Here is a 243,793-nt window from a genome sequence, read left to right as displayed (position 1 = left end):
AATACAACATCTTAAGTGTTTTCAATTGAAAGACAAGTGTTGTTTGTTTATATTATTAGTATAATTTCCATTGCTATGCAGATAACACCCAATTTACCTGTGACATAAAGACGACAAATTAAACTAAAGCCACTTCTTAAAGACCTTCATGCAGTGGTGCCACCAAAGGGGGCTCCGGCCACCCCAAAAAATTTGCTGCCCCCTCCCCCACCGCTGAGAATCATTAAAGCGATGGTTGGGATTTCCATGGATTTCAAAACCTTATTTGGTTAAACAGATACTCTCGATGGCATTTATGTCATTTTACACCAGGATATGTCCGTCACATCAAACAACGTATCACTGTTTTATCACAATATCGCCAAAATTGGAAACATCCTCCTTTCAGAGTAACGCTTGAGAACGACTCTGTGCCTTTCACACTTCTTTGCTACTGCGAATTATTACGATCAGGCTTTTCTAAAAGTTCTCCCAAAAGCCAAAACTCGGCAGCGACAAAGAGATATTTTCTTTCTATCCTGGATTGCATTGTTCAAACAGCTGATTCTGAGTGATGCATATTGATGCTTATAACAATATAACAGTGCCACTTTGAACTTTACATCCTGAAGGCAATCAGATTTTTTTTGCAAGGTATTGCTTAAAAAAGGTTTTTCACTTCCCCCCCCCCCGCTCATGGGGAAGAACTTGGTGTAATTTTTCTCTATGTTGACTGTAGTTCCTGTAATTATGGAACAACTAACAAGAAAGGTTTGAAAAGACCTTTTGGAAAGAAAGAAAGAAAAAAAATCACACGGCAGCTCCTCAACAGTGCCTAAATCTTTATTTTTCAGTAAGCTACATTTTTTTCTCCAAATTAGACAGTTTACATCATGACACAAGAGTAACTTAAATTATCTATAGCTGACATGTACGCTTGATTCCAGTCTCGATGGAAGAAAAGACCCAAACAAAAAAAATTAACAAAAACAAACAAAAAAACAAAACAAAAAAAATAGAGAGAAGCCCTCTTGATCGCAAACCTCCATTCCACGTCTGTTAAAGGTGTCGTTAGGCAAAATTATCTGTCCAAACCCCAACACGGTGGAGTCGTCGATTGTCCACAGCTGTTAGCGTAGCATGGTAAGAGTGTTAATGAGTTAAACCACAGTGAGTTCATAGTCCTTTTCCAGTCAGATGTGCATTCATTGTTATACATCTTTGAAAAACAAAATGAAAACACAAAAACACAAGGGGGTCTTTTTTTTTTTTTAAATGACAAGATGCAACCCTCGTGGAGGAAAAAACAAAAAAAAACAAACCAAAAAAGAAAAAGAAAAAAATGGCACTGTCAAAATGGACGAACAGGAAGGAGGTCTGAGGCGACCAACAGGCTGATATGAAGTGTGACGCTCCATGCAGAAGTCCACGAGGAAAAGGGAGCTCCTTCAAAAATGCCACCGCTGAGCATCTGGATGAACGCCGGCAAGACTGAAGAGGCGCGGAGCTCGCGGTGTCTTTCCCGCCAGAATAAGAGATCCCTTTGAAAGCGGTACCATCCAGTCTGAGGTACCGCGCTTGTGGAAAGAGTCACTTTTGCATCGGCCTGGATTAGCTGGGTGGTACATTTTTTTTTTTTCTCCACACATGCACACATTCACAGTTCAGAGATGCCCAGTTTGTATTCTCAAAGTTCGAGGCCACCAGAGGCAGAAGACGCCTCGACCTCAGGCGAGGGATCCACCGCAAGTTACACCGCGTGAAAAACGCTCCTGCAGTCACTGGTGTCAAACTGAAGGTGTCTCCAGGCTTCCAGTAACAGGAAAATCACATCTTAAAGTAAAAAACAAAAATAAAAGCCCGAGACGGTAAGCGCTCAGCTATGTATGTACAGGTTAAACGACTGTTGTATAATGGCACGGTTATTGGTTTTCTTTGCCACATCGAACTGCAGTCCACATGTGATCAAATGGTTTTAACAGACATCTCAAACTGCGTGTTAAATGTACTGTACGTGAGAAACATCGCTCTGAACAAGGTAAACTACTCTCATTCCAGTTGAGCCTTTAACCCCCCCCAACAAACAAAAAAGCACATAGGAAAAAAACAAAACATTTGTACATTTATTTCTCAGTAGAGGAAATCTTGGAGCTGATGAACATGAACAAGAAATCACAAACATTAATCTGAAGAGAAAAAAACAAAACTGCACAGAGCAGGTCGAATGGTTTTGGGCTCCTTGGATGTCTCGCGCTCACATCGACACCTGGGCAGGAAACTTTTATCTCAAACAGCCGCAATGACGACTCCAAACAGTCGCCTTGTTTTTTAAACGAAATGCACAATCCGAGGGCCCGAGACTCGTCGTCACCTGGCGGCAGGCTGCAATAATCCCCCACCTCAAGTGCCGAGTGTTCAAGATGTGCCTCACTGGGAAGCTTCTGATGGGCGTCACACATCACATCGCCTCGACTAAACCAAGAAGTGTCCACCAACAATCCCTCTTTTCAGCAAACCAGCATCCGCCCGATGGTACGTCAAAGTCGGTTTAGCTGCTGATTGGCCAGCTTCGATGGTTCAGGCTTTCTTTTTATTGATTTCTGTCTGAAAAGCTCTGGTTTTCTGTCCAGCATCTGAAAGGCTTACCAAATGAAATCAGACCAAAGGGATTACTGGACCCCGACCCAAACGCACAGAGAAATGGATAAACTGAGAATTCAACATTTGCAGAAGTTGGTCAGATTGGACTTAAACAACTCTTCCCACTCTCTGAACTTCCAGTAAACATTTCCCCTCACCATGTTTCTGACAGAAGTGGTTGAAATGATTAATAAAAGCTAAATTTTTAGATTTTTACAGGTTTCCGACTGTAGAAAAATGCGTTTCTGCCAGAGACATCAGTGGAGCATGAACCACCTCCATGGTATCCTGATGGCATCACCACGACCAGCTGCTTATTATAGGCACACTGAAGTTTCCACTGTGGCTTATCTACACTTCTAACATCTCATTATTGTGTGAAAACCAAAACCATCAAAAGAGTGTTTCCTGTCGTAAATCCAGTCAATCTGAAAGGATTCGAACGCCGGAATTTTATGGGCAAGGTCTAAAAGCCCACCAACTGTTTTATTTCTAATCTGACAATTTATCAATGATTGTGAAAACTACAAAACCTGCTTGATTCACTCTGGTTCACTCAGGGTGCCCCCTGTTGGTCTGCAGCAAAATTTGTTCAGTTTCAGGTGAAGAGGAAGTTGAATAGCTTTTCAAGATCATCTCTGGCTCTAACTGTGCAGGTTGGTACAATCTGAACGCTGCGATTTATCACAGATAAATCCAAAAATCAGTAACAAAGCTCTAAGAAACCCATTAAATAAACAGGTGTATGACAGGGCCGAGCACAAGAACCAGTGAAACAAACTAAATCTGAGAAACGACATCTAGCAAAACTATTCCTGTTTTAAAACTGAAGCTTAGTCCTTTGCAGGAAAGCTTTTAGCTGTTCTATGAATACAAAACTTAATTTTTAAAAAAAATTTATTTTGAGTATTTGCCTGTCCTTTATAATAAAGCACGTGGCTCTGTTTGTGAAAAACAAACCAAAAAATGGCTTATCTAACAAAACACGTAAGAACCAATAATCGGTCTGCCACACAAAAAGATTTGTGAGGTTTAGTTGCCTTTTTTTGTGCTGTTCACTGACTAACAACAGAAATGTGCAATTTATTTGGTTTCTATTTATTTTTCCACACATTTAAACTGGTGTATGTGCAAAAATCAAATGTGTTGACAAGTGAAATTTAAAACAGATTTAAAACATGACAGAGCCAGGCGTCCAGTGTTTTTCTGCTAACCTAGCTTCATCGCTTCCTGGTCTCAGACTTTTCATTTCCTGAAATCTGATTCCCCCAAAACTGTGATACTCACTCATCCTAAAATATGGACAGAAAGCAGAAAATAGAGTTTGAGCTCATCAGACAAAAACCAATAAGCCCTCAGATGGTCATCGTTAAGCAGAGTTGGTGGATATTTGGAGCCAGAACGAGGATATCTAATATTCTCAAATAAAAGCTGCAGTCTAGTCATGCTGCCCGACCAATGTGGACACAGTGCAGTTTGATTATAGCCTACTGAGCTGCATATGCATGAACATCTCATCTTAAGTATTAGTGTTACCTAAAGTTTTGCATTAATGCCTTTAGCTGCAGCTTTCATGTCACGTCTCATCTTTTGGCACTGTTAGCAGAGTACTCAACAATGGCAAAAACAGAGTAAATATCCAACATGTAGTGCTTTGTTTTTGTTTGTTTTTGTTTTGCTAAAAACCTTCATTCAGACTGTCCAAAAAGCAAACACACTGTGAGGAAAATTCCCCCAAAATCAACTGTAATCAGTGAAAGAAAAAGAAGCCAGAGCTTCGAAGAGGATGCCGGTGGACACTCGGCTTTGTCGGAACCACAGACTGTGAACGCTGAGGAGAGGGAGGGCGGGGTTACTGTCGCACCTGAGCATCCAGGTGCGACCGAACCCACAGCGAAAGTTTAAAAAGGAATGAAAGAACGAAAACAAAAAAAATACAATAAATGATCTGCTCACACTGCAGAGCGGAGCAGGAATCAAACTCAGCACACCCAAACTGAAAAACAATAGTAGTTAAAGAAAAAATATCTCCGAACGCACGACATCACGTCTTTTTTTTTTTTCTTTTATATTCTACATCCAGCTCGATAGCGACATTATAGTTAACAAGGATCAATATATTTTTATAATCATTTTAAGGTACCTCTTATATTTTTCTGAGTATTTACATCTGTACAAGCAAAGCACACACTTCAAAGTGCACATATTTAATACAGTATTGACTAGATTTGCAATTACAAGGTTTTTATCCCCCCCCACCCCCCTGCACAAAAAAACCAAAAAACCTGAAACTATTGAACAAGAAACCAAAAGAACGACCCAAGATTTTTCGTACATTTTACACAAAACAAAAAGTAGGAAAAGAAAGGAAACGCTGCTAGATTTGTACTCTCTCTCTCGCAGTAAGACTTGTGACGTCTGGTGTGACTAAATATTTCCACATCTCACGCTTCGTTAACATTTTGGGGATCTTTTCTGAAAAGAAATAAAACTCTATGCTTGTCTTGTAGAAAAGTTAAGGCAAAGTCATTTTTCAAGTTTAAATAAAATTCAAGTTTCTCAAACACTGGATGGATTTTTTTTTTTAACACACACACTTATATATGTGTGTGTGTGTGTGTGTGTGTGTGTGTGTGTGTGTGTGTGTATATATATTGAGAGCTCAATACATCATTTTTTCCTTCTCCCAAAAAGAAAACTTAATGATATTTCTTGTGGAATAAACAGCACTGCTTTATAAATAAGTGGATATGGTGCATTTACATTTGTTTTACCATTTCCACCAATGAGGAAAACAAAAAAGAGAAAATAATAGACCCATCCAAGTGCATCTCAGTCCTTCAAAATAATAAAAAAATATTTTCTTTTTTCACTAAACTCAAGCTGTAGCATCCAAATCAAAAGTAGCTCTGACCAGGAGTACAGGCTCTTTAAATGAAGCTTTCCCTTCTCCAGGCTCCTGTTTTCTCTTAGTGGGATTACCCAGAATGCTTTTTGTTGCAGGAAGACTTCAGCGAGACATGCGAGGTCCCACCTAAACAGATATTGTGTATAGTACAGTGGTTTTTATTTATTTTTTTCAGGGTGTTTTTGCATCTTAGGTGACGACTTCAAAAGATGAACCCGAGCACATGACCGAGGAGCAGGGAGGGAAGTCTTTTAAGTCATTTTTCAGACAGTTACATTCAAATTAAAAAACACACTCGGTTGGTTATCTGCCAAAGTGGTTGCTACAGTAGGCAGACCTTCCAACCAAAGCTGGAGCTGCCCTCCCTGAACGTGCGAGCTTGCTACTTCACTCTGGTGCAGGATGCAAAATTTTCCACCAGCTCTGGTATAAAATCGCTGCTTCGATTATGTCCCATGAAAGCTCTGACCAACTGGGTGCCGGCGCTTCAAACGAGCCAGGCTCGAGGTGAGTAAAGGATGTTTCCTCTTACTCTGTGCTTTAAATCGTCCTCCTGTCTGCTGCCATTTATCAAAGGTAACCAGAGTGAAGCGGCAACAGAGGAAGTCCCGTGTGCTCCGGTTGATCTTTTCCAATTTTTTCAGAGAAATCAAAGAGTGCAAACAAACTAGAAGAAAACAACAAAGCACGCCGACAGAGAGGAGGAAAGAAAAAAAAAAAAAAACACCCCCAAACAACAATAATAAACAATCCTAGTGGTATAGACTTGAGGAAAACAGCGGAACATTTTCACCCCAAGGATGGATTTTACACACCTTCCTGCTCCAAACCTTCCAGCACTTAAATGTTTGGTTTAAGGCTGTTCACGAGTCCCGATGGGACCCCCAAAGCCAAATTATCGCTCTCTCACTTCAACATTGCAAACCACGTTCCAGAAAAAAAAAAAAAAAAATCCACTCGTTATTTACCTTCATAAAAATATACTTGTCTATTCAACCATCCCACTTCCCCATTTTCACCACTTTCCAACAAAATCCTCACTGACCCAAAACCCAAAGTTAAAAATCCAAACCACTGCATGTCTATTCAAGCAGCACCGAACAAAAACAAACAAACGAACAAAAAACGTTAAGCATCAGTCTTCAAAAATTTAATGCTGCACAGATGCTTCAACATGACCGACAAGACAAAAAAGCTTCAGTGATTGTGTCAATGGAGATGATGCAGCAGGGTGTTCGTCAACTTCCCTCCTGGAAAACTGAACTGTGTGTGTCATTCCCCAACTTCCTCCCCAAAAAACAAAACAAAGTTAGTCCCTTTTTTCACTTTAGGTAGGATTAATCACATGAATTTGCTTGCGAGAGTCTGAGAAAACAACAACAGTGCAATTAAACGTCTGCAGATGTAAATCAAGTATTTCTACTTACAGTATCAGAGGAGTTGTAATAACAGATTCCAGGTTTTGCTATCTAGCACCATAAGTAGGAGAAAGAACTACAAACATGCCACCGTTTGAAAGGAGGTTTGAACAGTTTGAACAGGAAACTTCCCACTGGATCAAATCGCCACACTGAACTCTGGACTTGTCCCATTTTATGGCAGGAAACTCACACACATCTCAGCCTCCTGATGAGTCACTGTGTCTCAGCAGATTTCCAGAAAATTAAACAAAAACCAAAAAACCCTCCGTTCGGCGCCTGTAAACAGACGTGTTTACTGAGCTGATAGCTGGTAGCTAGTGTTAATTTCCTCCTTCCTGCTTGCCAGCGTTCCCTCGCCTCCAGAATAAACAAAACCCTTTCAGATGGGAAGAAGCGGCTTCCTCGTCACCGCTCGATTTTTAAGTTTGTCAGCCTAAAACCTGCCCTGCATCTTCCTTCCTTCCACAATAATGATCAACAGTTTGACAGGAAATGAAAAGCGGGGAGAGAATTTAGCTTCCTGACTAGTTAAATGTCTGCAGACTCATATGCAGTGTGAGCAACACCTCACCTACTTTCACTGTTACAACAAGATGCCTCATTTTAGAGAAAAGTCATGTGCCCTTCCTGTGTGATACTAAAAAAAACAAAAAACAAAACAGCACTGACCCCACGTTAAGCCACAGACGCACACTATGGTGAGTTAGCATGTTAGCAAAACAGAGAGGGAATAACAGCAGGAGGGGTGATCCTTTAAGAACAGGATCAGAGGGAGAAGACGCCGAGGGGAGGATGACCAATTACTGTACCAACAGCCAACTACGGTTTGCAAAAAACCCCAAAAAGACATAAAGCCACCTAGTGTAAACAAACCTGCAAAAAATTCTATGTAAACCAAAGGATCCAAGTCTTCTTGTGATGTTGAGTTGCATATGGATGTGAATATGTATTTAAAAACAAAAGGACTAATAATGACCCATAATTAAGCCACTTAAAGTTGCACAATGCTGCCACTCAACATGCAAACAAACCCCTCATTATGACAGCCAAACAAGATGGAGTCTGTTTTATGCACCCTTTCCCATCATCCTTTGGGGTGGCTTCCAACAATGCCCTGCTGCTTCCCACACATGCGCGCGCACACACACACACACACACACACACGCAGACACACACGCGCGCGCAGACACACACACACGCGCGCAGACACACACACACGCGCAGACACACACACGCGCAGCTAATTTAATCCCACAAGGCCGTTTGGACAGAATGAACAAATTTCAGTGTTGTCTGTGCCACCTGACAGGCTGACACCACTACGTAATGCAAAAAGAGAAAAGGAGAAATAAAAGTGAAAAACCAAAAACAATAAATAGAATATAAAGAAAAAGAAACGGTGCTCTACATGCACAGTAAAGTGCTTTTTGTCTGCAAGCCCTGATCCAGAAAAGAAGGCGTCCTCTATGCTTGTTTGTGACGGGTGATTCTGGGATATAAGTATCGAGTAGCCCTGACTTGTATTTCCTTTATTTTTTTAAACGCATCTGTGGAGCATAGTAGTGGGGTTGGAGGACTTGGGGAGGGAAAGGAGGTCACCCTACTGCGGGGATTTGGGTGGGGTGTGGTGGGAATCTTTGTTGGGGGTTTTCCCTGGGTGTGGGGGCGGAGAGGCCCACCGCCCACCCGGCCTTCGGACCTCCTTCGGGGGTCTGCCTGTGGTGGCACCCGTTGAACTGGGTTTGGAGGAGGGGTGGTAAGTCTCTCTGGCCTTGGCCTCCCCTGAAGGCGTGGAGGCGTCGGGGCACTTCCTCTCCTCGCCTGCTGTGGCGGCGCAGGCTGGCTTAGCTTCCTTAGGGGTGGTTGGTTGCTGTAACGTCGGGGTATCCTTCACCCGCTGGCAGATCTCGGCGTAGGAGGGCTTCCTCTGCTCCTAGCAGGAAAACACAAGACAGTTGTAAAACATTCTGCACACATCCTTACAAAGCTCGTCTGCGGGCAGTTTGTGAACGAGTGGTTTTCATTTCCACCTTGAACAGGACAGAATCAGAGTTAGATCCCCGTATGGGTCCGTTAGCGTCAGTAACGAACTTCCTCACATGCATCTCACATACAATGCCTGGAAAGGTTCAGGCCTGTAGCACACGTGTCTCCAGAAGGAGAGCCCCAACAACAAATTGGTCCAAGCATCACACAAATAGAAAGGTAAGCTGAATTAAGTGACAGAATCTTCAGGTCTTTGCTTATATTTGTGCCATTTAGTCCAATGTTGTTGAAAAGGATGACCTTTAAGTCATAGAAAGAAAGTCAGTCTGTCCATCAGATGCATGTCCTCTATAATCTCTAGCACTTGCTCTACTTGGAGAGGATCCTTCTTAAGCCAATTCCTTGTTATGGCCTTTTTAGATGATGAAGATCCTGGGGTCCTTAGGGATGGCATAGGACATGATGTCATCTGTTAACTTGGATATACTGCCCCAAAATGAAGTCAATTGTGTACACGTCCAAAAGATATGAGAGTGATTGGCGTTCGGGTGACCACACTGTCTCCAACATTTTTGCTGGTGCGCTTGAAATTTGTTAGTAATATGTGGAGTAATGAAGAATCTAAATAGTAGGGGTGCAACGATATTCGTATCGATATTGAACCGTTCGATACAGTGCTTTCGGTTCGGTACGCATATGTATCGAACAATACAACATTTGTAATTTATTTTATCAACTTTCCTTCTGACGATGCTGTCTGTGTTGAGCGCTCAGTGAATCTGCGTTCGACTACTCCGCCTAGGCTGCACTGTCGAGCGCAGATCCACTGAGCGCTCAACACAGACAGCATAGTCAGGAGGAAGAGCGCAGGGCAAGCTAGCGAGACAGAAGATAAGCTCTCCTTGCAAGATGGACCTCCCCCACCCTCATTCAGATCTGGCGTTTGGAATTATTTTGGTTTTCATGTGACGTATGACCCTGAAGGTAAGCGAGTCATGGACTAAAGTAAAACAGTATGTTGGATGTGCCATGCAATGCTTAATTACATGGGTGTGAACTAATGTGTTAGCGCAGTTAGCTCGTTAACGTGTTGGCCGTCTAGCCCCATGCACGGGGCGATCGGCGGTAGCTCGTTAACGGAGATTTGCCGTGTTGTGGCGTTAAGGTCATTTCAACGAGATTAACCTGAAAGCACTAGTGGGAACACAACGAATATGACTGCACATTTACGCCGACATCATCCTAGTGCAAAGACAAAAACAACAAGCATGCTACTAACTTTAGCAGAGTCATTTAGACAGCTGTTAGCACATGATTCTCCTTATGCTGCTGAGAATATAGCCCAGAAGAAGCGGATAGTATAGCTTTTATTTTGGAAAGAGACATTTCTCTGTAATAAACTCTCTTTTCCAAAGATGAGTGATTCCTCAATCAGATACAGGGCTTGCAAAATCGCTAGCCTGACGTCCCGGAGCTAGCGATTTTTTCAGTCGGGCTACCAAAATCTACCTCTGCCCTGCCCGTCGGGCTATTGTAGGAAAAATATATGTCAATGCTTTTGCATTCTTTCAGAAATGTAGCTGGGTAATTATGTCATTGGCATCGGTGAGCCACTGTCAATATGTGACATATTGAAATCGCGTTTGAATTTGCGCTTGTTTTTTTGCTTTCACTTTGCAATGACAGCACTGATCTGTGAGTGATGATAATTTGTGCACCAATTCCTCTGACATCGTCTTATTAATCGTTAGCTTACTACGCAAACATGACAAGTGAAATCTCCCGCAGCTTAAACATGTGAGAGGTTGATCGCGCAGAGAATCGCTGAGCTTATGTGAGTCCGTGTGTAAAAGTAGCAGGATATATATTTTAGTTCTGCTGAGCCAAATAAGACAGGTCGGGGTGAAGAAGTGACAGCCAAAGAAAAGCTTACCGCAAAACGGAGAAGTTATGACAAATGAGACTATAAGGCAAAAAGAAAGTGCAGCTTTATGGTTTCATGGACAAAAGAATTTCTGTGGCTGCAATATGACGAGCTAAATAACCAGGGCTGCACATAAGTGGTCCGCAGGTGCGCATTCGCTGGTTAGGGTTAAATTTAAAAACTGTACTTTTGAGTTAAAATATATATTTATAATTTTAATAAATGACAAATTAAAAAGGCATGAACATTTTTTTGTATCGAAAAAATATCGAACCGTGACACCAAAGTATCGAACCGAACCGAACCGTGAATTTTGTGTATCGTTGCACCCCTACTAAATAGAGTTTTCCGCACAAATTCCCTCCACCTTTTGGAACAAGTCGATGTTTGTTGTGTGGTGCACATATAGTGTGTTGTTACCATTTTGTTTTTCTAGCCCTTTTGTAGAGTTTAGACACAGTTTTGGTGGGCAGACATTTGTAAAGGAGGAAGAACTCCCTTTTAACAGGAAGACATCTCCAGGGACAGGCTCAGAGAGAGAGCCATTAGCCACAAAGTGACAGAGAGAGCCGAAAGAGAGGACCCCAAACAGAAGGACAGACTGAAGTGAAGCATCAGGGATAGACTTTGTTCCCAATAACAGTTACAATTTGCCCACATTACAACAGCTCGAAGTCAGTAAAACTGTAAAGAAGCTTCTAAAAATACAACAGAACCAGGCAAACTGTGGGATTTAAGTTTCTGTACCTGCTCAGCTGATCTCTGTTTACTTACATTCATCAGCTGTGTTGGGATTTTATTTTTTTGCACAGATTCTGCCTCAATCTGCTCACAGCAGCTCACTGTTTGGTTTACACCAGCGTGACCATGAGTCCTTTGGTAGCGGGCAGCGAGAGTTGAAGCTCGGGTGTGAAATTCACGGTTTTCAGGGTTTTTAGCGTTATTTTTTTAATCTTTTTTATCGTTAACTCTGTTTGCCTGGGTCTTTTCCCGTGTGTTATGTATAAATCTTATTTTTTTTGGTACCGGTACTGGTTTTATCTTGTTGTATTTATCCACGACAAGGCCGGTCCATGAAAATATTGTCGGACATTAAACCGGTCCGTGGCGCAAAAAAGGTTGGGGGCCGCTGGTTTACACTACACAGCAGTCTCCTAAACGTGTGCAGAAACTTTAATGTCAGGACTGAAAAATTAAAATTGAAAATATTGAAAATCAAAGAATTTGGCTGATAATTCAATCCAAAGGCAAATTTTTATTAAGTGTATATAATTTATTAATAAACAACAAACATGAAAACAAGGAGATGAGAAAAAATGTATTTCACGCCGATGCAGGCACATGTCAATCAAACTTTTCCATGTATGAATATAACGCTGGGGACAGCCTGTAACTACAAACGTTCCCTTTTATACAGTTTGGGAAAACGCTGTAATAAACACGGCAACTGAGCTAAAAACATTCAGAATTTTGGCTCCTGAACATTTCAGAGATTAAGAGGTTCAACATGACAGCAGTGATATGATTGTTGAACCCACATTTGGCATGTTGATTGTATTTAATTTGCCAGATCCGTTTCTGTTCACTCCTACGCGCGCGTGTGTGTGTGTGTGTGTGTGTGTGTGTGTGGTCGTTGTTTTAGCAGCAGTACGTTTCAGACCTTGGCTCGTGTTTTATTGCTATTTAAAAAAAGACCAAAGCTGAGAGGAAAGCAGGGGTTGTTTTTTTCGCCCCTCCATCAAAACAGATTTTCTTCTTCAAAATGCACCGTTTCCTTCTGACACCTCACACAGACCTAAATTAAAGCTGTAAGAGGAAATTTGCCTTTGGCTTGTTACAAGTAAAGCTTTTTTGGCTGCTACATGTGTCCATTTTAAAAATGCACAGTTTTTTCCTCTAGAAATCGAGTTGTCTGCAATCAAAATCAGTACGAGACTGCGCAGAATTAAGGTGCAATTAATTTGCCTTCTTTTCTTCAGGATGAGATTTATTTAATGGTGACTGAGGTGTCTGAGAGGCAGCAAATATTAAAAAGCGCCGGTGAGCAGAAAAAACAAAACAAAAAGGAGGAATCAATACTGACTGTGGCAGCACCGTTGACTTGCACCGATTTGCTTGCAGTGGACAGAGTCCCAGGAACTCGCTCCACAGACAGCTGCACCTCCTTCGGCTTCACCTCTGTCACCTTCACCTCCCTGGAATAAAGAAACATGAGCCAACAGCATTAGGGTGGAATAATGAATTTAACATCATTTAGGAGGTCTGCAGTCCTCGAAACGCACATAATGGCTAAAGAAGTGATCAGTGCAACATGAAGAGGCAAACTGATGACTGTAATAAGACGAGATCTAATCAGAAAGCTCCTCCTCACCTTAATGTGGCCAACCTAATATTCAACATTATCTTCTTGTGCAGCTCAGGACTGTTTTCTCACAGACCTAAGTTTAAAGAAACAAAGCCTCGGTAATATCTTAGGAGGACTCATTTTAAACCACTAGGAGTTTGGAAGACGTGCGTGTGTTGTGGTTTACACATTTGCTTAAGAAGCAAGCGTTTGCTCCCAGGAGCAGACATGAAAAGTATTCACTATAAAAATTCTGCCTTATAAAACATCCGGAGCTTCCCGCTGTGGCAACCCTCACCCATTTCAGGGTGAGAGAATGAAGCCTAATGGTGCCACATGACTAAAATGTCCAAAATGACACATTTCATAGCTGTGAGAAACTGTCACAGTGCCATTGCAGGTATGGTGTGTGGCTGCCTTTCCAGTTCTGTAGTTAATACTCCTAATTTCCATTTTCTGTCACGTTTACTTCCTATAATGATCTGAAATAGGCTCACAAGCTTCCTGGAAAACGCTGCGTCTTTACCTGCAATGTCAGGCTGTTCTCGTGGGTGGATGGCACCTTTCCTGTCACATCCTCTCTCTCTCTCTAAATCGTAGGCTATTATGTTACACGCTTTTCTTAACAGATACTAGAACCATTATGATAATTAATGACAGCATTTCAGCGAATGCTGTGTATGTTCGCAGCCTTATCTTCTACCCTACGGCTGTCAGTAAATGGCTTTTTACAGACTCTGCTCTACGTGCTGCAGTCAACAACATCTGAGTGCTTCTTACGTTACTGGGAGGGAGGGAGCGGGACTGTGCGGCGTGCCAGGGGAAGGGGGCAGCGTCGAGGCGGGGGTCGTGGTCGGGGTGGTCGGCGAGGGCTGGAAGGTTGTGGCCATCGGGGACGTTGAGGACCGGAGAGGCTCTTTGGGACCCGCTGGAGAGAGAGTGCCTCCACTACTGGATTCAGCACTTACATTCTGCAGCGACATCAAGCAAACAGCAAGCAGCAGAAATGACGTATTACAGCAAGTTCTTTTTATTAGCAGAAGGAGAAGTTCTTTACAGGTGAGCGTATATCAGTGTACAATGAAAAAGCAGGACCAGTAGCTAAAATTGCAGTGTTGGTGGTGCCTTCCTAAAGCCTTCTTTATACTTGTGCTGTTTTTCCATATCATAAAGAAATGCTAGATTAATGCTCCATATCGTGAGCCAACACACTCGAGAATCAGATTATTACTCTCAAGAGTCTCACCTTTATTTTGAGGAAGATTAAAAAAATAATAAAGAGTTTTCCAACATATTTCAAGGTACGTCTGTGAAGGTTCTCAGTCATCCAGGTCATCGTAGTCTAAGGAGCTTGGAAAGAAAAATTGTCTGGACTTCTTTAAGTTGTTTGAAGGCGTTTCACCTCTCATCTGAGAGGCTTCTTCAGTTCTAGGGTCAAAGAGGCGGTGGTTTACGACAACCAACCGTCTGCCATCTATAATCCAGTTTTGAGATCCCTTCCCAGACGCCTTAACGCCCACTCACATCCTGGGCCTTCTGACCTCAGGAAATCACAAGATGGGGTGGGGCTAGGTTTCACAATGAGTTCACCCGAAACCCTGGCTGATTGTGACCCACACCTGTTTTCACACCTTGGCTCATGTGATTGGGTAGAGGGGGAACCACCACAGGGATTAAATCTGAGAATCTCCACCATTTGACCTTAGAACTGAAGAAGCTTCTCGGATGAGAGATGGAACGTCTTCAAGCAACTTAGAAGTCCAGACGCTTTTCTTTCCAAGCTCCTTAGACTATTTAAAGGTATTGTTGCAGTTTGAACAGCCCGTTTTGTTTTTAGGAAGTGCCTGAGTCGAGTCACCATGAAATATCTGTGTGGCAGCCACAATAAGAGCTGGATGAATTCTCTATTCTTTCTAACACTGGGGCACCTTTTATGAAACAATTCAAAATCATGCACCAAAACCATGCTGACCCTTCACAAAAACAAATCACCAACATGGCTGATGTGTGTTGTGTGTGGATTATTGTCATACTTTCATGCTGTGTGCTGAGTGGCAGCTTGTCATGGTCACTCCCGATTGTTTTTTCTTTAAGAAAATCGTATTTTTCTTTTGCACGCTCACTGCTCTCCTCACAAAAGTAAAACCGGCAAAATGGCGCTTCCTGGAGCAGGCGCTGTGATTGTACCCATCTTTACCACAAAACCTGCGTCTATTATCATCTTTGCTAACCAAGCACTTTACTGTATTATATTTTGTTTATACTAGAAGATTTAATTTAATATAACAATAAACCTCCAGGGCTTATTGGAGTTTACATTGATTCATACATAATTTAACACACCACTGACAAACCTATAGCTCAGTTTGAGTTTAGCATCAGTTCCTACCCGTTCCTTGGAGTTTCCGACGACTACGCTGCTGGCTAGTCGGTTGTCAAAGACGTCGTCAGTTTTGAGCTGGCCGGCTGCTCCGGGCAGAGGAGGGAAGCTGGAGAGACCGAGCTCGAAGCTTGGAGATGGAGGTTTTGGGGGCGGAGGCGGCGACTGAGGCGTCACTCTCTACACAGAGGCAACAAAGAGTCAGGAAACAAAACAGTCTTCGATTCACTTTCAAGATGTAAGGAATACATAAGTACTAATCTTGGTTTGCTTCCTTTAAACTGAGCATAAACTCACAGAAAAACTGTGGAATTTAAAGTTTGAAAAGAATCAGAATGACGAGGATAAAAATCAGTACTTACTGTAAACTTTTCGTCCCTCTTTTTCCTAGAAGCAGAAACATTTTTCCTTTAAGAAAAAGAACATCTCAATTTACAAACATCCGTTCTATCTAAAAACACCGACTTCACCTTACACAACGTCACCTAGAATTAATTAGTTGAGACTGAAAGATTTTAATAGGTTGGAACCAAAGACTAGTTTCAGTAATTATGCATCTGACAGAACGTGAAACATAGCCACAATCTCCCCTTCTGTTCCTCAGTTGGTGCACAGAATCGTGATGGCACAAGGAGGTTGGCCTCCTGGATATGAAATGTCACCACTTCATCATTTTATCCAGATACATGCAAAACTTTTAGTAGCCGATTAATTTTTGAGGAACAGCCGAAACAGGGCAAAAAATATATAATTCCAGATCCCATTAAACACAGAGACAAGTAAACGTAAAGCTTAAGATGTTGGGCCACCAGATCAGCTTCAAGTCCTCTAAAAGAAACTCGCTCATCTGCTGTTTTAATGGTGAGTCATTCTGGAAGTGATCGCTGGCAGCACGACATAAATGTTTCATCAGAGGATAAAGGTGATCACTCAGAACAGCTTTGGATAAGGTGTGGCCAAAAAGCTCCAAAACATTACCTCACTCAAATTTGGCTGATGCCCTGTTCAGTGTCATCATCTCTTAGTTTGTCCAGACAGCTTCCAATGCGGCTGCTATTCTTAGAAGTCCTGTTGTGCCCACTTACACTCTTTGCTCTGCAATTTAGCCAGACGGCAAATCTTGTCTTTCGTTTTAAAGTGACGCAAAATCTGGATGGAGGTCGATCACTGGTGATGGGAGCTGGGTCTCAGTTTAAAGTTAGTTTGTAAGACTGAACAGAGTGAGTCATGCGAGGAGTGACAGCAGGAGCACGATTCGCCTCGCTTTTAGTTTTTCCACTTTCACAAAAATTGAATCCAGTTGAAGAATCGAGGCTGGCGATTGGTCCGACAGGGCCTCCGCCTGGGCTGCTGCCCAACACAAAGTGCTGCGGACGCTGTACCACAACGAGCCGGTTGAGGTGTATGCGAAGATGATTCTGAATGGGAGGTTGGCCAAATTTAAATCAGGTAAGGTTTTTCATTTTTAGAGCTCAATTTCCAAACATTTTGACCACACTTTGTACTGACTGTTTCCCCTAAGAGGACCAAAACTTCAGGAAATGTGTGGCATCCCATTTCCATAGACATTGTGTCCAAGAACAAAAGAGAATCACCTGAGCCTGTTAGTTTACTCATGTTTTCACTTTAGGACAACCACATTCAAAGTGTCAGCGTGAACTGTTGAATTCCTCTCATAACACTTTGGAAACCTGCACTATCAGAGGGGAGTGGCAGAGTTATTGCTCTACACAAGTAAATGATCAGTGCCTGACCTTCCTCGGCCGATCCCCAGCGAGTAGTCTGTGGTTGCGGGCTCCGTTACTCGCCCCGTGCCCACAGTGTCCCTACGAGGGAAGGCTGCAGTGGAGGGTAACCTGGTTCTGGGTTGGCTGGTGGGGAGTCGCGTTGGCGGGCTGCTGCGAGCCCCATTGAGCCTCTCGCTGGGAAAGCCGGCAAAGAGGCTCGGGCTGTCCAGTAGCCCAGTGCTGCGATCCGCTGTGGGGATGGTCGGCCTCAGGTGAGGTTTGCTGTGATTCCTGCAGAAAAGGAAAACCTTGTGAGTCCATGTGAGCATTAAAACTTGGGTTTAAAGTGAATAATCGAACCCTGGGCCTACAATAAACTCATTCTGTGAAGGACCCCGCAAGTGACAGGTAAAACCAGATGGTGAGATTTCATTTTTGCGTTTGTCTTGCGTCTTCAGCCTTTGGAGGAGTAAAAAATCTACAAACTCAGTGAAACTGGAAGTGGATAAATTATTTAGATACAATCATTTCCCATATGCTGATGGTTTATTTACGAAATACAAAAGGAACTGATTTTCTGAGATTTTAGCTGCACAACCATCTCTGGGGTTTACAGAGAATGAAAAACAGCACACATCCAGTGAGCAGCAGCTCTATGATCGAAAATGCCTCGTTGATGTCAGAGCAGAGGGGCCAGACTGCTTCAAGCTAACAGGAAGACGACCTGAACTCAAAAAGCCACTCATTACAGCTAAAGTACGCAGAAGAGCATCTCTGATCTCCTCAAGCCTCGAAACAGAAGAGCTAAAGCAGCAGAAGACGACACCTGGTGCCACTCCTGTCAGCTAAAAACAGAAAACTCACGTGGGCTCACCAAAACTGGACAACAGAAAACAACTTCACAGACTTTTACCCCATTAAATTCATATTGTAACAAATCCTTAATTTAAAAAAACCCAAAAAAAACCAACCTCAAAACTTTGATAAGCAGGTAAATAATCATCATATGGTTAATCTGTCAATCACCCCTGGGATTACAAATAAGTAAAAACAAATGTTTTATGTTCTATGTTCGGTTTGTTTAAACACACAGCTGTGTGTCATACACACAACATTAGTGGGTGAACAGCTGATCACACCCTGTGTGAGGGTGATGGAGATGTGCTGGGACGACTGACGAACTTCCAGTGTGTTTACAAGTGGAGAAAGGTGAGATGCTGCCAGTTTACCTGGATTTATTATTCCAACAGCACGTACATTAACTACATTGTTCCACTGAACTATAACAAACCTGTTCCTGGGCGAGTAGTGTCTGACAGTGAGGGGCGACGTCGCTGGTTTGAAACTGTGAGATGTAAATCCGTTGATGAACTGGTTGTTGTGAAATGGAGTAACCTGGAGACAGAAAAACAGTTAAATAAGATGCATTTAAGTAACAAATTATTAAGCTAGTTGTGTGACTTTTGAACTTAATGTTTTCTAATGTAGTTGTTGATATTGTATGTTTATAAAAAGTGTCTTAAAAATGTGAAAGTGGCTCTAAACCTATTAATGCTTCATAGCACCAATTTAAACAGTTTATATTTAATAAAGCAGCCACTACAGAAAGCACAGTGTATTATTCAGACCGAAAAAGTCAATATTAAACACAAGTAACTAAATTTAATCCTGGTGCTGATCTGCTGGTCCTGATTTAATCTTAAATCCAAAAACAATTGTGAATTTACCGTTTTTGATACACAACTGAGCACCTGTTTGACTTCTTCTTTCCCAAATCCAATAAACACACAGTAACTCATTCTTACCAGCGCGGGGTCGATGAAGCTGTGTGTGGCCGACCAGGCCTGCGGCGTGATGAGGCTGTATAACGGGAATTGCTGCTGGGGGCTGTAAACCGGCGGGATGTAGTAGGATGTGTAGCGCTGCTGAGCGTACGGGTTCACCTCCACCGGCCGGTAACCGTTCTTTGGTATGAAAGTGTTGATAGCGATTGCCTTCGCCTTTATCCTCGCCTGGTAGAAAGAGCCCGAACAGAGAGAGAAATTAGCACCAGCGCCCAAAAGAGAGATCGATATTATAACTAACTGCTAATACAGTTGAGGAAAAAATACAAATAAAAAAATACATTTCTCAACCATCTTCACAAAATTTGTTTGTTTCATCGGTTGTTAATAAATATTCATGTGTACCATGGGCTTAGAGGTATTGATCAACGTTTTTCAGCCAAATCTAAAAAATTGTTTTAGTACAGAGGAATGCAATTTACATTTACACGCTTCATGTGGTCCTTAAATAACAAGCAGACCTCTGAATGAACCCCTTAAGCAAAAACCTGTGATTTGTGAGCTGTCTACAAAAAAGTTGGATGTGTGCTTCTCTGCTGATTCATTTTGCATGACAGGGGATAATATTTGACTTTTGAGACCACATTCATGAACAGAAGTGGTTTGAATATAGCTCAAAATGCATAAACTGACAGTGACGAGAGCCTGAAATCACCACCAGCAGGGTGCATCTGATTCTCGAGCATCTTTTGATTTGCAAATTGTTTTCTTTCCAGCTCAGCCTCAAACCAATAAAATGTGAGCCTACCTTTATTGGCTTCCCTTGGAAGGTCTTTACTTCCTCACGGAGATATTGATATGCCTTTAAAACAAAGGAAACGCAGGACAGCATTAGTGACTTAAAACACACAAAGTTCACTGATAACTTTGATGCTTAAACTCAGATTTAAATACTAGTATAAATTACTAATGAAATCAAAACTGAATGAATGCATGAAATTAACTGTCCACATGTACGGATACCTGCTGTGCATCTGCTTCTGATTCAAAAGTGATGAACCAGTTGTCATTGTAGGCAAATTCACAGTTGATAAACTTGGGTAAGTTGTCCCCCTTAAAAAGAGCCTCGACCTCCTGCAAAACAAGAGAAACTCATTTCATTCCACTGTTTCACTACAGATCTGCTACAACCCCGGTGGCCCAGGCTGGGCAGCAAGACTATGAAAAAATAATAATGAAGATCTATTCAGTTATGTTTCCCAATTACAGATTTAAAAGTGGACATAGCCACCATGTTGCCTTACATGTTTATTTTCAATAGAATCTGCAATCAGAACAGCTGCCCCCTGCTGGTCATAAGACGGCACTTTGTATTGACGTCACGCTTCAGACCTGGAAGCTTCCTCCATCTGTCATTATTGTCTAATGGCAGATTAGATCAGTCTTTGCTATATGTGAATGATTTCATAGGTGGCCTCTTGTTGGCACAGCTTGCACCGTGGGAAATAAACTACACAAGTGCTGTATTAGTTTAACCTGAAGCAGCTTCATTCAAAATTACACCTTGAAGCAGAGAATGTGTCCAATATTAAGGCTATTTTCCATTTTCCAACTGGTTCTTCAAGCAGCCAGATTCACCTTCTGGTTTTGTTTTGTCATTATTATTATTATTGAACTCCACAGAGTACTAGTTTACACATTCTCTTAACAAGCAAAACAAAACCCCCCTTTTTTTTTAGCTGCATCATGAAGTGCATCACAGAGAGCTGCACTACTGGGCGACCCCTAGTTGCTTCTAGAGATGCTTATAATTTTTGGCTGTTTGATGAATTTACTTCATATCTGCCGTAAAGACATCAGGAGACACTACAAGCATGTTTTCCAATTTCTTCTCTCTGTGGGTGCAAAAAGCTTTAAAGAAGCCTTCACAAATTCCCGCAGGTTAAACTGGACCAAAGGTACATTATTACATTTAATACTCGTAAGATTTAGACTACAAACAACCCATAATTGAATAAGCTGCAGAAAACCACGTTTCGCTGCTCCTCTCTCTATATTTCACAACTAAATATGATGCTCTGAGCAAAATAACTAGTGTACTTTCCAGTATTAAGGAAATATGGGGAATGATGTGATAGAAAAATATTGTTTATATGAGCAGATCTGTTTGACGTGGACTTTCTGCGGAGCTGAAAATGCACCGCTGTGATAACAGTCATTAGCTCGGAGTCAGCTGAACTGAAAATGTTCTGTCAGGCTGGGGCAGATAAGAGAGTTACTGATATTACACAAGACCTCTGCAAATGTTTTACCGTCACTGCTCGACAGGAAAATGCTTCTCAATAACCTCAAAATGCTCAAAATGTGTGGTTTGTGGTGCTTGCTGGGAAAGGACGGGTCATGACTGGATAAAATCCTGACTTTGCATTTTGGAAAGGTGAGGTGTCTACCTTAAATGTCTACTCTCTGGTAGAGCTGGGCGATATGAGATTTTTTCATATCACGATATGTTTTTTTCATTTCAGGCGATAACGATATCTATCACGATATAAGCCAAATAACTATATTTGTAAGATTTAAATGTGCCGTTGCTCACAAGTAAAATGTGAAATAATCAGCAGCTTCTTTTTAAATATTTATTTCCCATAATAAGTTCAACAGGGTAGATGTACTTAAGGAACATGAGACTTTTTCAGCTAAATAAAGGCAAATATTGCAAACTACACAAAAGGCAGCCGCTAAAGCGTTTAAGTTTCAAAATAGAACAAATGAAACAGACTAAATTGTCAATTCCACTTAGAAACAAAATATTAATTCTAAAAATAAATCTTAGTTTGTTTTACAGAAGAACAGACAAAACTGACTAACTTTTGTCAATATCAAATAAACTGAGAACTAAAAGGAAATTCTCAATCTCTCCTTGTTGTATAGCTGAGCTTTTCAAACAGTTGTAACAGTTACTTTAGTCTGACAAAAGCCGAATGACGAATTAGCGCTTCCAGTCAGAGACTGAGGCTACGTCCACACGTACACGGGTATTTTTGAAAACGGAGATTTTCCGTTTTCGTTTTGAAAAATAATCCCGTCCACACATAAAGGCAGAAATGAAGGAAAACGCTGCTATGAACATGCCAAAGCAGCAGGTGGCGCTAGATTCCTAACCGTGCAGAAATGTTGGCCAATCAGAAGTCTAGAAGCCTCGGTGGGAAAAAGTAAACAAAGCTGCGGCATAGAAGCAGAACCGAGTCGTATGTGTGGACGGACAGTAACTGTGTGTATATGTAAGCATTTAAACACTGCAGAGAGTAGAATTAACAGTAACAGTATTGTAGAAATTCATTTCACCGAAACAATAACGTGGCGCACAGTGTGACGCATGCTCCAGTTTATTGTATTTCCAGACTTGCTTTCGGCACAATTTACAGTGCACGCTACTCTGTTTTTTGTCAGACTTGAAATAGCCGAAATACCTTCACACTACGGAACTTCTATGGCTCTTCCGTTCGACAATCTCTCCGGCATTGGAACCATCATCTGTTTTCTCTTCGGTCACGCTCGGTTGATTTTTCTAGTCGGCACACTCATTTCCTCCATTATGCGCTGGCTCCATTACCCGCTGGCTGCTTCCCAAACAAACACATGTGCGGCTTGGCACTTGTGCTGTACTAACAAGTCACGCGACGTGACGCTGCGGCTGTGATTGGTTCGGCTCTGCGCTACTGAATTTGGATCGGCTGACCTTTTTTTTTTTTTTTTTTTTTTTTAAGAGGACAAGAGCGGCGAGGTCTATCGCGATAGCTTAATTTCTCTATCGAGTAAAAGTTATATCGCGATACATATCGTTATCGTTCTATCGCCCAGCTCTACTCTCTGGTCTCCTTTGGAGTCATACCACCTCGTTATCATGGTTTAATTAGCTTAATGTGTAACAGTGACAGCATTCTGCAGACTCCGCTTTAAGCATAACAAAGATTGATTTAAAAAATATCCAAGAACACGACATAAAACACACCAAATCCTAAATAAATCAAGGATACGTGTAGAGTTACCTGTTCAGGCACATATGATAACTAAAAAACTAATTATGGTGACTGAGGCATAAGAATTCACTATATTAAGTTATGCATCCTAACAGAAACATTAAATAATTCAGAGTCTGTCGACTTCATCCATGTTTGAACTTCATTAGCAGAATATTTCCCCTGAATTCAGAAATGAGTAAAATATTAAAGAAGAACTAAATTTAATTAACTAAAAGCAAACATTTATCTACTTGCATTTCTATTTACAATCCCAGTTTAACTACTGGGACTGTAAATAGAAGACCTTCTAAACAAATGTGAACAGACCATAAAGGCAAACTATCAATCAGACACCCAGACCAGACTGGCGTCTACAGTGTACATAAGCTATGCTTGTGTTCTAGGCGTGAGCCATTTCCATGGAATAATAATGCTTCTAGTGTTTGTTGACTCATGACAGTAGCGTCAAAGGACAGACGTGTAATTGGACATCCTGTTTCGGCACTGACCTCTATGGGCGTGCTCTCTGGAACCTCTCTGAGGATCACGATGCAGCGGTTCTGATTGGGTCGCACCTTTTCCCCCTTCTCATCCACCTGGACCAATGGCAAAGCTGCAGGAAGTCATAAAGAAAAGGTGTTATGGGCCATTTCAGGAAGGATCAATCAGTACATCCCACCTAATAAGCCCTTCATAATCAGCTAGTTTATTACGTACAATAACTTTCACAGATCTAATGAAACCTTGCAAAATGTTCACCTTCAAACTATGAAACGTTTCCTGGTTATGTGTCCTGAAGGAACTCACAGGTGGGCTGAAATTCTGTGTGATCTGTCAATCTGTTTCTGAAGATTTTCTTTTTCTTTTCTGTGAACTTAAAGGCTGATATCACCGTGGCCACTGGTCCAAAACAGTCAGACCACAAATCTACTTTCTGGATGCATTTTGGTGCACGACTCCTCTAACAGACTTCTATTTTAACATGTGCAGATGTGACTAGACTCTGTGTGTAACAGATATTAAAAGTGCTTTTCAGGCTCTGAATTTCATGTGGGTACCTCCTGTATTCACAAAATTACGAGGACTCAAATATGCTGGAAAAAAATAATGCAAATTAAATACTGACTAATCTTGCAGTTTTACTCTTATTTTCTATGACAGACACTCACACACACACCAGAGTGTACAACAGTCTCATATTAAATATGAACAAAGTCTAAAATGATGAGGTCAGAGTATTTAACTCCTATGCGCCCAAAGCTCCAGCTATGATCTCATAGCTGGAGCTTTGGGCACAGCAGCCCCATCCACCTGTTTGTGAGGAGCAGCCAATCAGGAAAAAAGTTGTCTTAAATGCAGGGGAAGGGAGCTAAAAGAGACTGTTTCAGACAGGATGGACGGGGGCTGCACTCAGGCTTTGTATAACATAGATAAATATGTAAAATTTCTAATCATGGATGCAGGACCTGAAACTGGCCAAACGGGTGATCTGTAAATTACAAGCAGTTTCATACTTGAACATCTTCAGAAAAAAATATTAATGCAAAAAGCCTAATCGCAGCGTAATTACATGATGGTTTATTTACAGTAACCTGATTAAATTCAAATATAAAACTCTTGGCAGTGTACAGATCAATGAGCCATTAAATAAAAAGGCCTCCAAGCTAGAAAGGATTAATTTAAGCAGTAAACTAAGTACGAGCACAAATCAAACACAAGTAGGTAAGACTCTGCTGGATGCACTTTAACGACCTCTCCTGGGAAATCAACTCCAACCACATGCTGATAGAAATTCACTCTGATAAGGTTTTCTTGACATGCAGCTCGTTCAGGTAAACAAGCACAATGACGAGTTCTGATTGAACTCCAAGAAAAATAACTGGTGCATAAAACTGTGACTTTGAAAGCATTTCGCTCACATCGTAAGATGTCCACAATCAGCTCCACGTCCGTGCTGAGCTTTTTGATGTGGTCCAGGTTGGCCACCGTCACAATTGGCACATATTGGTCACTGTCCATTTGGGAGATGAGGTACATGTCACTGGCCAGATTCTCCCTGCCAAACGGAGACGCAGACAGGAGAGGTTAGTTAGACTTTCATGGTGTAGGTGGCAAAAGGTGCAGCAGTGAAAACAAACTTCATTTTCTCTGATAAACAATTCTGTGATTAGCACCCACAGCTGCTCTTAAATAAGAGCGACTCTTACACGTGTAATAAACATCAGCTTTGCTGAGGGTGACACTGCATCTGAATCGCTGCTCTTCTGGTAACAAGTGCACCTTTTGAAACTCCTTCAGTTTACAGCTGTTGCACATTTGGCTGCTTTGCTTTTGCAACTGTGAGATTTTTCTCAAAAGAATGCACTGTAGGTGTGTATGGTCCAGTATTTTGTAACCCAGCAGTAGTCTTTTGGTTTCTATAGCTTCTTGTTTTCATATCTGATCAGTTTTGGGTTTTTTTTTTCTTTTAACTTCCACTGTAGTTTTGGAGAAGCTAACAGTATGCTATTGTTGTTGGCTTGTTCCAAGTTCACAGAGAGGAGAAAATGAAATGAATTTTTCAAGGCCTCAGTTCCTTTCAAATCAGCAGCTAAGCCACCACCACCGCAGAGGCATTCAAAAGTATGAAATAAGGCTTTCATTCAGACTACGCCTGACGCCCACACCCAAAGGGAGAGAGAGAGAGAGAAGAGGCCTGATCGGTATCAAAAACAATACATAGTCTTCCAGTACACTAGCTGCACACACACATTTAATTATTGATGGATTTAATAATTCTTTTAGCGCATGAACAATGATGTTGGAACATATATAATTACCATCACACCTCCCAGTACGACCGAAAATATTAATTTACTCTGACAAAGAGAGAGGGGGAATAAAAAAGCAGAATTCCCATGAACCCTGTACGGACGGACGGACGGACGCACACACACACACACACACAGCAGACAGACGGCTGATTCAGTGTACAAATGCTCCACGAAGGCACCCTGAGACACCACTTTTGGATCTTGTCGGCCGTTTGTTTTGTTTTGTTGCGTCATACAATATGACATTCACACCACTGACCATACTGACTTCACCCACCACTGTTTAAGTCTTCTCTTTTATGGTTATTTTACTTTAATAAGCCTTAATTGGAATGAGTGTGTGGCCCAGTTTGTGACAGTCCGAATGAGCAGTGTTACAACATTCAACCCACAGAGCTTAAGTGTCCCTCCAACAAAAAGGTTGAAACACACAAAATCCACACAATTAGGAGGCAGTGCTACGACCCAGTTGGAGTGGGAGAAAATGTTTTCCTAGAATTAACAGCAGCCCTTGTTAACGCCGTCACTGTAAATGTAATCAAAACCTAAAAGTCATGGTCAAAAAGCTTAAACATCATTGGTCACAGGCTTGTTTTAAACAAGGAAGGTAGAAAGAAAAAAGCCCCATCTTGCTTAATTTTCTAAATTAAGAAGATTTCTTGTAAACTTTGCCTCCGGCTGAAAGCAGCCGTCCCCTCTCTTACTAGCAGAGATGTCCGAGTCTACAGAGGAAGGCGGATTCATTTTTAACCTTTAGCTTTCAGATTACTACTACTAATACCACTAATAAAGAGAACTATAATATGAGATGGGTATTTGGTTAAGATTTGCAGCAGTACAATCCCCCCTCCCATGAGCAAGTATAAATGCACACTGCGCCTGTAGCTGGACACTGCACAAGGCTCATTATGGTTTAAAGCCCCATGTTGTACTTTAAAAGCAATCTCATGGGCAGTCACCGTTGTTCGAGACGATCTTAAATTCTCTAGTAGAACAAATACACACAAATGCAAATAAACAAACCACATATTAAAAGTCTGGATTTTGTCTTGATGCCCAAAACAAAATAAAATTTGGGCCCTGGGAGTAAACCAGGAGAAAACTAATAGCATATGAGAGCAAGCATAGAGCAGAAACATTTTTGTTTATGGTACAGTGGGTTTCAGGTCGTGTTCACACGTGCAGCCAGCCAACAGTCATAGTTGGGGAGTGCACAGATGCAGACCCTTGGGGGCACAGGCAGATGACAACATTTACGTCATGAAGGCTACTGTGGACGCCTGAGGTTTCACTGCCACAGAAAGTATTATTTGAGCCTAATGTGCTGATTATACCAATCAGGAACCACAGGATTCAAGGAGGCAGAATAACACATGAGTGGACTGCACACAGTCATCCACAAGTCATTGTGTTAATCACTTTCAAGTAGATGTTTTTCCTTCCAGATCTTAATCTAAGTGCTTTTCTCCATTAGCAAGTATGAAACAGCTGCTGAGCAATGATTGAAGTAGATGGGCTGAGATTTCAGCACAGTACGCCAGTTTCTCATGGATAGTTCGAGGCTTAGTGAAGGAGATGTCCCTACATTCAAAGAAAAGCATAAAATTCTGGGCTGTACTGTGATATGAAGCTACTGGCTCACCGGGAAAGACAGAACTCCAGGGTCTTCTTCAGGTGCTCCCTCAAGCCCTCCTGGGGGTTGTCAGGCTGGGGATCACTGCCTGTTGATAGAGGATAAAGATTTTGGTAAAATAAGGAGCAACTAAGCTTATGTCTAATCCTCTAAACACTATCCAGACAATGAAATGGGATGTGGGTGGAGAGGGTTGTAAAATATGGAGAAGGAAAAAAAGAAAGAAGAAAAGCACCAAAAGTGTCGTATTTACACACAGCAAATACTCATGCAAGCTAATTTAATGTGTTGGAAGCAATGGCACGGGCGCTAAGAAACCTACTCCTACACGGTTGTATAATCACAGTCATCTTAATACCACCCATTCCTCCCTTAGCCTCGTTGTTTTTGTCAACACTTCTTTCAAGCAGAGGGCACTTAAAAAGATAAATGTCTCGTAGCAGATCGTGTCTGGAACAGGTCAATGACATTTTAATGATGCAATAAATAACACATAAAACAAATACCTCTCAAGCGGTCACTGTTCTCCTTCAAAAATAAATCTACTGCCCGAGGACAGACTGTCCCTTAATATTCGACCACATTAGCCGACTGTGTTTGGTTGTAGTTCATTCTAACCTTGAGTTATCCAAGATCAGGTGAAATCAAACTTATTTAGATCCCCGTGTGATTGACGAGGCCAACACACTTAAAATCCTTAAAAGCCTTCTAATAGCCGTGCCTGTGGTATAAATGTGGACATCGTCTCGATTTCAAGTTACTTTGTTTACAAACTTGGGTGTCCACGCCGCCCCATCAAAAATCAGCACAAAAGTATCCATGTGTAGACATGTGGATAAACACCGCTGATACACAACTACTTCAGAGCCTCCTCTGACTAACAACCAATCACTAACCAGCCCACCTGTGTGCCCTGGCTGCCCAGGCTTGGGGTATTCTGTGTAGGCTGACTCGGAGCACTCCAGAGTGACGGCGGCTGGCTCAGCCAGCATTACTGGTACCGGTGGAGGCTCATCTGGGTCGGTTAGAAGGGGCTCCTTGTAAGCCTTGTCTTCACTGGCTTCATAGCCTGTGACAATCAACAATGGGCATTATGATAATGATTAAAGGCATAAGAATATCACCAGATGTTTAAAAGGGGGGCTATGAGCATAATAGTAGTTATTTTTATTTATTTATTTATTTTACATGGTTTGTAGTTCAAATTAGTTTATTGGAATCTTAAACTGGGCCTTGATCCAGCCCCTCAGCTCAACCTCTAAAACCAGCCATTTAAGGACACCCTACCTTTAAACTGTGTTGGTTCTGATTGGCTGCCCCTCCAGCTACAGAAGGTGTGAACAGCAGGTGGGTGGGGGTGATATCATACAGAGTAGATACTCAGTATTTAGATCAGTCTGAGTGTTTGGCTCACACTGTTTACATGACAGATGCTCTCATCATTTGAAATTTTGATTTGATTAATATGAACATATATAGCAGAAGATAAGGAAAAGCAAGAAAACAGCTCCAATGTGAATTGAGAGCAGTGTCCTTTTTAAGTTCTAAGTGCCGAATTTCCAACCTTGTCCCAGTTCAGCAACAATACACCTGTGCAATGACAAATGGACATTATTACCAGAGGCAATCTGAAGCATCTGGCCTGGCACATAAACTCAGCCTTTTCCTGATTAAGATGCAAAGACCATCATTCTGAACGCTCTTTTCCTTTTAGAGCACAACAGATCTTATAGAAATACACAATGATAATGTGAGCAACTTAAATAATGAATAATTATGAATCATTAAAGGCTGGGCAAAAAACTAATGTAATTCCAAAATAAAACCTTTTCTACAGCACTAATTACATCTAAACAAAACAAGTATTGCCTTTAAAACAAATGATCCATCTTAACATAAATGTAAATATTGCACTACTGGTAATATTGTACTAATAACAGTACTAACAAGTGTTTTTTTTGGTCCATTATGCAATGATAAATACATTTACTGGAAATGTTTCTCAAATAAACTGTACCAAGAAAGAAACTGTATATTTTGTGCTACAGACAAACACCATTTCTGGCTGTAGCGTAGCAATAAGCCTAGCAATAAATCCTGAGAATTAGTGCTGTGGATTTCATTTACACTGAATTAAAAACAAAGTGGGTATGAAGGCAATGTCGAGTCAACAGCAAATTAAAATGAAAACAGATCACAAAGGAGAGATGTGCCAGAACAGAATGAAACATGATAATATACTAAAACCAGAGAAAAATTACATTCAGGTAATTAAGCACATAACCTTTTATTAAAACAGTATTGGGACAAATTTTAATACTGGGTTAAACAGTGTGGGACTAGTAATGCCATCGTATTCAAGAGCATTTTCCTCTTAATTTGTGTTTGAGGGTTTTAAGCAACCTCCATCAAATCACAGTGCCGGCAATTTTCCTTAAGGTCTGGCTAAACTCTCTTCAGGGTGCTCTATGGAAATACTCTGCACATGACTGAACGGTACAGTGACTTAAACTGAAAACAGTTCATCTACTCAGAGCCGTGTCCCCCGTGGGAAATGGTTCGTTTTATCTTTTAGATTCATTTCAAACACAAAAGACTTGGCAGGAGCATAACAGCGACCATAACAGCACAGCACAAAGGCCACTTCACAGATAAAAATAAAAAAGTAAATCTTTTAAGAGAGTGAACTCTCTGATTGGAAGTAATCCGTGGGAGGTTCAGTAAACGTTGCATCCTTTGAACTTGGTGGCTGTACTGGTGAGGCACAACTTTTACTTTAAAGGGAAACGTTTCCAATTACTTTCCACTTTTCAAGTTTCAGTAAAGCTTGGTGAGGAAAATCTAAGTATTTCCAGACAAGTTTGTGTTTTCCATGGAAACTACAGGTGATTTCAGCAACCTGCTGGCAACCAAAACAATCACAAGGTGGTTTTGCAACAGCATTTATTACCATTTTTAAATGGTCAATCTCCAGCAACCACTCGCTAACTGGTTGAGGATCACATTCTCTAGTGGCCGGAAGCTGTGATGAGGTCACTAAACAGTCTCTAGGCCTGTGGGACGTCTGTTCAAATCCTCAGACCTGCTTACTCTTTCAAACTTCAGCACAAAGCACACCGCAAAAGTGAAAATAAACACAGATGTGGCTAACTAGAAGCGACAAGTGATCGAGTCCTCCAGACAAGGGTCTTGTGAAGGAGCCTACGAGTCCACATGCCTTTGCTAAATACGTTCACACGCTGCTTCTGTGAGTGTCATCTGTCTTAATTTAGCACATCACTCCCAGCAGTCTCAGAAACCATGCTGTTATTTATTAATAAAATATGAACGATTATAATGGGGAAAGCACCGTTTCATCGTCTAGGCAACGAATGACACCCACCCCAAATTTGAATATTTGAAAATCTTGACCTTTACTTTTGAAGTCACGTCCACATCAGGCAAGTGTGAAACATAATGGTGAATACTCAAACATCAGAAAAACTGCTAACCCATGAGTGTCAAACATTGGGCCTGTGGGACAGAATGGGAACCCCTAACTAAACCATTACTGCTGATACGTAGCACATACGTTTTTAATTTTTAACTACATTTTCATTTTTTCCATTTTACGGCCTTCTAAGTGAGAAAGGCATCGCCTACAGTCTGAAACGCAGCACCAAGGTCAGTAAGTAAAAGATGAACCATTAAATAAAATAAGTTCCTGTTTTTCATCATCTGCCATATAACTTTCAGGTTGTTTTTTGTTTTGTTTAAACAATGGGTCCACAGTAAATGAAGGACCCAAGTTTGAAGTCAATATGAAAGTAAAAGGAAAAACAGGTGACAGGAGGGCTGTTGAATGATAATAAGTGGCTTAAATTCATAACCTTTAATAGTCCGTCTTTGTTTGTCGACAAAGGAATCAGAATAAGCTTCCATGTGCATGTAATGGTTTAGCATACTGACAGTGAATGGGGACATTAGAGGAACCAGCCAGTATCATGACTAAATCACTGTTACCACTGCAGGCGTGGTGTGAATTTTCCGTCACAGACCACTACATGCATGGCCCAACTGCATTAAATCAGCAGTGCTCTGTAATAAATTTTCCATAAATGTTTTTGCGGACGTGGAAGATGAAGTAGGCCAGGACGTCAGTGCGCGTCAAACTGAGACTAATCAATAATTTCTGTTTCACCACCATGTCCTTGTTGCCTCTGTGGCTAAACTTGGCTCAGCACATTGAAGCGAGTGATTACTGTCATTTACAAAGAAAGATGGGTGACTGGAGCTGGAATATTCATAACTCATTCTAGATTGAGTATGAATGATTAAAGGGGTGTCTCCTGTGTGGTGGGAAAAGGGAACCAGAGTGGACAAAGCAGCTTTTTACACCAGACTGTGCCGTTTGTCACTACTCGATTATTACAGACTTAGCAAGCAGACTACATGCCAACATTTCACTTTCTTTTCTACACCTCAGCTTCAGATTAGCTGTATACTATTTTCAGTTTCTCCGCATTACATTAATAAATTAGCTGCTGGCTATGTTCACCTGCTTCACGCTGCCACAACCACCAAAACCTATAATTCTCCACTTTTTCAGGTCCAGTATTTACCTGCAACAATTTAAAGGTGCTTTTTGTAAAGGCCCTCTGAAAATTGAAAACTTTCACCACATGGTGGCAGCGTTTTACCAGAAGGTTTTCATGCAGCTGATCAGCCCAACGTGCATTAAACGGACTACTTCTCATTAATGTAAATTTGTAAAAACTATTAGTTACCCAAGTCAGCACAAGTCAGCAAAATACAACAGTAATATATGAATGCTGAGCGAACACTAGCTTGAATTATGTTGGTGTCATGGTGAACACTACACTTACTCCATGTACCATCTTGTGGTCAACATGGGTGTTATGCAAGACTGCAGTTAACTTATTTGAACTTCAGTTAATATCTTGCAACACAATTTCATCTCTGTTACAGCCCAGAAGAATGGTGCTAGAGGCAGCGCAGAATCATTTTGTATTTAACGGCTACGTTCTCTGGAACAATTTTGTGCACTTTGGTTGTTTTTTTTTTATATTTAAGATTAAGATTTAAGATTCTGGGTGTCAAACATGCAGCCTGCGGTTAATACCTCACCCACCAATGACTGCCTAAGTCTAATCATCCCATTTTTTTTCAATGAAATACTAGCACTATTACTACGTTGTCTATGTCCAATCGTGAGAAATTACAAACCTGCACCTGAACTCCACACTAGCTAAAGAAAATGCTAAAGAAGGGCTCTGCTTGGGCTCAAACCGCCAACTTCTCACTGTGCTGCCACACGTAAATATTTTCACAATGTACTTCTGTCTGTTTAGGGACGTGTTCAACATTATTTTGCAATTATGTTGAACATGCAATAGTTTTACAGGTTAGCCTAGCTTGAAATAACACTGGGTTTGAAAGAGGACCATAATCTATAACAAGTCTGACACCCCCTGTCTTATATGGTGCCTAACATATTAGGAGTTTACCTGCATATAAAAAGGGTTTGGGCCTTCTGCTAAAGGCGTGTTTAAAAAGTGGAGTTAGATTAATTAGATTTTGGTTTATTAAATCACTAGTAATGTCACAAAAATGCACAGACTTCTATTAAGTCAGGTAACACAGTCTCTTTGCCTTAGCCATGCATTTACCAAACATGGTTATATGCACAATAAGCCACAAAGACCATTTATAGGCAGAAAAATTCCTGTTAATGCTGAATAATGATTCAATGCTATACTGATAAACCGTTTTAGAAACAGGAAACGTTTTATGTTCTTATCTATGCTCTGTATTGCGTTATTTCGATATATCTGAAATGGAGAGCAGTTATACTTTGTTTTGCACTATAGTGGCCAAAAGTCAGATTCTAAGTATATAAGAAGCCAGTTTTTGTGCATCAATGACCTTCTGGGCCGGGATCGGCCGAACTATCGCAGCCTTCCTTCCATGGCTGCAGGGCAGCAGTTGTGGTGTCGGCAGTCCCGCTGGGGTCCAGGCTAAACATGTGGTTGGCCCATGCTTTCGCATTGGGGTTGAGGTCCGAAACCTTGGCAGATTCCTGCAAAACAACAGAGCCCGATTAGAGAAATCAACTTCAGCTTATGTATGTCACCACATCAGTATATGTAGTTACTAAAAAAAGATCAGAAATGACATTAACTTCTTGGGCATCAACTTTGACTATAAATCATACGACTGTAATCGATGAATTGTCTTTTACTAGTAAATATACACCTCACAGGTTCTGAAAGTATATTTAAAACCATGCTAACAGACTTATGTGGCCTATGTTTCATCCGTGCAATTTAAAGAACACCAACAAAGCAGTGTTTCCTATACAGATTTTATGTAGTCCAACCAGCCACATATGCTAATGTTTGCCTTGTTCACTCATCTGAATGAAAAACATAAACCACTATCCTCTCACTCTTATTCTTAAAGTTTGGTCTTGCTTTTCCCCACTCTCTGGTTCGCTGGCCACATTCCTGCTGTGGCGGCCTGTGAGACATTTTCTCCGTCTCTCAAACAAACTATTGCGTTGGACTGAAGCTGGCTACGACAGTCCGTAGTCCACTTTGCAGATCCTCTCTGAGCTAGAAGGCCACTCTAATCAGAAGAGCAGCAGGTGGAAAACTGCTTCATGCACCATATTGTTGAGTTCACCGTGTTTGCGCAGCAGAGTTAGAACAACAGCACCAGCAAAGACGAGTGGAAGTGAAGTCCACCCAGGTGATCACAGACTCTGATCTGATTATATTCCTTCAGTATTTGTCACAGAGTAAATTAAATATTTGAAGCAAGCATGGTTGTGCCTGTGTAAGTGCAAATGAGCTAACATCAAAGACCGAATCTGTAGGAAACGCTGCAACTGCTACAAATCAATCACAAGAGCCAAGCTGACATCAACCCACCCAGGTCACAGGGAAGGGAAAAAAAATAAAAAATTTCAACAAGATGGTGTCTAAGGAAATCATCAGGGTTTGCCTTCTACCCAATTAAAATCCATCATGAGTGACCCACATTATGGGGTCTCATTTTGTCAGTGACACGAGCTAATATAACAGTGCTAAAGAGAGAGAAGTGCACAAAGACTGTAGAAGCCGATTTTCCCCACATGTATTGCTTTTTAAGGCAGTTTTAAATAGGTTGCTTATTTATATTCATAAGCACAATGAACTGTACATTTCAAAATATGCCAATAAAACACTGTGGATGTGCCAGACATATTATAGCAAACAGTAATTTGGTTAAAAAAAAAAAAAAGTCTTCACAAAATCTTTCATGTCTCAACTCACATTACAGTTTGTGAGAATACCAATACTGCAAAGCCTTCTACAACAATTTTCCCTTTGCTTACTCTAAAGAAAAATACAGGGAAAGTATAAAATAAGACATTTAAATGACAGATTCACTTGCCCAGAAAAGAAGTTTCTATTTCCGGGATTTCTCCTGGCTCAAAATTGGCCTTTCGGCTGGGTGACTGTGCATGTAAGCACGACTTACTCAAGTCTAAGCATTTTCCTGGTCAAAATGTGCTTTACGATCAACTAATTTAAACCCCGCATTTAAAAAAAAAGAAAAGAACCCCTCGTTTCACTGTAATGTTTCTGTAATGCCTTCTCGACTCTTCGAAATGGTCTACGCTGAGAATCAGAAAGGCGAGCATTCATCAGTCATGTTGTACATAAGTCTCAATCGACAACAAGACTCCTCAAACTAAAAATCGTTTTGACAGGAACCAGGCTAATAAACCCCTGGTGTCTGCTGGAAATACTCACAGGATCAAAGCGGCAGTTCAGCATGCATGTCTCACAGGCTAAGAGGCTATAACCCAGAGCGGTGGTCAGAGTCAGCGTTTCACTCAACTCCTGAGGAACAGCAGGCCAGACGCTGCCTGCCGCTGGTGGTATTAGAGTCCACTGCATCCAATCCATGGCTAATACATAAAGATAAGGTCTAAGTATGTCCACCGGTGGGCAGAGGAAGGAAGTCTTCCGACCGACATTGGCTTGCCTCAGGCTCTAACCTGCGAACGTCTGAGCAAAGCGGCTGCCACCACCCCTCTCCAAGTCATCCTCGTCAAATCACAGCTACCGCCACGCTCTGCCTGCCCTCCTCCGATACAGGCTGCTGGGTTGATTCAACAAATCTGATGACAGCACTGAGGCTCGGCTGCCCCGGTGGGCCAGGGCTGACGTTGCAGAAGCTGACTGGCTGTCTCGCTCCCGTTAAGCACCCGTCTCTGCTTTTGTTTTGTCGCCGTTGCACTGAGTCATTCCCCAGGAAAAAAAAACAAAACGCTGGAGCTGTGCAGGCAGCGTTGAGTCGCACACCTGCGCTCAAATGAAATGCCTGCTCCGGTCTGCCACATGTTAAATCAACCCTGAGGCATCACTCAAATTCAGACCTCCAGAGCCTTGGCTTTAATATATTATTCTGCTAACAAGCTAAGTTGCAAAATAAAGGGCTGGGCAAACTGGTTTCTTTTTGAACATAGTAAAGGGAGGAGGAAGAGAAACAAAAACACAACAAGATTAAGAAGTGAGCAGCAAGAGATGTTGTTCCTCAGTCGTATTTCACAAACATGGCACTACGAGATCATTCACGATGTGCCTGGCCAGACAGAGACAAATCCCCGCCTATGCTAATAATCCATCCTTCCTCCAATGTAAAACTCCCACTCCTGTCCGAGCGGCTGCCATAGAAACTGCTGCTGACATCAATGGACGTGTACGTCCAGGGCATCGCTTGACCTTTCAAAATTTTAAAATGTTCCCCTCTCTCACAGAGGAAGGAAAGGTTAGCAGCCTTTCTGATTGAGGGTGTATTTTTGGAGGAAACAGGAGAATGTGATTCATCACGAACCGTGGACAGAGATGAGTTATAGTCAGTGTCATTGGAGGGCAGCCGACGTAGCACCGGGTTTATTGCTCTCCCTCCTTGATGGAGGTGGGCTCCCAGCAGGCAGGCAGACAGAGAGACAGAGCAGACAAACCAGAGTCCTTAGGGAGGGAAAACAAAAACAGCTGAATTTGGACTAATCTGTCTGTCTGCAGACCGGAGGCTCCTCTTTCCTCTCTGACAGACAGATCTGGGGAGACCAGATGGGCCAGATGAGCACATCACAAATACTACAACATGCATCATCCTTAACAGCATTTTCTACAATATTAGACTAATTTAGCAACTACAGATTAGTTGTTTTCCCCCCAGGTCATTATTTAGACAAATTTGAACAGTTTAACCTTTTTTTATTTTTCTTTGAAACCATCGGTCTGGCAGCAGGACCATTTTACAAGCCTTCTAAACTCCTTTACCACTTGTTCTAAAGGCAAAATGTAAACAGTTTGGGAAAGACGAGAAGATGCCCTTTACAGGGATATTCTGTGTATCATGGTAGCACAAAGCATTCATAAGGTACTGTGTGAACACCAGACGGGGGAACCTAGATTTTACAGTGTGTGCTTTTTATTCAAATGGTTCCAGAAAGATGACTGCAGTCGACCTCCATCTATACGCAGTTCAGTATTCGCAGATTTTTCTGTGGAAAGTAACTCCAAATTATTTGGGGAAAATTCGCCTATTCACAGATTTTTTGATTTGACACGCTATTGGCTGGTGTTTGCAAAGCAGCCAATATAGGAGTGCCATTCATTTTCCTTCATGTTGAACAGAGTACCGCCCAGTACATCAAGGAGGAGGAGGTGAAGATAAGGAAGACTGTGGATGTTAGCTTCTGTGGTAGTGCCAAGAAGTTTTCCACGTCTCAATTATTTGCAGTTCTCAGTTCTTTGCGGGCGGTTGTGGTTCCTAACCCCTGCGAATACCAGGGTCAACTGCATTTTGTAGTTTTACAGTCAAAATTACAAAATAAGTCCACGTGGGCTGCTTGATACTGGCTTAAACTTAACTGATGCTATGTTTATTCTTAGACTAGAGGAGCTTTGTATGATCCCTAACAGTTTATTTGTATCGTCACTACACTTTACTGTAACATCATCTGATATTTGCTGTGCCGTTTTTATAAAGATACCTTATTTTGTTTATTTAGCTTTCTTGATTTTTAGATATTTTACCTTAATTATGCTAATTTTTTTTTTTTAATTTAAATCTATGCTTAATAACTAAACATATATTTTACCTTCTACTGTGCTTGGTTCGAGTGTTGGGGGTTGCTGAGGTAACTTTTAACCAGAAGTCAGCAAACTGTGGCTCAGTTAGAATTAAAACATTTCTTTAGAAGAAATGGCAATTGTGCTTATTACAGCAAGTTTCTGAACTTCTCATCTAATGCAAGCTTATTCTTTGCCTTTAAGTTCTATTTATTCTATTTATTTAAGTTTAAGTTCTCTCAGAAACGAGCCATTTAGCTCTTCTCACTTTAACGCTGCAACCTTCTTCCAGAGGAAAACAAAACTAACAGCATCATATTATTAGTCACATTTGTATAAGAACCGTGGTTCTTTAAGACGATAACTCAAAGGCAAGCCAAGTCGTAAAAGACTGATCTAAGAGATTTGTTGACGAGGCTGGACAGTGGTGAGAAAAGCAGTGGTGTGGTGTCTGTGTATTGGTGGCATTTCCCTGCTTTGGCAACAGATTTAAGAATGAGGATCTGAAATCTTTTGATATGGCTACCCAGTTGCTAAACTACATTTACACTTTTTGAGTACATCCCCTTCGGTTTCCAAAGCTGGACAACTCCTTAAAAACTAGTCTGCATTTCTGTCCCCACAGTTTTGATTACATCTGCATTCATACACAGAGCATTTTCATACCTGCATATGCAGTGAAACTGCAGCTTCTCTCTGCCGTATGACCCACTAAAAAAAATAAAATAAAATAAAAAATTTTTGTGAAGATTCCCGTCAGGCTCACTTTCTTTCCAGCTTGTGTCCATAATTGATTTGATTTAACATGCACAGCTAAAAATGGGTCACGCTCAATTTCTGGTCTGTTTCTGACACATATGTGCAAAGCATATGGTGTATCACTCCGTCTCTGTGTGAACGCATGCGTGTGAATAAGGAACAACACAATTCTGGTAGCACCAAATGGCTTGCACATTATTATCCATAAAACTGAGTGCTATTTTACTACAATTATATTTACAATTTGGTGTTTTACTGTTACAATTTTAAACTTACCGTATGGAGTGATAGGAGTGCCAAAATTAAATAAATACAGAAAATAATGTGTGAATTAAAATGGAAATAAAATTAATACACAATTAAACACATAATTACTTAAAATACCAAATATTCATCCATCCACAGGACCCCAAGATGAGCAGTTTCCCTGCACAGCAAGTTGAGGCTAATGTGGGGCAGCCAGGTATCCCAGAATGAATGTCAAGCACCCTAAAATCTAAGTCCAGTTTTAAAATGGTACCGTTGCCAAAAAGTTCATTTGCAAAAGCACACCAGCATTTGTTGAGATCTCTGACCAAGTTGTGAGCCAAAGCTAACTTCAAACCAAAGCATTTTTTTAGACTACATGGTTCTTAGACCCGTCCCTGAATTTAATGGATTAGATTGACAAGTAAAACAAATTCAAGATGCAATGTAGCACCGCAACCATGAAATAATTAGAGAAACAAGTTTCAAGTAAAATCAATTTATATTTAAATGAATAGACTATGTGCACGTTAGCATATGCTACTTCTGGTGTGGAAACTCCTGTGGGGAGTTTTGTTTCCGGTGTCCTATTAGCGCCTTGTTTACGGTCCAAAACAAGTTAAGCAAATGAATGAATCAAGCGGCGATTTACATTTCTATAGATGTCTTGGGCATTTACCCAATAGATCTGTAAATGATTTTCATCGACTGGTTGATATTTTTTCCCTGCGCCTCAAAGCAAAAGAGAAAAGGGATTCAAATGTTATATTTCTCAGCTGTCCCTCGGGTGTTAGGTTCTAAAAATAACCAGCGATAGGTGAAATCAAGTAGCCGATTTTATTTTTTGACGGTGCAAAACGTTTGGTGGACATCGTGGACATACAGTACTGCACTTCAGAGTCACACTGCTATCGATCGATGCAGCGATTCTGTACTGTACAGGAGAGACGTCACGGAGGAGATCGTCTGCAGCGATCAGGGCACAGGACACAATGTGACGTTTAAAAAAAATAAAATAAAAATAAGCATGCAAACTTGCACTAAAAAAAAATCTGCGAAACAGTGAGGTGAAAGGTGAACCGCATTAGTAGCGAGGGACCGCTGTAATTTTGAAGGTAAGTCACAACATACCCTTCGTAAATACCAATGTATAGAAACCCTTACCAGCAATCATTCATTTTTTGTGTGGCTTTTTTTCTCGGTTTGTTAACATGCTGTGTAGGTGTGTACTTGACTAGCTGATCTCGACATTATGGGGGAAACATCTGGTTTGACTATTGTTCACCTGTAGTTTGAATGCTGAACATTTGCCCGTTTAAATCATAAGACCAGTCACTATACAGAGATGTGCTTCTGAATGTGGATGATGTGTCTTCTGCTGCAGTAATGCAGTTCTGCTTGTGTTGAGTGATGTAAACAACTGATCGATCTAAACTGTTTAAACGTCAAAATTGATCATTAGATTTTTTATGACACAACAGTGGTGAGTGTTCCCACCTTCTGCTCTTTGTAACTTAACGCGATCTTTCCGTTTTCGAGTTTTGGACATGATTTTGGAGTATATCTTCGCAGTAGCGATTGACCGCCAAGTAAAGCTACCGGAAATGTACAACCCTACATCCGGTCTCAAACCAGGAAGTTAGCATTTTCTCGTGCACAGGGTCAATCATTACTGAATTATCAACACGTTTAATTAATTATTTAATCGTATTTACAAAGCATGCCTTAATATAACTGCATAGCCCAGTAGTAAGTGTTTTTTGAGATTACAAAGATACAAACTGCATGATTAATTGTTGCGGAATTTTATTCATATCTGACAGAAATGAGTGTGCAGACTAACCCGCAGTTCAATCTGAATTCTGAGGAAGTAACTGTTAACACTTTTGTTTTTTTATGTTGGTTGACGATCAAGTTTTACTTCCTGTGGGCTCAACAGTTTCACAAGCTTTAGATTCAAACCTTTGTTCAAAACTGAATTAGCTGGTAGCAGCTGGGTCATGTAGAGTCTACGGTCCTTTTAAATGCTCATTATATAAATGTGAAAGTAACCTGGCCTAAACTACAGCTCTTGTGCGTTATATGATGTGGTGCTCTCTCTTTGCTCAGTAACCTTGATATGCTGAACTGTGTGGATTTAACTGAGAGCTGTATTTTTCTTCTCTGACCACTTTTCCCACAACGAATCCCACCTGAGACCTACCCAACCATGAGGATAGTTTGCTCTTTCCTTTTCACTGCCAATCTACTTTCTAATCGTGTGCATCTGTAAATGACAGTGGGGGGGGGGGGGGGGGGGGGGGGGGAAAACACCCAGCAGGCTCTTTCCATTTCCTAATTTTGGAGCACACGGGAAAAATAACTTTTCTTCGCCTCAAGGCCATCCGCTCACTTTCTGCCCATTTCCTCAATTGTGCATTCTTTCCTTTTTGAGGAGGTTGACTGAAGCCCAACCTGAGGAGTCAACCCCTGTGAATGCTTGTTCTCAGGTCAAGTCCCCATATTTCACCTGCACTGTACCAGCAGCAGCTATGCTTCACTGCACTGAGGAAATTCCAGTTTCTGCTACAGTAAGAATTACCATTAAGAAACAGCGAGTGTAAGAATGTGTTTTCCCTTTTAAAAACACAAACGAGCATGAGATACACTCATATCAGGGGAGTGGGTTAAAGCCCAGGAACCAACACTAGAAACACTCAGCTTCAAACCGCAGCGCTTGGATATAATAATAATATTAAAAAAAAAAAAAAAAAAAAAAAAAAAAAAAAAATGCCCTCAAAAAGCACTTTGTGTTTAAGGAAACAGGTGTGACTGATCACAAGACTTTCCAGGTTTTGTTTTCATAATAGTAGGAAGCCAAAATTGTAACTGACAAATCTGGGTGTTAAGTTAGTAGCAAAAATAAAGAGCATGAATAAATGTAGCACAATTAACATTTTTATCATCATTATCCTTTTTTAATAATTGTTGTAGGCCAACATTGATTGAGAACCCAGCTCAAACTGGAGCAGATGGCTGCTCCTCCTGGAGCCTGGTTCTGCAGCAGGTTTCTTTTTGCTAAAAGGGAGCGTTTCCTCCCCAATGTCGCCACGTGCTTGCTCAAAGGGAGTCGCTTGATTGTTCGGGTCTTGGTGTAATTATTGTTGGGTCTTTACCTTATAATACAAAGTGCCCTGAGGTGACTACCATTGTGATTTGGTGCTGTATAAATAGAACTGAACTGAAACTCCATTTGTTATACTAAATGAAAAACGCCTCATCAAAAAGTGCTGCAACATCTCACTTGTTGCTTTCATGATAAATACCAATATACAGTGGGGCAAAAAAGTATTTAGTCAGCCACTGATTGTGCAAGTTCCCCCACTTAAAATGATGACAGAGGTCAGTAATTTGCACCAGAGGTACACTTCAACTGTGAGAGACAGAATGTGAAAAAAAAATCCATGAATCCACATGGTAGGATTTGTAAAGAATTTATTCGTAAATCAGGGTGGAAAATAAGTATTTGGTCAATAACAAAAATACAACTCAATACTTTGTAACATAACCTTTGTTGGCAATAACAGAGGTCAAACGTTTACTATAGGTCTTTACCAGGTTTGCACACACAGTAGCTGGTATTTTGGCCCATTCCTCCATGCAGATCTTCTCGAGAGCAGTGATGTTTTGGGGCTGTCGCCGAGCAACACGGACTTTCAACTCCCGCCACAGATTTTCTATGGGGTTGAGGTCTGGAGACTGGCTAGGCCACTCCAGGACTTTCAAATGCTTCTTACGGAGCCACTCCTTTGTTGCCCGGGCGGTGTGTTTTGGATCATTGTCATGTTGGAAGACCCAGCCTCGTTTCATCTTCAAAGTTCTCACTGATGGAAGGAGGTTTTGGCTCAAAATCTCACGATACATGGCCCTATTCATTCTGTCCTTAACACGGATCAGTCGTCCTGTCCCCTTGGCAGAAAAACAGCCCCATAGCATGATGTTTCCACCCCCATGCTTCACAGTAGGTATGGTGTTCTTGGGATGCAACTCCGTATTCTTCTTCCTCCAAACACGACGAGTTGAGTTTATACCAAAAAGTTCTACTTTGGTTTCATCTGACCACATGACATTCTCCCAATCCTCTGCTGTATCATCCATGTGCTCTCTGGCAAACTTCAGACGGGCCTGGACATGCACTGGCTTCAGCAGCGGAACACGTCTGGCACTGCGGGATTTGATTCCCTGCCGTTGTAGTGTGTTACTGATGGTGACCTTTGTTACTTTGGTCCCAGCTCTCTGCAGGTCATTCACCAGGTCCCCCCCGTGTGGTTCTGGGATCTTTGCTCACCGTTCTCATGATCATTTTGACCCCACGGGATGAGATCTTGCGTGGAGCCCCAGATCGAGGGAGATTATCAGTGGTCTTGTATGTCTTCCATTTTCTGATGATTGCTCCCACAGTTGATTTTTTCACACCAAGCTGCTTGCCTGTTGTAGATTCAGTCTTCCCAGTCTGGTGCAGGTCTACAATACTTTTCCTGGTGTCCTTCGAAAGCTCTTTGGTCTTGGCCATGGCGGAGTTTGGAGTCTGACTGTTTGAGGCTGTGGACAGGTGTCTTTTATACAGATGATGAGTTCAAACAGGTGCCATTCATACAGGTAACGAGTGGGGGACAGAAAAGCTTCTTACAGAAGACGTTACAGGTCTGTGAGAGCCAGAGATTTTCCTTGTTTGAGGTGACCAAATACTTATTTTCCACCCTGATTTACGAATAAATGCTTTACAAATCCTACCATGTGGATTCATGGATTTTTTTTTTTTCACATTCTGTCTCTCACAGTTGAAGTGTACCTCTGGTGCAAATTACTGACCTCTGTCATCATTTTAAGTGGGGGAACTTGCACAATCGGTGGCTGACTAAATACTTTTTTGCCCCACTGTACATCTCTGCCTGCATTGAGGATACAAGCACTAAAATGTTATTTTTGGACCACACTGCCCAACCCTAATACAACCAATAATCGTGTAGCACCACCAGCCAAGAGAGCCAGACACCACACCAGAAAAGTGGCACAAACGCTTCTCAGGAAAACAGTTCGACCCAACCGGGGGAGGAATAGGAAACTTATGTTTTTAAATCTAGCTTTCACAGCTACTACACCTCACCGCCCACCTTCAGTCTAACCAGACACGTCTGGCCTGAGAAAAGCAGCAGCTGGTTAAGTGGACAACAGAGAAGGCGTATTTACTGTCACAGCCAGAATTTACCAGTATTTGGTCAGAGCCTGCTGTAATATCCCACCCCAGTGACCACATTTAGCCCCAACAGGCTCGCATGTGTTGCTGTCAATCAAACCTGCAGAGCTGTGAAGTTCCCTACGAAAGCATAGAGGTCGTGCAGATGAACTGAGGAATCTCTGGGGACAAGATTGAGGGCTAATATGCAGAGTCACCGATAAAAGGAAGACACACAGGAATAACCACTTTAGCTCTGGCAGTATTTCTCCCTTGCAGCAGGCTTTAAATCTGGGATGCTTTCATTCTCACTTCCTGATCCGAAAGGCTTGTGGAACAGTCAATGTTAAGTGATCAGAAATGGAAAAATATTAGGTCCAGTTACATTTTGTGTTTAAATTTGAAATGTATTTTTTGAATGCACGTCCAAAGGTTTTCAATGAAAAATAATTAGCATATAAATAAGGAGCAGAGTGGCAGCATTTCAGGGTGAAAATAACCATGCTGGTGGGCTATTAGTACTGTCAAACATAAGTACTGTTGAAGTATAATGAAAAGAGACGCAGTTTTTCCACAATTCAGTTTACGTACACACCAATATAAAAGTCAATATGGATCCTTATAAGCCTTTTTGGATTTCCGATGTTTATTTACTGTATCAATTTGGTGGTGGTCAAACACGACTTCCACAAACAAACAAAAACAAAAGCTTAACATGGTCTACTGCAAACAAAGATGTCAGCAGTAAGACAAGTGATCTTTAAAAAGCTTTGAAATAAACAGCAAAAGGTGACAGCATGTGTCTTTCTTGCAGCAAAGAAAAACGACTTCAGTTTTAGACCAAATCAAAGTGAAATAAAGTTTGATTAATTATTCTCAGTGAAAACCTACAAATTAAAATAATTACTTTCCAACCTGTGTTGTCGTAGCTGCAGTTCATGAAGTGTTAATACTGGGCAACAGACAAGGACCAAGCATAAAAACATTTACACATTTTCTACATCAACACCTAGCTACATGCAAATTCCAGGGACGATGTGACACATGCAGCTTGCAGTGCTGCAGCTCTAGTGCTGGCCTTCATCTAGAGGTGTTAGTGAGGTCTGGCTCAACAGGTTGCCGAGCTGAGAATCAATATTACACTTTAAGCATAAAGACTTGAGAAGATATGTTGCTGTTAGGCGACTTTAAAAAAAAAAACTCATCGTGACTAGGGATGGGTATTGAAACCCGGTTCTTGTTGAGAACCGGTTCCCACTGTTTCAATTCCTTGGAATTTTTTGCCATTTTTGCAAACGATTCCTTTATCGATTCCAGTCGCCCCGAATGACGTCACCACGTTGCGGAGCGTCATTTACCTGGCAGGAAACACGGTGCCTAAGCTCAAACGCTCAAAAGTTTGGTTATACTTTGCGAGAACGGATGACAACAGGGCAACTTGCAATACTTGCAAAGTAGATGCTTTCTCCCTTAAACGAAACACTACGAATATGCAAAAGCATTTGCTCACAAAACCCGCGATGACCTTAAATGAATGTCGTGTTTTTAGCGCGATCTGCCTCATTACAAAACCATTACTGTGCATTTAGGTGACCATGATGAGAGAGACAGACAGAGTCTGGCTCAGATGCTGGCAGTTCTCACTGCAGTCTACTGGTAGCGTCTCCTTTCAGGCCGGGATAGACGAATGTCACAGAGCAGAGACTAAGTTTGTGGTAAAAGGCTTGCACCCATTTGCCACAGCAGATTCCCCCGATTTTCGGTAAGTGAATGTGTTTAATTGTAGGCAGGGACATTACTGGATATTCTTGTGTAATTGCTACAGAATAATTGATGTTATACTTTGTTATTGCTACAGAAGAATATTCATTTTATTATTTTACATTTACATTTTTTTTTCCTGGGGACCCTGTGACACCCCATTGTAGAGCCGTAGGCTGGATCTTTTAAGATCTCACTGTTGGGTTTGTAAGGCCATGTTACTCCTAAATTTCTCTCTTGTTCAAAGAGCAGATATAAAACAAAGTTCTAAGCTAATCGACCTTAGTGTTCTCCTTTTTTAAAAAGAATCGATAAAGAATCGAATCGTTAAACAGAATCGAAAATGGAATCCGAATCGTGAAAATCTTATCAATACCCATCCCTAATCATGACTTGGTTGTGTTCAGCATTAGCTGCTATAATGATTGAGTGAAGTCCACCTTTAGAGAAGCTCTACATACTTCATGAACCCACTGATCTTGCTTCGTAGCACAACACTCGGGTCCCCAGATGCTCTGCGTGGAGCAACTGCCCTGCCCGGGATTTAAAAAAACAAAAAAACAAAAAAAAAACAAACCTCTTATAGGTTGATTTATAGCAGGAGTGGGGGGGGAGACTCCAGGCCTCAAGGGCCGGTGTTCTGCAGGTTTTAGATGTGTCCTTGATCCGACACAGCTGATTTAAATGACTAAATTACCTCCTCAACATGTCATGAAGTTATCCAGAGGCCTGGTAATGAACTACTCGTTTGATTCAGGCGTGTTAATCCAGGGTGAGATCTAAAACCTGCAGGACACCGGGCATTGAGGCTGATTTAAAGTATCTCTGCTCTCCATATCATTCTACATTGTCACATCTACCTTGTGATGGATGGAGCTTTTCACAGCTGTTAGCACAGACTGTTTAGGCTACCAGGCGAACTAACATTACCCAGCAGGTTGTTCAGCGGTATATTTTATTAACGTGGAGTTATTAGTTCACAAATATTGTGTGCCATAGGGTTGTCCCAATAGACAATATTGTGGGAGATCTGGGGGGGAAAAATTCAAGCAGAGAGCTAATGTGTTATTTTTAAACTGTGTGTTTAATTTACATTTCCTAACCTCGTGTGAAAAGAGCAAAACGACCGATGACTGCAACAAGATGCAACTGTTTATTCTGTATGATGGAAGGCTTTAAGAGGCCACAAATCCTGGTGCCACCTCCCTCGGAAGATTTTCCAAAACAGTACTAATGGGAAGCATAATCTTTGTGAGGCAAACAAAGATTATGCTTGACTTGAACTCGGATAATGGAAATGTCTGCTTGACACCCACGGTGACCTTCTGCAATTTCAGACACACCCAGATGTACGTTAATGACACTTCACACGTTGCACCGGCTCAGTCAGTGCAGACCACAGAACGAAACTGACTGATCGGTGTGATTCATCTTTAATATACAACGTGTAGAGAACTTGAGATATTTCTCTGTGTTTAAAAAGAAGAAACCACATCTGTTTATACTGTGTTATTTTTTAACTTACAAATATTAAGCAGGAAAGCCACTTAAGACTCAATCCCGAGTTTTAAACCGATGAGGACTTTTAAATTAGTTTTCTAACCCTTTTGTGTAAAAATGAAAACCATGATTATTACATTAGAACATTTCAAAGCATCTGTCATAGAAAAACAGTGTAGTCAGACCCACTCAGTCATTTTACTAAAAAAAAAAAATAACATGTTACCTAAAGACAGGACTCAAACTTTGATGTGTCTGGCCTTCACGCTTCAACGAGAAATAAAATGTCACAGCTATGATCAATAGGACTGCTACAGGCCCATGAAAAGTGAGAAACAAAAACAGGTCATGGTTATTTAGTTACAAGAGTTGCCTTTTTCTTTGCCTCCCGATTCTTTATTGAACAGTCATCTATTATATGCAATCAGTGTGGGAAATCAGCTGCAGTGGAAAGCAGGCTGTGGCAGCTATGATGCCATTTTGGCTGGTTTGAGATACACCCCACCCCCCAATGTAGTTTAATGTAGGCAGGCTGTTGCTGAAGAAACTTAAACTTTCTCTGGCTGATTTACTATGAAATACATCCATAGAGATAAATAAATGTGTCAGGTAATCCAAAGTCCAGAAATAAAAACTGAATATTCCAAGATTTAAAATTAAATTACATTTATTTCCATTGTTACATATGAAAAAGAGGTTTTTGTTTTTTAGATTTCGATACTTTGAGAATTTATGTTATGGTACAGCCCCAAAGCCATCCCCACAAAAGATAATTCACTGTGACAACTCATGTGACATTATGAAAATGCGACATGAATACTGACCTTTAGAGTATCTTTACTGCTACGCCCATTATAGAACAACTCTAAAGTAGTGCACGGCAGCACTTTAATATAAAATACAGATTGTATAGTATTTATATTCAGGTAAAATCTATTATGATGTCATTGGTTTCTAAGGGCATAGAAACTATTACAGGCTGTCTGCGGCAATGCAGAGGTTTTTCACTTATTCCAACACAAACTATAAGGATTGTGATCTGGACATCACATATAAAATCCTACAATTAAAAATTATAAACATGGCTTTGTGTACAAAACCATGATATGGGATTACAACATAAATGGCATAAAGATAAATTAGGCTAAAATGCATCCTGTTATAAAGACACTTGGAACATCTTACCAAGAAACAGTTCCCACACTAGTGTCTGTCATCTGACATACATTATAACCTTATATATGAAAAATAAATTCAAACGGGACCTGGATGAAGAAATCCCAGAAGAGATCTGATACCACATCAACAACACAATCACTGAAATTGAGGGAATTTAGTTGGAAGAACCAGATTGTTAACTTTAATGCTCCAAATTACAAGCAAACAGACAAACACTAAACAGCCATGCTGGAAATTATGAAAATGTGGTCATGTGGAACCAAACCACACTCACATTTGGGAAAATAAAACTGGGATTCATTCAGCTCTAGGTAAGCTTGGTGAAAGACTCTGAAATATATGATTCCAAGATCATTTCAGATCCTATACTCGAGTTGTCTTAAGGGACGTATATCCTAAGGACATATCTGACACCAGCAAAGAAAATTATCACCAAACACTGACTAAGGATTGAAACACCAAGCTACAGAATGAGGTGTTTGCTGTTGAGGAGATTCTGTTGATGTGAAAGCTCAGACAGGAAAAAAAAAAAAAAGAATACTTTCTCCAAGACTGGGACAAAGGGTTGTCATACAAAGTAAAGAAAGGACTTAAAATAAAGGATTTTGAATAAATTGCTTAGAGGCAGACTTGCACTGGCCTGGGACTGTTCAAATGTACATGAACTTGATTTTTTGTGTTTGTTTTTGGCTAATTTTTAATTTCAGCATTTGTGTAGGTGCTTTACATGGATAAACAAGGCAAATAAAATAAAAGCTACAAAAAAAGATAAATATGGCCTGAAGAAAAGTGATCTTACATCATCAAAAATAATTTTATTAATTAAATGCTGTCAAAGCTGTAAAGGCTCCATTATTGAATCCAAAACCTCCACACAGAATCAAACTATTGTGATTTCCAGGTCTGAGCCAGTTTGTAGATCAGATGTAAGGGTCCAATCATTAGGCTTGTTCATGCAGTAATTAACTGTTATTTACACATAAAAATCAGCATAAAAGAGTTAATAGAACAAAAAACTTAATAAATAAATTTAAAAAAGTTTTATGACTTATGACACTGTTTAAAGGACAAAATAATTTCTCTCTCCAGCTGGTAAGGCTCTGCTCAAATCTATGTTTACCCCACAATCTATTATTTTCACATTTAAACATCTGTTTTACAAAGACTCACTCAAATACATAATCATACGAAGAATATTCATTTACAGCCCTAATGTATTTGCTTTAGTACTGTGCCCTCGTTAAGACATTTTTGTTGAATATTAATGAAAAGCTGCTGTGTATCCTTAACACAGACATCAAACTTTGTCTGAAAACCAGTGTGAAAATGTCCCTGATGCAACCAAAAACTGTGCGCCATGTTTTCCATCAGTCAAATGGATTATTTTAATGAACTGAAAACAACATAAACCAAACTGTTTCTGTACAGTTCATTCGTGTAACAACTTTATTGACTTAGCAGAACAGGAACACGGGCCAGGTCAGCGTGTTACTGTGTACCCCTCCTTCTCCTCTAAGCACCACCTCAGTTTCTTTCTTGTTTTTAAAAATCTTTCATTGTAGTCACCGTCTACAGCGCTGCTCAAGTTGCTGCCAAGAACTGATCCAAGTTTGCTTACATTTGCATGTAAATTTCTGCGCTCAACAATAGTGACTGCTGAAAGTCAGCAATCACGCCTTTGTAGGGCCAAAGATCCAAAGAAATATGCCTGGCTCTTCAGCTAAAGGGTATCCAGACCAAAAACAGGATCAGTTCCAACCTTTTTTGTTCAGTTTAAGTGCAGCTACAACTCCCTGAATGACTGTGTTTGCATACAAGCTCAACACATGCTGGAACAGTATTGAACTACAACAAACCGAGCAGGTGGCTCCAGTAAAAACAGCACAGTGGTGTAAAGCTCAACTGAAAAACACGAGTGTTTGCGCGTTACACTCACCAAATGAGAGTTCTCTTTTGCCTCTTGTACTTGCTGCACCTGTGGTTCAGCTACAACTTTCGTGTCCTGGTCAGAAGTCATGAGCCGTCTGCTTCTTGGCTCCTCAGGGAGAAGTCTCTGTGTCACCAAGTAAGCTACAGGGGGGCAGAAGGGACAAACAAGTCTGAGTCAACAACGGATGTTTATCAGCATATCATCAGCTGGTACATGTGTAAGACAAAGGAGTCAGGAGGTAGTGTCTGACAGTTGCATTATTAAATCTGATTTTTCACACAAATTGTTTTTAATGCTTGTATATGGACAGAATAACAATCAGTGCATGTGTGGATATTTTCCTCGCACAGACTTAATTTACACTAATTTAAACTACCAACACGTTGCTGTTTCTCTTAAAATTGTAATGGCAAAACTGACAATATGCTGTTGTTCAAACCATTTCAATCTGTGCTTAATGACATGTACGGAGGCCACTATTCTAATTTCAGACACTTCAGACAGTCGTGATGACAAAATGTGAAAAATCAAACGTCAGCTTGTTCTGACACATTGAAAGTATGTCACACCAATGTACAAGAAAAGCTATCAATTAGCAATAATACAAATACAGTAACACAAAAAGCTCTGAAACTCATAACAGAAACAACCGGCGAATTAGACCCATCTACTTTATAGGCCTCGATTACACAACGTGGCTTTGATTCATATTTAGCAGCTGTTTGTTTAGTCGACAGTTTGGCCATGTTTTGGCCATTTTTGCATTAAACGATGCAGGCTTTAATATTTAGCCAGTTATTTAAATAAAATGTGTAATTGTTCTTTTGTGCTGTTGTTTTTATTGAACGGTTGCATTTGTCAAGGTCAAATTTTGTATTTTATATTCCCATTCAATAAAGGATTTTCCATTTCCTGCTGCCTGTGGATACTGACATTTACTGATGACAGTGCTGATGTTTATCTCGTGCTTTTATGGGTTTACCAGCACTCATGCTTGTAGGACTGAATTTTAACATTATGGTTTTTTCTCACTTTAAAAAAAAAAAAAAAAAAAAAAAAAAAAAAAAAATGTACGTGTGTGATGGTGCATCCCAGCATAGAACAATCATGCAGTTATGTTGAAAACAACAGGTGCATCCATAGAAAGTAAACAGTTTTCTATCTTTAACACCTGCTACATTTGCTGCTTGTGGGGCACACAAAAAAAGTGAACTTTTAACCTCTTTTGACAATTTTTATTAGGGGTATTTTTTTTAAAAGATACATAGTAGCATTGCAATATTTTGTTATGGTGGTATTGTATCTATACAGAGACACCAAAAATCTGTATTGTAATGAAACACAATAATCTGGGCCAATCAAATAAAGAAACAAAGAAAGAAAGAAATCATTATATTGAATTTTTTCACATTCTGCAACAGATTAAGACTCGTGGTAACAAAATGTTTGCCCAGAGCTTGATGCTGTTGCACTCTCATGACCACTTATGATGGCAGGGCGATTGCACAGATTTCCAGATAGGAGGCAATCTTAATACCAACAAACTGTCAAAGTTGCAACTTTGACAGACTGCAGTAACTCAGAAAAATTGTTGGAAGCTTTCAAATAATTGCTAATTCATAAATGAGACAGATTGCCAACAAGTTGCCATGAGTCTAAATGAGTCTTTGTCAATGACCAGGATTCAAGGGGACTCAACACAACAGGCTGCCAGCTAGTTGTATTCTGGTTTATATGCCTATAGAACAGCAAGGTTGCAGAGTGGAAATGTATTAATTAAATGTGAATTTCTGTCTATGTAGAGAGCAGCAGATATGTGCTTGTCAATGGTTTATCACAGTTAATTGCCTACTTGACCCCATTCAATAGCAGACAGAGCACACAGACTTTGTCTGGCAGCATTTATGGCAGGTTGTCGTGACAGTCGAATTTTTGCAGCAAAAAAAAAAAAAAAGAAGAAGAAGAAGAAAGAAAAGAAAAGAAAAGAAAACAGCTTAAGTGTGATAACTTTATCTTATAGGATAAAACAGATACTGGCTAAGTTAAACTTTGAGGACATCACTGAAAAAAATTAGTTAAAAGAATGTGATCGGGGGTTTTTTCAAATGTGTTGAAAGAATGCAGCTGACAAAATGTGAAAAAGTAGAGTATGTGTTATTGCAATACTCATCGCAAAATATTTAAAAAATTTAAATTGTCATATCATGAGTGAAGTATTCTGATAAGACTGTATCATAGAAGGTGGCAATGATCATCATATTCCACATATGTGGCTAAAAACTGCAGTCTGTATCAGTTAGCAGCATGTGAGTGATTAAAAATGATTAATGCTAATGTTGTAATCTGCTGTCTCAACAGAAAGGTTGATAATAAACCAACAATAAGACTGACACAGATCATGTGTGTAATTTCTGGTTGATCTTCAGCCTCATTTCTCTGAGGCGGTGAAAGCAGGCGCATTAAAACAAAAATGTTTTTCTTCAGTTAACAGGAGCAGCACTCGTCATTGGTTGGATTATTACCTGCCGTGATTGTGACAGTCTTTTCTGGACCGACTGCTCAACAAACGTGAAGAAAATAATCTTTTCAGCTGCTCTCATCCACTGCTCTCTCGTTTCACACAGCAATAAAGCAAACGCACAAAGATAAGTCAAAATAAAAGCTGTCCGTTTAGTTTGCCGCTATGTTTTTAAAATCTAAATGTGTAAGACAATATTTGTTATTAAAGCTTTAAAATAACTGTAATAGCAGGTAAGTCTGCTAGAGAGATTGGATAGCTTCTATAAACCTGAAGTTTACCAAATTTACAGCTCGCAGCAGACTAAACAAACAGCTTTTCCTTAAAGCCAAAAATGTCACTTTTCTTCAGGCGGTCTAATGAAGGACTCTTATGGGCTTTAACAACTGCCCCTGTCAGTGCTACAACGCTCCATCCTTCTGGCTAAATATTTGAACATACACTCCTAAATACTTTTTATTGTCCTCGTGCATCTATTTTTAGCCACAAATGCGAGCAAAACACTTACATCATCAAGTCCTGCCTCCCTGAATTCTTTTCCACGTAAAAAGGACGCTTAGCTGCACTTTTTGCTTTCTGTTTATACACGAGTCAAACGTCATGAGGTTTTGTAGGTCAAGTTCTCGACATCACTCTGTCATCCCCAAGGCCCGATTGGATGATCACTTCCACAACATTTGACCTCAGTGTAACGGGGGGGACAAAACAAAACACCACTGGAAACACCTTCTTTTCTGTCCTGCTTGTAAAGCGGTGATAATCCGCCCAACAATCGGGCGCCTGTCCCTGACACGGGCCCTCGCTGTGTTCGCATACAAAGCAGAAAAAGAATGGTGTGGCTGTAAAGCCGGTGACCTTTGATCCACATAATGACACAGTGTCACTGCTGCTGTGATGAATGGGGCATAGCACAAGCCTCCATCAACTCACATCAATAATTGAAGCATCTGTTTGCGTGATAAACTTTGCACCTAACATTGTAAAAACGGTTTGACAACTGAAACCTGCACACAACCCGAGTGTGTAACTAGCTGACAAGTCATGCAAAATCTATTATTTTATTATTTTTGGACTAAATAGGAAGCCAGTACCCAACGATTGGGTGTGGGGGTTCTGGGTTTTCATGTCACCTTGTGTGCTTCAGTACCAAATTCTCTGTGATGTATTTTTCTGTTTCTGCTGTCACACATTTAAAGGACTGACATACTGACACAACAAAGTCTTGGCAGCCTTTTTTCCGAACTACTGCTCTTTAATGCTGACGTTCTGATTTGAACTTCTACCTCTGATAAAAATCACCACGCACATAAATAAATAAATAAAAAAACCCTGGTGCTGTGATTAAAGCCAGAAAGTCTCATTCTTGTCTATGTCAGCTGCCCTTCGGTCAACTGCCTGTTCCAATTGAGGCTGAACCACGCTCACCTCAGAGAGCTCTTCCAGAAAGGGTCGTGGTCTGAAACGGTTTCTGCAGATTTAAAACTACAGACACCGTAAGAGCTTATTTGGTAAACAGCTTAAGGAAGGAAAAAAAAAAAAGAAAAGAAAAATGGTGTTAGTCTGTCCCTAAAACACCCTAACAGCCATTTTTGTTGGCAGAGCCCATGTTACATGAATTGCAGGAAGCTTTTGGGGTACAGATGGGGGCGAAGACTGCAACAGGCAACGCTGAACTGATGTTCTGCACTGCACCTACGAGGCAAGCGGCACAGAGCTGAAAGCAGACCATGTGAAAGCCTGTGAGCACTCTGGAGATAAAAGAAGCTGAAGGCAAACACTAATAATCCTTCCACAGGTTCACTTACAGAAACCTCAGTAGTTTTACTTCCTCTAGAGAGATCTTACCGAGCTAAAGCTCTCCTTTAATCATCCTGACTCGAGCTGATCAGGCTTTGCTTTTGTGGAGGACCAAATGCTTCCTGCTGGAGCAAAAATAGTCATCGTTTGATCCGGACTGTGTCGTTTTCATGATTGCTGGCCGCCAAATTTATAAACAAATTTTAAATTCAATACTTTTGTGCAGAAACTTGAAATCATATTATGAGCCTGTTAGATCTACATCTACTTGATATATAAGCTGACCCATAGCACAACAAATGACATAGCTACCAGGCTGTGATATCAGCTAAAATACTCTTCGTTTAGCCCAAAGGTTGGGCAATGCTTGTGTTAGAGTAGTGAGAACAACCTTTTCACTCTGGTCAGAAACTATCGCACACCATGAAGTTGAAAGCATGCAAACTTGGATCACTAGCCACAAATGTAAATATGAATCAACTGAAAGAACCACTCAGAGGAAACGGAGAACTTGTGAAAATGACAGTTGTTGTGACATTAATGTAAACTATTTTAAACTACTTCAGGAACCTCACACTGGTAATACTAATGTTACTGAGGTAAAGCATCAGTCCAATTGATTCAGCTAAAACATTTAACATGTTCTGCCTTGTTTGTGTAAGAGTAAATACACAGAAAGGTTGGACAGCTTTTGTCCTAAAATAGACTGTGTGAACTGTGCTGCTCTCAAAAACAGTAAAGATGACGATTTTGCGTCCTGCGCTGGGAGCTGTTGTTCATCAAATGTCATCTAAATATTAACCAAGTTGAGTTTTTCTTAATTCTGTTTTTGCTATCACGCACAGTAACTCACTAATTGCTCATCAATTTGAATTACTCATTATTTCAAAAGCATATAAATCCCTCCTGTGGCAAGTAGTTAAGAAGAGAACTCACACCTCCCCACACCCACACCATTTTAAAATTAAATTAAATCCAGATAAAAAAAAAAAAAAAATCAGAAGTTTATTTTAAAATATAATTAAAGAAGCTCATTTCTCTCCAATTCAGCAACAATTACATTTTTTAGCTTTAAGCAGCCAGCAGGAATACATCTCATGCCCACAGCGTTGTAATTTTAACCTGAGACAACACCTTCAACCAACACACAAACTGCCTTTTAGAGAAAACACCTGCACTCTGAGAGTGAGCCAAGTGTGATATTTACTTTATGCAGGATAAACTCCAGACCAGAGACGTTTCCCTTTGGTCGCTCTACAGGTCGTCACTGAAATATTATCAGTCTGTCAAAACATTTAACATGGATAATTGTGAGAAGCCAAAACTGTAAGTGAAATGTAATTTTCATTAATCACACAGCAATAAGGCAGCCTAACCTGGTAGTGTGTAGTACTGTGGTTTAAAGTAACAGCTTATAAATATTAAGTCAAATTGAACTTGGATAAACACACAGGCTGGCTCATAACTGCCTGCTCAAAAAGAAACAACTCAAGACAAATTCTTTTCTTGCTTATTTCACCCTCACTGTACCTGAACTTAGAGAGCCCCCCCAGCCAATCCCACTCTAACTCCAACTATACCTGTACTTACAAAAGGCATAACAAAATGCCCAGATCTCTTTATTTTATCTGGCTTAACTACACCAAACATCAACAATTAGGCCAACTGATTACACAAAGGCCAACTTAATCAACTTAATCTAATTAACACTGGCAGCATCTGACCAATCACAATCATAAGTGTGCTGAGAGCAAAATTGACCGACTCAGATAAAATTATAATTTTAGAAAATACGAAGATAATACAGCCTGACCACGTCAAAGCTCTATTATTAAAGATGGAAAGGGGTGGGGTGGGGGGGTTTGATGTGTGCAAAAAAGTTTCAGGTTTTTACTTTTTACTTTCAGATGGAGCCTGAACATTAAACAATAAAATAAAATAAACAGTTTGTGACGAAATAAAGACCAAAAATTAAAAACAGGATTCATATTGGTTAGTGTGTAGGATTTTTGCTGGCATAGAGTGGGCCTTTAATGCGCACCTATGCATAAGCACGACTGGTATGCATATAACTGTAGCGAAAACACATTTATAGCAAATTTCAACTCTTGCTGCCCTCTCAAAGAGCTTTAGACTACAAGGCCACATTTAATCTACCTCACATCCACGGCCAATTTACAATCACCATTTAACATAAGCAGTCCTTGGACTGTGGGAGGAACATGGAGAGGACCCACATACACAGGAATAACAAGCAAACTCCACACAGAAAGGCCAGAGCCACGGTTAGAATTAGGAAATTACTTAATGTGACGCCTCAAAGTGCCAGAATACTCTCAGCATTGGTCACCATAACATCACTTCTATTTATGCTAGCTGCTGTTGTTTCTGTGGATTTCACAAACAAAAAGTTAAGTTTCAGTAAATTAAACCCTACTTAAAAATACTGGTTTACCATCCTTTAAAAAAATAAAATAAAACAGTACTGGTGATGGTGCTTGGTTGGTGGACACATACTTTCAAATTTCCTAACAAAACAAATTGTTTTAAAATAGTTTTAAACAGGAATAAATGTGTTCCTCAAGTCTCTATGAGTGATGCTCATCAAATGAAGAAGAGAACTTTAGAGTATGTCCAGGGTAAGATTAATCAATTCCCATAATTCTAAGACATGATACTGCCACAGAGAGATAAAGCTGTCTAATCGAGCTCAGCCCTGCATCTGCACTGGTGCACAGCCACAGGACAGCGGCAGCACTGCAGAGGTGGACCCACATCCGACCTACACAACACCTTTACAGTCTACAGTGGAACTTGAGTGGAACTCTGGTTTACCTGCTGCAGCAGCTTCTCTTTTCTGCTTTTTCCCCCAAAATTCAGAGGGCGCATTAACTTTTCATTCATATCCATGTTTTGTGTACTTTAAATATTCTTCTTGTGTCTCCCATGGTTAAAGAGGACTAACAGCAGTAGAATAATATTTTTGTTCAGTGCAACTTCTACTATGGTAGAGGTTGCACTGAATGAGCAACTTAATATAAGAATAAGCTCCAAATCTTATATCTATCATAAGAACTGCATGGTTAGAGGTTAGTGGTTCAGCAGTTATCACCTTTAGCCACTAGTTATTTTCATCTTGCTGTTATTATAACTGCAGTGAGGAGACCAGCTATAGTGGTATTTGTAGTAAGTACTTTTAGAGACACAAAAACCTCACCTGTGTGTATTCATTGTGTCACTCTTTCAGAGAATAAATGTGCAGATGTTTAGTCATGTAGAAACAATCCTTCCTGCCCGAGGTCAGAGCAATCACAGCAGCACCACTTTCTAAAGAGCTGACTGATAAATGGATAGTTATTTCGTACCTGTTGAGCATTCTTATTTTGAACTTAAGCTGCTCTGGAGCAAGCGATGTATCGCCTTAACAACAAAAATACCTACATAACCCCAAAGACCCAGAGTTACACCTGAAGTTATCTTGCTCAAGTCCAAATTCTGCTTCCTAGTACAGACCTCAGAGCACACAATACAGACAATGTTAAACAACTTATTTCAAAGTTATTCCAAAGGAAAACGACAATACTGATAATAAACATTTTAATAAGCAATGTTTTTAAAGGGTGGGTTAATTTACTTAACCTTGAGTACATATTTTGTGAACAAATCCACAAAAACACCAGAAAACAAGAGATGTCTGTTAAGTAATTAGATGCAGACCAACCGCTTTTCTCATAACAAAAAATGCCCATTGTGAGTCCAGAAACCCCGCTACCACTACACCTGAGGCTGCCCCCCGAATCCCCACTTTAACCCCTCAATACAACCCTTCAACAAACAGTGATCCTTATCAAACCACATCCCATTTCCTCTACAGATGCAGTGACTCAATCATGAGGTTTAGACAGGGCCTGAACCAAAACAAGCTCTGCTCACTCCTCCCCTGTCGTGTTTCCACCCTGCTCAATCACTTCAGGTGATTTATGACCCCCAGCCGGTGCTCTAAAACAAGGCCGAGGTTCAACTCTACCGGTGAAAAATGCAAGGGTGGTCCACAGGACTGTATTTATAGTCGGTTGCTTACCGCTGGTGGAGGATGGTCGCAAGACATCTTGGATGTCTGTAAACGCTGCTAATCAGCGTGTACCTCCGTCCATCCACACACACTCGAGAAGCATTTGTTTGGATCAACTTGACAAGTCAAAAAACATAACAACTTCCAGTGGAGACGCAATGCAGGCGCGTTTAGCAGCTGACAGCCGGCAGTGACTGCAGCTCACATGCCAGGGGCCAAACTCAGCGACACTCCTTTAATAATTGCGCCGTGATGAGGACGAAGTGCGGCCTGAGCGTGGCTAAAGAAAAAACACAGCTACTGTAGCCACGACGCCTGTGTAGTAAAGTTGAGCCGACTGCAAAGTAGCAGCCATGTCTTGTTAGCTGGTTTTGCAGCAGCATCCAATGAAAGATGGCGACCTCAGGCGTGAATTCGCGGATTCCCCAACCCCCAACCGATTTGAATCAGTTAGTTAGCAAGAGAGCTAACTTGCCCCTGACCGTGTGTTTACCACCCCTCTCCCCTTAATGACAGAGAACAGCTTCTTACTCACCTGTCAACTCTCACTATACGGCTCTGCAAACACTGTGGTAGCTGCTGCTGGAGGTGGTGCTGGACTGAGGCCTCGAACTGGCTTCCAGGCTAAATGCGCAGGGTGTTAGCTAGCGAGCTAGCAAGCTGTATCGAGCACGCTAGCTGCGAACAACCGGCTCAAACTTCACCAGCAAACAGTCTTCAGGTGTCAGGGGACCCACCCACAGCCAGTTACAGCGCAATGACAAAAACACTCCAACACTGACACGGGGAAGGGGGGGAAAAGAAAGGAAAACGAGGTCCCCCTTAACAACACTGCAAGCTAGTTAGCAAGTTAGCTAGGTGGCTAGCTAGCTAGCTTGCCTGCCTATCAAGTTTGTGCAGTCGATGAAAACTGGCGTCTGGAAGCAAAATCCCTCACGGTCAACAGCAGGCTCTGAGGGAGGGAGGCCAGTCCAGAAACAATCAGGGGAAGCCTAAAAAGTGAGAAATAAACGTGACTCGTCTTCCAGCTTCCGATCGATCAAACATTCGCTCCTGCTAAAGATGAGAGAGAGAAGAGGGGGGTTTGGAATGGAGAAGTCGGCGTTTCCTTTCCTTTTCGTGTGCAGCGCAAAGATCGTCTATAGCGCAGATTTACCGGACATCTCAGCGGCTCCGAAAAACTTTTTTTAAGTGTCCACCAAAGACCAGAGCTTCATTATAAATATTTTAATTAATAAAGCCCAATAATATCAGATAGCTTCAAACGTATTCACATATTTAAAAATGGGGCCACTTACATCTTAAACCAGGCTTTTAATCAAACAAGCAACCTATCAGAAATACACACACATACACACAAATAATCATAAGTAAAAATAAATCAGCAAAACATAATCAAGGAATATATATATATATATATATATATATATATATATATATATAAAAGAAACAATTTTGATACTAATCAGGAAGGCATGCAAATGGTTTTTATCTGCTAGATTACCAAACGTGGCTGAGCTCAACAGGCATGGCTGTGCACTGCTATTCTTAATTTCAATATTTGGTAAAAGGACTAGTAAATAAAAACGTGTTCTTGAAATTATCTGTAGCATTTGCTTCCCTAATATTTTAATCTTCCACAGTTTGGGGACTTTAACTGTGAAAGCTGATAGCTCAAAGTTCGATATCTAAGATCTAAGAGGGTGAGTCAGTTTGTGACAGACTTTCGTAAATATAAGAAGGTCCAAGACAAATGAGGATTTTCTATTCGGGTAAGAGTATTTTAAAGGCGGCTTATATTGTTTACCTCATATCAATAGACTAACGCTACATGTTAAATAGGTTTATTGTGTTATGTTTCTGTATAATAGGTAGAAAGACACATCTTATAGTTTGAGGTGGTGCAAAGAATTTTTATATATACACAACAGTGATTACAAATTAAGAAGACAGAACTGAAGCTAAGTTAAAAAATATAAAATTCAGACTCAGATTGTGCGAAAGAGTACTTCAAATGGCATTAATTAATAATATATGCAGTATAAATCAAAGAAGGTATGTGGACTCTGCTGTCATGACAGGTGTGTTCACCTGACACAGAAAAACAGACCCGTTATGCAGTTTAACAGAGAGCAGTAGGAATGATTTCCTGAAGCGTTCTTCATTCAGTGAGGTTGAACACGTCTGAGGAAGAATGTGCTCTGCTGCCTCTGCAGTGTGGAGCGGAGCAGGTGTGATGGGGCATGGTGGAGAGCAGTTTGTTCAGTGACCTCCTGTTTCTCACTGACTCAGACGCCTCCAGATTCTGGCCAGTGATCCTGTGGAGCCTGCTGCCATCTCTGGCACCGATGCTGTCCACCCAGCAGTCAACTGCAAAGTAAACAGTGCCCTTGCCGCACACTGAGCTTCCTCCGAAAGCAGAGTCTGCTCATTCCCTGCTCATATACAGCACCAATGTTGGTCCTCCAGTCCAGTCTGCCATTCAAGTGAACACCTGTAGCTCTCCTCTGGAAGCCAACCAACTCTTTTTTGTCTTGCTGACATTCAGGAGGTTTTTTCCCTGCACTCCAATTCCAGCCAGCCCTTAATACACCCACCCACTGCAGCGTCATCAGAGCACTTCTTTTCCCAACAGTGAAAAGTAAACAGGAATGGAGACAGGACAGTCAGCTGTGGTGCCCCAGTACTGATAAGCACCACATCAGACATGGCTCCCCCGCCATACAAACCAACAGACAGCCACGAGACCGTGGAAGTGACACCCATCCTGAGCAGGTATTAAACTTACTGAAAAACATGACTCTCACAATGCCACCAAGGTATATCCACTCCTGTGTGGGCTACTGGTTATTTTCTAAATATAATCTTTTTGACTTAAAAAGACAAACAAGACAACTTTTTAAAATAACTGCTGACAAATGAATTTGTTACAGCAGGTGAGAATGAAGTAAAACACAACAAATATATAGGAAATAAGTATAACAGCTTATGAGTCAGTAAAATAAGAATATAGCGTGACAAAACTATTATGAAGAGAAGTAAAAAAAATTAATTTGAAATCATAATAAATGCGAGACATGAAAATTTAAAAAACCATAACAAATGAACAAATCTAAATACTAATCTTTAAGTGACAATAAATAGATAGGAATATTTAAATGGTAACAAATAGATAGATAAACAAACAAACAAACAAACAAACAAATAAATAAATAAATAAATAAATGTGCAAAAGTTTCAAGTCACACCTCATTTATTTGTTTTGCTTCAAATGAGACAGATTATTTGTGGGTTTTTTGGGTTTTTATTGCTGACACTGGCTGCTTTTTCACTCATTTTCAGTCCAGTCCTTGTACCTCACCATGTTCACAGGAATGTTTGTTAAGCAGCTTTACACTGACCTATGGATGAAAAAACCACATAACTTACGGGATGAACCTGTGTTGTGTCCACACATAACAGACAACCAAGTGAAGAAATTTTCAGATTCTATCTTCTGGCTCTTTGTTACTAATAGCCTGTCAAAAAAAACACATTTATTCCCACTCCCACAATGGTTTGACAGGAATATACGTTACTTTTTGCAACAACAAGGGGATTCCCAAAGAGCTATTAGCTGACACCATGGCATACCTAAGCATCATGTGCAGTGTGTCCTTAACAAATCGGAGTGACCTGTACAAGTGACAGGCCTAAAAACTGTCATGAAATCCAGCAAAGACCTGACACAGGACCTGAGAGGTGAATCCTGGACCTTCGGATAATTCATCTGCTGTTTACTGAAGCCTCATCAGAAATACTCTCAGCTGAAGGGTGGCTGTCAAGAAGCCATTCTTAAGCAAAGGAAACAGGGAGAAAAGGCTGAGGTGTTCCAGGTTACACAAGAACTGGACTAAAAATCAGTCAGTATCTGTCTATAAAACTGTCTGGAAGCTCTGTCATAGTGTAGTAAGTATTGTTGGGGATCTTATCAATGCTGATGAAATAGTGCCATCAGATTTTGACCCCCTCATGCTACATCATCTTGAAAATATCTGACTGGAAAGGCAGTGATCCCAAATAGACTGCCAGTGCAGTAAAATCATACCTGGATAGAAAACAGTGGAACACCATCAGTCATGGATTGGCCTCCCCAGAGCCTGAATCTTAGTATTACAGAAGCATTGTTGGATCATCCTGACAGAGAACAGAACAAAAGACAGCAAACATCCAAAGAAGAGCTTTGAATGTCCTTCAAGAAACCTGGAGAACTACTTCTGAAGACTAACAGAGTTGAGGCTGTGTTAAATAATAAAAGTGATCGTACCAAATATTGACCTTCAAGCTCTAAAGAATTGTACAAACTCTGTTTTTACCTTATATTCCATATTTCCACGTGAGCTGCCGTGTTTCAGTAAAATGCTGCACCTATTTTGCATTTTTAAGCAAAATATAAAGAAAGACTTTCTCACAAGGCTATATTTCATCATCAGTGCAGGAGGAAAGCTGACACTGAGGGAAAATTCTTTAAAGTGCTAAGGAAAAAATGTTGTCCTGTTTTGACTTTTTCTGTTCTGGTGCTGAGTTAGCGGATACCGAGCTTGCGCTAAAGTCTCAGTTCTCACTGAGGCCGGAGGAGCAGAGCCAGAGGATCGAGGCGGATGTAAACACGAGCCGCTCTCCGTCAGCGGAGTGATACCTCTTCGCGTGTTTTTCTATCTCTGCGCCTAGAGCTGTCACACAGGGCTCCAGCCCCCGCCCCTCCTCCCCCCTCCTTTTACTCTTCCTCGCTCGCGCTCGCAGCAGGTCGTCCTGATTGGTCCACACTGCCCGTGGGTGCACGCGGATCCACTCGTGATCAGGGAGAGTGGGCGGGATCACGGGCTATTCTTGTCCGCTGATTGGCTGCTTGTCGCTCCGCGCGGATCACAACAAGAATGTTTTTCAAACTAGAGTCAATGCTGTCAAAGCAGCAAGCACACACACACACACACACACACACACACACGTACATATATATATGTGAATGATAAATAATTATTATTAATTATTAAATATTGTTTTATTAAAATGTCACCAACTCCAAGTTACAGCGCTATAAAAAGTTTTCTGTTTATTATTAAATAATACAAATAACAAAACCTTAAATTAAAATGAAAATTAGACACTTTCTGGCAACTTGAAGTGTTAATAATAGCCAAATTTTATCCAATTCAACGAATAATTAATAAATAAATCCAAAGAAACAAAGAAGTTGTAATAATAATAAAAATGAAAAAATAAGACAATTAATTAAAGCCTAATTAAATACATAGCAAAAAATATTTTAAAAAGTAGATTGCCATGACAAAACAAATATCTCAGTCAGATAAAAGGTAATCTGAAATAATAAAAATGACAATACAAAGAAAATACTATGAATTCAAATAATAAAAAATACAAATATTTCAGACTAAGCAAAACAAAATAAAACGGAATTTAGTAAAAGAACCCCCCCCCCCCCCCCCCACACACACACACACATATATGTCATTAACTGCATCACTGACATAAAATGTATCAATGCCATAAAAAATTAGATCAGTTGACGTAATGAGCAAACAGCAAACAAACCTAATGAGATTCCCATATTAATACCTACCTACCTAGTCCCAAGGTTACTTTCAGACCTGTTTTTACAGACAGGAAATAAATAAAAACTCAACTCTGCTTCCTTTGTGTAGGACATACGGTGGAATCAGTGGGTGTAAATCAATCTCAATATATGATTTTTTGTTTAATAATAATTTAGAAAATCTGAAAAAAATTCTTTCATTTTTAATATTCTAAAGAAAACCCTGCTTACGTAAACAGCAACACTAAATGAATGAATAAATTTCTTTATTATCACTTTAAAAACTACATTGTGAAGTAATAATATGCATGTAAATAAATACACTCACATATAAATGAATAGTACTTAAATATGCATGTGTACATTTAAGTTGTTTTTATGTATCTCATACTCACACAGATAGATAAGATAAAATGTTATTGAAAAAAGCTGTTAAGCTTTTGTGTCTCTTGAATAAATCTAAATGATTCAATACAACCAGTATTTTTGTTTTTGATGATTTGGATTTCTTGTGGTTGTGTCTATTTTTGTTGTGTCTGTGTCCGGACGCCAGGGGGCGGTGTCCAAAAAACACACACACAAACTGTTTTCTGAGTCTTTTCCGGCTGTAGCGGAACTCCGGGCTTTCTTTCCCTGTGCCGTCAGCGGACTACAACGTGTCCCGACAAAATGGCACTTTATAATTTCAAGAAGATTATGGTGGTTCCCACCGCCAAGGTAAGTTTTACCTTTTGTTAACATCGCGTTTTAAAGCGGCTGAGGTTCGGTGCGGCTCGCTGTGGGAGATGGCAGGAGATAATAGATGGTGGAAAAGAAAACACGTGCCGTACTGGGCTGAAGAGAGACCAGCATGTTTAAGAAAAGCAGACTTCAGGCAGAAAACTGCTACACTGAGTCTGACATGTCGTTATATGTGAATAAACAGCCAGTAAAAGTCTGTGTTAGCCGGTGGTAGCTCTGATTTTCGCTTTCAGAACTGCATTCACAAATCTGGAGGTTTACGTATGTGTTTTCTTACCTCTGTATAAGTTTAAGGCTGTTTGTTTCATAGGTTTCTGTTTCCTGTGAGCAGAGACACTGTTGCTCACTTCGGCAGGTATAAGATACTTTCATCACCTCATGAAAACAGGCCCAATGACTCGTGTGGCTGCGGTGGTGTCAGTCCTTTTAAACACTACGTTGTGGCAGCCTACTATGAGAAGACAGTCATGAAAGACTCTGCCTTCTTTCCTCAAACAGTTTTTTTTAATATAACTTGTATGCCGAACTTTAAAAAACACTATAATTCGTGTTAAGCGTCACATAAAATTGTGTTATAAGCTGCCTGATTTGGCCGGTAGCCGAGTAAACATTAAACTGATTGGTTTCTCAGGGAGGTCTGGCTGGATTCTAGGAAAACCGATTATATGAGGTTTAATGTACTGAATTACAGGGAAATGGAATTTTCTTGTACGTAATGTAACTATTCGTGTATTGATAAACCTCAAATAGCCAAATAATTAAAGACAGAGGCCAAAAATAAAATCACTTTTTCAGATGATGTTATAATGAATTGTTTGTTTGTGGTGATCTATGGCTGACCTTTACCCTGTTTAAATCTGTGCAGGATTTCATCGATGTCACTTTATCCAAAACCCAAAGGAAGACGCCCACGGTGGTACACAAACATTACCAGATTCACCGTATCCGACACTTTTACATGCGAAAGGTGAAGTTCACCCAGCAGAACTACCATGACCGCCTCACGCAGATCCTCGCCGACTTCCCCAAGCTCGACGTAAGAAAAGAAAATTTGAAACAGACTCATTTCATTTAAATATCTGGTCAAACTCGTATGATGCTTAATGTTACGTGATGTTTTCCATCTCCTTAGGACATCCACCCTTTCTATGCTGATCTAATGAACGTCTTGTATGACAAAGATCATTACAAGTTGGCCTTAGGACAGTTAAACATTGCCAAGAATCTGATTGACAAGTAAGTTTATCTAAAATCTAATGCTGGTTATTGTTGTGCTGTGAACACTGCTTTCAGATCTTTGTTCCTCCTGATGTACAAATCTGAATCAAAAGCCTCTCACTCTATTCACTAATGGATTTCACTGATGGATCTAAAGCTTTGACATCTTCTGTGGTGTTTGCATACAGTGCATATTTTGGAACCTTGGAAAAATATTTGTGCAAGGTGATAAGATATCGTTTGTCCATTTTCTTAAAGCCTTTGTTACTCAGTGTATTTATTGATTTCTTACCTTCAGAATGAGAGTCTGGTTTCAGTGCATCTATGTGAGCTTGGTGGGTATGCTGATGCGCTCAATAGGCCTGTTTTTGTAAATGTCTGGGTTTCATTAGACGATTCAGTTTAGCAGCCACTGCATTGTTTTTCTTGGCCTTCATGCATTTATATTACACCTTCAGAAACTTCAAGCTACAGAACAGCTGTGGCTCCTGCAGGAACAGGCACTGATTTATGGAGCGCTTGATTTGCTTTGCGTTCTATTGGCAGTGCTTGCATTTACAGTAGATTAATTGTGCAGCCCTAGTTACATCAGTGTGTTACTGTAATCACATGTAAGCATTGGCAGTTGCCAGTATTTTTCTTCCTGAAATGATGGTGTGGTCTAGAGCTCTGACTTATGACCATTATTTATTTTTTATTGCACAAAGAACAAGAGGATGATGGTAGAGTGCAAACATAAGAAACTGTCTGCCGCTGCTAACAGGATGTCAGGTCCTTGCAAGCATCTGCAAGACAGCATGCAAACACAACGTGAAGAACCTGAAGCTGAGCGTAATCAGACCTGCAGTGTAGCAGCAGGACTTCACGTCTTTGATGCCTCCATTTCCACCTGTACATATTTCTACTGTCGAATGTGTTGATCGCTGTTAAGTGCTTCTGTTTGGGCTGGTTTTCAACTTTGTTGTCAGCTTAGTGTTAAAATTAAAACTGTAAAATGATCACACACGTCTCCTGTGTGTCCTCGGAAGGTTTATATTGTTAAACAAAACTATGTGAGTGTTTCAAAGTAATGCAAAAAGTAGTGTCATGAATCACTTTCTCCAGAGGATAATCAAGTAATTTAATTGATTACCTAAAAAAAGTGACTTGTACTACATTACTTTTCTGAGTAACGACCCCAACGCTCGTCTAGACTTACTCTCCTATAACAAAGTAGTGAAGAGGCATCTTTTGTTCTTTCAGTGTTGCCAAAGACTACGTGCGCCTGATGAAGTATGGAGACTCTCTGTATCGGTGTAAGCAGCTGAAGCGAGCTGCTCTCGGGCGTATGTGCACCATCCTGAAACGGCAGAAATCCAGCCTGGAGTACCTGGAGCAAGGTGAGCAGAGTTTAGGCTGTGATTGAGAAGCTGAGTCCGTCCAAAATCGTACTTTTCCTTTTAGCTGAAAAGTTTGAGTTAGGGCTGCTCAATTAATCGAATTTTAATCACGATTACGATCTGGGCTTTCAACGATCATTAAAAATGACTGAGCCGATTATTAGCCCCTCCCTCGTGCTTTACTCTTGCGCTGCTCCGTGTGGCAAATCGAGCGCACCTCTCTGCATTTCGAACACGTGTCACAACAATTAAGAGCAGCGGTCCCCAACCTTTTTTGCGCCACGGACCGGTTTATGCCCGACAATATTTTCATGGACCGGCCTTTAAGGTGTCGCGGATAAATACAACAAAATAAAACTAGTACCGGTACCGAAAAAAAGAAAATTTATTCATAACACACGTGAAAAGACCCAGGAAAACTGAGTAAACGATAAAAACGATAACAAAATAACGCTGAAAACCGATAAAAATCCTGAAAACTATACATTTCACATCTGAGCCTCAACTCTCGCGGCCCGGTACCAAACGACTCACGGACCGCTACCGGTCCGAGGCCCGGGGGTTGGGGACCGCTGATTAAGAGGACCCGAGGGAAGCTCGGAAAGCTAAGCAGAAGTTATTTGGAGAGGAGAGTGACTGCAGTTGGTTGAAAAGAGAGGTAAAAAAAAACTTCAGTGGTGTGTAAACATTATGGGTTCGCGGAGTCAGACGTGGATCAAGTGGACATAGTGTGTAAACTTTGCTACAGTGTCGTAGCTGCACCACAGAGCAACACTGCAAAGTTCACTAAACATAGATGTTTACATTTTTCATTTATTTTTTATATTGCAAACATTTGCACTGTTATCAGTATTTGCACTATTTTATATTATTTTTTGACAGTCTTTAAAGTCATTATTCAATACATTGTTATTGTTAAATAAATATCGTCAAATAATCGAGATCTCAATTTCAGTGAAAATAATCGTGATTATCATTTTTGCCATAATTGAGCAGCCCTAGTTTGAGTAGTTCAGTCTGTTTCTTCTGTCTCCATACATAACCGTTACTCGTCTTTCAGTGCGTCAGCATCTGTCCCGTTTGCCAAGCATCGACCCAAACACGAGGACCCTGCTTCTGTGCGGTTACCCCAACGTGGGCAAGTCCAGTTTCATCAACAAGGTAAATCCCAGACACATTTATCACGATTATTGATTTCCACTCTGAGCCAACTTTACGAGCAAGATTCTGATTAAACTCTTAAATTATCGCACTTACTGCGCTTGCACTGCTGATTAGACTCAGACTGTATTTCGTTACCCTGTATATTTACATGTGTAATGACAAGTTGAATCCTAATCCTAAATTATTATAATCTAATGTTTCTTTTTCTGTTTGTACTGAACAGAGATTGCAATCACTAACAGTCGCCTCCATCTGCCTGCTTTCAGTGTAGCTAACAGTGTAACTGGTTTCTTCCTTGTCAGGTGACCAGAGCTGATGTTGACGTCCAGCCGTACGCTTTTACCACCAAGTCTCTGTTTGTGGGTCACATGGACTACAGATACCTCCGCTGGCAGGTGAGATGATCCTGCTCGCCTGAGTTTTACTGTGGTTATCATCTCATTGGTAAAAATGAACTCCAGGACAGTGGACGTAAAGCATGTGAAAATGAGGTTTAAAAGGAAAGCTTTGCACTTGTTTCAGTACACATTGTTTTCTTGGACTCACTTTGAATGGCTTTGCATGGTTGAGTTCATCCACTCACTGAAACAAGCCACTTTACCCTGATTTCCCTTCCTTTAAGCCAGCTGTCATCTGATAGGCTGCCCCTCATAAGCAACGCTGGGGCAGAATAGAGCAGCTTTTGTACTGATAGTCTAACTAAACATGGGATTGGTGATCTTAACTCTTTACCTGCAGAGCTGCTGAAATTCTTCCTGTTTGTGTTTAATTTATATGAAAGCTGTTTTTCTTTTATTAGCCTTACGATCATTATTGCTGAGATTTGCCTGTACTAAATGATACTATGTATGTGCTTAAAGTTGGCTGAGAGTCTGGACAACTTCACGAGACCACACAATCCCAGGAAAAATAAACATGGTAGAAATCAGCATTTAGTTTTATCTGTTTTAGGTTATAGTTTTGGAAATCTTGTGAAAATAAATGTGATTCCTGCAGGAAAGACATTCAGGACTTCAGGAGTTTCTTATTTTTTTGCTTGGATTTTGAGGAAAACAAAAATGGCCACAGCGTTTTGTCTCAGGTTTAAAAGCAGTTTCCCTAGCAGAGTTCACTTAAGCTCAAACTAAACATCTTGAAATGCATCCTGATAAATCTAGCATAGGTGCTTTCCCCTCACTCTAAAGGAGGAGTGGGAGCTGTTTTCTCCTACTAAAGGTGGATTGTGAGACAGGCTGACCTAAGACCATTTTAGTAAGCTACCACCTCCTGTTGTTAGTCAGATGCTAACTGTGTGTTTGTGTGTAGGTGGTGGACACCCCCGGGATCCTTGACCACCCTCTGGAGGAGAGGAACACCATCGAGATGCAAGCCATCACGGCTCTGGCTCACCTCAGGGCGGCGGTTCTTTACGTCATGGATGTTTCTGAGCAGTGCGGCCACACCCTGCAGGAGCAGCTGGAGCTCTTCAACAGCATCCGACCCCTGTTCGCCAACAAGGTCAGACGGCAGCATATCATAACTGCTCTGCAGATGAGTCAGTCCCTGAAAATTCACCCACTGGACCCCCTCAAAATCAGCTGATTCGTTATCTACAAGAACTTCAGTCTAAGCAGTCACGCAAAAAATGTCCGTCATGCTATGAATATTTTACGAGTTAGTAAGGAGGGATGGGTCTAATATTTGTGTCTCTTAATTCAGATGATCATTGTTGATGACTTCACAAACACTTTCAGGGCTGAAAAAAAAAAGAGATTTAAGCTGTTTTAAAAACTGCAACCGGTCTCCTGATTGTGTTTAGTGAAGTGTGTAGAAGCCTGTGCCGTCGTATGCCACAAGAAAACTGCCCCAAGTTGTAAAGGGAGTGAAGTGAGACTTTGCTAAGAGACACTTTGGGTGGATTTACAAAAATGTTTGTTGTTTAAACATGTTTTTGAACCTGTACTGATGCTGGAAAAAAATACCACATATTTTAAAAGCGCCAAATTTGACCTACCCTTATTTACTTTGAGGACATCTAGCTCTGAAACATTTCCTAGTATCAAGTTAAAATTTCTCATGGCTCAAATATGCAAAAGTTACTGTAGAAAAAAGAACATCTGATCTTGAGGGGGTCTGGTGGGTTTTCAGGTTTAATTGACTTTTTTTAGCACTCACACTGTTGGTGATTGTTTTTGTACCCCGCAGCCTCTCATCATTGTGGCAAACAAATGTGACGTGAAGAAGATCAGCGAGCTGTCTGAGGAGAACCAGGTGGGTGGTTTACAGGTTGCACATCTCAAAGACAGGAATGTGTAGGATGTGTTTAAGAATTTGCTTAACGCGTTAAATGTCCTCTTTGTTGTCAGAAAATCTTTGCAGACCTGTCTGCAGAGGGAATCCCCGTCATCGAGACCAGCACCCTGACAGAGGAGGGCGTCATGCAGGTTAAAACCGAGGTGAGAAACAGCCGACTCGGGCTCGCTCTGGTCCCGGAGCGTGTCAAGTATTTGATCTCACCGTGGCTGCCATCTTTCTTTCAGGCGTGCGACCAGCTCCTCGCTCATCGCGTCAACACCAAGATGAAGAGCAAGAAGGTCCACGATGTTCTCAACCGGCTGCACCTGGCCATGCCCGCCAAGAGGGATGAGAAGGTCAGTCAATCAGCTCTTGAATGGCACTCTTAAACAGTTTAAAGCTGTTTAACGTGAGACTTTTGCTTTTTTTTTTTCTTACATTTGTTAAAGGTTAAACCTGTTCATGTTTTCAGGAGAGGCCTCCGTTCATCCCAGAGGGAGCCATGATGCGCAGGAAAGCGATGGAGGTGGACGCACCCAAACGCAAACTGGTAGGTGTGGTGGGAACTTCAGGCTTATAGCAAAAGAGACGGCAAGCATTTACTTAAGCTCTTTACTTTAATTTCATTGTATATTTAGCTTATTTTACCGAACCCGGAGACAATAATCTTTCTTTGACTCTAAATAGCAAAAAAATGAGTAATAATGAGTTTTTCTTCCTCTGCTGAGTTTAATTCTCTCTGTGCGGCTGTTTGTAAAATGTTTACTGTTCTTCTTACAGGAGAGAGATCTGGAGTTGGAGCTGGGTGATGACTACATTCTGGACCTTCAGAGTAAGAACTGCTTCCCTTTAATAATGGAGCTGCTGCTGTGACATTTCAGACCATCTATTCACTGCCGTTCTTTTTTTTTTTTTTAGAATACTGGGATCTAATGAACGAGGATGAGAAGCGTGATAAGATTCCTGAAGTGTGGGAGGGCCACAACATCGCAGATTTCATTGATCCCGGCATCATGAAGGTGAGCGTCTGCTTTTGCATGTGCACGAAGGCCTGCAAAGGTTCACATTGCTGAGATTCTGCAGACATCTGTGTGCAAACAAGGACACCAACTGTGAACGCTTCCTCTGAGCAGGCTAGAGCGTCGTATAAAATGAACGGCTGTGGTTACCTGCTGTTTACATCTGTGTTTGTGTTCTTCCACAAAGGAGAAGTTCACATTAAAAATGTAACAGCCTCCAGATTAATCTGGGGAAACCTACTTCCCTTAACTGGTCCTTCCGCCATGCCAAGAAACAAAGGGCACAAACTGTTAAACAATGAAAACCACAAGATCCTTTATGATTAATAGTGACTGGGTTCATTTCTGTGTAGCGAAAGTGCATTTTCCTGTCATCTACTGTTCCTCTGTGCTTTTGTTTTCTGCTACACGAGCAGAGGACACTAATCTCTATAACTAATGCATACCTCTATATTTACTCCTGAGCTATTCGTGCTGTTGTTTACGACCACACTGATATTCCAAAATGTAGAAGATAATGTGAACAACTAAAGAAATATAACCTATTCTGAGCTTTTAATGATAACAACTGAACCACTGAGGCCTTCAGCATGAATGTAATGCATTTATCTCCAGGATGCTCTCAGAAAGGCTTAATGAAGAAAAAGAGGGATAAGGCATTTGTCAAATGTGTTTCTGCCCTTTAAACTCTGTCCTCTAAATGTGTGTTTGTTTTTCTCTCGACCCTCACAGAAACTGGAGGAGCTGGAGAAGGAGGAGGAGCTGAAGGAGCGAGCCGGGGAGTACGATTCTGACGAAGAGAGCGAGGACGAGGAGATGCAAGAGATCCGCATTCTTGCCAAACAGATCCGCGAAAAGAAGCAACTCAAGGTCCTGGAGTCGAAAGAAAAGGATGTGCATGGACCTCGCATGCCCAGGACCGCCACCAAGGTGAGCAGGGCTCAGTTTAAGCTACTCACCGTCACCTTGCTGGAGTTGAGATGTGGGTCAAATTTAAGTACAGCTGCCTTCAAATACTTTATATTGATTGTTCCAAACATAATAAAAATATATGCCGACATAGCAGATTTCCCCCCTATTCTTTAATACCTGTTGGTGTTTAATTTCTTTGATGTCAACAAACATCTGAGAGCTTAAACTGTATCAAGTGCTGACAAATAGGTGAAAGAATTATGAATGCGTTCCTACTCATCACCTCACCTCTGCTGGTCGCTATTCCTGTTTTTCGAACATGGAAAATTTGCTGCACTTCCAGCAGAATAAGAGACTTGACAGCAGGTGAGAATCAGCAGATTAGAATCAAATATAAAGACGTCACATCGTTGGCTGAACATATGTAGGGACAGCGTGCACACAGGTTGAGCTGCTGGGTCCTTATAGCTGGTATGTCTTAAAACGGGCACATATGAAGCATATTCCCTCAGTAATCGACACTGCACTCAAAACATCAGTGGAAAAAAGAATCAGTGGAAAAACGTGGCATTCATGGAAACCAGGTTATGTGCTCATCATCAGTTACCATGGTGATTTAGCCAGGTTTAAGAAAGAAAAAGGAAAATGAACCGCTTTCAGGACAAATTTTGAAGGCTCCACCTAGTGGAGCTTTTTACTCAGAGTTACTCCGTCAAGCTTCAAGCTGGTGACTCCTTTAGTTCTTTGACTGTCTTTTGTCTTTTGAGCCCACGTTTCACACGGATGTCTGAGCTCATGTTTGTGTTTGTTCTGATATGTTCAGGTTGAAAGGAAGCGGCTCGAGAAGGAGATGGGTAACCTCGGTCTGGACATGGACGACAAGGACGATGTAAGTTCTGATTTGAAATCGGCGCCTACAGGATGTATGTAACTGAATTAATGATAATGATATTAAGTTATAATTACAATGGTGCCCACGGTAACAAATAAAAAAGAGGCAACCTTTTACTATGTGGTTTAATAGTAAAAAGTTGTCAAACTGGGGCGTGGAATGAGGCTAGGTTTTTATATTATTTTGTTTATTGCTAATAATAAAGGATAAAATCTTGCTGGGTTTGGTGCGTGGACTGTTGGAGTTTTAATATAAGGGTTTTTGAATAGTTACAGTGAAACGTTTGTTTCAGTATGATCTTCTTTGAACTCATTTTATTTTGGTAAATATGTGTCTTTTTATTTATATTTTCTTTAATTAGTTTGGTTGTTTTGAGATTTATTTGTTTTATTTACATTATTGAAGAGTTTGTAAACTCATTCATGTTTCCATGGTTACGTGTTTCTTCGGTGTTGATGGTGTTGATGTGGTCTCATGTTCTTGTTCTTCATACTGGTTCTTGATGAGTGAATCTTTGGAGATGTTTGTGTCTTAAGTGTTTCCTGTCGTGTACTTTCAGAGTCACTACGCGCAGCAGGCCAGACGCTCCCGCAGCGTCGCTAAGAAGCGTAAGCGTGAAGCTTCGGCCCCTCCGACGTCCCGAACCCGCAGCCAGAGCGCCTCCCGTCCACCCCGAGACCAGTCTGGTTTACGAGATGCAAAGGTACGAGGCTGTGGAATTGCTCAGCTTTTAACTAAAATCTGCTCTGTGATCGACTCGCTTATTAGTCCTTTAGGTTTTATGAAAAGGTGGACACATCAGAGATCTGTAAACATTAGTTGTTTCACACAATTAATCACAAAGTGGCCAATACTGAAATAACTGAAGTCTTTGCCAGCTTACCTTTAATCCAGTTACCTTCTGCAAAGAAAGATTTGATCCTAAATGTTACTCGCTGATGTTTAATCTCAGAGGGTCAGTTTAGGCTGAGCTGACTGCAGCGCTGTCAGTAAACCAGCAGAAACCCTAAATACCTGATTACCTTTGAATTCCTTTTTTTGTCTGACCAACAAGGATTCACTTAAACTGCATACTGTTGTGTGCAGGAATTACTGCATTTATCAGCAGTTTTATACGTTACTAGTAGTTTCAGCTTATTTAAAAGGTTAAAAATACAATTTCATTGTTCTTATTTCTTATTTTTTAGCTCTTAAAAAGCATCAAGTGTGATTTTAATTTTTTTTGAAGGTTTCTTTTTGCTTTCATTAGTGACGGTTGAATCACAGGAAGGAGTGGATTACATGCAGTAACTAGTCTGGGGTTCAAAATGTAATAGATGACATGAAGTGAATCCCTCGTTCTGTAAACTGACCGCTGGCTTTGTCCGTTTGTTCATCAGATGGCGAAGAAGACGAAGAAGATGATGAAGAAATCCCAGAAAGACATGAACCGCCAGGGCAAGAAGGGAGAGGCAGACAGACACGTGTTTGACCTCAAACCCAAACACCTCCTGGCTGGGAAGAGGAAGTCGGGCACCACAGATCGCAGATAAAACTGCTTTTCCTGGACTGTTGACACCTGGACACTCTGCTGGCACCATTGCCGGGGAACCATTTACATGATTAGTGATTATATTAATACCAATTTTCAGCTCAAGCATTTGCTCATGGAAGTGAATCTCAGCTGTAACGAAAACATAACTGTATTGAATGGCAGAGACTTTGTAGTGGTTAATGTCTTACTGTGTTACTGCAGTAGTTCATGTGTGAAGCTGATTTGTATTCAGTATCAGTAAAGTGAAACCTTTTGCCTTACAGCTCGCATGTGGCTCTACTTTGGATAAAGTGATGATGATGCTTCCTTTAGAGTCTCTTCTTGAGAAATATTAACACGGGAGCCAAATAAACACATCGGAACTAAAATATCTCAGGTGTCATATTTTTCTCTATGGAGTGATTTTATCTTAAAGAGACAAGGTGGTGACACAACCTTATTGTGTTTTTATATTCCTGATTTGAAAATACTGGTGATAATTGTCTCAGTTGTGCAACAGTTGTGCCAATTTTGCAGCACCAAACGTGCAGTTTTGTTGCACTGAAACGTCACATCCAAACTTACTTTCACATTTTAATAACACATTTTCTTGCTTGTGTTAACCCTTTTAGTTGAATGTTTCATTTTTTTCATAACAAACATGGACAGTCCTACCAATCATCTTTTTCTTCTTTTTTTTTTAGTTTAATTTCATGGTTAATTTTCAACTCTTTTTGTTGTGATGGTTCACATTTTGGTAGTAACTGTCTCATTTCGGTTGTTTTTCTCTCTTTGATCCTTTTGTATGACCTTTTAGCATCTTTTCCTAAGGTTGTTTTTTGATACTGTTTTGTGTTACATTTTTATTTTTTTTTATTTTACAGTTTTAGCTCATTTTGCATCTCTTTTTACCCCATTCTCTCTCTGGGGTCGTTTTGTGTCTCCTTGTGATAGCTGTTCATGTCTTTGTGCTATGCTGTGATTATTTGTCATCTCTTTTTACCACCATTATGTCTATTTGGGGTCGATTACTGTCACGTTTTTGTTTGTTTGTTTTTTTTGTCATTTTACGGATGTATGTTTTCTGGGATATATTTAAGACCTGGTTTTAGCGCTTGGACCTTTTCCTTGACCCCGTTCATTATGTCCATTATTAGAAAGCATTTACACCAGCATGATTCAAACCGCTTTTAGTGCTTTTATTATATCTCTGAAATGGCTTCATGCCCTAATTTAATTTTCATGAAGCCAAATTTACAAAAACATGTAATTTATTTGTAAAAGCTCCATAAATTTAGACTTAGTTTGTTTTTATGTGGCGACAATCAAGAAAACAAGAAACTAACAAAGTCTGCATAGAGTTTTGCTGTGACCGGCGTAGGCTTTTATTGCGAAAAAACCTCGGACCGGAATTGGCTTCGTTATCTTTTCTCGCGTAACGGTACCCGTCTGCTGTCAACGCGGATTTTGGACAAAACCTGCGCAGCATTCTCAGACCTTGAAGAAAATGTTAGCGACGACATCAGTTCCCATCCACTCCCGAAATAAAAACGAGTATTTGTAGACTTTCTGGTGAGTTGGCCTCCATGTTTGAGCAGGTTATTTTCACCGTTAGCCCGTTAGCATGCCTGGCAGCACCAGCTAATCGGGGAAACGTTAGCTTGGCTAAGCTGGGCATCGCCGCTTTAAATTGTCTAGAACTGCTAATGTTAAGGTCCACTTTTTCCCCCAGGTATTTTCGTTCTTTTTAAAACCTTAAATGCTATTTTTTTTAAATAAAAAACATTTGATCCAAATGTAATGCAAGATAATGTGACCTTAGCGCTGTTTTCTTTGCGCTTACACCAGTGACAGTCAGCAGGAGGAACTAGGCACCAGACAGCTAAACAAGGCTGGTTTTATTCCTCAGAAACGGGCAGTAACGGATAGACGACTCTCTGATGTCTGTGATAGTTTCAGCCTGACTGGTGATTTAAAAACGCATCTTATTTGCATGTTTTAGTATCCAGACACCTTTGTGTCAACTCAAGGACAAATGTAACACACACCAGGCTCAGATGTGTGTGAAGACTGATTTGAACATCCAAAAATTAATCTTCCTTTCGTGTTTCTCTGTGTAGTTGAACCTAAATTACTGTCCTTTCCTGAACCTAATCCAACTGTTTTGTTGGTTAAATATAACTGAGTAGTTTTGGTTCTTAAATCCAACAAAACTTAAAACCGAAAAAAAATAAAATTAAGAGGTCGACGATGACTGTTGGTTGGCACACAGGGGCCAGACCTCTTTTCTCGGTAGAAAGGGTAAAGTCATCCAACGCAACCTGGCGTTCTTATCACCTCAGCCGACTTCTGATAATCTGTTTCTGGCAGTAAGCAGTGAAGTGTAAACATTACTCAAACCTCAGAAATGTTCCTGGAGCAAAACACACACATAGGCTTTTTGTGTAAGTCAGATGGGGTAAGTAACTTGTCATTCGTAATATTTAGATTATTTTAAAATACATACATCTCAAGTGATGGGTCCTGATGAATGTATGATCAGCAGGCTTTCTTTTAACATCTTAGAAATTATTCAGCTGCATAACAAGTAGGAGTGGGCAGGATGTTGATCATCCGCTTCTATCATGGTGTGGGATTTTGTTTTGTAGTTATGATTCATGATAAACAAGTTAAACGCCAACCTGAACACTTCAAAGAGGAAAATATTCTGCTCTCTCTCACTGATTTATGAAATGACAAGAACGAGTCAGTGAGTGCTGCCCACCTGATTTTTTTTCTTCTTCTCTCTCCTGTATCTTTAGAACATTTAATGAAGTCATGAAAAATGTTGCATTCATTTTAGTTACAGCCCTTAAAATGACTGACCTGGCCCACCCTCACAAGGAGACATGAGTGGGTGGATGTCAACTCCATAAAGTTATGTTCCTTGGGTAAAATATGTGTTTTTAAAAAAATGCCCAAGTATAAAATCATCTAAAAACACTGATTTTCTGGCCACTTGTGCCATGATAAACTGGTATTGGCATTAACGGTGATATTAAAAGAAAAATTAATATTGGGTTAAAATTGCTCAAATGACAGGATCATAATTAATCCGGTGTTGGGTTAAGGACTTTGCAGTTCATCAGTGACTCTGTTTTCTTTCGTTAAGTACTTTATTGTAGCCACAGATAATTATGCTTGGAGTAGGTATAAAATTAACTTTACTGAAGTTCTCTTATAATGCAAATTAAAATGTTTGACATTTTGACTCAACTTTATGTACTTCAGAGGTTTGTACCTGAGGCCTGGGCTCACAGATCAACAACTCCTCGTCCTTCTTTTCCTCTTTTGTCCATTCTTCTATTTATTACACTAAATTTGACATGAGACCTTTTCTTTTTCTTTCTTTCTTTTTTTTACTTGCAGATTTCATGTAATTGCATCTCAGAGCCATAAGTAACCCTATTTAAAACATTTAAACTGTTGTCACTCCAGAGAAAACACTTTTGAGTGTTCTGCCGTCTCTGGCGTCCTTCTCTGGTGCTGTTATTTCAGTTTCCTCTGTTGGAAATTCTGATGCTTTTTTAGATTTAATATTGTAGACCTTCTGTTTTCTTTTTTAAAATAAAACTTTAACTGCTTCCTTTCTGGTAAGCTTACAGGTAAACTGGTTTCCTTGGGTAGAGAAAAGTGGGTGTGGCACTATGCAGATTGGTTTGAACAATCCGGGCCAGAGCAGGCCTGCCAAAAGGTCCAATCCAATGTAATTTTCTCTGTATTTTGTCATGAAGATTAATGTTGTAATAAATAACCGAAGGGTTAATGTTACCTGAGACATGATTTTATTACAGTAATATATCTTTGTAATCTGGAAACAATTATTTTGTTTCTCCAAAAACCTCTCTGCCTGTTGCTTCATCCATTTTACAAATGTATTATTTGTTTCCAGAATGAAGTTAAAAAGACTGAATATTTCAGAGGTTTTTTTTTTTTTTTCATATATTGCATGTGCAGCCGTTTCTTGCATAAAGTGAGAACATTTCTATTAGTGAATGTAGCAAATCTACATGTCTAATTATTGAATGAGCTTTTGGCTGTTGTGAAACCATAATCTTTTTTTTTTCTTCCAAATATTGCTCGTCTCTCACTGGAACATTTCAGCTTCTTCTAACAAAATATTGAACACAGACAGTTTTCAGTTTCTGGAGCTGAAAGAAAAGGTTGTGATGTGGTTGTTAGCTTCTCAGTTTCTATCCCAGTGGGATTTATTAAGCGTGCTCGCTGAGCAACACTCTGTTTCACACTCATTCACTTTGTCATTTCACACATTCACACGTGGAAGCTGCCAAATAAAACCACTGCCAAGTGCAGTACTTGGCAGTGGTTAGGATTTCGTCTTGATGCTTTGCAGTGAGTGAAGAAGACTGGATCTGTTCTCTTCGCCCTTTGGTCAGCCTCTCTTTTGTGATTTTATACTTTCAGTCTGTGGTTGCATCAAGTTTGAACGGAGGGATGCCAGTGGAGAGCGGGAGTAGCGCTGCTGCCCGCCAGGCCAAGCAGAAGAGGAAGTCCCACAGCCTGTCCATCCGCAGGACCAACAGCACTGAGCAGGACCGCTCCGGCCTGCAGAGAGACATGCTGGAGGGACAGGTGATGATTCCTTAAATTGTACCCTGAGAACGGATGAAAACTGCCTTGTATTTCCAGCTACTCCTCTGGAAACTGCACTCCTCTGCTGTCTTTCAGTATTAGCCTGCTGCTGTCCTGCTGTTTCTGTGAGCACCCGTAAGCACTTTGGTTGTAAGCCTAAGCCAATTAGCTTTTAATACAACCGTTTAGAGGACACATGATGGTTTATATTGTTGCTGGCTTGCCACAATTACTGGATGAGTGCTGTAAGATTGTTTTCATTTAGTGGATAAACAGATGGATTTAGAACAGGCTGAGCCATTTGAACTTCGCTCGGGTGGATCGTTCAGCTCAGTGGTGTTTGTTCCTGTTTCTCAGGTGTTAAAAACCCTGCTCGCTTTCTCTGTGGCCTGCCAATAAGGAGCTGAAATACTCGTAGGATGCAGGGTAAACACAGCTTACCTGGAGGTAATTATCTGAATCGAGAGTAAATCAAGAAAAAAAGGGAGAGGGAAAGGATTAGGAGCCTCTGAATTAAGACTTGGCTTCAGTTAGAGGTGCACATGTAGAGCAGGGAGAGTTAAAGCCTGTTGAACTGAAACACAGTTCACTGGCTTGTCTCACCTGCCTGGTGTACCTGTAATCTAACCACTTACAAAAATCACTGAAGCACCTTTTTATTGCAGTTTCTTAAAGGATCAGTGCATGTCATTTATTTGCCAGGGGGCATTTTAGCATTTGGCTTTAACATACTGTCCAGCACCTTCAGATAAAAATAAAAATATCAGGATCGTTTGTTCGGATCAAAATCAATGTGCGTTTGTTTCTTGATTTAAGGTAATTTATTGTTTTATTTTTGCGTTTGTATGTTGGTCCTTTTCACATGTCACAGTAGGAAAAGCACAGATGCAGGTCTTTATCACTTTACCACCATTCAGCAGCTCTAGTTTACTGAGACACCTGAGCGTAGCGGTAACATTGATAATGTTGTCAGCAGCATCCGTGCTTTTCCTGCTGCAAGAAAGGTTCATAACCTTAAGAAGAAGAAATTGTGCAAATTTCTTAAATTGCAAATCTAAAACTCCCTGAATGTGGAAGCTGAACTTGTGATCATGCAGTGAAAAGAGGTTTAAATCTGCAACAGATTTAAACCTGCTGAAAGCGCCTGTTTCTAACCAGACGTGGTGTAATCCCTTCCTCATGACTTTTTGTTTTCTCACTCTGGTCCCTTTTGGTCTCAGTCCTCTGATAATCTGGAATCCTTCATGAGAATGGAGGTAAGTTTCAGGTGTTTCGCCCTCTGTGTTTCAGATAATAGTGTAACTTCCCTCATAGTTTGTAGAGCTTTAGCATTAGTTGTATACGTTTGGTGTAGTTTAGGCTTGATTAGTAATAGGTGGAGGTGAGGTGTGGTCGTTGCTGCACTTCTACTCTCCTTAAAAAATGTGACTATTTCTAGATTACAGGATGTTTTCTTTTGTGTTTATTTAAATAATATCTACATTTTGCAGTTACAAATAAATCAGTGTTTGTGACCTGTTTAGTATGTCTTTGAGAGAAGATGGGATGTTTTCAGCTCTGTGAACTTGAGGTGGAAAAGTTGTTCTTATGCAAATCACAATAGTGCTGCTCTATGTAAATAATGATGCACATGAAGGATGTGACTTCAATCTTGCATATGTTTCTACTGATGTGAAGAATCAGCAGGTGTTTGAATCTTACATCACCTTCTTTATATACTAATCCTGAGTCTGTAAGGAAATAGCCTAATGTATCAGTGGATTTTGGTTGTATTCAAAATCTGTATCATGCCTCTTTAGACTCTCCCTGCATTTGTAGGTATCGCTGTCAACTTGCAACAAAGGTTACAGGAAATTCACCAAATGTAAAGCTTTTATTTGAACATCTGTTTACTCATGTGAAAACAGAAAAATAATAGTCATTAGTTATGTTTCATTTCAGTCGGTTCCTGGCTGAACTTGTCTGTTGGAAACATGTCACTCTCCAGCACCTGGCCAGTGTATTTACCCAACATTGGACCCGCTGGTTATGTTGAATCCTGTGGGATCAAGGCTCATATATGTTAACATATTCTGACTTCTCACATGTGCGTAAATTGTTCTCCACACCGGTAATAAGGATTAATATAAAGGAATTTGTCTTTTGAGCATAAGACTAATTAAAAACATAAGATTGTTTTGCATTTTGCCCTCATTTGATTCATTTTAGGCAAAGATTTTCAGTCGTTTTGGACTTTGAGATCTCATACCTCAGTGTGCTCTAGTCTGTAGACTTGTGGCTTCACGCAGCAGTACATGTATCATCATGCAGCATTGTGTCGTAGTCAGCCCTCTTTTTTTTTTCTTCACGTCATTATCTCAAATGTAGCACAAACCCTTTAGCCTTTGAATGCTGACCCACGACCGATTTCTATGTAAGTAGCTGCGAGCACAAAGGCAGTCAAAGAAAGAAGGCATGCTTTGTGCAGAGTACACAACGAAGAGAGCTCCACACACTGACCCGTTTCATCGTGACTGGCCAAAGCTTGGAGATCTCTTCCACTCCGTGCTTGTGTCGAAGCTGCTGACTCAACTACAGACGGAAAGCGACACAAAACTGTTTACTCGCTGTGAAAAAGCCTTCTCAGGTGGATTCAAATCTGACTTATAACACTTGATTTTTAAAGCACTGGACATTTTGTCAGTGCTTTTTATGTTTGTTTGTTTTTTATTATTTTAAAACTTGACATGAATATTTCAAGGAGAAGTAGGTCTAAAAGATTGGCTAATTTAAAGTGGAATAAAATATTAATATATAAATTTTTTATAGCACTTTTTGGGCGTGGTCGATAGTGTGCATTTTATGAAATGCGCTCCTGGAAAAAAAATAAAAGGCGATCGAAATGACTGTTGGTGCCAATCTTTAGTCCATCTAAAGGCCTAATTATAATAACAAACAAATATTACTTCAAATGTTTTTTTTGGAAAATATTTAGTTTTTTTGTTTTTTGGGGCTAAAAAAACAGGGCGCTCATGTAATAAAACTGGGATTTAAAGGGTTAAAACAATGAAAATATAATTAAAACTTGACATGGATATTTTAAGCAGAAGTAGTTTTAAAAGATTGACTAATTTAAACGACTTTTTTAACAGTTGTTTGAGGATGTACCCTCTCCTCTCACATACTCTTCTCTTGTAAAGTGCTCCTACAGACTATGACAAGGTTAATCTTTTTATACATTTTTGTGGTCATCATCTTTGGAGGTGATGACTTTTGCCCTCTCTGTACATGTGCTGGCTGTCGTTAGGGTAGAGTTCATCACCAGTCATGCTACATGTGTCCAACTATGCTGTTTTTGCAGGCATGCTCAGGCGCAGTGTGGAATGCCTGACGTGAGCACACCCTCAGGTGTCATATATTTCATCATAGTTTTTGTCCTTGGGTATTTGTTTTTTACTTATTGTCGAGTTTAGTTTATTAGAGCTTCTAAAGCATGAACAGTTGTCTGCCTCTGTGTTGGTCTTGCTTGGTGACCTGACCTCTGAGCTGGATAAGGGGTGAAGAGGGAGGATGGATTTATTTATTTATTTTTTAATCAGAGGCAGTTACTGTGCAGACTTTCCCATCACATTATGTTGCCTTTGGGAATAACCTCTAAAAAATGTCTGAATTTGTGCACGCTTACCTTTTTTTTTTTCTTTTTTTCTTTTTGTGTCTTTTGGGTTTTTTCTGTTAAATCTTTTGTGCTTTTCATGTAATTTAAAGAAACTTGAAAGCTACAGTTATCAAATGACTCTTAACCTAAACTGCAGTGATTAATGTCCCATTGATGGACATTTTTTAAAATCGTCTAAATATCAGTTTAACCCATGACATTCTTTTAAAAAAAGTCAGATATTGTGTATTTATTTTTATTTGTATATCAGTCCATTACAACACATTATAGATTATTTAAGGAAGTTTAAAGCACATTGTAAAATGGGATAAAGAGAAATTCTGTCTAGAGTTTCCTTTTATAGCAGCAGTAGTCTTGCAGAATGGTATACATTTGTCAAAGCCTGTTTGTTTGCCCTATAAAAACACATTCAGACCTGTAAGGCACCAAGACCTCCCCAGTGCTCTGTAACCATCTCACTGTTTCTTTCACTTTTATGGATGATTTTACTAATTCTTTCCTTCTTTCCTGCCCGAGCCTGAGTTCACGATTATTTCCTTCCTCCAGGTTTATGGTGTGATAAGAGGCTGTTCCTGTGCTTTGTTGCAGTAAATTTGTGCTGTTGGTACCAGATATATAGCCTGCTTGTTCTGCAGGCTTTCTCACTCTGTAATGTTGTTTTCGTGCTCAGAGAATGGATTGAAATCTATGGGAGAACTCTGCAACAGGATGGTAGAAGTTTACCTTCCTAGGGAAAACGTCTTTGTAATGCCTTATTTTTGGGCAGCGCCAGCAAATGTCTGAAGCATTTTTTGTCATGTTTCACAGTCAGTCCTGATGCATGCTCAATGATCCAGGTTAGAAAATGGCACAAAGTCGATTCTATTCAGGGTAATGAAATCTTCCTCCCACTGAAAACATCCAGAGGAAGCAGTTTGTTTGCCCTAGTCAGTGAAATTAAGTTAGATATAATTTAGTTAATCCTTCAAAATAAGTGGGCAGAGGCACGTCAGTAAGGTGGCCAAGTGACCAGAACAGCTTCTTTGGATAATCCCTCATATTTCCACGTTTTTTTTTAATGCTCTCCTTTTTTCCACCCTCTCCAGGACTCCAAGCTGCCTCTGTCTCTGAGGAGCAATCTGCTGGACCTGTTCAGTCAGATCGAGAGGGAGTTTGAAAACCTCTACATAGAAAACCTCGAATGTAAGTTCCCATGAAAGCAGAAGTGATTGCTCTAGCTTTTGTAATAATTCACTGTGCAGCAAGAGACCCAACACAAAAACGAAAGCAGTTTGCATTTCTTAATTTTATTCAATGCATTTAACTTTTTTTTTTTATTGAGATGCATGAAAAAAATGATAAATTCCTACAAAATAAAATGAATTTATCAGTTTCTGTGGCCAAGTAAGCAGAAAGCTGCTACTCAGCAATGGAGAGTAACTTGCTAACCCTGCTGTGGTGAATAAAACGACACATTCAGATGTCTTTTAATGCACGACATGTTTGACTTTCAGTACGCAGAGAGATTGAAACACTGAATGATCGCTTGGCTGCAGAGGGACAAACATTTGAAGGGGCGGATTTAGCAAAAGGAGCACTTAAAACAAAAGGTGAGATTCATGTACAGTTATGTTATAGGTAGCATAGATATATTACTCATCTTTTTTTTGATTGTTTTAATCCTCTGACCTTTGACTTCTCTGACTTCTTTTTGTTTTTGTATGAAATTCACAGCGAGCCACAGCACCAGCCAGCTCTCTCAAAAGCTGAAGACGACCTACAAGGCCTCAACGAGCAAGGTAAATCGAAAATGTTTGTAAATTAAATTGTTTTATGTATCTGATATTATAAGTTAGCAGTTTGTAAGGTTTTGGAAATTTTCTGTAATTATTGCTTATTAAACAGAGTTTCTGTAAATCCTTCCTTCACAAAAGATCTGAAGTTCAGTTTTTGTGAGCCTTTGGGTGCTTTTCATTATACTAACGTGTTTCCTCATTTCCTCCAACTGTGGCTCTTCCTTAAATGAGCTCAAAATAATTGATATAAATGACCCCAGAACTCAGATAAAAGGTAGTTACTTATTAAATACTTGAACTGACAAAAATAGCTGATTATTATTATTAGCAGTAGTAATACTGTTTGTTTTAATCTATATTGAATATTCCTTTTAAACCTTCCAATTTATGTACAAGTGTCTTCTTCTTATGAGTTCTCGGCTGTTTATTTACCTTCATTATTATAACCTGAAGGGTAATAAACGGTGTGGCTGTGTAAGCGTGTCAGTGGTAAAATAAACAACTACTTTGTGTGATGATTCAACATTTTGCCATAAAATTATTTCTTTATTTCAGGTTTATCACACATTATGTGTGATGGCACATTATTCATATCATACATTTACCATGTTCTATTATCTGTTGATTCTTACTCACAGCACAACAAAGGAAGCACAGTGAGAGTAAACTGTGCCGTGTAGAGGTGCAGCTCGTATACGTCACCTCAATTTAAAAAACAAACAAACAAAAAAACAAGACTTCAGTATAGATGCATCATTTCTGAGCCATGGGAGGAGAGACGAAGCTCGTTGGCATCATGAAGAGCACCCTTAGTCTATTTTTAATATTATTTTGTCCATCTCAATTATATAAAGAAAACAACGCAGTAAAAATGTTCAGTGTCACTTGTTTTGCAGTCAGTAAAGACAAAAATTTGAGGAGGTTTATTTAGCGCCTGTTTCCGCTTTGTCCGTGTGAGCTCACATGACTTTTGAATGTTAAAGAAAAGAATTGCTTTGCTTTCTTTTTTCACTTTTTTGCTTGTAGCCGCGTTCAAATTCTTGCCATGCCAGAGTAGGTGGATCCCGCAACTTCAGCGTAACCAGCTGGGAGTTGTGGGGTGGAGACTCATGGGTAACTTGTTGATTTCTTCCCCTTGTGTGCCAATATGCATGAACAGCCCAGCCAGGGGGGCGAACCTCCCTCCCCAAGAGACTTGGTCATCCAAATGTAGGCTTTTGAGCTTTTCTCTCATTACCTGCGTGAGATAAACCAGCTCTTTATCATCTCCCTAACGGGCCTTTTCAGTTGCACCTTTTTATTTCGTTTTATGCCGCTACCGTCGGCATTCACATAATGGTACACTGTGGAGGCATCTTTAACACGGACCAGCTTCAAAATGCTTTTTGAGGAGCATTTCCTGGCTGCTGTAGATCATTGCTGGCAGAGTCACGTGTGTGGCCTGCTCAAAAGTCTTTGCCTATAACAGATTTTGCTTTTTTAAACAAAAACGTTTAGTTTTTACTTGGATTACTTTTTAACTGTCAGTATTAATGGTGACTTTAAATATTTGGGTGACTTAAAATGACAGAAAACCCAAACATATCTTCATATTTGTTTTAAAACTTGGCCGTAGGAATCCCGAGTTACTTGAACTTCCTCAATTAAAGTAACAACCCAGACAGAACGACTCATTTTCCTGGTAAAAACATGAGGTATGATCACAGTTTTTAGGGCATGGGACTCTAAAACTCAAAAGCCTTACCATAGCTGTTTTATTTATTTATTTAATTTAAGATCCCCAAGTGGGAGTAGTCAAAATACTATGTATTAGAAAATACTATTTTCTAATACATAGAAAATGGGGACTCTTCTGTTGAAAACTGCTCAGCTGTAGCTGCATGTCCAGCTCTCATCACTGCTGATGATCCTTCATCAGAAAGTTGATGTTTGCTCTCTTTGTGAGTTTGAGGACTTTGGTGGCCAGAATGATACTTATGCAGAGCAGCCTGAAACCAGCAGCCGAGTGGGGGACCCCGAACAGAAGACCAGCTGTTATTCATACCGTGGAGTGATATATTAAATAAATAATTCACACTTTTAACTGATTATTTTACTAAGAAAAGCAAAATCTCACTGTGGCTGTGGCAGCCTGCACTCTGACACTACAAACTGTAGAGAGTCACTGCTCCATAATTCTTCTGCAGCGCTTCGCATTTCCTTAAACCTCCCCAAACGTCCCTGTTGCTGCTTTTTTAAATGTAACATGGTGCGTTGATGTTACAGGTGCACAAGTTATGGATTAATATCATTCCCAGTGTTATAACAGAAGACATAAGAAATTACTTGCTTCATATTATTTATTTATTTTTGTACACGAGAACGTACTGCTCTGCTTGCTAACAATCACAACCGCTGGTTCACACCTTGTCATCCGTTTGACTATCATTTGTTGTCTTCAATCCTTCAGATTTTGTTTAATGTTTCTCTTGATTCGTGTATCAGATGATTGATTTCTGTCTTGATGTTCTCCTACTTTGTTTCAGTTGGAACTTATTTAGTGGTCTGTGCCCAAAACGAACCAGAAGTCCTGTTTGTATCATCCCCATCTTTAATGTAAACGTCTCAACAAAATCTTGATACAGATGACAAAAACTACTCCTCGGTTTCGTGTCTAACCATAACTTTGGCCGCTTTGTTTTCTTTTTTCCTCCCTCTTTTTTAGTTTTAGTGATCCGCAGTACTGATACCGTATGAATAATGCGAATGCTTTCATCTGGGTTTGTCTGGTAGTTTGTTTTAAAGCTCGTCTGAGTGTGCGATTGCCAGTCTGATACTTCAGGAGCTTTAAAAGAAACAGGAACAAAGATATTTTGGTAAAAGCTCTTGAACCCAGTGAATAACACTGCTGTTCACCAAAGCTAATTAGCACTGGCATACTATAAGGACCCTGCTGAGCAGCTCCTCAGTGATCCTCAGTCCTGCTGACCTGCTTCCTCCCTCCCTCCATCAGACCAGGGTTCCTACACAGCTCGAGAAACTGATGGCTTAACAATAAAATCTGTGATCAAATTGAACTTTAGATTTAGTAACATCTTAAAACCTTTATCCCCTTTAAAGAATAAAAAACAAACAAACCAAAATGCCAAAGAGGGGCCCAGAGAAAGATGACAAGTGTCAGGAGAGACAGTGGGGTCAGGGATTTGGTTTGTAATAACAGAATTATCAGTTATTTATTTAGTTTTTAATTTAGTTTCAGTTAGTTTCCAGAGCGAGTTTACACATTTCAGTTCAGTTGATTGTTTAGTTTTTATTATTTCCATTGTTAGTTTTACATTTGTCTGGGGCCTCACACTGGGTGTGTTGAAAGATTTGACCAATTCGGAAAAGACTTAAAGACATTTCTTACATATTTTTATGTAAGACCCCTCAGTCACCTCTAGTGACATTATGGATCCTGGAATGTTTGGGTTGGGGGGGGGTTTGAGAAGGTGAGGTGTGTAGGAATCCTGTTAGGGACACGTCTGGGATTATCTGGGATTTCCTGGTCAGTGTTAACATTGGCTTGATGTTACCATCAGATTGTGTCCAGTTTCAAAGCGACCACGTCCAGAGCGGTGTGCCAGCTGGTCAAAGAGTATGTGGGTCACAGGGACGGCATCTGGGACCTCAGCGTCACCAGGACCCAACCTGTGGTGCTCGGGACAGCGTCTGCAGGTATTTTCTTTTATGCTCTCGTACTTTATTTACGTCATACAGTCTTATTTTTTCTTCATTTCTGTGGCGGTGGTTTTGTCTCTAGCTTCATCTTCTGTCTTCAAACTCAGAGGTTCATGTGTCTTTATCTTTCCTTCTGTTGTTTACAATGTCAACATATTTAAACATGTTTAAGATCTTTTTTTTTCCTTTCCAAGCTGAGACCTAAACTAAAGCGTGATGGACAATTGTTAATAAATAAAAACTCAGACTGTCCTGTGTGCTTTCCAACAGACCACTCTGCTATGCTGTGGAGCATTGAGACGGGAAAGTGCCTCCTCAAATATATGGGTCATCAAGGATCAGGTAGAGTTAGAAATGTCCAACCCTGGAATTGCTGAACCAGCACGTGATAATCTCTTCTGTTTAAGGAGTAGATCCTGCAGCATTGTGACCTGCTAAAATTGTTATTGCACAGTGATTAAACAGCCATCATAAAACTGGCAGTCAGAAAAACATTACTTGGTATACTATGCCTCAGTGGTGTTTGTCATGTGACAGAGTGCATATCTGTGTCTCCACAGTGAACTCCATCAAGTTCCACCCCACTGAACAGATGGCTCTAACAGGTAACCATCGACAGTATCAACATAACTAAGAGTTAAAGCTGAAGCAGCCAAATCTGTGTTGCGTGTACTTATTGCAGCAGCTGGAAAAATAAAACTGAAGTGAAATATTGTTTCCATACATCTGAGAAACCATAACCTAGACACGAGAAGGCTTCTGCAGAAGGACTGAAAGTGTCAACGAATAAGTGCTGTTGTCTTTTTACTGCTGGTTTTAACCATAAAGTAAAACATGGACACAAATGGAGCATTATTTCTTTTTATTAGTTTTTCCTTGACTCTCAGCAGCTGTTTTACCCCTTTATCTCTGCCTCCTCCACAGCATCTGGAGATCAGACAGCTCACATCTGGAGATACATGGTGCAGCTGCCGACTCCACAGCCTGTTGCTGATATCAGCGTAAGCTTTCCCCCTTAATATTTTAAAACTTGTTAGTGTTCCTGTCGTCAACGCCTCTTCCTCTCCCTCCTACATCAGCAGCAGACACCCTGTGAAGACGACGTGGACTTCTCAGACAAAGATGAGGCCGACGGCGAGGCGGAGGGGCCGAACGACTGCCCTTCCATCCGTGTGGCGACTACAACTCTCCGCAGCCATCAGGGTGTGGTGATCGCTGCTGATTGGCTGGTTGGGGGCAAACAGGTTGTGACGGCTTCCTGGGACCGAGCCGCCAATCTGTACGATGTGGAGACGTCAGAGCTGGTCCACTCACTCACTGGTAGGAAGACGAAAGTATTGAAATATGAAATATTGTGTTTATTATAAAAATGTGGAGCCCACACTGAGAAAAATATGCCTTTCAATCTCTCTGAAGTTGACTTGATGACATTTTATTAGTTGAGTTGAGTTGACCCAACTTCTGTGAAGTGTTTTTGGTTATATTGTCAGATTTGGTTAGTTAGAGCAAAGCTGTGGTTCTCCTTTCTAGTTGAAAATGAACTGTTTAAACATTTCAAATCATCTGTTCTGCACTACAGTTATGAAATTCTGCTTCCTTTTATGGTGCTGATCTTATTTCATTGGCATGTATTTAGTCATCTCCCTAAAGTAGATGTTTATTATCTCAGAGATGTAATTGTGTTGCCCTTAATTCTTTCAGTTTGTATTTAAAACACAGATGACCTGTACAACTTGGAATCTGCCATTTTTGAAAAGCAGGGAATCGTAAATCTTCTCCCAATTACGTCAAAGCAGAAGAGGAATGCAGTGAGAATGTAATCGGTTTAAATCGCCACAGGCCTCCTCTGCTCCTGAGAGGAGGCCTGTGGTGTTTCTAAGGCGTGTAGAAATGTAGTATCAGGCCCCACGTTTGTGTAGTTTCAGACAAGAAAGTATAACATTCAATATTTCCTAACGTTTTTGATTGCCTCTGTGATGGACGTGCTTACACTTGCCTACTGATGTCATGTCAGACAGTGGAGTTTGTATCTGTCTGACTGATGAACAAAAACCAGGAAATTGGGAGGGATTGTGTGTCATTAAAGGTGCTGCAGTCAGTTTTGAACTGGGCGGTGTTCAGCCGAATGAAGGTCTCTCTGTGAAATTGGAATAAATTAAGATATTAAACGGGAGATGGTGCAGTGTAGCTGCACTGGAAAACATTCCTCAGTGTAAGAATGGCAGCTTTTAAAAAGAAAGATAAACATGAAGGGAAAAAAGGAGGTGTGTATGCTCCTCACTGTGTGCTGCTGTCTCTTCAGGGCACGACCAGGAGCTGACCCACTGCTGCACACACCCCACCCAGCGTCTGGTAGTCACCTCGTCCAGGGACACCACCTTCAGGCTGTGGGACTTCAGAGACCCGTCCATCCACTCTGTCAACGTGTTCCAGGGGCACACTGAGTAAGCCGAACACCCATGCATCCATCTCTATCTGTTGCCTTTATGGCAGGTGGTTCATAAAGAGCACTTTAGAGTGCTGTAGTACAATTAACCACAGTGGAGTGGAAGCCCAGTTATTTTGCATTGGTGTATAGATGCATACAGCTATGTCTCAAATAATGTAAACTTTCATACATGTTTCCTAACGTGTGTGTTGTATTAGGAATAGAGAGTTTGGCTATAAAGACAAAAACCTTTTTCAGTACCATTTTTAACGGTCATTTCTGTTGCTGTAAGCCACAGTAAAGATGGATATTTTAATGAGGGACTTTATGGGGACTAATAGTCAGTTCTCATTCCTGAGTGCTGGTGCTGCTTGGTTTCAGCTGCTGGCATATTTGTGCACAAGCTCTTCTTTGCTGGTGACAAACCTGTGAAATGAGCTTTGCACACAGCAAGAGACTAACACTGACATGGTCACCAGAGAGGGTGGAAGAAAATTCAGCGACCTGTTACACGTGACGTTATGCTAATGCAAAGTGGGCGGGGCTGGAATTACTGTTTGCTTCTCAACTTTAAAGCAGCTTATTGGAGCTACTACCAAGGGAGTGAAGGAAAGCACAGATGGATATAAGATTAGGTGGAAGATAGATCTATGTAATCAGAGTTTGTTCTTTACAGTGACCATCTATCAACTTCAGAGTGAAGCACGACTAGTAAATCATTTAATATTTGCACAGGGCTTTATACCACCACTGCCCCTTCACCCACTATCTTTACTGATGATAGATATCTGAAAGAAATCCACTATAAAACATTACGTTTTCAGTTCCTACCTCCTAACTGCAATTAGGAGGTAATGGAAACGGTTACAGCGGCTTTAAAAGGAAACAGAACAAGAAGCTGATGAAATGAAAGTTTTCTGAAGTCTAAACTGGACTTGTTTTCTCGTCCTGTGGCAGCACGGTGACGTCAGCAGTGTTCACAGTGGGAGATAACGTGGTGTCTGGGAGCGACGATCGAACCGTCAAAGTGTGGGACCTGAAGAACATGAGGTCGCCCATAGCAACCATCCGCACAGACTCTGCAGTCAACAGGTGTGTAAACCTGTTTATATTTATGTCATTAAAAAGTAACGATTATAGGAAGGAATACATTAAAATGACTACGCAGGTCTACTAAAAATCTACAAATGTATTTATAAGGGAGCAGAATTGAGCTTAAAAGGCTCAGTTTTAAATGTCACAAACATACACGTCCCTGCTCTTTCAAATATGAATGTGATTTGGCTCTGATTAGACCATATACTGCAGATAAAGCCTGACCCTGTGTTCCCTGTTTACTCCTTTCAGGATCAGCGTGTCGGTGAACCAGAAAATCATCGCTCTTCCTCACGACAATCGGCAGGTCCGGCTGTTTGACATGTCCGGGGTGCGACTGGCTCGACTCCCACGAAGCAACAGACAGGTGAGTGCGAGATTTACCATTTAAACAAAAAACAAAGACTAAACCTCCACTAAGAATTTAAGCCACAGAAATAAAAATGAAAAGTGCAGCCTCTTGAAATTTTCTGTTTACTGCTTAAGAACAAGGATGCTCAGGATCCACGTCAAAGTAAAAATGTCACCCTCACAGCTGCCGCGTCTTCTGTTTTATGATTTAGGGTCACCGGCGCATGGTCTGCTGCTCCGCTTGGTGTGAAGACAACACCACCTGCAACCTGTTCACCTGTGGCTTTGATCGGCAAGCCATCGGCTGGAACATAAACATCCCCGCTCTGCTGCAGGAGAAATGACCTCCTCCTACTGTCACCTTACAGGGAAATGCCACCAAAAGTCTGTTTGGAATATCAAACACTGAAACCTTTGAGTGGGGTTAAAAGGCGGCTGGAGAAAACTTGTCTCGTACCTTTGTGTCGATGAAAAGTTGTCTCATGTTGTAATGTACAGGATGAAATTCCTGTCGTTTCCAGCAGCCGTCTTTTGAGCCCACGGGGGGGTCGGTATTTGTACTCGATGTCCTTTGAGCTCTGTTCTCCTCCTTTGTTTGGGGTAAAGCAGAAAAAGGCCTTGCACTTGCTGTCTACTCCATCTGTCACGCTCACTAAATCACCGCTGCCAAAATATACAAAACACATTTGTGGTCTTTGCGTGGAAGTGATTTAACATCTGGAAAAGAGAAAAAAAAATCCTGTGCATCTCTAATGAAAAAAGCACACGAGCTTCTTCTTTGCCGCGAACAAAAACGCATTCTGTTAATGCTAAATCAGATCTGTGACGTGCTGACGTTTCTGCTTGATGCTGATTTAAAATGCAATACTCTAAATCTAATCTGTGCCACTAACAGCAGATTCATGCTGGACAAAGACAGCGGTCTGCTGCTTTAAAGGATCCACTCATTATATATCATTAGTTTTCCCTGTTTAATACACTGCAAGAGTTACATCAATGAAAACTTATTTGTGAAACTTGTTTACTTTCTGCGTCACGTACATTTCCTAGGTTATGATGCAACGTGGCAGTGGAAGCCCTCACTGCTGGAACGCTTGAGTCTCATGTCCTGCACTGGGATCTAACAAAGCGTTCGTTTTCAGCATTTACTATTATATTTGACTTTTTTTTTTTTTCTTCGTTTTTCTTGGAAACTGAAATAAGTTTCCAAACATTTTGTTTGGCTCCTGGCTCTGTCTGTAACTCGCATAATAAATGAAAACCAATAGTTATGAGAGTGTAACTGAGGACCAGTAAGCTACAATACAGGCTGTAAAATGACTCCTGCGAGTTCTCGATGTGAGCCTGCCGACGTTCATCCAGTGGCCGCTTGTTGGTGAGCTATCATGAAACTTTAGCAAGTAGCTAACAATTTTACAAGAGTAACTGGTACTGCAGCAAAACATTACACTACTCCACATAACCAACTGTCTGTTTGAACTATAGACTGTATATAAAAGATGCATGTAGCCACTGTGATGTCACTCATTGGTTTTAGATGAGTGTATTAGCGACGGTTGCTCGGAGCCACCGTGTTGGTATCCAAAAGGCACCAACATGGTATCGATGTCCATACAGTGACCTGTGTTGCAATACCTGTCAGATAAAGTCGCCACACCTCCAATTTTGAAGCTAACAGTAAGCAAATGGATGGATATAGGAAAAAAAAAAAAACCTGTGTAGAGTTGTTATGGGGGAGGAAACTATCTACTAGGCTATAAGCGTTTTTCGCTATAAACAGGCTCTTTAATGCGGTAAAGTTGGGCATTTTAACACGGCGCTCTTTGTGAATTCACTCACTTCTGGAGCCAGCCTCAAGTGGACAGTAGTGGAACTGCAGTTTTGAGCACATCTTCAGTTTTTAGCTCTAAAAGTTGCTACTTATTGTTTATGGATATTAATGTTAGCTACTTGCTACTAGCTAACGTTGCATGCTAAATAATGTAGACTCTTCAGTTAAACCATGTTGGGTTTATTATTAATCCTCAGTACATAACCCCTGACTGCTCGTTGCTGTCATCTACTGCAAAACCTAGCATTGAGTCTAGCAGTGAGTCATGTGCAGGTGTGTTACCAGACTACGCTGATCTATGACGCAGTAAAGCATCCACTGGCCTTGTTCGTGTTTCAGAGCCACTTTTGATGTGTTGGTCCTATTGATGTTTAGGACATTTGTACTACTGTTGTTTTGTTTGTTTGTTTCACATCACTGTTTGGTTTTTGCCAAGGCTAACATGGGTCAGCATGCAATGACTCTTTGGCATCCTGCATTATTCATCTTTTTTCTCCGTTTCCTTGTTCTCCACCTGGCTTCCAGTAGTTTGCTGGTTCTTCTTCTAGTCTTTTTCATAGTTTAACCCATTCAAGAATTCTCTAAATTTAAGTAGCTGTAGTAGCTGGTATTTGACCCTGAAACAAGTCCCACATTGACAAACTGGCAAACCGTCACCCTAAAACTTCCCGATTGGTCCTGTGGTGGAAAGTTTTTTTTGGTGTGATGATGTCACAGCTATGTCAAAGCAAGCATAAACAAGTGATGCACTTTTTAAAAAAAGTATCTGTTACAGTTTTTCTTTTTGCTGCTGCTGTTGGAAATAAATGTTTTTCTGGTAACTTTTGGCTGTTGGTCAGCTGACATGGTGGCACATAACCTGAAGGACTTTAATGGTCAGGATGGTGGTTTTGAAAAAGGGTAATATCTCGTGCTGGCAGCACAGGGGTTTGTCTCACTCCAGTTTGTGCAGCTCTGTTTGTGCTGCAATGTTCAGGACGAACCTTTCCTCGCTAGAATTTTAATTAGAGACTCACTTTTGTTTGGAGCCAGTCGGTGTTAAACAGCAAAATCAGGATTTGCTCAGATAGAAATGAAGATTTCATGTTTGTTTGTTTTTGTTTTTTTCCCTGTGTGTTTATCCCAGATCCAGGAATCCAACAGGCATGCACTTTTTTTTTTCTGCAGTGCAGACATCTGATAAAGGAAAAAAAACATCCACTTTAAATGAGCATCAAAGAAGTGTCGTCAAACGTAGAGATCGATCTGTTGAAATGTTCCCTTGTCTGCTCAGTCCAGCTGTTGTACCAATGCCTGACATGATTGTAAAACCTTTTTGTAGTTTATCGCAGTGCCCTTTAGTGAATAGTGTTGAAACGATATCGTGGGGATTCTCTTGTGTGTCACATTTTTTTAATGGTACTTCAAAACAAGTGAGCACTGTTGCGACGTGTTTACTGTTACTGGCTTCGCTTTCCCACTGCCACTAAAAGACTCAGCCAAAGCTGCATTTGAGGGAATGGGAGACTCTGTAGTGTGTGTGTGTGTGTGCGTTCCACTCGTGAGTTACAGCAGTGACACAGTAAACAAGCACAATTCATGTAAAACTTATGTTTATAATTGTGGAGCGTTCACTGGTTTGTAGAAAGCACACTGATATGATTAACATTTTATCTCTTCAGTGGGAACAAAATACCTTTTTATTTGTTTGTTTGTGGGTAAACATGGTCGAGCTTTACTGCCGCCTTTTGCAACCCTGAATATTTACTTTCCAGCAGAACTGTTTGATGATAGAAGGTGTGAAAGGATCATTAGTCTGAATAAAGTGAAACAAGCACAGAGGTCTGAACTTCAGTGTTAGTTAAAGTTTAGGGAAGCCTGCCACAGAGGCTGGAACAGTTTTAAATATCAGGCTGCAAACATGTTTGTTTCTGCTTGGTTGGACATCGTGAGACCATTTTTCAATCTTCGTGTGTGTGTGTGTGTGTGTGTGTGTGTGTGTGTGCGCGTGCGCGTGCGTGCAAAATGTTGAACTCCTCTTACTTTAACATTTGTGTCACAGACTGTGATATATTAAGAAAGGTTGGCTGTACGTGGCTGCAACGTGTTTCTTTTTTTATAACATGACACGTTGTTACCACTTGTCTGGTGTAACTCAGTTTTGTTGCTTGATAGTGATTTTTTTCATTCACATTCACAGAATTCATTTTGTCACTTATGCCAGGGAAGACGCAGGCAGAGGTTTTGTTTTGTACATTTTTTTTGTGGTTTCTTTAGAATTGTTTGCACAGACAGGATTTCCTTCCAGTATCAGCATTACTCATATTTATTTTGTATTAAGCTGCATATGTTGTTATTGTCAGAGCTTTTGCTAACTTACGAGAACACAAAGAACTTCAGAGATCAGTGAAATCTAAATAAATGTGCTAGGAGTAGGAGGTTGATAGGAAATCTCAAAATTGTATCAGGAAAAAATGAAAACTGATTCGGAAAATGACGAGCAGCGCTCTCAGGCTGTTGTGCAGGGCTGTGCTCTGATGTTGAAGATAAAGTGACGCCACACAAGAGACTGAAAATGGACTGATTACGTGAAGTAGATGAATAATCTGTAGTAAATACCGACGCGTTGTATTCTTATCTCGCATGTATATGCAGAGGTGGTCATTATCTTTAAAGTTGGGGCTCTAATCTGTTCCTCCGGCCGTCATCCCTGGTTTAATGACAGAACATTTGTTTGTGTGTGTGTGTGTGTGTTTCCTTGTTGACTTTTTCACTGCACTCGACTGCTCTTTCCACCAACACTGAGCCACTTTGTTACCACCTTCACGACTCGCCAGTTTTAACCGAACGTTAAGTTTCATCTTTCACGCCATCAGAAAAACCCGATCACTGAGCATCGCCCGTCATTAAGCTGCCATCCTGAACCCTCGTCAGACTGTGGTCTCCCGGTGTTTAAACTGTGTTTTGTGTGGTCGATGTAAAACAAAAACACAACAGCTCACAGTTCTCCAAAAAAAAAAGAAAAAGGAAAATGTTACTGAGTTTTGTGGATTATAGCTGTGCAACGAGGAACAAGCAGTCGCTTGTGAAACAAAAATAAAACATTTGTGCTGTTTGAACATTTGCTGTCTGATTTGTGTGTGCGTATATTGTGTTAATGTCTTGGGACATTTTTAGGACGGAGGCTTTTATTTTAAATTTGTTGTGCATTTGTAGATAAAAACAACACAAACTAACACAAATAATTTTATTTCCAGTGATAAAAATAGTTGACTAATATAGAAGACAATCTGCATGTCTAATAATGGAAACTTCATAGTATCCAACACCGATGGCTTTCATAAGAAGTTCTCTTTTAGGTCACATTCAACAAAATGTAGTTTTTCCTATAAATTAACATAGAAACACATTAATTACAGATATTCCAGAGACTTATTTTAAAGTAAATTAAAGTTAGATTAAAAGGAGAAAACGGGACTTTCTTGCTCATCAAACCTCGACTCTACAGTTTGTAAAGCACACCACCTACCTCTAGGGGGCAGTGTGCCATCACACTCCTGAGCCTACAGCACTCTCTCCAGCCTACATTAAGATAATAAGACGTCAAACACAACATTTCTAAACAGAATAAACAAGAACACAAAACTTGTGAGGAGGGAAATCTTTCAAACTCAATGTTGGGACTCGCTTCTGATTCACGGCTAAAATTTCAGTGTCGCTGGCTCAGCTGGTTGGTTATGGTTGGGATAAAGTTTGTTACAGTACATTTATTGTTTTAATTTCTCACAAGGACTGACACGAGCTGTAGACCTTTATTAGGACACTTCTGGAAGGTGAGGATATGCTGGCCTATCTTTACTTGTACAAAAGATTTGAGAGGTGCTATTAGTACAATTGCTATTCACATTAGGGACCTCATGAAGCCCTCTTGACCCTCTGCATTAATTATAACGCATCAGGACCAAAACAGGAGGAGATTGTTCATTCAGACTGTTAGTCTGTTATCTAACAGTGTTGTTACGTTGTATTAATCTGCAATTATTTAACTTTGTCTGTCCCAGCTCTGTTCAGGCCACTTTTACTTTTGTAGTTTATTATAAATAAAATAAAACTTCTTCGTGATGCGGTGCCAAAAGGAAAACCTGCAGCCTCCATAATCACCATTTAACGCTCAGTTTTTGACACACTGACAGTGAAGTGACCCAGTTTTGGCGGTTTCCTCAGCCACGTCCCCAGACCACCTCCCTGCAGAGCGCTGCTGAACTGCTGCACCGCCCTCTGGTAGCACTGAGCAGACATCTTGGAAGCACAATACGTCCCTGTTGTGGATTCTGCCCCGATTACAGGGTTGATTAGCTGAGAAAGAAAGGCAAAAATAAACAGTTAATTTATTGCAATATAACTCTCTGGTTTTATTTATTTTTACAGTTTGACAGTCCAGTCAGTGTGCTGCACTTCTTAAATTATATTTTCAGGTAAAAATATTTCTCTGCCTCTTCAAAATGACACCTGTCTAGTGGAAATGGACAGGTGTCACTTTGAGATGACGCAGGAAACTCTAAGGTGGCACTAATGACATTAACGATGGCTCCAGGAGAGGTGGAGATTCAGCAGCTGGGACCTGGGAGTGACATGCCTGGATGGGCATTAATGTTGTTCGTCATACCCAGCAGAGTGTGACAAGTCAGGACGTCAGAAAAGTGTTCAAACTGAAAATGTAAATGAGTAAAAGACGGTTTTCAAATCCGTCTGCTGAAGGAGGAAAGTTCCTACAGTCTGACAGCCAATTATGGTCCAGTGTGAAACTTGGGTCCTGCTCACACCTGGTATAAACGGGTAAGTATGGAGTCTGGAGAGCCATGAAGGGATGTCTCATTCGCGTTTGTTTGCCTGGAGCGCCGAGGAATGGACCCAGTTTGTAACTTCCAGCTTCCATTCTGGAAGTGCACTGCTGCCTCCCACCAGTGAAGATCTACAACCCATCTAGTCTTTGCTAGCAGAACTGATTCCATCTCCAGTCTTCAACTCCTGAAAGCAAACAGACGCTGAGGAGAGTTAAAAACCCTCCACATTCATTCAACACCTTCAACAAGTCTTAGCTCCCTTTAGGGATCACCACAGCAGATCATCTGAGTCTAGCACACACCATCCCTCTGTATGTCCTACATCCATGAAGCTCCTCTCTGGTCTTCCTCCCTTCCTCCTGCCTGGCAGCTCCATCTTTAACATCCTCTGTCAAATATACCCAAATATACCCCATCCTCCTCGGCACTTTGTCTCCACACAGCTTCGCCTGAACTGTACTCTCGATGTACTCGCTCCTGATGCTGTCACTCCCAATGAAAATCTGAGCACCTCCACCTCAGCCCCCTGTCTTTTTGTCAGCGCCACCATCTCCACGTTGTAAACCTTCCCTTCCACTCCTCCTGCTATCTTTCTGTCACAAATCACGCCTGACACTCCACCCCTTAGTGCCAGGGGTAAATGCTTGATCCCAAGTACTAAAGTAGTAAGTAGTTTCTTAAAAACTACATCTTTCCTATGACTTCAGACATAAACGAAGCCAGAAAACTAAATACCAGTGATGCTCGGAGGATTAGTGAAGTTGGGCTGATCTGCTACAAGAGATTTCATTAGGCTTAAATAAGCACATTGTCTGTATTCCTTCAGTGGGACAAATAGCTTCAGAACAGTAAAAGATTTGATATTGTGTGATACCGTCACAGTGCTATGAGCGATCTTTCCTGGTTTTCAACATTGCTGGAGGCTGAAACAACCTCAGCATCTGGCCGTGTGCTTCGGAGCCACCCTGCAGTTTTTGTAAATTGCACTGCAGCCATTTTTGATGCAGGGCGGCGATTGTTGCACTTGGAGACACTTTTAATGTTCTAATACATCTATGAGCTAATTAATTTAGAGCCTTCGCTCGAGATCTGTGTTGATGCAGCTGGAGTGCGAGTGATCGAGTTTCCCTTCAAACCAATGATAATAAAGCATTATAGAGAGTTATGTGTTTGTTTGTTGTCTGGTCTCCCAGCACGTCCACACCATCACACATCCATAACAAACTCTGAGGTTATTTCTCCTCATTTTAATTCTTTAAACTGAGTCGTAAAGTGTGGGTTTTCTCTCTCTTGGGCCGTGGCTTTGTCTTTTCTTGCAGCGATTTCAGACGCTTCTTTAAATAACCACGACTCTGGCTGCCGTCATCAAACTTTAAACTGAAGCCATTTGGTTCAACACAGCGCATTCTGCATACATATTTTAATTTCACAGAGGAAATTAGACCTCTCTTTCAACGACATCATTATAATATAGATGGCTTTGGTCTGAGGCAGAGCTCAGATGATTTCAGCTTAAGAAATTCATGCTTCTGTGACTTGTGCTTTAATTTACCAGCACGCTTTTAGTATTTATAATCATTTCATGTCATGTGATGATGTGAATAAGTCAGTGCTGCTTCAATAATCATTTACAGACAGTTTTTAAAGAAGGGCATCTGCAGCACATTGTAGCTCCCCCTATTTCACTTATATAAAAAAGCATTTTAACCTGCGTTCTTTTGAATGGTCAGCAGGGGGCTGTATAGAAGAAATACCTCAGAGTTTATGGTCCCAGTCTTTAGTTTTAAGTTTAACAGAATAAAACAGCACCCCTAAAGCATACTGAGCTTTATCATCCATCTGAATACTAATAATGAGCACAATTTACAAAATGAGCATCTTATTACATTAAATAAGACCTGGAGCTACCATTTAATACCACGATCCCATCATGAACATGTTTACTGAATACACAAGTCAAGTGTGAAGTGGGTAATTTTCCCACAGACCTCTATAGAATAAGAACCAGAGGTGCCACCCCCTGCTGGTCATTAGAAAAAATGCAGGTTTATAGATCCATGTGATCAAACCCTAATTCTTCATGAGCGCTGAGCTCGTCTGACCGACTGGGGTGTCTCCTTGTTTGAAGCTGTGTAACATTTCACTGGTTCAGCTCTGCGATTGTCTCACCTGCTGCTGCAGCCTCAGCCAGCGGGCAAACAGCGAGCGCCTGCAGAGCCGCGATGGCGTCCCTGAGTCCTTCCTCCTCCCTGTGGAGGTGCTGATTTCCTCCCAGCCTCCATCACCGCAGCTCCAGTTCACGCTGACGTTGGGAGGCTTCCCTGCTGGCCGGGCGTCCCTGCTGCTCAAACCTGCGTGGCAAACATGGAAACAAATACCTGTAGAAGTTTCCTCCTGAAAACACTGATTTTTTGTAAATTTGATGCACCCACTGTCCAACCTGGACCTAATAATCTCGCTTCCAATATGATTATGCATATCATACAAACAAAGCTTCTGCTCAAATGGATTTTCTTTTGTTGCTGGAATCGCAAATATCTTGATTTGCATATTTAATTTTAATCTGCTCCCTCTGATTGAGGTGCACAGAGTTTATTTCAGGATCATTTCAGGCTGTGTTCCTCTTGATTGTTGAGTAGACAGGCTGGTTCTTACATTTCTGACAACAGGCTTCAGACATCTCTAAAACATCAGGCCAAGACTTGTTTGTTACATAAGTACAATATAAAATGTTACATTTAATGGCATCTGGTCAAATGAAATTTACTCCATACGTTCAAATTTTGGATAAGTGGAAGTAAATGGATGGATGCTACACGTTCAGTTTAAACCAAGAACAATTTCCCTAAAGATTTCAAATTCATATTTCAAATATTATGATGTCAGCAGAGGTGAAATCCCTAATATGATCATCTCAGACATGAACCTGTGGTTCCCATTAAACATCCGACTGGACTGAAGCCCAGACAAATAAGGATTATTTTGACCTGTGAATCATGCCAAGCTACCCTAGAGTCAAAAAATGAAAATACTGAAGAGTGAATGAGCATCACAAGACCCTGCTAACCTGTGTTTTTCTTAATATGACAACCTTTGATTGGTGATGGCATTTCAGATTTTAGTGCCTCTTATTGCTCACGGTAACTACTCGGCTTTTGCTTTTGTACTTTTCGTAGCATATTTAGTGCTATTAAGAACCCACTTCTGCACAGCTTCAGGACCTCCCCTAAGTGTCACAAGACCTGAGCTGTGGTTTCTGGCTCATTCATCATCATCATCATCATTTAAACTTACAGCCGAGCAGCAGCTGCTGTCGTCTGTAGGGGAAGGGGAGGTGTTTGATGGGCGCGAGGCGGCGTGCCATAGCTCTACCCAGGTGACCCGTGTGGCTGAGCGTGCCCACTGTTAGGCTCTGGAGGTAAACCGGCTCCACCAGGTGAGACAGGAGAGCCCCTTGGAGGCCCACGACGCTCCACCTGCAGAGGTAACCACACCACTGTGTTGGTGACACAAGTGAAAGCACAGCAGTAAAGAAACATAATGAATAAACTACACTGAGCCTTTAATATAACTCACTTTGCCAGTTTGTCTGTACATGACATGGTAACGAGAGGTTTACTCGGCGATAAGCCATCCCATTTCTGATTGGCTCTCCGTGCCGTGATGGGCAGCGTCCCCTCACCTCCCTTTACCTTCACCCTGAGGTGGCAGCGAAATCTCCTGCTGGGATCTGACACAAGAAGAAAGTATTTTACAGAAGCATCATCTCTGCTAAAGAAAAACATTTACAATCGTTAGTTTCACATCACGCAGTTTTTACTTCCTGTGTCATGAGCTTGTCCCACATGCAGGACACAAAGGCAGGGAGGATTAAAGGAGGGCGAGCTGTTTATTGTGGGCTGGAGGCTGGTTGCACAAAGGTGGAACATTAAGAACAAAATAGGAAAACAAAAACCTGGAAATCACACTAGTGCTAAACCATGGGGGCAGGGAAAGACCAGGGCAGGGAGAACTGAGAAAGGACAAGGGGAGACAGGGACAGTAGAGTGGAGAGAGCTGGGAAAACAACACACAGCTGAACTGAATCAGAGAAGATGAGACACAGGAAGCAAAACTAAACCGGGAAAGCACCGACACAAGAATTTAACGTAAGAGACTTGGCACAAAAGAAAAGCAACTAGCAATCAGGATCAGAACTAAGTATGCTAAATAGGACAAAATACTCAGCAATATAAGTGCGAAGTAAATCAAGCATCTCAAAGGAAATTAGAAAAACAAAACTTGGAAATGCTGGGTAAGCTGATTAGGACCATAACATCCTGTTTCCCTGTTTGATTGTGCGCCCTGCTCGCACTGCTTCCACCTTTCTCGTTTGATCTTTGCTGTTTGTTCCCACCTGTTAACATGATCTGTTTGTGTACCTGGGCTCGTTCAGCTGTCATTTCAGCCTGCAGTTCTGGTTCATATGGCATTTATTCCTAATTATCCACTCCCTGTATTTTCCCTGTGCTGTTGTTTTTCAGCCTTGATCTTTTATGCTTGAGACTTTTGAAGTGTTTTTAGTTTTCTTCTAGTTTTTGTTCATCATTCCTGTCTCCTGAAGCCCGGATCTGGATGCTTTAGATCTGATAACGCAACAGAATCAGCATCCAGATGATTTTCACATGTTTTTCCACTTTTTAAATTGATTTAATGGACCTTTAATGGGCTCCTGTAGGATCAAAACGATAATAAAAATCTTAAGTAAGTACAATTTTATTTGTATAGCACCTTTCAAGACAGAAATCACAAAGTGCTTCACAGAAAAACTAAAACAGAAAAACAGAAATCAACCAAAAGCAAGTTTAAAAAGATGGTTTTTAGCTGTTTTTTAAATGAAACCAATGAGTCCACAGATCTCAGGCTTAAAGGAAGGGAGTTCCAGAGTCTGGGGGCCACAGCTACAAACGCTCTATCGCCTTTTGAGTTCAGCCTTGTATGTTGGACGACCAGGAAGCCCTGATCACACGACCTCAGGGACCTGCTGGGGATGTACTGATGTAAAAGATCTCTGACATAGGTTGGTGCTTGTCTATGCAGAGCCCTGAATCTCAAAGTCAAAATCTTGAAGTGGAATCTGAATTTTATGGGGAGCCAGTGCAACTGGATCAGCAGAGGTGTAACGTGGGAGTATTTAGAAGATGTGGTCAGAAGCTTTGCAAATGATGCGCAGAGGCTTTACTTAAACAATCTAAATGTGTTCCTCTCACATGCAGCTGTGGTCTCGTAGGGGCAGTTGAGTCGAGCGTCTCCACACGGCGACGAGCTGACGTACATGTGGAAGTGGACGCCCTCCCGCAGCCGGAAGCCATCACCGCAGTTTTTATTTGGTATAAAGATCGACTGATTCTCGCTGTCCACTGGCTTGCTTCAGAGAGGAAACGATCAGACAGGAAAAACAACAAAACAAAAACACTATTTTACAACAAGGAGCAAAAAGGACGAAAACAATTTCATCTTTTTTTTGTGAAATAACACAGCAGCACACATAAATAATGAAAAAACTTAAAAATGTACATTTCTAATGGAAAAATACAGCTAGAAACTTACACAAAGTAATATTTTTTAACATTTCTAATGCAAATGAACACAAATGTAACACAAAAAGAGGCTAAACTAGGTTTAATAGCAAATATCACCCAAAACTGAACAAAATACATTTTTAAAAATGACCAGTAATCAGAGGGCCTGTGTATTTTGACCTCAAGCCCACATCGAAGACACAGATGTGGGCAGAGACAGACACACAGTAGTTTAATTCACCAGGTAATATGTCCTATAAACTAAAGCCTTAGTTCAGCACTAGGTTTAATCCAAGTCTTAGAAAACTGTGCAAAAAGACAAAATCCACATAAAACTGGACACAATGTTAAGCCTCATCTATCAAAAACATGAACATTTTATTGGAAAATGAATAAAAATACTTAATAAGAAAATCTATCCAAAGTTTTCAGAATAGGTGTCATTTCCACTTCAGATCTGTGAACGATGAGATTTATTTATAATGCCATATTTAACTCAGCCAACCCTCCAACGCTGATATTTGACCAACCACTTTAAGGCCACAAAGAAAATCAGAGACTGCTAATCATACCAGAGGAGCAGCTCCAGCTGACTGTACAGGAATCGAACCAGCGCCCGTCGACTCACGACTTCAGCGTGGCAGTCGGTGAGCGTACAGCCACAGTCGCTCACACCACCCAAGTCCAAGCACTTCGTCCCTGTGGCCAGAGACACAACCTGTGCTGATCGAAGATCGAGTCCTGGAGGGAGAGAAATGAAGCATGTGGGAATTGACAGGCAGGATGATTGTGATTGGCTCTAATGGAAGGAGACTTCTGGCATGCTGCCGCTGAAACGGGCCATCTTATTTCACTCAGGGAACAGGAAAATGAGGCATTTCCTCTTTTCCTCCTCTCCGCCTGTGTCGGGTCATAACCGGAGCGTTAACAGGCTGAGACGGGCTAATGAAAAATGTATGACGGAACAATCACTCCGTCGTCTCCAAGAGGGGCTGTTGTGCTTCTATCCGACCTCATCAAACATTCACAGGGCTGTCTCGCCTCTGATCCGGGGCGACTCTTTGATTGCTTTAAATGATGAGCCCAGACAAGTGGCAAAACATCCTGTTAGAAGATCGGACGCTGCTGCGTCTGCGTCAAATTTCAGACGACAAAAAGCCGAGTGAAACGATAACATGAAGCGAGCCAGAGAACAGAACCAGGACTGACTGATAACTGTGTCACTATGATGCAGGATTTCTGTGAAATAAAGAGCAATATTTTAAACTCACTGGGTGTTCGCCATGTCAGATCACAGCTCCTAAGGTCATAGATGTGAAGCTCCTATAGTCTCTGCATTAACAATCCCACCCTGTCTCAGATATTTGCACCAGACTGTCGCTGATCAGCATCAACAGCATCAGCAAAGCAACATAACCTACACACACACCCCTCCCACTTAATTCTACACCACTTTGTATGAAGTCCATCACCGAATTATAATCTAATAAACAGAAATAAAATGTTTACAAGGATAAAGGTGAAATGGCATCAGACGGGGCTTAAAAGCAAGAGATAGAGAAAATTAAAAAGTGGAAGAGAAGTAAAATAAAATCAGATATTATAATAATTAACGATCTTTAATAATTAAGGAGGAGATGTGAAGCAGTTATAAAGAACAATTTAGGAATAACTCTGGACTTGTAATTTGTTCTTTTAAATTTAGAGAGACTAATTTCAGGCTGGAGGATGGAGGAGACGACGAGGCACAAATTAGAGAAAAGAGCAAAGCCCAAAGTGCTTTTTTGTGACTTAAGTGGGAGTGTGTAAAGTACGAATGTAGATGATGTATGACTCCTTCAGATAATGAAAAACAAAGCCTACACAGGATGCCCTATGGGTGCATGCCTCTTTTCTTTTCAAAGATACCTGATGAAGAAAGCACGCTAGTGTGATGAATGACAACAAAGATTACACGATGCTGCTGTTCACTGGGCTAAATACCAAAGTTCAATGAATTGCTTTACAAAAACATTTTCTACTGATAACAGATCAGCATGTAAGGAATGATATGTGATCACGTTACTTTGGACCTCTGACCTCTTCTTCATGGTCGAATTCGGTCATACTTTTTGACCATCATACCGCCAGCACTCACCTCTGGTCATCACGATCCCTGCCAGCACCTTGTGTCGGGCGTGCGAGGTAGAGGAACAGCTGTCTGCGAGCGCTGTGTATTTCTCTCTCACCAAGTGGAAGATTGACTCTGCAAAGAACTACAGAAGAAGAAAACGGAGGATACAAACTGAAAGTGTGTTTTTGTTGAAGATCACGAGATGCTTCATTATTCAGAGGATACTGTTGCCTGTTAGTCTTTGTTTTAAGCTTTAGGAATGTAACCATGTAATACACTGTTACAACGGAAGCACTAAAACCCTTTTTTTTATCTTTTAGTGACATAAAGTGGTCTACCTAGCTTGTCTTTCCTCTTTATCACTGGCTATTGGCCAGATTGTGACAACTCGCTAACTGTAGCACAAAGCAAATAAATGTGTTTGTTCAGGCAGCTGTTCTCCACATCTGTGCAAACACAGTGAAACTGTCCTCATCCCAGCATGACAAGAAAGGATACACCAGCCAGAGAGCACACACAGCAATGGATAACTTTGCATGCTGTGATTCATTATGTCAATGAACAGCTACAGTAAAACACTCAAGGGAAAACTCTGCCCTCTAGTGGCGAAAGTTTTAGTTTAGTTTTGCTTGTAAATACAAAAAGTACCTTTAGCTGATGAAGTGTTGCGCAGATGATCAAATAACTATGGGACTGTTAAAACTGTATTTTTTATTTTATATATAATGAATAAATGATTTGTGATTCATACATTTTTGCAGTATTTTTACCATTTTTGTTGATAAAACTTGTTCTATTCATCAAATACCCACAGATATTAACAGTTTTTAATGCTCCTTCACTTTGTCTGAAAAGTTGGCTGGGTAAACTTGTGTTAATGCCATATTCCCCAACACTACGAGCGCATGAGCTCGTCTGAAAATCCGACAGTTTGTCAGCGATGGCCGAGAGTTTTCTATCAATTAACTCCCCCAGTTTTCGAAGGAAGAGGTGTCACAATCCCAAAATATCTCTTATTGTTTGATATTTCAGGCCTGTCACTCTTTTGAGAGGCACCTGGAGGTTACAGTAAGGTAAAGGAACAGCATCAAAACAACAGGAGGTTTAAACTAAACAGCAGCCCTGCTCAATGTCCTTCTATTTACCGTCTGCTGAATATTTGCAGGATAAGAGACTGCCCAGCACATCAGTCTGTTCCCTCAGTTTGGGGACAGCAGATTAAATATTTGACTGTCTGAATTGAGCCTTGAAGTAACTGCTAATAATTCATATTTAGTATTTAGTATTTATTTATTTATTGTCATTGTCAAGAACAATGAAATTGCGTTTGGGGCTTCCATACAACCCAAAAAAAAGAAGAAAATAATAAATACCCCTTAAAACCCAAGTGTACATATTTAACCCAGTGTGACTCCAATGCAATAAGACAATCCTTAGCAATAATGTTCGTAGAAATTCAGACAAAGACCTGAGAAACATGACAAAATACAACAATGCAACCCATTCAATATTATTGTACTGTGAGATATGATATCAGATATGATAGTTATCTATTTAAGAAAGAGGGGGGGGGGGGGGGGAAGAGAATAAAGATATGATGCACCAATGCAGACCAGTTCATTGCTATTAAGAAGTTGGATATGGTTATTGTCCGTGAGAGGGGGGCAGAGAGTTCAGGAGCCTCACAGCCTGTGGATACAGGCTGTTGGCCAGTCTGGATGTTCTGGCCTGTATAGACCTGTACCTTCTCCCTGAGGGCAGCAGATGGAAAAGGTGGCGCGCAGGGTGATGTTGGTCCCGCAGGATACTGTGCACCCTCCTCAGACAGCGAGTGGGGAAGATATTACTGATCTCTGGCAGACTTGTTCCAATAATTCTGCCAGCAATATTATGGTAAATTCAGATGTGATTGGAGGTAAACTATACTTCCACTGACTGTCTGGACTTTAAAATATTTATTCTAGTCTGTTGTGGGAAGATTTGAATGTTGGATTTTACCAAAGGTGGAGTTTTTAGAAATATCACTAGGAAACAGTTTGTTACTTACACTCAGAATAATATTTTTTCTGTTGCAAGATTTACATTTGAAGATCCGATTTGTGTACTTTATTATGGAATTTATCAGAATGAGAATACTTTATTCATCCCACAGTAGGAATAGTAAATAACCAGTTAGCTAAAAAAAAAAACCAAAAACCTAACTTGTGTAAATTTCTCTGCTTTTTCAAAACAAACAAAAAAATCTATATTTATTGGATCAGATCTGGCTGAAGCTCACGATGACGTTCAGAGCTCAGAGAATAAACCTTTAAATAAAATCTTTTAATGGACAATCAAGCAACAATAAACTGAAAGAAAACAGCAGTCTGATAAAGTCAAGTGAAAGCTCTGCTGATAATGACCCACACTCCTCAGATCAGTCAGAGCAATGATAAGAGGATGAACTGAGCTGCTGAATCAAAGCCAGTGGATCATGCTAAGCTATGCTATTAGAAACTAAGGAGAAGTATTGGGGAACTGGAAAGGAGAAGAACAGGCCCCCTTTAAAAAGAAAGTGTCACACTTTAATGTCTTTTTTATATTTCTAACCATATAAACTTCCAGTAATGCTAACCCAGCATGTTCTCAACGACCACCTTTTAAAGGTTCAAACTATTCTGTGGTCTGAGCGAGCTTATTTTGAGTGAAACTCTCAAGCTCAACATTTTCTGGATGACAGCGGCACAAGGTCGTGTGTAATGAGTGTGTTAAACAATTATCTGTTGGATTATTATGCTCTTCACACCGCCTTCCTGCTCCACCTCTATCTCCTTGCTCCGCTGCCGCTCCTCCTTCATCCCTAATGTGCTGTAATAATGTTCATTAATGCGTCACGCCGTCTGACAGACAGCTCATATTGAAGCGAAGGAGGGAGGGCTGATGCTAAATGATGGGAAATAAAAATTCCACACAAAGAGGAGGAGGAGGAGGGAGGATTTGGCAAATTGTTCACTTATTGGTGTATCAGCATACAGCCATGTAAAAGTGCTTTTTGTTCAAAATCAAAGCATCTGAATCCCCTTTTTCACCCAAAATGTTGCCATTGCACCCACCCGTCAGTGGATCCTCTCATCAAACCTCCCTCAGGCTTCAATGAAGTATGTACATGTCTGTCTTTCTCCATTATCATTTGCATATTTCAACAACTGTGTAAAAGGGTTTATGCCCAGTCACTCCCTTCATCTCCCCGGAGTCGATCCGAGGAGACGAGTCGCCTTGTATTCATAAAACACGGCAGCACGACAGTAAAAGACGTCGGGGACAATTCTCCGCGGCTCTGAGACATAATGAAGCTGTTTAGATGCTGCAGAGGAGTGTGCAGGACACCATCCAGCTCTCAGGCCTCAGGACATGATGGCCATGCTGATGTGCAGCACACTCCATTTGGTAGCATACGGTGCACCTCACACCCATTTATCCAGACTGCTTCGAACAATGGCAAATGCTAAAGAGAAGAGGGAGAAATTCAGTGTCACGACTTGAAGCTGACAGTTTCAAAGTGAGGACCCACAGGATGTAAGAGGAGAACGATGTTGCAGTTTGTTAACGTTTAGTCACCTCAATATAAAAATGGTGGGCACAGAACAAACATCTGGGGGACAGCTTTGTTGTCTCTGACCATCTTCTAACTCCATCTTTGATGTGATGTTTTCCTTTTTCATGTCATGTGTGTTTCTGTCACTGTGGTTTTCCTCATTCAGGATCTCAGTTTAGAAGTTATGTTTAGTGATTTTAACAGGACTTTATGTTTTAAGGATTCGGGTTTTGTGCCTTGTGTCACAGGCTGGGTCTCCGACCCAGCACTCTGAGTTTTCTTTGTATTTTTTGATATGTTATTAGTTTTTGTGTTATTTCCTATTTTGCCTTTAGTTTAGGCAGTTATTGGTTATTGTTCCTGGGTTTTCTATGTTTTGGGGTTTGGTATTTATTCATCACGTATTAGGTCTCTTAAGTTGTGTTGTCATGTTTAGTTTTAGTATTTCCCGTTTTATTCTGACAATGTCATGTGTTCTCTGTTAATTGTATTTAGCTTTTCTCTCCTGGTCCTGTCATTAGGTTTATGGCTGTCAGCTGTTTCCCCATATGTTTCCACTTCCCCTGATCACCTCATGTCTGTATTTAAGCCTTTTGTTTTCTTCATGCCATTGTCGGGTCGTCTGTTTATTCTGCCCTAGTTCTGTTTATTTTGACCTCGGTCTTAGTTATGGTTTTCATCTGTTATTCATCATTAGTCTTAGTCATAGTATTTGCTGGTTATTTTCCATCACAGTCATAGTTTAGGTTTTGGTCTCAGTACCGTTTAGTGTTTTGTTTCTTAGTGTTTTGTCAGTTTACTTTGGTTTCCCGGTTTACTCCTGCCGTCATCTAATAAAGGATCACTTTTCTGCTCAAACTGTCAACTACTCGTCATCATCTGCTTTTGGGTCCTGTTTCCACACACATCGGCGCACCCCGCCGTGACACCTTGCTGGTTTGTTGGTATTTGGTTTCATGTGTTTTGGTTTTTCTTCCCACCCCAGTCGTCTCTTGTTGTCTTCATCCTCATGATTACATGGTTAGTCATTTGTCTCTTGTGCTTTTCCGTTGGGTTGACTTCCTTTGTTACTGTCTTAATTACTTTCAGCTGTGCCTTGTTACCCTGGTGTTTCCACTTCCCTCGTGTTTTCTCTTGCTTGTTGTAATGGGGAAAGTGAAACGTGTCACATCTTGGTACTGTTGTGAAACAAAGACACAAACAAGTGTTGCACAACTGTAAACAACACCAGATCAATACTGGTTTTATGTTATTATGATCAGGGTTGGAGAAATCTGCACACAGAGACGTAAGAACAGAGAAATTGCTGTTTATTGTATATGTGTTTTGTTTGCAGTCCCCCTTTTTCCGCCCTCGTTATCTGATTGGATTGACTCTCCTTTTGGATTCCCTAGAGGAGCTGCAGTTTTGGGCACATCTGCATTGGCTTCATTTTTCAGCTTTGGATGCTGCATCTTGATTTGCTCCCAGTTTTTGTCAGTTTATCTCTTTACCTTCAAAATCCTGTGTTTTCTTTAAAAAATAATAATTTCAGTTACTATTCAGTTATTATTTTCATGCCAGTCTGCTTCAGTTTTTATCTGCATTTGTGTCTAATCAACAAAGATCACCGGAAAGGTGAGAAAAAGGCAGATTTAGAGAGTGTGATGTCTTTGTATTTTCAACATTTTACATTATTTTATTATTCGGAATGACAGGTGATATAAAGGTAAGGGCTAGGGGGGCCTTAGCCAATGCCACATGGTGGGAAAAGAGATGCGACCAATGCGTTTGCAACAACACCTGAACATCTATTGCCTTTAACACTGAATGATATCAGATATCATCATGGGCACATATGAGGTGCTGTATGTATGTATGGGATATGTAATATTATATAAAAACTCCAATGAGAAGACTACATAACCGGTTATGAGCAGTCATACAGTCATGCATGGGACAGAAAGATGTAAATTCATGTATATTGTGATAGCCACAGTGCTCATGTTTGCCTATTGGAGTCTTTTTTTAACTTTTACCTGGTCATTTTGCATCTCTTTGCATTTTTATTGCTGTTTAAATGGTAAGTATAGCGCTTTACTAGTCCCTAAGGACCCCAAAGCGCTTTACACATCCAGTCATCCACACATTCACACACTGGTGATGGTAAGCTACATTGTAGCCACAGCCACCCACTGATTGATGACTGACTGACTTTTAGCTGGGGCTCGGGTCCACGTGCTCCCCGATCCTTTTTGGGTCTGCTCAGGTAGGTGACTCGAAGCTCAATACAGTTTTTCATCCATGTAAGCAGGACATGTTTTCGAAAATCAACTCATTAAAATTTGTTTATTTACATATTACAGATGACCTGAGTGAAACTATTCCCCCACTTCTTTCCATATACAACTCCTTTTTTATTCCTGCACTTATAAAAGGAGAGTAGAGGTAAAATACTCACCTGAGGTAGCTGATTTTTGGCCCTGCTGTCCTGCAGGCCCATGAAGGTCCTCTCTGGTCCCAGACTTATGTTGTAAAGAGACTGTAGGGCAGTTGCTGCTGCTTTGGCCTTGGCCAGTCTTTTACTGGGGGCACACCCTTCAAACACCCGCCCCTCCAACCTGACCACCATAACAAAAGTCTTCATCGGCCTGCCAGGAACTCTCTCAGTCAGGCACATGTACCTGAGCCCCGGTCGCAGCTCATTGAGCAGTGCTACTGGACTGAGGTCCTCTAACAGTGAGGTGGTGACTGCTCGTCTTTTTGGATTTGTAGAGGACACCAAGTCCAGTGTTAGACGAACAAGTCTTCTGTGGTTGTAAATGCTGGAGAAGACCTCCTTTTTTGCTGCGTTGCAGTGGAGTAGATCACAGTTCCGAAGCACCGACGGCTCAAACTCTTTGAAAAATCCGTTGGGAATATCCACTTTATCTGCTGTGAAGTCCACAGGTGTGCTGGTGAAGTTCCCCATGGTGGCATGAGCCTGGGAGGCGTTTGGGAACTGAATGAATGACTGGAGAGCCTGCTCTGCAGCCCTCATCTTGGCCTGTTTTTTAGTTGGTCCTCGGCCCTCGAAGTGGAAGCCGTTTACCTCCACGGCTACAGAAAACACCGGTGCGTGCAGCGGGCCAGTCTTTGATGTGATATCATACTGCAGGCCTGGTCGTAGCTCATTCAGGTGCACCAGTGCGTTCTTCTGAGTCGCACCCCAAGCTGCTCTTTTACAGGTCGAGTGGCTTTGGTAGAGCAGCTGGTCTTTTCCGTCCACCAGCGGCTGCTTCCTCTTCAAAGCTCTTTGTCCATTTCTGGGGAAAGTTGTGCAAAAAGTTGATGGGTGATACTTTCTAAGGAGGTCACGCTCCACCTGGCATTTGTCATCCTGATTCTCCTTCACCTCCAAACTGCTGGTACCTGTTTACGAGATCAAAGTGTTCGCAGTGAGAAATCCTGTCCTGCTTTATTGTACATGAAAATCATCAGCATTCTCGCACAGCCGCATGATTAAAACATTTTAACTGGACTCTAAAACTAAGCCAAGTAAACCCTATGATTCAAAAGCTCATAGGACCAACTTTTGAGGGAATAACTTGTTTTCTGAGACTTCATCAGTCTCTCACATCGATGTTGAGGTGATTTGGTCAACTCTTCTTTAAAGCGTTGCATCAGTTCATTGAGGTTTTTGGACATTCATTAATGCACAGCTCTTTTAAGGTCCCGTGACAACCTTTCAGTCAGGTTGAGGACTTTGACTCGGCCATTGCAACACAATGATTCTTTTATTTTTCAGCTTGTATCCCAAATCATCCCTCCTTCGCCACTTGTTGTTTGTGCTGATATAGTTTTTGTGGTTCATGCCAAATCCGGAACTCAAACATCTCCACTTTGGTTTCATCTATCCATGGAAAGGACAGTTAATGCCAAATACGCTAATATTTACCAGGCGTAAGATTTTTTTTTTTTTAGCTACCTAGTTACCATTTTAGTTTAGTTTGTTAGCATGCTAACATTTCCAATAAAGTCTAAACAGAGACTAAATCTGAAGTGCACACATCCATTGTGTCTCCATGTACTTAAGTCATGGGTGTACTTAAACCATTCAGGTACATAAAGAGTTTGTGTCAGCAAATGATTGTTGTGCAATCATCTGTGTAAAGCCAGAGTTTGTACTTTACGTCTTCTGTCATGTTTATATTGTTATATTTCTGAAAGCTCACATTAAACATGGCCACATTTTTTTTTATGACTAAGCTTTTAATAAAGGCTTTACTTTTTTTTTCAGAACAAAAAAAAGGGAAAACAACAACAACAACAACAAAAAAAGCCCAACAACAACAAAACAAGCAGTCGACTGAAAATCACAGCTTTTTCTACAAAGCTGTTCTGGCAGTGAAAACATAACATTGTATTCATGAATTGACAACACGTCTACAGATGTATGAGCACTCTAGGAGAGGCATACAGAAGTGTATATAGTGAGGAGGCACAAACAGAAAAAAAAGGAACCCATACTAATTTTGGACAGATTTCAACCACTTGTACCATCTTGTAGTATAAGTTAGGGCTGGGCTATATCATACCGTTCACGGTAATACCGGTGTAATTTTGGGCAACGATAAGAAAATGAAATATCGCGATAGAATATGGGTAAAACGCGTGTGCGCAGTGCCTTTGTTTACATACGCACATGGCGGCGACGGAGAATGAGAAGAGCGAAAGCGGATTGTTGAATGAAACAGATGAACCAGAATTGGTTTGTAAAAATGCTGCAGCTTCAGTGGTGGGGAACTGGTTTAGCTTTCATCTGTCAGATACACAACAAAGCACTATTTTTGGTAGAGCATGCTAGCGGGCCGTCGTTATTACCGTGTTTTTTGGAAAATACGGCACACTTAAAATCAATCCTTTGATTTTTCTGAAAGTCGACAGTGCACCTTATAATCCCGTGTGCCTTATGTATGAATTCTGGTGGTGTTTACTGACCTCGAAACGATCTTATGTGCTACACGGCGCCCGAAAATCTGTTGCACCGCTTGATGGATTGTCGGAGCATTACGGCTATCGTAGGCAGGAGCCTCGGGGAGTGATATGTACTGCGCTTCAACATAATATTACCATATTGTGTGTGTATAACCTCTTTTTAAGTTTTGTGGATATTATACATGGTTATGCTGAGGATATGTCGGCCAGTTTCCACTGGAAATGCCTTTTGGTTAAACTGTCAGCGAGGAATTTGCATTTGCACTGTTAATTTTTTATATAACTTTAATGCACTTAAAAAAGCTGCTTGTGTAAGTGAAAATACAATGATGTTTTGGGGGGTTTTTTTTGCACTAATAAAGTTGAGGAGTTGTAAAGTATTTTGTCTAGTGTCAATTATATCGTCAGTTATATTGTTATCGCAAATTTTCGAATGTATATCGTGATAAATATTTTTGGTCATATCACCCTGCTCTAGTATAAGTATTAGCTTGCAACCTTAACAAAAAGGTAAGTTTTTCCATTTTATGAATGTCCTCAACAACCTTCAACCAGTCGCCCAGAACAGGGGGTCAGTACAGAGCCACTTACCAGTACTTGCTTTTTTTGCAGCAGCAGTAAGAATCTTCAGGAGATATTTGTCATTGCTTGTTCATTCTTTGGGTAAGTCTCCTAAATAAAATGTTATGACGGACCGTTGTTTTGATTTAAAGCCTATAGTCTGTTCTATCTTTGATATAACATCTTCCCAAAATGTAGAAAGTTTTCGAAACAACCAGAATATGTGGGTGTGGTTTGCAGCAATTTCCCCACAGCTCGTCCAGCAAAAGGAACTTCCACCTATTTGTTGTTTTGGCATCATGAAAAATCGTACCAACTAAATTCTTGCCAGTAGGCAGAGGATGAGGTTGAAGTGGCAGTCTCACACATATTGTCCCATTGGCCAAAGTTTTTAAATAATAAACCCGGCATACATACAGACGTCCCTGTGAGCTCAGGCTTCAGACTACACACTGAGATTCAGACATTATGTTACTCCTGGTTCTTCATGATGCCAACATGAGAGCATATATTTCTACAGGCATCTCTGGAAACACAGCTCTCAACTCTCTCCTATCTGCTGTTCAGATCTTGTGGTTATGAGGGGCAGCCAATCAACATAAAACCAGCTTAGACAGAAGATGAACTGAGGGGCCCAGCGAGAAAGTACAAATAATTATTAATTTGTATTGTTAATTCAAAGCTATTCTATTAGAGACGAAGGAAATGGAGATGTGGCAATGGGCATATTAGGTCCCTTTAAATTATTATAATTCATACTGACTGTACTATATTTGTTGCACTCACAGTAATGGCTGCTGAGGCACAAAATTATTTTTTGGCAGGAAAAGAGTCACTGGGATTCCTGTGACTGTAGGTAATGGTTGCACTGGCCTACTTTGGATGAGCATTTGTGCTAAAAAGTCAGTGCAACGGAATGATTCGTCCATCCAACAAAGTCTGCAAACATTTTAATATCAGAACATTTCATAAAGAGAAATTTGGAACAATGCATTTGTTTAATGACCGACAGGCTTATGCTGCAGTCCATGAAGCCAGCATGCTGCTAACATGGCTGAGAGTGTAATGTAGGCTGATACAACATCTGTGTTTGTAAAATAGCCACATAAACTGCCTGCAGTTCAAATGTTAGATATGTACCACATTGAAATAATGGATGTAGAGCAAGTTGTGTGCAGTAAGAGGAGGGACGGCATTTACTTGAACTGTCTGCATCCTCAGCTGATGATGCTTCAGTATCCCAGTGTTTTATGGGGCTTATGAAGGTTGACGGCGTGCTGCTGCATCCTGAAAAACACAATGAAAAAGACTTGAGGTCATTTTCATCTTATATAAATTTTCATCTAAATGGAAATATACAGTGTGTCCTCTGACATTTTGTGTTTGTGAAGCGAGTCAGTGTTGTGATTCTGAACGATTCTGATGCTTAGTTTTATATTTGGCCTGAACTGCAGAAGAAATTAAATGGACTGAGGTAAACACATAGACGGTGATAGTGAAAATCTGCTGCAGGAAGCCATGAACGCCATTAGAGTTCCCACTGAATGAAAACAAACAGAAAGGTGGCTCAGAGCCAGCCGGGGTAATTGAAAGGTGTCTGTGATAAGGACGGAGGCTTTCACACAAGAAGCATCATGGGCTTTAAACTAAATGAACAGCTTTGTATTATTAACCCAGTCGCAGAGATTTTAAACTGAGCACAAAATCTTTTCCAAAGGCTGGCGAGTGGCTCAAAGTGTGATCGACTGACAGGCTGCCCACGTGTGTCCAGGTTTTACCCAGCCTCTACCCTACGACAGTTTTCCAAATTAATTATATTAATACGTAAAAATGAATAAGATTACGGCAAGCATATTCACCCACATCCTTTCTTACTTATAAGGGTATATTGAAAGTAACATTTCCTGGAAATCACTTACTTTTTTCAAGATGATTTGAAAATAAAGAAACTAGTAAGAAAAAGGTGATAAAAAAAATTACGGTGGCCCTTAGAGGACAAATGGACTGCAATTTAAGAAAACGCCAACAATAAGAAAAATCACACAAAACACAACGGATATGGGAAAAATGACAACGGAAATAGTAAAAAACACAAGGGAAGTGTTTCTGGTCAGACAATAACCCGACGGACCAGTTGCAGGCACCCAAAACATGGTAGGCGTGTTTTATCATGATTCATATAATACTGATGACAGATTTTTAGGCAAATAGTTAGGCTAAAACACGAGAACCCCCCCCCCAAAATATAAATATTTCTGCTGGTGGTGGCCACCGAACATTGCTCTCTCCCTTTTCCTCCTGAAGGTTTTTCGGCTGTTTTTATTTTTGCTTCTGTCCTTGTCACTGCTGGTAGTATGGGACAATATTATCAAGAAACCAACCACAGGAATGAAGCTTTTCCCAAAAATGTGATTCTGTTAATCTGGACGTAATGTTTTCAGAAATGTTTCAATACACATCCAAGCGACTTCTTCGGTCACCTCACAAACAACGGACCTCACAGCCCATTGTTCATTCAGTGGGCTCGTTTCAGTCATTATGCAAATGTGCTGTTTATAAGGTTGAGAAACCTGCAGTCAGCTGAGACTGAAGAAGGCTTAACTTAAAAAGCTTAATTTCTTTGCATGCATAAAGAAATTAAGCTTTCTAATCCAAACCTGGTAATTTTATGTGATCTGAAACTTAAACAGCTTAAATAAAACTGACAGCACAAAAATTTCTGCTGTATGGATTTCCAACTGTAGTGTCAGCTGCCACCTCCTTCCTCATACGCAGACTTTATCACCTGCAGACTGTGCAGACAATTAACTGCTTTAAGACTGAGGGTCAAAATCACCAGCACACCCAGTCTCTCTGTTATTTTGCAAAAAACCCCATGGTATCATTGAGCCGCTGTGAGCAGGGTTTGAACCTGCGCAGGGAGACCCTATTGGATTTCAAGTCCAACGCCTTAACCACTCGGCCATCACAGCTGCAAAGTGTAGTGGAAAGTGTGCAGACTTACCATATACACTTAAGGAAAACTGGCACAAATGTCTAGTTTGAGAAGGATGATGGTCCTGTGCTATCTGGGAGATGGTGAAAAAGTTATATATCATTATATACATATATGTGGGGATGTAACAGCGGTGCAGTCGTGACCACTGTTGCCTCACATGAAGAAGATTCACATGCGCTCCCTGTGTCTGTGTGGTTCTTCTCTTCAGGTGCTCTGGGTTCCTCCCACAGTCCAGACATGCTTGTTAGTTGAAATGGTGATTCTAAATTAGGTGTGAAAATCAGTGTGAATGCTTCTCTCTCTCTCTGTGTTAGTCCTGTGACAGACTGCTGACCTGTCCAGTGTGTACCTCACCTGTTGCCCCATGACAGCTGGGATAGGCTCCTGTGACCCTAATTTGGATAAGTGGAAGAAAACGGATGGATGGATAGTAAATGAGCACTTTTCCCCGTGAACCTTTTTTTTTTTTCTTTGTCAATCTTATAATCTGTACTGCTGGTGGATATAATGATATTTCTGCTTTTAGTGGCTATTATCGCTCATGGTAACTTATATCTACAATATCCCTCACACACATGCCATTTGGGGGAGTCTTCAGTAACTGCAGTTATTAATCGTTTCCAAAATGGTATAGCTATACCCCGTCAGCATGTGGAGTTTAATTCTTAAACTTATTGTGTTTTCCCTTCGTTTATGTCCATCCATCCTCTTCTCCTTACACACACACACACACACACACACACACACATATATATATATATATATGTGTGTGTTACATGTTATTACTTATTTTCATGTGTTTCATTGGCCACAGTAACGGCTCATTTTTTCTTTGATTCAGTTTTCCCTCCTGTGCTTTTGGGTCCACAACACACCGGCATCGGCCGTAACAAGTTGTTTTTGGGGCTTGGTACCCAATTTTGGAGAGTGGGGATGCCTGACAGGAGCTTGTGGTACTGAGGCAGGTTACTGGCAGATTCCAACATGGATTTTAAAATGCACAATCCTCTGTAAAGCTCTCACACCTTACTTTCTATATGCAGCCCTTTCCTCTCTACTCCATCTCCACTACAACTTCCACTTGTTTTGTTTTTGGAGTTTGGCTTCAGGAAAAAAACCCACCATAATAGATCACCTGCTGATCCCTGTTGGTCCCCAAACCAGTGACCCCATTTATTCCCATTTATCTGATGCACAAGTACCATTTGAGAGTTTTTATTTTGTAGCATTTCTTGTTAGAATACATTCACATAAACACTGAAATATGAGCAGCAGCAGCAATTATACTGTTCATAAGCTATTAATGAATTCCTGTTAAACTATAACTATTATGGATCAACATTAAACTAGTCTGCAGTTTTATTACATGCCATTTTTCACTTTTAAGGCTTCCTGAAATGAAAAATTATTTTTTAAAAACCAATATTATGAGCTGAACATGGCTGCAAATTACAGAGAATCATATGAAATTAGTTGTGCTCCATGCAAGTAAAAGTGGTGTCAATTTCACCATTAAACTGAGATATTTCTTTTGAGAACAAAGTAATATTAAAGAAGCTAGAGTCAGATTAAATATGCAACTTTTCTGACTTCTTTGTGGGTAATTTTACTGCTTATTTTCCTAATTTTTACCCCAAGTGACTGCTGATTCTGGAGGGCACTGCAAAGCAAACTAAAAGTCATTAGAATAATGAAGAGTGCACACTAAACTATTGTGCATTAACCTTCCACCTTTCAGTTATATTAGGCGTGTGATGCCATTAAGTGGTGGGATGATATGAATGAGAGCCGTGAGATGGGATGTGAACGTAATGATGTGAGTCCTGTGCTTCTGAAGGCAGGTGGAGGCTGGAGGTGTTTTAATGACCTGCATCATCACAGCTAATGGGACCATTTATTTTCAGACAAAAAAAGAAGTTAATAACTGTTTTTCTTTGCGTCGTATCTACTGAGCTCTCGCGTCTTCCCACACTTGCTGCCATTTTCACGTTTTTCATCATCTTTCACTTGACATCCTCTGATATAGACACAAAAACACACCCTCGCTAGTCCACAAAGCCCTTCATTAACTCACACCCATTTGTGAATGAAATAGTAGACTTTCCACTTGATTTAAATAGAGGTTATCCAAGTTGCAATGTGACAAACTGTCTGCTTAATCTACCTCTAAAGTTTTACATGAACAGATCTACACGATGGTGTTGTGCAGCTTGAGCTTTGCAAAACAGGTGAGCAGATTTTAGAGAGCATGTGCATGTAGCAAAGAACAAATTGGTGAATAACTGGAGGGGATTGGTGCTGGGTAGGGGTGCACGGAAGTCTTTGTCATCCAACTTAATTATGTCAAAAAAGTGTTTGCAGTACAAACTATGATTTTTTTACATGAAGACAAAGGAGCAGTCATACCAACGTGATAAAAAAGTGATAATGCACTTGAGCAGCAACAATAAGACAACCCCACAGTTCTTCTCGTGGCCGCCTGAGGCTGGATCCAAAGGAGAGTCAGTCGCTATAGATTGTACAAAAGTGCACAAAACATTCCTTAGTGTATATATCATTGTATACCGGTATGCAGATGTGTTGAGGTCGACCTATCAAATATTGGGGCCGCACATCACCGGTGTTATAGTCCAGCTGATTTCTGTACCTCGCTTTAGCCTCTCAGCCACCACAGGTTTTTCTGTCCTTGCATTCTTTGAGGTAAATTCATCAGTGGGTGCAGAAAGTGCAAAAGAAAATGCTGATGTTAGTCGTTCAGATGATTGCTGCCTGCACGCAAAAGGCCATAATGTTCTGGAAGATGCAGAACAGCAGAGGGAAAAAAAGAGAGAGAGCAGGAAGCTTGCGTGGCTTCGTATTGCACACTGCTTGTGTTTATCAAAGCTTAAGAAGGGAAGTTTCTCCATTCAGCCGGTGTTAATGAACCTTATTTAATAGAATAATGAAATTAGGCATGGCAGGGGGGAAGCAAGAAGCACCCGCTCACTGTCCGGTTTGTGTGTGTGGGCTGACAGCTGTGGATAATCTCATTTGCTAAGCATAATTAATGGCAAGTGGTTTCATTTACTTGTAATGTGGACTGTCTTTTCTCAAGGGCAAAGAAATATGAAAACTTTTTGGATTAATTTTCCTATCGACTGACTCGGTATAAGGAAGGAAATTTGTAAGAGTAGATTTTTTTCTTATTTTATTAAAGCTCCTGCTCCTTTCTTACTTTTATACTTTATTGTCTTTAATGAGCCTCAGTACAAATATAAAAGAGGAAAAAAGGCTGGTCTTTCTTTTATGAGACAGTAAGTATGCCATTCTTGGCCAGGACTTCAGGGCTGTGGTTGTTCTGCTGTTAGGGTTTCCGGCTTGAACTTTTGTTGGGTTTCACTGCACGGGTTTGAATCCTGTTCCCAGTGGCTAAAGTTAAAATAATAATATTTATAACAGGCAACACTTTCTAAAGCCATGATTACCGGTGAGCACTGTGCCAGAAAAAAACATGTTAATAGCTGGAAGGTTTGAGAAAAAACTTGAAATTTTGACTTAAGATGTTGTTTTTTCAGTAGTGGAGACACCTTCAATACATGCAATGCATGGGTGACCTTTAGGCTGATAGGAATGCAGCATGAAATGGTGAGCTTCTAACAAAATCCAGTTTAGTTGCATCAGTAGAAGTTTGTTTGCACGATGTGACCTCCAGATGTCCTCCTGATGCAGCAAGGAAAGAAAAAGCAGTCGTGCATTGAAGATTTTGGTCCAGGCTCTACAGCCTACATTCATCAACTATGCTACTACTGAGTGAAAATAGAGAAAATCCTGGACTCAACCATTTTCACCAGATAATCCTCCTTTCTGACTTACAGAATGATAAAACTTTACTAACCTGACTTCATTTTCATTCAGTATGGCCTGAAACTATGACCATAAATGCATCAGCTGTCTTCTAAAGTCCCAGAGAAAAAAGGTAGAAGCTACACCCACACTTTATGCTATTTATCTGTCCTACCCTCATTTTTTACTCTAAACAGCAGAACTAGTCTGTATTATCTTTCATCTGTGTTTTGCTAGCAGACATTAAAGTAATGATCCATTACAACTGCATGTGCCATTTGTCACATTGGAGCAGTTAAATAAACTGACATATATCATTGTTTTTTTAGATTTCCTCACAAGTTGCCTTTACATGCAACATTCAAGCGCAGGTTACGGCGCTGGACTGGAAGCTCAGTGAGGGAATGTAGGTCCAAATCAATGGACCTGCATGGAGACAACATGTGACTTTGTAACCAATCAAATGTGCAAGCTGTTTCAAAAGTATGTTAATCATTATACTGTATTTATTAATTATATTATTGTAATCACCAATATATTTTTTATGTTTCTGTAATTTTTAATAGTAAAATTTAATTATTGTTGTTATTCATGAATTATCAAATGTACTATTTCACAAAACAAAGAAAAAAAAAATAGAAAAGCACTTTGTTATTTTTGATTAAGATGATAATTTGAGTAAGTTATTTGTAATAACTGTAACTGTAATGTAAGTAAGTTATTTACTTACATTCGTGAACAGAAAAGTTTGTTTTAGTGGTCCAGTGTACCGGCTGAAGTTTAATTTAATATGAGATGTTTTAACCGAAGCAGCGCAGTCTTGAGTTTTGGTGCTGGGGCTAAAGTTGTAATAACTGTCACTGTCCTTTAAAATGCTGAAGAGTTTGCAGTTCTTTTATTATCCAGTAGAAAAAGAGCGCTTCTACAGATTCCAGTGTTGCCTAAGATTAGTTTTGATGTCTCTTTCTATGTTTCTTAAGATGGAAAGAGACTGTTTGCGTCTTTGAACGATGAAATGGATTTCAAAATGCTCCTCCTTAAAATCCCACCAATGTTCATTTTAGAGTTTGTTTATAGGAGATAAGAGAAGGTGTGCACAGTAGAGCTGAGCTCAAACATGACCTAATTCATTGCTCATTACAAGAAGAAACACTATAGAGTTGAGAAAAAATTAGATTTTCAAAGTAGAAAAAAATCCTTTTTATCTACCTGTGAGGAAAATCTGCTGTGATAACGCCTCCAGCTTTGATCAGCTCTCCGTTCACGTGTGGGCGGGCTGAGAGAGCAAACTGCTGACAGCATGTTCCAATGAGCTAAACATTTGCACACAACGCGCGCTGTTCACACAGATGCACACAAACACACGTCCCACACATACTCCTACAAAGTTACAGAAAAACAGCGATTAACGCACCAAAGTGAATGACAAACGTAGCACGGCGCTGTTGTCCACCAGCAGGTGAGTCACTGTGGTCAAAGTCTCTGTACAGTTCGTCACAGGGTTAAACAGCCATCTGCCTCTGAAGGCTCGAGCACACTGCGATTTCACTTCAGTGTGCGACATCGATCTAAAAACCTGTAGGACGTTACGTTTGATGGATACAGAATTGGAAACTAGACGTTTGATGATATTACACATCATCATCATTATCCAAATGAGCTACGTCTTAATCAGCATGTCTCACGCTGCGTTTTGATTGGGTCGTTAGTAGATATAACCACGACCAAACATATCATCACAATCTTTTCAGGCTGTATTTGTAGATGCCTGAACTTAAAGCCAAAGATCTTTTTGACAAGTATGGCTGTTGGTGCACTACTTGCTTAAGGTTGCACCACTGGTCTGGACTTTTACTCAGTCAGTGCAGCACCTTCTTTCTTTTTTCAGCCATTCTGTTGCAGATTTGCTGCTGTGCTTGTGATCATTGTGCTGTTGCATGACTCAATTTTGGCCACGTTTTGACTGTCAGACAGATGGCTTCTCATGTGACTTTGGTATACAGAAGAGTTCATGTTTGCCTCAAAAACTGCAAGTCCAGATCATCACCCCTCCAAGGTCTAGCACAGTATTGCACATTGTCTGTGCAAAAGGGTTAGGTGGTTTGTTTAAATGCAGCTTTGCAAACCTAAGCTGTGCTGTGAAAAAGGTGAGATTCAGGTGGAGACAATGCAAAGAGACAAGTGAAAAAATTCACTGCAGAAATCAGTGGAAATGATTTAGTTGGTGGTGTCACAATACATGCAAAAACTAAAGCAAAGAAGCAAAAGGAAGCAGCTGTGATGGCCGAGTGGTTAAGGTGTTGGACTTGAAATCCAATGGGATCTTCCCGCGCAGGTTCAAATCCTGCTCACAGCGAACCGCTTCTTTTTGGCACCATGTCCAGATTAACCCACGTACCCATGAGGTAGTGGGAAGCTGTGGTTCAGACACAGTATGTGTTGTCTTGTCACATCAACTAAGAAATCTAAAATCTAACTGGCCCCAAATAAAAATGTGTTGTCAAATCAGAATAACCATTTGAGGCTTCCTTGTGGGAACAAAGGTGTGAAGATACAGTGTTTCCTCCTCAGTAAATTATTTTAAATAGTTAAAAATGCAATGAAAACTTTTGGTATTATTAGATGTAAAACTACCAGTTTTCACATTTTGAAAAAAAAAGTGCACCACTGTGTCTTGATGTGTGCTCAATCATCCAGGTAAATAAATCCAAGACCATCTATGTAAAAGACCATCTCTGAACTGATGAGGGGGCCTAAGGGTACATCTTTCACCATCTTGCAGCTGTGAACTCTGTGAATGGTACTCATGGCTATTGATCAATGGTCATGACAGTTTGCATATTAATAATCAAGCAGCGGACCTCACAGCCCATTGTTCATTCAGTGGGCTGGTTTCAGTCATTGTGCAACTGTACTGTTTATAAGATTGGGGAAACCTGCAGTCAGCTGAGACTGAAGAAGTCACTTGGATGAGCGATGAAACGTTTCTCCCACTGCAAACGCTACATCCAGATGAACAGAATCAACTTTTTGGGATGTGCACCACTGTGATTAACTTTGTGGTTCTCCAACTGTGGGGCGAGGCCCACTGTGGGTGAGACATGGAGTCACTGCAGGTGACGGAGAACCAGGTGAAAAATATGAAAATATAAAGTTGAATTAATTTTTTAAGGAAAATAAACTGTAGCTGTTTCTTGATGCTATTGCTCTGACATTTGTTCAAATAAGACTCATGACAGAAACAATAAAAACTGGGTTTTGGGGCATTAACATTTTGTGGCTTCTGCAGTAAAAGTAATGTCTTTACTTTTACCCCCTAAAAGAATTAAACACACACAGTTACAGTTGTATCCAGACTGCTCTGTGTTAGCTTCATTAGTCAAGTCAAGTCAAGTGGCTTTATTATCATTCCAACCATGTGCAGCGGTACAGCACACAGTGAAACAACACAACGTTCCTCCAAGACCATGGTGCTACATATGACATATAACAAACAATCAACACAGGACTAGATAAAGTGCAAGTGTGCAAAAATTGCAAAAAATCAAAACAAAGAGAGTGCAACACCAGACAGAACAGAGCGATACAGACACAACAGTGCAACAGAAATGTGCAAAACACTGAGTATTGTGCAAAAAGTCACTTGGTGTCTGAAGGTATATGTGTGTGTGTGTCAGTCCAGTACCTCACAGTTCTTTGGTTTGGGAATTTTCTGACTGGTTCTTGATCTCATCCTTCTCACTCGAATTTAAGAAATCCTGGTGAGTACACCAAGCGTCAAATCTCCATTAAAAATGATAAACACATCTACAAAATCCAGATAAAATGCTTTTGGACCCTTTCTGCATATTTTCACTGATGATATTGAGGCAGTCAAGAAGAGCAGAAAGCACAAAGACAGTTTAAAATCTTTATCTAAAGTTTAATAAATAGCAGCAAGCTGACTGCATTTTTCCAAATGTATTGTGCTGGCTTTCAAACCCATTTTTCCATTTTGTCTAATTAAAACATTGCAGCTAAGTGTTTGCGATTTCACCACAGATCCATGTCAGATACCATTTTCTTCCCCACACAGCGAGAACAGGCTGCAAAGCTTCTCTCCGGCCTAAGTTTAGTTCAGTACGTCGTCTCATCTCATCGCACTCAGGGAACAAACGTCGGCTTTCAAATCAACAAGCTGATGATCATTATTTGGAAACGAGTGATGAAATTATTGCCTGAAACATACGGTGATGTGCAATGAAACTAAAACGAGAGACAATAACAGTGGCAGCAGTAATCTATGGCAGCCTGTTGCCTGCTTCCAATGGGCCTCGCTTCAGCTTTTAATGCCCTCGCCTGCTGACTCGCTGTCACTTCATCAGTTTGAATGATTAGGCGGTGCTTATCTCTCACTGTGAGCCGTGTTTGTTGGAAAATATCATCACCATTCCTTGTAGATGTCTCTGATCACTGTGCACAGATAACAGGAGAGCCTAAAGTTTTATTCTATAAGCATCTAAAATCTTTGTCTTCCCCTGAAGCACGTCTTTAATACATACACAACCTTTTTGTAGCAACTATGTTATTGTTCTTGTTCCCTTAAAATATGATCCTAAATTCTATCAAACTGGCATGTTGTCTCAGCCTACATTTCTGTGTCTATACAAATCAAATTGTAACAAAGTTGGGACTCTGTGTAAAATCTAAAAGAAGGCAGTATGCGATTGAACCCAGCTGCTCAGGGGTCCTGTTTGTTCTGTTTGTTTCACGCTGCACCAAATGTTTTCAGCTGGTTTAGCATCGTTTTGTTGATGCAAAGCCTTCGACTAAAACACGTGTCGTTTGGATGGAAGCATATTCTGATGTAAAACCTGCATATACCTTTCAACGCTGATGGTGCCTTTCCAGATGTGCAAGCTGCCAGTTCCATAAGTACTAATGACCTCCAATACCAGCTGATAACAAGCCAAATGCTCCCTCTCCTCTTAATTCTAGAAACAGTGGCATCCATGTTTTTCGAACAGAATTTAACATTTTGTGACTTCCACTTTGCCTCAGTCTAGAGTCCAAGCCTCTGTTCTTGGACTCCACCAACTGTCAGGGTCTCTCAGTTTCCTGCTCTTCAGCCAACACACATGTTTCTGATTTGCTCATGACCTGCCAGTACTTGAGCACCTGCTCGAGCAGCCATTCTCTGCCAGATTGTTGTGGTGATCGGGCTCAGTCATGCTTGTGTGCTTCCTAACGTTGCCTTTTTTCTGCCTTGCAGTCTCGTGTTCGGTTGGCTGAAGACCTCCTCTTGTGTTTAGTACTCACCTGCTGTCTCAGGCTGGTTTGCTCCTCTAAGGAAAGGATTAATCTTCACTTACCTGCCAGAACTCAACAACCTTTACTTAAATCCCTGGAATTCTCGCTGCATCTCATCTCATTGCATTTTGTATTTACTCGGGTTATTGTTGTCAAATAAGAACATTTGTCTGATCATTTGAACCACGCAGGTGTGACAAAAAAACACGTAAGAAATCCAGAAGGGGGCAAATACTTTTTGCAGCACTGTCAGCCTGAAGTTAATCACATTTGCTATTTTTATTTTATAATTTACTATTAAAAGTGCAATTTAAAAATAAGAATTCTGGATTTTGCAATAAAAATATTAGTGACTATCTTATTCTGTCACTGCTTCAGCCCCACTGGGGATCAAAACTCAGCTGTCCTTCCAAGCTGCAGAGAAGATGGGACCCCTAACGCTTGCAGAGTTATAGCCACACTTTACCCGCTGAGCATCCCTGCAATTAAGTTAAATGGGCGCACAAACCATATTGCTAATGGTTTCACAAAGCCCAAGCCCCAGAGAAGTGTGGCGATTGAAGAATCCATCAGTGAAATTGCGCACTGACATGCCCCACTAAGTTTGACTGCACGATGGAGCTCACTTATCCAAAACGCATCCAATATACAAATATAGCCAAACACACGCCACGTCATGACACAGAGCCGTAGCAGACAGCAGCTGTTTGTCGCATGTCGGAGAATCATAATCCTCGCTAAAAGCAGGACAATCAAATCATTTCTCCAACGAGACTTTGCAGCCAACAAATGACAGTTTGTTAATTTGACTGAAAAGGCAACAGAAGGGGATTTTTTTTTTTACAGCCAAATGGCAGTTTATTTTTACTGAAATGCCCCCAAAAAGTTCATCTGTATCCAGACAAAAAACAGATACAAATCCAGATTAACAAAGTAATTTCATTGCAGTCTGCGCTCAGAGGGTCCTCACAGCGTTTGCATCTAGAAAGTTCTTGACATGTTCTTGATTTTTTTTCCTCTTTAATCAACTCACTGATGTTTTTATTTCAAGGTGAACTCCGATGCAGCTGAAAACTACCCTGCTGGTTTTGTTGTCTCTCTGTTTCTGAGCTTTTTGCGCATCTTTTGACATAATTGTGCTTCCCATTATTTCTCTTCTCTGACTTTTACTTTGCCTCGCTTGATCTCCTGAAACTGCTGTAAAATATCTCAAAATAACCTCCTCCCTGTGGAGGAATATAGGTGACAGCTGAGTGCCTTAATCATGGGGACAGAAAAAGGTGAATAAGCTGCGAGTGCTGCTCCACGGGGCTGTGCTCATTTGCAGATTCAGGACTTTATTTAGGGGTCTACAATACGGTGCAGTACTCAGTGTCATGTGTGACTATTGATCTGTGTAATAAAAACAGATGTCATCGATATGAAACCCACCGGTTTATAAATTTCATGGTCCTGGATTTTTTTGGGATTTATTGAGTTTTTATTCCTGTTTTGATTTTTAATGTTTTGTGTGTCTCCAGCCTTTCCCTCCCTCCGTCTTCTCCTTGTGTTTATCATATCTTCCTGTTTTATTTTGGAATTGTTTTTCCTTGTGTATCCCTCCCTGGCTTTCACTTCTTGTCTAATTGGGTCATCTTCTCCACCACCTTCACTCCACACCATAAAAAACTCTCATTAGGCTAAAACAGTCATTTAAATAAAAATATTTAAAAGGAACAAAATATCCAGCATCATCATTATGAGTTGGGCAAGAGAAATAACCCAAAGCAAGATACTCAAGTGTCTTATTCATGACTAATGGGAGGGTGGAGTGAGAGGTGGACCCGTGGATTGGTGCATCAGCAGTATTGGAGGCATTATACTCGGCTAAAGTGGTGAAGAGAGAGCTCCAAACATTCATCCAATCTTAAAAAATGACAGAAAGAGCAAAGCTGTGAATTCAAGTGCCTGAAATGAGTTTCCCTGTCTTTGAGGCAGGCTGACAGGCTGAGGACCTTGGACGCCCGGTGGGAGCTAAGAGAAGAACTACTCCATTATGTTGGAAGGAGCGGTTTCTTGAGCACACAACAATAGGGAGGAGACTTTGGAGCAAGCCCAGAACCTGCTGGTGAGATCAGGCCTTGGGGGCCACGAGGGACTGTTCAGCGCTGCTGGGGAGAAGGGCGTCGTGAATATCCTCCTTAGCCTGCTGCTTTGGATAAGTTGATGATAACGGATCGATAGATGGATGTTGGATTCAGTAAGATTTGAAACTAATGACTAAGAACATAACAACAGTCCACATAACATCCAGTCCACCATGCAGTCACCAGCACCTTTTAGAAACGGGTCTGTGCTCTCACCATGATTTGGAAGGTAGACAAATGTGTGCGCGGAGCCTCGTGTTCACCCAACCGATGATGAAAAATACGACGTGAACCCTCACATATGGGTGGATGCGTAATGGCTGTTCATGTTTGAACCAAACTGTGAGGGAGGAATCGGCTCTGCCAAACTAGCCGCTGCTGCCAGTCATGTGGAAATGTTCCCGCAGAGTTCAGCAGCAGTGTTTTCTGAACTCTCTCACCTTTTAATGCACATAAAGACTTTATAAGAGACTTAAAGGAAAACGGGAAATCTCAGAAAAACATTCAACTTCCTTTTAAATTAAATTTGATGTTTCTGTAACACTGTAAACAGAAAAGGCTTGGTAATCCCATGTGATTACTTCCTCTTTTCCCCCTCCCCATTTACTTGTTTGAGTGACAGTTTGCTTATACATCCAGCTGTCTAGAAGCTCACAGTCTCAGAAGAACAGAGAAACTCAAACACTGCTGAATTACTGAGCGCACAGCAGTCGCACGACACGAGTCTCCCTCCTGCTGCGCGCTCACAGAGCTCCATTGTAAGTGGAGACGTTTGCCATTTGAGAAAAAGATCCCACCTTCTGTTTCTAAAATGACAGCTGGCATTAAAGTACAGCTCATTGTTGGATACTGTGGAAGCATTAGCTGAGTGCATTGTGGTCCGAAAATAGTGGGATTTGTGGGGACTAATGATTTTCTGGAGGCATTTATTTTTCGTAGAGGGCACGCTTTGATGCACAAAAAAGGCCAACGGGTCATTAATGAAAGTGGAAAAGGCTTTGCGCACTTTGAATAACTGCTGGATTTAATACCGTGGCCATCATGGAGTAATCTGCAGCATTTACCGAGGATTATCATGTGCAGAACAATGCCAGTGTAATCCTAAAAGGCTGACCTGTTGGTCAGACCACTGTAATTATGATTATCGGAGCTCATATCCTGATGAGACATTTATACTCACACGAGTAAACAGAAAGTGAACATTTTTGGCTGCACGTTGGGACTTCTTAGACACAGAAAGTGGAAAAAGGAGCAAACTGAAAACTTCATTGACACTTTTGAGTCACAATCGCCTCTGTCCTTCCTCACAAGTGTTTATTTTTTTGGCGATGAACGGAGGTGATGGTGTCGCAGTCGGCCGTGGCAGCAGCTGTATTCCTGTAACTCCTTCTTCTTGTAACATCTTCATTTTTGGCAGCAGAGGATCTCGTCTTTGGTTTCTTTAATTGATTAACATGCCTGAGATGCACTGCGCTGCCATGCTTGCATTGTTCACATTTTTGTTGCTTGATCAGCAGTTGGGTTTGGCTCATCCTGTGTTACAGCTATAAACGCTGATAGGAGCCCAGAAATGAATGAGCAAAAACAGCAAACAAACAAATCAAGCAGAAAGGGTTCTCCGGAGAGTCTGAACCACGGAGACAGAGAGGGAGCATACACCTGAGACTCTCTGCAGACATCCACCAACTGAAGATGACAATAATTAAAGCTGAAAACAACAATCACCAGGGCAGATATGTGAATGTCCTGACTGATGTCATGTGGTTAAATAGCAACTGCACCAATTTGGCTTTTTACACCAGCTCCTAAACCTCAGGAAGACTTTTTGTCATCAGTCTGACAGGAACATTAAACCTGCACGCAGACATCTCGCTGTTCTGTCATTCAGACACACGGATCTTAATAAAATCGAATCCAACACATCAACCAACAAATAACCAGTTATAAATACTCTTTAGCTCAGGTTATTTGCATTTGTTGCTATATATATGTGTTAGCATTGGCACTTCGAGCAGATTATTATGGTGATAAAAACACGTAAAGTTTTTATTCATGGGCTTAAAAATGAGCGATTTCCAGTGCTATAAAGATGAATGAAGTTTGCACAACCTGACTTAATCACTCAGAAACCAACTGGACCATAAGGGATGACTAAAGCATTTTTAGCATCATTTGGAGCTGAAGTTTGAGTTTGACTGCAGTTAATAAGATGAGATGATCCCTGACTTTTTAACTGCTCCAGAGGGAGAAACAATCCCAGTGTCTGCATCAGTGCTTCAATTTCCAATCCCAAAATAAGACTGATTCACATCCACCAGGTCACCATGGCCTACTTAGGGTCGGAGCTAGGGTTCGTTGTGTTCTAAGCAAATGCAAATATAATATAGCAATGCTTTTGCAATATGCTATATTAAATTTAGCAGAGCAAAGGGTCGAAGCCTTTTTTTTATTGATATATCAAAAATCCATTCCTCATAACAGGTTGTCAGTGACCCGCTTGATGTAGAGCCTGTAAAGTCTGTGTACCTTAAGGCGTCGCCACAGCAGAAGTTTGTACTATGAAGCAGGATCTTATCCGGATAACCTCAGGATCAATCCTGGGTTTTCTGTACTAGGAAGGTCATTTCTTACAGATTCAAGATCAACAGGTATGAAATCACTTTTATATTTAATCTTTATTCACACACCGCAGCTGAAAGAATACAAACTTAAACCTTCAGGAGCAGGGTACGCTCAGCTGTTTAAAATCACTGTTTTCCTTACAGCATGCTGTATGTATCATATAGATTGTTAAGCCATAATTTACTAAAATCAGTGAATGAAGGGCAAACGGTACCGTTGTCGATTGGCAACAGGTAAAAAAAAATTTTTTTTTATGTGTGATTCTAATCTGCATTTAAGTCTCTTTTACCCGGTTGGAACTACAGCTACTAGAAGACAGAACAAAAACCTGTTCAATGTAATTCATTTCACTTTGATGTGCTGACAAACTGAAGCAATTTCCATCACAGGGAGCAGTTACTGTAGACAGAAGAAACTTTTTCTTTAGATTGGCTAGGCGCTGCCAAGCCCACTCCTCTCATGTGAATTTGCAGAGTATATAACCAGTTTAAAAACTCAATTCACAGCTTGGGAGGAGAACATGTGGAGCCACTAAAGCCTGGCAGTGGTGGGATTCGAACCCACGCCTCCAAAGAGACTGGAGCCTTAATCCAGCGCCTTAGACCACTCGGCCACACTACCAGTGATTTCCACTTAATTTCCATCTGTTGGTTGGTTAAACCTCAACGAGAAAGCTCTATCCCTGTAACATGCTCTTAATATCCAGGTGTCCAGAAGTTTTAAATTCGTTTTTATTTACACCTTCATGTGGGATTTAGCATATCTAAAAAAGTCTCATAACAGCCCAAAAGGTCTGTCAGTGGTAACAACTGACTATTTCTGAAACTATGCTTGCAGCTAAAATTCAGTCTAACCCCCAAAATAACAAAACCAAGCCAGGACCCACAAACAAGATCCAAAAACAAAGAAAGACCCAAACAAGGATTCAAAACTCAGAGACAGCAGGAAAATCCCCACATAAAGACAGAGAAGCAGCGAAGGACAAAACCAAATCAAAGCTCAAGTTAGCAGAAAACCAAACACTTGAAATCATCACCAAACGCAGAGACTAAAGCAATAAGCGTTATTTTTCCTGTAAATGCTCTTCTTGAACTCACAAATACAGCAGGTGGACTGTGGTAAATTGTAAAACATCTCTTCCTAAATGCACTCGCTGTAAGTGATGTAATGTAATGCAGTAACTCTAACGGCAAAGCAAAACAAAGCTTTTGTAAGAATTTCATCAGTGGAGTAAAAAAGACCCAAGCTCACTGAATACTGCCACAAATAACTGTCAGCATCATCATCTGTTTCCCACATAAAGTTCAACAATCACAGCTGCTCGACTCACCTTTGCCTTTGCACCTCCTCCTCCTCTTCCTCTTAGACTTTCCTTTCAGGTCTGACCGCTCCATGTTTCTGCTGCAGGTCCCCGGTGCCATTCAGGAGATGTTTTTTCCTCTGTTATTATACTAGTTTGTCCTTCTGCTGCTTCTTCTCTTCTGCTGGTCTGAAACAAATGAATCAGAGTGCAGCTCTGCAGCGGGAAGCCCTGCACAGTGACTGACTTCTCTCTCCTGCTGCCGGCTTTAGGAGGCGGGCGACTGCTGAGGTTGTGACATCACGAGGAGAGAAAGGGCTGTGATTCAGCATCACTGAGTTTGGTGGCATCAGCTGGTGGTCAGTGGCACATTTTGTAAATCATACAGAGGCGCTGAACTAGTGTCTGAACGCTACAACCAAACATAAGCATCAGAATATTGATGTTAGGGGAGAAAACAGAGGAATATGAGTGTTTCTGAGAAAGATGAAGAACATTTGAAGCATGTGGTCAGAGGATTCAAAGTTATCATTTTCACCAACTAACCTATCATGCATGTCGTTGGACTGTGGAAAGAGAGCAGAGAAACCAGCTGTTTGAGGACTGAACATCACGTGAGCTGCTCCGCTGCACTGAACTGTTCCACATATCCTCTGACTGAGGTGCACGTGAGAATGTGGTCACACTGGACATCAGCCCGTCTCTAACCTGTGTGATGTCAGACTGAGCCAATGTGAGAGAAGCATCTAGTCCAAACAATGTGCTGCTTTTGAGTTTACGCGTCCCACATGCTCTATCCAGACAGCTCCTACACGAATGCTGAAGCAGACTCCCTCCTGCTGTGTGCTTCACATGAGAAAAGGACAATTTTTGAAAATATGCAGACGTGACTCCCCTGAAATTTTCTGGAGTGTGAAAACAGTTTGTTTAAGTAATTTAAGAGTGATGAAAATCTGCAGATTGCTGGTGAATTTCTTGGAGTAGCTCCTCCCACGGTCACTGATGTCAGTGGTCCAGCTCTGGACCCAGGTCTGATACTGTGCCAGCTTTTAGATACAAATTGGGTTTTTTTTTTTAGGGGGGATTGCATGAAACCACTTCTACATGTAGGTGGAAAGGAAGTCATAAAACCCTATAAGTTTCTGAGCTAGTCCCATGGTTACAGCGCTAAAACATGTTAAATCTCTGGCTTTAAATAAACTATCAGTCTCAGATTTGTAATATAGTTTTCCACATTTACTCAAAAACGTCCAGAAATCATAGCATTAATAGAAAATGATAAATTAATAATAAGCACATACTATAAAATACTAGAGCACACGTGAAATGCCTAAAACAGACCGACCAATGCACAGAACTCTGCAGTGGCCACACATAAATATGGACTGTGCTGCACATGTGACAGTTATGCATACTGCATGCATGCAACAATATAACACTTAATACACACACGCACATATTAAACATTGAAGCTTGAAATGTAGGTTAGCGAGCTGCTCCCGCTGTGTTGTTTCAGAAACAGCAGGAGACAAACTGAACTTCTCGTCGTGCTACACTTTTATCTGCTTTGTGTCTCCTGCTTGAGGTCTGCAGGCTTCAAAACCAACCCTATGGAAGTGAGAAAGAGGCAGAGGATGAAAGATTTTCATGTATGCATAAACTGTATCCTAATTAAAGGGAAAAAAAGGCAAAGAGACAAGGTGTATTTACAATGCTGTGCTGTCTAAAAGATGACAGAGGAGACCTGCCAACGCTGAATTCAAAGCACCGTCAGTATTTCTTATGAGCAGGTTCAGAGGAGCACTTTAAACCCAAATGCAAAAGGATCAAGTGTTAAAACGTTCACGTTCAAACATGTGAAACAATCTCTGGTTCAAGACCGGGAGGTGACACTAAGCAGGAAGGCGTCCTGTGTGAAAATCGGTGATATATCAAATACGTTAAGCTGCCAAAGGTATTCACACTCCCGTCCAAATCATCAAATTCAGGTGTATAAAATCAAGCACCCGGACATGCAGACTGCTGCTACTAACATTTGTGAAAGAACGGGTTGCTCTCAGGAGCTCAGAGGATTACAGCGTGCTACCGTGATAGGACGCCGCCTGTGCAACAAGTCCAGCCATGAAATTTCCTCACTTCTAAATGTTCCACAATCAGCTGTTATCAGCATTATAACAAAGTGGAAGCGACTGGGAACCACTGCAAACCCCCCGTAATACTAACATATGCTCAAAAATACATTTCTATTCATAATGATGAATCTAAAAAGACATTTGAAGCTTTCTTTTGCATCATAATGTCTCATTTGCATAATCCCCTCTCATTTCCTGTCCTTTCAACCTTACTTTCAATTAACAATGGCTGTATAATCCCCGTCAATCACTTCCTCAAACTGATAATCTGACTGTGTTACATCTGCATCTACTCATCCCCTCTGCTTTGCTCCTCACCTTCACTTAGCTCTTGCTGCTATCACACTTCATCATTTCAGCCCTCCTCTATAACGAGGTGTTCTTCCTCTTTGTTTATCGCCACGTGTCGAGCTTCTGGGATTCACATTTTCTGTAGCGTTCACCTTGCTGACTCCCGAAGCTCCACTGCTGTGTTTTTATACGACTGTGTACAGTTTCTTCCATCAGTGTGGCTCAGCAGGAGAGGAGGTGAAGGGTTTCTCTCATTTGTATGTAGAAAAGTTGGCGTGACATGACTCACAATCAAATACATTTATGTACTATATGAATGCTGTATTTTCAAACTGATATGTCTGCTTAAAATTTCCCTGTAGCTCCCAGGATCCAGCTTCTTTAAGCACGATCCTGGGAATCCCTTAACCAGGAAGGAAACTCAGGACTTTAAAGCACATATAAAAATACAGCTTACGAACCAAAATGGGCATTGTTAAAGGATACATTTGTACCTTCTCATCCAAATATGGTAACTTCTGGCTTGAAGCAACAAACTCCAAAGCCGAGGCTTCAAAACACAGAGTTAAAATAAATGGATGATGTCAGTGTCAATCACAGTCCATCTTTAAACTGTCAGCGGATCAGAAACGCCATGAAATGCCTCTGGGACCATATTTAGGCATTTACTTTGAAGTATTACTGAATCTCAACTTATTTTAAGTGGTCACATGAAAACATTGCTGATATAAAGTCAACAGTCAAATGTGAATGTTTTCAAAGGAAAATTTTACTGACTTTGCCCCAGAACATGACTTTAAATGCTTTGTACTCTGTGACGCCCGCAGCATCTGACAGACATGGAACTGGTAAAGCTGCAGTTGTAACTTCATTCTGGGATCTTTTGTGTTTGGGTGACATGAATCCCATATGCACTGGAAAGCTGTAATAACATTTCTTTAAAGTTTCTGCTTTAAAGGATGCTAATGATGCTCTGTGTCACCCATGACAGTTTTAAAGAGGTTAAGTCAGCCAGATTTGCACATCCAAAGACAATCAGGTGATCAATATGTAAGATTTATTCAAATTTATGGTTGTGAGATCTTCTTGAGCCTCATCAATTCATCATTTTTCATCGCTATTTTCTCTTTCTTAGCAAGAGATAATATATAACGCTCTTTGGGGACCAGCCTAGCTGTCAGTGCTTCCAGTCTTTATGCAGACTATAAATTCTGCATTCTGACACGGGAGCTGGAAATAAAGAGAAACCCCCCTCAAAAAAACAAAATAACAAAGTTTATTTTCACACTAATGATCCCACGAGGCTGACGTTACGCAAAGTGGTTGTCACGCTTCATCTAAAGAGACCTGGTATTCAGACAGGGAAAAGGCAGGTGGGTGGAAAACAAGATGAAAACTGTAACAAGGCCTCAAGCGCAGAATGCAGCAGGTTTGTCTAAAAGAAAAAAAAGAGAGAGAATAATAATAATAATAATAATTCAGCATCTAGGACTCTAATTGGAGGAAACAACAATGGACTCTAGAACAAGGAAAAAGGAGAGACCGAGGGAGTCAGTCAGCAGTAACTACATGTTACTCATTAGAGTTTAAAAACGTTTAAAAACATTTAAAAACTTTAGTGATAGAAAGTAATTTGTTACATTACCTGAAGCTAAGTCCATTGTTTAGATACAGTCTATCCTTCATTAATGCTGCTTGTTGTGTTTCATAGTGATGAGCAGCACGAGTGCTTCCTACACATTTAATAAAATACATATTCAATCCTTCCTTTCTGCCTTCCTTTGTTTTCTTGTTTCTCTACCTCTCCTTCTATTGTTCTTCCTTTCTTCCTTTTTGTCTTGTTTCTTCCCTTTCCTTCATTCATTCCCTATGGTCTTCCTAACTTTCCTCCTTTTCCTTCTCTATAAAATTTCTTCTTTCCTTCCTTCCTTTTTAGTCTTGCTTCTTCCTTTTCTTTCCCCTTAATCCGTCTCTATACCCTTCAGGTTCCTTTATTTCTGACTTTCTTCTTTTCCTGACTTCTATCCATCCGTCATTCTTTTCATGTTTTATTTCTATTTTCCTTCCTTCTTCCTTTCTCTGTACCATTCCTTCTTTTGTTGGTTCCTTTCTTACCATACTTACTTCTGTCCATAATTTCTTCTATTCTTGCTTTTCTATTCTTTTCTTTCTATCAGTTTTCCTTCCATTTGTCCTTCCTTCCTGCCTTTTTAAAATTATTCCTTCCTTCCTTTCTTCAACCCCATTCCCTCTCCCTTTCTAGTCATTTACACTGTGTGTGTGTGTGTGTGTGTGTGTGTGTGTGTGTGTGTGTGTGTGTGTGTGTGTGTGTGTGTTTGCATGCGTATCAATAAAACAGTAATTAATGCGAAGCAACAAGAATCCAACAATGACCACAGTCACTGAAGAATCCCACGTTAAGAAGCTTTAAACTGAATTAAACAGCACATTTAAAACTGTGGAGAATTAAATCCAGGTTAAAGCCAGACAAAGAAACTGAGGACTGTGAAGCATAAATATGCTAATTCTATAACACGGGATGTTTCCAGGTGACACAACAATACACCTCCGTTTATCCCGTACATGCTGCTGCAGCTCTCCACAGAGGAACGGTGAGATGAATCTAATGTACAGAGTAATGCTTGGCCCGAGGAGAACACGGGGAAGCTGCTGTGTCCTATTTGCGGCGATGTCGAGCTCATTTTGGAGAGCACCTCATTCTGCCTGCCCTGTGGGATCTTAGCCACAGGCTGGAATACAGTGCAATCTATCTGCTTTTCATCAGACGCAGTAATAGCCTCTCTGTTGTGTCTGCGTGATGCTAAAGTCTCACATCCACTTTATCTCATCTTATCAGGTTAGATGTCGGGAAACGGCAGGAGGAGAAGCTGTACACGTTATCATTTCTTGCCATATTATAATATTTTGTTGCACACAGCAGAAAGCTGCAGGATCTCCTCTGAGGCGCATGTGTGTATACACTTCATAATGTTACTTCCTGCTCTCCCTCACCAACATGGGATCAAATCTGCTGGTACGTGCTCAACTTCATCTCAAAACTGCAGAAAAGTTAATCAGTTTGAGATGAATAAAATAAACTCTTGAGAAGTTTTGTAAAAATTAATGCTCCAAGGGTACTCCAATCCATCTGATGCCTCTGGTGTCATCTCGCCTTCAGGGGAGAACTTCTGGAAACCACTTAAAGCCCAAACCAAACATCTGAAGAAGCTGTAACATAAAAAAGAAAATACTCAGATAATAAAATAGCAGCCTCATAGCCCGCTCACATCAGTATGCAAAACTCCCAGCTGCACATTTAGTTTTGCATAAAGACTGGAAGCTCTGCGGGAGGACAGCTAGCTCGGCCCCCCAAGAGTCTTATTGACTAACTCCTGGCAAGAAAGGGAATAAACGTATTTCTAAAAATGGGAAACAGCTCCTGTAAAGTCAGAGTTATGGCTGATGGTGTCAATAATTTATGAGTCTGTTTAGTGTGAAGTTGAATATATCTTTCATATTGATCATCTTGTTTCCTTTTTTGTACAAAAACTGTCCAATAATCTTTAAAGCTGCTTTATGTGGCTTTTTAGCCACCAGGGGGCAGAATAACAGCAAAGCTGAAAAACAATGCAGCTTCCTTTGTTCCTTCCTTCTGTCCTTTATTTGTTCCTTTTTTTCTCAACTACAATTATCTATCATTCTGCCTTTGTCCTTCATTTTTTCTTCTCTATATTTATCCTACGTTCTGTCTTCTTCCTTCTTTCATTGTTTTTATATCCTTCCTTCTTTTAGCCTTCCTTTGTTCTTTTCTTACTTCTATCCTTCCTTCTTTCCTTTTTTTGCTTCCTTTCACGCAAATCTTTTTAATTATTGGTTTCCCTTCTCCTTTCCTAGTCAGCTACATTGTTTTTATGTGATGCATGTGTGCCTGCATCTTTAGGTGTGTGTGTGTGTGTGTGTGTGTGTGTGTGTGTGTGTGTGTGTGTGTGTGTGTGTGTGTGTGTGTGTGTGTCAGTCTTATTGTTTTAGAGAGCGACGGCGTGAAGTCAGCCACCCTGGACACACTTGAGTGAACTGGCGGGGAGTTTCATTACGCTGTGAAATAACGATCACACCGTGATTAAGTTGATTAGATTTCATGAATATTTAAAAGGCAAACTAAATTGCTGATTAAATATTTACTGGTGGTTTCCTCGCTGACAGACTGGGAGATCATATCACATCTCCCTAACGGCCTACTGTACAGCTTCAGCGCTACAGCAGCATCGGATAACTGTATGTTAATCAGGTACGTGGTTGTTTGTTTAACTGAAGTTTATTTTTAGGTTTGCAGCTGATTATTTTATCTAGTCTGCGTGTATGAAGTAGGACTGTGACCAAAATGCTTTAATTGTTTTTATTTCAAACTGGCTTTTCGTGTTTGGTCCTCTTCACTCATGCTTCAACTTTACAGCAGTCACCCCCAACATTCAAACCACCTTTTGGTCTGAGGACTTTGGCAGCGGATCCTTTGGGAGCTGCTCGTCCTGGTCTGGGGGCATTCCTGGATCAGGTTTATTCTGGTGGTCAGACTGAAGTTGCTGTAGTGCTGATACTGCCAGGAGAAGCTGCTGCTGTTGGGGAGTGCAGGTGTAATGAATTGATCGATCAGGAGGAATCCCAGGACTCAGCAGAAGACTGCAGATGATCAGCACATGTTCATTAGTTACTTACAGACACAATCAACACTGGCACAAACTTAAACATGAACAAACTCTTCTCATGCAGTTATTATTGAAATTTGTTGAAGGGAACATAAAAAACTATCTTATAAAAGGACCAACATTAAGGTTTGAAGTTCACTTCATAAAACTCAAACAAAATCTGAAAGTGGCTGCTGCACAAAACAGTTTCTCTGTAGTTTTTGCTGGTTTTAGAAATGTAGTTTTAACAAATCGTTAAACTTTAGTACTCTGACATACTGAATGTTTTGCACCTTTTAAGCTACATGAGCTGAGCTCACTCTAACATTATGCACATGTTATTATCTGCTCCTAAGATTAAACAAATAATAAATAAAGGTAACTCATCCCACGCATAGTTCCAGTCATTGTAACCTCAGTCACAATAAAGTTTTTGTTTTATTTTTATGGGAAAAAGTAGCTTTTGTTGGCTTATTTCTGAAACCAGATGGTCTTTTTGCCCTTTGAGAACCAAACTGAAGGATTTTTTTCACAGAGTAACTTAGTTTTTTCATATTGTGAGAAAAAAACAACAGCAATGATAATTACCAGAGGAACCTTTGCAAGCTCGGGGGAGGATATGAAGACTATTAACAAAAGAGCCTGGGTTCAAATCCAGGATCCAGATGGCTTTAGCAGATTCTAATGTGATTCCAAACACGCCTGAGTTCCCGGGTTCAGTGTATATGTTTGCAGTGCTAAACAGGTTAATTGGCTGCAGTCGTCATGCTGCTGTTTATACAGCTGAAACTGACTCTATATGAAAAGCCATGGATAAAGGTCAACGCTTTAAAGTGAGCTTATTTATTTTTCCTGGTGCTCATATATTTACTGATAGAAAGCCACAGCTGGGTCACCGAAGCTTCTTAAAGAGAGGATCTTTAAAGCCTCGTTGTCAGCTGCAGTGTCTGGTCTGTAAAAAGGGTTGCAGTAAAAATATGGGAATATACACAAGTATAAAACTCACAACATCAACATCATTACAGACTAACAGAACATACAGCTATCAGTCTCACGTGACATAATAAACCTTGTAAAGCCAAGTGCATCATATTTGACACACAAGTATCACCTGTGTGATGCTCTATTTTCAAAAACCATCATGCCTCATGATGAGTTAGCTGCTTTAGGGAAACAAAGAGCACAGGCGGCACCAAGTGGCAGCAAGAGGAAACTGCGTTAGCTTTATAAAGCTGTTTGTCAAAATCTGGCCAATAAATCTTTGAGTCGACATGTGAGACAAATTGTAGCGGATTGTTACCATGACGCCACGCTACGCCCCTACAACGTCATTGGAATTCATCTGATGTGTGCCATCCTTCCTAGTTAAATTTACCCTTTTTAATTTTTCATATTTATTTCCTATCTTATTCATAGCCTTTTCCTTTTTTGTTTTCTTTAGGTCACGAGCAGTTGTCCAAGCATTTCACTACATATCGTACTGTGTATGACTGTGTACGTGACAAATAAAATTTGAATTTGAATTTGAATTTGTATGCACATTTCTAACTCCTACATCTGTGGAGGAACTTTGAATTTCAGAAATCCAGTGTGAGCCTCACCAGACAGTAAAGTGTCAAGCATTTGCTACACAAAGATACTTTTAAAATGTCAACACACTCAAAGAAAGAAGAGTGACTCAACAGTCTGAGTGTTCGGCGCTGCAGCTCTCACTGAAATTAATTTCTCCCCTATCGCTCCTCACAGACTTTTTGATAAGATATCTTGCAGTGAGCAGCTGGTGCGTAACACGGATCTGATCAGAAGGATCTTAATTACAAAAAACAAAACTGAAAGTCACTCTTCTTTAAGTGACACATTTCATCCAATCACACCGACAAAGGAAACAGCACGTATAGTTTGTTCAGTTCACTGTGACTTTGTACCCACAAATAAATAAAGCTTCTTCTTCTGGAAAGCAGCTTAAATGATTTACTGATTTACTCCACTGCGCACAAGTCTTGGTGTTCATCCTGCTTTTAAGCAGCTGTTTGTGAAAAATGATCCGACATGGTAAAATGTAGCTCGCCATCACCAGTGTGTAAATGTGTGCGTGAATGGGTGGATGACTGGATGTGTAAAGCGCTTTGGGGTCCTTAGGGACTAGTAAAGCGCTATACAAATATACAAATACATATATGTCTGTAAAGGTTTCAGATGATGAACAGTTGGTTTTTACATGAAACATCCCAGCCAATACCAGTTTACTGATGACGGGTCCTCTGGACTAACCAATACTTTCTTCACAGCTTGTGACAATTTTCGTTTTCTTTTGGCCACCTGGATGCAAGAGCAGGATATCACTTTGGATCCTTTGTTGATATATTTACTGTGATAAATCTATACAGTAGATTGTATGTGTGTCTGAATCTGCTGCCTTGACTACACTTACTCAGACAACAGAACTGATGCACTCTGCAGAGAAATGATGAAGAATGTGCGTACTGAAAAAGGACTCAAGGAGTGCAAATCTAATGAAACCAAATATTTGATTGGTTGAGGTCGGTAGAAGTGCTGCTGAGACTTTGATTAAAAAACAAAACAAAACAAGCGAACTGGCACATTTCAGTCTGTCCAGATATTTTAAGTGTCCCGCCGCTTCACAGACCTGCCAGGTTTTAGATGGGTGCAAGCGGCTGAGTGTCAGAGTTGATAAACGTCATTTACTGCAGGCTCTTTAACAAACAAGCATGGCGAGCTTTTGGCTTACAGTTCAAACTCTGCTGAAGGAAACTGAAGCAAACTTAAGTACCCTGGGACTTTGAAGAGAAATGGCGATAAAAAGAGTTGATCTGGATCAGGACGCCTTCTCTTGTTCGATCTGTTTGGATCTACTGAAGGATCCGGTGACTCTTCCCTGTGGACACAGCTACTGCATGAACTGTATTGAAAGCTTCTGGGATGAAGAGGAAAAGAAGAAAATCTACAGCTGCCCTCAGTGCCGGAGGACTTTCACAGCGAGGCCTGTCCTGGTGAAAAACACCATGTTAGCAGATTTAGTGGAGGAGCTGAAGAAGACTGGACTCCAAGCTGCTCCTGCTGATCACTGCTATGCTGGACCTGAAGATGTGGCCTGTGATGTCTGCACTGGGAGAAAAATGAAAGCAGTGAAGTTCTGTTTGGTGTGTTTGGTTTCTTACTGTGAGAAACACCTTCAGCCTCATTATGATTCACCTACATTCAAGAAACACAAGCTGGTGGAGCCCTCCAAGAAGCTCCAGGAGAAGATCTGCTCTCGTCATGATGAGGTGATGAAGATGTTCTGCCGTACTGATCAGCAGAGTATCTGTTATCTCTGCTCTGTGGATGAACATAAAGGCCACGACACAGTCTCAGCTGCAGCAGAAAGGACTGAGAGGCAGAGAGAGCTGGAGGTGAGTGGACAAAACATCCAGCAGAGAATCCAGGACAGAGAGAAAGATGTGAAGCTGCTTCAACAGGAGGTGGAGGCCATCAATCAGTCTGCTGATCAAACAGTGGAGCACAGTGAGAAGATCTTCACTGAGCTGATCCATCTCATCCAGAAAAGAAGCTCTGATGTGAAGCAGCAGATCAGATCCCAGCAGGAAACTGAAGTGAGTCGAGTCAAAGAGCTTCAGGAGAAGCTGGAGCAGGAGATCACTGAGCTGAAGAGGAAAGATGCTGAGCTGAAGCAGCTCTCACACACAGAGGATCACATCCAGTTTCTACACAACTACCCCTCACTGTCAGCACTCAGTGAGTCTATATGCTTTATTACAATCCACTCCTTTTGTCTGCAGCATTTTGACAGAGAGCAAAGGGCACTATCAGAGACCAGAGATATACTACAATCAATTTTAAGAGAGAAATGGACAAACGTCTTAATGAAAATCACTAATGTGGATGGTTCACTACCAGAATCTGAGCCAAAGACCAGAGATGAATTCTTAAAATATTCATGTGAAATCACATTGGATCCAAACACAGCAAACAAATATGTGTTACTATCAGAAAAAAACAGAAAAGCGACGTTCATGACGGTAATACAATGTTATCCTAATCATCCGGACAGATGTACTGCTAGAGGTCACAGTAACAACAAATAAATTAAGCAGAATTAAGCATGAACAAAATTATTCAAATCTTTAACTGTGGATGGCAATGAAAAAGAAAACTTTAATTGTGTAACATAAAGGGTTGCTCAGTTTGAATGAAGCTGCTTTAAGATGGTTTAAGTAAGGAACTTTCAATTGGGGCATTAAAGTCTCTGCTTAATCAAGGTAAATAAAAACCTGGCACCAAATCTTAGAACAAAAGGTATTCAGGATACTATTTCTAATACTTTCTGAACTGAACTGAGCTAAATAATTTTACTGTCTGTGTTTCAAACCCACTCTGAACCCTTTATGACTACATATTTACTGCTACTGCTGGTGCCACTGCTGCCTCCATCTGTGTCTGCCCTGCTGGAGGCGTGTCTGTTGGTCTGCTGGTGTTTACGTTCACGGTGGGGCTTGCTGCTGTTGTTAGTGTGGCTCTGCAGCTGGATGTAGGTCTGATTTTCACCCTCCAGGATTTTCTGTGGTCTACCACTGTCCTTGAACAGCCCTGGGTGCATCTCCCTTCCTAGCTCTGCGCTGGTTTTCATCATTAATGCTGTACTGTTGATGCTCCTCTTGGTTCTGCCGACATGCCGGCTTGGCATTAGTGAGACCAGTGATGGGTGGTGGTTGGTTGTGGTTCCTTGTACCTACTAGAAGAGGTTTGATGGCGACTTTGTACCCAGTACGTGCAAAGTGATTCCACCTCAAAACTGCAAAGTAATGGCTCCTTGGTTCAGATCCTCTGGTAGTGGGAAATCAGCTAGACACAACTAAAGTTAATCCACTGGTTAGCTGCACAGAGATGACCACAAAGCATGAAAACCTAGCACACATAACATGCAGCAGCTACACAATACACCTGCACGATAGCGACCAACAAAACTGTTTATCAGATGAACGAGCTTCTTACCACAGACGGGCACATTTTATAGTTGTTCATATTTTGGAAAATTAAGTTTACTCAGTTCACAACAAAACTACTTTTCCTTTTTCTTAGGAACAATTCATGCTCTTCGTTATGTTGATTTTTTTAATCATAAAAAGTATGTATTGTACAACGAATTAATGGGGCAGCCATTGTGAGGCTTTAGAACTTTGAGTGACAGTTGTTAGTATTTCCAAACAATAAATGATGTTATGTTGTGTCTATTGCTTCAGATTAATATGATATGTTGTTTTTTTCTTGCTTTTTTGTGAAGCACTTTGTTATATTTACGTGAGATGTGCTATATAAATACATTTTTCTTACTTACTTAAAATAATTTTAAATGTGTTAAATATTAATAATAATGTGAAAAATGTGATTAATTTAAATGCAGGTTTCTGTATTTGTCGTTTTCATATTAACCACCAGAGGTCGCTGCGTTCTTGTGCTCTTTTCTCAAGCTCAGGTCTCTTACCTGCATATCCCAAAAGTATATGGACACCCTTTGTAAACTTTTAAATGGTGTCTGTTTTTTTTTTTAAAGTTTGTTTTTCATTAGTTGTTAATATTTTGTTTTATTTTAGCTGGATTTCAATTCAGTTAGTCTCCAGAGATAAATTTTTTGGCTATTTGTTCCTATGAGTTTCTATTTTGAGAATGTTTAATTTTCAAACTACACTAGACTGTTTGAGAGATGTAGACATCACACGCTCAATAAACACATGTACAAATTCCTCATTTTGGTTCATATTTTGGCAAATTTAATTTAAAAAAAGTAAAGATTTTACTTTATTGTATTTTTTTAAGTTGTTATAGTTTTTGTTTTAAATGTTTCATCATGCTACTGAACTTAAATAATCTTGTCTTTTGCAAACTCTTGTGGAAGACCCTATCCAGTGTTTACTTGATAGTGTTCATGCCAGCAAAGCTGGGTCCATAAAGACAATCTGCATGATAATTGAAGGAAATTGCCTTCCCGGGTTTCCTCCGTGGCGTGAGCGATAAGCAGAGTTTGTCCTTTCCTTATAAGACTCCTAATTATTCAAAGTAACACTCAGGTATGCCGTTCAGCGGGGTTAGTTACGATATCGGGAGCAGCTAGGAGAACAAAGTGATACAGAAACTGTTCAGATTGCTTTCCCAGAATCAACTCAAAGGTTTATTTGATACACAGCAGTTTATATAGAGAAAAAAAAGGTTCGTGTGTCAGCTTTCCCAGTTCAAACCGGTACAGACTAAATAAGGAAACGTCTTCCTGCCTTCTGAGCAAAGTATCCCTTGTGTAGTTTATCAGTTCAGCTATAATTTATGATCATCCCAGCAAAATACACTCCTAGACATAAAATACAGAGTTCTTTCATTAGTGAATTCTGAAACAAACCACCTAGCCTTTAACGAGCCTTTTCCAGGAGATAAAGAAAAAGGGAGGATGGGAGTAAGGAAGTGGTCTCATCTCTGTGGTGTTTTCGACCTTGGGGTACCAGCTCGTGAGTCCTACACATTGATTCTTGGGTCACAGAGAAAGAGAAAAACAACTAGTAGATCGGCCTTATTGAGTAACAGTTTTCCTGTATAAAACAATATCCTGTAAATGCTTACCGTGGTATCAAAATATCATAACAATAATTGTAACTTAATCTTTCATCTTTGCGATGAACTGAAACAATGATTGTGGACATGTCGTTGCACAACATCAGTGTTGGACTTCTCTAAGGTCTCATCTGGCTAAATGGGTGTAAATGCCTGCTCCCATATTCAGTGTCTGCATCTCATTTTTTTGGGTTGTTTTTGAATTTGGATGCCTGGTAATAATATTTGTGGTTTTTATATGTTTTTTCTTATTTATCTACCAGAGATGGGCAGTAATGAGTTACAAGTAACGTGCATTACAAGTACAAGTAACGTCTTACTGTTACTGTAATCCGACTGCTTTTTTAAAGTAACGAGTAAAGTAAGGGATTACTATTGCAAAAAAGGTCATTAGATTACTGTTACTTTCCTGTAAGCACGCTGCGTTTGATTCCGTAATCGTGGGATGCGTGGGAAGAAAACTTCTTTTTACAGCGACAAAAACCCTAAACGTCCGAGCAAGTACCGACAGTATTCTGCCACGGGAATGTGAAACTCCCAGATCCTTCCACTGACCGCTGTGACACACCTGCACCAGGGCAAACCTCCGCCTGCCCTACTCCTGCTATACAGGTGAAAACAGAGCAACAGGTTTTATTTATTTTCTGCTGTGTTTTACTTGCATCCAGGGGCGATTTTAGCCCATTTTTAGGGATGAATCACAGCACCCCCAAAGATTTCTTACTTTTTTGACAATATTTGCTGTTTGTGTGACACACTACTAAAAATATAAAAAGCATACAGTACTTGGTTGAGATGTAACATTTTAACAACAGAAGTATAGATAACCCCCCCTCCCAAAGTGGTTTGTTCCAGCTCGCCTCTCCCCTGCTCTGGCTCTAGCGCTCTTGCTGCCAGAGCGATGGTGGCTGAGACGCAGCGGAGCGGAGGTGTAAGTGCCTGGCTTAAAACAGGACATGTTAGCTGCATTTAACCTTCAGTTACTCTTTATATAGTTAGGTAGGAGTCAGACCATGTTTCTTTTTAGCTGAAAAACATTACACCAGGTAACCTGCATTGTTGAAAACGTGTTTTCCAACAATGTTTGCTACCCTACAATCCGTCCTACTCTGTAGTAAAATCATCAACATTTCACCGTCCTGTTGCTCCCATTGAAATGTATACAGCCTATTTAAAATCAAAAACTTAAAGTTCTCCGTAGCCTATTGTTGTTACCACTGTCCTGTTTGAAATGGATACTAACTAGCTAACTGACTGGATGCCCATTAATCTTATAACTTCTGTTGTGTGTGTGTGTACAGAGAGGCAGCCAGATTCATAATGGATATAAGGAAGTTTTTTCAAAATAAGGAGCCACATTCAGGTAAAAGTATAAAATCAAATGATCAATAATGTTGGATCAGTGTTTCAATATTTATCTTTTATTAGATGTACATGTGGTTTGGTTATTTGCCTTTTGGTTGAAAGTACACTGAGAGGACTTTTTGTTAGTGATCTTAATAGTATTTTTTTTTCATATTAATGTAATTTTTCATCTAATTGAATACAATCTATTTGTGTATGATTGTCAGTCCGAAGAGGAAGAGAGGAAAGAGGAGAATGTGAGGAGAAAGTACAAGGTCGGGAAGAACCAGGTAAGAAAACAGACAGGGAACAGTGACAGGCACAACAGAAACTGTTAAACTGACAAAGAGAAAAAAAACCTGATTTTACTCACACAATCTGGAAGTTGTGTTCTCTCCATATTAAAGCTGCTGTACAGACTCTGCTAAACAAACTGGGTTGAAACAGTTTTGACCCTCTTTAACAACATTCCAACATCATGTTATAATTGATTGGGGAGATTAAAATTAATGATATATTTTGATGTGGTTCAGCCACAACTCTACTAAAACCTCAGCCAGTAATAGGTAGGCCAACTTTTGGACCGTCCAGTTGTCTGTATGACTGCTGCAGTACGTACATGAGGAGCTGTAAAGAGAAGCAGATGCTCTGTTTATATTCTAAAAATGTTTTAAGCTTGTTTCAAAGATTCTGCACTGCAGCTTTAAATGTTTTCCAAAAGCACACATACACTTATCAGCTTTTCTCAAACTTTTTACAGTGTGTACCACCTGATAAAAAATGTCAAGCTCTCCTAAGGACCACTATGAAAGCATGAAACTCATAAATCTTATGAATCTAACGCAAAATTAGTATTATTAAATTGGTCAAATTAGTATCTGCAGTAAAGATTTTTTCATGCATGGTATACATTCTACCACAGGCAAAGTTACCTCCATTTTTATATATATATATTTCTTAATATTTTGTAATAATTTATTTGTAATAATTTATTCTTTTTTGGGAGTGTTTTTTATGCATCTGTATTATATTATACATGCACATTAAAAGTGAATCGCTGTCCAAAAAATGCACTCAGTTTACTTTTTACTCACTATGAGTGTCACTCATTATTCTCACCCAGTAATTAAGGTTAGGATGTGTTTTTTTTTAAAATTCCAATCCATTCTTCTTTTGCAGCATTTAAATAACCTTTATCTGATTTGATGGTTTTGTTACAGACAAAAGTGTTTTGCTTTTCTTTCACAAATGTGGGGATTAAATTGTGTTAAAATGTACAAAACAGTGATGTCATGTTTTGTGATGAGGACCCAGGCACAGAGAGACTTGATGAATTTAAGAATCTTATGATTTAATAAAGAAATTTGCAGAATTGCACAGAGATGGTAAAATTTTGATGACTGATAACGGAGACAAAGACAACAGACGACGAGGACAGGGAGGATGCAGGGACTGACAGAGACAGGCAAGAAGTCTCATTGTGACGAGTATATTTTTACATATTTTATTTATTGTTTACTCTATTTAATTTGTAAAATATGTGTATACACACACACACACACACACACACACACACACACACGTAGAAAAATATTTAGTATACACATCCAGAAATGCATATACTATTATATATTGTACATATATTTATTAGTTTCAGATGTAGCCATTCTTGTATTTTGCTTGTTTACATTATTGTATTTTGCACAACTCTGTTGCTTGTGAAGCTCGCACACAAGAATTTCACTCACATGTACTGTACCAATGTACCTGCACATGTGATGTGACAATAAAAGTGATTTGATTTGATTTGTAAAGTGTATCTTGGCTGGCTGGGCAGCTCTCTGGGTGCTCAGCCCCCCCAAAGCTCTGATCCTAGAATCGCCCCTGCTTGCATCTGTTTGAAAGAGTGAGTGTAAACACACAAAAAAATTATTTTATATGCTGGAATATGCAGAAAATAGGTTTAAATGTTAAACAAATTTCTTCTAGTCAGAGAATGTTGCATATAATTTAATGTTTGCTTCATGCGCAAAGTTAAAAGACTAAAACTAATAAAACTAGTTTCAAAAAGAGACTTTTTCATTTGATTACATTTTATATGATGGATGATGCAGAAAAAATAGAAAGCTCTTTACCTATTCAGGTTGTAAATCATTTTTTAAATAAGTAACTAAGTAACTAAGTAACAAATTACTTTTGAAAATAGGTAATCAGTAAAGTCACGGGATTACTTTTGGGGGAAGTAATCAGTAATTAGTTACTGATTACTTTTTTCAAGTAACTTGACCAACACTGGTATCTACATACTTAAGGCAAAGCATTGCAGGTCTTCATTTAGCCCTTGGAGAAGTTTGAAACCTCATTATGCTTATTATGCTGCATGACGTTTTAACTAAATAAATAAATACTTATCATTAAGTGTATATTGTATATTTAACATGCAGTATGTGTTTTTGTATTATAGTATTTTTTTCACAATCTCATTGTTCTCACTTTTTTAGATTTTAATTTATATTTAACCTTTATCTAAACTCTTTGCCTATTTTAGGATCTAGATAAAAATGTAAGATAAAAAGGCTTAATTTAATATTTATATATTGGTCACATACTCAAGTATTGGCCTCACTGACTGATACCTGTGGAAATTTGTTTCAGCCTCTGACCTAATAACTCGAAATTTCGTCTAACCTTTGCTTGGCTTTTTTACTCTCACACAGAGGGGTGTTCTTTGCTCTTTACATCTGCTATCTTTGACAAAGAAAGATTTGAAACAGTTTAGCTTATCTTTTGATTTGACACTACAGTATGAATAAATAACAAACAAATAAACAAACTCGGATGCATCGGCTACTGGCCAAACTGGTATTTTAAATACCTGCAATTCCTCAAAATGAATCTCCAAAGTTCCCTTGCTTTAATGGGCGATCGCCCCCTTTTTTTCTGACGCTTTTATTTTATTTTGAAAACACTTTTCCGGTATTTTCTCCACTAATTTGCTACATGATATTTTGGATGTGGAATATTTTAACAAGGGCGTTGCTTGAATGACTCTTCACTACCAGCCCTTGAGTATTATTTAGTGGAAGTTGGACACGAAGGTCTGAATGATGTCTCATCTTTACCGTATGTCAGGTTAATGAAAGACAATGTCGATATTGTTATTGTTACGGGTTGTTAGCCGCTAGCTGTATGGCCGCGAGCCATGGTTCTTTTCAAAATAAAACATTTTAATCTTCCACACATTATATTGTAAACCCTACATTAAAAAGAACAACAAACAAAAAACAAAACAAACAAACAGTAAAATTGTGATAATTCCGACGGCCTTTATTCTAATTTGCTAATTTTGCTGTTAGGAATTTATTGTGTTTGTGTTAAGCAGACCGAATTTAATATTAAATATCGCAGATTCAGTCACATGTTCAAGAGTGATTATATATAGAGGCACGTGAATATACACAGAAAACGTTTTTTAGATGTAATATACAGTTAATGGGATTCCGGTTTTTTGTTTTATTTATTTTTGCAATATTTGAAGCCGTGTGGAGATAATTGTGAAAACATGCATTGGTCAGGAAAGTTACTACAAGCTATATTATCTTAAATAGTCTAGAAAGCCCGAAATGGCCATTACTGTTCACAGTTATGATGTTGTGTGTCTTGGGAGTTTTGTCACTAAAATAGTAGCTTTTATTTTGAAGTGTTTCCTGGATTGAACCTGGTTGTTTTCAAAACAGCGACAGACAGCAGCCGAGCAGCACTGCAGTGAGCTGCAGCTCTGTTTCTGCTCGCTGTCTTTGGTTCTCCTCGACGACTTCTCCCCGTTTCCCTGATTTTTATTCGTTCATGTTCCTCCCCAGGAATTTGCACCGAAAGATAATCCCTAAATGCCAGCCCCCCTCGCCCGCTGGGAGGACAGCTGGTGCGCTGATAACATTGGAGTCGGGGTTGCCCTTGACTTGGGCAGGAGTTAGGAGGAGCAGGGGACGACGATCATGCAACCTGATGAAAGAACTGACATTATTGCGGCTGTGTGATCTGCATCGGCAGGGCTGTCAGGGATGCTCTGTGAATTAATGTCATCCCTGCTCCCGACCCAGGAGCACCAGCGTCCTGCTGAAGCAAGCATCTGCAGGGAGCCCTGGCCCCGGAGCTCCGCTGGCCGAGCAGAGGAGGCCTGAGCGGTCTCCACCTCCGGATTATGGTGGATGGTGGCAGAAGGCAAGTGTGCATGACAAGATAAACAAACCCAGAGCTGTCTGCTGTCCTGCAGCAGAGATACAGTAGAGGCTGTGAGCGTGCTTGTCATTGTTGCTTTTTTTGGTCTCTTTGTGGGAGTAGGTGTTCCTATTAATAATAGATGTGATGGCCAGCAGCCCCTGAACTGTAAATGTGTTCTTTGACTGGGCCGGCTTCTTTTTTTGAACCTCTAAAGAAAATTGACTGAAAATGATGGCTGACCACGAGGAAGCAGAGCTGTCCGAGTCCCTTCAGAAGGAGGACGGGTTTTCCAGCGAGGTGGAGGATCCAGGTACGAACTTCAAATCTAAAAGTTTGCCTGTTTTAAGCGAAGCTGCACCTCAGGAGAAAACCTTACTGGCGAGCTCAGTGCGGATGTCCATAACGGCCGAGGAGAGCACAGAGTTCATCCAGAACCCGCCCAACACTGAGTCGTTCCAGGCCGAGTCCCCAACGAGAGCAAACTACCCGCCAAAGCCAGGGAAGTCGGCGCTGAATAGGCCGGCCTCGTACATGGAGAACACGGAGATCCGAAGGAGTAAACACATGGCTAGGAGGAAGCCCCCGGGGTTTTTCGCAGCCAGGCTAGCTCAGATTCGTCTGCCCAGTCGGAAGCACCTTGGCGTCATCTTGCAGGACTCTCGCTGCTTCCTGTTCTGCATGTGCTACCTGACGTTCATCCAGTCGCTCATGGTGTCTGGCTACCTCAGCAGCGTCATCACCACCATAGAGAAAAGGTACAGCTTGAGGAGCTCAGAGTCTGGCCTGCTCGTCAGCTGTTTCGACATCGGGAGCCTCCTGGTGGTCGTCTTCATCAGCTACTTTGGTGGGCGGGGCCAGAGGCCTCGCTGGCTGGCAGTGGGGGGCATTTTCATCGCTGTGGGTGCTGCCCTATTCTCCTTACCTCATTTCATCTCCCCGCCCTACCAGATCCAGGAGGTCAACTCATCTTCGGCCAACGAGGGCCTGTGCATGAATAGCAATGCCAGCAGCAGGGATCGCGTTGACATCACTTCCTGTCCCAGAGACCAGGAGGGCAACGAGCACAACCTGTACGTGGCGCTGTTCGTCATCGCTCAGATCCTGGTAGGCATGGGGTCCACGCCCATCTACACGCTGGGGCCCACCTACCTGGACGACAATGTGAAGAAGGAGAATGCCTCGCTGTATCTAGGTAAGAGTTTGGGGGAATGTTTGGTTAGTTTTCCTGCCCACCTTAAATATGGAGCAGTTCTGCTGGGATTTGTACATGCATCCGCCACCAGCATGGAGGCCAGTAGCAGCACAGTGGTGAATTGGGCATCACTGGCTCACAGCAAGACAGCGCTGTGACACTTTTGCATGTTGTGTTTGCATTTTGCTCTGGCAGATCTGACAAAACTACAGACACTATGAAAGATGGAAGTAGCCACCATGGTTACTAACCAGACTTCCACTGGTTTGTGAAGTCCCACTATGAAGCCTCAAGTTGAGCATCATTTCACTGTAAAAACACCCACCTTTTCCCTATGAATGCACCCACGATTATCCTCTAGAGACTCTTAGAATGACTAAAATTTCCAAATTGGGCTTGATGTTTATTCAGTGTGACCTTAGATGAGTAACTGAGTCCATAAACTCATCAGGACAGAGTTTAGAGAGGGCAGGTTGGAAGGTTGTTCTCCTATTAACTTCTATACAACTAGAAGTCCAGCTGTTGGCCCCTACTGGCTATTAGGAAGAACGCAGGTTTAAGTTTAAGGCACTTCCGCGCTGGCTTCACCTTTAAGATCCATGTTTTATACTGCCTGTGCTCACCACTCAGCAGCCGTACTGGCCGCGTCCAAAGTTTTAATCAAGTTTTAAATTAAGAAAGTCCATTTGAAATTATGTTAATTTAAAATAAATTAATAAAAAAATGTGAACTGAATGAATCTGGAGTTTTAGAGAAGTGTAAAATTAAAGGGAATTAAGGTACTGAAAGGCAAAAATAATACTATTATTAGAAAGCAGTAGTTTGTTTTATCTTAATCATCTGGTTTTAATAATAATTGGAAGCCAAAGTTAAAATTGAAATCAGGTTAAAAGCTTTGGTTGTCAACATTTTATTTGTACTACACATGCAAAGCTACGCACCATGACGGCTTCGTTCATGGCTGTGTTAAAGTTCAGTGACTTTGGCTCCTCCCACAGGAGATCTGAACAGATATTACCATTAGAAAGACTGTAAGTACATTTACCTACATGTTTATTGTAAATGGTGTTCACCAGCAGTGCAATAACACAACTAGCCCACATGTTTTACTAGTTTGGCTGATGATTGGCTCTTTTTAGAGGCAGTGGTGGGACAACCGCCATCTGGAGCCATTATGGAGTCCTCCCAAAAACTTCTATTAGTGATTCTTTGAGTTCCATGTCTCTCTCTTATACAGTGTTTAGTAGAAGCACTTGAATCTCCATTGGGAACAAACTGGAAGCCAGAGAAAAACAACTCATTGCTTATGTTTTTATTTCGATGAGTCCCTGGATTTTCTTCTAGAGAAGAAAATGATGGAGTCACAATAGAAATGAAATACAATAAAACAGGCAATAACTAACCTCACCTGATTAATGCTGGGAAAAACTGAAATGTCTAAATGCTTTGCAACCCTTTGTAAAGTAAAAAAAGAAAAATTATACATTGTGTATTGTGTGTTTTCTAATGGTTTAATACATTACTTACTGTGTGAAGAAACCTCCAAAAACAAATGAAAATCCAACTTATATGACACAGAGAAAGCTATGAGGTTTGTAAACACATCCGGTTTATTAAACTCAACGACTAAAAATGTTACAGTATAGTTGATCTCAGCACTGCACTGAAAACCTACGAAGCACAAGGTAGTTGACTTTAAGAGCAGATGCTACGACACAGACATATAATTAGTGTCAATTTTGCTTATTGCTCTTTGTTTATCTATAAAATGGTTGAAAGAGCTAGTAAGTAATATCCGTGTTGTGTCTTTTGTCCAAGCAAATGCCTCAAAGTTAACAGAAGTTTACATTCATACACGATCAAGAAAAGTGATCGACTAAAGGATTAAATAGCCTGAAGAATGGCTGGTTACATGTTGGTTTGTTAGGTTATGTGTGTTTTATATGCTTCTTTTCCTCCAGTCATTACAATCCAGTGTAACAGCTGTGAGTTCACTGTGGCTGCAGCTGCTTCTCCACACTGATGAAGGACTCTTACAGCCTCTTTAAAACCTATAGCTGTGAAGCTTTTGTTTTTATTTTATTTATTATCATTTTAAGTTGTTGATCTTTGCCACGTCTTTCTTGTGAAAAGCAATCAGTCCTCCCACCTGACTCCCTCACAATGAGCTGATGTATTTTAAATTTAGAGTAACTTTATTTGTTAAATTTATGCAATTTTAGCTTCATATTATGAGAACTTTATGAATTATGTTCCTTCACATGTGGTGAATCAACCATTTCCCTATATTTTTGAAACCCTCACAACTTTGTAAGTGTGGCAGAGAACCACATAAAAACACATTTAAGCTAAAAGTAAAAAGAGCTGTCAAAAACTGCAAGAAAAGCAGTTTTATAGTCTAAATCCAAATTCATCTAAATCTCATGTTTGTTCAGATTTGATCAATATCGTGGGATAGATCATAGTTTCAACAGAGGAACAGACACAAGCTTTCATAGCCTGGATGTCAGATCTGTTTTCTGATATTTCACCAAAGAAAACTTAAAAAGGTTCAGTTTAGGTCAATTTTCCCAGCTTGTATCTGGTCAGAACCATTGTGGCATCGGAAAGGTCTCTCCTTTTTGACATCAAGCTTATCTTCTAGTAATTTCTTCTATCATAACAGGCCATCAGTAGGGTACGTAGTCCCTGTTAACTACATTCACTTTGGGTTAGCTGACTATAACTACAGCTTTGATTTCAGATAATAGCTATAAAGAAACCTCTTTTTAGAGGTTCTTTATAACTCATTGGCTGCAGCTTATATTTAAAAAAAGGCTTAAAACTACAAACTCCAAGGATGGTGAAACATTGAGGCGGTGAAGAATAATAACAGTGTCTTTTAAGCTAGCCCGCTGGTTAGTTTAAGGCAATACAAAACATTCAGTTTGTGAGCCCTGGCTTAAAAATGCTTCTCACATGTTGAAGGTGTTTAATTATTATTTTTCTTTTTAAATTGGTTTTAAATTTTAAATTAAAAGACAATATCCAGTCTTATGGGAAAGCACAGCTGGATCTGCATCTGGCTGCAGGGATTTTATTGAGTGAAGAGCATTAGTGTGGTCCAGCAGTTGTTGGGTGATGATTGGCCTTTTGCTTCATCCCAAAAGTGTTAGATTGGGGAGGAGAAAGACCAGTTAAGCTCATAAAACTAAAACTATTTTTATATTTAATTACCTGCTCTGTGACTCTACTGAGCCGCAGACTTGGTCCAGAGAGTTCTGCAGCCAAATGGGTTAAGTGACCCCCCCCCTGTTTTCACATGCTTCCCCAGAAGTTCTCGCTCCAGCAGCCTCAAACAAGGTAAAGCCTAATTAAACCGCCAAATGAGAGCTGAGTTATGAAAGGAGTAGGGGGGTGGAGGGAAGCTCTTATGCGCATTCCTGTTATTTGGTGGTGGGGGCAAAAAAAAGAGAGCCTCTGTACCCGAGTCTTGGGGACAGCCTGAGCTCTGTGTTCTTTTGAGCTAAAATGGAGAGGCTTTGACGCATCCATTTTCTTAACCACTTGTACAATTCAGGGTCACAGAGACTAGCAGCCTTTCCCGGCTGTCACAGGTCAAGGCAGGGTAAACCCTGGATGGGTCGCAGGGCCAACACAGAGAGGCAGTCAACCTTTTACGCCTGTAATGTCTTTGGACTGTGGGAGAATGCTGAGTACCTGGACAAGGAGAACCCACACAGCGACATGGAGAACATGCAAACTCCAGAAAGGCCCCAGGCGAACGGAAGGTTCAAACCAAGAACCTTGTTGCTGTGAGACAACAGTGCTAACCACTACTCCACCGTGCCAGCAGCATTTGGTGCTGGGAAGGGGAAATTTAAGTCAGGGAGAAAAGTGAATTTCAAAGTAAATCAGAGGTCTCATACGATCCATAATATTCTTATTAAAATATAAATATGTCTGTATTTTAAAATATAGATACATTATTGTTATTATTTTCTCTTTTTGAGTAGGTATATGTACAAAAATCTAACAAAACAAAAACAAAAAAACGTTACCCACATTCTCCTCTAACTGAATCGGGTTTGTCCGGCAGGACCCAGTTGACCAGTAACCGTTGGCATTCCTTTGTGGTGGCTTAAAGAAAGCATTTGTTCACAGCAGCGAGCAATGGCTGGATGTGACAGAGCAATGCAGAGCAGGGCAGAGGATCCTCAGTGAGCAGGAGGTTGGCTGCAGAAACACAGTGATGTGGTCGGCTGGGTTAATGGCAGCTGACAGCTCCTTCAGTTACAGGAATGAGGACATGGGCTGTTTAAAAACAAATTGTCTTGTTTTCAGTCCTAATGGTGAATGTTGTGTGTAGGTTTACATTACCATCACCTGATATTATGTAAGTAAGATGCTGTGTTACTGGGAGACAGAATCAGAATGTTTTTGCTCCTGCAAAATCTTGACTTCTACTGGTTTTGCTTCAGTGTTTGATTTGCAGATTGATAGCATGTCTGCGTCAGTATGCTGAAATCTTGGACACTGCGAATCCTCCCAGTCATCAGTTTTATTATATCACTGGATTTCTCTCATAAGTTGCAACCAGTTCACCTCGCAGTTCCCAGTGAACGCACAGCAGAAGGAATGGGAAGAGACTGCAGTGTTTTTCAAGCTTTGTAACAGTGGTCAGCACATGCACAGATTAATTTACCTGTTAACAGTTCCTTTAATCTGTTAATTTCTCAACATGTAAACACAGGAACAATGAAAGGTTGCTGTTGCTACACAGTAATGGTTAAAAGCAGTATTTTTCTTTTGTTTTAAATGCAGTCCAGGCTTTTTTAAATATCACATGCAGTCAGTTTGAGGCTTTGTTTGAAGGTTTGGCTCTCTGCCTCTCTCTTGCATGAGTTGGGATCTACTCTGCGTCTGATATTGACCATGGAGAGTGAGCACAAAGGGTTGACTGTACTCGGATAGGCTCTTACGGTGCTTAGCCTACTTAGGTTATTATATTAGTGACATGAGATGAGTGGAGACAGATGATATCTTTGCTGAATCGGAAGCCATACTGTGAATTCAGCTATCCAAATAGACCACAGCTGCGTTTATCTGGGCTGAAGATCTAACTCTGCAGACACAATTTGAACTGAAATCAATCTGTGACACATGACAAATTATTTTCCCGATTCAGGGCGTCACTTAGTTTCTCAGGGCTCTTAATGGTAATAAAAGGCCACTGGGAGGGAGTTTTAAACTGGAGTTTCTAGTAAATCTTAAGTCCGACTGGCATGCCCATTGGAAACTGGGCCAACTCGCAGCAGCACAATGCATCGTTTTCTTTGAGTGTGGCCCTGACTTGTAAAAGGAAAAAAAAAGAAAGGTCTTTCTGGGACAAAGATGGGCTTTCGCAAAAGTAATTTGTTATTTAGAGAGCTTTAGAACAGCTGGGTGTTTATAAGACTGCTATTATCACTGCTCACAATAACAGTACTTCTTGTTCAAGTACATGCTTTTAAAGATGGACTTCAAAGAGGAAGCTGGTGTGTAATGATTGTACTGGGGCTCTCGCAGCTCGAGGTCAGCACCTTCAGCCTGGACTCCTGGGCCAAAGGTGAAGGAAAAGTGAAAGGCCTGATAAGTAGCCGGTAGACCTTTCACCTTAGAGTTTAATAAAGCTTAAAATCCATCCCAGAACACACAAGGCTTTCATTTAAGAGGATAACACCATTCATACTCTAAAACCTCTGGTGTGTAGCTTGTTCATGAGCATTTTCAAGCTGACTGATGAGTGATAAGGTGATGCATCTGAACTGAGACGAGGTAAAGACAGGGGAGGTCCTTGTTTTTGAACATTTATCAAGATGCTTAACTGTCTGCTGTAAACACACATTCTGGTCCGTATTGGCCCTTCTTTGTGTTAGCCTACATATGAGATCACGCCCAAAGGCAATAACAGACGGCCATTAGAATAATTCAGGACAATATTGCTTTGTAACCCCAATAAGAGGCGCTCTGTTTGGTTGCCATGCGAGGCAGAGGGCCACGCTGCAGCCACTCGAAATTTTAATGTGCCAGCTCAGAGACGCAATGTGGTCCTCGCCGGGTGTAACGCTGCTGCCATGTTTGGTAACGAATTACGTTAGCGCTCCATGAATATGACCTCAGACCTGTCGCCTCGCAATTTTTTTAAAACATTTTTTTATTTTTTTAGGGGGACAAGTAAAATCAGTGTTATTTACGACCATGAACTGCCAGTGTGACGGTCTAATTGGATTTAAGTTGACAGCAGATTAAATCACTTATTTTTGGCTAGACTTTGGTGCATCCACACCACAGGAGACAGATTTCTGTGTCTGAGTCTGCATACACCTGCGTACACTGAATTGTCTCGGGATCAGGATTCGTTTGTGATATTATCTTAAAACCTTTGGGAAATATCTCTGTTTTTTGTTATGTCTTGTTGTTGTGTAATTTAAAGCTGTGATATGAGGAGTCCAGCTTTACAGTGTCTGGCAGTGGGGAAAAAAACAGTCGAAAGCATATCTGGATCGAAAGCAGATGTAATTCACCTCTGGTAAAATTTCATCCAAATCCTTCCGTAACTTTTCAGGTTATCCTGCTAACAAACAAATAAACAGAAAAACAGGGGGTATAGCAAATATGATACAAATTAAAACTAGAAAATGTTTTAAAAGTTCAATAAACACTATTTTTTTTAAATTCTAATTTTCTGGCAATTATTTTTTCATTCAGGGTTTACAGGGTTATCACCATGACACGTGTTGAAGCTTCCTTCTAAGTTTTCTTATTACTCAGAGATCAAGCATAAAAAACTATCATGGCAGGTTTGTACAGTCTTAATGCTGTAAGGGCCTCTTCAAAAGTATTCACTCAAGATATATAGGCAATAAAAGAAAGATCTAAAAGTAAAACAAGGGAAAAAAATAGTCAAACAAAAAATAGAAATAAGTTGATACATCAGGACTGTATGTAAGACTGCATTTAACTGTTTACTCTGTCTCAATAAACAGGTAAATAAAATAAAAAATGGTATCAGTCATTACAGTGACGCTACATACAATATGAATGTGACATTTCCAGTTTTTAGCTTTGGACGATGTGATATTTGGGCTGCGAATTACATAATAAAGCAACCATAAAGTGTCTTAGTGAAGTGTAACCAGATCAGCCCCGGTCAGATCAATCCCACAAGTATAAATATGTTTTATCACAGGATAAATGTGATCACTCAGAACAACTTTGTATTGATCTGTAGTGCAGCTTCCCTCTAAGAGAGCACAAACAGTGCCAACCAGACGCCCCCACCTCCACTGCACAACAGAGTCACCTGAGCCCCTCACTGTTTGTCGTCAGCTTTATATGTGGTGCGTAAACACTGCTTCCTCACAGTGAGGTGCCAGTCAGGACAAATGATGAGAAACAACGTAAACAACATTTTACAATAACTGTTGAAATTAGCTACCGTGCCTTATTTAGCCTGGTTCTTCCCATCGGCATGATCTGCATTTGTCACAGTAAGTGGTGAAGTTGTTGTTAAGGTGGAAGTGATTCAGAAATATTAAACTAGGCCACCATGAGTTGTGGTGGTTACCCATTGAACAGAATAAGCTACATGTTTAGATACTGTGATCCATTTAGTGCTTTGAGGTATTAACTTTACTTTACACTGAGTCTGTACGTCTAAAAAAAAAAAAAAAAAGGATGATTATTGCGCTCTTTGATTATACCTGAAAGTGTTTACAACATAGAGAAGAGAAGAATGTTGCGCTTTCTGCTTGGCCTGTAAATCAAAGAATTAACGAGCCAGCAGTTCATCTTGAAACTGCTGTGAGTTACTTTTCTGTCAGCCAATTGATTCTTTCTTTGAAAAATCGTCAAGCTCCAGGAAAAAGCAACCTGTAAAGTGAAGGCATGAAACCCTCATGCTGTCACAGCTTGAAAACACTCGGATTTCTAACAAAACTGTTTTGCTTTTGTTTTTCCTTTGAGGAGCATCAGATGTTCTTGCAAGCCGCTTCAGCAGCGTTTCACTCTCCAGATTTGAGCCGCACGTGACACGAGGGTGGGTTATGTTTCTGGGTTTGTGTTCTCAAATATTGATCTGGTCAGCAGCAGAGACAACGTGGGAGGAAGGATTTGGTGTTATTTACCTCTGAGGGCTTTCTTTCTTTCTCTTTTTAAGTAAGAGAGGAGCAAGGTGCTTAAGCAAACAGGCAAAACAGGCAGGGTTAGCAGTTCAACACTATGCTGTTATATACCATAGACACTCATGGTGTTGGGTAATAAATGGTATTCACTGCTGTATAAATCTGTTTATCCTACTTGAGTTGTGTTTGCAGCTTAGATCAGACCAGGTGTTGTACAACACGGGGCCACATTTGGCCCTAAGTTTGTTCCTGACCGGCGCGTGTGAGGCCAATGAGAAGCTGGGATTGAAACATAAATAAATATACATCATGGAGCTCTTGATAACCCCAGTCGTTGATAAACTACACTTAGACTTTGTCAGTTTGGTGTATTTTATTTTGAAGGTGACTGCTACTTTTAAAGATTTTTTAGAAATATGTGTAAATGGAGACAATGCAGCTTCACTGGTACTGTTGATGTTGATACGAGGTGTGACTTTGCCAGCCCTGAAAGGGCTCCGCTCACTATAAAATAAATGATTGAGACAGCATGTAGAGTTTTAAACAAGACATTAACTTCTAAATATGTATTTACTGAAGTCGGAGGTAAATCCTGGTGCTTAGTTTTTGGAGAGCAGATAGTTTTGTTTCAGGATTACAGTTTGAATCGCCGTTATGGGGCTGAACACACAGAGATACAAGAAAAAAAAAAATTTTGAGGAGGTAGACCTCTCAAGGTGAACATAACAAGACAAATCGAGGAACAATCTGGAAATAAAAGTGCAGGAAATGTGAAAAATAAAAAAACGAGCAGTCACTCGCGTGGACACGGTTCACCTTGTGTGGATGTAAAGGTTAGATATAAAGTAAACTCAGAGGCAGGTGCATTTGAAAGTCAGTTACTTTACTGCAGCTTTTGAGATTCATCTCATCCTCGCCTCTACACTTCTTATGAAGCGATGACAGGAAATGTGCATTACTGACTTCTTTTAAGCCTTTGTAGGGCTTTTTTCTTGGTTCTTTACAATTCCTTATAAGCCCGAGTAAAGGCCTGCAGCTGGAGCTCCTCGAGCAGGAATCGGCTTCAATGCTCTGATTTAAATCACACTTCAATAACAAAAGCGTCTAAAAAGTTTTGTTCCTGCCCGTTTGTCTGCTGTAGCTGAAAAGCTGCTGTCGATGTGTTAAGGGAATGGCTCATATATAGGTCAGGAAGAAATTCATGTGGCTGATGCTATTATTTTACCACTTTGGTGTCAGGCTGTTCTCTCGGCTCAGGTCTGGTTTCCTGCTGTTGTGTTGCAGTGGAATTAAAAGATCATCACTGGGGGTTTGCGTTAATACCAGGCTGCAGTTTACTCTCTTTTTGTTTTAATGCAGAGGTAGTGCACTAAAAACAGACTGACCGTCGGGGATTAACAGCAAAAACCACAAACCAGTTGGTGTGCTAAAACTGTGTGTGTGTGTCTGTCGGTCATTTTCTAAAACGTAACAGGTTTTCTTGTCAGCAATTTTAAAACGGTTTAATTAAATCTTTGACTGAAAGTTCTGTTATTTCACAGAGGGGAACTCCACTTTCCTGTACTAAGATTTCCAGAGTTAGAGAGTGGATATGTTGGTATTTAATGATCCACTCTGGGATCCAGGTGCTGTCCTTCCTCACTTTAATATTTTAAAAGATTTGAAGCCAGTAGACCGCTAATGCTGTAAATCCCAGTCACGCAGCCTGTCAACTTTACTTAAAATTCTAGTGGACTTCCCAATATTTCATAAAGCCCAGGTTACACTGCCTGTTTATCTCATCTGCCCCAGAAACTTTGTAGCTTTGCACAACCATAGACTAAGTATAGTTAACCTGGGAATCTCTGCTTCCAAGCTGTTCTACTCTAATGCATGATTTCATTAAAATACTAGCACAACGGTAATCTTTACTCAAATCCTGTTTTTTCTTTTAAAAAGTATTATTTTGGGTTATTGGAAATGCATCAATTTTAATGCTAAAGTGGATTTTAATGGCTTTTTCTGATTCTGAGGCTCTGTAGTTTCTGGAAAAGTGTGTTAGAGAGGTGTGGTCATAATTTAATCAGCATAAAGGCACACTTGCAGACTTCAACACAAACAAATGCACAAAATCAGAAGTGTTTTGTGTTAACACTTTTAAAACCCTTTAACTTCCCCGTGAAGAAGTCTTTTATATAATAACTGCTTCCTCTCAGGGGATAAATGACCACATCGCTGGTTCTTTTACACATTTTTGTCCCTTGATGACTAACTACTTCTTCTGTGCACTGGTCATTGTTTATTTCGAATGAATTATGAAGGCTAACTCCCCAACAGTTGGAAATTGGTTTTGAGATTTCATTTCAGTAAACGTGTTAGCGCTCCACCCAGCTTTTTACCTGCAAGCAGTCAAAGCTTGCTCAAAAATTACCCACACTGCAAATGCAAAACAGTAAACCTTCAGTTCAGATAATGATAATAAAGTCAGTGCAGTAATAGAGTTTGCAAAATGATTTATTTGATGCTGCTCTAAATCTGTTACAAAAGAAATTGGGTATTTCATGCAATGGCACAAACGACCATAGACCTTTAATGGGTTACACCATTCATTTGATTCCATACTAATGTTATTATGTCTTCTGTCCTGATTTCTTGTACAAATTTGAAATGTGCAGATATTTTATTTTGATAAACAAATATAAATGAACCACTTGGGCCTGTTTTAAACCGTACGCTGTTATGTGAACAAGCTTCTTTAGTGCATAGAGAACTATTGCAATGGAGAATGAAATGAAGTGATAGGGGTAACCTGGCCTCTCATGCTTCAGCTTTTTTAAGTCTGTCTCTGGAAAGCGGCGCGATATTTGGAACTGTGATATTAAAGCTTTGACACATCTGTGGTTTTAGTACTTGTGATTGTTGAGCTGCAGTGCAGTGTGATGGCCAGGTCAGTGAGGAGCGAGTGAAACGCTGACGAACATGAGGATCAGAACACGTGCTGAGGTGAAACATGCAGGAAGCCTCCTCACAGATTTCATGGAGGCAGGGAGTCTGACGTTAGCGCTTACGTCCCGCCGGGAAGTTGTAACCAGACCTTGCTGTGTCAGCAGGTTACTATGACAACGCTATCATACCATAACATTTCATCGCGCTCCCTCCTCCTCCTCCTCGTCTTGGCCTCAGCGCTGTCCGTCCGCCAGCCTGTCTAGCGTACCGCTACACCGCTTGCCTCCTCACCCAGCTTTTACTAATCCTGTCGTGTGCAGCTGCACTGTTGTACACCATGATTAAATCATACCATCAACAGGCAAACATTAAATGAAACTTGGCAACTCCAGTCCTGATTTATGCCTCTGATTTATCTGAGTAGACTGAAGGCTCACAAGCTTGTGCCTGCTGACTGAGCTCCGTGTCTTTCTGAATCTCATGATGTTTTTTTTAAACATTAATTTCAAAATTACATTTATTATGAGCATTTTGCAAGCTCTGAGCTTTTTCTCTAATGTACAGCTGCCATAAATCTCTTTCACGGCCCTGCTGTGAGTGTGTGTTGCTGCCCCAGCAGGTCCAGACTAGTGTAATCAGTGTAGCAGGGAGCCGAACTACATATGCAGACTCTGTACTTGATGCTGTAACACCTGAGAGCGCTCTCTGTGCTCATTATGCGTGATGTTGATGCAACTCTTTGGCTGCAGCAGTATTACAGCACATTAGGGTATTGTTACAGAGTAATCTGCAGTTATCAACACACGAGTGAGTGACATGATGCTAGCCAGGTGAAGGATGAGCAGGAAGGAAAGATGGATAATTAGCTACCTGCTCACTGCAACAGCTGATGCTGGCGCCACTGAAACATGACTCACAGTGCAGTTCAGATTGTGTCTCAAACCAGATCCAACCAGATCAGACTGCTTGGCTGCTTCTACCTGTTGTGTAACAAGCAGCATATTGAGGCTCTCTATGTAAGTCCGGCACACTGTCAAGGATCAGGGTATTATATTTATGTCTCAGAGACATCTCAGACTACATGGTGTACAGCTGAAGCTGATGAGGAGGACGAGGCCTCTGTGTGTGTGAGAGAGACTGGTTTGGTTGGTCTGCCTGTTCATTAGCAGTGTTACTCTAAGAGTTACAGAGGTTTGCGGAAAATTTTTGCCAGAGGTGGGGCTTAGACAAACCCAGAATCTGGATCTTATCCAGATGTGGATACTGGGACTTTTGAAGGATTGTTTATTGTGATATTGGACAAAACTGAACTTTCTGCCTCATTTTCTAGGAATGCACCCATGCAACTCTTTTTGATAGGATAGATTTATGTTGGCTTTGGGTATCTGCTGGTGCAAGGTACCGATCCGAAGCCAGGGTTAAATGAATAAGCTGAGAGGCATTGTTTGATGTGTAAGGAAACATCAGGATTGACTTAAACATTGATTGTGTGACTTTTAAAGTAAATTATAACAAATTCATCCACTATTAAGTATTAGTAAGGTATTAGCAAGTGCTCAATTCAACATTTATACACATTAATCCTCCTTAATCCGCGTCATTTGTAAATATACACATATGTTTATCCATCTGTTACCGATACACGATGTACAGCTTATCACTGCTAGTTGAATTCATAATCATAATCACTGTCACTATAATATATCTGTATTTATCTAATTTATGTATAAATGACCTACTAAGGAGAAATAATGCTATATAAATTATTAATTAAGCACTTGCTAATACCTTGCTAATGCTTAATAGTGTGACATTATTTTAAAGTGCTACCAAAAATTTTCATGTAATTTATTTGCACTTGTCTCGTCCCAGCCTACTGCAGGGGTGTCAAACATAAGGCCTGGGTGCCGAAGTCGGCCGTGGCGAAGCCTCGAATCAAGCCCACTGGATTTTCCTTCATACTACGCCAACATAATTAACTAACACCAATCAAATCACAGGAAAGTTCCTGTTTTTCAGCTATTAGCGAGTCCACAATAAATTTAAAAAAATGAATATGTTTTAATTACAGGTCAGTGTGTGCAATGAACTGTCACAACATTTTCTGTAATTTTACACATTTATCATGTAGTTTCACTGGTCCGGCCTACTTCAGATCAAAGTTGGCTGTATGTGGTCCATCCTGTATCAGTCTAGATTACAGTAGCACATAATGTGAAGTGAAATTAAGTTGCAGTGAACAAACATCCTAGCTTCTGCTTGCTGTAACACCTCTGTGTCTGAGCATAACAAGAATGAACGTAAACAAGTGCGCAGTAGAGAAATAAAAGTGTCGTCATATCAAAGCTTTCAGTCTTTTGACTTTCTTGACCGCATTTTGCTGTTAGGTTAAAATTAAATTTTGCAAACATAAAAGAAAAGCTGTAGCAGTAACTGTGAAGTACTTCCAAATTGGTCACTCTTTGCTTTTAGCCTCCTCCATATAATGTGCTAGCTTTTACTGCTGAACTGCTGCCAACGCATGGCATTACAAATCAGTCTGTTGTCACGGATACCCAGTCCAGCTTTTTTCGTAGCCGGGGTTGGACCGACATCTGTCTGTTTGTTCTGTCTTCCTCCCCTCACCCCAAGCTGTTGAAGCAGACGGCTCCCGCAGCCTGTTCTGCTGGAGGTTACTTCCTGTCAAAAGGGAGTTTTTCCTTCCCACTGTCGCCAAAGCGCCAGAGGTTATATGGGGATTTCTCTGTTGCGTTATTGTCGGGTCAACCTTACAATATAAAGCACCTTGAGGCAACTGCTGTTGTGATTTTTCGCTGTTTAAATAAAATTGAATTGAATTGTGGAATTAAGAAAAAACTGCGAGTCGTCTAGTTTACAAACCACTTCATCCAAATAGCCTTTTGGATCCAGTCACTCAATTCAAGCATGGTGTGGAGAGAAGTTTCAGCCTCAGCTGAGGTCCATGAGTTATACTGAGACTGCCCAAATTGTCACCTGGCATTTGGACATGTAAAATGAGGCATGCATGTTCGACATATTAGTGTTTGTAACTCATCTGGCCAAAGATTCAGTGAATTTATACTGTGACCAAGTGAGGCGAAGTGTCCATTTGTCAGTCCATATTTCACAATAATCCACGCTCCTGTAGTTTTGGAAAGCAAAATAACAATCACCTCGTGGGTCTACAAGTTGTGGTCAGGGTTAAGGTTATATTTGTTATTTTATGAGCATTTTTATCACTACTACTTGGTCAGATTTTAATAAAACTTGCACACAATGATCACTTCTTGGGTCTTAACCCAACTCACATGTCTTGCTTTACCGGCATTGACCTGTGAACTATGACGGATCAGGAGGCGGATAAGCTGCTATGTCACTGACGTTTGTGGGTATTTCTTAGGATGACTTATGCATAGTGTTTTATGTTTATTTTATTTAAAAGGGGTAATGTACAGTTATTTAATTAACATCAGCACTTATGTTAATATGTGAGATTTTTAACTGCAGGTTGATGCAATTTATGTAACAACATAAAAGAAAAGGCAAGCATACAGAAGGATCTATGCAGAGATGAAACCCCGAAGTATCTGAATGATAAAACAAAGACACAACCATTAAACAAGTCCATCACCCCCACTGCAAAAACATAACATATATTTATAACAGGGTGGTGTTAATGGGACTGCACAGTGTTAACCGGTCTGAGGTTATAGATCATAAAGGTGTTATGCAGACTTCAGATTTAGGATGATTTTCATTCCCAGGGTTTATTCTACCTTAACATTGATCATTGGAACGCTGAGGCCAAAGATGGCCTCCATCAGCACAAACACTGCTGCCTCGACAGCAGCAGGTTGGTGTGCACTCTGCTCTCCTTCTGCTTCCTCTCTCTTTGCATCCTGTCTGGTTTTATTTCATCTTTCTTTTTCCTTTTCTCTGAAAGCCTCTTTATGACAAACCATATGTGTGCAGGGTACATAGTTGAAGTAAATGTGACAGAAAGCATGGTTTGTGTGGCTTGCACATTCATCTGTTGGATTTTTTGTTTTTGACCTATTTCTTTAACCACTGAAAAAAGTGCACACTGGCTCCTTTGAGCATTTGCAACCTGCTTATAAACCACTTTTAACAAATAAAGCACATTACTGTTGCTTAATTAACTGGAAGGACTCACAAAGACCTTCGCCAAGCTTCTAGACTTATCTTGCAATTTTAAAGACCGCAATCCAGATCCACACCAAAATTTAAGGTGGACCTATAATGCTAATTTCCAGCTCCATATTTTTAATGGCTTTTTTCTTGTGCTCCACCTTATTTTAAAAAAATTGTAATACTGCAGACGGACAAACAAGCACAGACATAATTCCTTTCACTTATGCTCCACCTCCGTGAGGTGCAGTGTCCTGGGTTCATACCATGGCAGGGCTCTTCTGCGCACTCCTCTAGGTGCTCTGGTTTCTTCCATCACTGAAACATTAATTCTCCTTTCATTGCACTGGTTTATAGCTGGAGTTGGCTGTATTGGCTGCATACTGCTCCTAATATTTCGGATGGCTTAAATGGAGAGAATGAATTTTCCTATGGGCTTTCAGAGGCATCTTAATCTTCTCTTCAAAGCGTTTCTTTTGTTTATAAAAGTGGTTAATCTAGCAAAATTCTTAATATCACTAGAACACATGATTGAGAGGCTTTTAGAAAAGTTTTTGTTGCTTAATGGTTATGTATTAAGATTTGACTTCCAGTCTACGTTGGAAATAAAGAGCAGCAAAGAAAAGCCATCATCCTTCTGGTCCCTGACTACTTTATCATAAAATTTTAATGAAGGTCTCACATCTGCGCTGTCACAGTCTGTCTTTCTTTGTATGATTCATCATCTTCTTTTCAGTTTTTTGTTATTTTTCTCACTTTCTTTCTGGCTCCTCATATCTCAGCTGGGCCCGTTTGCCTGACCTATGACCGGCGGCGTGCTCGTCTCTTATCCCTCTGAAGACAGTCACGTTACTGCATCACGTTGTGTAACACGGCAACCTGCCAGCCGAGGGTTTTCCCTCTTCTTTTGCTTTGTAAGGGATTATCCACAGCTCCCCTCGTAAGGCCTGAGCCCTCAATCCCATCACTCTGTTTCATCATCCCAGAGTCTGGCTCTCTTAGTCAGATGATGTAATAATCGAGTGGAAGGATGGCATGGAGAGACAGACATTGTGGTTCTGTCAAGATGCTCTGCAGATGAGTAACTGCAGTGCTCACGTTGCTGCCGGCATTTCTGGAATGTGTTGATTTGATTGGGAAACGCTCCCTAAATGAGGAATGTGTGCTGAATCTTTTCATTTTGCTGAGTGTTTGGGGGTTTTGAGAAATCAGGCAGGCAGGTACATATTGATCAGTTTTCAAAATGTAGCCGAGGGAATTATTATACTGTTATTTTTATTTGAAGTAACTGTTAACCTTGTCAGAAAATCAACATAGTATAGATGAGCAGCATACTGCTGTATTTATAACGGGTGAGCTGAAAGCCTCTGAGAAGATCAGATACATCACGTGAATTATTGGCTATGGGAATGAGACTTTAAAAAATTACACATAAATCTGGATTATCAGCAGTCAGTTTTTATTATTGAAAATGTTTCTGTTGAATAAAGTGTTTTAAAAAATAATAATTAATACCATATCCAAATGTTGTCATTATAGTTCAAGGAAATTTGCGATACTAATATTTATGACGATATAGAAAAAAATACTGAACAAGTTTCAGTAATGAGGGGCATTTTTCAACGAGCTGCTGTCAGTGATGACACACTACCGAAATTGAATTGCGAGTTTACTGAAACAGGGTGCCAGCAGCAGCATTGTAACACAGCACGAGTCAAATGGAAGTACAGGTGGTGTTTTCCCTGGAAATTTTAAGGAGACGTATAAAATAACAGCTTAACATGTTTCTTTTATAATAAGCAAAGTAACATAACTTTGTAACTCATCAAGAACCGAGCAATATGGTCATATTAAAAGTTTACTTGTATTTTCTTGCTAGTGTGCTGTATAAGTCCTGCTTTTCTTCCATGTAACACATCAGTCATTTCCACCCATTTGCTCTTCTCTCTTGGCTCTTGCTGTCAGACATGCCGAGGCTAGGAAACACAAACACATGGTGTTACTATAGCAGTGATATCACAATATGACACACGTCACATAAAAATATTCACAGGTATTATCACATACGATACGATATGGCACAGCTATAGTCATTACACTTTAGCTAGTCTTGGCGGTTTATCAAGACATTTAACTACTTTTTAACTGTTTTTCCAACCCATTGAATTGAGTTTTGTTTTTCCCAAAAAGATCTAGCAAAAAAGAAGAACTAAATCTCTGGGTAGTGACCTATTGCTTTGTAACTCAGCTGAGGAACAGCTCTCTCTGTGCCCTGTTTGTTGTGTGACTGAGCAGCAATGCTTCAGTGACAGAGAGCAGCAGTGCAGCGTGAGAGGGGAAAAAACACTGAAAAAGTTATGCACACCGGTCATCTATCGAGCCATCCTCTTAATTTCTTATCCATCTTAGTGCCATTAGGGGTGCTGGAGCCTATCCTTACTCAGCAATTACTCTAAGGGTCTCAGTAACAGTGGGCTGTAATTACCCATGCAAACACTGGGGAAAAAACACATATTTGCAAGACTCAACCACAACGACGCTACAAAATTAATGATTTCAAGTTAAACTTGGTCAGTCCTGTGAAGAGCTACTGCAGAAGTGTTCTGTATTTAGGAAGATCAAATTATTTCTTTATTAATTAACAAGTATCGACAACTACACACTTCAGCATATGATCAAAAACGTAACATCACTGTAAGAGTGGCAAGTTGTTTGATTTGCACTATTTATAATAAGGCTTTTAAACCTTCATATAGTACATTGAAGTAAAAGCATGCTACATAAGTGAAAGTTAAGTGCATCCTGTTAAGTGTTAGTTTGGCAGCTTAATAAAAAAAAAATCAAAAAGTGTCATTATGGACATCTTTGATTCTTTAAAAGAACAGGAACACAACATTTACAACTGTGTTAAGAGACAAACATCTCAGTTTTAGTGTCATTCCTGTGCCCCGTGCAGTGTACTGTTTGTATTTAGATTGACTGAGTCACTTCTAGGCCACAAACACAGTGGAAACCATGTTACGTGTTCACAAGCACTAATATAACTGAAATAATCATCACAGGACTAAATTAGTGATTTGAAGTTAAACATGAACAGTGCCTTTTCACTTGGCTTTCCAGACATGTTCCAAAAACATCTCAATTATTCTACGAAACGAGTATCCACAAAAAAAGGACAGATAACAAAGTATAAGCAAGTAAACTAAGCGCTCATACTTGTTGGTCAAAGTTTGTATCATTTGCTGCTGATTACTAGCAAAAATGTAAAAGACAGATGTCAGAAGATATATGTCGTGTTCGCTTAACAACAGTAAACAATAAAAAAAAATAGAAACAAAAAAAAACAAAACTAAAGTGAAGTTAACAGTTTAAGCCATCACTGACGGAAACCCAGTGCTCCCAGTATTTCCCAGGACTCCCAGGACAGTTTTGGTTCAGATAATTTTCAGGTTCCTCCAGTGCCTGGCCCAGCTTTAAGTGCTTTCAACTCCAGCCAAGGAATTAAAGATTTTAATTCCCTCTAATTGGAGAAATCTTATTCGCAGCTTCAGCAGCCACCTGATTGCACAGTCATATGATCTGCACACATGACACACACACACGACCTTTTGTAAATGGCTAGATTAGTTCTAGTGTTGCATAAGGCCTGCAGTTTGACAAATGTCATTGAGTTCAGTGTAATGGTGTAACTTTGACACAGAAGCTAAACAAAATGCAGTCTGCTGTAATTGTACCGGTTGTTCTCAATGCTAATGGAGTAGTCAGCATTCTGAGCTGTGATAATCTACCTCACTATTGTTCAGCATTTATTAGCTTTAAGTTCAACCTCGGGTTTTTACTTTCAGCCATGATGGCAGAGCAGTGCCCACTAATGCAAAGCTCACTCTTTTTCAGTTCAGCCCTCGTACCTGTCCATTTTCAGTGAAATGTTTTTTGTTTGTTAAGCCCCTTAACACTGACCTATGAGTCATTGCAGCATAAAAATGGCTCCTATCACAAGGGATGAACCAGTGTTCTAGTCACACATAATTGACAACTTCACAAAAAAACATTTTAAATGGTATTTTTTAGGCCCTTCTTTATAGATTAAAAAAAAAGTAATGTGTATGTAGTGGTATGTCCACCTTTTTATACAATCTATGGATAGATGGTTGCTTTTTCAGCATTCATTACAAAATGAAATCCATTCATAGTACTCACAGTATTAAATCATTCCTCTGTCAATTATAGGTACTTGAAAAAGTTTAGGATTTATTGAGGGGCAGCAGATGAACTCTGGGACATGTGCTGCAGTAAAACTAGTCTAGTGGCACTGCTGGAAAAGGGAAGTGTCTGACAAAGAATCGAATTTAGCCGTTTCCTAACCTGCCACCATCCCATCAGTCTTGGGATCCTGGTTGTAGCTAATGTCGTGTCGTGTGCTGCCTCCTTCAGTTTTCTCACTTAATACATACAAAAATAGTGCAAATTTGTGACTTCTTCCTGCTTTGTGCTACTTGTGAGAGAGAGGAACTGCAAAATATCCAACCAGATTTTCTCAAACACGTGCACAGTTCATGTTTTAGCTCAGTTTTGGTCACATTAAAAAACTTCCAAAGCACCAGACAGCACACAGTCGAAGATGGGAGCTTTTGATGGCCTTCAAAAGAGATTGAGACCAAAACAAAGCAGAAAAGATGCATGAATGTTGGAGTTGATTTATCTGAACTGACTCCAGTGAGATGACGAGGCTGCTTTGTGTCTGCTGGATGTTGTTCAACTCTAAAAGTAGTTTTGATGTTCGGCCAAAACTTGCACACATTTAAAGTTCGAGCTCTCTGCTTCTCTCTGTTCCTTTCAGCCATCATGTACGTGATGGGAGCGCTGGGCCCAGCAGCTGGCTACCTGCTGGGTGGAGTCCTCATCGGCTTTTACGTGGACCCCAAGACTGTTGTCAACATCGACCAGAGTGATCCCCGCTTCATTGGAAACTGGTGAGAAGAGTCTGCCATGAGCCCATCGAAATGTAAAATATGTGTGTATGTTGAAGTTGGTGGGTTTTTTTATATAAATTTCCATTAAAGCAAATACACTCTGTGAGTATCACTACTATTACCAACACAGTAAGTTAACCATTTGTGTCTTCAGTGTGATTCACTGGGTTTAGTGCTGAAGCTCACAAACGGGGCACTGAAGAGTATCCTTCGAGTTTTTATCCCCAGTTTCTCAGAGTGTTAGTGGTAAATAAACTGTATTACTTAAGTTTCAGTTCATTAACACAGTACAGTTCAGTAGTATCTTTCTTGGTGAAAGTGCTAGAAACACACTTTAGTTGGTACCTGGGGTGGATTCTAAGTTAACCCTTTGGTGATATTCAATGGCTCTGCCTTGGAGACGAGCAGGATTATGCATCTAGATGCCTTTTTCAAAAATTTAATAAAAAGTTAAATTGTTTTGAGGTTCCATTTTGACCAATACTTTCCTCCTTTTCTCCAAATATAGCCAAATTAACGTGGCTGGTGAATGCTGCGCCAACTAAAAATGGAAACCAGAGAGTAAATACAGATTATAAATGTACATGTATGCTACAATTTAATACTTATGTCCACCAATTACAGAGTCGATCATTTATTTGCTGTATGTGACTCTAACAGTGTCGCATTCTTCCTGGTACAGGCTGTACTGCGGGAATATCTTGTTCTCACGGCTTCCCCGTACTGTGGGTGCAGAGATGCAACGAGACCAACGTAGCTGTGAGCGCATCTGTGATTAAATGAGTCGCAGGACGGACACACTTGGGCGGCTCTGTATGATAGACTGGGGCAGTAATAACAGACAGAGTGTACTTCACTCAACACCAAATAATAGGACTCTGTTAAAGTCTGGAGGGGTAGAATACACTTTGTCCCTGTTCGTCTCTGTGTTAAATGTGTGAGAAGAGAAGGAAACCTCTCCCAACACGGTCGCATCTGAAAACAAACTCCGGGTTTGAATCCTTCCAAACCAAGATGTGTTTGGTCCTTAGGTCACGTTTTCGCACATATCATCCATCTGAAAATCTGTTGTTGTGTGTGAGATGTGGTTAGTCATCTATTTAGAGCTCTCACTGATGCCTTCCTCTGACTGACAGCATAATCAGTGACTCACAAGCTAACAGCCACGAGCTTTCTACATGAATTATAGGTGATGATAGCAGGAAGATGATGGTGTACCAGTTTATGTGCATATTAATGAGGCACATGAGATAATACCAAGTCTGAGGTTGACTCTTTGGTAGCAAAAGGAGTAAAAACGGACTCAGAATTTAATAAAAACATGTGTTTTTAATATTTTACTTCAATAATCTCTGGGCTGTGTAGGTGGAGCGGGTTCCTGCTGTGCGCCATAGCCATGCTGCTGGTCATCTTCCCCATGTTCACCTTCCCCAAGAAACTGCCGCCCCGACACAAGAAGAAGAAGAGGAGGAAAAAGCTGAGTCTGGACGACCTGTCCAGTGACGACGACGTCCTCAAGGAGAAGAGCAACAACAAGACCCAGACGGTCACTTCGTCCATGGGCTTTGGCAAGGACATCAAAGGTACTGGAAAATCGATGATGTCAACTATTAGAGGAGTGTTTCCCAGAACTATGAGGGTGTGGGCTGTTTAAATATAACTCTTTAGTTCAATTTATTGACCTTAAAAGACGAGTTCAGACGGTCTTTCAAGTCTAATGAATGCAGAATCCAAGTCAGCCTCCTGTAATTGAATAACAGAGTAGAGGCTTATCGTGTAACTGCAGCTACCAGAGAAGAGAATAAAGCAGGAAGATTTCTACTATTAAGAGCCGTTTCTGAGAAATATGTTACCCTAAAAATCAGTTTGGGGCCACAAAACATATTTCAGCATTATAATGATTATTCACAGCTTATTGAGTATAAATAACCCTGTGAGCATGTCAGTAATTCATATCGTATACCACATGTTTCTACTCTGCAATCCACAAACTTTTTATTTTCATTAAAGTAACATTGGGGTTTTTTTGCATTTAGGAAACGTGACTAAACCAAAGAATTTGTCAGTTTTATTATGAAACAGTTGTGACGTAGAGAGAAACAAAAACACCTGTTAGCATTTTTAGGCCTGCTTTGAAACAAAGTAGCTGTAATGCTAAGATGTCCCCTGTGAGTCCCAATTAACCACGTTAAAATTGTCCCAATTTAATAATTAGTAACAGGAACAGGATAATTAGGAGTAATTTTGACTGAAAGCATACTGCTAAGCCAGCAGTGTTGGTGGTCAAAGCAAACATGTAGATGTAGTTATATCACTGTTAAATTCTGACTTTCCTCCTTGACTTTCATTCTTTTGGATTTGGAATCTGTAGCTAGTCAGCAAAATTAAGAGAATAAGTAACCGGATGATACATGGAGGCAATGACACGCAAAATATTACAACTTTTTTTCCAGTACACAACAGTATCCAAAACAATAAATGATGAAATAATTTCCTTAATCACGATCATCTAGTTTTCTTTCAAAGCCACGCGGTTCCACTGAGAATGGGCTAAGAGCTTCAGTTTCGAGACGCCCGGGTTAAAGCAATAGCTACACTTTTAGTATAGAGAATAACTTCTACAATAGGATTTTAAAATAGGATGGGTACAGAGTAGAAGGATATAAAACCATCAGTTATATATCTCAGCACGCACAGCAACAAGTGAGGCAACAACGGATGGTTTAGAGCCGATCGTTGTCCACAAAAGTCCTGTTTTTGTTTCGTGTTGACCCTGCTGAAAGCCACAAGCCGAAACAATGAAATGACCACATACTACATTTGTTGCTGGAGCTTTAATCTCTTCAGGATTGCAACTAAATAAAAATATACTTTTCGCTACATCGCGGTAGCATCTTTGATGATTTAAGCAGACTTCGGTGTTGCTCAGGCAGCTCCTCCTGAAAAGGTTTGACAGCAAAGTCAAGAGAACGTGTTACGTGTTACTGCAAGCTTTTATTTTCTTCTGAGTGCTGCAAAGTTTGGAAAAAGAAGTCCAAATGGAGTTGGTTTCATTGCCCCTCTTCACAGCACTGATTTAGGAACATTTAGCCAAGGGGGTGGTTAAAGTTTTGATTTGAAGTGCCAAATTAAGGAAGTAGTATTGAAGGCTTCAATTTTAGCTGTTGTTCGTGATTGTGAGGATTTTTACAGGCAGCCCTTGACGGGCTAAATGGTTCTCTTACCCCCGTGTGAAATATTTCACATTTATTTACAGCCACTTTTTTCCCAGTTGAGTGGTTTTATTTATTTTGTGATAGTACAGCTCTGTTTGTTTTTTTGTCATATTTTCTGTACTCCTGAGAGTAGAAAAGCTACTCTAAACCTGTGTGCAGTGAACAGCGTGTGTGCAAATGTGTACAAATTTTGACAGCGTGCAGATTATGAGGACAGTTGAACTAGTCTGTCTCAGCCATCTGTAGTTCAGACTGAATCACAAACGGATTTGCAAAAATCAGAAGGGTTTATTTTCACTGTTGTGACGCTGACAGAAAAAAAAACCAAAAGCTTTACTTTGTGTTCATGTTTTTTTTCTTCACCCTCTTCCAGACCTACCTAAAGCCGCAGTGAGGATCCTCAGCAATGTGACCTTCTTGTTTGTCAGCCTGTCCTACACGGCAGAGAGCGCCATCGTAACTGCTTTCATCACTTTCATCCCTAAATTCATCGAGTCTCAGTTTGGGATCCCTGCCTCCAATGCTAGCATCTACACTGGTGAGTTAAATGTACACATTTTAAAGAGCATTTCGCCTCACCATCCCACCTCTGAAATCCTGCAAAGACTGAAAACTGGGCTCAATAAATCTGTTTTTTAAACTTAGAATTTATTTCTCATATTAAATGAAGCCTCCTGTGATTTTCCTGCAGACAGCATGCAGACAGACCAGAATATTCATACGACATCCAGGGCTTTAATTTGTGCAACTGCAGCGCTGGTTTTATCAGAGAGCAGAGCCAGAGAGGCTGTTACCCTAGCACTGCAAGCCAGCATATTAATAATAAAGAAACTGCTGTTCTTCAAATGAAGGGGGCACCTGGGACGCTGAGCTGGAGCACTGAGTGCATCACACACAAAACATTAAGAAACACACAAAGATACAAGCACATTAATGTCCTACATACACTCACAGTCACACGCCGATGCACATGCACACTTAAACGGGCATACAGGCTAATACTTTAGCTTAAACACAGAGTGTTTGAATGCTTGTTGTGCTGATTTTCTGTATTTGATCTGAACAACAACAATCTAGATGGATAAATAGCATTTCAATGTGTTAACGCATGGGTTTCTTTTTTGTGTGAACTGTCCCTTTAATTTGAAAATCCAACCTGAGGCGAATGCTGCCTTGTATCAGGCGATCCATATAGAAGTGTACAGTCCTGTTTAAAGCCATCCCGTTGTTGTGGCTGATAAATAAAGCAGCTGAAATGAACATGACACTCGGGGCTGACGACCTTTTTTAGTGGCTTTGGTTATTTTGGTAGACGAGAGCTGTTTGCAGTTGGACCACATGTGGAAGTCTGCATAATGCTGTTGTTTATCAGGTTTGATGAACTCTGCACATATGAAATAGCTTGCAGGGTATACAAGTCTGTAAGAAGGAGTGCTTCAATTAGAGCAGGGGTGTCAAACATATGGAGGCTGGAACCTGTAAACTGAGAGCTGATTGGGACATACATTTGACATTAAATATATGTGCTGTGTATGTGTGGCCATTAATGTGACTCTTATTCACCACTGTGGGCCCTCATGAAACTGACTTGGACTATTTTAGGAACTGAAAAGTCAGAGTGAGGTCATTTATGATTCCATTTCATCCCAGATTTAGGAAGTTATTTTGTTACTGGAGAAAATATAAGGCTACTTACAGCTGCTCCCTTACTCATAGGGATAACTCCACAAAGTTAAAGTGTTTCAGAAAACATTCGTCCATTGATTCTTTTTTTGCTGCTTACATGAATCACAAGGGCGGCAGTCTAAGCAGAGATGCCCTAACTGGTCGCCTCCTCAGCCAGTCGTGTCCTGTCTCCAGATCTTCAGATTGTAAGGGACAAATTTATGATAGAAATTCTTTTTATAGTGAAAAATATCAGAACCGTACACACAGTGGAGTCAAAAATGACCCCACTCAGTCCCTCTAAATGATTCTCACTCTCTGTACGGATTATTCTTTGCTTTGAATTTATCATTTTAATAAAAAGAAAACGAGCAAAAAACAAAACAAGACTTTGCCCTTTTAAAAAATTGATTTTGATTGCTGTCGTCAAAGAACAGCACATCATTAGTCACACTTGTAGGTAACCATGAGTCATCTGAACTTTCCACACAAAAAACTCGATTACTGAAAGCGGAGTTTATAAACACCCAACAAACTACCGTAGTGTTTTTCACACTGGTTCTGCATTAATGTTGTTTATTCCTTTCATTCCTTTTAGCCACATTAGTATGATTTTTCTCCAGGAAATTACATCTTGTTATCAGAAATGTTTTAGTGTTTGAGTTGCATAACTGTCTCAGCTGTAGGCGGAGTGGGCTGTGAAGCCTGTGATTAGAACTGCCACTCATATATATTTTCAGAATATGCCATCCTCCGGTGAGTGAAATAAAATTATTTCTTGGGAAACTGCTCAAGAGTTTGTGAAGGTCCCAGGACCCCAATTTGGTATCCACAGCTGTTCACTTTAAGGGGCCTGAGTGGGTAGAGCAAAGCAGGAGCCCCCACCAGCCTGGAGTTACGGCGCTTTCCCTTCCCTCATTCAGCAGAATAAGTAAGATAAAGTGTAGGATATAATTTTGTGCCCACGTCTTTAGAGTTAAATCCACAGTTTAGTGTTTTGTCCTCAACTGTGGAAAAAAAATCATACTCGGTTTTTGCAGTTTAGTGTCTTCTGTACTTTAAAGCTTTAGTGAAAGCATGTTGATGTTGTGTAGCCACACTTCTTTTAGCTTTAAACCTGCGATCATCAAGAAAGAAACAGAAAATTCACCCACTGATCACTTGAAACTGTTCTTAGAGCCCCAAACTGATTTTGTTATCAGACACTGCGTTGGACATTTGAACACAGGTTACTTTCTTTAGGAGCCTGCCTCAAGTGGCCTTTAGAGGAACTGCAGTTTTGTGGCACTTGCACATATCGGCTTCTGAGATTTTGATGCTTGGTTTTGGATTTAAATGGCCAGTCAGTCTGTAATCCACGTGTCTTTAGTCATGCTGGCATTGTGTTTAACATTTCTAGAACAATCTTGAACGTAGGGCAGGTTTCATTAAGGAGGAAGCATTGCTTACAGAGACCCAGACAGTGTGGTGAGCTTTTAATGACAGTCACTTAGGACTGAACAGATCTGGGCTTTTACCCTCGGGAACTACATACCTTTATGGACTTTTTCCTGTTATAATTCCCATTTAACAGGAATGCACACGTGATATATTACACATACCAACTAATTACAACTTGCAACAGCAGTGTTTTTTATGTGTTGTTGGGTTCGTGATATAGAGTTAAAAAAAGCATGGAGCCGCTACTCTGAGACAGAAGCTTCCTCCGTTAGACTCCATCTTCCAAGCTGAGAGGACAGACAGCTGCACAGGACACATTATCTAACACCTACTGAGTGAAGAGAGCATCTCTGCTTGGGTTAGAGGCTTCACTCCCTCCGAGGCTACCCACACTATAAATGTGTGCTGTCATGGCAATGCAAGGCTGCCCGGAGGCGGATGTTGTTGTGATCGCTGCGTTTTCTTTAGGATCTCATTGAAGAGAAAGCGATAGCTGCAGTGGCCACAGCTACACAGTGTGCCGCCGATTTGATCTGTGAAAGTCCAGCTTGAAAGCGAGCTGAGGCTTGAACGATAAACATATGCTTTGCTCACAGAGAAAATCATCTCTGGCCCTTAGTCCAGATAATTTACCTGCCTCATCAAACGTATTGTAACTATAGAAACAAAGTGAAGTGGGTCATACTCTGAAACGCACACACGGTAAAAAGAAAAAGTGAATTCCCCACAATGTGCAGCCGCAGGTTTAATTGCTACAGGATTAGTTTATATTGACTTCATTACCGTGGTGAATTTATGGCCACTTGGTGGCAGAAAAGCAGCACAACCAAACTGAATTACCACGTCTAGTTTTTATGGCTAATGAGTCTGCAACACGCAGCGTCCTCAAAGACTCAAATATGAAGTAAAATTTCAAAGACAAATATTGCAGTTTCTTTAAAGGCTACGGAGCCCCCCAGGGGACATGGGAGAAAAAAAAATTAGGGAGGAAAAAAAAATTAGGGAGAAAAAAAAATTAAGACGGACTTTTGCGAGATCTCGCAAAAGTATTGCGAGCGCTCGCAAAAGTATTGCGAGATCTCGCAAAACTCCAACAATGGCGGCAGCTACTTAGTTGTAATATTACTCTTTCTGGGTCACAAAATACACTTTTAAGATATTTTGAGGCGTGAATGTAGTTGTGTAAACGTCAGATACCTGCTCGGTTTACAAGACATCACATATTTGCAAAAGTGCTCCGACGTTTTTGGAGATCTGACACCCACTAGCTCGAAGGTAACGGGAGGTCGAGACCTACTACAGCCGGGAGGAATACCGCTTTCCCGGCACATCGTGCCTCGACCTCCCGGTCGGCTTCGAGCTGGCGGCCACTAGCTCGAAGCTAACGGGAAGTCGAGACCTACTACAGCCGGGAGGAACACCGCTTTCCCGGCACATCGTGCCTCGACCTCCCGGTCTGCTTCGAGCTGGCGGCCTCCGAAGAATGCGGCTAAAACTTTTGCGAGATCTCGCAATACTTTTGCGAGCGCTCGCAAAAGTCCGTCTTAATTTTTTTTTTTCTCCCTAATTTTTTTTTTTCCTCCCTAATTTTTTTTTCCTCCCTAATTTTTTTTCTCCCATGTCCCCTGGGGGGCTCCGTATAATACGACCCCTTTTTTCCTCCAGTGAATTATCAGAAAGCAGGTCAACAGACAGAGTCCCAGTTCATTTGTCTGTTCCTCTTTGTCACAGATCTTGAATTGCTGCCGTTTTGGTATTGAAGCTTTGAAAAATCCCATAATAGAAAAGAGTCTTTGTTACTTTGTTATCTTCTGTATTGATGAAGCTGTGAGGCCCCACCTCCATTTGCCTCATTATAAACTTTTCATAGTATAAAGGTAAAAGTTTCTGTGGCTGCAAGTTATTGTAATCTGCTGATCCTGAGAGGTACGGGTAAGACTTTTTTCCACATTTGATTATTTCTGTTTGCTTGTCTTTGTCTCTTCAGGTGTGATTATTGTACCCAGTGCCGGCGTGGGGATCGTCCTGGGCGGCTACATCATTAAGAAGCTAAAGCTGGGCGCTCGCGAGTCGGCCAAGCTGGCCATGATCTGCAGCGGCGTGTCCCTGCTCTGCTTCTCCACGCTGTTCATCGTGGGCTGTGAGAGCATCAACCTCGGAGGGATCAACATCCCCTACACCACCGGGTAAGGAGAAGCTGGGCGGGTGAAACCCGGGGAGGTGGTGGGTCGTGCTGCATCACAGCTGACGAGGAAGACCGACGTCACTTCGGCGTCAATGCCACTTCATTCATGTCTGAATTGAGTCTTTACACTGGGTCTGTGTGTGCTGTTCCTGCAGTGATGTGGTTGTGGAGGATGTAGAGAAACACTCAAAGGATGGAGGAGACAAAGACGAAGCTAAGAATAAACAGACAGAAGTAAAAGAAAATCAGACTGACTGAGGAGGAGGGTTAAAGAAACTGAGTAATGAAAGCGGCTGAAAGAGTGAAGTCAGCCAAATAGTTCATCTGGTCGTTTAAACACATGTAATCTGTTCCTGCCACTTTTCTCAGCCTTATTTCGTGTCCAACTTTGTGTAATGTTGACCTCGGCCCTGTTTTTATGAGCATCATCTTCGAGCCTCAAAAACATGAGAGGCAGCATCCTCCCTACCTGGATAATACAAAGTCTTACAGTTCACGTAACGTCCAACTGAAGGATGCACGCATAGTCGGTGGCACTAGCATTTGTCACTTGGACCAGAGTGGATCCTAGAAACGTCTTTAAGACTAACAGATGTTTAAGACCTCTGCCAGAAAACAATGGCGATGTCACGTGATCCGAAGGCTTATGCTGCCTTCCTTGTACCTCACAGGTTATAGGTCGGATTTGGAAAAACGGGCGGTGACTTGCTCTGAAGATGGAGCCATTCAGCCATCAGTGCAGCGCCTGAGTACAGCACAGTGTATATATTTTTTCTCAGTCTAATAATACAGCTGTAGCACGTTCACTGATAGAATCCAGTCGGTTCTCTGTATAAGACTTTTTTGCCTAGCTGCAAATACTGTGTGAACAGTGAACACAAAGTTCAGCAGTTATACTTCCAACTTTGCACTTGAGATAGAAAGCAGCATTAACTCAGTCGGTGTCCAGACTGAAAAGTACATCGTGGTTATAATATCATTATAGGCCCTGCTGCTTGCACTGACAGTGGCTGGTGTTGTAAGCAGGCTATAAATAGTTTAGTTTGCTTGTTTGCTAATGTTGCTGACATGGTACTGTAATGAAATGGTGCCTTCATGTGTCTTAAAGATGATCAACCAAACCTGGAGGGCTGGCTGATTGTGAAATGCTCTCTGAATGATTTCATTCAGCCCAGTTTGTCACTTATAACAGACTGTAACCATAAACCTCTGCTTTTCACTGTAAAGGGCATCTGCAGCTATTTCAGTACTGACTTCCAGTGACACAAAAATACATTTGTTACCTACAATCACATGAAGCAGAAAGTTTTCCCCTATTTCTTTTCTTCTAATTGTTTCCTGTCACCCGACTGACGTATCAGTGACGTCTGCTCCAAACTGGTCTGTTTGTTCGATCTTAAAAATTTAGAAAATGTCAGAAAAAATTGGCTTCACGGTTTTCCAGGTGACATTTTCAAAGAGCTTGTTTTATCTGACATACAAAAAGTCAAAACTCTTTCATTAAAAAAGGTAGAAAAAAACCTCATGAACCTCAGGAATGTGTTGGTTTCTCAGCGTTATTATCTGTTCATTTCCTGTACTGCATTTTTTAGCATTATTCTTATTCAGAGAAACAGAATAACTTCTTGGCTGTTATTTATTTATTTATTTATTTACTAGGAAACCTTGGTGGGCATATCCTCCAGCTTTATAACTATATAGCCTTTATAACAGCTAGATGGTTACTGAAGACAATTAGCAGCAGGTTTATTTGTTGACAACATAATAGGAAAAAAAGAGATTTTATCCTTCAGAATAAAATATTTGGCTAATTTTCTTAAAATGTTATAGCTGCTGTAAACCGAACAAACTCAAATCTTTGACATGAAGCCATAATAAAACATCTTTTCCCCTGCAATCATCCCACACAGTTCTGAAGTTCATTTTTAGTCATGTTTTTAGAGGCGGCACAAGTTTTTGGCCAGATCTGCTCCATTCAAGTCTGCAGTTTCATCAACCTGATAGCCCTTAGTTGTTTTTTTCAGCACCTCCCCTGGTGTCGTTCTTTTGCTTCTCCTTCCAGATGTAAACTTGGAATCCTGACTCTTTCCCTTAAACCGCAGACATCCGTTTGCCGACTGCAGCGTGGCCTTTCTCCTGTTTAATCATTTCCCGGTCTGACCGAGTAGGTGGTAGTTTTCATCACCCCATCTGTGGCTCATGTCAGGGAGGAAGCGAATGTTCGGATGAGTGCAGGATAACAGATAACGAGCCAGTGAACGGAGGCGTTTTCTTTTGCACAAAGCGTCCCTGAGAGCGATTACATGGCAACCGTGGAAAATGTCCAAGGACAGCTTGGAAGAGAGGATCTTTGGCTGCGTGCCCTCTCTGTTTTCTCTCTCGTTTGTCCCTCTGGTCTTTTTTTATTTCCCTCTGTGAGTCTGTCTGTCCCTTTCGCCCTCCACTCTTCATGTTTAATTCTTTTCGATTCCCTCCCTTCTGTCTCCTTTTCCTCGTCCTCTCTCTGCTTTTTCCTCTTGTTCGTCTGTTGTGTTTTGATGACAGCTGCGTCCATCCAACCCTACTGCTTAACTTGTTGTGAACAAAATAGATCAGGACGTGCCAGCTTGGCACAAACTTTTACATGGACGAAGGAAAGAAGAAATGATTCGTTTTTCTACGTCTAGGACCAAGGCCACTGTGACCTGAAAACAGCTTGTTTTGCCCATAACTTAAGAATTCTAGTTTTTCTTTTTGGCTTTTCCCAAACACGTCAAATCGTCTGAGTGTTCAGTGAATTTCTTTATCTGTCAGATTTCTCTGAAGAAGATTTGTAACTTTTTCCTCACGCAGTGTCATCATTACTAAATAAAATAATGGAGAAATGTACCGAAAGTGCTCATTGAAAAGCTGTGATGACTTTTCCATCAGCCTGAGCTTTACTTTGATGCTGCTTATCAGTAATGTGTTAGACAAGCAGTCACTATGCGGATCAATGCGAGCAAGAAATGAGCTTTTACACAGTGTTTAGTGTAATGATGTCGCCTGTTAACAGACTGAATTTGACTTAATGCCACTAAGTGCTGGGATTAATTTGTTTTCAGTGTTGAACACTCAGAAGTGGAATAGCTTTAAAGGAAAATAACAGTCTAATTAAAAAGGTTCTGTTTTCTCCCTTCAGACCTACACTCACTATGACGCAGAGGAACCTGACCGGAGGCTGTAATGTGAACTGCGGCTGTAAAATCCACGAGTACGCTCCGGTCTGCGGCTCTGATGGCATCACATATTTTAACCCCTGCCTAGCTGGCTGTGGCAGCGTGGCCAACGACAGCACTGGGGTAAGAGGCCACGATACCTGTGTCTTATTTTTTTTAAATGTTGACACTAAAACATCTTAAATTCAGTCTAAGATGTATTTTAAATGTTTTGTTTCACTATTTTCTGCCCACGGCACGTGGTTTTCTCAGCTTGACTGTTGCTATTTTCAGCTCATGCAGCTCCGTCCTCTCATCCACAGGCAGGTCGCGGCAGATGGCCGCACCCCCCTGAGCCCGGTTCCTCCTGGAGAATACTTCCTGTTAAAAGGGAGTTTTTCCTTCCCACTGTCACCAAGTGCTCGCTCATGTTAACTGGGATTTTTTTTCTGTATTATTTTAGCAATTTACCTTAAAATATAAAGCGTGTTGTTGTGATTTAGCGCTACATAAATAAAACTGAATTAAATTAAAGGATCAATAAGCTCATAGCAGAATTGCTACTCCACCTACAGCATTGGTCCAAATTTAATCAAACTAGCACAAACTAAAGGTCACGTATGTCATTTTTACTGGCAACAACCTCTGAACTGTGATGGAGTTTGGTGATGTTCTCAAACAGTCATGTTTGCTGGGTTAGCTTCTTTAAACCATTCAGCTTCTTTTTAAAATTAGAAACAGGTTCTAATTTGGTATATTAACTGATGTAGAAATTCTATTTTTCTGTTCTTTTCAAATTAATAATTGCATTTAGACAGTGTTCTTGAACTTAACTGTTACTTTATAAATTATTTCGAAGTGAGATGGAAGAAGGTCTTAGTTTAGATGTGCTTTTCCCTCAATATTCATTTTAAAAGGATCCTCAGTTTAACTTGTTTGAACTTGTAAACACTACGGGGTAGTAGTAACCTGGACGCTATCCTGGCGTTGTATATGTGTGATTTCAAGGCCAAAAACCAGAAGATTTTAATAATTTTGGCAAAAGAAGCAAAATGTTACCAAAAAGTTCCGTTTAATTCATTTTGTTGTTATTATACAAGCAAAGCCAACACAATGATATATGCAGTATTAATATGTAGGTGCAGCGCAACACAACACAGTAATGACACGACACAGTAACATAATAGAAAAGCAAAAACATAAAATGATATAAAAGCGGATAAAATAAATAAAAAAAATCATGTAGATTAATATAAAGAAAATAAAATAGCAGATTAGTGACTTATAGGTAATCTGTTGTTACTGATAAAGTGTCAGAGTGTGGCAGGTTCTGATCCAGTGATTATGTGTGTTACAGTGTGTGACTGAGTTCAGTGCTTATGGTGCACATGATTGGAGAGACAGATTTACAGGCCGGGAACAAAAAAATCTGTTCCTGAGCCTTACAGTGTGAGACACTGGTACTGTTTCACACTCAGTGGGGGATCAATGTTGAAAGGGGGAGTGGGGTCATAGTTCATGTTACACGCATGCAAGGTAAAGCGTTTCAGGTAGCAGTCTTTAACGGCATGTAGCGGGTGCCAACAGGACGCTCTGTTGGTTTCACTAACTGCTGCAGGTGCAGTGATTGTACCAAGCTGTTGTGCAAGATGTTACCGTGCAGTGGTAGAAGCTGTCCAGATGGAGCCTTTTCAATCTCCTCAGGCAGTGGAGGCATTGTTGTTGCTTATCAGGAAGTATATAGAGACCATGTCAGGTCCCCAGAGGCATAGAGACCAAGGAACTGAAAGCTCGTTATGTTCTCAGCTTTACCCTGTTGTAGGTGGGGCTCTGTCTACCTTTTTTGGACTTTCTATAACATTAAGATCAAGGTTTTTGTTTGAGTCAGCAGATGCTGGATCTGCCCTCTGTAGGCCATGTCGTCATTATTAGACGGAGGCACTCGGATAGGTTTGAAAGAGTAATAAAAGGCCTTTATTTTCCCAGTGCTAAAGACATTCTCACTTCTTTTTAGCAGTTACATTAATGTCTAAAGTAATAACATTATGAACCATGTATCTAAACTTCCATACGTATCTTCATTTGCCCTCCAGATCCGAAACTACTCCGACTGCGCCTGCGTTCAGAGCCGGCAGGTCATCACGCCGTCGACTGGCAGTCAGGGCAGCAACCAGCTGCAGCTCGTCATCGTCAAGACCTACCTGAACGAGAACGGCTACGCCGTATCGGGGAAGTGCGACCGCACCTGCAATACGCTCATCCCCTTCCTCATCTTTCTCTTCATCGTCACGCTCATCACTGCTTGCGCTCAGCCCTCCGCCATCATTGTCACCCTCAGGTACGCCTTTATGAATCACTCACTGTGAGGAGGATGGGATGTCAATGTTTTGTTCCAACTAAAAGTCGTCAGCCTCTTTGGTTTTTAAGTACCGGTAACTGCCTCTCTGCAGACCAGGTGTTCTTATCACCTTTCTGAGAAAAAAAGAAACAATTTTCTATTTTTGTAGGAAATGAGTTTTCAAAAATAATCAAAAGTGGTGGAAAAGTTGAAGAAACTTTACTGACTGTAGACAAACTGTGAGAGTAAAGGCGACACTGTTGACTTACTGGTTGATCTACATTCCCTCTCTTACCTTATGGACAGCTGGCCTGCAAGGAGCCAGTTGAGATGGTTTAGGCATATGAACAGGATGCCTCACGAGCGCCTCCTAGGTGAGGTGTTTTGGGCATTTCCCATTGGGAGAAGACCCCTGGGATAGTACTGGGATAGTGCTGGCTTGGGAATGCCTCAGTATTCTTCCCAGATCAGCTGGAGAGGTCTGGGCATCTCTTATTAGACTGATGATGTGACGATGAATTTGAACGTGAACATTTCTTCTTTCATCCAAGTGGCAGTACTATCAAACTGTGATTTCCAAACTTTATCAACTCAATTCCCACAAAGTCTTTGAACTGATTTGTCTGATGGAAATGTATGTATTTGATAGATATTTCTGAACATTCGACAAATAAAAATGTTAACATCATTAAAGGATTCAGGCATGGGGCCATTTTCGATTTAAAAATGGATAAGTGGGTCTTTGTTAAGTAGATTTGTATCACGCAGTAGGACAGTCAAGTAAGATGAACATAATAAAGCCAAAAACACAGATATTTGTTGTGAATGAGCAGAATTGTTGCTGAATCACGTCTAAGCTGATCAAGTCTGCCGGCATCAGTCTTGTTATCTTTATCTGATAACAAAGCTCTCCTGCTCTCATCCAAACATGGTGACGTCTGTGTGCAGAGTCAGCAAACTTTAGAGTTTTATCAGAGTCGACTGGTGAATCCCCGCCCTTTTAATGTCCCTGTAACCCACTAAGATTAAAGGTAATTTGGCTAATGCTTGAAAAAAAGCTGTAAACATAAACATGGTTATGTGCCGTCTGTGGTGAAAACACTCTTAGCCAAGTCCACAGATCAGTTCCCATCCATTTGGTTCATTTTTACTTTTGCTTTTTTTTTTTAAGAATTAACCGTTTTATTTTTCATAAATATGGCCGTGAAGCTTTTCGTTTCTTTGGAGGATTTTATTGCATATTACAGACCAAGAGGTTGCACAACAGGCATGGATGGTGAATATTTATTCGAGTTGTGAAGTTTGACTGTGTGTGGTCTCAGAAATGTTTTAGATGCAGGCACGATGCTTGGAAATAAATCTACATTCACGGAAACACAGAGTTGTGTGTTGTTATCACTGAACAAACACTTAAAATTTCAATTTTCATTGAACAAACACTTAATTTTAGCGATTCAACTGTAATATTTAACATTAGCTTAGGCAGTTGCTTTATTTGGTTCTATCATCCTCTGTTTCTGCCTTCCTCAGTCACCTGTCTGTGTGTTGCAGGTCTGTAGCGGAGCAGGAGCGGCCGTTCGCTCTGGGAATGCAGTTTGTCCTCCTCAGGACTCTCGGTGAGTAGAACCGGAAAGCACAGAGCTGCTCGTCTTGTTTTATTTTTCCATGAAATTAAATAGAAAAGCAGAATATCAGCAGTGTTATTTGTGGAGCTCGATGGAGAGATGGGCTCACTGCTTGTAAACACTCGGTGCCTCCTGACTCACGAGATGTTTTACAGATTTTTAAAAAGTGGCAGTTATCCTGAATGAGGAGGAGTCAAAGGAGGTGAATAATATTTGATGCATGTTCAGGGAGCTGCTGTCAGTGTAAGTTATTTAGAGGACAGTTAGAAACTGTGTTTGGGGTTAATCAGGTGGTGAGGATTATGAAATTTATGAAATCCAGGATGGCACTTCTCATCTTGTGCTGCAGTTTCTCACAGCAGCTCCTGCAGCTTTATTAGTGTCTCACCTCAATGAGACAGCTGAGAGCTCACGTCTGTTCTGGGTTTTTTTTTTGTTTAGTTTGTTTTTTTTACCTCCCTTGACCTCTTCTTTCCCTGTTTTCTCTTCCATGTCATCGTTTTTTTCTTTCTTTCTGCTCTTTCCATCTCCTTTTCTGTCCACTCTCTCGTTCTTTGCCCCGCCTGATTTCTTCTTCTTCTCTTTTTTTTACTCAGCCTACATCCCGACTCCCATTTATTTCGGGGCCGTCATCGACACCACCTGCATGTTGTGGCAGCAGGACTGCGGCGTCCACGGCTCCTGCTGGGAGTACGACGTCACTTCTCTGCGCTTCGTGTACTTCGGCCTCGCTGCTAGCCTCAAGTTCCTTGGCTTCTTCTTCATCTTCCTCACCTGGTACTCCATTAAGTACAAAGAGGAGCGGGTAGAGCGCTGGCTCAAGCGCCACCTGTCGCCCGTCGACACCGTGGGCAGCCTCGTCTGCCACCCCGGCGGCCACAAGGGCCACGCCCGCACCCGATCCTGTCCCGTAAATATCCCTCGAACCGACCCCAACGCTCTGCCTGCTAATGCACCGCCGCGCGCCGGCACCCTGAACCGTGGCGTTAGCACCCAGAGCTGCCCCGGCCAGGAGCTGAAAGCAATAACTCCTCCTCCGGCAGCCGCGGCTGCACCTTCACCCGCAGCGGCGCCCAGCCCCGCACCTGCCCAATCACTGGAACACGTCTCAGTCCGAGTCTGAGCTCCAGATCGGGGCCAGGCGACGAGGCAGGTCTCTTCCACTGACATCTTGTTTCTCCAGTCAGCTGGGTTTTTAGCCGCTGTCAGGAACACCAGTCACAACACGGATGTCCCGCTCGCATCTCAAATCTCTGATTAGCTGGTGAAACACTGGTAAACTACGTGGACCGAAAACCTTCAGGTAGACCTCCACTTTGTCCAGACCAGGTGGAAATCTCTGCTCGGTTCATTGAAATGCAAATGGAAGCTTGGTTTCCTTTGAGATGGAAGACAGTTCATCGCTTATAAGCCCCCACCTCCACACTCCACCTTGGCAATGTGTGCCTTCTGTCACCACGATCCTCACATTAATAGTACAAAACACACTGGAAGCCCCTCACACACAGACTGGTCACCTTGTAGGAGTCACCTGAACAGATACCTCAGCTTCGCTAACCTCTCCCTTCAGCTTCACCGTCGCCTCACGTCTGCGTGCTTCATCCTCATTTGCGATTTTCTTTTGAGCCATTTTTGTTCTTGTATCAGCGCTTTCACTGGAAAAAAAAGAAAAACCTTTGGAAATGTGACACACAACCGTTAAAGAACTGGAAACCGATGGCATGGTGCTATGTGAAAAACAGCGTCCTTTTTTAAAATCTTTTTTTTTTAAAAAGAAAAAACCCAACAGGTCACTGGGCTAAGCAGCTTGGCATGCACAGAATGCCTTCCTCTTCGATGCAAGGCCTTTTGTTGCTCCCCTGACACAATGACACGCAGTATTACTGCTGAAAGTCGGATTGTTTTGGCTTTTTCCAGCTCCATACAATGCATCCATACATCCGGGCCTCCGACTGGCACCCTGTGATAAGCAGCTTAACCTGGGAAGAAAAAAAAAAAAAAGAGGATCGGCATTTTCCTCCTGACCACATTCCCGGCGAGCCAGCGGCGGATTCTCCGAATAAACGACTGGAAGAACGAGGAAAGAAACGGACTACATTTCAGGCTCAGTGACTTCCGTCCACTTTACTAACAGCAACTCTAACATTTGTACTCAACATGTAGGATGGCGAGTAGTCGACCATCACGTAGAGGTCATAGTGTAGTCATCTGTTCCCTTTGTCTGCTCCAGAAATGAAAGCGGCGTCTGCAGATGGAAACTGTATGAATGCACCTTGATGGTTTAATATGAAACACTAGTCCTGGTGTATTATGGGTAATGACCTGCTCGTCTGCCAGAATGTGATGTGTGTTGCGTTTGATAGGTGTAAGTCGCAGCCAAGTGAGGAAAAAATAAGAAAATAAGGCATCAGTTTGCAGAATGGTTAGGTTGTTTATTGAGAAAGTAGAGAAAAGGTCACAGATTCCTGATGGAGTGCAGCTAATGATCGTTTTCTTTGATCTAAAAAAAAAGTCAAACAATGTAAATCAACAGTTTTTCTGAGCTCAAATTTTTTTGTTCAACCCCGAAACCCAAAGATGTTTTTAGCAATATGAAAAACCGAAACGCTTAACCTATCAAATGTGCAAGTCCAATTAGGCTCATTTCCAGCTCTACTGTTTTACTCTTGGACTCGACTAGAGTAGCTTTGCATGACTCACAGTTTAAAATAATCCTCTTTTAACTCATACAGGCCTTTGTTCAGTCCCTCAATTCGTCTACTGTCCCAAACAAGCTCTTTTAATATTTTACACCAGTGGTTCTTAAACATTTTCAGGCCTGATCCTGTTTTCACCTGTCACTAAACCATCTTTTGTCAATTACTAACAACAAACGTAGGGTCTTGATCTAGAGTCAATGCAAGAGCATAGAAAAAAAAGTACCACTGCTTTAAACCTGCTTTCTTCTGGTTGGCTGCCCCTCACAAACAGTAGGTTTGAGCAGGAGGGGGTGGGGCTTTGGTCTCACACCCAGAGTGGTGTTGCCTGAGATGACAATAGTAGGGACTTCCCAGCTCACTCACTTAAATATTCACCATTAAAACAGCAGACATTTAAAGTAAGGATAACAGCTCGACTTTAAAAGACGTGAAGCGCCAGTTTGAACCTCAGACGTTGTTTTTTCTTTTGGCAGTTTGGTGTAACAGATTTAGTCGTTAAAGGTCAGAATAAATTTTGCTCCATTTATTATGACATTTAAAAAATATAACATTAAACTCAGCAGCAGTCGTTTTTTGGTAGACGTTTTCTGATCGTGTTCTGTGAAGGAAAAGTTGCACAACTGCTACTAAATGCACTGAAAAGCAAGCAGTCACCGTATTTGGAAAGTTTTCAACAAGAAGCCTCAACAAAAATAAGTAAAAATGACCAATCTGAAGAAAACACAACCCAATAACAGAAAAATTAGACCTTTTTTTTTCTTGTTTGTTTTGATTTCAAAAGTAACAGTTAAGTCATATATTTAAAGCTTGTTTTAAAATTAGTTAGTGGTTAAAGTAGTTAAATTTTTGATTTAGCAGCCCAGTGGAAGCAAATAAACACCATCACTTTTATGTTTTTAATTCTACTTTACACTAAACAAACTGTGGAACTGAAGTGATTCTTAACAGTGATGAAAGCTCAAAAAGTAACAAGTTTAATTCCTAAAATGTTTTAATAGTTTTGCAATAAATGAATAGTATTAGTAAAAGTAAATCAATAACATTTGTCGGACACTGTCAGTGCGCACAGTGATGGGACAAACTTTTTGATCCCGAAAACAATTTTGCTCCAAATTTTTTGGATTCTTTTAAATCCAGAGATTACATTTACAAAGGAAATATTTTTGAACCTGTACCACCATGTAAGCCATGTTTGTGTTTTGTACATAAACAGTTGGATGAGGATTTGCTTCCACTGTGGCTGCAGGCCAAAACTTTTCTCCTCAGTCTAGAAACCTTGAGGGCATTTCTGAGCTTTAGGAACAGAAATATAAATTTAGATCAGTGTCAGAGCTTCTTTCCTCTTGGCTCTCTGTTTACAGCTCGTTACACATCCGTGTTTGTTTTTCCCTCTGAAAACTCAAACCTCACAAAAACACTGTGTTTGGATGTCGAGGTGCGATGCCCGTGGAGGCTCGATGTTACATGTGCTCTTACTGTACACGCGCAGTTTCATCGATCGCTGTCCTGTGAGGACACCTGCTGGGCAGATGTGTACCAGCCGTCCGACACACACATCATGTCCCAAACCAACCGAAGAGAAAGACGATCAATACTTGTTACATGCGAGACAGAGAACAAGAACCAAAACAGTATTTTTGTGTGTCGACAGCACGGTTGGTGCCTCATTTTGTCCCGGTGTTTTTACTTTTGAGACCTCAGATAAAAGCAGCTCTGATATTTAATGCTGAGCATTCAAACTGGGCAAACTTTAAAATGAGATGCCTGACCATCACTCCTGAACCCCAGAAAGTTTACACTCATTTAAAGCCACCTGTTTCATTTGCTGCACGGTTTGAGCTCCAGCAGGTGAAGGACAATTTTTAAACCGTTTTCTGGCGGTTAACCTCTTTCACCAAACTAATAAAAACGTAATAAAAGCAGCTATTTAAGCAGTAAGACTTCAGACAGATACCAACAGGTCGACTTGGGCTGTATTTTTATGCATTCATCAAAGATTCAGTAAAAGGACTCGATGTTACAGTCCCTGACAATGCATTGCTTTAAATGGAGAAAATCTTGAGTGATGGCTGTTATGAGGAAAAGCAGCCCAGAAACTTGACCAGCGGCACACATCGTTGTGTGCCTAAACTTTCGTTCTTTTACCCAAGCTAGTCTGCCCTTTTTCCTTGGTTAGATTTAAAGAATTTGAGTTTAACTATTTTGAATTTTAAAGGTTTGAGCAAGTCTAGGCATACCTGTAAAAAGAGAACAGTTGCTCATACGTTTACGTTATATGTGCATTATTGACACAGTATTGTCACTTCATTGTAATCGTCAATACACGGTTATCATGAAACTCATAACAGCCAACAAACAATCGATCAGTCGACCCTTGTTTTTGTTTACAGTTACTGCATTAATATTATTATTATTATCATTATTATTATTGTTTTACACGTGCTTCCTATTTTGTTCCCCTCAGAGAGTCGCGGTGCATCTTGTGCAGCAATAGGATAAAAAAATAAAATTCAAGCTAGAATATTTCAAGATGAGGCGCGTGCTGGAGCTGATGACTGACTGGTGAGCTTTAAGGGTTCAGTGATGTTAAAAAAGATTCTTGTTTTAATTAAAGTGATTATCATGGTTGAACAGGTTAGAGCTCATGTCTGATGCAATAACATGTTTCTGTAATGTTAGAGTGACAATAATCACACACAAGAAACGTCGTTGGGACAAAAAAGAAAACGCACCACTTCTCAGTAAATGGAAGGAAAACTTGACGCACGATTCCAGTAGAGAAAGTAGAGTAGAATCAAATTTCAGCACATCATTCCATTTTCATGTACAGCGAGAACAACTAATACAAATCTCACCCGTGTCCGTCTGTGTCGTGTTAGAGATGCTCGTCCATCCGTTTAACATTTAACAACCAGAACATCTGCTGTTTCAGTTTGTCCATGCAGCGCTGCGGTTTAGCTGCAGGCGGCGCTGTTTCACGTCTCAAACGCCACTGGGGGGATGAACTGCTGACACCAGTATTTCTTGATGGCTGGCTTTTTTTTCCCTTTTTGATACCACACAAAAAGAAAATGGGAAGTTTTTGTTTAACAGGAGGAAAAGGTGCGTTTATTGGGGACTATTTTTCATGGCGGATTAGTCAACCTGTTACTTTTGGGGCAGCACAGTGATGCATGTGGGAGTGGGTCTGTGCTCATGGTAATAAAGGAACATTTCAGTCGTCTTTGGACAGCGGTGCAGTGCTGTTAGGAGGAAGTTTGTGGCTTTCTGGGTGTCGTACAAGCTTAATAAACCTTGTAATGAGGCACACAGGAAGCCTCCTAATCACACACCTGGACCACCTGATGCACTGATAGATATTCTGTAATCTTTATAATGAAGCTGAAAGCTTTTTAAGGGGTTCAAAGGTCCAGAAATTCTCACTTCTCATTTTAGCCGCACATAACCAGCCGTGCAGGTGGTGTCAGTATTTCATCCTCCGGCTTCAGGATTTTACCACATCGAGTCGTTTACCTCCGTGTGTTGCTTCATATGTGGCATCATTTCCAGACTGTGACTACAGACAAAGACTGAATCTTTACGAGCTCCTTCAGGCAGATGTAGGTTTTACCTTCTTCTTCTTCTTCTTCTTCTTTTTTTTTAAAGAAAAAAAACAATCAGTATTGTATTTATTTCCAAACAGTGTTTTTGAATGACTGAACGATCGCACTGATGAGAGGCAACATGTAGATTTGTGGATGCACTGTTTACAGATGCCTTGGTTACTTGACTTCTGTCAATAAAAATGTGAAGAAAAAAATTAATAAAAGAGAATTACAGAAACTGCTGCTTTGTGTTTCTTCTTCTGTCTGCAGTCGTTTATCTGCCGCGTTCCCTCCAGCTGGTTTATCTTAACAGGAATTGAAACACAGAAGAATAACAATAAAAAACAACCCAATGAGCACATGTGGTTTTATACATTTCTTATATGTTAGATTTCTGTGGTTTGCAGTTCTTTAGATGTTATTCTGGGTTCTTTTGTGACCTGGATGAGTCACTGGTAGCTTCTTGGAAAGTTCACCTCTCCATTGTTCACTGGAGCCCCAAAGCCTTACAAACATCTGCAGACTAATAGATGCCAATAACTTTGTAATTGTTCTCATAAGTGTTCTTGAGCGTCTTTACATCGTGGTGTGATGTTTGTTTTTCTGAGCTTTCAGCCTGCTTCACTTTGACAGACAGGTTCTGTTTGAGTGATTTCTGGATTTCTAACGAAATCATCATTTATAAAACACTTTTTTACTTACTTGGGTTATTTTTTTTATCTAATATTAAAATTAGTTTGATCTTAAAATACAGGCCATATTAAAGAGAAATGGAAACTAGAACTAAATATTATTATCACTGATAATGTATGGGAAGAGATGTGTAAAACTTGTCACAAGGGAACAAGTAGTCAATTATGGAGAGTTTGACTGGAAATTAAAAATTTAGATTTTTTTAATACACCGCTTGTTATCTCCTCATATTGTAAGGAACCCAATGCAGAACTATGTTGGAGAAAATGTGGGGGAATAGGAGACGATTCACATATCTTTTGGGACTGTCCAATAATTCAAGGTTTCTGGATAAGAATCAAAGAAGAAACAGAGAAAATCAACCCTTACGTTGGGTGAGTGCTGAGTGTTTGTATATGTGTGCGTGAGGGTGGGAATGCATGTTTGTGTCTGTGTGTGCCTGTTTGTCTGTGTCTATATGTCAGGTCGGGTCTTAGACTCCACCTCTCTGGGAACTCCCAGGCCCTCCAAGGCCTGTCTCCCCTCACCACACTCCTTGCCGGTGACTGATGGGTTGGTGCATTGGTGGTTCTTGGTGTCATGGGCTGGGCATTCAGGTATGTACCGGCTCACTCCCGGTGGCTACCTGGCGGGGCCTGGCGCCTGTTGCTCGGTCAGGCCTCCTCCGGGGTGCGGGGGGCCCTCGGGCCTCGGGCCTCTGGGCCTGCAGCTCGGTTCACTCTGGCACAGCTGGCTGCCGGCAGAGCCGGCAGGCACGCTGGTGCAGCCCCCTCTAGCTTCTGCTCTGTGGCTACTGGGTGACGTCTCGTCTGGGGATCCTCAGGCCTTCCCATGAGGGTGGCACGGATGCCCCTCCCGTGGTCCTCCTTGGGCTCTCGCACTCTGAGGCCTCTGGATGTCTGGGGCCTGGATCTCCTCCATGCCTGCTTCATGCCCTGGGGGACGGGGCTATGGCTCGCTACATCCTCTTGCAGACCATTACATGTGGAAACCATTTGATGTTATCAGGGCCCTGGCTCTTGTTCACATTAACTGTATGAAAGGCCTTTTGGACATCGCTGAGTTCAGTGATGAAGTGTTGAGTATCTTTCAGTTTCTGTTTCAGTTCAGAAGAACTAAAACGAGCATCAAGCATATTCAAATCTCTGTCTGGCTTAAAACCGTCTACAATGATCTGACTGCTGCTCTGGGGATTTTGAAACCCTGATATGGTTTTCATACAAGTCCAGGCAGACCCAAAATTTTTTGCAGCAAATTTTCTTTCAAGAAGGTTTTTGTAGATCTGTTTTGCTTTCAAGAGCTGGATTTTCAAGTCTTTGGTGACTGCCTGAAAGTCAGTAACAGCCCCCTCTTTAAAAGCCTGTCTCTTTTTCCTTAAACAGGATTTGATGCATTTGGTGACCCATGGCTTATTGTTAGGGTACACTTTAGCACGCTTAAGGGGTATAATCATGTCTTTACAAAACCTGCATATGAGCTAACATCCACCAAAGCATCAAGACTGAATAAAAACTTCCCAATCTGTCAATTGAAAACATTCCTGCAAGGTAAGCACAGATTCTTCTGACCACATGATTGATTGATGATAACATAATTTTTTCACCCCCCAAAAATTCATGTTCAAAGCAACATATCAGCCCGATATCACACAGAACTGTCACATGACATCAAACACAAGCTGTCAGCTCTGCAGAGTGGGCAATCATAGTGAAGCAGTTCATTATAAGCTGCAGACTCAAGCTGCTCTTCATATATTTGCCCACCAGATGTCACCAAAGAGGACTGTGATGAAAGCTTCGAGTAATGAACCGTTTTTCATTACAAGCTTGGCCAACTGACTACAATCTACAATAAACTAATATGGCTTTTCGAGGGAGTCACGTGGTACGCCCGCCCAAGATGGCAGCTTAAGTTGGAGACGCGCACTCCTCTTCCCCCGAAACCTCGTTAAAAATAGGTCAGAGCCGGTCATTTGTCTTATTTGGGATCTGCCCTGGTAAATTCAGTGGAAGGAGTCAGAAGAATCATTACGTTTTACGCAACGATTCGATTATGCCGCGAGGAAAAACACACAACACTCAGGCTACTTCACTAACTACTATGGCGGAGACACCTGATGGAGTCGATGCCAGGTGTCCTTCCCAAGATGGTGTGGCGGCCGAGCTGACTTCTATAAGATCTCTGCTTGAGCAGGTAGCACAAGACATGACGGCGGTGAAAGGTGGTATCGAGTCTCTCAAGGAAGCTGTGAACAGTTTGGGTGTGAGAGTGGATGAAACAGAGACAAGAATTTCTCGATTGGAGGACGAAGAGGCTAAAGCCAGCTCAATATGTAAGATCTTGAAGATACAGAACCAGCGGCTGCAGGAAAAAGTAATGGCGCTTGAGGGTTCCTCACGGCGCCAGAATATTAGAATATCGGGTATTAGAGAAGGATCCGAAGGTAGTAATATTGAGGATTACGTGAAGAATCTGCTGTCTGAGGCTCTGGACATTGAGATGGGAGATTACTACGAAATAGATAGAATCCATCGAGTGGGGCCAGCTTTTCCGAAGCCCACTGCGGACTCCAGACCGAGACACATTATTGTTCGCTTCCTACGGGATAAAGCCAAGATGTCCGTGCTGGCGGCTGCCAGAAAAAAGGGGCAGATCGTTTGGAAAGGCATGAGAGTTCTTTTTTTCCAGGATTACGCTCAGGAGGTACAAGAAAAACGCAGGAAGTTTGATGAGGTGCGCCGCTTGTTGCAACAGTACAAGATTGGCTATTCTCTTCGTTTTCCGGCTGTTATGACTTTTTCAGTGGATAACCAGTATCATCAGTTTTCCAACCCAGCTGAGGCTAAGCAATTTCTAAGCGGCTTGGATTTGGTTAACATTCCGGGTGATGTAGATTAAGAGGATTTGATAAGCTATGGGTTGGTTTACTTCTGAGGGGGGGGGAGACGTAAGGAGGGACACCATCTGGGAATTTTTTTTGAGTGCCACGGACCTGCGATTTTTTATGTTTTCATGTTCTTTTGTTTTTTTTGTTTGTGTTTTTTTTTTTTTTTTTTTTTTTTTTTTTTTTTTTTTTTTTTCTCGTGTTTGGTTTTGTTGTTGGTTTTGATGGTATGGTACCAATTGTCCTGTATAGACCTAATTTTTGGATCATTGGGTTGTCTCATGTTACTGGCTCTAAGAGTTGTTATATGGGTAAATGGGATATTCCTCTGGATAAATTTGTATAATAATTCGGCTCACATGGTGTTATGGAGTTATGTAAAATTGTGTCGTGGAATATAGCGGGTTGTCATAATGTTATTAAAAGGAAGAAAATCCTCACATATCTGAAACAGAAAAAGACTGATATAGCCCTGATTCAGGAGACCCATCTTGATGAGGCCGAATCATTAAAGCTTAAAAGAGACTGGGTGGCGCAAGTTTATTTTAGTGCATTTTCGGCTAGAAAAAGAGGGGTGGTCATATTGATTAGAAGAAACTTGGATTTTCAGGTCTTTAAGCATTATACAGATCAGGAGGGTAGATGGGTGGTTTTGGATGCATGTTTACAGGGGCGGAAAATGACATTGGTCAATATATATGCTCCTAATTCTCCTCAGCCACAATTTTTTCATGAAGTCTGTAACATGGTGCGGACTATAGGTAACACACACATTGTAATTGGGGGAGATTTTAACCGGGTCAGGGATGTCTTATTGGATAAATCTTCTTGTACTGGACTAAGCAAGGACCCAACAAACGCTGCGGTGGACGTGATGTCAGAGGAACTGAGTCTAGTAGATATATGGAGACTTCTTCATCCTCAAGAAAGAGATTATACCTTTTTTTCGCATCCTCACTCAACCTACTCCAGGATAGATTACTTTTTGGTGTCCCGTTCTTTGGCAAGTCAAACTATTGGGTCCTCTATTGGTAACATTGCTATATCGGATCATGCTCCCATTGACCTTGTTCTTACTGACACTGATAATATTAAACCGTCACCTAGGTGGCGCTTGAATAACTCAATACTGAAGAATAAGGGTCATTGCGAATGTATAAGGGAAATGATAAAGGAGTTTTGGTTGTACAATGAGGGCTCTATTGATGACGTTGGAATGACCTGGGATGCTTTTAAGGCCTATTTGAGGGGGCGCCTTATTCAATATTGCTCCTTGATTAAAAAAGCTGAGAGGGATAAGCTGATGAAGTTGGAACAGGATATCAAGGAGCTTGAAAAACAACATATGTTGCTCCCAGAGAGGGACTTATGGAACAAATTAATTAAATTTAAATTTGAGATGAATAGCATATTGGAGAAAAAAGTGGAATATGCAATGTTTTGTCTAAATCAGAAGTACTTTGAACAAGGGGAGAGAACAGGTAAAATGTTGGCACACAGGGTTAAGCAGATAAAATCTAGTAACCTTATACCATCTATTTTTGATCCTAGTAATAATAATAAGTTGACTACTAGTAAAAAAGAAATAAATGATATTTTTACTAAATATTATCAGGAGCTGTACACTTCTAATGGACTGGTGGAGGAACAGAGGCTGTCAGATTTCTTCTCTTCTATTAAAATTCCCAGCCTGTCGGAAGATCAAAGAAGTATATTAGAAGGTAAGATTACATTAATTGAAGTTAAGCAGGCAATCGGCAGCCTTAGAGTGGGTAAATCTCCAGGTAATGATGGATTTCCATCAGATTTTTATAAGGTGTTTGTGGACGAACTAGCTCCAAGACTACTGTCGGTATATCAAGATGCGTTTCAAAGAGGGAGACTACCGTTTAGTATGCGATCGGCAGTGATCACGTTATTACATAAAAAAGGGAAAGACCCACAGCATTGTGGGAATTATCGCCCAATTTCATTAATTAATGTGGATGAAAAAATTATTTCTAAGATATTAGCTTTTAGGCTTGAAAAAGTTCTTCCGTATTTGGTGCATAGGGATCAGGTCGGTTTTGTGAAAAATAGAAGCTCTGCGGATAATCTACGTAGGATATTGCATATACTCTGGAAGAGCAGGACTAAGCTAGACCCTGTTGTTGCCTTCTCTTTGGACGCAGAGAAAGCTTTTGATAAAGTTGAGTATCCTTTTCTGTTTCATACCTTGAAGAGATTTGGTTTCGGTCCCTTTTTTAGGCAGTGGATTCAGGTGGTATACACAGATCCAATGGCTACAGTTATTACCAATGGGATAATGTCACCCTCATTTTCGTTAAGTCGGGGTACTAGACAAGGTTCACCCTTATCACCTCTCATTTTTGCTCTGTTTTTGGAGCCTTTAGCCATAGCTTTACGTGAATGTAAGAAAATTAGAGGGGTGGATTTGGGTCAAGAAGAACATAAAACTTTTTTGTATGCAGATGATATTTTACTGATTTCAACTAACCCAGAACAGGCCGTTCCTGCAATTTCCTCAATTATTGATTCTTTCTCTGTAATCTCTGGATACACTATAAATTGGTCTAAGTCTGAAGCTATGCCTATTTCTAAATTGTGTCCGCCTGTTATGAGGAGTTCATGGCATTTCAAGTGGATGCCCGAGGGTCTGACTTATTTGGGGATTAAATTGACCCCTGGTTTAGACAACATAATGAAAGTAAATATTTCCCCAGTGATTCAAAACATCCGTTCGCTGTTGCAGAATTGGGTTAAAATAAATCTGTCCCTTTTGGGCAGAATTAATTTGGTGAAGATGATTATTGCCCCTAAACTTCAGTACTTTCTTCACATGTTACCGATAGCAGTCCCACATAATTTGCTAAAGCTTTATAATACATGTGTAGAGGGTTTTGTGTGGGCAGGTAAAAAGCCATTGTTCAATCGGTCTAAATTATATGCTGCTAAAGAGAGTGGTGGGTTGGCATTGTCTAAGATGGTCTGGTATCATTATGCTTTCTCCCTCTCTCAGTTAGTTAAGATACATAATTCCTCTACTGATAAGCCATCATGGGTTGGGATTGAGGAAAGTCTTGTGGCCCCTTCGTCTTTAGAGGCCTTCCTTACTCAGAATGGAAGGCCAGTACCGTTTAAAGATCCAGTACTGTCTTTCATGCAAGAGACCTGGCTTAGAGCTCACCAATATACCAACAGCAGCCCTTATCTCACTGCTAGAGCCTCTATTTGGTATAATAAGAAAGTATTAATAGGTAAGAAACCGGTCTGGTGGGAGGCCTGGGCTAGGACAGGTATTAATCAGATGGGGGACCTATTTGGGCAGACTGGCATGAAATCGTTTGCAGAAATCAGACGAGAATTCAATTTGGATCCAAGGGAAATTTGGAGGTTTTTTCAAATAAGACATTGTATTAAAGCCATTTTGAAAAATAATCTAGACCCTCCATCTAGTGTTCAGAAGATGTTTGCAACCCCTGACAATAACAGAATCAGGGCATCTAAATTTTATGGGAGCTTCAGAGAGGCACACGCTCCCAGTTTGGGGGGACTGAGGCGGTGTTGGGAGAAAGATCTGGGTATCCAGATCTCAGAGGACAGTTGGAAGATGTTGATCTCATCATGGTATGTTTGCTCACCTGAAACACAGTCTCAACTTATCCAGTACAAGTTGCTTCACAGAAACTATTGGACACCCAGTAAATTAGTCAGGTTGAAGCTCGCAGATAAGGACATTTGTTGGAAATGTCAGCAGGAAGTCGGGACTCTAGTTCATATGTTGTATACATGTCGGAAAAATGATTATTTGTGGGATGGGATCATCAACTTGGTGAATGATATTTTTAAACTTAATCTTTCTAAATCTCCAGCTATATGCGTCCTGGGCCTACTACCTGACGATAACATTCTCTCAAAAAAACAGAGATTGTGGATGCGTCTGGCTTTTATAACTGGTTGCAGGGTAATTCTTAGGCATTGGAAGTCATCCAGCCCTTGTTCTTTCAAGGAATGGACTGAACAAATGTCTAGGATGGCATCATATGAACGGGTTATGTATAGAATGAAGGGAAGAGAAGATATTTTTGAGCAGGTCTGGGGTCCCTTTTTGCGGTACATTGACAATGTCTCTTAGACATTATGATAAATGGTCTCTTAGAGGGATGTTTCATGTGTCATTGGTATTTTGGTTGTTGTCTTTTTTTTTTTTTTTTTTTTTTTTTTTTTGCACCAGGGGGTTTTACCCTTATTCGTTTTTGTTTTTGCTGATGTTTTCCAGGAGGCGGTGTATTATTTTGTTTCTCCTGGGTTTTATTTATTTTATTTATTTATTTATTTATGTAATTTTTTTTTTTTTTTTTTTTTTTTTTTTTTTTTGTTTGTTTGTTTGTTAGTGTGTTGTTTGTTTGCTTGTCTTAGTTTGTTTGTTTGTTTAGAAACGGACAGAGAACTGACAGTATGATTATTGCAGTTGTATATTTATTTATTAATGTTTCTGTCCATCCAAAAATATTAATAAAAAAAAAAAAAAAAAAAAAAAATATGGCTTTTCAATCCTCTCTTCAATCACTTGGTACCACCAGGAACCTTTAAATGGGCACTCAAGCTGCCTGGAGACTGTTTTGTCGTGCACATCAGAGAAACCACAGGTAAGACAATCTTATCCAAAAGGTCAGTGTAACAGTATTGTTTTCCACCAGCTTAACCAAACTTCCCACACTAACTGAAATTTCTTTTCCCAGGCAAACATTAAACAGCAGCAGCTGGAAAACTGGAAAACCTAAAGCCAAATAATCAATAAGACATAACCAACTTTTGCATGAGTGAGTATTGATAAACTGAGCAGAATTAAACCTCAGTGAAACCACATATAAGTTCTGGTAACTGGCACATATTTATGTTTAATATGTTGTTTTATATTTTGATCAGTTTCAGGTGTTTGTGCGACTGTGTTAACCATCAGTAAAACCACATATAAATCACACTTCTGTGTTTAACAATTACAACACTTGATGCTGTTTTTCTGATTCAGGATTATGTGTGTGATGAGTTGGCCACACAGTTCTTATCTTTCTGCTTCAGACACACACAAAACTGCCGAGGTTGAAGCTGGCTTCAGTCTCTTTCTACCCCAGGTCTCACCACATTTCCAAAATGTAAACTCTGAGTCTCATAAGAAATGTGGTTCAAAAAGATGTGCTGATCTATGAATGCATCCTTACTGAAAGCTAAAGATGTCCAGCAGACAAAAACAGCAGCTGAATGAACAGTTATCATGAGCGAGTGTACAAACACTATCACAGGAAATAACAGAAATAAACTGTAGTTTCCATTTATACCTGTAGTATTTTTTCAGCTCCATGTCATCTTCCAATATGTCAAAATATGATTTCATTGTATCTTAAACAAATACAAACTTCTTTCTTCCCCCCAGAGAGCCAACAGTTTACTATCAGAACTGAGGCTGATCATTAACAGGGAGCAGCAGGTAACAAGGTCATCAGCAGTGGAGGAAAGTATGGAAGTAATACTCAGCTTCATATTTGAAGATACTCGAGTATCTTAGCTGCAGGTCTGGAACAATGGTTTTATTTCCTTTCCCATTAAACATCTCACACAGCCCCTCATCTGTGACCCTTAGCAAACCCACTGGATATCTACCTGAACCATAAAGGAGATCAGATCAGTTCCATCTAGAACAGCTGTAACAGGAAAATGCTGCTTACACTTTGATGCATCACTTTCAGTTTGTCATATAAGACAATATATCAGATTGAGGCATTATTTTCCTGCAGTGAGTAAATTTACTTTGTACTTTACTCTTTTCTTTTAGGTAAAGGCTCTAAACAGTACTTGTACACTGTGGAAATCCCATAAGAACGTCTCCTGAACTCTGAACAATAACAAAACAAAGACTAAAAGGAGGTCATGGGTGCTGATGATGATGCTGATGATGATGATGTTGAGGAGTAGCATGCATTTAAAAAGTGACTGATGTCCTAGAATACAACAGAACAGTGTCTCTACAAACTTATGAAAACATGACAGTCTTGCATTAGTTTGTATTCTTATGATTTCAAAAAACGAGGGAAAAATCTCCTTGAAATGCACAATTCCTTTTTGTTATTTCTTAGTGTGTGACATATTTTATTGCCTTTATGATTGGTGCAAACAGTTTCCTGATTCATAATGGAAATAGATTTTAGACACAGGAGGAACACGCAGTGATCAGCAGGAGCAGCTTGGAGTCCAGTCTTCTTCACACTGAGGAGGGACATATATGCAGGAACAGTTGTCATAACTGTTACAACCACCAGATGGCGAAAGAGTCCCACTGCAACTTTAAGCCATGAAGGATGTGTCTTGATGTTTGCTTGTGATAAATCTGCTTTATGTAAGTCTTTTTCAGAGAGTAACAGTAATATGTCTGATTATATGTCTTTAATCAGTAAAGTCTTGCTTTGCTAGAAATAAATCAATAATAAAATTGTAAACATGCAGCTGTATGTTAGAAGTCAAAGGGTCCTTAAGTCTTCTGTAAATTGACGGGGATCAAATGAAGGACACAAGTATCTGTTCTTACTCTAATAAATGCTGCTTTAATATCCAACAGACTATTTTCCTTCCTCATCAGCAGTAAACAGCTCGACTGCGTCTGTGCATTTGTGTCCTCCATACTTGTTTCCACAGACATCTCAGGCTTGATGCCACGATGCAGTGTAGAAACCTGACAACCCTCTGACTCATGTTCAAATGTTCAAGGACATTTCTCAGGATCATGTATGACCCCTTTTTGACATTTGGACTTTCATTAATAATATTTGTTTCTGAGTCATTTTTGTGGAGACTTCTGTCCAACGTAGTGTCCAAATGAAGCCTGAAGCTTTTCTTCACCCTCTTGTCAGATGGTCAGCAACAAAACTCTGTTCCAACCAATGTCTGATAAGAGATGAGACACAGCAGCTGAGCAAATGATCATTTCATGCTGAAGACATCCTCAGACAGAATTAAATACATACATAAACACAGCCTGGTGCCAATAACACAGCTAATGACACTGCTGTATCACTGGCTTTACTGATTAAAGACCATATCTGAAGGAAATCTTTGAACACAACAGAAAGTGACCTTTTAAACCTGCCACACTGATGCTGCATTCAAGGACCATTAAAACATTTGAAAGGACTTAAGAACATGAAGAAAATGTGACTTGTTTCTCTGTAATGAAGCTGTTTTAGTGAAGAAAGTTGAAAGGTCACAGAGCGACTGCTGAATCTTCTGCTCCAAACATGAACTCTGAACTTTGTGATGCTTCAGGAGGAAAACTGCTTCAGTTATTCTCTCAGATTAGTTTCATATTTTCTGCATCAGATTTGAGTGAGATCCTGGAATGAAGACAGAAGAAAAGACTTTGTTCAAAGTTTGATTTATAGTCAAACCTTCCAGTTTATTCACACAATAAAACATCAACACAATATATGAATTCATTCATTAAAATCACAGTTTTTCCTCATTTGTTTGATGATTTTGACAAAAACAAACACAAACACACACACATGGTCTGCCATACTCATAAAGAGAAATGTCGACATTTTTCAAGACAAATATTCCAGAAACATTTAGAGGATAGAGAAGTTTACATTTTCATGTGGAGAAATATTTTAGTAAATCAAAATGATGATGAGCAGTGATAGCCTCCATAAACAGTCACAGGAAAGATCTCCTTTAAAAACTCAGAAACATCAAGAGAACAACTAGAAGATGTGGAGGTACCACCCATAATGTTTGACTGACAGCTGATCTCTGTGCAGAAATGATGGAGAGCAAATAAAATGAAACTAAAATACAGATTTAAACCCACAATATGAAAGACTTCAGTCTATTTCACTTTAATCAACTCAGCTGTGGCTCCAACATAGTAAACCCAAAGTCCAGCATAGAGCGGCTGAGTGAATGTGGTCTGGACTCTGTGGAGGAGAGTCATGGTTTCAGAGACGCTGTAGAAGGACAAAATACCTGCTCTGTGATCCAGGTACACTCCTACTCTGGAGGAACGAGGACCTGAGACACGAGTTTTGATGTTGTTGTACCAACATGTAAAACTGTTGTTGTTACAATTTAATACCCAAGATTTGTCATTATGTCCAAATTTACATTTAATCCCTTTTCTGCTGATATTCTTGTATGCGACTGCTACATAAACTCCTCCCCCTCTCCACTCCACCTCCCAGTAACAACGTCCAGTCAGACTCTCTCTACTCAGAACCTGAAACAACCAAGTGAATCTGTCTGGATGATCAGAATAAGACTGTTGTTGATTCATTAATGTTGCTTTTCTGTTCCCCTCTGATAATAACAGCAGTTTGTTTGCTGTGTTTGGATCCAGTGTGATTTCACATGAATATTTTAAGAATCCAGCTCTGGTCTTTGGCTCTGGTGGATCTGACAGTAAAACATCCACTTCAGTGACTGTCAGTGAGATGTTTGTCCATTCCTCTCTCAGAATGTCCTGTAGTTTATCTCTGACCTCTGACACAGCTGCTGTCACATCCTCAAAGTAGCTCAGAGGACGGATATTGATGCTGGATGAGTCTGTAGACTCACTGAGTGCTGACAGTGAGGGGTAGTTGTGTAGAAACTGGATGTGATCCTCTGTGTGTGAGAGCTGCTTCAGCTCAGCATCTTTCCTCTTCAGCTCAGTGATCTCCTGCTCCAGCTTCTCCTGAAGCTCTTTGACTCGACTCACTTCAGTTTCCTGCTGGGATCTGATCTGCTGCTTCACATCAGAGCTTCTTTTCTGGATGAGATGGATCAGCTCAGTGAAGATCTTCTCACTGTGCTCCACTGTTTGATCAGCAGACTGATTGATGGCCTCCACCTCCTGTTGAAGCAGCTTCACATCTTTCTCTCTGTCCTGGATTCTCTGCTGGATGTTTTGTCGACTCACCTCCAGCTCTCTCTGCCTCTCAGTCCTTTCTGCTGCAGCTGAGACTGTGTCGTGGCCTTTATGTTCATCCACAGGGCAGAGATAACAGATACTCTGCTGATCAGTACGGCAGAACATCTTCATCACCTCATCATGACGAGAGCAGATGTTCTCCTGGAGCTTCTTGGAGGGCTCCACCAGCTTGTGTTTCTTTAATGGAGCCACATCATAATGAGGCTGAAGGTGTTTCTCACAGTAAGATGCCAGACAGAATAAACAGGACTTGAAGGCTTTCATTTTTCTTCCAGTGCAGAAATCACAGGCCACATCTTCAGGTCCAGCATAGCAGTGATCAGCAGGAGCAGCTTTGAGTCCAGTCTTCTTCAGCTCCTCCACTAAATCTGCTAACATGGTGTTTTTCACCAGGACAGGCCTTGCTGTGAAAGTCTGTCTGCACTGAGGGCAGCTGTAGATTTTCTTCTTTTCCTCTTCATCCCAGAAGCTTTTAATACAGTTCATGCAGTAGCTGTGTCCACAGGGAATAGTCACTGGATCCTTCAGTAGCTCCAAGCAGACTGAACAGCAGATTTTTGTTTGATCCATTTGATTCATGTGCTGTGCCGTTTCACCGTCTCTCAGTGACTGTCAGACAGTTTCACTTCCTCTGAACAGAAACAACCTCTGTGCTCTGAAGGGAAACAGATCTCTGCTCTTGTTCACCTTTAGACCCATCCTGATACAGACACATCTGTGAAGGGAGATATATTCTTACAGAGCGACCAAGAGCCAATCACATGATGCAGGGTGTGGTATGTGTGATTACATCATGCAGTAACAAGTCTAACCCAGTTAAAGTTTAATAGTTTATCTTTACTTGGATGTTTGAAATGTGACAGTCAACACTCAGTGAGTTCATTTTATATTTCAAAAAGTTCAGCAAAGTTTAGGATGCTGTGATGAATAAAAATAAATCAAACTTTATATTTTGACATTTTCTAATCTTAGTTCATTCTCACACTTACAGAATGATGCATGGGAACAACTGACTCCACTAAATCAAACCTATGTTCAAATGAGATTATGATCATTAAATAGTAACAAATATTTAAATTTAGCAACAACAAATGCAGATCGCTCCACAATGTTTAAAAAACAAACAAACAAACATTATTTTGTAGTTTTTCCTGTGTACACAGTCACAGTGGAATTTAAATGAAAACTTTCAAGTTTAATTCAAGGTTTTAGTAAAATTTTGCCTGAACTGTTTAGTAATTTTTCACAAAGTGTCCATGTCAGTAATTCATTCAAATGTATTTTGGTCTTAAACTGATCCAGTAAATGTAACTTTTTCTCACCTACTTAATCGAGTATTTTAGTTGTTTAACTGTCATTATAACTAAACTGAACATCCAAAGCTTTTCTCACTGCAGTTTTGTTGTGCAGTTATAGCAGCACTTTGAATCATCCACAGTTTTATAGAACTGTCTGTTGAATTGTTGTTTTGTTTGGTGCGATGGTTCATTTATTTAAATATTGATGATAATTTGATATATTTGATTATTTATTACAGGTGCAAACAATTTTTTTTTTGTTTCACACATGGTACAGCAGTAATGCATTCCCATACACAACCTTCCTTTCAATTAAAGTAACACTGTTTCCATGCAAGAAAAGGAGCAGGAAGAAGAATAAATTCTTATTGATACCTGCCCCCTATCTGTGGTAATACAAGTAGGCAACCAAAATTACACTATGACAATTTTCTGCACATAACAAAACAAAGCAAACAGAACAATATACTCAACAATGAGCAATACCACTAAATATCAAACTAAAAGATCATTTTTCTGCAATTAAATTCTATTCTTTTCAACTTCTTCATATTGGTTTATCATTTTATTCTTATAGCAGATTTTAAATTGAGAAACATTTATACAACACTTAAGATGATCACTGAGAGAATTCCAGTTTCTTATGCCGATGACTGTTGGACACATTTGCCTTTGTGTGGTTCGAGCAAACAGGTGCTTAAAATAAAACTTCCTTCTGCCGTCCCCATTTTCTGAACACAATACAAATAAACTTTGTAACTTAAGAGGTAGTGTTTTATTTTTCGCCCTAAACATAATAGTTAAAGTCTGTAATTTCACTATGTCTTCTAGTTTTAACAATTTCGATTTTATAAACAAATTATTAGTGTGTTCTCTATATTTAACAATATGCGTAATTCGAATCGCTCTCTTCTGTAATAAATATAATGGTTTCATATTAGTCACGTATGTATTCCCCCATACTTCAACACAATAGCTCAGATAGGGTAGAAACAATGAAAAATATAATATTGTCATTGTCTTGTAATCTAATATATATCTAACATTACCCAGGATATAAATACTTTTAGCCAACTTTTTTTTAACATGTTCAATATGTGATTTCCATGTTAACTTGTCATCCACTATTACACCCAGAAAATGGAATTCTGTCACTCTTTCAATTAATACTCCCTCTATAGATAATACTATCTCTTCCTCCTTTACACGGTTTCCGAATATCATAAACTTTGTTTTTTCCAAATTCAGTGATAACTCATTTACATCAAACCATTTTTTCATTTTTTTCATTTCAATAACCATAATTTTAGCCAATTCTTTCAAGTTCTCTCCGGAACAATAAAAATTTGTATCGTCTGCAAACAAAACAAAATTCAACATTTTTGACACATCACAAATGTCATTTATATATAAATTAAAAAGTTTTGGTCCTAAAACAGAACCTTGAGGGACCCCACATTCTATTTTCATTCTATCAGATGAATTGCCTAAACACTGCACATACTGAAACCTATTATGTAAATAGCTGCTTAACCAGTTCAATACTATTCCTCTCACACCATAAGTTCTTAACTTAGAAATCAAGATGGAGTGTTGCAGAGTGTCAAAAGCTTTTCTTAAATCAATGAATAGTATATTTATTATGATGTGTTGCTGATGAAATGTCTTCAATAGTACTCATTAATGCTATTGCTGTTGATCTGTTCCGTCGAAATCCGTACTGACTTTCGCTTAACAGTTGATGTTTTTCAATGAAACTATCAAATCTTTGTGCAAAGAGTTTTTCAAGCACTTTAGAAAACTGTGATAGCAATGATATTGGTCTATAATTATTAAAACTATGTCTGTCTCCCGATTTATAAAGTGGGATAACTTTTACCACTTTCATTCGGTCAGGAAATACAGCCGAATAAAATGAGAGATTAAAAATATAACAGAGAGGTTTGATTATACAATCCAAGGTCTTTTTTACGATGACCATGTCTAACCCATCATGGATGTCTTGTTTTTAGATTCTGCTACAATGATTTCTTTTTCAGTGATTTCCCCTAAAAACATAGACTTTACCACTCCATCTCAAAATCATCTCAAATCATCTCAAACTGGTTTCTTGAACATGAAGATGAGTTCACTGTACTCCAATAGAGCATCTTTGGGATGAGGTGGAACGGCAGATTCAAGTCAACAATTAATGAACATGACTTCATGACGCAGTTCTGTCAGCAACAGGGGTCATACCTGCTATAAACAAGGTGTACCTAACAAAGTGACCAGTAATTGCATATATGCTGTTATGATGAATGTTTATAATAAATATTAACTGAGAGAGAAAAGATACACCAAAGCTACTCTAGGGTAATAACAAAACGAGGGAAATTAACAAACTACATCTAACTGTTTTGGATTCAGAACAATTATTTTCAGCCTTTTATAAGGATTAAAATTTAATTCTGGATTAATTTTGGCAGCTTGAACTAGTTAAAGAAGATGCTGCCTATCCTGACATTTATATGAAAAGTCAAAACTACTATTTAAGCACAATGACGACAGACTCCAGGCAGACAATCCTGTAAAACATGCAAATATGAAGCATCTCTGATGGCTCAACACAGTAAGAAGAAGGGATGGAAATGATGTATAACTAGTTGAATACTGGAATCAGTGTTTTAAGCTGTGATGTAATAAACTAGTGCTGGGAAAATGAAAAAGAAAGAAGACAAATGTTTCCCTTTTGTGTTTTCCTGATTATGTGTCCGATATTTAAAAAAACAACAACTATCTATCATGTACAGACTCTTTACAGGAATAAACCTGAAACCAATTGTTCTGCTGGGGAAGTTTTGTAAGTGGTACGAAGTTTAAAAAACACCATTCACCTGAGGGAGGCCCCCAGGAGCTCAGGTCTGACTGGTTTCAGCGACCAGAAACTGGAATGTACGGTGAGCAAACTGTGTTAAAATGCAGTGACTGATAAAAGACGGATGAGCACCATCACCATCACAATTAGTTGATCAATATTCTCAATAATATAACAAAAGGCTTTCTTACAGACTGTATTATAATACAAATACAAACCACACATGGATTATTGCATGGTCCTGAAGCCAGCAGCGCCCTTGGTCATGAGATTGGTTTTAAATGTTTGCTGTATTATTGTTTTTAAATCATTGGAGTATACAGATTTTAAAAGCGTTTTATGATTACAATAGTTCGTAAAGTAGCAGAAGTATTCACACATCACAGTGATGGAGGTTAAAGGTTAATTATCAACCTTCTGTGGAGGAAATAAGGTGCTTGTTGTGCACTACGTTCAACATTTTCCTAATGTACCTTCAAACAGCTAATACCGCTTGAGCATTCCTGTCTGTGCCTAATGTCGAGTCATAGTCATGTAGTTTCTCTTTTCAAGTTCTTCTTGATGAAAATCACACTTTAACCTTTGACTTTCATAAATGATGTGACAGACTTAACACCATGTTAAGTCTATTTGGCAAATTCTGATCAATTATGAAGGATTAACCAGAATATTCTGACCGGCTACCTTTGATAACGCAGAAACAGAACTCTTGAGTTGTGGTATCAGGGTGCTCAGCCCACAGATATTGAACTTCACATACCCCATCTGCCTCCATTTGGGACTGCAATGGCCTTAAAAACCCTACACATATCTTCCCTACTTAAGTGCAGCCTTTTTTCTAATGGAATTACAATATCGGCATCTGGTCTCTGACTTCTCATCAATTGTGTGGGCGTCCTTTAGAGGACATTTCATCGGAATAAAGGCAAATACGGTGGTGCCTTTATCTGCAGAAATATGTGGCCTGTAGCCAGTGGGTGGGGCACCACATGCTCGCTCTCACTGTTAGATTGGATAGAAAAGTCTGCAGCAGGACAAGCGAATATTAATGACGTTAATACGTTAGTACCTGAAAGATCCCTTTGGACTGCTGTGCCATGGATAGTGGGAGGATCTTTCCATTGATGAGCATCAGTAGTCTAATCAGTTTAGATTCTTAAATTCGACTTCATTCTTTGACTTTTCCCATTTGTCTGCAGAACAATTTCACAACATTTTGAATTCCTCTATAAACATTAATCTCGTTTTTTTCCTTTTGTCTGCAACGCTTGTTCCTAGCATGTCCTCGTCCATGACAGCATTTAATCTTATCTGAGCAATTCCTCTTGGTCTCCTGTATCACTGCTCATCATTCGACATGCTTTTCCCAGTATATCCACGGCCATTTTTGTATTTATGCTTGTATTTTCTCCCAGACTGGTAAACATCAACAGAGCTCAGCAAAAGAACTTTTAGTTCCTATTTGAACTTTATTAATACAAGTGTTTAACCTGTTCATGTTTATAGTTTTATCTTTCTTTGTAAAGTCAGCTGTTCTGCTGCTCTCTATGTGATTGGTCAAATGCCCCCAACGCCACCCCTTTCATGTAAACAGGCTAGTAGCTAAAATGGGAAACCCTGGTTTACCTTATAGAGTTGATAACTAGCGTCATGTGATCACTTAGTCTGATTGACAATGTTGGGATAAGTTAATCAAGATAACAGAAAGATTTCTTGAGTATGATGAACAATGAATTTAACTCCTAAATGTGACTTCCTAACACAGAATGTGATGACGTCATACGCTTTGTACTTTGATGTGTGGTGATTGGAAGTGTCTGTGTGGTGCAGCCTGGACAGACCAGACCAGCTGCACCACACAGACACTTCAAGAGAATGATTGTTATGAAACTTCCATACAAATTGAGTGAAAAATGGAGAGTTGTTGCCTATGAACTGCAGGAACAAAATGGTCACAGAGCAGTGTTCACTGATCTGGTTGCCTTCATAATAAAACAGGTGAAAGTAGCATAAGATCCAGTGTTTGGCAACATCCAAGACTCACAATCTGGAAACAGCTTTAAAGTTTCAAGTTCCACCAAGCAAAGAAAAAAGGGAAGTAGTTTTGCCACTAATGTCAGTACAGTTCCAGGAGTCAAAACTCAATCAACTGGAAGCAGAACAAATTCCACTGTTCTGCATAGTTGTTTGTTTTGTTCACACAGCAATCATTTACTAGAGAATTGTAAGCAGTTTAAAGCTAAAATGCATCGGGATAAGTTGACTTTTATCAAGGAAAGGGGAATTTGTTTTGGTTGTTTAAAAGTTGGTCACATAAGCAAAGACTGTAGGAGTCGTTTGAGACATAGCAGCTGAGCAAATGATCATTTCATGCTGAAGACATCCTCAGACAGAATTAAATACATACATAAACACAGCCTGGTGCCAATAACACAGCTAATGACACTGCTGTATCACTGGCTTTACTGATTAAAGACCATATCTGAAGGAAATCTTTGAACACAACAGAAAGTGACCTTTTAAACCTGCGACACTGATGCTGCATTCAAGGACCATTAAACACATTTTAAAGGACTTAAGAACATGAAGAAAATGTGACTTGTTTCTCTGTAATGAAGCTGTTTTAGTGAAGAAAGTTGAAAGGTCACAGAGCGACTGCTGAATCTTCTGCTCTAAACATGAACTCTGAACTTTGTGATGCTTCAGGAGGAAAACTGCTTCAGTTATTCTCTCAGATTAGTTTCATATTTTCTGCATCAGATTTGAGTGAGATCCTGGAATGAAGACAGAAGAAAAAACTTTGTTCAAAGTTTGATTTATAGTCAAACCTTCTAGTTTATTCACACAATAAAACATCAACACAATATATGAATTCATTCATTACAATCACAGTTTTTCCTCATTTGTTTGATGATTTTGACAAAAACAAACACAAACACACACACATGGTCTGCCATACTCATAAAGAGAAATGTCGACATTGTTCAATACAAATATTCCAGAAACATTTAGAGGATAGAGAAGTTTACATTTTCATGTGGAGAAATATTTTAGTAAATCAAAATGATGATGAGCAGTGATAGCCTCCATAAACAGTCACAGGAAAGATCTCCTTTAAAAACTCAGAAACATCAAGAGAACAACTAGAAGATGTGGAGGTACCACCCATAATGTTTGACTGACAGCTGATCTCTGTGCAGAAATGATGGAGAGAAAATAAAATGAAACTAAAATACAGATTTAAACCCACAATATGAAAGACTTCAGTCTATTTCACTTTAATCAACTCAGCTGTGGCTCCAACATAGTAAACCCAAAGTCCAGCATAGAGCGGCTGAGTGAATGTGGTCTGGACTCTGTGGAGGAGAGTCATGGTTTCAGAGACGCTGTAGAAGGACAAAATACCTGCTCTGTGATCCAGGTACACTCCTACTCTGGAGGAACGAGGACCTGAGACAGGAGTTTGGATGTTGTTGTACCAACATGTAAAACTGTTGTTGTTACAATTTAATACCCAAGATTTGTCATTATGTCCAAATTTACATTTAATCCCTTTTCTGCTGATATTCTTGTATGCGACTGCTACATAAACTCCTCCCCCTCTCCACTCCACCTCCCAGTAACAACGTCCAGTCAGACTCTCTCTACTCAGAACCTGAAACAACCAAGTGAATCTGTCTGAATGATCAGAATAAGACTGTTGTTGATTCATTAATGTTGCTTTTCTGTTCCCCTCTGATAATAACAGCAGTTTGTTTGCTGTGTTTGGATCCAGTGTGATTTCACATGAATATTTTAAGAATCCAGCTCTGGTCTTTGGCTCTGGTGGATCTGACAGTAAAACATCCACTTCAGTGACTGTCAGTGAGATGTTTGTCCATTCCTCTCTCAGAATGTCCTGTAGTTTATCTCTGACCTCTGACACAGCTGCTGTCACATCCTCAAAGTAGCTCAGAGGACGGATATTGATGCTGGATGAGTCTGTAGACTCACTGAGTGCTGACAGTGAGGGGTAGTTGTGTAGAAACTGGATGTGATCCTCTTTGTGTGAGAGCTGCTTGAATAGCTGCTTCAGCTCAGCATCTTTCCTCTTCAGCTCAGTGATCTCCTGCTCCAGCTTCTCCTGAAGCTCTTTGACTCGACTCACTTCAGTTTCCCGCTGGGATCTGATCTGCTGCTTCACATCAGAGCTTCTTTTCTGGATGAGATGGATCAGCTCAGTGAAGATCTTCTCACTGTGCTCCACTGTTTGATCAGCAGACTGATTGATGGCCTCCACCTCCTGTTGAAGCAGCTTCACATCTTTCTCTCTGTCCTGGATTCTCTGCTGGATGTTTTGTTGACTCACCTCCAGCTCTCTCTGCCTCTCAGTCCTTTCTGCTGCAGCTGAGACTGTGTCGTGGCCTTTATGTTCATCCACAGAGCAGAGATAACAGATACTCTGCTGATCAGTACGGCAGAACATCTTCATCACCTCATCATGACGAGAGCAGATGTTCTCCTGAAGCTTCTTGGAGGGCTCCACCAGCTTGTGTTTCTTGAATGTAGGTGAATCATAATGAGGCTGAAGGTGTTTCTCACAGTAAGATGCCAGACAGAATAAACAGGACTTGAAGGCTTTCATTTTTCTTCCAGTGCAGACATCACAGGCCACATCTTCAGGTCCAGCATAGCAGTGATCAGCAGGAGCAGCTTGGAGTCCAGTCTTCTTCAGCTCCTCCACTAAATCTGCTAACATGGTGTTTTTCACCAGGACAGGCCTCGCTGTGAAAGTCCTCCGGCACTGAGGGCAGCTGTAGATTTTCTTCTTTTCCTCTTCATCCCAGAAGCTTTTAATACAGTTCATGCAGTAGCTGTGTCCACAGGGAAGAGTCACCGGATCCTTCAGTAGATCCAAACAGACTGAACAGCAGATTTTTGTTTGATCCATTTGATTCATGTGCTGTGCCGTTTCACCGTCTCTCAGTGACTGTCAGACAGTTTCACTTCCTCTGAACAGAAACAACCTCTGTGCTCTGAAGGGAAACAGATCTCTGCTCTTGTTCACCTTTAGACCCATCCTGATACAGACACATCTGTGAAGGGAGATATATTCTTACAGAGCGACCAAGAGCCAATCACATGATGCAGGGTGTGGTATGTGTGATTACATCATGCAGTAACAAGTCTGACACAGTTAAAGTTTAATAGTTTATCTTTACTTGGTGCTTTGAAATTTGACAGTCAACACTCAGCGAGTTTATTTTATATTTCAAAAAGTTCAGCAAAGTTTAGGATGCTGTGATGAATAAAAATAAATCAAACTTTATATTTTGACATTTTCTAATCTTAGTTCATTCTCACACTTACAGAATGATGCATGGGAACAACTGACTCCACTAAATCAAACCTATGTTCAAATGAGATTATGATCATTAAATAGTAACAAATATTTAAATTTAGCAACAACAAATGCAGATCGCTCCACAATGTTTAAAAAACAAACAAACAAACATTATTTTGTAGTTTTTCCTGTGTACACAGTCACAGTGGAATTTAAATGAAAACTTTCAAGTTTAATTCAAGGTTTTAGTAAAATTTTGCCTGAACTGTTTAGTAATTTTTCACAAAGTATCCATGTCAGTAATTCATTCAAATGTATTTTGGTCTTAAACTGATCCAGTAAATGTAACTTTTTCTCACCTACTTAATCGAGTATTTTAGTTGTTTAACTGTCATTATAACTAAACTGAACATCCAAAGCTTTTCTCACTGCAGTTTTGTTGTGCAGTTATAGCAGCACTTTGAATCATCCACAGTTTTATAGAACTGTCTGTTGAATTGTTGTTTTGTTTGGTGCGATGGTTCATTTATTTAAATATTGATGATAATTTGATATATTTGATTATTTATTACAGGTGCAAACAATTTTTTTTTTGTTTCACACATGGTACAGCAGTAATGCATTCCCATACACAACCTTCCTTTCAATTAAAGTAACACTGTTTCCATGCATGAAAAGGAGCAGGAAGAAGAATAAATTCTTATTGATACCTGCCCCCTATCTGTGGTAATACAAGTAGGCAACCAAAATTACACTATGACAATTTTCTGCACATAACAAAACAAAGCAAACAGAACAATATACTCAACAATGAGCAATACCACTAAATATCAAACTAAAAGGATCATTTTTCTGCAATTAAATTCTATTCTTTTCAACTTCTTCATATTGGTTTATCATTTTATTCTTATAGCAGATTTTAAATTGAGAAACATTTATACAACACTTAAGATGATCACTGAGAGAATTCCAGTTTCTTATGCCGATGACTGTTGGACACATTTGCCTTTGTGTGGTTCGAGCAAACAGGTGCTTAAAATAAAACTTCCTTCTGCCGTCCCCATTTTCTGAACACAATACAAATAAACTTTGTAACTTAAGAGGTAGTGTTTTATTTTTCGCCCTAAACATAATAGTTAAAGTCTGTAATTTCACTATGTCTTCTAGTTTTAACAATTTCGATTTTATAAACAAATTATTAGTGTGTTCTCTATATTTAACAATATGCGTAATTCGAATCGCTCTCTTTTGTAATAAATATAATGGTTTCATATTAGTCACGTATGTATTCCCCCATACTTCAACACAATAGCTCAGATAGGGTAGAAACAATGAAAAATATAATATTGTCATTGTCTTGTAATCTAATATATATCTAACATTACCCAGGATATAAATACTTTTAGCCAACTTTTTTTTAACATGTTCAATATGTGATTTCCATGTTAACTTGTCATCCACTATTACACCCAGAAAACGGAATTCTGTCACTCTTTCAATTAATACTCCCTCTATAGATAATACTATCTCTTCCTCCTTTACACGGTTTCCGAATATCATAAACTTTGATTTTTCCAAATTCAGTGATAACTCATTTACATCAAACCATTTTTTCATTTTTTTCATTTCAATAACCATAATTTTAGCCAATTCTTTCAAGTTCTCTCCGGAACAATAAAAATTTGTATCGTCTGCAAACAAAACAAAATTCAACATTTTTGACACATCACAAATGTCATTTATATATCAATTAAAAAGTTTTGGTCCTAAAACAGAACCTTGAGGGACCCCACATTCTATTTTCATTCTATCAGATGAATTGCCTAAACACTGCACATACTGAAACCTATTATGTAAATAGCTGCTTAACCAGTTCAATACTATTCCTCTCACACCATAAGTTCTTAACTTAGAAATCAAGATGGAGTGTTGCAGAGTGTCAAAAGCTTTTCTTAAATCAATGAATAGTATATTTATTATGATGTGTTGCTGATGAAATGTCTTCAATAGTATTCATTAATGCTATTGCTGTTGATCTGTTCCGTCGAAATCCGTACTGACTTTCGCTTAACAGTTGATGTTTTTCAATGAAACTATCAAATCTTTGTGCAAAGAGTTTTTCAAGCACTTTAGAAAACTGTGATAGCAATGATATTGGTCTATAATTATTAAAACTATGTCTGTCTCCCGATTTATAAAGTGGGATAACTTTTACCACTTTCATTCGGTCAGGAAATACAGCCGAATAAAATGAGAGATTAAAAATATAACATAGAGGTTTGATTATACAATCCAAGGTCTTTTTTACGATGACCATGTCTAACCCATCATGGATGTCTTGTTTTTAGATTCTGCTACAATGATTTCTTTTTCAGTGATTTCCCCTAAAAACATAGACTTTACCACTCCATCTCAAAATCATCTCAAATCATCTCAAACTGGTTTCTTGAACATGAAGATGAGTTCACTGTACTCCAATAGAGCATCTTTGGGATGAGGTGGAACGGCAGATTCAAGTCAACAATTAATGAACATGACTTCATGACGCAGTTCTGTCAGCAACAAGGTGTACCTAACAAAGTGACCAGTAATTGCATATATGCTGTTATGATGAATGTTTATAATAAATATTAACTGAGAGAGAAAAGATACACCAACGCTACTCTAGGGTAATAACAAAACGAGGGAAATTAACAAACTACATCTAACTGTTTTGGATTCAGAACAATTATTTTCAGCCTTTTATAAGGATTAAAATTTAATTCTGGATTAATTTTGGCAGCTTGAACTAGTTAAAGAAGATGCTGCCTATCCTGACATTTATATGAAAAGTCAAAACTACTATTTAAGCACAATGACGACAGACTCCAGGCAGACAATCCTGTAAAACATGCAAATATGAAGCATCTCTGATGGCTCAACACAGTAAGAAGAAGGGATGGAAATGATGTATAACTAGTTGAATACTGGAATCAGTGTTTTAAGCTGTGATGTAATAAACTAGTGCTGGGAAAATGAAAAAGAAAGAAGACAAATGTTTCCCTTTTGTGTTTTCCTGATTATGTGTCCGATATTTAAAAAACAACAACAACTATCTATCATGTACAGACTCTTTACAGAAATAAACCTGAAACCAATTGTTCTGCTGGGGAAGTTTTGTAAGCGGTACGAAGTTTAAAAAACAACATTCACCTGAGGGAGGCTCCCAGGAGCTCAGGTCTGACTGGTTTCAGTGACCAGAAACTGGAATGTACGGTGAGCAAACTGTGTTAAAATGCAGTGACTGATAAAAGACGGATGAGCACCATCACCATCACAATTAGTTGATCAATATTCTCAATAATATAACAAAAGGCTTTCTTACAGACTGTATTATAATACAAATACAAACCACACATGGATTATTGCATGGTCCTGAAGCCAGCAGCGCCCTTGGTCATGAGATTGGTTTTAAATGTTTGCTGTATTATTGTTTTTAAATCATTGGAGTATACAGATTTTAAAAGTGTTTTATGATTACAATAGTTCGTAAAGTAGCAGAAGTATTCACACATCACAGTGACGGAGGTTAAAGGTTAATTATCAACCTTCTGTGGAGGAAATAAGGTGCTTGTTGTGCACTACGTTCAACATTTTCCTAATGTACCTTCAAACAGCTAATACCGCTTGAGCATTCCTGTCTGTGCCTAATGTCGAGTCATAGTCATGTAGTTTCTCTTTTCAAGTTCTTCTTGATGAAAATCACACTTTAACCTTTGACTTTCATAAATGATGTGACAGACTTAACACCATGTTAAGTCTATTTGGCAAATTCTGATCAATTATGAAGGATTATCCAGAATATTCTGACCGGCTACCTTTGATAACGCAGAAACAGAACTCTTGAGTTGTGGTATCAGGGTGCTCAGCCCACAGATATTGAACTTCACATACCCCATCTGCCTCCATTTGGGACTGCAATGGCCTTAAAAACCCTACACATATCTTCCCTACTTAAGTGCAGCCTTTTTTCTAATGGAATTACAATATCGGCATCTGGTCTCTGACTTGATCAATTGTGTGGGCGTCCTTTAGAGGACATTTCATCGGAATAAAGGCAAATACGGTGGTGCCTTTATCTGCAGAAATATGTGGCCTGTAGCCAGTGGGTGGGGCACCACATGCTCGCTCTCACTGTTAGATTGGATAGAAAAGTCTGCAGCAGGACAAGCGAATATTAATGACGTTAATACGTTAGTACCTGAAAGATCCCTTTGGACTGCTGTGCCATGGATAGTGGGAGGATCTTTCCATTGATGAGCATCAGTAGTCTAATCAGTTTAGATTCTTAAATTCAACTTCGTTCTTTGACTTTTCCCATTTGTCTGCAGAACAATTTCACAACATTTTGAATTCCTCTATAAACATTAATCTCGTTTTTTCTTTTGTCTGCAACGCTTGTCCCTAGCATGTCCTCGTCCATGAAAGCATTTAATCTTATCTGAGCAATTCCTCTTGGTCTCCTGTATCACTGCTCATCATTCGACATGCTTTTCCCAGTATATCCACGGCCATTTTTGTATTTATGCTTGTATTTTCTCCCAGACTGGTAAACATCAACAGAGCTCAGCAAAAGAACTTTTAGTTCCTATTTGAACTTTATTAATACAAGTGTTTAACCTGTTCATGTTTATAGTTTTATCTTTCTTTGTAAAGTCAGCTGTTCTGCTGCTCTCTATGTGATTGGTCAAATGCCCCCAACGCCACCCCTTTCATGTAAACAGGCTAGTAGCTAAAATGGGAAACCCTGGTTTACCTTATAGAGTTGATAACTAGCGTCATGTGATCACTTAGTCTGATTGACAATGTTGGGATAAGTTAATCAAGATAACAGAAAGATTTCTTGAGTATGATGAACAATGAATTTAACTCCTAAATGTGACTTCCTAACACAGAATGTGATGACGTCATACGCTTTGTACTTTGATGTGTGGTGATTGGAAGTGTCTGTGTGGTGCAGCCTGGACAGACCAGACCAGCTGCACCACACAGACACTTCAAGAGAATGATTGTTATGAAACTTCCATACAAATTGAGTGAAAAATGGAGAGTTGTTGCCTATGAACTGCAGGAACAAAATGGTCACAGAGCAGTGTTCACTGATCTGGTTGCCTTCATAATAAAACAGGTGAAAGTAGCATAAGATCCAGTGTTTGGCAACATCCAAGACTCACAATCTGGAAACAGTTTTAAAGGTTCAAGTTCCACCAAGCAAAGAAAAAAGGGAAGTAGTTTTGCCACTAATGTCAGTACAGTTCCAGGAGTCAAAACTCAATCAACTGGAAGCAGAACAAATTCCACTGTTCTGCATAGTTGTTTGTTTTGTTCACACAGCAATCATTTACTAGAGAATTGTAAGCAGTTTAAAGCTAAAATGCATCGGGATAAGTTGACTTTTATCAAGGAAAGGGGAATTTGTTTTGGTTGTTTAAAAGTTGGTCACATAAGCAAAGACTGTAGGAGTCGTTTGAGACACAGCAGCTGAGCAAATGATCATTTCATGCTGAAGACATCCTCAGACAGAATTAAATACATACATAAACACAGCCTGGTGCCAATAACACAGCTAATGACACTGCTGTATCACTGGCTTTACTGATTAAAGACCATATCTGAAGGAAATCTTTGAACACAACAGAAAGTGACCTTTTAAACCTGCGACACTGATGCTGCATTCAAGGACCATTAAAAACATTTTAAAGGACTTAAGAACATGAAGAAAATGTGACTTGTTTCTCTGTAATGAAGCTGTTTTAGTGAAGAAAGTTGAAAGGTCACAGAGCGACTGCTGAATCTTCTGCTCTAAACATGAACTCTGAACTTTGTGATGCTTCAGGAGGAAAACTGCTTCAGTTATTCTCTCAGATTAGTTTCATATTTTCTGCATCAGATTTGAGTGAGATCCTGGAATGAAGACAGAAGAAAAGACTTTGTTCAAAGTTTGATTTATAGTCAAACCTTCCAGTTTATTCACACAATAAAACATCAACACAATATATGAATTCATTCATTAAAATCACAGTTTTTCCTCATTTGTTTGATGATTTTGACAAAAACAAACACACACACACATGGTCTGCCATACTCATAAAGAGAAATGTCGACATTTTTCAAGACAAATATTCCAGAAACATTTAGAGGATAGAGAAGTTTACATTTTCATGTGGAGAAATATTTTAGTAAATCAAAATGATGATGAGCAGTGATAGCCTCCATAAACAGTCACAGGAAAGATCTCCTTTAAAAACTCAGAAACATCAAGAGAACAACTAGAAGATGTGGAGGTACCACCCATAATGTTTGACTGACAGCTGATCTCTGTGCAGAAATGATGGAGAGAAAATAAAATGAAACTAAAACACAGACTTAAACCCACAATATGAAAGACTTCAGTCTATTTGAGCTTAATCAACTCAGCTGTGGCTCCAACATAGTAAACCCAAAGTCCAGCATAGAGCGGCTGAGTGAATGTGGTCTGGACTCTGTGGAGGAGAGTCATGGTTTCAGAGACGCTGTAGAAGGACAAAATACCTGCTCTGTGATCCAGGTACACTCCTACTCTGGAGGAACGAGGACCTGAGACAGGAGTTTTGATGTTGTTGTACCAACATGTAAAACTGTTGTTGTTACAATTTAATACCCAAGATTTGTCATTATGTCCAAATTTACATTTAATCCCTTTTCTGCTGATATTCTTGTATGCGACTGCTACATAAACTCCTCCCCCTCTCCACTCCACCTCCCAGTAACAACGTCCAGTCAGACTCTCTCTACTCAGAACCTGAAACAACCAAGTGAATCTGTCTGGATGATCAGAATAAGACTGTTGTTGAATCATTAATGTTGCTTTTCTGTTCCCCTCTGATAATAACAGCAGTTTGTTTGCTGTGTTTGGATCCAGTGTGATTTCACATGAATATTTTAAGAATCCAGCTCTGGTCTTTGGCTCTGGTGGATCTGACAGTAAAACATCCACTTCAGTGACTGTCAGTGAGATGTTTGTCCATTCCTCTCTCAGAATGTCCTGTAGTTTATCTCTGACCTCTGACACAGCTGCTGTCACATCCTCAAAGTAGCTCAGAGGACGGATATTGATGCTGGATGAGTCTGTAGACTCACTGAGTGCTGACAGTGAGGGGTAGTTGTGTAGAAACTGGATGTGATCCTCTGTGTGTGAGAGCTGCTTCAGCTCAGCATCTTTCCTCTTCAGCTCAGTGATCTCCTGCTCCAGCTTCTCCTGAAGCTCTTTGACTCGACTCACTTCAGTTTCCTGCTGGGATCTGATCTGCTGCTTCACATCAGAGCTTCTTTTCTGGATGAGATGGATCAGCTCAGTGAAGATCTTCTCACTGTGCTCCACTGTTTGATCAGCAGACTGATTGATGGCCTCCACCTCCTGTTGAAGCAGCTTCACATCTTTCTCTCTGTCCTGGATTCTCTGCTGGATGTTTTGTCGACTCACCTCCAGCTCTCTCTGCCTCTCAGTCCTTTCTGCTGCAGCTGAGACTGTGTCGTGGCCTTTATGTTCATCCACAGGGCAGAGATAACAGATACTCTGCTGATCAGTACGGCAGAACATCTTCATCACCTCATCATGACGAGAGCAGATGTTCTCCTGAAGCTTCTTGGAGGGCTCCACCAGCTTGTGTTTCTTGAATGTAGGTGAATCATAATGAGGCTGAAGGTGTTTCTCACAGTAAGATGCCAGACAGAATAAACAGGACTTGAAGGCTTTCATTTTTCTTCCAGTGCAGAAATCACAGGCCACATCTTCAGGTCCAGCATAGCAGTGATCAGCAGGAGCAGCTTGGAGTCCAGTCTTCTTCAGCTCCTCCACTAAATCTGCTAACATGGTGTTTTTCACCAGGACAGGCCTCGCTGTGAAAGTCCTCCGGCACTGAGGGCAGCTGTAGATTTTCTTCTCTTCCTCTTCATCCCAGAAGCTTTTAATACAGTTCATGCAGTAGCTGTGTCCACAGGGAATAGTCACTGGATCCTTCAGTAGCTCCAAACAGACTGAACAGCAGATTTTTGTTTGATCCATTTGATTCATGTGCTGTGCCGTTTCACCGTCTCTCAGTGACTGTCAGACAGTTTCACTTCCTCTGAACAGAAACTACCTCTGTGCTCTGAAGGGAAACAGATCTCTGCTCTTGTTCACCTTTAGACCCATCCTGATACAGACACATCTGTGAAGGGAGATATATTCTTACAGAGCGACCAAGAGCCAATCACATGATGCAGGGTGTGGTATGTGTGATTACATCATGCAGTAACAAGTCTGACCCAGTTAAAGTTTAATAGTTTATCTTTACTTGGTGCTTTGAAATGTGACAGTCAACACTCAGCGAGTTTATTTTATATTTCAAAAAGTTCAGCAAAGTTTAGGATGCTGTGATGAATAAAAATAAATCAAACTTTATATTTTGACATTTTCTAATCTTAGTTCATTCTCACACTTACAGAATGATGCATGGGAACAACTGACTCCACTAAATCAAACCTATGTTCAAATGAGATTATGATCATTAAATAGTAACAAATATTTAAATTTAGCAACAACAAATGCAGATCGGTCCACAGTGTTTACAAAAACAAACAAACAAACAAACAAACATTATTTTGTAGTTTTTCCTGTGTACACAGTCACAGTGGAATTTAAATGAAAACTTTCAAGTTTAATTCAAGGTTTTAGTAAAATTTTGCCTGAACTGTTTAGTAATTTTTCACAAAGTGTCCATGTCAGTAATTCATTCAAATGTATTTTGGTCTTAAACTGATCCAGTAAATGTAACTTTTTCTCACCTACTTAATCGAGTATTTTAGTTGTTTAACTGTCATTATAACTAAACTGAACATCCAAAGCTTTTCTCACTGCAGTTTTGTTGTGCAGTTATAGCAGCACTTTGAATCATCCACAGTTTTATAGAACTGTCTGTTGAATTGTTGTTTTGTTTGGTGCGATGGTTCATTTATTTAAATATTGATGATAATTTGATATATTTGATTATTTATTACTGGTGCAAACAATATTTTTTTTGTTTCACACAGCAGTAATGCATTCCCATACACAACCTTCCTTTCAATTAAAGTAACACTGTTTCCATGCATGAAAAGGAGCAGGAAGAAGAATAAATTCTTATTGATACCTGCCCCCTATCTGTGGTAATACAAGTAGGCAACCAAAATTACACTATGACAATTTTCTGCACATAACAAAACAAAGCAAACAGAACAATATACTCAACAATGAGCAATACCACTAAATATCAAACTAAAAGATCATTTTTCTGCAATTAAATTCTATTCTTTTCAACTTCTTCATATTGGTTTATCATTTTATTCTTATAGCAGATTTTAAATTGAGAAACATTTATACAACACTTAAGATGATCACTGAGAGAATTCCAGTTTCTTATGCCGATGACTGTTGGACACATTTGCCTTTGTGTGGTTCGAGCAAACAGGTGCTTAAAATAAAACTTCCTTCTGCCGTCCCCATTTTCTGAACACAATACAAATAAACTTTGTAACTTAAGAGGTAGTGTTTTATTTTTCGCCCTAAACATAATAGTTAAATTCTGTAATTTCACTATGTCTTCTAGTTTTAACAATTTCGATTTTATAAACAAATTATTAGTGTGTTCTCTATATTTAACAATATGCATAATTCGAATCACTCTCTTCTGTAATAAATATAATGGTTTCATATTAGTCACGTATGTATTCCCCCATACTTCAACACAATAGCTCAGATAGGGTAGAAACAATGAAAAATATAATATTGTCATTGTCTTGTAATCTAATATATATCTAACATTACCCAGGATATAAATACTTTTAGCCAACTTTTTTTTAACATGTTCAATATGTGATTTCCATGTTAACTTGTCATCCACTATTACACCCAGAAAATGGAATTCTGTCACTCTTTCAATTAATACTCCCTCTATAGATAATACTATCTCTTCCTCCTTTACACGGTTTCCGAATATCATAAACTTTGTTTTTTCCAAATTCAGTGATAACTCATTTACATCAAACCATTTTTTCATTTTTTTCATTTCAATAACCATAATTTTAGCCAATTCTTTCAAGTTCTCTCCGGAACAATAAAAATTTGTATCGTCTGCAAACAAAACAAAATTCAACATTTTTGACACATCACAAATGTCATTTATATATAAATTAAAAAGTTTTGGTCCTAAAACAGAACCTTGAGGGACCCCACATTCTATTTTCATTCTATCAGATGAATTGCCTAAACACTGCACATACTGAAACCTATTATGTAAATAGCTGCTTAACCAGTTCAATACTATTCCTCTCACACCATAAGTTCTTAACTTAGAAATCAAGATGGAGTGTTGCAGAGTGTCAAAAGCTTTTCTTAAATCAATGAATAGTATATTTATTATGATGTGTTGCTGATGAAATGTCTTCAATAGTACTCATTAATGCTATTGCTGTTGATCTGTTCCGTCGAAATCCGTACTGACTTTCGCTTAACAGTTGATGTTTTTCAATGAAACTATCAAATCTTTGTGCAAAGAGTTTTTCAAGCACTTTAGAAAACTGTGATAGCAATGATATTGGTCTATAATTATTAAAACTATGTCTGTCTCCCGATTTATAAAGTGGGATAACTTTTACCACTTTCATTCGGTCAGGAAATACAGCCGAATAAAATGAGAGATTAAAAATATAACATAGAGGTTTGATTATACAATCCAAGGTCTTTTTTACGATGACCATGTCTAACCCATCATGGATGTCTTGTTTTTAGATTCTGCTACAATGATTTCTTTTTCAGTGATTTCCCCTAAAAACATAGACTTTACCACTCCATCTCAAAATCATCTCAAATCATCTCAAACTGGTTTCTTGAACATGAAGATGAGTTCACTGTACTCCAATAGAGCATCTTTGGGATGAGGTGGAACGGCAGATTCAAGTCAACAATTAATGAACATGACTTCATGACGCAGTTCTGTCAGCAACAGGGGTCATACCTGCTATAAACAAGGTGTACCTAACAAAGTGACCAGTAATTGCATATATGCTGTTATGATGAATGTTTATAATAAATATTAACTGAGAGAGAAAAGATACACCAACGCTACTCTAGGGTAATAACAAAACGAGGGAAATTAACAAACTACATCTAACTGTTTTGGATTCAGAACAATTATTTTCAGCCTTTTATAAGGATTAAAATTTAATTCTGGATTAATTTTGGCAGCTTGAACTAGTTAAAGAAGATGCTGCCTATCCTGACATTTATATGAAAAGTCAAAACTACTATTTAAGCACAATGACGACAGACTCCAGGCAGACAATCCTGTAAAACATGCAAATATGAAGCATCTCTGATGGCTCAACACAGTAAGAAGAAGGGATGGAAATGATGTATAACTAGTTGAATACTGGAATCAGTGTTTTAAGCTGTGATGTAATAAACTAGTGCTGGGAAAATGAAAAAGAAAGAAGACAAATGTTTCCCTTTTGTGTTTTCCTGATTATGTGTCCGATATTTAAAAAACAACAACAACTATCTATCATGTACAGACTCTTTACAGGAATAAACCTGAAACCAATTGTTCTGCTGGGGAAGTTTTGTAAGCGGTACGAAGTTTAAAAACCACCATTCACCTGAGGGAGGCTCCCAGGAGCTCAGGTCTGACTGGTTTCAGCGACCAGAAACTGGAATGTACGGTGAGCAAACTGTGTTAAAATGCAGTGACTGATAAAAGACGGATGAGCACCATCACCATCACAATTAGTTGATCAATATTCTCAATAATATAACAAAAGGCTTTCTTACAGACTGTATTATAATACAAATACAAACCACACATGGATTATTGCATGGTCCTGAAGCCAGCAGCGCCCTTGGTCATGAGATTGGTTTTAAATGTTTGCTGTATTATTGTTTTTAAATCATTGGAGTATACAGATTTTAAAAGTGTTTTATGATTACAATAGTTCGTAAAGTAGCAGAAGTATTCACACATCACAGTGATGGAGGTTAAAGGTTAATTATCAACCTTCTGTGGAGGAAATAAGGTGCTTGTTGTGCATTACGTTCAACATTTTCCTAATGTACCTTCAAACAGCCAATACCGCTTGAGCATTCCTGTCTGTGCCTAATGTCGAGTCATAGTCATGTAGTTTCTCTTTTCAAGTTCTTCTTGATGAAAATCACACTTTAACCTTTGACTTTCATAAATGATGTGACAGACTTAACACCATGTTAAGTCTATTTGGCAAATTCTGATCAATTATGAAGGATTATCCAGAATATTCTGACCGGCTACCTTTGATAACGCGGAAACAGAAATCTTGAGTTGTGGTATCAGGGTGCTCAGCCCACAGATATTGAACTTCACATACCCCATCTGCCTCCATTTGGGACTGCAATGGCCTTAAAAACCCTACACATATCTTCCCTACTTAAGTGCAGCCTTTTTTCTAATGGAATTACAATATCGGCATCTGGTCTCTGACTTCTCATCAATTGTGTGGGCGTCCTTTAGAGGACATTTCATCGGAATAAAGGCAAATACGGTGGTGCCTTTATCTGCAGAAATATGTGGCCTGTAGCCAGTGGGTGGGGCACCACATGCTCGCTCTCACTGTTAGATTGGATAGAAAAGTCTGCAGCAGGACAAGCGAATATTAATGACGTTAATACGTTAGTACCTGAAAGATCCCTTTGGACTGCTGTGCCATGGATAGTGGGAGGATCTTTCCATTGATGAGCATCAGTAGTCTAATCAGTTTAGATTCTTAAATTCAACTTCGTTCTTTGACTTTTCCCATTTGTCTGCAGAACAATTTCACAACATTTTGAATTCCTCTATAAACATTAATCTCGTTTTTTCTTTTGTCTGCAACACTTGTCCCTAGCATGTCCTCGTCCATGAAAGCATTTAATCTTATCTGAGCAATTCCTCTTGGTCTCCTGTATCACTGCTCATCATTCGACATGCTTTTCCCAGTATATCCACGGCCATTTTTGTATTTATGCTTGTATTTTCTCCCAGACTGGTAAACATCAACAGAGCTCAGCAAAAGAACTTTTAGTTCCTATTTGAACTTTATTAATACAAGTGTTTAACCTTTTCATGTTTATAGTTTTATCTTTCTTTGTAAAGTCAGCTGTTCTGCTGCTCTCTATGTGATTGGTCAAATGCCCCCAACGCCACCCCTTTCATGTAAACAGGCTAGTAGCTAAAATGGGAAACCCTGGTTTACCTTATAGAGTTGATAACTAGCGTCATGTGATCACTTAGTCTGATTGACAATGTTGGGATAAGTTAATCAAGATAACAGAAAGATTTCTTGAGTATGATGAACAATGAATTTAACTCCTAAATGTGACTTCCTAACACAGAATGTGATGACGTCATACGCTTTGTACTTTGATGTGTGGTGATTGGAAGTGTCTGTGTGGTGCAGCCTGGACAGACCAGACCAGCTGCACCACACAGACACTTCAAGAGAATGATTGTTATGAAACTTCCATACAAATTGAGTGAAAAATGGAGAGTTGTTGCCTATGAACTGCAGGAACAAAATGGTCACAGAGCAGTGTTCACTGATCTGGTTGCCTTCATAATAAAACAGGTGAAAGTAGCATAAGATCCAGTGTTTGGCAACATCCAAGACTCACAATCTGGAAACAGCTTTAAAGTTTCAAGTTCCACCAAGCAAAGAAAAAAGGGAAGTAGTTTTGCCACTAATGTCAGTACAGTTCCAGGAGTCAAAACTCAATCAACTGGAAGCAGAACAAATTCCACTGTTCTGCATAGTTGTTTGTTTTGTTCACACAGCAATCATTTACTAGAGAATTGTAAGCAGTTTAAAGCTAAAATGCATCGGGATAAGTTGACTTTTATCAAGGAAAGGGGAATTTGTTTTGGTTGTTTAAAAGTTGGTCACATAAGCAAAGACTGTAGGAGTCGTTTGAGACACAGCAGCTGAGCAAATGATCATTTCATGCTGAAGACATCCTCAGACAGAATTAAACACATACATGAACACAGCCTGGTGCCAATAACACAGCTAATGACACTGCTGTATCACTGGCTTTACTGATTAAAGACCATATCTGAAGGAAATCTTTGAACACAACAGAAAGTGACCTTTTAAACCTGCCACACTGATGCTGCATTCAAGGACCATTAAAAACATTTTAAAGGACTTAAGAACATGAAGAAAATGTGACTTGTTTCTCTGTAATGAAGCTGTTTTAGTGAAGAAAGTTGAAAGGTCACAGAGCGACTGCTGAATCTTCTGCTCTAAACATGAACTCTGAACTTTGTGATGCTTCAGGAGGAAAACTGCTTCAGTTATTCTCTCAGATTAGTTTCATATTTTCTGCATCAGATTTGAGTGAGATCCTGGAATGAAGACAGAAGAAAAGACTTTGTTCAAAGTTTGATTTATAGTCAAACCTTCCAGTTTATTCACACAATAAAACATCAACACAATATATGAATTCATTCATTAAAATCACAGTTTTTCCTCATTTGTTTGATGATTTTGACCAAAACAAACACAAACACACACACATGGTCTGCCATACTCATAAAGAGAAATGTCGACATTTTTCAAGACAAATATTCCAGAAACATTTAGAGGATAGAGAAGTTTACATTTTCATGTGGAGAAATATTTTAGTAAATCAAAATGATGATGAGCAGTGATAGCCTCCATAAACAGTCACAGGAAAGATCTCCTTTAAAAACTCAGAAACATCAAGAGAACAACTAGAAGATGTGGAGGTACCACCCATAATGTTTGACTGACAGCTGATCTCTGTGCAGAAATGATGGAGAGAAAATAAAATGAAACTAAAATACAGATTTAAACCCACAATATGAAAGACTTCAGTCTATTTGAGCTTAATCAACTCAGCTGTGTCTCCATAATTATAGTAAACCAACAGTCCAGCATAGAGCGGCTGAGTGAATGTGGTCTGGACTCTGTGGAGGAGAGTCATGGTTTCAGAGACGCTGTAGAAGGACAAAATACCTGCTCTGTGATCCAGGTACACTCCTACTCTGGAGGAACGAGGACCTGAGACACGAGTTTTGATGTTGTTGTACCAACATGTAAAACTGTTGTTGTTACAATTTAATACCCAAGATTTGTCATTACATCCAAAAACACATTCATAACCTCCTTTTCTGCTGATATTCTTGTATGCGACTGCTACACAAACTCCTTCCCCTCTCCTCTCCACCTCCCAGTAACAACGTCCAGTCAGACTCTCTCTACTCAGAACCTGAAACCACCAAGTGAATCTGTCTGGATGATCAGAATAAGACTGTTGTTGAATCACTGCTGTTGCTTTTCTGTTCCCCTCTGATAATAACAGCAGTTTGTTTGCTGTGTTTGGATCCAGTGTGATGTTACGCGAATATTTTAAGAATTCAGCTCTGGTCTTTGGCTCTGGTTGTGACAGTAAAGCATCCACTTCAGTGACTGTCAGTGAGATGTTTGTCCGTTCCTCTCTCAGAATGTCCTGTAGTTTATCTCTGACCTCTGACACAGCTGCTGTCACATCCTCAAAGTAGCTCAGAGGACGGATATTGATGCTGGATGAGTCTGTAGACTCACTGAGTGCTGACAGTGAGGGGTAGTTGTGTAGAAACTGGATGTGATCCTCTGTGTGTGAGAGCTGCTTCAGCTCAGCATCTTTCCTCTTCAGCTCAGTGATCTCCTGCTCCAGCTTCTCCTGAAGCTCTTTGACTCGACTCACTTCAGTTTCCCGCTGGGATCTGATCTGCTGCTTCACATCAGAGCTTCTTTTCGGGATGAGATGGATCAGCTCAGTGAAGCTCTTCTCACTGTGCTCCACTGTTTGATCAGCAGACTGATTGATGGCCTCCACCTCCTGTTGAAGCAGCTTCACATCTTTCTCTCTGTCCTGGATTCTCTGCTGGATGTTTTGTCGACTCACCTCCAGCTCTCTCTGCCTCTCAGTCCTTTCTGCTGCAGCTGAGACTGTGTCGTGGCCTTTATGTTCATCCACAGAGCAGAGATAACAGATACTCTGCTGATCAGTACGGCAGAACATCTTCATCACCTCATCATGACGAGAGCAGATGTTCTCCTGGAGCTTCTTGGAGGGCTCCACCAGCTTGTGTTTCTTGAATGTAGGTGAATCATAATGAGGCTGAAGGTGTTTCTCACAGTAAGATGCCAGACAGAATAAACAGGACTTGAAGGCTTTCATTTTTCTTCCAGTGCAGACATCACAGGCCACATCTTCAGGTCCAGCATAGCAGTGATCAGCAGGAGCAGCTTGGAGTCCAGTCTTCTTCAGCTCCTCCACTAAATCTGCTAACATGGTGTTTTTCACCAGGACAGGCCTCGCTGTGAAAGTCCTCCGGCACTGAGGGCAGCTGTAGATTTTCTTCTTTTCCTCTTCATCCCAGAAGCTTTTAATACAGTTCATGCAGTAGCTGTGTCCACAGGGAATAGTCACCGGATCCTTCAGTAGATCCAAACAGACTGAACAGCAGAATTTTGTTTGATCCATTTGATTCATGTGCTGTGCCATTTCACCGTCTCTCAGTGACTGTCAGACAGTTTCACTTCCTCTGAACAGAAACAACCTCTGTGCTCTGAAGGGAAACAGATCTCTGCTCTTGTTCACCTTTAGACCCATCCTGATACAGACACATCTGTGAAGGGAGATATATTCTTACAGAGCGACCAAGAGCCAATCACATGATGCAGGGTGTGGTATGTGTGATTACATCATGCAGTAACAAGTCTAACCCAGTTAAAGTTTAATAGTTTATCTTTACTTGGATGTTTGAAATGTGACATCAACACTCAGCGAGTTCATTTTATATTTCAAAAAGTTCAGCAAAGTTTAGGATGCTGTGATGAATAAAAATAAATCAAACTTTATATTTTGACATTTTCTAATCTTAGTTCATTCTCACACTTACAGAATGATGCATGGGAACAACTGACTCCACTAAATCAAACCTATGTTCAAATGAGATTATGATCATTAAATAGTAACAAATATTTAAATTTAGCAACAACAAATGCAGATCGGTCCACAGTGTTTACAAAACAAACAAACACATTATTTTGTAGTTTTTCCTGTGTACACAGTCACAGTGGAATTTAAATGAAAACTTTCAAGTTTAATTCAAGGTTTTAGTAAAATTTTGCCTGAACTGTTTAGTAATTTTTCACAAAGTGTCCATGTCAGTAATTCATTCAAATGTATTTTGGTCTTAAACTGATCCAGTAAATGTAACTTTTTCTCACCTACTTAATCGAGTATTTTAGTTGTTTAACTGTCATTATAACTAAACTGAACATCCAAAGCTTTTCTCACTGCAGTTTTGTTGTGCAGTTATAGCAGCACTTTGAATCATCCACAGTTTTATAGAACTGTCTGTTGAATTGTTGTTTTGTTTGGTGCAATGCTTGCTTTTATTTAAATATTGATGATAATTTGATATATTTGATTATTTATTACTGGTGCAAACAATTCATTTCTTCATGGTGCAAATATATAGTAGACTCAGGAGTTTAACTCAGTTTTCTTGGCCTTTGTTTATCGTTCATTTAAAATCTTAATGGGTAAATCAGAATCAGAATACTTCATTAATCCCGAAGGAAATTAGGGTTACAGCAGGCAGCACGCTAATGGCGCATGCACACTTACAGAGAAACCTTCTGACCAACTTTACACAAACATCACATTGGGGAGACATGTCAGAAAGGTAGGCTGATAGGAAAAAAACAACAAAAATATATAACATGAGGTAAGAGGAGGAGAAAAAAACTCCACTCAGACTGAGCTCCTAGTGGGAGAACAGTTTGATAACAGAAAAAACACCTCAGCACAAAAAGCACATGGCTATCAATACACCATAGAAACACAAGACAAGCAACAGGGGCGGGTACAGGGTAAGAGAGAGCCGGTGTAGACAGCGCATCCGGTCCTGCAGCATGTCTGCGCTGGTCCAGTCGACTGCCATCTGCCCCGGTAGGGCACACGCATCGAAGGCGTTTGGAAACGGAGGGGGGATCAGTGTGTGCATATCCAACACGTGTATGTGTGTGTGTGTGTGTGTGTGTGTGTGTGTGTGTGTGTGTGTCCAGAGTTCAGCTGAGACAGTGTCCTTCGCCCTGCTAGGCTAAGTAAACAGTCTTCCAGCCAGCCCAGGTGGCCTTGCATGGAATGGGGGGAAAAGTCTGTTTTTGTTTCACACAGCAGTAATGCATTCCCATACACAACCTTCCTTTCAATTAAAGTAACACTGTTTCCATGCATGAAAAGGAGCAGGAAGAAGAATAAATTCTTATTGATACCTGCCCCCTATCTGTGGTAATACAAGTAGGCAACCAAAATTACACTATGACAATTTTCTGCACATAACAAAACAAAGCAAACAGAACAATATACTCAACAATGAGCAATACCACTAAATATCAAACTAAAAGGATCATTTTTCTGCAATTAAATTCTATTCTTTTCAACTTCTTCATATTGGTTTATCATTTTATTCTTATAGCAGATTTTAAATTGAGAAACATTTATACAACACTTAAGATGATCACTGAGAGAATTCCAGTTTCTTATGCCGATGACTGTTGGACACATTTGCCTTTGTGTGGTTCGAGCAAACAGGTGCTTAAAATAAAACTTCCTTCTGCCGTCCCCATTTTCTGAACACAATACAAATAAACTTTGTAACTTAAGAGGTAGTGTTTTATTTTTCGCCCTAAACATAATAGTTAAAGTCTGTAATTTCACTATGTCTTCTAGTTTTAACAATTTCGATTTTATAAACAAATTATTAGTGTGTTCTCTATATTTAACAATATGCGTAATTCGAATCGCTCTCTTTTGTAATAAATATAATGGTTTCATATTAGTCACGTATGTATTCCCCCATACTTCAACACAATAGCTCAGATAGGGTAGAAACAATGAAAAATATAATATTGTCATTGTCTTGTAATCTAATATATATCTAACATTACCCAGGATATAAATACTTTTAGCCAACTTTTTTTTAACATGTTCAATATGTGATTTCCATGTTAACTTGTCATCCACTATTACACCCAGAAAACGGAATTCTGTCACTCTTTCAATTAATACTCCCTCTATAGATAATACTATCTCTTCCTCCTTTACACGGTTTCCGAATATCATAAACTTTGATTTTTCCAAATTCAGTGATAACTCATTTACATCAAACCATTTTTTCATTTTTTTCATTTCAATAACCATAATTTTAGCCAATTCTTTCAAGTTCTCTCCGGAACAATAAAAATTTGTATCGTCTGCAAACAAAACAAAATTCAACATTTTTGACACATCACAAATGTCATTTATATATCAATTAAAAAGTTTTGGTCCTAAAACAGAACCTTGAGGGACCCCACATTCTATTTTCATTCTATCAGATGAATTGCCTAAACACTGCACATACTGAAACCTATTATGTAAATAGCTGCTTAACCAGTTCAATACTATTCCTCTCACACCATAAGTTCTTAACTTAGAAATCAAGATGGAGTGTTGCAGAGTGTCAAAAGCTTTTCTTAAATCAATGAATAGTATATTTATTATGATGTGTTGCTGATGAAATGTCTTCAATAGTACTCATTAATGCTATTGCTGTTGATCTGTTCCGTCGAAATCCGTACTGACTTTCGCTTAACAGTTGATGTTTTTCAATGAAACTATCAAATCTTTGTGCAAAGAGTTTTTCAAGCACTTTAGAAAACTGTGATAGCAATGATACTGGTCTATAATTATTAAAACTATGTCTGTCTCCCGATTTATAAAGAGGGATAACTTTTGCCACTTTCATTCGGTCAGGAAATACAGCCGAATAAAATGAGAGATTAAAAATATAACAGAGAGGTTTGATTATACAATCCAAGGTCTTTTTTACGATGACCATGTCTAACCCATCATGGATGTCTTGTTTTTAGATTCTGCTACAATGATTTCTTTTTCAGTGATTTCCCCTAAAAACATAGACTTTACCACTCCATCTCAAAATCATCTCAAATCATCTCAAACTGGTTTCTTGAACATGAAGATGAGTTCACTGTACTCCAATAGAGCATCTTTGGGATGAGGTGGAACGGCAGATTCAAGTCAACAATTAATGAACATGACTTCATGACGCAGTTCTGTCAGCAACAGGGGTCATACCTGCTATAAACAAGGTGTACCTAACAAAGTGACCAGTAATTGCATATATGCTGTTATGATGAATGTTTATAATAAATATTAACTGAGAGAGAAAAGATACACCAACGCTACTCTAGGGTAATAACAAAACGAGGGAAATTAACAAACTACATCTAACTGTTTTGGATTCAGAACAATTATTTTCAGCCTTTTATAAGGATTAAAATTTAATTCTGGATTAATTTTGGCAGCTTGAACTAGTTAAAGAAGATGCTGCCTATCCTGACATTTATATGAAAAGTCAAAACTACTATTTAAGCACAATGACGACAGACTCCAGGCAGACAATCCTGTAAAACATGCAAATATGAAGCATCTCTGATGGCTCAACACAGTAAGAAGAAGGGATGGAAATGATGTATAACTAGTTGAATACTGGAATCAGTGTTTTAAGCTGTGATGTAATAAACTAGTGCTGGGAAAATGAAAAAGAAAGAAGACAAATGTTTCCCTTTTGTGTTTTCCTGATTATGTGTCCGATATTTAAAAAACAACAACAACTATCTATCATGTACAGACTCTTTACAGGAATAAACCTGAAACCAATTGTTCTGCTGGGGAAGTTTTGTAAGCGGTACGAAGTTTAAAAACCACCATTCACCTGAGGGAGGCTCCCAGGAGCTCAGGTCTGACTGGTTTCAGTGACCAGAAACTGGAATGTACGGTGAGCAAACTGTGTTAAAATGCAGTGACTGATAAAAGACGGATGAGCACCATCACCATCACAATTAGTTGATCAATATTCTCAATAATATAACAAAAGGCTTTCTTACAGACTGTATTATAATACAAATACAAACCACACATGGATTATTGCATGGTCCTGAAGCCAGCAGCGCCCTTGGTCATGAGATTGGTTTTAAATGTTTGCTGTATTATTGTTTTTAAATCATTGGAGTATACAGATTTTAAAAGTGTTTTATGATTACAATAGTTCGTAAAGTAGCAGAAGTATTCACACATCACAGTGACGGAGGTTAAAGGTTAATTATCAACCTTCTGTGGAGGAAATAAGGTGCTTGTTGTGCACTACGTTCAACATTTTCCTAATGTACCTTCAAACAGCTAATACCGCTTGAGCATTCCTGTCTGTGCCTAATGTCGAGTCATAGTCATGTAGTTTCTCTTTTCAAGTTCTTCTTGATGAAAATCACACTTTAACCTTTGACTTTCATAAATGATGTGACAGACTTAACACCATGTTAAGTCTATTTGGCAAATTCTGATCAATTATGAAGGATTATCCAGAATATTCTGACCGGCTACCTTTGATAACGCAGAAACAGAACTCTTGAGTTGTGGTATCAGGGTGCTCAGCCCACAGATATTGAACTTCACATACCCCATCTGCCTCCATTTGGGACTGCAATGGCCTTAAAAACCCTACACATATCTTCCCTACTTAAGTGCAGCCTTTTTTCTAATGGAATTACAATATCGGCATCTGGTCTCTGACTTGATCAATTGTGTGGGCGTCCTTTAGAGGACATTTCATCGGAATAAAGGCAAATACGGTGGTGCCTTTATCTGCAGAAATATGTGGCCTGTAGCCAGTGGGTGGGGCACCACATGCTCGCTCTCACTGTTAGATTGGATAGAAAAGTCTGCAGCAGGACAAGCGAATATTAATGACGTTAATACGTTAGTACCTGAAAGATCCCTTTGGACTGCTGTGCCATGGATAGTGGGAGGATCTTTCCATTGATGAGCATCAGTAGTCTAATCAGTTTAGATTCTTAAATTCAACTTCGTTCTTTGACTTTTCCCATTTGTCTGCAGAACAATTTCACAACATTTTGAATTCCTCTATAAACATTAATCTCGTTTTTTCTTTTGTCTGCAACGCTTGTCCCTAGCATGTCCTCGTCCATGAAAGCATTTAATCTTATCTGAGCAATTCCTCTTGGTCTCCTGTATCACTGCTCATCATTCGACATGCTTTTCCCAGTATATCCACGGCCATTTTTGTATTTATGCTTGTATTTTCTCCCAGACTGGTAAACATCAACAGAGCTCAGCAAAAGAACTTTTAGTTCCTATTTCAACTTTATTAATACAAGTGTTTAACCTGTTCATGTTTATAGTTTTATCTTTCTTTGTAAAGTCAGCTGTTCTGCTGCTCTCTATGTGATTGGTCAAATGCCCCCAACGCCACCCCTTTCATGTAAACAGGCTAGTAGCTAAAATGGGAAACCCTGGTTTACCTTATAGAGTTGATAACTAGCGTCATGTGATCACTTAGTCTGATTGACAATGTTGGGATAAGTTAATCAAGATAACAGAAAGATATCTTGAGTATGATGAACAATGAATTTAACTCCTAAATGTGACTTCCTAACACAGAATGTGATGACGTCATACGCTTTGTACTTTGATGTGTGGTGATTGGAAGTGTCTGTGTGGTGCAGCCTGGACAGACCAGACCAGCTGCACCACACAGACACTTCAAGAGAATGATTGTTATGAAACTTCCATACAAATTGAGTGAAAAATGGAGAGTTGTTGCCTATGAACTGCAGGAACAAAATGGTCACAGAGCAGTGTTCACTGATCTGGTTGCCTTCATAATAAAACAGGTGAAAGTAGCATAAGATCCAGTGTTTGGCAACATCCAAGACTCACAATCTGGAAACAGCTTTAAAGTTTCAAGTTCCACCAAGCAAAGAAAAAAGGGAAGTAGTTTTGCCACTAATGTCAGTACAGTTCCAGGAGTCAAAACTCAATCAACTGGAAGCAGAACAAATTCCACTGTTCTGCATAGTTGTTTGTTTTGTTCACACAGCAATCATTTACTAGAGAATTGTAAGCAGTTTAAAGCTAAAATGCATCGGGATAAGTTGACTTTTATCAAGGAAAGGGGAATTTGTTTTGGTTGTTTAAAAGTTGGTCACATAAGCAAAGACTGTAGGAGTCGTTTGAGACACAGCAGCTGAGCAAATGATCATTTCATGCTGAAGACATCCTCAGACAGAATTAAACACATACATGAACACAGCCTGGTGCCAATAACACAGCTAATGACACTGCTGTATCACTGGCTTTACTGATTAAAGACCATATCTGAAGGAAATCTTTGAACACAACAGAAAGTGACCTTTTAAACCTGCCACACTGATGCTGCATTCAAGGACCATTAAACACATTTTAAAGGACTTAAGAACATGAAGAAAATGTGACTTGTTTCTCTGTAATGAAGCTGTTTTAGTGAAGAAAGTTGAAAGGTCACAGAGCGACTGCTGAATCTTCTGCTCCAAACATGAACTCTGAACTTTGTGATGCTTCAGGAGGAAAACTGCTTCAGTTATTCTCTCAGATTAGTTTCATATTTTCTGCATCAGATTTGAGTGAGATCCTGGAATGAAGACAGAAGAAAAGACTTTGTTCAAAGTTTGATTTATAGTCAAACCTTCCAGTTTATTCACACAATAAAACATCAACACAATATATGAATTCATTCATTAAAATCACAGTTTTTCCTCATTTGTTTGATGATTTTGACAAAAACAAACACAAACACACACACATGGTCTGCCATACTCATAAAGAGAAATGTCGACATTTTTCAAGACAAATATTCCAGAAACATTTAGAGGATAGAGAAGTTTACATTTTCATGTGGAGAAATATTTTAGTAAATCAAAATGATGATGAGCAGTGATAGCCTCCATAAACAGTCACAGGAAAGATCTCCTTTAAAAACTCAGAAACATCAAGAGAACAACTAGAAGATGTGGAGGTACCACCCATAATGTTTGACTGACAGCTGATCTCTGTGCAGAAATGATGGAGAGCAAATAAAATGAAACTAAAATACAGATTTAAACCCACAATATGAAAGACTTCAGTCTATTTCACTTTAATCAACTCAGCTGTGGCTCCAACATAGTAAACCCAAAGTCCAGCATAGAGCGGCTGAGTGAATGTGGTCTGGACTCTGTGGAGGAGAGTCATGGTTTCAGAGACGCTGTAGAAGGACAAAATACCTGCTCTGTGATCCAGGTACACTCCTACTCTGGAGGAACGAGGACCTGAGACACGAGTTTTGATGTTGTTGTACCAACATGTAAAACTGTTGTTGTTACAATTTAATACCCAAGATTTGTCATTATGTCCAAATTTACATTTAATCCCTTTTCTGCTGATATTCTTGTATGCGACTGCTACATAAACTCCTCCCCCTCTCCACTCCACCTCCCAGTAACAACGTCCAGTCAGACTCTCTCTACTCAGAACCTGAAACAACCAAGTGAATCTGTCTGGATGATCAGAATAAGACTGTTGTTGATTCATTAATGTTG

The 243,793-nt window shown here is 40.2% G+C and overlaps 10 protein-coding genes and 3 non-coding genes across 26 annotated transcripts in view; 5 read left to right on the top strand and 8 right to left on the bottom strand.

Annotated features, from left to right (window-relative positions):
• Positions 1 to 806: 806 nt before the first annotated feature.
• larp4b (La ribonucleoprotein 4B) lies at positions 807 to 59,816 on the bottom strand. Of its 3 annotated transcripts, none has more exons than XM_085438036.1 (17): positions 59,207 to 59,816; positions 50,291 to 50,424; positions 33,487 to 33,640; positions 28,466 to 28,630; positions 27,571 to 27,649; positions 25,035 to 25,171; positions 23,625 to 23,728; positions 20,117 to 20,227; positions 19,902 to 19,955; positions 19,115 to 19,321; positions 18,601 to 18,704; positions 17,337 to 17,600; positions 15,945 to 15,990; positions 15,592 to 15,762; positions 13,983 to 14,173; positions 12,942 to 13,053; positions 807 to 8,881 (listed from the first exon to the last, which is right to left on the bottom strand). In XM_085438036.1, the coding sequence occupies exons 2-17, from the start codon at positions 50,369 to 50,371 to the stop codon at positions 8,549 to 8,551; spliced, it is 2,313 nt and encodes a 770-aa protein (XP_085294162.1). In that variant the 5' UTR covers positions 50,372 to 50,424; positions 59,207 to 59,816; the 3' UTR covers positions 807 to 8,548. The 3 variants fall into 3 exon arrangements, with proteins under 3 accessions (XP_085294162.1, XP_085294163.1, XP_085294164.1); XM_085438037.1 differs by having other exon boundaries at positions 15,945 to 15,969; XM_085438038.1 differs by lacking the exon at positions 28,466 to 28,630 and having other exon boundaries at positions 59,207 to 59,815.
• A 5,053-nt stretch (positions 59,817 to 64,869) lies between these two features.
• On the top strand, positions 64,870 to 75,765 carry gtpbp4 (GTP binding protein 4). Its single transcript, XM_085439078.1, has 17 exons — positions 64,870 to 64,981; positions 65,871 to 66,041; positions 66,138 to 66,241; positions 67,466 to 67,602; positions 68,663 to 68,763; positions 69,069 to 69,161; positions 70,072 to 70,263; positions 70,951 to 71,016; positions 71,112 to 71,201; positions 71,286 to 71,396; positions 71,513 to 71,590; positions 71,821 to 71,872; positions 71,959 to 72,059; positions 72,792 to 72,989; positions 73,795 to 73,860; positions 74,423 to 74,566; positions 75,243 to 75,765. Exons 1-17 carry the CDS (start codon positions 64,934 to 64,936, stop codon positions 75,393 to 75,395), a joined length of 1,905 nt encoding a protein of 634 aa, XP_085295204.1. The 5' UTR covers positions 64,870 to 64,933; the 3' UTR covers positions 75,396 to 75,765.
• A 993-nt stretch (positions 75,766 to 76,758) lies between these two features.
• On the top strand, positions 76,759 to 97,866 carry LOC146687073 (WD repeat-containing protein 37). 5 transcript variants are annotated; one of them, XM_085438182.1, is made up of 16 exons: positions 76,759 to 76,948; positions 79,841 to 80,008; positions 81,229 to 81,264; positions 84,749 to 84,845; positions 85,157 to 85,252; positions 85,377 to 85,441; positions 86,465 to 86,551; positions 88,999 to 89,134; positions 89,408 to 89,479; positions 89,698 to 89,742; positions 90,062 to 90,138; positions 90,217 to 90,457; positions 91,440 to 91,581; positions 92,523 to 92,657; positions 92,913 to 93,027; positions 93,224 to 97,866. In XM_085438182.1, exons 2-16 carry the CDS (start codon positions 79,871 to 79,873, stop codon positions 93,353 to 93,355), a joined length of 1,614 nt encoding a protein of 537 aa, XP_085294308.1. In that variant the 5' UTR covers positions 76,759 to 76,948; positions 79,841 to 79,870; the 3' UTR covers positions 93,356 to 97,866. The 5 variants fall into 5 exon arrangements, with proteins under 5 accessions (XP_085294308.1, XP_085294304.1, XP_085294305.1 ...); XM_085438178.1 differs by lacking the exon at positions 81,229 to 81,264; XM_085438179.1 differs by lacking the exon at positions 81,229 to 81,264 and having other exon boundaries at positions 76,760 to 76,948; positions 90,220 to 90,457.
• Positions 97,867 to 98,053: 187 nt separating this feature from the next.
• LOC146687069 (inactive double-stranded RNA-specific editase B2-like) lies at positions 98,054 to 134,708 on the bottom strand. The gene is made up of 10 exons (XM_085438177.1): positions 134,618 to 134,708; positions 117,631 to 117,717; positions 113,354 to 114,303; positions 107,364 to 107,481; positions 105,799 to 105,967; positions 104,915 to 105,072; positions 103,242 to 103,395; positions 102,960 to 103,141; positions 101,835 to 102,016; positions 98,054 to 99,177 (listed from the first exon to the last, which is right to left on the bottom strand). The coding sequence occupies exons 1-10, from the start codon at positions 134,706 to 134,708 to the stop codon at positions 98,986 to 98,988; spliced, it is 2,283 nt and encodes a 760-aa protein (XP_085294303.1). The 3' UTR covers positions 98,054 to 98,985.
• trnas-uga (transfer RNA serine (anticodon UGA)) lies at positions 119,321 to 119,402 on the bottom strand. The gene has a single exon. It is a non-coding gene; the product is annotated as a tRNA-Ser (tRNA).
• On the top strand, positions 125,525 to 125,606 carry trnas-uga (transfer RNA serine (anticodon UGA)). The gene has a single exon. It is a non-coding gene; the product is annotated as a tRNA-Ser (tRNA).
• On the bottom strand, positions 133,827 to 133,908 carry trnal-aag (transfer RNA leucine (anticodon AAG)). The gene has a single exon. It is a non-coding gene; the product is annotated as a tRNA-Leu (tRNA).
• A 9,794-nt stretch (positions 134,709 to 144,502) lies between the features above and the next one.
• On the top strand, positions 144,503 to 146,712 carry LOC146687068 (tripartite motif-containing protein 16-like). Its single transcript, XM_085438780.1, has one exon. It carries the CDS (start codon positions 144,503 to 144,505, stop codon positions 145,796 to 145,798), a length of 1,296 nt encoding a protein of 431 aa, XP_085294906.1. The 3' UTR covers positions 145,799 to 146,712.
• A 6,688-nt stretch (positions 146,713 to 153,400) lies between these two features.
• LOC146687067 (solute carrier organic anion transporter family member 5A1-like) lies at positions 153,401 to 192,929 on the top strand. The gene is made up of 9 exons (XM_085439566.1): positions 153,401 to 155,067; positions 175,126 to 175,258; positions 176,624 to 176,841; positions 178,847 to 179,011; positions 183,566 to 183,764; positions 186,924 to 187,083; positions 189,033 to 189,277; positions 190,829 to 190,893; positions 191,499 to 192,929. The coding sequence occupies exons 1-9, from the start codon at positions 154,104 to 154,106 to the stop codon at positions 192,023 to 192,025; spliced, it is 2,676 nt and encodes an 891-aa protein (XP_085295692.1). The 5' UTR covers positions 153,401 to 154,103; the 3' UTR covers positions 192,026 to 192,929.
• Positions 192,930 to 208,193: 15,264 nt separating this feature from the next.
• LOC146687066 (E3 ubiquitin/ISG15 ligase TRIM25-like) lies at positions 208,194 to 218,827 on the bottom strand. 5 transcript variants are annotated; one of them, XM_085439568.1, is made up of 2 exons: positions 218,487 to 218,827; positions 208,194 to 209,800 (listed from the first exon to the last, which is right to left on the bottom strand). In XM_085439568.1, the coding sequence occupies exons 1-2, from the start codon at positions 218,813 to 218,815 to the stop codon at positions 208,642 to 208,644; spliced, it is 1,488 nt and encodes a 495-aa protein (XP_085295694.1). In that variant the 5' UTR covers positions 218,816 to 218,827; the 3' UTR covers positions 208,194 to 208,641. The 5 variants fall into 5 exon arrangements, with proteins under 5 accessions (XP_085295694.1, XP_085295695.1, XP_085295693.1 ...); XM_085439569.1 differs by having other exon boundaries at positions 208,196 to 209,859; positions 218,567 to 218,827; XM_085439571.1 differs by lacking the exon at positions 218,487 to 218,827 and having other exon boundaries at positions 208,686 to 208,807; positions 209,509 to 210,291.
• A 6,498-nt stretch (positions 218,828 to 225,325) lies between these two features.
• LOC146687065 (tripartite motif-containing protein 16-like) lies at positions 225,326 to 227,213 on the bottom strand. Of its 2 annotated transcripts, XM_085439144.1 has the most exons (2): positions 226,500 to 227,213; positions 225,676 to 225,798 (listed from the first exon to the last, which is right to left on the bottom strand). In XM_085439144.1, the coding sequence occupies exons 1-2, from the start codon at positions 227,196 to 227,198 to the stop codon at positions 225,742 to 225,744; spliced, it is 756 nt and encodes a 251-aa protein (XP_085295270.1). In that variant the 5' UTR covers positions 227,199 to 227,213; the 3' UTR covers positions 225,676 to 225,741. The 2 variants fall into 2 exon arrangements, with proteins under 2 accessions (XP_085295269.1, XP_085295270.1); XM_085439143.1 differs by having other exon boundaries at positions 225,326 to 227,213.
• Positions 227,214 to 233,674: 6,461 nt separating this feature from the next.
• On the bottom strand, positions 233,675 to 235,811 carry LOC146687064 (E3 ubiquitin/ISG15 ligase TRIM25-like). Of its 2 annotated transcripts, XM_085438347.1 has the most exons (2): positions 235,008 to 235,811; positions 234,176 to 234,306 (listed from the first exon to the last, which is right to left on the bottom strand). In XM_085438347.1, exons 1-2 carry the CDS (start codon positions 235,809 to 235,811, stop codon positions 234,250 to 234,252), a joined length of 861 nt encoding a protein of 286 aa, XP_085294473.1. In that variant the 3' UTR covers positions 234,176 to 234,249. The 2 variants fall into 2 exon arrangements, with proteins under 2 accessions (XP_085294471.1, XP_085294473.1); XM_085438345.1 differs by having other exon boundaries at positions 233,675 to 235,811.
• Positions 235,812 to 242,897: 7,086 nt separating this feature from the next.
• LOC146687063 (tripartite motif-containing protein 16-like) overlaps positions 242,898 to 243,793 on the bottom strand; it is a 2,140-nt gene continuing 1,244 nt past the window's right edge. Inside the window, exon 1 of one of the 2 annotated variants that reach the window (XM_085438348.1) lies at positions 242,898 to 243,793. This exon is cut by the window's right edge and continues 1,244 nt beyond it. In XM_085438348.1, the coding sequence (XP_085294474.1) occupies positions 243,342 to 243,793 (452 nt within the window). In that variant the 3' untranslated portion in view covers positions 242,898 to 243,341. The other variant, XM_085438349.1, reaches the window with a different exon arrangement.

Source organism: Copadichromis virginalis, linkage group LG18, assembly GCF_057382275.1.
Source record: "Copadichromis virginalis isolate Kocher_CV1m ecotype Utaka linkage group LG18, C_Virginalis_male_GT1.1, whole genome shotgun sequence".
Taxonomy (NCBI): domain Eukaryota; kingdom Metazoa; phylum Chordata; class Actinopteri; order Cichliformes; family Cichlidae; genus Copadichromis; species Copadichromis virginalis.
This window is presented reverse-complemented; position numbering and strand designations above follow the sequence as displayed.

What these genes read in the sequence shown, in the direction of transcription:
- LOC146687068 (XM_085438780.1), top strand. Translation starts at nt 144,503, where the DNA reads ATGGCGATAAAAAGAGTTGATCTGGATCAGGACGCCTTCTCTTGTTCG.
- LOC146687065 (XM_085439143.1), bottom strand. Translation starts at nt 227,198, where the DNA reads ATGAACTGTATTAAAAGCTTCTGGGATGAAGAGGAAGAGAAGAAAATC.
- LOC146687067 (XM_085439566.1), top strand. Translation starts at nt 154,104, where the DNA reads ATGATGGCTGACCACGAGGAAGCAGAGCTGTCCGAGTCCCTTCAGAAG. An exon ending in CTTTGGCAAGGACATCAAAG is followed by an intron (nt 176,842 to 178,846) that starts GTACTGGAAAAT and finishes ACCCTCTTCCAG; the next exon opens with ACCTACCTAAAGCCGCAGTG. An exon ending in TGGCCAACGACAGCACTGGG is followed by an intron (nt 187,084 to 189,032) that starts GTAAGAGGCCAC and finishes TTTGCCCTCCAG; the next exon opens with ATCCGAAACTACTCCGACTG.
- LOC146687064 (XM_085438345.1), bottom strand. Translation starts at nt 235,811, where the DNA reads ATGGCACAGCACATGAATCAAATGGATCAAACAAAATTCTGCTGTTCA.
- LOC146687073 (XM_085438182.1), top strand. Translation starts at nt 79,871, where the DNA reads ATGCCAGTGGAGAGCGGGAGTAGCGCTGCTGCCCGCCAGGCCAAGCAG. An exon ending in TGTGGGGTGGAGACTCATGG is followed by an intron (nt 86,552 to 88,998) that starts GTAACTTGTTGA and finishes TGTTACCATCAG; the next exon opens with ATTGTGTCCAGTTTCAAAGC. An exon ending in TGAACAGATGGCTCTAACAG is followed by an intron (nt 89,743 to 90,061) that starts GTAACCATCGAC and finishes CCTCCTCCACAG; the next exon opens with CATCTGGAGATCAGACAGCT.
- LOC146687066 (XM_085439567.1), bottom strand. Translation starts at nt 210,300, where the DNA reads ATGAATCAAATGGATCAAACAAAAATCTGCTGTTCAGTCTGCTTGGAG.
- larp4b (XM_085438036.1), bottom strand. Translation starts at nt 50,371, where the DNA reads ATGACTTCTGACCAGGACACGAAAGTTGTAGCTGAACCACAGGTGCAG. An exon ending in GGCCGATCCCGGCCCAGAAG is followed by an intron (nt 28,631 to 33,486) that starts GTCATTGATGCA and finishes TGATTGTCACAG; the next exon opens with GCTATGAAGCCAGTGAAGAC. An exon ending in AGAGGGACGAAAAGTTTACA is followed by an intron (nt 15,763 to 15,944) that starts GTAAGTACTGAT and finishes GCCTCTGTGTAG; the next exon opens with AGAGTGACGCCTCAGTCGCC.
- gtpbp4 (XM_085439078.1), top strand. Translation starts at nt 64,934, where the DNA reads ATGGCACTTTATAATTTCAAGAAGATTATGGTGGTTCCCACCGCCAAG. An exon ending in TGGTGGTTCCCACCGCCAAG is followed by an intron (nt 64,982 to 65,870) that starts GTAAGTTTTACC and finishes AAATCTGTGCAG; the next exon opens with GATTTCATCGATGTCACTTT. An exon ending in CCGCCAAGAGGGATGAGAAG is followed by an intron (nt 71,397 to 71,512) that starts GTCAGTCAATCA and finishes TCATGTTTTCAG; the next exon opens with GAGAGGCCTCCGTTCATCCC.
- LOC146687069 (XM_085438177.1), bottom strand. Translation starts at nt 134,708, where the DNA reads ATGGCACCGGGGACCTGCAGCAGAAACATGGAGCGGTCAGACCTGAAA. An exon ending in TGAGGATGCAGACAGTTCAA is followed by an intron (nt 114,304 to 117,630) that starts GTAAATGCCGTC and finishes TCTCGTAAACAG; the next exon opens with GTACCAGCAGTTTGGAGGTG. An exon ending in CCAAAAATCAGCTACCTCAG is followed by an intron (nt 107,482 to 113,353) that starts GTGAGTATTTTA and finishes CTTCTTCTGTAG; the next exon opens with TTCTTTGCAGAGTCAATCTT.